The sequence below is a fragment of the Pecten maximus genome, chromosome 19 (genome assembly GCF_902652985.1).
Source record: "Pecten maximus chromosome 19, xPecMax1.1, whole genome shotgun sequence".
Classification (NCBI taxonomy): Eukaryota; Metazoa; Mollusca; class Bivalvia; order Pectinida; family Pectinidae; genus Pecten; species Pecten maximus.
In genome coordinates, this window is record NC_047033.1 from 4,976,893 (window position 1) to 5,265,250 (window position 288,358).

The 288,358-nt window shown below is 35.3% G+C and overlaps 5 protein-coding genes across 14 annotated transcripts; 3 read left to right on the forward strand and 2 right to left on the reverse strand.

Annotated features, from left to right (window-relative positions):
* Positions 1-13,796: 13,796 nt before the first annotated feature.
* On the forward strand, positions 13,797-85,792 carry LOC117318131 (retinoic acid receptor beta-like). 7 transcript variants are annotated; one of them, XM_033873138.1, is made up of 13 exons: positions 13,797-14,344; positions 18,714-18,795; positions 51,794-51,873; positions 64,215-64,273; positions 65,350-65,477; positions 78,113-78,250; positions 78,523-78,677; positions 79,042-79,183; positions 79,773-79,999; positions 81,213-81,401; positions 81,785-81,989; positions 84,335-84,493; positions 85,091-85,792. In XM_033873138.1, the coding sequence occupies exons 5-13, from the start codon at positions 65,384-65,386 to the stop codon at positions 85,189-85,191; spliced, it is 1,410 nt and encodes a 469-aa protein (XP_033729029.1). In that variant the 5' UTR covers positions 13,797-14,344; positions 18,714-18,795; positions 51,794-51,873; positions 64,215-64,273; positions 65,350-65,383; the 3' UTR covers positions 85,192-85,792. The 7 variants fall into 7 exon arrangements, with proteins under 7 accessions (XP_033729029.1, XP_033729024.1, XP_033729025.1 ...); XM_033873133.1 differs by having other exon boundaries at positions 13,798-14,344; positions 78,505-78,677; XM_033873134.1 differs by having other exon boundaries at positions 13,798-13,999; positions 78,505-78,677.
* Positions 85,793-96,621: 10,829 nt separating this feature from the next.
* On the reverse strand, positions 96,622-110,707 carry LOC117318133. 3 transcript variants are annotated; one of them, XM_033873140.1, is made up of 6 exons: positions 106,823-107,060; positions 106,584-106,726; positions 104,679-104,749; positions 102,662-102,904; positions 100,258-100,365; positions 96,622-97,989 (listed from the first exon to the last, which is right to left on the reverse strand). In XM_033873140.1, the coding sequence occupies exons 2-6, from the start codon at positions 106,659-106,661 to the stop codon at positions 97,824-97,826; spliced, it is 666 nt and encodes a 221-aa protein (XP_033729031.1). In that variant the 5' UTR covers positions 106,662-106,726; positions 106,823-107,060; the 3' UTR covers positions 96,622-97,823. The 3 variants fall into 3 exon arrangements, with proteins under 3 accessions (XP_033729031.1, XP_033729033.1, XP_033729032.1); XM_033873142.1 differs by lacking the exons at positions 106,584-106,726; positions 106,823-107,060 and adding an exon at positions 110,629-110,707; XM_033873141.1 differs by lacking the exon at positions 106,584-106,726 and having other exon boundaries at positions 106,988-107,068.
* An 8,007-nt stretch (positions 110,708-118,714) lies between these two features.
* LOC117317392 (zinc finger CCCH domain-containing protein 15-like) lies at positions 118,715-132,761 on the forward strand. Its single transcript, XM_033872203.1, has 12 exons — positions 118,715-118,789; positions 121,239-121,340; positions 122,129-122,231; positions 123,057-123,197; positions 123,640-123,731; positions 124,277-124,382; positions 125,767-125,843; positions 126,574-126,642; positions 127,228-127,305; positions 129,020-129,118; positions 131,080-131,236; positions 131,815-132,761. Exons 1-12 carry the CDS (start codon positions 118,715-118,717, stop codon positions 132,009-132,011), a joined length of 1,296 nt encoding a protein of 431 aa, XP_033728094.1. The 3' UTR covers positions 132,012-132,761.
* Positions 132,762-137,570: 4,809 nt separating this feature from the next.
* LOC117317394 lies at positions 137,571-146,329 on the forward strand. The gene is made up of 2 exons (XM_033872204.1): positions 137,571-137,664; positions 139,446-146,329. The coding sequence occupies exon 2, from the start codon at positions 139,498-139,500 to the stop codon at positions 142,477-142,479; it is 2,982 nt and encodes a 993-aa protein (XP_033728095.1). The 5' UTR covers positions 137,571-137,664; positions 139,446-139,497; the 3' UTR covers positions 142,480-146,329.
* Positions 146,330-154,318: 7,989 nt separating this feature from the next.
* LOC117317813 (allatotropins-like) lies at positions 154,319-208,214 on the reverse strand. 2 transcript variants are annotated; one of them, XM_033872755.1, is made up of 4 exons: positions 207,675-208,214; positions 170,145-170,355; positions 155,868-155,959; positions 154,319-155,264 (listed from the first exon to the last, which is right to left on the reverse strand). In XM_033872755.1, the coding sequence occupies exons 2-4, from the start codon at positions 170,342-170,344 to the stop codon at positions 155,215-155,217; spliced, it is 342 nt and encodes a 113-aa protein (XP_033728646.1). In that variant the 5' UTR covers positions 170,345-170,355; positions 207,675-208,214; the 3' UTR covers positions 154,319-155,214. The 2 variants fall into 2 exon arrangements, with proteins under 2 accessions (XP_033728646.1, XP_033728645.1); XM_033872754.1 differs by lacking the exon at positions 207,675-208,214 and adding an exon at positions 172,391-172,532.
* Between the last annotated feature and the right edge of the window lie 80,144 nt (positions 208,215-288,358).

The window sequence follows — 288,358 nt, forward strand, 5'->3', positions numbered from 1 at the left end:
ATTTTCACACTATTGGTTATATTATCAGGGATTTTCCTACAATAGAAACACTCACTAGGGTCCATTAAAAGGACCCATTCCCCTAATAAAATCTTGTAGAAATTCCCAATTTGCCATCGAAAATTCCCAATTACGAAGTCACTTTTGAATGATTAAGTATGTTTTATATACACATGTATTTATATTAAGGCAATTTTGAAAAATAAAAAACAGCAACAGATAACAAATACTGAAATTTGTATGAATTTCATTTTTTTTTTCCAATGTCACATTTTGTTGCTTAGAAATTCCCAATTCAATGGACCCTGGACCCAGTTGAAAAATTGTAAGAAAATCCCTGATTATAGGACACGAAATAAAGCCATTATACGTTAAAGACATTAAGAACCTACAATATTTCCTCCTAAAAATTTAGTTTTCATCGACACAGTTATGAAAAATGTATGAACCTTTCAAATTCTTTTACTTAAAATTTTTAAGCAAGGAATTCAATTTTGTTATGTTCAAAATCAGTTTGTAGTCATAATCGGTACGAAAATGAGTTGACAGAAAAAAGGTAAAAAAACAACATGTAAGGAATTTTTAAGATTCATTTATTCACATTGAGAGTCATTCCCCAGGAGACTGGACATATATATACATTGTATGCTTCTTGTGAGTATCAAAGTTCCTTTGAAATTAGTGAATTTAGAGAATAATCCCAAATTTGATTCAGATTGGACTCTGAATAAAAATTCATCAAATGATTAAATTCTTCACAATTAATTACACCCTGGTAATAGCTTGATCTCTCCACATATTCAAGAGGGAATCCAATACCATTGAATGTAAACAAATGCATTTACTTCCTCAGAGACATGAAAGGATGTTGGTTTTGTACAAATATCTATAGTGATATCCTTTACGAGTTATTAGCCAAACTTGGAGTTGATTAATATTGTCGGAAATATGATGGCTAGGTATTGATTGGGGAATCCTGGGTAATATAATGGAAGGAAGTCCTATTAGTTTACGGATCCCAAGTGACCGACAGCCTGATGTTGATAAACTGACCAATGCTAATGGCGGAGGGTAGGATAGGGTCAGTGTCTTGGTCAAGGTGAAGGTCATCAAACATACAGTAAGTTTATAATTTGTTATTGACAATTACGTTGTAGAAAGTGATAAATTGTATGAAAATGATTAAACTTGAAGATTTCAGGCATTACATTGTATAATGGTGAATCATGAAACTTTCTTCTTCTTCTTTTCTTTATCTTTACCTTAGCAACTTCTGCATGTTGTCTGTCTTAAGGAGGAGGGGGGTGGGGGGGGGGGGGGGGGCTACGATAGCTCAGTTGGTTAGAGACTTATAGAGTGCCAGCCACCTAACGAGATGAAGATCCCAGGTCCATGTATAATGGTTATAGATGCTCAACCCATGTCAGTTTAGGCTTCATGGGAAGCCTGAGAAACAGGCGCTGGTTATAGATGCTCAACCCATGTCAGTTTAGGCTTCATGGGAAGCTGAGAAATAGGCGCTGGTTATAGATGCTCAACCCATGTCAGTTTACCCTTCATGGGAAGCTGAGAAACAGGCGCTGGTTATAGATGCTCAACCCATGTCAGTTTAGGCTTCATGGGAAGCTGAGAAACAGGCGCTGGTTATAGATGCTCAACCCATGTCAGTTTACCCTTCATGGGAAGCTGAGAAACAGGCTAGTCTGTGCTGTTCTGTTCTGGTTGTGTCCTTGGGCAAGACACTTTACCCTAATTGCTCTAGATAGCTTGCAGCAGGTCTATGTTACAATGTACAACTATAGGAGACCCCACTTCAGAATGACCCTGGCTGTTCACAGGGTGATAAACCCAGCAAACAAATCTGTTGTCTATATATCTGTGTCATCTAAGGCTTGTGTATCTGAAGTAAATAAGTACCCTGGTCATTCTTTTATATCTACTTTTTCTGAAAAAAGTCATGAATATCGAAAGCTGATGAGGTGTGAATGGGCCACATTCAAGATGGCTGCTCTGGCTGCCATCTTCAAAAAACATCACTTCTATATATAGAAGACCATGTCAATAATGTTTGGTCCTTACGGTTCTTTCTGAATTTTTGGTCTCTTTGCAAGAATGACTGCATTTTCAAAATCCAAGGGTTTTGTTCTCAATAAGTTACATTTGGATCCTTTGTGATCTATATCCCTAGGATTTTAAAGGTGGCTGTCATTGTTACCATATTGAATTATTTTTTTATTTTTTTTGTGACTTCCACTAAGGATAATCCATGAAATAGAATGTGCTTTCTAAATTTCTTAAGAGCTGTCTCCTTTCAAAGTGGAAGCAATATTGAAAATCTTGTTATCACTTCACCCTGGCATTCTAATTGGATGCATGATTTAATTTGATGTTACAGAGACAGGACCTATAACAAGTAAGAGATATTGTATGGCCAAACACAATTTGCCTTTAGTTCATGCAAATATTAAAGGATGTCCACCCGGAGAGCGAGAGGTTGCTTGTTCGAGTCCTGAATCAAAGACTGGCTGACTGAAAGTAGTTTTCATCAATCCTAATCTATTAAATAATATCCTTTTATCCAGACCACCTGTCCAATCAATGATTTGTATTAGATTTCATCAGAAAATCTGATCCTCAAAATTTCCTCTAATTTTATCTCATTTTCAACAATGTTTTAACCAGGTCTGTCAATTGTGATCAAAACTGGACTAGAAAAATAAGTGAAGGTCATTATAAGATATGTCCCTTTGGCAAACTGACCTGTGTCCAGGCTTGGCTATCTCCTGTACAAACAATGTGGTTAGGACATTGACAGAGAGAGTGGCCTATATTTTGTCCAGGTCACCATATCTGAGGACATCAGAGTCTACCTATACACAGCTATACAGAGGCTATAATATCAGAGAAAGCCTGTATATATATATATATCAACCAAAATACTGTCAGATATTTATATATATTAAACGAGAATGTGAAAGTAAATTTTGATATATGCTGTGTGCAGGTGAAAAAAGCTGGTTAGGCCCAGAAAAATGGAAATATATAGAAAAACATTAACCTCTGTTAACTGTCCCTTTCTGATTAATTGAATATAAGGTAGTTGTCCTGGTTATTTTAAGCTCATCAAGGGAACTGAATATATCACCTTGTCATCATAAACGACAAGCTCATAAAATGGTTTTAATACAAAAATAGCTTTATCATATATTTCATATGCATGTGTAGATATTGCAAAGTTAACAATTGCATAATTTGTAGAAGTGAGGCTGTTTCAGAGGGTATTGTACCAGATAGACTTGATTGTTTCCTCGGAAACACTTCTGTTTCTATCGACTGGATTTACATCATTTTCAAATTACAATTCGGCTTCGGAATTTGGAGTAAGGTAGGCGTTTCACATTAGTGAATAATAAACCGAGCCCTTGTGACAATGTTGACAATGAAGTACATATTACGGGTGTATATGGTTATTTTCCGCTTTTCTATCCTAGGTGACCTACAGTGATAAGGCAAATGTAGCACAGAAAGTAAATATTGTAATATAACTTCAATGAGAGATTGTTTTGCCATAACCATTGACATAGAATATCCAGGTGAGTGATGCAGGCCATTTGGGCCTCTTGTTTAATATTTTGTAATACATGTACAATCTCTGCCAGATCGACCCTTTACCCCAAATTATCCCAGGAGTTATTCACCCTTTGCTACCTCCTAATATACAGTGTTTTCTCTCTTTTAAGTATTGGTGATTCAAAACTCTTATAATATTTTCAACAAAACAGACACTCATTGCTACTGGCAAATCTAAATGAATGAACAGCTCTTATTTGCCGAAGGAAAATGGAGTAAAATATACAAAATTCCACATAAAATAACAAAAAATTCCAAACTTCAATGGCTTCAATATTGCATAATCTCATTATATTCTTACCACCAATTCTAATTTGTTTAAATATAGTATAGTAGATTAAGTCCTATATGCACCTGCCCTGCAGGTAGGGCATAAGAATTGTACCTGCTGTCCCATTGCATGATCGTAAGAGGCAACTAAATTTGGGATCTTATCTTTTCTCTTCTTTCTTAACAACTTTCTTCTTCCTAATGTCTCCCTTGACAATGCCTCACTTTTGGCCTTTAGTTGAGCGTTCGCCCCTGTGAGGAAGGCTTTGGGTTCTGTCCTCTGGCCGAGACAATACCAGAGTCTTTAAAAATGGTAGTTTCTACTCCTGCTTAGCGCTGAGCATATTTGGAGTGGGACGACTGGTTCGGCCGTTGTCAGTATAATGTGACCGGGTGGGGTGTGCTGCTGGGTGTCCTCGGCATTATGCTTCAGTGAGGTAGCACTATAAATCGGCAAAAGTTCCGACCTATCACAAGGAGACTTAACACGAACATACCGCAGCCTCCCAAAACACACATACGCACTCACCCCACGCATGCAAGTCGCATGCACGGGAGGCCGTCCTTAAATGACTTTAGCTGTTAATAGGACGTTAAACAAAATAAACCGAACCTATATGCACTTTCTGTAACTCTGAAAGAGAAACAATAATTCACTTGATGTGGGAATGCCAGGAAGTGAAAAATCTATTACAAAATTTTGAATCACTTGTAGATGCATTTTTTATTCCTTTTGCAATAAATACACTTCTTTTTGGACTCACAAACAATGGTATCAATGCAACAGTGGATGATATAATAATTCTATCGTCAAACAATACATTTATAGAACAAGGTGTCTAATAATAATAAATCCTCAAATGTCCACGCATTGGCAAACAACATAAAAGATTACTACAATACGCAGAAATTCATATCAAACGATGGAAATGACTTTTTCAAAGCAAAATTCACAAATACTTAGTGTAAATGGAAAAACTTTATTTATCTTGATATTTAATAGACAAAACTAATTTCTGAAAATTTACAAACACTATTTAGTTTTGTAACTAAAGCTATGCCCTTATCAATGTTTAACTCCCCACATCTCAAACCTAAAGAAAACTCGAAAACTCTTATCTTTTGATTTCAAAATCACAACAGAAATACATAATTTACTGTATGTATTCTATAATTAACCGCAAATATTCTCCTTCTCCTCCTTAATTTGTTTCTATCAATTTTTTTCCTCCACCCCCCCTTTATTAGTCCCCTGCTGTTTGAAAAACGGGGGGACTATAGGTTTACCCTCCGTCCGTCCGTCCGTCCGTCTGTCACGCAATAGTTGTCCGGACAACTCCTCCTAAAGTACTACTCCAATCTTAATGAAACTTGGTAGACATGATCAGTATAACATGCAGTTGTGCATCCCACATTTGTTTTTTTCGAAAAACCATTTTTCAAAAAAAAAATGGGAAATGAATAGGTGCACTTCTAGCTCAGGCAGGGGACTTTGTATTGCTGTTGCAATACTATCCATCCTTGTTCCATTTGCATCAACAGCATCGAGTGATTAGTACCAGTATAACTTTGTTTCATGTTGTTGTGAAATGGAAAAAAAAAGATTGTAGGTGTATATAGTAATAGAAATGGGTAATGAAAAGTAGCTTGTTCTTGTTTTAAAGACTCAAACCTCTTGCTCTCAATGCGGACATCTTGCCACTTGTCCTAATAAGGTGACCAGTACTCTGCCGTTCTTCAGTCACTAACTTTCTCCTTTACACAGTGATGACCCCTGAGGACAACCAGATTCAGATTCAGATTCAGATTCTTTATTTGCTTAAGTTTTACAACTTATCACAATAACACAAGACATGATACATTATATACAAAGGCAAACATAACAGCACAAGTATCTACCTGGCACACAACTTTCACCATACGCCTCTCGCCCATTCAATCTATTTGAAATTAGATGTAATTAGTGTGTTTGATGGAAACTTAATTACACATAACTTCAATCAGATTATGCCCATACTCACCATTCATACAATCTCACATGTATCCCCTACCCCTCCCCAGCCACATACAAACCCAATATACACATATGAGATAGAGTGAGAGTACAAAAAATACATCTGGTCTTAAATCAAATTTGACTTTCTTCTTTCAAGGGCTAGACTGATATATTTCCCTAACTTACACAATTCTTTTACCCATTGGTTTGTTGGCTCCAAGAAAACGAACTCTCCATCTCCTATAGCTTAAACTAGGAGTGGTCAATGGCAACAATGTGAAATAGGAAGGGATGATAAAAAATATCTTGCTTGAACTAGCAATGTCTTGCTCTCATAGCAGCTGACGTCCTACTGCTAGGTAAATGGGATCTTTCTGCTATTCGGAGCTAGTAAAGGGATATGACCTAAAGTGGCTATGTACTCCACCTCTTACAATATTTAAGCATTGATGTCAATTTTTTTTAGTTTCATCGGGGTATGAAAAAAAATTTGTTTGCAAGTTTGCAAACAAATTTTTTTTCATAACCCTATGAAACTAAGAAATAACTGACATCATCGCTTATAATTAATTTTTGAAAATAATTTTCTAATGAAAACCTGTTTTATGTACAATTTTACTGGTTTTATATGGGATTCTTTTTCTCAAATCGATACGCAACGTCAATTGTTGTATTGTGACGTTACATTTTTCGCACCATTCTCGGATTTTTTTTCATAGTGGTATGAAAAAAAAAATCTCAACCAATCAGAAAGCCGCATTCTGTGTACAAACAATGGAAAATTAATTATTGGAGGATAAATATGAATCAGAACAAAATCCCTGTGATATCTATAATAAATGTTGCAATGGTTTCAAAGTTTCCTTATTGGTGGTTTGTTGTGATCTGTTAGGTCAGATGTTATATCTAATCAGGAAATATAGCCAGCCCCCGAACAGACAGTGACACTGCCAGACTAGACTAATCAACAAGGTTTCAAATCGGGTGTGGTATAAATAATTGGCGCTGAGGTGTCAGACATTCACACCATATACTGTATTATCATACATTCTCAACATTATATAATACAGAGATTTTATTTCAAGACATACTTATAGTATATATAGATAGACTGTGTGTAGTTACAGTGTATTTATATCACCAATAGCTTACACACTGCCTCATCGTCACAAAAATGGCATGTACAGATTATCGAATGCAACATTTTGGAAATATTGCCCCCATATGTGCGTACATCTTTGTTTAATTTGAGCAACTTATATAGCATATGGCCTTTAGTTGAGCGTTCGCCGCTGTGAGGAAGGCTTTGGGTTCTGTCCTCTGGCCGAGACAATACCAGAGTCTTTAAAAATGGTAGTTGCTACTACTGCTTAGCGCTCAGCATATTTGGAGTGGGACGACTGGTTCGCCCGTTGTCAGTATAATGTGACCGGGTGGGGTGTGCTGCTGGGTGTCTTCGGCAGTATGCTTCAGTGAGGTATAGCACTATAAATCGGCAAAAGTTCCGGCCTATCACAAGGAGACTTAACACGAACATACCCCAGCCTCCCAAAACATACGCACTCACCACACGCATGCATGTCGTATGCACGGGAGGCCGTCCTTAAATGACCTTAGCTGTTTATAGGACGTTAAACAAAATAAACCAAACCAATTTAAACCAAACCTCAATTCAAATTCCACAAATTTTCTTTTTAAATTTAAGTGGTACCAAAGGTATATTTTTAGAAACGAAACAATTTCAATATGGTGTATAGTAATTTAATCGTACTATGATGTATCCTGGAGATACTGCTTATACCTATTATCATACCAGAGTGATTAAGCTAATCGATTGTATTAAGATCTGTGTAAATTATACTGATGTACCGGTCTGTTCAGTAATTATTCTGAGTACGGTACTGAAGGTTCAGAGTTTTAGCTGGTTTACAATTATAATCGCTCACCAGTGATTTGTTGATGTCAATCAGACAAGTATACTTATGTATATAAATATTCATTATTGATTACTGTGAATTATTTCTTATGTTAGAAGTCGGGGCCTCCAAGGAATCAGACAGAAGTGATTTCAACACCTAATGATCTGATCATCTGATCGGGATATCTTTTTTAGCATCTCATTTCGATAATGGTATTTTTGAGTTAATGAATGATTCATGAACATTTAAGGACATTGGTAGTTTTTGATTCATGAAAAAATATTCATGAATATTCATCAAATATCTATGAACTCTTCATGAACTTTTATGAATAATTTACAAATTTATTAACATTCATGATTGTTCATGAATACTGTGATATGAATTATTCATTTTCTTGCATTGCTGATATTCATTATATAGAATTCATCGAAATGATTGAAATATATTTGAATAGTTGATAATAAATTTTAAATAATTTTTATGATTGAGATATCCTATAAAAAAAACATGAATACATGTATTGATATATATATATATTTAGATAAGAAGAACTTCAAGAGTAAATGAGATCCAGATCATTCAGACCCTTATGGTTTGGTTTATTTTGTTTAACGTCCTATTAACAGCCAGGGTCATTTAAGGACGTGCCAGGTTTTGGAGGTGGAGGAAAGCCGGAGTACCCGGAAAAAAACCACGGGCCTACGGTCAGTATCTGGCAACTGTCCCACGTAGGTTTCGAACTCGCAACCCAGAGGTGGAGGGCTAGTGTTAAAGTGTCGGGACACCTTAACCACTCGGCCACCGCGGCCCCTACTCCAGGAAAGAACTTGTCCTCAAGTTATCCAGGGGTAACAGTGATGCTTTCATAAGCAGCAATAAGCATCCTAACTACATCCTCCCTACATTGGCGCCAATGTAACGGAAGCCATGATTAATTAAATTTAAATCACAGCCCCCGCTGAGGATCGACCCCAGGACCTCTGGCTTACTAGTCTTACGATCAACCGATCGAGCTAAAGAGATGGTCTCAGTTGCTAAGCGGTGCAGCTAGTTTTTACCAAGGTTACCTATATATTAGAACATCACATCATAAGAGAATAATGGCTTTCCATTGGCTACACACAAGGGTACTATGAGACAATTGTGTCCACTCCTCAAACACTTATCAAATTGGGTGTGAGACTGAACATAACATATAATATTATTGTGATTTCACTGATACTGTTAATCCGTCTTGCTGGGCACAGGTGATGAGAATGGCTGATAAGAATGGCTGATAAGAATGGCTGACAAGAATGGCCAACAAGAATGGCTGACGATTGTGGCCGATGCTGAATGTTAGTGAGGCCCTCCAGTGGTGAAATATTCAGTTTGAACTAGTAATGTAAAATATTTAATGTACTAAAAAACATAGAACCTTTATTCTTTTGAGGGTACTGAATTAGCAATGTGAATGTGAAATATTTAATGTACTAAAAACATAGTGCCATAATTCTTTTGAGGGTACTGAATTAGCAATGTGAAACACATACTTAATGTACTAGAAAACATGATGTCTTAATTCTTTAAAGGGTACTGAATTTGCAATGTGAAATAAGTAATGTATTAAAAACATAATGCCTTAATTCTTTTGAGGGTCACTGAATTAGCAATGTAAAATATCTAATGTACTTAAAAAAATAGTGCCTTAATTCTTTTGAGATATACTTACATAGTTTTGTTTGGAGATGGAATGGTACCTCATGCTTGGGTACTACATGTATATATAAGAAAAAGGAATCCCCAACCCTTTCTGCCCTCTCTGGCTTCTTCAAACGGACTTATCCCTGAAGAAGCCTGAGAGGGCAAAATGCCCAGCGGCAAAGTCTCAGATGTTTTTTTGTTATTTCATATATATATATATTTAGATATGCCATCCCTCCACAACACTATCAGACTATAGTGTCTACAACAGAAAGCAATAGTCTAGCTGTCAATATATTAATCCATAATCAGTCGGTCAATATGATACTTGTGATACCCATTATTCCCCTCTTCTCTCCCCAGCCAAGAATAATTAATTGGTTTTCCAATATTACTGGAATATTGAGAAGATGAATATGAAAATACCTTGTACTGTAAGATACCGACCTGTGTAAGTCTCTATATTGACATATGTTTCTGATATAATTCACTGCTATATGTGTTTATGAGAAAGTCAAGGGCCATATCCCTTACATTAAATCTGTGTGAGATGACAGTCAATTAACACTTAGTGGTAATCTCCTTTCATTTCTGGTAAAAATGTGACAGTAAGTCTTAATAAGACATGTATACTATTGACAGTTGCTTTGGATAAATGTCGGGAACGGCACTTCTGTGATTTAGAAATCAATACAATATTGACTTATTTCCCTTTTCATCAGTGGTGTAAAGTATTTTCAAAACACAAGAGTGTGTTCTTATTTGTGTCTTTGGCGAGCAAGTTTACTTCTCGAGTTGTCTGACATGTTTATATCAGGGATGTGTCAATAAAAAAGAGTTGTCTCCCCTGTTTAATTTATATCTGTAGTGACCAGGATGACTTATCCAGTCATCATGTATGCATCAGGGATGTGTCAATAAACAAGAGTTGTCTCCCCTATTTAATTTATATCTTGAGTGCAGAGATGAACTTATTCATTAAGTTATAATGCATGCATCAGGGATGTGTCAATAAACAAGAGTTGTCTCCCCTATTTAATTTATCCAGTCATCATGTATGCATCAGGGATGTGTCAATAAACAAGAGTTGTCTCCCCTATTTAATTTATATCTTGAGTGCAGAGATGAACTTATTAATTAAGTTATAATGCATGCATCAGGGATGTGTCAATAAACAAGAGTTGTCTCCCCTATTTAATTTATATCTGTAGTGCAGTGATTGCCTATCAAGTTGTCATGCATAAATATCAATGAGCCATCGATAAAAACAAGAGTTGTTTCCACTATTTGATTATAATCTGTCGCCTGTCATCATGTTTATATGAGGGATGTAATTGTATTAACATCCATGCACAAGTCTTTGACAAGAGGGATCTCTTGTTTTAATCCATTATGGATGTGAAGATTTTTCCTGAGATCTCTTGTTTTGATCCATTATGGATGTGGAGATTTCTCCTGAGATCTGTTTTGATCCATTATGGATGTGAAGATTTCTCTTTAGATCTCTTGTTTTGATCCATTATTGGTGTGAAGATTTCTCTTGAGATCTCTTGTTTTGATCCATTATGGGTGTGAAGATTTCTCTTTAGATCTCTTGTTTTGATCCATTATGGATGTGAAGATTACTCCTGAGATCTTGTTTTGATCCATTGTGGATGTGAAGATTTCTCCTGAGATATCTTGTTTTGATCCATTATGGGTGTGAAGATTTCTCTTGAGATCTCTTGTTTTAATCCATTATGGGTGTGAAGATTTCTCTTTAGATCTCTTGTTTTGATCCATTATGGGTGCGACGATTTCTCCTGAGATCTTGTTTTGATCCATTATGGATGTGAAGATTTCTCCTTTGATCCATTATGGATGTGAAGATTTCTCCTTTGATCCATTATGGATGTGAAGATTTCTCCTTTGATCCATTATGGGTGTGACAATTTCTCCTGATATCTCTTGTTTTAATCCATTATGGGTGTGAAGATTTCTCCTTAGATCTTGTTTTGATCCATTATGGGTGTGAAGATTTCTCTTTAGATCTCTTGTTTTGATCCATTATGGATGTGAAGATTTCTCTTTAGATCTCGTTTTGATCCATTATGGGTGTGAAGATTTCTCTTGAGATCTCTTGTTTTGATCCATTATGGATGTGAAGATTTCTCTTGAGATCTCTTGTTTTGATCCATTATGGATGTGAAGATTTCTCTTTAGATCTCGTTTTGATCCATTATGGATGCGAAGATTTCTCTTTAGATCTCGTTTTGATCCATTATGGATGTGAAGATTTCTCTTGAGATCTCTTGTTTTGATCCATTATGGGTGTGAAGATTTCTCCTTTGATCCATTATGGATGTGAAGATTTCTCCTGAGATCTCTTGTTTTGATCCATTATGGGTTTGAAGATTTCTCTTCAGATCTCTTGTTTTGATCCATTATGGGTGTGAAGATTTCTCCTTTGATCTATTATGGGTGTGAAGATTTCTCTTTAGATCTCTTGTTTTGATCCATTATGGGTGTGAAGATTTCTCCTGAGATCTCTTGTGTTGATCCATTATGGATGTGAAGATTTCTCCTGAGATCTTGTTTTGATCCATTATGGGTGTGAAGATTTCTCCTGAGATCTCTTGTTTTGATCCATTATGGGTGTGAAGATTTCTCCTGAGATCTCTTGTTTTGATCCATTATGGATGTGAAGATTTCTCTTGAGATCTCTTGTTTTGATCCATTATGGGTGTGAAGATTTCTCTTGAGATCTCTTGTTTTGATCCATTATGGGTGTGAAGATTTCTCTTGAGATCTCTTGTTTTGATCCATTATGGGTGTGAAGATTTCTCCTGAGATCTGTTTTGATCCATTATGGATGTGAAGATTTCTCCTGAGATCTCTTCTTTTGATCCATTATGGGTGTGAAGATTTCTCTTGAGATCTCTTGTTTTGATCCATTATGGGTGTGAAGATTTATCCTTTGATCCATTATGGGTGTGAAGATTTATCCTTTGATCCATTATGGATGTGAAGATTTCTCCTGAGATCTCCTGTTTTGATCCATTATGGGTGTGAAGATTTCTCTTGAGATCTCTTGTTTTGATCCATTATGGGTGTGAAGATTTCTCTTTAGATCTCTTGTTTTGATCCATTATGGGTGTGAAGATTTCTCCTTTGATCCATTATGGGTGTGAAGATTTCTCCTGAGATCTCTTGTTTTAATCCACTATGGGTGTGAAGATTTCTCCCGAGATCTGTTTTGATCCATTATGGGTGTGAAGATTTCTCCTTTGATCCATTATGGGTGTGAAGATTTCTCTTAAGATCTCTTGTTTTGATCCATTATGGGTGTGAAGATTTATCCTTTGATCCATTATGGATGTGAAGATTTCTCCTGAGATCTCTTGTGTTGATCCATTACTGGTGCCAAACTCAATCCTGAGATTTCTTGTTTTGATCTATTATGGGTGCCAAGAGCTCTCATGAGATCTATCATTGTGATTCATAACATAAACCAAGATATTTCCCGGAATCTTCTGTTTTAATCCATTATAATTGTTTCCGAGATTTACTGAGTGTACAAACATCACTGTCAGTAGCTGCACTCAATAACCTTATCAAAGATACATACTATAAACAGAAATATATATTGCTGTTAATAAAGGTGAATTATCTTTATTGAGAAATTTACTACTGAATGGGAAAAATGGGAAAATTTAATTAATATTGTGTAAACCCTGTCCCCAGTTTTTGCTAAAGAACGAACACATAAAACTTTAAAATATTTGATAAATGTTCATTTCTAAATATATACCTACATAGTTAAACTGCTTGAACTTTCTGGCACAACTTTAGCATCTTTATCTCTCAACCCCCCTACCCACCCTTTTTTCTCTCTCTCTTCTGATATCTCTAAGCTGTTTTAATCCATTATGGTGCCAAGATCTCCTGAGAACTGTTGTTTTAATTCATTTATTGTGCCAAGATCTCTCGTGGGATCTGGGTTTTTTTTATCCATTATATATGTGCCAAGGTCCTGAACTTCTGTTGTGATAACAAGCTATCATTATAGTAACCTGTGTATACAAATTGCATAAAATGTGCCATGTTGTAATACTTCTAATCTTTCCCATCCACACTGTAGCTTGACCATGCAAATATGTAGGCCATTCACAGTAAACCCTGCCTGGCCAATTATGTAACATTTAGGGTCAACACAATGTCAGAGTAGGGAGGTTGAACTGTAGTGTCTGGCCATGCCTAGTGTACTGGCTACCATATTGATGACCTTGACACGTAGAGCTAGTTAGCTCTTCACTGCCCAGGAAGTGACCATTTGTGTGAAGAGTGTATTTTTATGGGAGGAAGTGGTAGGTGGGTTGAAGTTCCTGTGGAGTAACTGACCAGGCTATATCAGTATCTATAGGATCATAACTTCCTGTTTAAAAACAGTTTGTTGTCTACATGTCCTTGCTGTTGTTGTACTGAAAAGACTGTGGAGGGCATGACTCCCTCAGCCAAGGTGAGACTAGTTCATGTGTATAACTAGTGCATGTGTGTGGACAACAGAGATCCTTAGTCAGTAGTACACATGCTGTACTACACAGCCACAGCCGGCCATTGGAAGCTATTTTAAGAATCAACCATTACTGTGATTCCACTTTGTTGATTGTACATGAACCAGGGTATATTGACTGAATTGGTCAACACACTGGAGGTTGGTCAGCAGGATTGACCAGTGGTGTTTATACTCAAATTGGAATCCATATTGGAAGTATTGACTGTTTAATATATTAGAGTATTGTTCTTCTCAGGGAATCATTTTTGTGGAATATTAGTTTTGTTTTTGCTGGATTATGTGATACCGGTAAGTATTAATCTCTCAATTAAGCAAGAAATAAAATTCATGTCAAATTTATATTAATATGAATAACTTGATTGCCGTCCAAATAAACATTCAGATTGCCGTCCAAATAAACATGAATGAATGCCTTGAGGCCCATGAAGCTTTAGTTTATGATATATAATAGCAAATATAACATCTGATTTACAAAACAGTAAAACTGGTGAAGGAATTATCGTGAAATATAATTAAATAATGAATAGTAAACAGAATCTATTCTGGCATGGAATGTCAATTAATTATTGTTTCAATAACAATTATAGTGTTTATAGAAAATACAGTTGAAACTCTGTCATAATCTCAAAGTCAGCAGGCCGTCCATAAATAAAAAAAACTTTGAGATATCCAAGTAATAGAGGTAACGGCGAGTATATTTGATGTTGGATTTTTCACCATTGCAACTGAATGTTTACTTTTAGTTAAGCAGAGTCTTGGGGTTATCTGAGAGATTTGAGATAACATTAAAAATGTTTGATTAAATGGCTGGCAAAAAGTAAACATATTGATTCAGTAGAATAATTTGTAATTTTAAAAATACTGTTATGTTTAATTCTCGGAGAATTATTACTTTTTTAAGAATTTTTGAGGTGTTTTTTTTTTATTGATACATCAATACAAAATATTTTGTCTGTATTGGTTTGACCATAATACATTGTTGACTTGTGTCATATATTACTCAGGTCTTGCTAGTATTTCAAAATATGTGTACATGTAGGTTTAGTTAAATCAAGTGTATTGGTATATTTCTTCATTTTAATTACTGAATATGTGTTTTTTTTTGGGACACAATTTATCATGTGTTCAAATCACCCTTTAATTATTGTCCATGGTTTGTTGTCCTTCCATCCCTCTGTCCATCCAATATGTCTGTCTGTAATCCTTGTTATCACTCTTTCTTGTGTGAGTTTCCCTGGGTCCCTTGCTGTGTCATCGATGTTTATGCAATTTTGAGACTGATTAGAAAACAAGATGGCCAACTGGCTGTCATTTCCAATTTTGACAGTAATTGAATTGTGACGCTTAAATATATTAATTTTTTTCACTATTCTTTAGAACGTTTTTCATGGATCTTTCTTATTGGTTTGATGTTTCACATACTGCATATATAGGTTTCCCTTGGTCCCTGGTTGTGCCCATTCAATTTGGTGTCTGTTTGATTGGATAAGAAAATGGGCGACAAGCAGCCATCTTGGATTTTGAAGTTTGTTATTGCTATATTTCGTGTTCACAGAAAGTTCTTACACTTATCTAATATTTCAGATGTTGGTTCCCCTTGTTATCAAATGAGTAAAGTTAAAGTGGAAAGAAAGGAGAGCTAGAGAAAAGATCATGCAGTCTTACATAGAACCAATAAAGATCTTTCAATGCAAAATGGAAGCTTAAGCTATACTGTAGTTAAGAGGTAAACTGTATGTCCAATCTTAATGATACATGTACAACCTTATACCTCTTAATCTATAGGGTATATGAGTGTCCAGTTTGTTGAATGGATCCCCTTCTGCATGGGGACAGTCTCATTGTATGGTTTCTTCTTTTTATTGAGCAAAGATTTATTTGAACCTTAAAGAAAAAGATAATTTAATGGTTGGAGCCAAGGTCCTTCTGGGATCTCGTGTCGTCATAGACATATGGGGGAAAACTGACTGATTATTATGACAAGAACCTAAATAAAAACATATCTCACAAAATATATAGCCGATACATTATACTGATATTTATGATTCATTAGCCAAGCACAATATATTTTGATGTATCAACAAGGGATCAAAACTGGACCAACAGTCTACTGAATGAGCCAAAAAAATATTCCCTAAGTTCATCAAGTTGAAAGGAAATGAATTAAATTAATTTCAGCAGAATTATTTCTTTTACATCTACCAAGCAATTAGAGAGGGTCTGTTCATTGAAGTTTCTCAGAAAGCACCAGTGTCATTTCAACCAAAGCTGAAGAATATTAAGACTAATATATGCTATTGTATGAATACCCCTAACTACACTGTGTTTGACCTAATTAGTGCACCTGCTCCTGTAAGTGCAACTCCAGCTTTTTTTCAGGAAAACAGGATGTTTATGTTAATTAAACATGTAAAAAGCTGAATTTTTTCATTGATCTCCGAATATCATTATTTTAACTAAAGGCTCTGTGTCTGAATTTGCTACAATCTGAAGGTACATTTATTTATATCAATGAACAAAAAGTTTCCATTCAGAATTCACTTGGAAACTTTTCCCTTTACATGAGAGTACAGTGTACTTATTACTTTGAATATGGTATAGGTTACTTCTTCTTATGACCTTGACCTTGAATATGGTATAGGTTACTTCTTCTTATGACCTTGACCTTGAATATGGTATAGGTTACTTCTTCTTATGACCTTGACCTCAAGGTCAACCATTTCATTTTTAGCTCACCTGCCCGAAGGGTAAGTGAGCTTGTGCCGTGGTGTGGCATCTTGAGTGACGTTGACCTACTTTCAAGGTCACACGGGTCAAATAGGCTAAAATCTTTAAATGACTTCTCAATAACTAAGGGGCTCAGGGAGGTGATATACTTGTGTGAAGGGCTACCATGTCTATTTAAATGAAGGACCTTGACCTACATTCAAGATCACAGGGGTGAAATATGTTGAAAATTTTAAACAAATATTTTGTGATAGCCAAGAGACGCCCAAGACCTGATATTTGACCAATAGTATGATGGAATGTATGCCTTCAAAATTTACTTACATGAATAAACCTAGCTAATCTTCTCTGATAATAAAGTGGTAAGTGGTATAATCAGCATTATTTAGTATCTGCATATAAATGACCTAGATCAACTTCAAAGTTGCTCTAGTAGCAGGTGAGCAATTGAGGAACATACTCTGAGAGAGTAAAACATGTGAGATATATCCAATAATTATTGTGTTTCATTGTGATTGAGCTCTACTTTTATGCTGACTGTCATTTATTACCATACATACAATTATTCTTACCTATACGTCTACATTGATCTACCATAAGAATTACATTATTTTTCTGGTTGGGTTAAAAAATAATCACTCTATTGAGTTTCTGTGTATTTGTATATTGAATTAACTTCCATCATTTTTTACACCCTTCTATATCTAGATTTGTCATTTTCGATCTCCTCTTTATCTGGGGCAGCGGTGGCCGAGTGGTTAAGATGTCCCGACACTTTATCACTAGCCCTCCACCTTTGAGTTCGAAACCTAGATGGGGCGGTTGTCAGGTACTGACCGAAGGCTGGTGGTTTTTCTCCGGGTACTCTGGCTTTCCTCCACCTCCAAAACCTGGCACATCCTTAAATGACCCTGAATGTTAATAGGACATTATAAATAAAACAAACCAAATGAAAATATTTCTAAGACAATTTTAATCTACATTGATTTTGATTGTGATCCTTTCACAGAATGAGACAAGTGTGTGTTGCCCATGGTGATGTTGGGGTCATAGTATATGCTAATATCACAACCAGACTGGATAGTGATTGTTATCCAAAATGAGGCTGGAGTGTGATTACAATCTAGAATGAGGTGGGAGAGTGATTGAAATCCAGAAAGAGGCTGGGGTGTGATTTCAATCAAGAATGAGACTAGATTGTGTTTGAAATCCAGAATGAGGTTGGGTTGTAATCGGAATCCAGAAGGAGGCTAGAGTGTCATGCATTGTAATCAAGGATGAGGTGGGAATGTGATTGGAGTCCAGTAACAGGCTTGGATAGGATTGTAATTCTAAATGAGGCTTGAGTGTAATTGGAATTCTAAATGAGGCTTGAGTGTGATTGGAATTCAGAAGGAGGCTAGTGTGTCATTGTTATAAAGAATGAGGTGGGAATGTGATTAGAATCCAGAAACATTGATGGCTAGGGTATGATTGGAATTGAAAATGAGGCTGGAGTGTGATTGGAATTCAGAAAGAACTTCTAGATCAGTGTCATTATAATCAAGAATGAGATGGGAATGTGATTGGAATGCAGAAACAGGCTGATGTATGATAGGAATTGAAAATGAAGCTGGAGTGTGATTGGAATCCAGAATGAGGCTGGATTGTGATTGGAATTCCGAATGAGGCTGGATAGTGATTGGAATTCCGAATGAGGCTAGATTGTGATTGGAATTCCGAATGAGGCTGGATTGTGATTGGAATTCCGAATGAGGCTGGATTGTGATTGGAATCCAGCTGGATTCTAACGTGTAATTGGGATCCAGAATGAGGCTGGGGCGTGATTGTTATCAAGAATGAGGCTGAAGTATTCTGTTGTTCAAGTGATTTATCCCTTGTTTTATTCTGGTAAAATTAATTTAATGTTTGTCTGTTTCCTCGTTTCTAGGTTGAACAAATTAAAAGACCTGTTTACAAAGAATTGATTGAACAAGTTTATCTGCTGGTGTACCTGAGCTGACAGCCCCAAGGTGAGTCAAATATAATAACAGAATATTGGCAGGAGAGCACTTTTGTACTACAGCAAACTCAAGTATCATTATTGTATCTTGTCATGCATGCAGAGTATGTGCATCAAATTGCATTTTAACTCTTTCAGTACCATTGTCGAATATAGTCAATATTAAAATGTGCTCCCTCTTCCCCGTTGTCGACTAAAGTTGACAAAATTTCAAGCTCCCTCTTTGTACATTCATGAAGCTCCGTCTTTCCCACTGTCGACAATAGTCGAAGGCTAAGCTGATGCTATTTAAATGTTGATTTGTTGAAAACAGCACCCGACACATACAACTATCCAGTGCAATGACATATAAAAGGTTTTCAAGTCTTTTGAAGCAAACATTTTGGTTGATAAATTCTTGTTTGTTTCGTTCGTTTCTGTTAAAGTAATAGGTGATATTTGCTCAATAGGTTGTTTTGATATAAACAATATGTTGGCTTGCTACATTTTCATTATAGATATCTGAGTGTCTAGGACATTTCATAGTGTTCAGTGCGACATCTAGATCTAATTTAGTGAAACATTTCCCACTAATGTTGTAGGAAGATAACACTCAAACCTGTTTCTATATGAACTAAAAACTCACCAAATATGGACATGTAGTCTGCCATTTTAAACTTCTGGGGTAATAACTATTTCTGGTATGGAATCTGGAAAGAATACCATTAGTACGGAAAGACTTAAGCTTTCTCTTAAGTTGGGTAGAGATGAAATTTACCAAGAATGAGTTTGAGACAGTCTTGGCCAAAAAAGTAAAATTGTTTAAGAAAACAATCTTCTTAAGGTCCCAAAATGTAATAATATCAGGACTGTTGCTGAATGTCTGGATGTAATTGTACTTACTTATTTGTTCACCAGAGAAGACACAAAAGACCAACAAATACCAACAACAATGATTAGAGATAGGCAGTTAACATCCAATCTAGCTAAAAGTACAGTTTGTTGATCCATCTCATTGAGGTCCAAATAGACACATCATCATCAAATTTGTTTTATATCCGAATTTCAAATTTTCTAGGAATATCTTATCTTTATCACACTACAACAGCCAAATGTTTTGTGTGAAGACCTCTATGGATAACAGTGTTGGTTAATGAAATGGGTGTTGTGCCATACTGTATACATGTACATGCATATACACACAATTATATACAGAGTTATAGCCCTTTGTTTAATGTGTCATTATACATGTATAATATATATATAGAGAGAGAGTTATATAGCCCTTTGTTATGGCGTGTTATACTTGTAATATATATATATATAGAGTTATAGCCCTTTGTTTATGGCGTATTATACTTGTAATATATATAGAGAGAGTTATAGCCCTTTGTTTATGGCATGTTGTTTAGGTAAAATATATATAGAGAGTAATAGCCCATTGTGTATGGCATGTTGTTTAGGTAAAAAATATATAGAGAGTTATAGCCCTTTGTTTATGGCGTGTTATACTTGTAATATATATATAAACAGAGTTATAGCCCATTGTTTATGGCTTGATTGATTTTAATTCATTGAAAAGTTAATGGCCCAGGATTGATATTACCTTTCATTTGATTTTGTGAAGTACTCTGCCTTTTAAAATATATACTGTATACACGTTCATTGTCAAACATTGGCCACGCATTCATAAATTTCATAAATTGTCCATATATTAAGTATTCCAAAATAGAAAAAATGATTTACAAAATGTATGTTAGTTAGAAACATTAATTAGATAAAGAAAAGGTCATGAAACTCTCTCTCTATGAATATCTATATACAGTTGAGTTTTTTAAGACAGGCTTTGTGAATAATAAAGGTTAAAGTTGACATATAAGAAAGGTTAAAGTTGACATGGACCAGGCTTTGTGGTCAATTTGCGTTTTAACTATTGTTGGTTCGGTCACTGGCTGTTTGCTCAAGCTTAGAGATGATTGAGCTGGACAAGAAACACACCCAGAGCTTGGAACGGACAGTAACCCGATATGCTGTTGTGGAAGGTACCAACACACTGACCATTGTGTTTAATCTCAGCATAATAAGGTGGTGTTTATTTTATTTCTGTAGAATTTGTTTATTACAAAGCCAATTGATCCACTTTAAAAATATATTGAATGTTTTTGAAGATCAGGTGATTAAGTTTATCCTGCTTATTGTTAAACAAGACCATTGTGTGTCCATTTATAGAGGGTCTCTGCATGATGTCTGTCAGCTTGTAGATTCTAGAAAAGGACAGAAAGACAAAAGACCAAAATACAACATTCTTTTCCTTTGGTCTAGACGTCAAATCCAGGCTTTAAACTCAAAGTAGTTCCCTTTCCTTCAGTCCAGATATCAGACCTCATGATCAGTGACTTTCCTTTCTTTCCGTCCAGGCTTCAGGATTTCTCTTACTTCAATCCATTGATTCAAACCCCAGGGAGTTTTCTTTGCTTCAGCCCGGGCTTCACCGGAACTTAACACTCCTGGAGTCCTGGCTTAAAACTCCAGGGACTTTCTATAATTACTTAAGTTCAGGCTTAAAACCTTAAGAACTTTCCTGTCCTTCAGTCGAGGATTCAAATGCCAGGGATTTTCCTCTCCTAATTAAAATTCAGGCTTTAAATTCCAGAAGGTTTTCATTGCTTCAATCCTTTTAAGTCATGCTTCAAATTGCAGGGATGTTCCTTTTGTTCACTCCAGGCTTTAAAGCCCAGACACTTTCCTTTCCTCCAGTCCTTTAAATAATGTTAAGCTTCAAACTGCTATTTTTATGATGCAGGGACTTAACTTTATTTGCTTTAGTCCTTTTAAAGCCAGACTTCATATCCCAGAACATACTTTCAGTTTATTGTAGGTTTCGAAGTCCTGGTTCCTTCAATCAAAGTTTTAAATCCTATGGACCTTAGTATTGCTCCTGCCTAAATTTGCTCCATGCCCAGATTACTTCCTTTCCCTCGAATCTGAACTGCAAACCTCTGGGACTTTCTTTTCCGTCTGATCTTTTCTTCGTTGAGTCTTTATAAAACATTCAGCATTTGGTTCAATCATCGAACATCAGGGATGATCCTTTTCCTGTTACATTCTGGTTTCTTTTTCCTCTGATAGATAAAGATTCCATAGAAAATAACACCTGATATTATAATTCCCTTCCAAGAGGGAATGTTCATTATGTTTCTGTTAGCAGCCTCTTATGTCCAGAGCTAGGGGTAGGAAATATGAAGAACCAATGATTATATCTATAGTAACAGTAGAGATGGTATCTGTATTACAGTCATCATTAATGGACAGCCATTATAGGAGAGAGAGATCAGTATATGTATACACTGTGATGCCTCAGTATCCATATGATGTGTCAGATGTCCAGAGGTTATACACAACTACAAATGACAGATAACATTATAGTCTTGGCCATGGTCCAGGAGTCAGATGTTTAACTAGACTGGAGCTGTAGTCTTGGCCATGGTCCAGGAGTCTAGACTAAAGTCTGGATGTTTGACTAGACTGGAGCTGTAGTGTGGGTTATGGTTCATGAGTCTAGACTAAAGTCTGGATGTTAGACTAGACCGGGTTATGGTTCATGAGTCTAGACTAAATTAAGTCTGGATGTTAGACTAGACCGGGTTATGGTCCAGGAGTCTAGACTAAAGTCTGGATGTTTGACTTGACTGGGTTATGGTTCATGAGTCTAGACTAAAGTCTGGATGTTTGACTAGACTGGGTTATGGTTCATGAGTCTAGACTAAAGTCTGGATGTTAGACTAGACTGGGTTATGGTCCAGGAGTCTAGACTAAGTCTGGATGTTTGACTAGACTAAGTTATGGTTCATGAGTCTAGACTAAAGTCTGGATGTTTGACTAGACTGGGTTATGGTTCATGAGTCTAGACTAAAGTCTGGATGTTAGACTAGACTGGGTTATGGTCCAGGAGTCTAGACTAAAGTCTGGATGTTAGACTAGACTGGGTTATGGTTCATGAGTCTAGACTAAGGTCTGGATGTTAGACTAGACTGGGCCATGGTCCAGGAGTCTAGACTAAAGTCTGGATGTTTGACTAGACTGGGTTATGGTCCAGGAGTCTAGACTAAAGTCTGGATGTTTGACTAGACTGGGTTATGGTTCATGAGTCTAGACTAAAGTCTGGATGTTTGACTAGACTGGGCCATGGTCCAGGAGTCTAGACTAAGGTCTGGATGTTTGACTAGACTGGGTTATGGTTCATGAGTCTAGACTAAAGTCTGGATGTTTGACTAGACTGGGTTATGGTTCATGAGTCTAGACTAAAGTCTGGATGTTTGACTCAACTGGGTTATGGTTCATGAGTCTAGACTAAAGTCTGGATGTTTGACTCGACTGGGCCATGGTCCAGGAGTTTAGACTAAGGTCTGGATGTTTGACTAGACTGGGTTACAGTTCATGAGTCTAGACTAAAGTCTGGATGTTTGACTAGACTGGGTTATGGTCCAGGAGTCTAGACTAAAGTCTGGATGTTTGGCTAGAATGGAGCTGTAGACTGGGTTATGGTCCAGGAGTCTAGACTAAAGTCTGGATGTTTGACTAGACTGGGTTATGGTCAAGGAGTCTAGACTAAAGTCTGGATGTTTGGCTAGAATGGAGCTGTAGACTGGGTTATGGTCCAGGAGTCTAGACTAAAGTCTGGATGTTTGACTAGACTGGGTTATGGTCCAGGAGTCTAGACTAAAGTCTGGATGTTAGACTAGACTGAGTTATGGTTCATGAGTCTAGACTAAAGTCTGGATGTTAGACTAGACTGGGTTATGGTCCAGGAGTCTAGACTAAAGTCTGGATGTTTGACTAGACTGGGTTATGGTCCAGGAGTCTAGACTAAAGTCTGGATGTTTGACTAGACTGGGTTATGGTTCATGAGTCTGGACTAAAGTCTGGATGTTTGGCTAGACTGGGTTATGGTTCATGAGTCTAGACTAAAGTCTGGATGTTTGACTAGACTGGGTTATGGTTCATGAGTCTAGACTAAGGTCTGGATGTTAGACTAGACTGGGTTGTGGTCCAGAAGTCTAGACTAAAGTCTGGATGTTAGACTAGACTGGGTTATATGGTTCATGAGTCTGGACTAAGTCTGGATGTTTGACTCAACTGGGTTATGGTTCATGAGTCTAGACTAAAGTCTGGATGTTTGACTCGACTGGGTTATGGTCCAGGAGTCTGGACTAAAGTCTGGATGTTAGACTAGACTGGAGCTGTAGTCTGGGTTATGGTCCATGAGTCTGGACTAAAGTCTGGATGTTAGACTAGACTGGGTTGTGGTTCCTGAGTCTAGACTAAAGTCTGGATGTTAGACTAGACTGGGTTATGGTTCATGAGTCTAGACTAAAGTCTGGATGTTAGACTAGACTGGGTTATGGTCCATGAGTCTGGACTAAAGTCATGATGTTAGACTAGACTGGAGCTGTAGTCTGGGTTATGGTTCATGAGTCTAGACTAAAGTCTGGATGTGTGACTCGACTGGGTTATGGTTCATGAGTCTAGACTTAAGTCTGGATGTTAGACTAGACTGGAGCTGTAGTCTGGGTTATGGTTCATGAGTCTAGACTAAAGTCTGGATGTTAGACTAGACTGGGTTATGGTTCATTAGTCTAGACTAAAGTCTGGATGTTAGACTAGACCGGGTTATGGTCCATGAGTCTAGACTAAAGTCTGGATGTTAGACTAGACTGGGTTATGGTTCATGAGTCTAGACTAAAGTCTGGATGTTAGACTAGACTGGGTTATGGTTCATGAGTCTGGACTAAAGTCTGGATGTTAGACTAGACTGGGTTATGGTTCATGAGTCTAGACTAAAGTCTGGATGTTAGACTAGACTGGGTTATGGTTCATGAGGCTAGACTAAGTCTGGATCTGGATATTAGACTAGACTGGAGCTGTAGTCTGGGTTATGGTTCATGAGTCTAGACTAAAGTCTGGATGTTAGACTAGACTGGAGCTGTAGTCTGGGTTATGGTTCATGAGTCTAGACTAAAGTCTGGATGTTAGACTAGACTGGAGCTGTAGTCTGGGTTATGGTTCATGAGTCTAGACTAAAGTCTGGATGTTAGACTAGACTGGGTTATGGTCCATGAGTCTGGACTAAAGTCTGGATGTTAGACTAGACTGGAGCTGTATTCTGGGTTATGGTTCATGAGTCTAGACTAAAGTCTGGATGTTAGACTAGACTGGAGCTGTAGTCTGGGTTATGGTTCATGAGTCTAGACTAAAGTCTGGATGTTAGACTAGACTGGAGCTGTAGTCTGGGTTATGGTTCATGAGTCTAGACTAAAGTCTGGATGTTAGACTAGACTGGGTTATGGTTCATTAGTCTAGACTAAAGTCTAGATGTTAGACTCGACTGGGTTATGGTCCAGGAGTCTAGACTAAGTCTGGATGTTTGACTAGACTGGGTTATGGTTCATGAGTCTAGACTAAAGTCTGGATGTTAGACTAGACTGGGTTATGGTCCATAAGTCTAGACTAAAGTCTGGATGTTTGACTAGACTGGAACTATAGTCTGGTCTGAAGACCTGAGTTGGACCAATCGTAGAGAGAACAATTTTCAGTTTCTAAAACCATACCATTCTAATAGTATCTTAGTTTTAGCATTTTATATTTGAGTTTTCTTTAGCATAACCAAATGCTTCATTGGTTTGCTTATAGTTCTCTACCGGTGAAACTTAGGGGACTATAGATTTCCTCTCCGTCAGTCTATGGTGCATACCCGTATGTATGGAGCTTGTAGTGTGCATACCCGTATGTATGGAGCTTGTAGTGTGCATACCCATATGTATATCAAGCTAAACTTGTCAGGGCTGTAGCAGCTTCAATCCGTGAGGAATTTTGATCAAAACTAAAACTATGATAAAAAAAGAAAATATCTCGAAACAGGTTTGAGTTTCAGGGTCAACATCTAGGTCACTGTAACTTTAAACCGGTGGTGGGTGAGGGACATTATATTGCTTTAGCAATACCACTGTTTGTTGTTTATGTCTTGTGCGGGGATGTCACAAACCTAGACATATGTTAATGATATCATTTTCTGTTTCTACTTTGGCAAAGGCATCCGAACATTGGTATTTTAATCTCCAAATTGTTTAATTATAAATATTACTGCAAGTGCTTTTATCACCAAATCTGTTTCATATCTATGTATAAGTGAAGATCACCTTACGATCAGCACAGGGTTTCTATCATTATAATACCTTACTAAATGGCTAATTGGATTTTTTTAAACTTAATTGACAAACCAAATTTATATGTTAAAGTTAACTGTTTAGATGGGGGTTGAGTTTAACTCTAAGTGCATGTGCTTCCATAACCTAATCTGAAATACATGTATATACACTTCCTAATCTGAAATACATGTATATACACTTATGTCTATGCGTGACCATCCTTTCACACATTTCAGAATATGAATTTCCTCTAAAGTTGACTGTTAAATAAGCTTTGAGAAATGGATACATGTGGGTCATGGGTAGTTCATGTTCTTTTCATGCTTTAATACAAACAGTTTACATTTTAAAATTAAAACTGCTTTGGACATATCTTATTTTTTTTTGAGTTAGTAAGAACAATTATCATAGCAATTTATTATATATATATATGTATACAGTGCACTCTGTCTAAACCGGACACCTTTGGGACCAGAAAATAAGGCCGGTTTGTAGAGAGTTCCGGATTGTAGAGATTCTACTTGATATCGTCGTTGAATGCAAAAAAAAAAAATAATAATAAAAAAGATATATTACAAAGAAGATCATCATCATTGTGCATTATTCATGCATATTCAACACTGGCAATATGACACTATGTGTACGTTACATCGGTTGAAAAAAATCACTGCTTGTTGCTTGTTTTAAGAGGCCTTTCACCGAGTCCGAACAATCAACCGATCTGACACTTTCTACAAGTGCAAATTCCCAATCTGAGGAATAAGCCTCAAAATCTAATTGGTCCTTAATGTCAGCGGCTGTCGTGAGATCCATGTTTGTTGATAATAGAAACGGAGTAATACAAAAGGTATGTCATCACCATCATCTTCGACTTCCTCATCCGGGTACCTTCGTGTAGTGAGGTCCGCGAAGGGGAAGCCAGGCAGCGCGTGAAACATTTCTTAATTACGATACATTGACAAACACGTAACATTATGGGTATTAATTGACAAAATGAATTCTCCATTGTACCTAATAACTGTTTAGGTGATTATCCTGCCATAGCCACCTGTGGACAATGGCGTTTATTGGTCAATTAATAATATACCTGTGCGGCAATTACAACTGTATAAACACTCGTCGGGAACCCCTGAAGCTACCGCGCGCTACCAGGGAAACATCAATGGGACCGACGCCGGTTTATACAGAGTAGATTTACTAGTATACAGAAGGAATGGGGCCGGGATATATGGCCGGATTACAGAATAGACAGAGTCCTGATTATGCAGAGTTTATTTACTTTAAATAAAGATGGGAATTTTCAGGGACCAAATTATTTGGCCGGTTTTGGCAAATATCCGGATTGGACAGAGTCCGGTTTGGACAGAGTGCACTGTATATATATATCCATTAATGTATTTAATAAGTCTCAAATGCTCAATATGTTGGCACAGAATTTGATTGGCTAACTCAGATAAAAAAGTCTATGAAAATAATGTCATTTGATAGTTTGTATAAATATTCAACTGACTGGAAAAAATCATGTAACTGTTCACAGAGAAAATATGTTTTATTTTTGACAAATCTCGATGTAATATTGGTTTGCCATGTTATATGTGATAAACACCGGTTCATCGTTTGGGATCTCTGGACTGATCGATACACACAATGGGTTACCCCAAGATTGATGAGACGTTTATGATCGAGACTATAACATATATAAAGAAGGATGGGAACTGAGTGAGAATTTTTGCTGTCCAGGCATAATGTTTGGCCTACAAGTCAAAAGGATTGTGTGACATGATGCACTATCATAACAGCAATTATGTCAGTGGAGTTCTCTGTATTTGTCAGGTCAGCTTAAAACAACTGTCTGGGAGGCCATGTAAAATTATGATGCCGAAAAAATTTAATGAAATTACAGTACATTAGCACAAAGTATTGTATCACAAAGATAGCTGTCGTTTAAATTCACACCACTCTTCCACTTGCTCAAGTTTGCTCGTCAGTCATACAGGTAAAAACGTGATTCATCAATGTCATCTTAACTCTCGCACATGCGACATTATCAACTAATTCCAAATTTAAAGTACATTGTTCCACTAAAACGCAACCACTGTGGTAAATAAAAGGGTGATATATGGTTGTTTTGCGATAAATAATATTGTAGCCTATCAAGTATGTTAGAACAACAGGTAGTTTTAGTAAATTGAATACCTGGTAATGATAAAATACCTTTTATCATATAGTTCTTTTTCTTTAAATTATTTTTGAAGACTTATTTACACTACCGTATTTGACCTAATAAGGGCGCAGGGCGCGGGTAAATGACAGTGGGGGCGCCCTTATTAAGATTAGTTATTCTGAAGTTTTATGAAACAGACTATACCTTATAGCAGAATACCCAAGGTTGTGGAAACGGTAAAATATTCAGTCATAAAAATATTCCAGATGAAGATATCTATTCATTATCATATATTAAGCTTAAACATCACTTGAATACTCCTGTAAACTTGTAAACCATGCCAGCTGATCTTTAGACCAGAGAACGTGTGTTCCACCATTTATGTTCAAATGGAACTCTTTTGTGTTCTATTTATAGAAACAGGTGATTTCCCAGATCATATCAGACATCGTTTTCTTTGACCTAATAATTGATTTACAATGTCTTTTACTAGCTTTCTGTTCTGAACAAAAGTTATTTATCAACAAGAATGAAGTCTTTACTTTATCTTCAAATAAAGATGGTAAGTTATTATTTGTATGTGTGTTTAGTTTTGGGTGCTGAGAACTTTGCACTGACATGTCATATGTAGCCTGTAGGAATACACAAAATGTGGCGAAAACATGTGTTCCAGTTACTTAATTTGCTGAAGAAAATTGAACACATAAGTAGTAAAATATTTCACATGAATTATTACTTTTTAACACCATTTTGACACTCAGTCATAGATTTATTTCCTTGAAAAAAGGTAGGGGCGCCCTTATTAGGGTAGGCGCCCTTATTAGGTCAAATACGGTATGTATTTTTTATTGATATTTAATTAATGAAGACCAATACAAGAGATTTCATTATGAATTTTTAATTTTTGAAGACCTGTACAGTAATTATATACTAGTTATTTTGTTAGGTATTTTGTTGGCTCACCGGGTCCGAAGGACAAAGATGAGCTTAAGCTTATGTCATACCGTGGCGTCTGGTGTCCATCCATCCGTCCGTCAGTCAAAAATTGACTTCTTCATAACCGCTGATTGGAATTGAACAAAATTTGACTGGTAGCATCATTATGGGGTGGGGACTAGAAATTGTACAAATGGTGGGGCTGACCCCCTTAGGGGCTCATGAGGGGCAGAGCCAAAACGGGTCAATTTTGCTTAATTGATATAATATACATTTATCATATTGTAAACGACTTCTTCTCTGGAACTGAGCAATGGATATCGCTCATATTTGACTGGTAGCATCATTATGGGATGGGGACTAGAAATTGTACAAATGATGGGGCTGACCCCCCGGGGGCCAGAGGATGGGGTAAAAAGGGATCAATTTGGCTAAATTGATATAAACAACTTCTCTGAAACTAAGCAATGGATATCACTCGTGGTTGTCTGGTAGCATCGTTTTGGGGAAAGGATACAAAATTGTACAAATGGTGGGGGCTGACCCTCTGGGGCCTTTAGGGGCGGGGCCAAAACGGGTCATTTTCGCTAAATTGATGTAAACAACTTCTTCTCTGAAACTAAATAATATAAGCAATGGATATTGCTCATATCCAACTGGTAACATCCTTATGGGGTAAGGATTCAAAATTTTAGAAATGGTGGGGCTGACCCCCTGGGGGCCCGAGGGGCAAGGCCAAAAGCCAATTTGGCTAAATTGCTATAAACAATTAATTGTCTGAAAGTAAGTGATGGATATCTATCATATATGACTGGTAGCATCCCTAGGAGGTGGGAATTAAAAAAAAAACTATAAATGGTCCAGCTGACCTCCAGGGGGCTTAGGGGCATGTCTAAAGGGGTCAATTTGGCTAAAGATATTTAAATGTCTTCTCTAACACAAAGTTATGTATTTGATTGGTTGCATCATTAACTTGACTCTACCTATGGCTAGGCTTTGTCTCACTGACTATTGTTAATACATTCAATTGATAACGTAAAACCGGCTTCTCTTTATCACGTAACTTTTCAATTTAATTACATATGTTCATATTTTTTGTTTTTTTTACCATTATTGCGCATTTTGCCGTTGGTCAATGTAGTAGCAATCAACTTTCCATCAATTAATTAACAATGTACAAAAGCTTGATAATTGAAATGTATAATTTATTTGATTTTCCATCACTGTAATGAACTGTAAATTATTGTATATTATTAGTGTTATGAATGTAATACTTAAAGCTAAAAGGCTTTAAGGTTAATAAACATTGAAACACTCAATTGATAGGTTATAGTTACAATATAAATGACTGCATTGGTTAGGGCTTGTATGCTCAATGGCAGTGCATTAAACAATTACTGTATTATATTGTATTAGATTGCAAGGTGATTATATAAGTTAATGTGGATTTAATTAATACGTTTTGATTATTCTGTCTGATCTGTTGAATATGAATGTTATTCAAATTTCCACAGCATTTAGTTATACATAACTTATACCACTGGTTTCTCTTTTTCAAAATTATTGGAAAAAAATTCACTCTGCATTCATTTTAAATGTGATAGGCTAGTTTTTTTGTTAGAAATTTCAAATGAAGTAACATGTCTTTGAAGTCCTCTTTTGCTATGAGTTTCAGAATCATTACACTTAGAAGTCGTCTGACCTGAAGGGTCAGGATGACCAATCATAGCCATCCTTTTATCACCATTACTGTTGTGTGTCATCCTCCATCTGCCATCTGCCTTCCCTAAACTTCTTTTCAAACTCAATGGTATCTGAAATGATTCCTATCATGAGTTTGTCCTGACCAAGTGTCATTTTTTTCAGGCCTTTTATAATTCCAATATGGCTGCCTTGTCTGCCATTTCGGAAAACACATTTTCAATTATATGTCAATGTCTCCAAGCTCCTCATCATATTTTGTCATCCATCTTGCACTACATGTCCTTTGTCTCTACAATCATATTATTGACTTCTCCTAAAAATCTTGTTGTTGGGAGTTAGGTGAAATTTTTGGAGGTAATTAACAGCCTTTAGCAAGATTACCAGAATCTGTGCTTGATAAGGTCCACATCAACAAGGGCAGATTTAGGGGATAGTACGTTGTTTTGAGGGGCTATACTGGCGATTAGAACATGAAATTTGGTTTGAACTCGAGACCGATAGGTCGAGAGTTTAAACCAAATTTCATGTTCACGAGTCGAACTTGACGCCATATTGTTTTGATTAGAAACGAGGCGACTGGCTTAACACGATAGATCATGAATCTATCGCAGATTAGAACATGGTCCGTAACCAATCAAAACACGCCTTGCAAACGAATCGTGTTAGAATGAGGGATAGAATCATAGGATTATCAGAATCTATTAGGTCCACATCAACAAGGGCAGATCGAGGGATATAGAATCATAAGATTACCAGAATCTATGCTTGGTAAGGTCAGAATAGAGGATACCATCATAAGTGTTCATCAAGTGCAAAATCTTAATAACACATAATTGAACTAAAGGTGAATTTTAATATGCATTCCATTAAAGAATTATCATATGATTACAGTGCATTCCACTTAATCGGGTAACGCTTAATCGGGTATTTCGTTTAATTGGGTAAAATTTCAAAAACCAAAACCATTTTCTCTTAAATCATGTTAAAAAAATTTGTTTAATTGGGTTGGAAAAGTCGTATTTTTCGGTTATTCGAATAGAACAATCGGGACAAAAAAATAGAAATGCTCCGATTTTCACGAAAGTCATCGCGTATTTCTTTAAGTTTTAGACATTTATCAACAAATAGTGTAATTTTGATGGTTCAAATGTCAAAAAACAGTTAAATATTACCTTAAAGGGTAATGTTATGTCGGGGTTTTGTCATGTTCAGAACTGTGTTGTTGTTGATTCTGCCTCGTGTGGTTCTTCCCCAACAGGAAGTCGACTAAGAATTGTGGGTAAAATTAAATGTTATTTTTAGAGTCAGCAGCAGGCAAAACGTAATGGGGTTTTAAAAGCATAATTAAGCGACTAGACAATTAAACTTTTACGTCTGGGATGTAAAATCTTCGAAGCAAAAACCAAAACAATAAGTTTTTACCTGGGTCTGATATTGCTACAGATCGATTGATATCACCGCTTACTGTATGTGGCGAATCCAAAGTGAGGGGTTCGCCACGGGGAAATGTGACGACACCGATACACAGGTGAGTTAAAAATCAGTAGCGAGCAGTAAAAGGACAGACGCCCGACGTTAGCTCATAATTCCTATTCAGGTTAGGATTAGAACTGGTTAATAAAAAATATTACATTGGATTTCGTGTTGTTTTATCAGTGACTGCCAGTGTCAAGTTCGTATAAATTTATACCACAGGAAACGACCTAAATAAACTCGGTTTCTCCGATCTCTGTGCTTTGGTAATTGGAAATAATATGGAATATTTTAAACTTCAAAGCGAACATAAGAATGTCTCTATGATAAACATAAATGATTTTAGATGTAATTGTCGGCGAGTCCTTAGATCGTATGTCAAATTAGGAACACATGGATGAAACAGGGATGTATGACCCCCCGATTTGAGGTGCTACGATTGTACTGTGCCGCGAATAAGAAAATCATTAAGGTTTTGTTATTTTAATACACACATTTTTATACAATTAGTAATAGTAATCTGACAACTTGACATCAGTAAAAGCACAAACAAAAACACCGTTTATTAACAATAATAACGCAAATATTTTCATCCAAAATCGACCCAAGTCTGACTACCATTACGGACCAAATCCAAGATGGCGACAAGCATTTCGGCTTATCGGGTAAGTCGGTTAATCGGGTAAAAAGTCCCCGCAAATAGGCAACCCGATGAAGCGGAATGCACTGTATATAAATAGCAATTGTAAAGATGGAGCTGATCAACCCACTACTTGGTTCAATTCAGTGGGTTATAGTGCAAAAGACCTTTCAATCATATTTCTGTCATTTTTGCATGTTTCTATGATCTGGACATAAGGAATAAGGCATTAACATACCGCCCTGTACATGTCTTACAGGTAATGTAAGAGTCCGGTCAACACATGTCCTAAAGACAGTGATCTATATATAGTCAAGATACTAGTCAGTATAATGTCTGTAGGTCAGGGCTATAAATGATTGACTGAGGAAAGATGATTTAGGGCAAGATATGGAAAGCCATTTTACTGAGGTGGAAGTTTTGAAGCAGACTCCGAGACCAGTTTCCTGGGGCGGGACACTAAGTCACTTAATTTGCTGAGAAGGAGTGGTTGGGACTAGAAGGAGTGGTTGGGACGGAGGAAGGTTAGGGACAGGATATGAAGCCAGTTTACAGAGTAGGAAGGTTAGGGGCAGGATATGAAGCCAGATTATATTGAAGGAAGGTTAGGGGCAGGCTATGAACCAGATTATACTGTAGGAAGGTTAGGGGCAGGATATGAACCAGATTATATTGTAGGAAGGTTAGGGGCAGGATATGAAGCCAGATTATATTGTAGGAAGTTTAGGGACAGGATATGATGCCAGTTTACATTGTAGAAATGTTAGGGGCAGGATATGAAGCCAGTTTACATTGTAGGAAGGTTAGGGACAGGCTATGAAGCCAGTTTACAGAGTAGGAAGGTTAGGGACAGGATGTAATGCCAGTTTACATTGGAGGAAGGTAAGGGGCAAGATATGAAGCCAGTTTACATTGTAGAAAGGTTAGGGGCAGGATATAATGCCAGTTTACATTGTAGGAAGATAAGGGACAGGATATGAAGCCAGTTTACGGAGTAGGAAGGTTAGGGACAGGATATAATGTCAGTTTACATTGTAGGAAGTTTAGGGGCAGGATATGATGCCAGTTTACATTGTAGAAAGGTTAGGGGCAGGATATGAACCCAGATTATATTGTAGGAAGGTTTGGGACAGGATATGATGCCAGTTTCCATTGCAGGAAGGTTAGGGGCAGGATATGAAGCAAGCTTACATTGTAGGAAGGTTAGGGGCAGGATATGAAGCAAGCTTACATTGTAGGAAGGTTAGGGACAGGATATAATGCCAGTTTATATTGTAGGAATTAAGGTTAGGGACAGGATATGAAGCCAGTGTTTACAGGGAAGGAAGGTAAGGGGCAGGATATGATGTCAGTTTACAGAGCAGGAAGGTTAGGTATGATTTCTTGCTGCATGAACCTAAATCTTTTGCATATCTAATTTTGGTTAAATTTCTAAAAAAAAAAAAAAGTTGTCAGGCTGTATATCCATTAACTTTTAACGTAGTTTGTCAAGAATTAATACAGACAACTGGGTACTGATATTTGGCTATATTTTGGAGGTACCTTGGACAGGGTACATGAATGTTTCCTCATATGAATTACCTTGACCAATTTTCGAGGTCACAAGAATCAAACATGTTACAAACTTATTCTCAAGTTCCAGATCAAGATCAGAGGATACCTAGCTAGGACAGCATGCTTTTAAGTGTTTCCTCATTCAAATAACCATGGCTTATTTTCAAGGTCACAGAGATTAAATGGTTAAACATTCTTATTACAATCTTCTTATGTTCTTAAGAAGACTCAGGGTACTTAATATTACCAGAAGGTACACCTGCTATGGAGTGCTATGAAGTTTCCTCATATTAGTTACCTTGACCTACTTTCAAGCCACTGTGAGGAGTCAAATAGTACAAATTCCTTAGAGAATCTTCTTATTAAGTTCTAAAAGATCTATAGACCAAGAGGTCTGATATTTTGCCAGGTGGTACCTTATAGTTAGGTTAGCTAATAGTGCTAAAAAGGTTTTGAATACATGTGACCTTGACCTTTTTCAGGGTCACAGTGGTGAAATGTTTTTAAAACTTTACGAATCTTCTTCCTAGAGTTTCCTAAAATAAAGTCAATATGAAAACTTGAAATAGCCGTTATGTCATTATTTGACCTTATTAGTTTAAATTACTGTGACCTAATTTGCAGGTTACAGTGGTCCATCTATTTACAACACACCACACTCATGAGTGACCACCCCTTTATTGCATTTTTTTTTTCTTGTTCACTGACCTGGCTTACCCGACCAGCAACTGCTTAATCAGCAACTGCTTAACCGTATCCATAATTGCTCAGGTTAAAAACATTCCAATTTCTGGACGATTATTGCAAGAAAAGGCCATCGTGTTCTCTTTGGAATTTGGTTTCAATGGGTTTTTTCTCATTTAATCAAAAAAAAATTAAGTGTACTTTTTACATATTCACATGTTTATTTTTTGTAATTTCAGTACAAAACTTTTCAAAAATAGATGAAAAGTACATGTATATTTTATGACATTAAATACTAATGACATGAATTTTATTTAATGAATGATGCATATAAATATCAAAGTCTTGTTATTCAATATTCAAGTATGGCAAAAATACATATATTGGCCTTCTTGATACAAGTCCTGTCGGGAAAGACCACTCCTATTTTAAAACCACTTGATTTCAGTCCCATGGGTGGTCCTATAAAAGGGGGACCACTGTTTCAAATTTCACTCAACAGCTCAACCTTCTGTAATGAACATAAAAGGGGCATTCCTTTGTTTGAATAAAGGTCTAGGTCGTCAAAATTAAACTTACTGGTAAATAATTTTTTTTTTTTTTTTTTTTTACATCTTTACATTAATAAGGCAGTTTTACTCTCAAGATAAACCAAAGTTTTTTGAGTATTAAGTCCTGAAAATTATTAATTCGACCCGAAGTATCACTAATAACCACAAAGGCATTATACTCATTTGTATAATTACGCCTTTTTCCTGTAAGTTCGGTGATAATTTCATTACTTGTAGGCACAAACACTCATGTAATCATCGTTCGGACATAGATTTCATCAATAGAAATTGTGCATGTTTCTGACATCTGAACGAAGGAAAGCCTCTTTAATATTTGATGGGCATTTATATTTTCGTGCTTTGTTATTTAACATCCGCTGTATACATTTTGTACTTGTAAATATTAGGGTTAATAATTTTCATGTGGGATATATGAGTCAGTTTTGTCTGTCTTTAAATACATGTTAAGATCAGCACGAGAAATTTGAGGCCAGTAATATAAAAGGTTTCAATAAAAAAAAATAATAAATAAAATATTTGTGTAAAATTAATTACTGTTATAGCTTACAAAAAAAAAATGATGACATTAATATTATGACAAAACAATGATGATGTATAACATGATAGAAATTTAATTGAGCTTTTATTGATGTTGAGATCATTTTTGTTATCGAATTAAGAGTTGAATACAGGTGGGCTTATAAGGTGACTGTCTTTTCTGGTTGGTAATTGATAGTAGAATTGACCACTAAACAAGAATTTATAATCAAAATAGCCAACATGTGACATTAACACTGGACATAGCCAAGTAAAGTATTGGTTTGTGCAATGTGTGAAAAAACTTAATTATGAATTCCGTTTGATCTTGATGTCATTGATCAGAACTGAATTCATCTTAGTGTTTGCTGGGACCACCTCAAATACCTAACAGACCGGGTGTGTAAAGTTAGATCCCCTGAATCATCAGTAATAGCCTGGTGTAATTCTATAGTGATTCTATAGACGTTTGTGTCCAGGCGGGTCATTTAGGGGACACAGGCACCGAAAATCTGGTCCTGGGATGACCGGCTATACCCGTGGGTCAGTATGACCTATTGACTGAATGGTCAGTCCCATAATCTATGACTAAGTGACGAGATTATTGTGTTTTGGTCATTGAGAGGTGTGGGTTGGATGGACCAGGTGAAACTTGATTGCATCAAATCAGACTATTCCTTGGATTCGTTCTTTTTTCGATACAAAGGAGACATCTTGCAAAGGGAGTTAATCTGGGAAGTATCTTCTGCCAGGAACGATTTCAGGTATAAAATCTATCCATTCATTTGTCATATTACACCTGATAAACGATAGTCTTCGACACATTTGTCATGTTTTTATGTTGCAATGAAAATCTCGTTAATGTGTTTTTATCGGTTGTTATTAGCATTTATGGTATATTGGATTCATCCTGATTCTATGTTTATAACTGTTATTTTCTAGACCATAAAAATACAATACTACATTGGCATAATAATATATTCTGTTTTATTTCTGTGAATATAATTGAAAACCTGACGGGCTTATATTTGTGAGATATGATATGATTGTCACATTCAGAAGTACAAATTATCAGGTTTACATCTGTCTAACAATGTAAAAAGTGATTCCTGCTATCACTGTTGGTGTCACAGCTGTTCATTCCGTACTAAAAGTCTAAGGTCAAATATTCCCACAGAAATAATGTTGAATTTCAACTGAAATGTGTGATTGAATTGATTTTCCATTGGTTCACAATATATATGGCATTATATGGAGTTATAACACATGTGTATGTTTCTAAGCATTTGCAGTTATGTCTAATTGACTTGTGCTACAATCGAACTTGAACTGAGGTTCATAATGTGTGTTCACTAAAATATCTAGACCTGAGCTTCTAAAAGTGAGTTCGCTATAATATCTAGACCTGAGGTTAAATGTGTGTTCACTGTAATAATCTTGACCTGAGGTTCAAAATGCGTGTTCGCTATAATATCTAGACCTGAGGTTCAAAATGTGTGTTCACTGAAATATCTAGGCATGTCATGTTCAAAATGCTGTGTTCACTTTAATAATTTTGTAGACCTGAGGTTCAAAAGTGTATTCACTAGTAATTTGGGTTCAATGTGGTTTAAAAGATTGAGGTTTATGACTAATTTTGAAGAAATCAAATCACTTTTTGTTGGCCCAGATACAGTACACTACATCTATGCTGGAGGGTCAAGAACGCCTGTCGTTATACTGTGACAGTGATATGTGCACTGTTTTCTGATTGGCCAACACCTCTCCGAGAGATCTAAAATGACAAAATACAATGTTAACCTGAAACTGGGGAATTCTTGCACGAGAGGTTTAATGTTGCAAATTGTTAATCTGGACTAAAAATAGTAACAGGGAATTTCCACAAGTCGTCAGTATTTTTGATCAGTGACATGAGAGTTGTCGATTATCAGGCTGTAACCATTGCAAACGAAATGGCAGCAGAAACTACTAGCGGGCTCGATAAGAAATGTTTTGAATGTATTTTGGATGCTGATCCATATAATTAGAGTAAGCAAAACACCGAAATCTGCATGAATATAAAGGGGAAGATATTTGAGGAAAATTTGGCAAAATAATGCATTGACATTAACCCATTGGAGTATAAAACGACCAAAGTTGAGTCAGTATTTAGTGGCCCTCTGCATGTATTGCGATTCTATGCAGATTTCACTCAACTCGTGGTTTGGGTTTCGCCATGACATAATTTAAACATATTGATTAGTAAACTTGATCATTATTGGTTGTCTGGAGGTACCTTGTCCAAGGTACCTCCAAAATATGGCCAAATATCAGTACCCAGTTGTCTGTATTAATTCTGGACAAACTACGTTGTTGATGTGGACCTAATAGATTCTGGTAATCTTATGATTCTATCCCTCGATCTGCCCTTGTTGATGTGGACCCAATAGATTCTGGTAATCTTATGATTCTATCCCTCGATCTACCTCCCTGTCTGTGATTACCTCCCCATCAGTGTTTTCTGTAGTATACCTCACTGTCAGTGATTTCTCTAGTCTACCTCCCCGACATTGATTTCTGTAGTATACCTCCCCACCTGTGATTTCTGTAGTATACCTCCCTGTCTGTGATTTCTGTAGTAGACCTCCCTGTCTGTGATTTCTGTAGTATATCTCCCTGTCTGTGATTTCTGTAGTATACCTCCCCATCAGTGATATCTGTAGTATATCTCCCTGTCTGTGATTTCTGTAGTATACCTCCCTGTCTGTGATTTCTGTAGTATATCTCCCTGTCTGTGATTTCTGTAGTATACCTCCCTGTCTGTGATTTCTGTAGTAGACCTCCCTGTCTGTGATTTCTGAAGTATACCTCACTGTCTGTGATATCTGTAGTATACCTCCCTGTGTATGATTTCTGTAGTATATCTCCCTGTCTGTGATATCTGTAGTATACCTCCCTGTCTGTGATTTCTGTAGTATATCTCCCCATCAGTGATTTCTGTAGTATACCTCACTGTCTGTGATTTCTGTAGTATACCTCCCTGTGTATGATTTCTGTAGTATATCTCCCTGTCTGTGATATCTGTAGTATACCTCCCTGTCTGTGATTTCTGTAGTATACCTCCCTGTCTGTGATTTCTGTAGTATACCTCCCCATCTGTGATTTCTGTAGTATACCTCCCTGTCTGTGATTTCTGTGGTATACCTCCCCATCTGTGATTTCTGTAGTATACCTCCCCATCTGTGATTTCTGTAGTATACCTCACTGTCTGTGATATCTGTAGTATACCTCCCCATCAGTGATTTCTGTAGTATACCTCCCTGTCTGTGATTTCTGTAGTATACCTCCCTGTCTGTGATTTCTGTAGTATACCTCCCCATCTGTGATTTCTGTAGTATACCTCCCTGTCTGTGATTTCTGTAGTATATCTCACTGTCTGTGATTTCTATAGTATACCTCCCCATCTGTGATTTCTGTAGTATACCTCCCTGTGTGTGATTTCTGTAGTATATCTCCCTGTCTGTGATTTCTGTAGTATACCACCCTGTCTGTGATTTCTGTAGTATACCTCCCCATCTGTGATTTCTGTAGTATACCTCCCTGTCTGTGATTTCTGTAGTATACCTCCCTGTGTGTGATTTCTGTAGTATACCTCCCTGTCTGTGATTTCTGTGGTATACCTCCCTGTCTGTGATATCTGTAGTATACCTCACTGTCTGTGATTTCTGTAGTATACTTCCCTGTGTGTGATTTCTGTAGTATACCTCCCTGTCTGTGATTTCTGTAGTATACCTCACTGTCTGTGATTTCTGTAGTATACCTCCCTGTCTGTGATATCTGTAGTATACCTCCCTGTCTGTGATATCTGTAGTATGAGTGTAGGACAAAAGCCCCCCCGGACATTAGCCCCCCCGGACATTAGCCCCTAGGACAAAAGCCCCTCCGGACGAAAGCCCCCCCGGACATTAGCCCCCCCGGACAAAAGCCCCTTCATTATAAATTTAGCTGGTATACTTTATATAAATCTGTACTTTTGAAAAACAAAAACTGTATATATACTGCTGTTTTTATCTCTGAAATTTGTAATATACTGCAAATATTGATAATCAAAGAAATGCCTACAAAAGCAATAAACATTTGATCCCTATTTGCAGTGTCTCAAATTATAACATAATAAGTACCTAACCAAACATGTTGCTCTGTGTTGTAATTTTAATTTTAGGAATGATTAAAATCAAAGAAACAATATAAAAACAATTTATACCTGTGCAAACATAGAAATTTCACTGTTGATACACATGAAGCCATTAATGATATATTTCCTTCGAGGAGAATACAACATCAATGAAAAACCTACCAAACACCTGTGTAACAGCTTATTGTTTATGTAACAGTAAAATCAATGAAAAACCTACCAAACACCAATCAAATCAATCAATCAATCATATTTTATTAAAGTGTCACATGTCAATACAATCATAATAAAACAGCATTTGAGACTTAGCATAAAATTGATGTCGACATCCAGCCAATTTTGGCTTATGAGACACTATTAGAACATTATCTATATACACTATTAAATAAATATATAATATCATACAATATATCAATACGAAACAGAAATCATAATAGACAAACTAAAAGTACAAAGATCTAGTTCTTAAAAGAGTCATTATCGGTTTTAAAATATAACTGCATACGCACATATATGGACGGAATGTATAAATAATTAAAAATGATAGCAACTATATTATGACTTGTACTTGTTTGAAAATACACTTGTACCAAAGCCAGTGATGGGAGAAGCTGTGTAACAGCTTATTGTTATGTAACAGTTCAAGTAGTTGTTTACATTGCAGAAGCCACTGGTGACTGAAGTCACTTACATATATATGTATCACTTAATATAACCACTGCTAAAACATATATTGTAATTTTTTTTAAAAATGAATAAATAAAAACATAAAAAATAAAAAAAAAATATATATATTTTTTTATGAAGGGGCTTTTGTCCACTTTTTGATTAGTGTGAAGGGGCTAATGTCCGGGGGGGCTTTTGTCCTAGGGGCTAATGTCCGGGGGGGCTAATGTCCGGGGGGGCTAATGTCCGGGGGGGCTTTTGTCCGTACCTCCTGTAGTATATCTCACTGTCTGTGATTTCTGTAGTATACCTCCCTGTCTGTGATTTCTGTAGTATACCTCCCTGTCTGTGATTTCTGTAGTATACCTCCCTGTCTGTGATTTCTGTAGTATACCTCCCTGTCTGTGATTTCTGTAGTATACCTCCCTGTCTGTGATTTCTGTAGTATACCTCCCTGTCTGTGATTTCTGTAGTATACCTCCCTGTCTGTGATTTGTGTAGTATATCTCCCTGTCTGTGATTTCTGTAGTATATCTCCCTGTCTGTGATTTCTGTGGTATACTTCCCTGTCTGTGGTTTCTGTAGTATACCTCCCCCACCTGTGATTTCTGTGGTATACTTCCCTGTCTGTGATATCTGTAGTATACCTCACTGTCTGTGATTTCTGTGGTATACTTCCCTGTCTGTGGTTTCTGTAGTATATCTCCCTGTCTGTGATTTCTGTAGTATACCTCCCTGTCTGTGATTTCTGTAGTAGACCTCCCTGTCTGTGATTTCTGTAGTATACCTCCCTGTCTGTGATTTGTGTAGTATATCTCCCTGTCTGTGATTTCTGTAGTATATCTCCCTGTCTGTGATTTCTATAGTATACCTCCCCCATCAGTGATTTCTCTAGTATATCTCCCTGTCTGTGATTTCTGTAGTATGCCTCACTGTGTGTGATTTCTCTAGTATAACTACCCCACCTGTGGTTTTGGTAGTTATAATGCCTCCCCCACCTGTGGCCTCCTTCTGACCATAGTCTGGACTGTATTAACACAGCTCTGGCAGAAACTGTTATATAAGCTGGGGGTCATTTAGTGGTCAGGTCAGGACACTGCTCCCGGTGCCCCAAGCTGTCAGGCTGGCCACTCACCAGGGTCAGCCCACTCATCTTGGCTGGTCAAGCTCATTAAAGATCTGGACACTTTGTAACCTATTTCCTGCTCTTGGTAGAATAATCATTATATCCATGGTAACCAATTTTCTTGTATCCACAATCCACTTTCTGGAAGAGTGGGCATGATTGATCTAATCAGGGAGTTATTGATATAACATGTAAAAAATACTGTTTGTCTTAACTTTTCCCTTTGTAGAATGTCAATTATATGTTTTAAGGAGAAGAACATTTAAAGATGTTTTTTGGTCCCATGATGATAATCTAAAATTGTAGGTTTAAAATATATTAAATATATGTTATTACTTTTGTGTAAGATGGAATTAAATGTAAAGTGATTTCTTGTTTATGTCTTTGGGACTTTCACAAGTACATATCATAATCCATTTTTTTCAAGAATTCTAAATGTGGAATACATTACTGTGTTCATTACATCATGAGTTTTGAGGAGAGAGGTATATATATCAAAATATTTTTGAAGTTTTGAGGAAATTTCAATATTAATTGCTATAAACAACAGAATACAGCAATATCCATTTAGACATGGAAATATAGAAAATAATTATTTAATATACTTGAAGTTGATGGGACAGCTAGAACTTTTGTTGTAGTTGTTGGTACATAATTTATGTTGCATACTATATCATAAATGTTATTAATGGACATATTTCAGTTCTGCTGACTTGGCTCACACAAGAGTAAAGATTGATGAATGTATGTGGTCAGTTAATCCATCAGAGGTTCTAGTCAGTGTGATAAGATGGTATTGACCTAGAATTTGGTGGAGCATTACCATGACTCCCTGTTTGATCCCATCAAAAACAAACATTCTGCAGACCATGATAGACAAACCATGACAGCTGCTATATGTATAGCCTCTGTGTTTTAACGCTTGTGTATATCATAGTTTGTGTACCAGGTAACTTAAATTGTGTACATTTTTGAGTGCAAATGCACATATAAAAGAATGTATGAACTGATGGTTTAGTATTCGGTAACGCATGTCTCATCAAACTTTTCCCTCATGATCAATTCAAAGCTTTAGCAAGTGTGACTGTAACTTTTAAAAAAGTACTCGTCTGAAATAAATTCCATATCCCAAAATCAAGAGTCGTGTGACCTGTTTCTACTACAATAATATCGGCTTGAATCAAAGGGAAACGTGGCCAAGTCATTTTTCGTGTATGCAAATGAGGTATACAGGCGACGGCTGGGACCTGGTGAAGTGACGTCATTCGATTATTGATGACATCAATAACATTTGCAGCTCCGGTCAAAGTTCAAATTCTTATCCAATCAAAAGTGGAATATAACATATCCCGGTATATATCCAACATTCGGCACATTATTTACACAGCGTATTTTGGTAGAAACATGGATATCAAGCTCTTCCATGACTCAGACCAGTTAAAGAGAGCAGTGGACACTTATTTTAAAGATTATTAGTTATGTATTCTTAACAGCCAACCAACACTACAAAGATCATTATAGGGCCTAAAAATGTTGAAAAAAATGTGTAAGAATTTTAAAGAAGTAAAAAAAAAACAATGAAATACATTAAATGTGAATTGCTGATCATTTGGTATTCTGTTAATATTCTTTTGTATATTTTTAATTGATGTTCAAATTAAACCCCAGTCCCAATATATCATGATTATAAGTATTCTACCTCAGCATCAATTTGGTCAATCAGGGATCCAATGAGAAGATAGTTTGGGTACGAGAAGAGAGTTTGGGTACGAGAAGAGAGTTTTGGTACGAGAAGAGAGTTTGGGTATGAGAAGAGAGTTTCGGTACGAGAAGAGAGTTTTGGTACGAGAAGAGAGTTTTGCATGGTACAAGAAATCAGTTCACTTTGCTGACCAGGATAATAAAGATTACATTTAATATAGGTGTTAATTTAATATAGTTGCAACAAAATTGTCTTTCATCTCGGAAATGATTTATTGTAAATTTCATGAATGATGAGGGTCATTCAAAGCAATTGTAAGAACATATTGACCACTGGTCATTGAGGCTGCCATTTTGTATGACTGTATTTGTTCAAACATCCAGACAACACCTTTTATTTATCCAAATGGCCAGAATCAATATATTTGGTTGTTTCGATCAAAGTCTCAAGTGACCTTTTCTTATACAGTGTACTTGCCTTTTGTCCATCATCTTTCATCGTCTGTCGGTAATCAATTTACATTTTTTGACTTCTCAGATACCTCTCAACCAATTTCATTGAAATTTTGCAAAACTCTTTCATGGCCATTGAGTGTCAACCAAAATTGTATGGTCCCCATCCCTGAGGGGTGGTGCCGAAAAGGATCGAATGGACTGAAATTTCAAAAAGTTTCTTCATTTTCCTCTAACTTCCCAAGGCAGATTTATACTGCGCAAAATGTAAAATTTTCAAAGTCAGGATTTTGATAATGGTAAGCAGCTAATTTACGTTTAAGTGTTAAACAGTGTCATGTTATTACATCTTTTTCATGAATCCATCATTAAATCCACAAAAGTAGCACTCAAAGACACAATCATGATTATTTACATTTCTAGGCTTCGATCATTCTGGTAACAACTCGGATTGAAAATGCGGCCCGGTAAATACAAAAATGGAATATAAGACGAAACAAATGAATTTAAAAGCTATTTGCACTTTATATTTGTTCCATTTGGTACACACATTCCGTATTTTCACAACAAATGCTGCCATGTTCGAAATAGGTTCTCTTTCGTACATGGCGACATTTGTTGTGAAAAATACAGAATGTGTGTATACTTTGAATATTATATTCTTAAAGGCAGAGATTTCATTTAAAAAATAATTTGCTACAGTAATGGTTGAATGGTATTAGTAATTGAAGGGTATCAGAATGCTTTGGTATGGAAATGTGTTCACTCTTTCTAGGCTGAACAAAAACTAGGTTATAAATGCTGTGAAGTAAAATCAGTCACTGTCAGAATTGAATAAAACCTGCATAATTAGGAAGAAGTATTTGGTTATGGATGTTTAGATTTGTATAGTACCAAAAGATCCACTGGGCTAGGCTGTTGGGAATAAATAGTAATTGGTTTTCAGAAGTCCTGAGGTGGATGACCGATGTAAAGTGTAGAATGTCCTAGATGTACGGACAACACACAATATATGTACAATGTCAATATCCTTCTCTTGTACAGGTCGTAGCTTGATCAAAGCTGAAGTCTATTTTAATGCATTACTATTTACCAGAAAATCAATGGTCAATCGATAAATGTACAAATAGTACCAAATGTTTACATATATTCATGTTAATAAAAAAGGAAAACTTTTATTGTCATTTACCCTAGCTGGTATTTGGTAGTTGGTGTATTGTCATCTACCCTGGCTGGTATTTGGTAGTTGGTGTATTGTCATTTACCCTAGCTGGTATTTGGTAGTTAGTGTTTTGTCATCTACCATCGCTGGTATTTGGTAGTTGGTGTATTGTCATCTACCCTGGCTGGTATTTGGTAGTTGGTGTTTTGTCATCTACCCTAGCTGGTATTTGGTAGTTGGTGTTTTGTCATCCACCCTAGCTGGTATTTGGTAGTTGGTGAATTGTAATCTACCCTAGATGGTATTTGGTAGTTGGTGTATTGTCATCTACCCAAGCTGGTATTTGGTAGTTGGTGTTTTGTCATCTACCCTAGATGGTATTTGGTAGTTGGTGAATTGTAATCTACCCTAGCTGGTATTTGGTAGTTGGTGTTTTGTCATCCACCCTAGCTGGTATTTGGTAGTTGGTGTTTTGTCATCTACCCAAGCTGGTATTTGGTGAATTGTCATTTACCCTAGCTGGTATTTGGTAGTTGGTGTATTGTCATCTACCCTGGTTGGTATTTGGTGAATTGTCATCTACCCTGGATGGTAGTTGGTGTTTTGTCATCTACCCAAGCTGGTATTTGGTGAATTATCATCTACCAAAGCTGGTATTTGGTGTTTTGTCATCTACCCAAGCTGGTATTTGGTAGTTGGTGTTTTGTCATCTACCATTGCTGGTATTTGGTAGTTGGTGAATTGTCATCTACCTAAGCTGGTATTTGGTAGTTAGTGTTTTGTCATCTACCATCGCTGGTATTTGGTAGTTGGTGTATTGTCATCTACCCTGGCTGGTATTTGGTAGTTGGTGTTTTGTCATCTACCCAAGCTGGTATTTGGTAGTTGGTGTTTTGTCATCTACACTGGCTGGTATTTGGTAGTTGGTGTTTTGTCATCTACCCTAGCTGGTATTTGGTAGTTGGTGTTTTGTCATCCACCCTAGCTGGTATTTGGTAGTTGGTGAATTGTAATCTACCCTAGATGGTAGTTGGTGTATTGTCATCTACCCAAGCTGGTATTTGGTAGTTGGTGTTTTGTTATCTACCCTAGATGGTATTTGGTAGTTGGTGAATTGTAATCTACCCTAGCTGGTATTTGGTAGTTGGTGTTTTGTCATCCACCCTAGCTGGTATTTGGTAGTTGGTGTTTTGTCATCTACCCAAGCTGGTATTTGGTGAATTGTCATTTACCCTAGCTGGTATTTGGTAGTTGGTGTATTGTCATCTACCCTGGTTGGTATTTGGTGAATTGTCATCTACCCTGGATGGTAGTTGGTGTTTTGTCATCTACCCAAGCTGGTATTTGGTGAATTATCATCTACCAAAGCTGGTATTTGGTGTTTTGTCATCTACCCAAGCTGGTATTTGGTAGTTGGTGTTTTGTCATCTACCATTGCTGGTATTTGGTAGTTGGTGAATTGTCATCTACCCAAGCTGGTATTTGGTGAATTATCATCTACCCTGGCTGGTATTTGGTAGTTGGTGAATTGTAATCTACCCTAGATGGTATTTGGTAGTTGGTGTATTGTCATCTACCCAAGCTGGTATTTGGTAGTTGGTGTTTTGTCATCTACCCTAGATGGTATTTGGTAGTTGGTGTATTGTAATCTACCCTAGCTGGTATTTGGTAGTTGGTGTTTTGTCATCCACCCTAGCTGGTATTTGGTAGTTGGTGTTTTATCATCTACCCAAGCTGGTATTTGGTGAATTGTCATTTACCCTAGCTGGTATTTGGTAGTTGGTGTATTGTCATCTACCCTGGTTGGTATTTGGTGAATTGTCATCTACCCTGGATGGTAGTTGGTGTTTTGTCATCTACCCAAGCTGGTATTTGGTGAATTATCATCTACCAAAGCTGGTATTTGGTGTTTTGTCATCTACCCAAGCTGGTAGTTGGTGTTTTGTCATCTACCATTGCTGGTATTTGGTAGTTGGTGAATTGTCATCTACCCAAGCTGGTATTTGGTGAATTATCATCTACCCTGGCTGGTATTTGGTAGTTGGTGAATTGTAATCTACCCTAGATGGTATTTGGTAGTTGGTGTATTGTCATCTACCCAAGCTGGTATTTGGTAGTTGGTGTTTTGTCATCTACCCTAGATGGTATTTGGTAGTTGGTGTATTGTAATCTACCCTAGCTGGTATTTGGTAGTTGGTGTTTTGTCATCCACCCTAGCTGGTATTTGGTAGTTGGTGTTTTATCATCTACCCAAGCTGGTATTTGGTGAATTGTCATTTACCCTAGCTGGTATTTGGTAGTTGGTGTATTGTCATCTACCCTGGTTGGTATTTGGTGAATTGTCATCTACCCTGGATGGTAGTTGGTGTTTTGTCATCTACCCAAGCTGGTATTTGGTGAATTATCATCTACCCTAGCTGGTATTTGGTATTTTGTCATCTACCCAAGCTGGTATTTGGTAGTTGGTGTTTTGTCATCTACCATTGCTGGTATTTGGTAGTTGGTGAATTGTCATCTACCCAAGCTGGTATTTGGTGAATTATCATCTACCCTGGCTGGTATTTGGTAGTTGGTGAATTGTCATCTACCCAAGCTGGTATTTGGTGAATTATCATCTACCCTGGCTGGTATTTGGTAGTTGGTGTATTGTCATCTACCCAAGCCGGTATTTGGTAGTTGGTGTATTGTCATCTACCCAAGCTGGTATTTGGTAGTTGGTGTATTGTCATCTACCCAAGCCGGTATTTGGTAGTTGGTGTATTGTCATCTACCCAAGCTGGTATCTGGTAGTTGTTTCATTTTCCTTATACCTATAGGTGGCCTGGAGGGTTTGATTCCCCGATCTGCATGAAGTATGGGATCACCTACCTGACCATGTGGGTTTTACTGGGTACAATGGTTTCCTTCCACACTAATGACCCCTCGTGTGCTTCTATCCAGGCCAACAAATTTAATCAATGTAAGTTCATGTAGCTTGTTTTGTAATTATTGTAATATAACCTTCTTCTTCACAGGGTCACAGGAGTTAAATATGTTAAAAACGTAAAGAATCTTCTTCTCAAATTTCAGAAGACCTAGATGTCTAATATTTTGCCACCTGAGGCAACTAGAATAGAGTGGAATACAGTTTCCTCATATAAATGACCTTGACCTATTTTCAAGGTTACAGAGTCAAATAGTAAAACATTTATATTTCTATTAAATTCAGAAAGATCCAGGGTATTCATCTTTGGCCAGTTAGGTACATGTACCTGCCATGTACCAATGACCTTGACCTGTTTTCAAAGTCCTACAGGTCAGATATGTCAAAAACTTCAATGATCCAAAAGACCCATAGCTGTAATATTTTGCCAGAAGGTAACAAGGATTATGAGTGTTTTAAAGATTCAGCATACAAATTAATGGCTTTGGCCTATTTTCAAGGTCACTGTTGTGAAATATAAGATACAGATTGGTTCACAGTGGTTATGTTTGGTTCAACAACAACAGCAACAGAGGTATTACTTTTTGTTATTTCAAACTGACCCTGCACAATGCATCTAGATTAAAATTATGATTCACCAATGCATCAGTGAACCCTTAGATAAACTCTGTTAGATATATTATATTGTCTATCATTTCCTGAAATATCACTTACATACATTATGGTCAGTATATATTGTCTATCATTTCCTGAAATATAACTTACATATATTATGGTCAGTATATATTGTCTATCATTTCCTGAAATATAACTTACATATATTATGGTCAGTATATATTGTCTATCATTTCCTGAAATATCACTTACATATATTATGGTCAGTATATATTGTCTATCATTTCCTGAAATATCACTTACATATATTATGGTCAGTATATATTGTCTATCATTTCCTGAAATATAACTTACATATATTATGGTCAGTATATATTGTCTATCATTTCCTGAAATATAACTTACATACATTATGGTCAGTATATATTATCTATCATTTCCTGAAATATAACTTACATATATTATGGTCAGTATATATTGTCTATCATTTCCTGAAATATCACTTACATACATTATGGTCAGTATATATTGTCTATCATTTCCTGAAATATAACTTACATACATTATGGTCAGTATATATTGTCTATCATTTCCTGAAATATAACTTACATACATTATGGTCAGTATATATTGTCTATCATTTCCTGAAATATAACTTACATACATTATGGTCAGTATATATTGTCTATCATTTCCTGAAATATAACTTACATATATTCAGTGGTTGATATATTTGTCTACCATTTCCTCAAACATCACTGACATATATTATGATCAATATATATATGTATATGAAAACTGGAAATTGTAATTTTACCATTATTCCTTACTGTCCATGTGAGCGATTCAGACCCTCTGGGCCTTTTGTTTATGTTCTGTAAATATCTGCCCCTTTATAATGTTACAATTTTACTGCACACAAATTTTAAATTCCACCAGGTGGAAATTTACCAAAATTACTTTTAACAGCAGAATCTTTGTTTGATGAGCGATTTCTGAACTCATTTTGAGTGTCTGATTGGTAATGAAATCCATGCAATATCAGAACTAGGTAGAGATAGCTATGATAAGAGTTTAGCTGGCCTATTCTTTACAAAATTCTGACCTTCATGGCTTCATAATCATTTAAAAATGACAACCCTATCTGATTTTTAAACCAGTTGTGAAAACTCAGTAAGAAAGAAGTTTAGGTAAATCGTACTGCAACTCCATTGGAAGGAAATTGAATTTACAACAATCAATATGATGATCGTATTGTGATATATATGTGGTAAACACTAGATTGTACAGGTTAGAAGAATTCGAAAATTGCTGTTAAAAGACAATTTCCTCTAATGTAGCTTATTTACTTTTTATGTTAAGCATGAACAGCTGAAATTAATTTGTTATACGAATTGCTAGAGCTGAGAGAGAGAGAGAAAAAAGGGAAAATATGATTTTGAGAAAAAAAAGAAAGATTTTGAGACAAAAAATTTTTTAAGAAAGTAGTATGTATGTATATGTATATTGATTATTTGTTTTACATTTTTGACCTGAAATCAATTAGACTCAGGTATATTGAACCTGGGATAATTGTTACTTCTGTATACTAGCTGGTATATATTTAATAGGTGTATACAGAAGTACATGTTTAATATACTTGAGGGAGGTTCTCGCTAAGTAGACCATAAGGCCACTGACCGAAGAGCCAGCCAGCTCTCTCCCATAGGTCTCTGCTGATTTTATCAGTTGATTTGCCTTGTGAGTCACATGAGAGGGTCATGTAGCCATTTGCATTGGGCCTGTATACAGCCCAGCATCAGGTTGTTAGTACTGACCATTCACACCTGGATAAGTCTCTGGGCTATAGCCACACACCTGTATTAGTCAAGAATTAACACCGGTCGGTCGCTGTTCAGAAGAATTACTTACAACAGGTGTATAGTTTGAAGTATTGTGTGCAGATATATTCAAAGTTTTATTGGCTAAAATTTTGTGCAGGTGAAACTACGGTGTGTATACATATTGATGGATTAAAGAAAGTTTACAGATACATGTATCTACAATTGACCTCATTGGAGGATTTACCTGGAATTTCAACCCTTCATAGTGCCGGAGTCGATAGGATTAATACCAGTTTTCAAGGATATATTACGGTACTGATGATCAAAATTTTATATTTTACTGTCTTCATCCTCCAATTTACCTTAAAATATATTTGACCTCTGACATTCAAATTGTTCCTATTGGTTTATTTCCCTGTTGCTCTGGATGAGATGTTTTGTTTTGGACTATTGTTAAAACTTTTTTATTAGTTGTCAGAGTTCAGAATTTACCCTTATTACCTCTGTATTAGATTGTTTAGTTCAATATAACATTTGGATTTGTTTGAATCCATTTGTTAAAGTTACTGTATTGGCAGTGAGTATGAAAGTGAAAATGTTTTAGTAGGAGGGTATTTTCTTCTTGCTAATTCTGAAGCCACTACGTATGTTCATAAAGAACTGTTTGTTAATTACAGTGTTGTGTGAGAATCATTTGATTGTTGTAAGGTCAACTACGTACCCGGTATTATAATTTTGTGTTTGATTGTTGTAAGGTTGATTGTTATAATATAGATATGGGTGAGATTGCTGGTAAGGTCAACTTTTGTAATTTGATTTTGTGTGAGTTTGTTGTAAGTTTGACTATAATGATTTTGTGTAAGATTGTTATAACATTGACTCATATAATTTAAATTTGTGTAAGTTTTGTTGTAAGGTCAATATATGTCTTGTTGTAGATACAGGCCATTACACCCGGGACCTTAAAGCTGAACTGTACTAAAGGTCATCTGTACTGACAGGCTGCTCCAAGTCTCAGGTAATTATTGACATTAGCAGATTATATTTACCACACACAATTTATGTCTGACCTCAACCTGCCATCCCTGACCTTGCTATGTTGGACTGGCCCAGGTCATTGATCTAATAATGCTCAGTGAGGGTTGGGTACTGGAACTCAGGTTTTGTGAGGGGTCAACAGACTATGGAGTCTGTGTGTAGTCTAGCTATCCCCTCTTAATATATGTGTAGTGTATTGACCAACATATTTGCCTGCTGAAAGGCTGTACTTCGATAGATTGAACTCCCAAATATTTCAAATTCAAAAATTGTTTCTGCCATTTCAACCATAGGTGTTCAGCATACTTATCAGTCAAAAGGTCATGTTATCTACATATTATTTCATAATCGACCTTGATTAATCATGAGCATGCTGAGCACCTTTGAATCGATCAACAGCTTAACATAATTGTTTTAATCTTAGAAGGATTATAATTCTTTTCCACTGCCTCTCTGTGCTAATCAACATAAATATTAGATAGTTATAGTGTTCATTGGGACTAATAAATTGATCCTCCCTAGATTCTTTAATCAACAGAAATTAGGCCTTATAATATAAATAAATTGAAGATGGAGGGGGTTTATTTGCTTTGTTTAATTATCACCCTGTGAACAGCGGGTCCTTTTGAGACAGGTTCTCATTGTAGTAGTTGGTGACTACCTCACTTAACTACATACGAGAGACCCCTTGCACACCATCCAGAGCATGCAACAAGGGTAAATAATAAGAATCTTGCCCAAGGATATAACAGACCAACCCGTTTCTCAGCTTCCCGAGAAATACAAACCGACATAGGAAGGGGGCATCGAAATGCGCACCTCAGACCTTCATCTTAGGTTATTTGGCCAGCGATCTAACAATTGAGCTAATATCACGGCCCCTTTGAGGTGGAGGGGAGATGAGTTAGTAGTGTATAGGCTTGATTGACTAGTGGCAGGGGGGGCAATTCTTTACAAAAACTTAAAGAGTTATAATCGCTGTCTAAATTGTGAATACTTGACAAGGTAAGAATATACAAACATTCAGCAAACTTAATTGTGACAAACATGCTTGAATCAAATTTGTTTGAGTAAAATGTTTTTTATTTGGTCCCAGTATTTCTCATCTTTAGCTAATAGTAAATTAAACACAATTGATTTGAACATAGTTGAATTAAATAGATTTTCTGGTGTTGTGTTGAATATATTTTGTGGTTACATTCCTTCAAAATTAAACCAAAATTTCTTTTTTTTGTGTGTGTGGAACATCAATATACATGACATTGTAAAAGGTCCTGGCTTTGGAACATCAATATACATGACATTGTAAAAGGTCCTGGCTTTGGAACATCAATATACATGACATTGTAAAAGGTCCTGGCTTTGGAACATCAATATACATGACATTGTAAAAGGTCCTGGCTTTGGAACATCAATATACATGACATTGTAAAAGGTCCTGGCTTTGGAACATCAATATATATACATGACATTGTAAAAGGTCCTGGCTTCGCTCCAGTGGACTGATTGTGACTGATCAACTGTCTTATAATCAATGGATCCTAATGTTTGTTTGTGGCTATCGACGGATTATTTATGTTATTTATATATAAAAGATGGGAAATTTGAAAAGTTGTCATATGTTGTGATTAGGGATATAGAGGGGGGTGACAAATAACACTAACATCAGAAGGTGGATATAGTTCGTCTGTGTGATTGGGGATATAGAGGGGGCGACAAATAACACTAACGTCAGAAGGTGGATATAGTTCGTCTGTGTGATTGGGGATATAGAGGGGGGTGACAAATAACACTAACGTCAGAAGGTGGATATAGTTCGTCTGTGTGATTGGGGATATAGAGGGGGGCGACAAATAACACTAACGTCAGAAGGTGGATATAGTTCGTCTGTGTGATTGGGGATATAGAGGGGGGTGACAAATAACATTATTATACCTCAGACTTGTATCACAGCTTCTGATTAGTGAAAACCATGTCACGTGATTAAAAACATTCGTTATGTCACCCTCTCGTGAGCCCTCCAAAATCGTTATGTCACCCTCTCGTGAGCCCCAACTCGGAACTCTCTTCCGTAACGTCTTCAAAAGTAGTCGAATCAGAGAAGTTCCGAGTATTCTGCTTGACAACAACAATGGCTGCCGGCGGACGCTATCGTCTGCCAACAGAGGAGGAATTGGCGAAATTATTGCAAGAAAAGGATTCTAAAAACACCAAAAGGGTCATTAATGTGGCCGTGGATTCCTTTAGACATTTCCTATCTGCAACAGGTAGGCCTAGACCAAAGGATTGTGAAAACTTCGACGTCCATACATTGAAAGTTCAACTGGGAGAATTTTATGCCGGGTCCAGAAAGACGATGGGGTACCTCTTAAAAACTTTTCTTAAAAACTGTTGATAGTAATAAATAAACTTATTGATACCAAAATTAATTCACTTATGTTTTTTTCGGTATAATAAAACAATTACTGCCCTTGTTCCGAGTTGACATGAATATTTGCCCACTCTTGAGGTGTCATGTCACCCTCGGGCTACGCCCTCGGGTGACATGACACCTCTCGGGTGGTCAAATATTCATGTCAACCCGGAACAAGGGCAATAATTGTATACTAACGTCAGAAGGTGGATATAGTTCGTCTGTGTGATTGGGGATATAGAGGGGGGTGACAAATAACACTAACGTCAGAAGGTGGATATAGTTCGTCTGTGTGATTGGGGATATAGAGGGGGGCGACAAATAACACTAACGTCAGAAGGTGGATATAGTTCGTCTGTGTGATTGGGGATATAGAGGGGGGTGACAAATAACATTATTATACCTCAGACTTGTATCACAGCTTCTGATTAGTGAAAACCATGTCACGTGATTAAAAACATTCGTTATGTCACCCTCTCGTGAGCCCTCCAAAATCGTTATGTCACCCTCTCGTGAGCCCCAACTCGGAACTCTCTTCCGTAACGTCTTCAAAAGTAGTCGAATCAGAGAAGTTCCGAGTATTCTGCTTGACAACAACAATGGCTGCCGGCGGACGCTATCGTCTGCCAACAGAGGAGGAATTGGCGAAATTATTGCAAGAAAAGGATTCTAAAAACACCAAAAGGGTCATTAATGTGGCCGTGGATTCCTTTAGACATTTCCTATCTGCAACAGGTAGGCCTAGACCAAAGGATTGTGAAAACTTCGACGTCCATACATTGAAAGTTCAACTGGGAGAATTTTATGCCGGGTCCAGAAAGACGATGGGGTACCTCTTAAAAACTTTTCTTAAAAACTGTTGATAGTAATAAATAAACTTATTGATACCAAAATTAATTCACTTATGTTTTTTTCGGTATAATAAAACAATTACTGCCCTTGTTCCGAGTTGACATGAATATTTGCCCACTCTTGAGGTGTCATGTCACCCTCGGGCTACGCCCTCGGGTGACATGACACCTCTCGGGTGGTCAAATATTCATGTCAACCCGGAACAAGGGCAATAATTGTATACTAACGTCAGAAGGTGGATATAGTTCGTCTGTGTGATTGGGGATATAGAGGGGGGCGACAAATAACACTAACGTCAGAAGGTGGATATAGTTCGTCTGTGTGATTGGGGATATAGAGGGGGGCGACAAATAACACTAACGTCAGAAGGTGGATATAGTTCGTCTGTGTGATTGTGGATATAGAGGGGGGGCGACAAATAACACTAACGTCAGAAGGTGGATATAGTTCGTCTGTGTGATTGGGGATATAGAGGGGGGCGACAAATAACACTAACGTCAGAAGGTGGATATATTTCGTCTGTGTGATTGGGGATATAGAGGGGGGCGACAAATAACACTAACGTCAGAAGGTGGATATAGTTCGTCTGTGTGATTGGGGATATAGAGGGGGGCGACAAATAACACTAACGTCAGAAGGTGGATATAGTTCGTCTGTTGGCTTTTGTCTGGCTGGCATCATATTTTTCTTCAAACAAGTCTTTCTCAATAACCAATGTAAGAGGCTCAATGAAAGACCTTGACCTTCTTTGAGGTCACAGGGATCAAATATGATAAAATCTTTATAACAACTTATTCTCAGTAACCAACAGGCTTAATACCTGATATTGGCCTGTAGTTTGCTGGGATGAAATCTAGGCTACCAAATTCGTTCAACTGCATGACCTTGACCTACTTTCCAGGTTACAGGGCTCAAATGTGCTAAACTCTGTTTAATATTTCTTTTGTCTTGGTAAGTGACAGATCTGAAAACCATTATATGGGCCTGGAATGTGCCGTGTTGAAGGGCTACAGGTAATATAAATGACTAGACTTTCTATACTCAGACTCACTCCCATATTGAAATGAGGAGGTATCATGCTTTTATTAGCAGCCACATAAATGACATATAGGTCAACTTTAAAATTGCAATTGTAGTAGTGTGTCATACAGGTCCATTGGGCCTCTTGTTGTTCAAATTTTTTTGACCCAGTATTGATGCATACAGTGAGACCATTTCTCTTGCATTATTACTATAGAAAATATATACAGTAGTTTCTGCAATGTAATCATTATCCTTGCTGAATCATTTGAGAAGCTGTATAATATATCACTCTGTGTACAGTTTACCTGTATAAAAGGTACAATAAGGTTACAGCTCTCTGTCTCGATATCATCTGCTTTATCCTACGTTCTACAGACATGTAGGTCAGAGGTACAAATTAATCCGTTCACTAGGATTACATTAGGCATCCTATATATACAGGCCTATGGGTTACGGACCAGATTAATTTCCAAATTGAAAATTTCTTTCAAACGACAGAGCTAATTAGTGTAAATGTCAAATGAAATGGCATTGTTTATGTCGGTTATGAATACCAACCAGATTTGGTAGGGTTACATACAATATGACAATACGAGATATAACATTTATTTTTGTGTATGATGGTGAAAAATATTGCAAAAAAATAACCACAGAAGCAATTATGATGACAATCCATCTACTACTTTATAATAATCATGATTTCTTAGTAGTAGAAGGTGTGTCATCATATAGTTACAATGTATTGCTAGAACTTACTGGTCACATGTGGAAATTTAATTACCATGTGTGTAATTGTGCCAGTGAACCTGTGGTATGGTGCAGGAGTGGTCATCTGACCATCACATTTTAACCTTCTTCAAGGAGATCATCTTCATCTGTGAAGTGATCTTTGGCCAGTAGGTACCTAGAGGTACCTAGGACAAAGCGGTATACGGTTTCCTCCTATAAATGACCTCAACATATTTTTTAAGTCACAGAATCAAATAGTAAAAAAATCCTGTGTATTCCTGTGCAAATCTTCTCGCAAAGACCCGGGGTACTCATCTATGGCCAGTATTGAGAGGTACCTGCTATGGAGTGCTAATATATAGCTTCCTCATACCAATGACCTTAATCTGTTTTCTATGTCACAAGAGTCAGGGATGTTTGAAATACTGCAATGATCTAATATTTTGCAAGCAGCTATAGGTACATTGGACAGAGTCCTGTAGAGATTCAGCATACAAATGACCTTCATATCACCTCTGTTAGAAATATTGTACACCATTTCTTGAAGCATCACTAACTATTCACAGTCAACAACAAAAAAAGAATTGGAAAAAGTAATTTTGCCATTATTCTTACCTGGCCATGTGAGCAATTCAGACCCTTTGGACCTCTTGTAAAATACTGAATATATATAAAAAAAATTATGAAATAACTTGCATGTCTGAACCATTTGTGGATTACAGTCAGTGAATATGCTAATAATTGATATTTGAATATCCTTCAATAATTAAGAAATCCTAAGCCCTTTTCTTGAATAAAAAATTTGTGTGTTGACACCCTGGGCTAAATTATAATACATTACAGGATACATACATAGCTAATGATTTAATTTATGTATTTGTTCACTATTAAACAGCAGTGTCCATCTGAAACTAAAAGTGGTAAAAAATATGCCCTCTAATTTTAATACTAAATTTTTACACAAAGAGAAGGGGCCTATTTGAGGATAAATACAGTATAATTATGGCTTCTTAATTCAGAGGGGATCATCACAAGAAGAAGGTATTGTTTGTGACTAATCTGTTTTGGTAACAGTCCTGATGATGATGTCTCATCACACAAATGGTTGTAATATATATAGAATTGAGTCTGCCTAGGTCAGAACCGGTGTGATTATATGATGACCACCAGATGCAGCACCAGGTCTGGGTTTTGTGTCAGAAATGTTGTCCTGGGAGGGTGACCATGGTGTTTCTGGGCCACGGTAGTCCAATCTAGCTGTTACTAGGTGATGGGGAATGTTGTCAAGGGGATGCTGGTATGACCAGAAATATTGGATGTTGCTGTCATCATGCTACCAATCCACTCAGGAACAGATGTAATTTAATTGATTGTTTGTAATTGTTCCATAAGAAGAAAAGCTTAGCCTTAATATTTTTATAGAGATCATTAATATTTTTTAGAATTTTTTAAGGGCGACCTATTGCTATCTACACCATGCGTCAATCACTAGACATGTGAACTTATACTGATTAGTGATTTTGAACACAAATAGATATTTATGATATTACTTGAAAATTGGATATTTAAAAAAACAACTCTATATATCAAAGAAAGCAAATACTGTTTGGAAAAATGTAGCCTGAGGTAATTTACACCGGAGGAACATCCCCTAAATGCAACAAAACTGTCGCGATCAATTTTTTTTTTACGCACTTTCTCCCTCATTTTGGATGTGGAATGAGGGAGATCTCCCTCATTGGAGGTTTCAGGGGTTGACATGTATGAACAGTAGGTAAACAATATGACATATAGTCTGGCAAAAATGACCTGTCGTGTTGAACTTTGATTAGCATATTGATTACAGTCGAGTCTATAGTAATTTAGGGGAAATAGGTGCTTTGTATACATACATATATATCTGTTAGTTGTTTATAATGTAGCAAACCTTATCATCAGCTGCATCATTTGTATTTATACTGGTCTAGATTTAGCGACAAAACTGTTAACATGTGAACAGTTGATCACATAGGGTAAAGATGACCATGACAACGTTAACCTCGTGCTGGGTGGATCACATTTAATCAATCACATAGTTACTTGAATATGTGTAAACCATGCATCAAAAATAAATGATACAATCCCTGTGCTGTCAATAAACAATTGGAACAAAAATGAATGATCCAAAACAGCATGCTGCTGGACACAGTAGTATTCCTAATCAATATATTTTGTTAACATTTACACACCTGTGCACAAATTGAACTACAAACTTTGAATATTCCGCGAAAAGGTCAACACGACAGGTCATTCTGGTTTGACTATACATAACTGTGCAATAGTCAAGCATATTTGACCCTTGGTACTGGTAATCGACCGATGTTAGACTATTGCGCGAGGCCAAAGGCCTGTAAATGTACTATATTTAACTCAGCAGTTATTTTCTTTGGAAAAAATGTAATACAAAAAAAATGTAGTAACTTAAAAAGATTTCCGGATTCATGCATGCAGAACTGTTTGAATTGTACCGGGTAATTGATGGATAAATTCGGCAGACATGGATTTTTTTTTTTTTTTTGTTAGATGATAATTTGAATATCTTAATGTCAAAGATGGAATCTATTTCAGAATAGTAAACATTGAAATGATCAAACTGTACAATTGAAGACAGTAGAATATATTAATAACTATTATATGGAGGTCCGGTCACAAGGTGAGATATGTCTAGGTATAAATACAGGTAAATACAGGTTATTCCAGGTCTACAGCGTGTGCTGCATGATCGCTCACCTGTACAAACCTCTAACCTGTAGCCACATGTATATATTCAGCTCATTTAGTTGACCGCATGAATATATATCTCCGTATCACCGATTTAGGGCGACACACATGTCAGGAGATTATGCATGCAATTTATGAGACGTACACATGAATCTGTGTTTCTTGTTGTGTTAGTTGGTCAATGCAAAAGGTGTTATGTCTGCTTTGTGGATACAAAGGACTTGTCCTACACAATTGGATTTTTCGTTGGAATTCAGTCGATGGATACGCACATAAAGGAGGACTTTCTGGTCCAGTGACCACAGGCTATATTTGCCACGTCGGACAAAAAAACTCGATGACCACGTAATTTGACCCACAGAGAATGGAATGTGTTTACACACCTCCGCGACCATTGGCCATGGATATAGTGTAATCTTTCTAAGGTGACTGTTCCAAATGGACTTAATCGTTCCGTAAATATTTATGAAAATATTGTGCGGCAGATGACCAATGATAGAAATACGTTTATAGATTACTGCGGCTGTACATGGCTACTAGTTCGTCTGATGGTTAGTTGTGCTCCATACCACACAGTCAGCCTTCCCACTTATTGTGACCATTGATCGAGGATGTGCTACCGGTATTAACTGCCTCAGATTATTATACATGTAGAGTGATCCTGTATACAGATCATCACATCTGTATTGTCAATTCTCTACATAAGGTGTTTACAGTACATCGACAGCGTGAACAGGTAACAGACTTTCTGTGTCATTTCAGGTGTTTGTACGTGTTTGAGAGCTTTGTATGTGTGGCTAAAATTGTGTGTATATATTTGTACGACTAATAATCGGTCCACTGGACTAGTCGTTAGTGTTGGACGGCAGACCAGAGTTCAGTTGTACTTTTATTCCCATGGACATGATAAAACCAGAATTGGAACCATGCTTCTGTCTGTTCCATACAGGACAAAGGTTAGCGCTGGTGATTTTTCTGACCTGGATTTTCAAGCAGTTATTGTATCTACAGGGATTTATAGCTTATAGCAATGCTATTCATGACTGAATGATATATATGATATATATATAAACATACCTATATTGGAAGAACGAAATGTATGATAAATAATTATAAATATGTATAGCCAATTTAACTTGTATGTAAATAGCTTTAATTAGAATTTTAACAAAAAAAGATAATCATTTAATAAAAAATGGAGAAAAAAAAATGATATTCCAGTGAAAGAATAAAAAATAATGAAATATTTAAATAAATGTTTTATAAAAGTGTGGCTATTTAGTTCATCAATTCAAATATGCCCAAGATCAAAGTATTTCTAAAAGGAGCTCATGTATACAGATACACTGTACATTAAAAGATAATTTCTTACTTTAAGCATAGAAATATACCGATATTAGAAGAATATGTTAATAAATTGACTAAGTTAAATTAGGATGAAATTTCAGCTGGTCATGTACTACCTAGGACGACCCAATTCCTACACCACCAACTTATTAAAAGCCGTTTGGAGCTGTACCAGTTCAATTTTGTTGACTCTGATAATTGAAGAAACATTTCTGTAGTTTAACTCTTTCAGTACCGTTGTCGACTATAGTCGACATTAATCCCTCTTCCCCGTTGTCGACTATAGTCGACATGATTTCAAGCTCCCTCTTCCCCGCTGTCGACTTTAGTCGAAAGACTAAGTTGACGTTTTTAAAGTGTTGATTTGTTGACAGCATCAAACGATAAATACAATTACCAAATGCAATGATATATAAAATGTGTTCAAAGCTTTTGAAACAAACACTTTGGTTGATAAATTATTTTTTATTTCGTTTGTTTTACGTGAGAGTAATAGTTGATATTTTCTCAATATGGTCTTAATGTAAACAATATGGCGGCTTGCTACGTTTGCATTTTAGATATCAGAGTCTAGGCCGTTTCAGAGTGATAAATCTGATCTAGTTATCTTATTTTGTTAAATATTTCTTAATCATGTACAAAGATAAAACTAACTTTTCTGTTTCTATATGAAAATAACAACACACCAAAAATGCACTTGTAGTCTGCCATTTTGTTTAAACTTCCGGGGGCGAGCCTAATAACTACTTCCGGTACGGAATCCGGAAAGAACACAAAGTGCGGAAAGAGTTAAGATCTGTTGAAGGCTAGAAATAGAGATTTTTGGGTATCCTCTTAAGATAATGTTCCTGCCAAACAGATAAGTAACCTGGAACTGGGAAGGGAAACCAGAAACAGATAGATAAGATGAAATCTGGAACTGGATAGGAAACCAGAAATATTTGGGTAAATTGAAATCTGGAACTGGATAGGAAACCAGAAATATTTGGGTAAATGTAATCTGGAACTGGATATGAAACCAGAAATATTTGGATAAAATGTGATCTGGAACTGGATATGAAACCAGAAATATTTGGGTAAAATGAAATCTGGACCTGGATAGGAAACCAGAAACAGATAGATAAGATGAAATCTGGAACTGGATAGGAAACCAGAAACAGATAGATAAGATGAAATCTGGAACTGGATAGGAAACCAGAAATATTTGGGTAAAATGTAATCTGGATCGAACTGGATAGGAAACCAGAAATATTTGGGTAAATTGAAATCTGGAACTGGATAGGAAACCAGAAACAGATAGATAAGATGAAATCTGGAACTGGATAGGAAACCAGAAATATTTGGGTAAAATTTAATCTGGAACTGGATAGGAAACCAGAAATATTTGGGTAAATTGAAATCTGGAACTGGATAGGAAACCAGAAACAGATAGATAAGATGAAATCTGGAACTGGATATGAAACCAGAAACAGATAGATAAGATGAAATCTGGAACTGGATAGGAAACCAGAAATATTTGGGTAAATTGAAATCTGGAACTGGATAGGAACTAGAAACATATGTAGAATGAGATCTGGAACTGGATATGAAATCAGAAATATTTGGGTAAAATGAAATCTGGACCTTGATAGGAAAGCAGAAATATTTGGGTAAAATGAAATTTTGACCTGGAAACTTAACTAACCAGAGCTAAGATTAAGGGAAATTCCCCGCATCTCGACCTGATATTTTTTTATTATATGTTTCATCTGTTGTACACTGTATGTAGTAATGCTATTTTAGCATGAACTTCATTTTTGCTCTGTTCAGTAATTATTGATGCTTCTAGATGTTTTGGGGCTATTTGAAAGCTAGGATTGTTTTTGTCTGAAGTTTGATGGGTTTAAGTATAGTTTTGTTTCAGGCTATTATAAAATTCATAGTGAAAGTAATTCGTGCTTTTAACTGTCTTGCTTATGTCGTTTGCATGAATAGCTCTGATATAAATTAGCCATTATAAGAACTGGTGAGTGTAGGATCTGCCAATTATTTAGTAGGCTAAGTTTTCTTGAGAGGATTGGAAATTAGTACAGCATGGAAATACGAGTTTCTCTTCTCATTAAATATAGATAGATTTGTAATGAAAAGGCTTGACAATCAGCCTCTCCAGTCAGAGGTTAAGAAGCAAAATTAAATATGTATTAGCATCGGGCGCAGATCATTAATTGGCATCTAATTCATATACTCGGATCATTCCGGATGTGTGGTTGAACTTTCTTGCTGAACATGAAAATATATACTGTTCACCTTGATACCTTGATGAAAGCATGTAAGTGTCTCTCTGAACCCGTACTCATATGAACCTGGCTGTTGCGAGAATATTAACCTGTGAACAGTTTTTTTTTAAAAGAAGCATTGATGTTAACACATTTGTAGAATAAATAGAAATGAAGAGAATCACTCCTGAAGACGCTGGTTTCCAAACAGAATATTAAGATGTTTTTCTACAGCTTGTTACCATCAATATGCTTTGACCTTTAAGCTGGCTGTCATCAGGTAGTTGGTAGAATAGGAAGTTTTTATAGGAAATACTGTATTTTACGTAAAAAGTGCATTGCGCACATACACAAAAGGGGTGTGCTTATAATAAAAGGTGATGCACAGAGATTTGTATCTTGTTGATGTTGCTGAATAGCAGTGTAGAGGCCATTTCTGTTTTGCAGTTATGTAAAGATCAAATTTTATCTTCTGCGGATATGATGTCATGAATATGATACCTTAAAACATATCAGACAGACTTCCCTGAGTGTTGTGATATTCATTTTATGGACTAGAACATCTTTTACTCTTCATTGACCCTGATGGCTATACCAATTTCTAATCAGACTGAACTTAATCTAGGATCTCATAGCTATATTTTGATAGCAAGTCCAGTTTCCTTGCATCCCTAGTTAATTTCGATCACTGTTCCATAATTTCAAGGTCACAGAGTCAACTTTGTTAACATGAACACTCAAATAAGTTATTTTAGTAACCTAGAATCTTGATATTGATGAAGTCCAACAAATTAATTTGTTAAAAGAAATGACCTTGACCTATTTTTAGGTCATGTGTCAACATTGTCAAACACTCTAACAACCCTCTGAATTTAGGTGTAGTTTTCATTGTTTGGATGTAGAACTCGTAAAAACTCCATGTATATGATTTGTGTGTTTCAGGTTTATTGTGGAAAGGAAATAAAGATCTGCAAACCAGTGACTGGACAAATAGTTAAAAGGTAAGGCCCTACAGCATATAGTTTAAGTGATATTCCGCGCAAGTTTGTTTTTCTTATACAAACATTTTACAATGGTATCTATATATACTTATTGTTCTTATGGAAATTATTTGTCTCAATTTATCATGTAAACCAACATATGATATTTTATTTGATGTTTTATTTGCAGAAATTCTTTATAAATTTATGCGTGATTGATTGTCAAACGTTTCAATGGTGCTAATTAATTAAAGTTTGCAATTTGTAATAGCCAAACAGTATTAGATATTTGTGTATATTATAAAATTGACAGGAAATAAGAATAACGAAGCCATGAAATGGTATTAGCTGAACAGTATTAGATATCTATGTATATTATAAAATTGACAGGAAAAGTTATCAAAATGTATAAGCTGAACAGTATTAAAGTTTGTGTATATTATAAGATTGACAGGATAAATAAGCATAACAAAGCAATGAAATGGTGATACCAGCAGAAATAAGAAAAACAACATACAGACTTATGTATTAATGCAATACTTTGTATAAAATATATGACCAGTGATCTTTCAGTAAATCCAGATTCCCCTGATTGGCTATATTTCGGCATTCTAATTTTATTCTGACCTTACATATTCTCATCACTTTTGCTTATCCAAACTAACCACAGGAAAAGCATTTTGATGCTGACAATAAGGTTTTAATTGTCATCAGAAAGAGTTCTTAAAAGATTCTGAACAGCCAGAAATTTTGTAACTTCTCCAGAATATCCTTTTTGAATTCTGAAGATTAAAATGGCCAAATTGATTTATAAGAACTGATTTTCAGAGACTATTACATTAGGGTGATGGTCAATTTTATGAAAATTTTACACCTGTACCAGGCACTAATACCAACATTTGCCATGAATTTATACTATGTATATTATGATATAGCTTTATTTCTGTATTATTAAATATTTGCTGTTGTTGAAAAATCTGTAACAAATTAGTGTAACACCAAGTTTGAAAAATTTAAATGCCAATTGATATCTTATTGTATGTTCTAAATTCTAATCAGGATTTAGTTAAGTAGGTTAACTTTTGTTTAATTTAAAGCTAAACCACGGAGACAGATGTTTGAGGACTGTATATGAAGGCTTTAATCATGAACCCCAATATGGGGACTAACCCATCACTCGCCAGTGACCCAACAGGGCACCTGCAGCAACTAAACCATGGACATGGTAAGTAAAGGGAAAGGGCATGTCCCCTGGGGAAAAATTTTGAAATCTTGATGTGATCTCCTGCATTATGATGAATATATATAAGGCAATGAAGTAAATCCAACACTGTGGACTATGAAAATTTTTAATTTTTTTGAGGCAATCTGCCCCTTTATCAAGACACAAAGAAATGGTATCTGAGTCTGCTAGCCTGCTGGACAATGACTTCTTGGCAGTGCCACCAAATTTCTGAGCGGGGAGTGCCAGGTTGTGTGGTTGTATATGTAATCTGTACAAAAGTGGTAAGGGAGATTACTCTCTCTGGACTTGGTATTTATATAAAGTGATATGGCTGACTTTTGATAAATTGGGAAAAAAAAGATGATTACTGTTTATACATTATTATAGATAAAGGGGGCATAACTACATGTTTATTTTGTCACTCAAGGGACATAACTGTGTGTAATATTTTCATTCCAATACTTTGGGATTGCTTTCTATAACAAGAGCCCTCTGACACATTTTCCATCAGGCCAAGTTAATGCTTATACATATAGTCTAGAAGTTCTTATAGGATTTTCTGATAAGTGAAGCTCAAATTGCCCCTGTGTAGTCATGCATGGATGCTGCATGAACTGAAATAGCAGATATCAAAAAATAATTTTTCTGTTTGAATGAGGAAATCTTGATGAAAATTGAGTGTGCAAAATTTGTGGGTAAATATATACATCCTGGTAACAATGAGCAGGGCCTTAGTTTGAGAGGTTTTTTTTTAATCTTTTTTATTCATTCTCAGATTCAATTGGCAAAGGCAGATACATTTGTTTTAACCATCCCCTCCTCCTCCCCCCCCCCCCCCCCCCCCCAAAAAAAAAGAAAAAAAAGGTCAGGAGTTCAAATAATGTATCTCCTTACTGTGTCTTATTACTAACTAGACCTTATAAGTATAGTATGTATGCTGCAGTAATTACAATTGAAGGGAGGTAACTCTTCTAATACAGAAAATTAACACTATATAAGTAATAAAGTCATGGTTATGATCATGAAAATGTCCAATAGCCATCCCTTGATCAAGAAACAGAAGATAAATTTTAGTTGAAATTTCTAACTGAGCAATATCAATTGTTATTGCAGTACCTTATTAAAGGGACGGTAATTTGGCAATTAAAAAGCTCAGGTTTTTAATAATCTCATGGGTTTTTTTTCTTGGAAAACACTTCAACCCTATTTCTGGATCTTTGATGTGTGACATTATAAGTTTATACCATTAAAAAAACATGTAATTAGTGCACCAGTGTATATTTACAGGTACTTTAGGGCTGCAAAGATCTAGCAGTATAGATGCTGAAGGCTTTATTCAGATCGATGACTTGAAATTCTATGTAATTCATTGTTCCTCTTGTGATACATTGTAAAGAATCTCCAGTCGATAATTAAAATGATTAGTTGGTGACAGAGTGATATCCTGTGTTTATGTCAACACAGTATATTTTGATAGGTGAAGTGTTAACTGACGTCTGATATTTTGATAGGCGAAGTGTTAACTGACGTCTCATTATTGAAGTTATTGACGAACTATTCATTTTAGTTTTTTAAGAGATGGCCAAGAAGGCTTGGATCCAAATGTCACAAGTATGTGATCTTAGAAGACGTAGGCCACAGTTTAATGAAAAATTATATTTTTAGCTAATATGATGTAATAATGTTTTTGAATTCCGATACACTGTCCATTCAGGGTCCCTTGATCGTGAGAGGTAATATACAAGAAAGCTGTCTGTTTAGAGCACGGCTCTGAATCTGTACATTTTGTGGGAGTGAATATGCATATCTTAATTGTGAGAGGGAACCAGGCTGATTGTCAAGTGACATCACAAGCGCATAAGCCACCATATTAGATATATTACTTTATTTGCATCATATCTTTAACATAAATCAAACATCCTCAAGGAACTTAGTATTGTCAGCATGGTTCCTTGTAGACATTCGGTTGTAATAATTCACAATCAATAACCAGAAAGATCCTCCATAGTATAATGATAAACTCTTAGAACCTAAAAAATCGTGAAAGTATATCTGACAAGAAAATATACTGACACCGACCTAATTACCATGATTGACTGCTTCTATGTACAATTTTCGGTCTTTGATATGTGACGTCTATGCTGTTTCTTTTAGATTTATGATGTATAGAGTGTGTAGCATACTATATATGCAACAGTGCCAACAGTGTATACACTACTTGTCCCAGGTAAACATAAAAAGACAGTCATATGTTATAGAAATATATCTACATTTTGTATTTAACACACACACAAAATAATAGAAAAAAGTAATGTCTGCTTCCGCAATTTGATTGTTGTTCAGACCGAAACAAGTACGGGTTTACATATATTACAAGGGTTTTAATATGTATAAGAGCTGCATGTGACAGTGGCACATGCTACATTGATATAGGAATTAAAATATCCTTCTGAATAAAATGTTATCTTTAGTCTTCAAAACCATGTAGAATACAGTAAGCAAACACTTATGTACAAGACAATTCTAAAGTTTAAAATTCAGAAAAAAGAAAAGTGGGACTGTTGATTGGTATTTTCTACTCTTATTGTACAAACATATTAATCTGAATGTTTATAATGTTAATATTGTTTTTTTCATAGAAAGATTGTAAGACAATTTGAACAAAAACTAAATCCATGTATGTATCATTATTTGTCTGCTGATACTTTGCTCAAACATAGGTCTGAGGTTAGATTGGATCAAGAGGATAGCATTTTATGATTCAGTGTTTCATAATCCAAGGAGTCTCGGTTGAGTTTTCAGAAACCTGAAGTAAAACAGAAAGTAATGTAATGTAACATGTCACATGACAGCCACTGCATCATGGAGATGGCCGGGGAATAAAAAGTATCCGGGGGGTGGGGGAGTTGCGAAATGTTTTTTCTATGCATATGAAGGTTTCCTTTGTTGATCCCAAGTCATGTTTGAAAGTTTGAGCAAAAAAAATAAATTTTCATTTTTTTTGGCCCTGGGGTGGGGTCAGATACATTGTAAAGGACACCTCCTGTGTCCTCTTATCATATCTTCACAATTTCCGATTGATAAAGTCAAAATTAAAGATTTTTGGTAGGGGGGTACTTTTTATGCAAGGGGGGTACGTTTTGGTAGGGGTATAAAAAGTATCCAGATACTTATCATGCAGGAAATGCATATTATGCATGACACCGGGTCGGGTTGGATTCTAGTCATGCAAGGCTGATAGGAGTGTGTTTTTTAACTCACATAATTGCTAATTAGTATGTGCAGATCGACAAATGAGAGTTATTGAAATTTTTTAATTAATATGTAATTTGTTAATATTAATTTACTAACAAGACAATTTACTGAGTTTTATAATACAGACATGGAACCATAAAAAGTGTGTATCTCTTGAAACTTTCATGTTGTTGGATGAACGTTGGATGAATTAACCTTCCCATGACAAAGAAAAAGGATTAGAGAGTTTTAATCCAAAGTGTTACAATTCGTATACCTTAAGGTTTACACTAGAAGCTCTGTAGCTCCAAATATTGACATTGCATCGGTATATTATCTGGCAGTCTGTAATAAATTTGCCTCTTACTATACTGTCATGCGTGAATTATGCAATTACATGTATATATGTATAATAGTAGTAGGAAGGAGTAATGAAAAATACCCTGCCTGCATGCACATCTTAATTACCACTTTAGGATATTCCCTTTAGCCTAGTGGTAGGAATGCTTTCCTTGAGAGCGAAAGTTCACTATAGTTTGAAGCTCAGCATGGGAAGGGTATTTTTCATTTCCTTAAGCTTGAAATATTACATAATAAATCTGTAATAACTTTGATCTCACTTTACTGTAATTTGTATAAATCCGACGAAATACAGGTGTTATATAATTCACTAAAGCCTATACTTGAAAGATATATATATGGAAAGTGAACTGTTATAAACTTGTTAGTCTTGTAACAGCTAGATAACAAATCAAGTTACTCTAGATGTTAACCAATACACAGTGATGTCCTTTAGCATGATACATGGGGATCGTCTCAAAGGAGTTTTACCATGTGAAAATTTAATCAATTAATTCAACTACAGTATTCATGAAAAACTCTATGATCAGATAGTTGTGTACCATGGCTGCATTCAATCAACAATTATTTTGTCCTTTACGATATATATGATATATGTATATATATGGGTCAAAGAAGTAACGATAAACAGTAATAATCCAGATAACATATATGTCTGTAACCTAGATGGGAAAAGTGAAAAAGGTTTGAGGTTTCACTGATATTTTGTGGAAACTTTGTGTGGAATTTGGTTTATTTTGGTTTGGTTTATTTCATTAGCGTCTTGATAACATCCAGGGTCATTAAGATATAAGAATGAAGACGATGATACCATACGATGATACCATACGGGAGAAAACCACCAGCCATACGTAGTCAGTACCCACGTGGGTTTCAAACTCGAAACCCAGAGGTGGAGGGCTAGCAATAAAATATTGTGACACTTAAAATTTAACCACTTGGCCAAGGTGGCCCCTTGTGTGGAAAAGTCACGACAATATATATATTTTTGAAATTCCAATCTTGTGATTAGCAACATTCAAGAAGATGATGATCAAAAAGTAAAATATGTATAGAAATCAGTAACTGATAATGTAAGAGAAACTACTACTGTTCAGAACAGTATATTACAGGTCTGAAAAGAGTTTTTGAGATAGCCCTAACAAAATAGTACTGATACAGCCTTATGTGGTGATGTTATATAATCAAATCAGATTGACTGCCTGGAGGGTCAGCTTGGCTGGTCACTTGGTGGTCATTTGGCCAGTCTTATGTCATAGGTCATTCACAGTGTCCAGCCAGAACTACAGGTAATGGCCAAACAGGTGACTGGCTAGTTTATCTACAGAGACTTACACATAGACTTATGTATATTTTAGAATGTGGGGCTCTCAAAGGGTGATACACATGTAGACTTCACTGGAGAAAAACACCTGGACTTTACTCCTTCTGTATAGCTAAAACACTATGTATTGGACAACTCTGTATAGTGATTACTCCCTCTGTATAGCTAAAACACTATGTATTGGACAACTCTGTATAGTGATTACTCCCTCTGTAACACTAAAACACTATGTATTGGACAACTCTGTATAGTGATTACTCCCTCTGTAACGCTAAAACACTATGTATTGGACAACTCTGTATAGTGATTACTCCCTCTGTATAGCTAAAACACTATGTATTGGACAACTCTGTATAGTGATTACTCCCTCTGTAACGCTAAAACACTATGTATTGGACAACTCTGTGTAGTGATTACTCCCTCTGTATAGCTAAAACACTATGTATTGGACAACTCTGTATAGTGATTACTCCCTCTGTATAGCTAAAACACTATGTATTGGACAACTCTGTATAGTGATTACTCCCTCTGTATAGCTAAAACACTATGTATTGGACAACTCTGTATAGTGATTACTCCCTCTGTATAGCTAAAACACTATGTATTGGACAACTCTGTATAGTGATTACTCCCTCTGTATATAAAACACTGTATTGGACAACTCTGTGTAGTGATTACTCCCTCTGTATAGCTAAAACACTATGTATTGGACAACTCTGTATAGTGATTACTCCCTCTGTATAGCTAAAACACTATGTATTGGACAACTCTGTATAGTGATTACTCCCTCTGTATAGCTAAAACACTATGTATTGGACAACTCTGTATAGTGATTACTCCCTCTGTAACGCTAAAACACTATGTATTGGACAACTCTGTGTAGTGATTACTCCCTCTGTATAGCTAAAACACTATATATTGGACAACTCTGTCTAGTGATTACTCCCTCTGTAACGCTAAAACACTATGTATTGGACAACTCTGTATAGTGATCAAGTTGATATTTAACTTTCAACTTCAGGTCACCCCTATATAGTTTAGAAATAACCCTGTACTTATATCTTTACAATATGACCATTTTTTTCTGGTCATCTCTATAAATATTGTTACAAATTGTACTGGTCACCTCTATATATAATATGACCGAATTCACCTCTAATATATATTACCCCTAAATGTCAACCACCTTTATAAGATGACCGAACTGTACTGGTCACCTCTAATATTAACCCTAAATGTCAACCACCTTTATAATATGACAAATCCTCTAAATATCGACCACCTTTATAATAAGACAAATCCTCTAAATATGGACCACCTTTATGATATGGCAAATCCTCTAAATATCGACAACCTTTATAATATGACAATTTTTCTATATGGAAATTATATTGCTAAATATGTCACATAATGACCAACTGTTCATGGTTATGAAATATTTTTTATTCAGGTTGATAAGAAATATCATAAATATTTATAAGTACAACATATGAATAGATGCTTGTGTATTGCGGTCACTATCCTGGATAATTCAAGGATATATGCTATATATATATAGGTCATCTCTTTATAATGATGACCAATTATAAGAAAGAATATCATGACATATCCCTTAGGGAGCCCCAAATAGACTGACCATCAGCCCAGACAGGGCCTAGTCATGGCTGAATTACTGTTAGTATACAGCTGGGCTGTGGGCAGTGACTGATCGAACATTGACATTCCAATAACAGATGACATTGTGGACAATATTTTGCTATCTTGTACTTGCTGTATGTGTGAAACATGTGTATCACACATATTGACACCTGTGTAATATCATAAATAGGAGATCCCGTGAATATCAATTGATAACCCTCTGAATGTCAAGGTCAGATATATTTCTTCCTGGGTGTCCAGTAGTATAGCTGCTGTAATAACTTGTTTTGGAATCTATCGGTCATCAGCCATGTGATGCTCAGAAAATTCCACTGTTGATACTTATATAATAATTCAGGGGAAGCTGCTAGGTTGCACCCAGTACAGTGACAGTTGTGTACCTCTCATAACATACAAGATATAGTGCAGCATTTGGATTTAAATCGGAGACCTGTTAATCAACATAAAATAGTTGAAACAAGCTTAGTATATCGGAAGATAACAGAACACTTGATGAATGGAACAGGACAATTAAGATAACAGTACAGACATTATCATATATCTGTGGATCATTCTCCCGGGCCTCACTACTATATACTTCTGTCAATTTTCGGAATCTAATGAAGACTTTATAAATATAGCAAATTTGTGAATGAAAAAATACTTCTGGAACTTGTGCAATGAGTCAAAAGTCATAATTTTTTTTTTTTTTTTCGTGAATTAGATAAAAAAAAAAAAAAAAATGGGATTTATTTAAATCAGAAGTTACAGGATGAATTACCAAGATTTTCCTCTAATGTATGATTTCCAAGGTAAGTTCATTATATGTATATCTATACAATGTATATGTCATTAAGTAGTAATAACGACAGTACAGACAAGTAAATTGTCGAATTTTTGAGGCAATCTGCCCCTTTATCAAAGTATCGGCCAAGGGGGATCGTTTTTACAACATTACATTATTTTTTGTTGTTTATACCTACTATATTTGTGTAACTGTTCCATACTTAATTAAGTATCGGCCGAGGGGGATCGTTTTTACAACACTACAATATTTTTTGTTGTTTATACCTACTATATTTGTGTAACTGTTCCATGTTCTATGTCTATATGTGATCGTATGTAATTTATCTGTGTCTTGATAAAGGGGCAGATTGCCTCGAAAATTCGACAATTTACTTGTCTGTACTGTCGTTATTACTACTTGACATATATCTATTTCTAGTAATACGCATCCAACGTTTGTTTGTTAGGATCCAGTACCTATATTGGTTTATACCGTCGTTATTACTTACTAGACCCTATATACTGGTGGCCATTTCATATGGATACCTATGCCACAAGCCTGAAAGTTTGGGTGACATTTAAAATTATACAATTATTGCATTTTGTGGAGGTGTACACAAGACTTTACGGACCTGGTCAAGAGTTTGTTCATCGAGGCCACAGGCAATAACTGTTTTGTAAGATGGCCAACTACCAGTAAAATGAATGAAAAAATCCCAAGGCTCGATCCAGTCCATATCATGTTGACTAAAGTTTTCAAAGTCGGCATGCAGACTGACCTTTGAAACTTAAATATGGCCTGAATAGTCTTGTTGCACCTAAAGTATTTTCCGGGTGTTCAGCAAGTCTTTTTTGTTCAAAATATCTTGTAATTCCTCTTCGTTTATTGTAGCGAAACGAAACGTTGTTTGGGTATCTTGTCTGCTATATTGTAAACAAAGTGATGCCGAACAATCGTTTGTTTCCAGCATTCTGAATGGCTGTTGTCCAAAGTAACATGTTGCGTGATTGGATCCAGGCATTAAGATTGCTGACCTGTTCGTGCTATAAATCTTGAATTTCCCTGGACATGTACCATCCCCTTGTTATATTGCCCAATCTCCTTACCAATCAGAGACTAATATTTATTTGGTAGCCCTATAATTCACCTAAATATCAAATTTAGATGAAAAAGGGCAGTATCTATAAATTTCAACCAATAAGAGGATGATTGTCATAGCAACAAAGCCTATCAATGAGTGTCATAATACGGACAATATATTTATACCGACAATATATCGATATAGACATTGATTATCGTGATTATACAGACAATATATCGATATATAGACATTGATTATCATGATTATACAGACAATATATCGATACAGACATTGATTATCGTGATTATACAGACATTATATTGATACATACATTGATTATTGTGATTATACAGACAATATATCGATACAGACATTGATTATCATGATTATACAGACAATATATCGATATAGACATTGATTATCGTGATTATACAGACAATATATCGATACAGACATTGATTATCGTGACAGACATTGATTATCGTGACTATACAGACAATATATCGATACAGATATTGATTATCGTGATTATACAGACATATTGATATAGACATTGAGTATCGTGATTATACAGACAATATATCGATATAGACATTGATTATCGTGATTATACAGACAATATATCGATATAGACATTTAGACATTGAGTATCGTTATTATACAGACAATATATCGATACAGACTTTGATAATCGTCATTATACAGACAATATATCGATATAGACATTGATTATCGTGATTATACAGACAATATATCGATATAGACAATTTAGACATTGAGTATCGTTATTATACAGACAATATATCGATACAGACTTTGATAATCGTCATTATACAGACATTATATCGATATAGACATTGATTATCGTGATTATACAGACAATATATCGATACAGACATTGAGTATCGTGATTATACAGACAATATATCGATACAGACATTGAGTATCGTGATTATGTAATATTGAGTATCGTGATTATACAGACAATATATCCATACAGACATTGATTATCGTGATTATACAGACAATATATCGATATAGACTTTGATTATTGTGATTATGTATACAGACATTATATTGATACAGACATTGAGTGTTGTGATACAGACATAACTTGGTGACTTAACATACAATATATCAGTTTATATCTTCTCGGTATAATCTAATCATGTATGGCATTTGAGGAGTTGAGGAGATACTGTGAAATAATCATGTTGATTAGATTGCTGTAAAACTTCTTTTTTTTTTTGTCAAAAAAATAATAAATGTGTGAAATATTTGGAATTGCTATACATGTATAAAAATCATTTTTTTCTGTGACTGATTAAATAAAAAATGATACAACTGTATTCTCTTTCTCTAAACAATACAGTTTCTCCATTTTCTCTAAGAAAATTTTGGGGTATATAACGTACTGTTACTATATGAACCTGAAGATCTGATACAGTGACAGCTCTATAACATGCTCTCTTGTCTATTATCAGTTATATATATATACATAAGCATGATTGCAGCTAAAGAAAACTGTTAAAGTGATTATAAATGACCATGCTATTTGTTGATACATGTGTGAATTCAGTTGGATTCCAATAGGCAACTGTGTACTTTTTGAACTGTGTACTTTTTGACCTGTGTACTTTTTGAACTGTGTACTTTTTGAACTGAGTACTTTTTGAACTGTGTACTTTTTGAACTGAGTACTTTCAGAGATAACACAATTAAGCTAGGTCATCTGATATCCTGAGGAAAAATATGATATATGTTTCATCGTAAATTTATTGTTGACTTAAATTATCACGTAAAATATTATTGATGCAAGCAATAAATGGCTATCTGAGAGTAAGCCTTATTGCCATGATTTTTAAAGCCACCTGAGAGGGAGTCTCAAGTGATCTTTTTGTGATCACTTTTTTGTCCAACATTTTAAACTTCTCCTCAATAACCAAAAGGTCCTGCAGATCTATATGCTATTGGGCAAGTGGTATGGCAAGACAATTAAGACGGACTACAACATTTGTTCAAATCAATGACATTGACCTACTTTCAAGTTCCAAGGGGTCGAATTTGTTGTAATTATAATTATTTACTTCTCAATAACCAAAAGGCCCAGGGCCATGATATTGGGCTAGTAGCATGTTGGGATGAAGGGTTCAACATTTGAATTCCCATTACCTACTTTCAAGGTCATGGGGTCAAATCTGATGAAATCTGAAACAACTTCTTCTCAATTAACTTGGCCAGTAGCATGCTAGAGTGAATTAAGGGCTACCAAATGAAAGACCTTGATCTATAAGCAAGGTCACAGTGGTCAATGTGCCAAAATCTTCACGCATATTCTTCTCAATAGCCAAGAGGCCTCATGTTCGGCATGTTACATGCTTGGAAGAAGAGCTACCTGATTTGTGCCAATGAATGATCTTGCCAATATCCAGGGTCAAACTTTAACGGGTAAAATAAGTTCTGAAAACTCAAAAGGCTTATATATGGTGATGACATTTGGCTAGTGGTATGCTGGGATAGATTGCTACTTTCTGTCTGATGTTTGTGACAAACAATTACAGAAACAAGACTACAGAATTATTTATTGCGACACAATAATCCAGTCTCATCCGAACTAAAGTGAAACCAACATTTGTTACCATAATTCTAAAATATCATTATAACAGAGTTTTGCAGGGTAACATATAATACAATGGCTCTGCCATATTTACATAAAAACATTATCATATACCAAGGCAATTCAATTATTATAGATATAATTATATGTGTGTGAAGTCATGTTCAAGCTTTTATTATTCAAATACATTGTATTTAAAGTGGTATGATTTTCATAGCTCCTGCACAAAATTGTTGAATATATTTTATGTTATCTGAATGGGGCACTATAGGCATATGTTAAAGTTCAGAGAATCCCTGTGGAGGAGTTGAAACAACACTCCAGTAGGTTACAAGCTTGTCCTACTTTATTTTAAAACATATTAGATAACACAGGTGCAGCATGATTGTTGATACAGAGTCAAGGTGACTTTGATATCCAAGATGGTGGATAATTTTTTTTACGAAGTATGTATACACAAACAATTCATCTCCAAGTATACTGATTTACATTGCCGTCCTTGTGTTCATATCATCATATAGACAATTTTTCACTCTGCAAGCCATCATCAGGTCATTCATCACTATAATATTAATATCAAAACACCTCTTGTTAGACATGGTGACTTAAGTTTTATAACTGCTCTAAGTATTTCTGGCTTGGGTATTTAATTTGGTGCCAATAGGTAGTTCGTCCAAGAAAATACAATTTAGTCTCCACACCTGAGTTTCTAGAAGATTATAAATACCTTACTAAAACAGCTTTTCATTTTTTATGAAAATTTGTAAGCATTTTTTACAGTATACAGTCATTAACATCCCAATATAATTCAATAAGTCCTCATTCAGTAGATACTTATTTTTAACATAAAATGTATTTGTTTCTGAGGGGGCTGCAATAGCTCAGTTGGTTAGTGTTCTGACCATGTAACCTCAGGATGAAGATCTGAGGTGCTTGGTTCGACTCTTCCTACCTGAGGAGGTTTGTGTTTCTCGAGAGGCTGAGAACAGGACAGGTTGTATCCTTAGGCAAGGCACTTAATTACCCTACTTGCTCTGGATGGCATGTGATTGGCATCCCATAGGTTGGTCAGTGAGGTAGTCACCAACTACTACTAGAAGACCCTGCCTAAAAATGACCCTGGCTGTTCACACGGCAATAAACCCAGCAAACAAGCAATTATTGGTCTTGTTTAGTTGATATTAATAGTGGAGTATAAGAGTTGGACAGTAAACATTATAATGTTAAAAAGACAATTCCAAATTATAGGCAAAAATTATAAATAGCAAGTATTGTTTTTAAGTATTAGTGTCCACACAATAATGGAATCTGACTTGACAACCATATACTGTACAATGATACAGTCACATCTACATGTAATTACTGTAACACTAGTGTTTAAGGGGTTTATTATTTTTTAAGTCCTCTTTCCACACAAAGGGAGACAATCCATGGTCACAGCTATATCTGCTGTGATCCCAGAAATAATTACACTATTAATTTTATGCTATTTTACAACACAAACCCCATCACTTCCTGGCTTGGAAGTTATGATAGTTTCTAATATGTGCAAGATGGGTTTGATATTTAGTTAATTTTTCACCTTGTGTTCCAGGTGCTATGAGTGATAGCCCCTATGGCCTTGACCATGGAATGGACCACGGAGGATACTTAACGCCCAATGCCTATGACCAGTACCTCTATGGCCAGAAACAGGGTTATCTCCCTCAACATCACCCACAGGCACACAAATGTGAGTTAAATACAATATATTCCATGGATGTATATGTAGGCAAAGTAAAAAACAAGTTCTGCAGTATTCATCAGGATGGTAGTGAAACAATGGATAAAAAGTCTATAATGAATTTGTTTGCTTATCAAAAAATCTTAAATCCAACAGAAGAAGGATTTGTACTAAGAGATATAGTATTGGTCTATAAATATTTTGTTATATAAACTAGAATATATTTGGTTGGTGAACATGTATATCTTCTATATGTTTTATAGCCATATTTGATGGTGCAGGGATGTATGGCGAGATGCAGAGTCCTAGCAATATGTCAGCAACCAGTCTTTCCCCATCTCCACCCCCGCCTCCCCGAATATACAAACCATGTGTCGTGTGTAGTGACAAATCATCAGGGTATCACTATGGTGTCAGCTCCTGTGAAGGATGCAAGGTATGGGCACATTTTCGAGGAGAGTTATCTCCCATTTTGTGTTGAAATTATGATTTTATTTTATCATTCTTCCCAAACATGATATGTGTACAGGAGTATTTAGATTTTTTCGAAAAATCATTCACCGTATCATGATCAAGTCCAGTTTCTTAATACTGTAAATGGTTCAAATTTATGAAGTTTTACTAAAAGTTTAATGCAAAATTTGGTGTTATTCACACAAATTGGTAAATAGTAAACTAGAATTTTCACAAATATTCTTATTTTAGATGTGTTTCAATGACATAACGATAAGACACTAATACCTCACATTTTCAAATGACGAACTTGAAAATAATATCTCGCACTGATCCTTAATTCTCAGGGATTTTTCCGTCGAAGTGTACAAAAAAATATGCAATATACTTGCCACAAGGACAAAAACTGCCCTATCAACAAAGTAACGCGGAATCGCTGTCAGTACTGCCGACTACAAAAGTGCTTCGCCTCAGGAATGTCTAAAGAAGGTAAAAATGAGCTAAAAATTGCAAATTGGATGCTATAGGTGTCTATATTTTGATTCGTACAATATGAAATCCTGTAAAGTATATTTTGAATCTACATAGCCTTTATAACACATTCAGGGAAGGCTAACAAAGTTGCCAGAACTAATCCTTTTTGTCATTTTAAGGCAATAAAGATATGTTTAAACCAACACATGCAAAGTAAATTTGTCATTGTATGAATCCAATATAAAAAAATAAAAAAAAAAAAAAATTGAAAAAAAATTATCACCAGTTCAGGATCAATTCTTTTGTGAGGTCAGTATATGGTGTTATACAGACCTAGTGAATCAAATATTGACCAAGGTCAACATTATTCATCCTACCAGGTTGGTATAGCATAATTTCTATAGTGGATATGAAGCTGGTTTGCAAAATATTGGAATCGATATTATATCTATTCATGTACTTAAACATTTTAAGGGATTGTGATATATTTTGACTGTGAAATTTGTGAGGAAATTTTTTTCATGATTCAATTAAAATAATTTTCCATCTAGAAAACTCCTTCATTGAAACATCTTTACATAATCGTACACTTTCTTTTCAACAGCTGTGAGAAATGATCGAAACAAGAAAAAGAAAATGAAAGCCGAAAATGACAGTATGGATGTAGCATGCTCAACAGAAGAAGTTACGGACGATGATATGGGTATTTTACAAGAGATTCTTGATGCTCACAATTCCACATTTCCAAACATAGAAGAGGAGGTCTTGTCTCCTGTGAGTACGAACCCAGCGTTAGGCAGTTCGGAGGAGACCGAAATTAAAGGGGAAAAGGTAGGCCATGACATCTCGTCGTGACTGACTTGTGCGTGAAGTCTGCCCATTTGTTGTGAATCTTGTGCCTTTAGATGATGTTAGAAGGGGGTACCCAATCAGCTTTCCTGTCTTTTTGAAGTAAAATGTTTTTGTTTTTGTTGCTTTTTAAAAAAATCATCTAAACTCCACCCTTTGATCCTTCTAGCTTCATCATGTGCAGCAAAATTGGTGCCACAAAGTCAATTTTGCCTACAAAATCTATAAACACTGTACAATAATACTGCAAATATATGCCAGAGGCCAATCGTTTCTGTAAAGGCTGCCAACTTAACTGGTGTCAAATTGTTAAAAAAAAAAAAAAAAAAAATGGAATCAAATGATATTTCAGTACTTCTGATGATGGCAATTAAATTTTTGTATGTCTTAATTAAAGAATACAGTCAAACTGTCTATTAAGGCTGTCGATGGAAGCAGAATTTTTATTACATCGGGCATCAAAACAGGTGGCATTGATAGGCAGGCTTGATTAAGTTTCTGCAAGCATGCATATTTTAGGGGTTATCTTATTTTGGCGTTTATGCTATCGAAGCCTTAGAATGATTGCATACATATAACAGTATCCATATATCATTTCTACAGCAAGTATACTGTAGTTGTGGCAATTCATCATTTCATTAATATGTGGTCACCCAATCTAATATTTGAGTATGTGGAAAATATACTTAAATGATCTTTAAATCAGTATTAATATTTTTTTATCCGGTCACCCTGCATTCTTGACTTTGAAAAGCTATATTACCAGATATCTGCTCACCATTTCATCCTTGATTTTGATGGGCTATGTATAGTAAATAAACAAATTAAGACCAGATATCTGTTGAACCTTCATTCTTGATTTTGAAGGATTAACTGTGACCAGATTTCAACCTTGATTTTGAAGGATTAGCTGTGACCAGATTTCAACCTTGATTTTGAAGGGTCATAGCCAGATATCTGACCACTGCATGGCATTACAAGAAGTCCTTAATCATCTCGTTGTTAAGAGTCAAAACGATGGGCTTTCGTAGGCTTTTCCTAGCTGCTGCTCGATTCCTGCTGTGTCTAAACCATAAAATATTCTGAAATAAAACTACATTATAGGATTATCCATCACTTTGAAAACTGTTGTTATTTATTATGGCTGTGTTTTTCATATGGACTTGCTATAAAAATTTTTTTTTTTTTTTTTCAGGATCAAGATGAAAACTGTGACAAGAATAAAGATAAAACTGTGAAATTAATGTTGTGGGAACGTGTGACAGAACTTTCATCCAAAGGGATTATTAAAATAGTGGAATTTGCAAAAAAGATTACTGGATTTACTTCCCTTTCCTCATCAGATCAAATTACATTATTAAAGGCAGCCTGTTTAGAAATTATGGTAAGTTGTGATTAGGATAAAGCACACTTATTCTTCATAACGGTTTGTATAATTAAATTTGGTTAATTAAATGACAATGGTATACATTGTAAGGCAGTAATGCTTATTATCAAGGGAAATAACTCTATAATCCTATAGGTTATATTTTTCTATAGATAACATTATTGGATTTTATAGAACTTTATTAAGCATGTAAACTATGATTTCCATAACACAATGGATGGTTAATTCACCTTTGGTATCAAACATCTTGACACACAATTGACAATAAAATTAATAATGAAGTTTAATTTTTTTTTTTTGAATTGACCCTACAGCTTAAGCTTTAATCATAAAAATTAAAATTATTTTTTCAATTAATGAATTATGTTTGATTTCTGCAGATATTACGATTGTGTTCACGGTACAACCTTGATCAGGATGTGATGATGTTCAGTGGAGGACTTACTCTGGATCGTGATCAGTTACAAAATGGAGGTTTCGGATCACTTACAGAAACAATATTTAAATTTGCTTCCTCTCTCAAAATGTTGGAAATTGATGATATGGAATTCGCTGTGTTATCTGCTGTGTGTTTAATAAGTGGAGGTAGGTTATATTTAGACAACATGGTGTTACTAGAGAAAGATCATAATTTGACAACATGATATTACTCGGGGTTGGTAACCAACCCCGAGTAATATCATGTTGTCAAATGGTTAGAATTTAGCTAAAGATATGATTTTCTTAACTCTTATATTTTTTAAACACTTTGCTGCTCTTTTTTTATTTCAGTAATTTTATCTTGTTTGGGCATTTTATTATAAGACTCTTTCATATGTGTATATGTAGGATAGGGACATTCCACCCGAGGGGTCACAAAATGTGGTGAAACCCGAGGCTTGCCGAGGGTTTTACCACATTTTGTGATCCCGAGGGTGGAATATCCCTATCCTACATACACACATAATGAAAGAGTCTTTTTCTCTCATATCATTACCGAATTTCTGGCGAAAGTGTCCCTCAGCCATCCATTTTCTTCAATTTTTTAATTTCTTTATTTGACGTTTTTACTAAATATACTTGTGATATTCTGAAAGATCATACCCTATTTTTGGCAAACAGTGTTTGCACACAAATTTCATTCATTTTGTGGTTAAGTGATGAACGAATGAACAATTCGCCGATAAAAATTACCGTAACTTGACCGACTTTTACGTGGCCGTGATCAAATTGTCAACATCCGAGAAAAAGAAGTTCTATCAACAATACTGAAAGCCAACGCTGAAATGAGTTTCCCAACTTCACATATAATTTGATTTGCACCTCGACATATTTAATCATTTCACAGAACACACTGTACTTTTAAATGTCAAGTCAAATTTTTTTTTTTATAAAATACTACGTCACTGCATGACGTCACGACTGTCATTGGAATTCCATTCATAGTTCAATGAGAGTGATGTCGATCTCGATCGCCATGACGCGGCGATGTTTCGTGGCTGGTAATTTTACATTCACTGTGATTTTGGCAACTTCGTGTGTGAACCAGCGAACAGTGACTCTATACGAGTATTCGATCTTTTCTGTGACATAGGATTATATATGTGTTTAACCGGTTGTCTTGATGGAATGACGAAGGTAGGTCAGTCGATAGGCTAACGATGATCATATTGAAAGGCTAGGATGGCAGTTAGTTTTCATGGTTACTCTACACAAATATAGACTCTGAGTTACAATTGAAATAAATATTTTTTATATGAACATCGAGGGGTGTCATTTTTACCGAATGTTCGTTCATTTAAGAGCCAATTCCCAACTTCCAAATACACAGGTTACTGAGTAGGCCTAACAGTTACTGACAGAGTAAACAAATTCCAGGGCCCCCTGCTGACGCAAACGGAACCATTTCATAGGTTGTGACGTTTGACATTTTCTTTTTTATATTTTTTTATGTATGGCTTTTATTTTACTTCCTGTCATTGCCAGGTGATTGTGTGTGTTTACATGTTTTTAATGACAAATGACAAATCTGTCGGGTAGGCAAGTCTGTTTGTACTGTAACTGTTACAACAGGCTAGGCCTGTAACGTTAGGCGTAGTCTAACTGTTTGTTACAGTAACGGAGTTATATGTTCGCTCAGATGAAATGTCTAATCGTTTAACCGTGTAGCCCTATTGATTTACTGCTGATATGATATATATTTATCTAAGAATGTATGTATTTTTATAGTTAAGTCCAACGTTTCAAAACCGACACCGACGATAAGGACTGTCGGATGTGAACACAAGCAGACGACGTTGTGAGAGTTGTCCCCCTTGAACGCAGATTAATCCGCGCGCGTGAAATGCTATGTAAGATACATTTATCTTACATAGCTATCTTACATGGGCAAACTCTATCCAACATGGCGAGATATGAGAGAAATTTGGATCATTTGTCACAACTCTGCTGTAGACTTCATTCAAATAACCTACTAGTATTAAACCTCACACTGGTCAGTGAGCTACGCTAGCTCGGTCTGTTACAGTGCGGGCCATGTAACCTCAGGTGAAGATCTGAGATGTGTGGTTTGATGCTCCCTACCCGTGTCGGTTTATGTTTCTTGGGAAGCTGAAAAAACAGGCTGATTTGTGCTGTGGTGGTTGTGTCCCTGGGCAAGACACTTTACCTTTATAGCTGTGGATAGCATGTGGAGGGCCTCCTGTATGATGTTCAGTAAGGTAGTCACTAACTACTACAAACAGCCCCCTGGCTGTTCACAGGGCGATAAACCCAGCAAGCAAAATTATACTGTTATTGAGAGAATACCTCAAACAAGTGTGTGTTAACATATGAGGGAATTTGTATCATTTGTGATGCCTTGAGACAATGGGAACATGAGTATCCAGCACTTGATCATTGTAAAAGGGTTATTGGTAACAAGATCATTATAAATATTGATGTTTTAACAGATCGATCCGGTTTAGAAAATCCACGAAAAATAGAAGAAATGCAGGAACCCATTTTAGAGGCCTTGAAACATTACATTAGAACAAGGCGGAAAGATCAACCAATTACGTGGGCGAAGATGTTGATGAAGGTGACAGACTTGCGGAGTATAAGTGTGAAAGGCAAGTTGGTTTTGTTTTTCTAACAGGGACAGATACAGACTATACATTGGTATGTAGTTGTGATATGATAATATGCAGGTCAAGTTTCATTCAGTTTTTGTCCTTTTGTGCTTTATCCAGATCTAAAGATATGGCAATTTAATTTAAGAATATTTATTAAATTTGTCACAAAAACAGTTGGGCCAAAATTGGAGAGCCTTGACTAACTCCAGTGGGAATGCTAAAAAAAAGTATTGCAGTAAAAAAAGTATACCGGTATATATATATAATCTTGATTGAGGGCCGGGTGCTGTAAATGATAATGTCTTAACTTAAGTGATTTCACCAGACTTGTTCTGAAAATTACAACTCTTAACAAAGCAAATAACAATGAAAATTTACTGCTGACAAATCTAGTGTATTATTTCAAAGATGTATGTAACTGAGTTTTCTGGCCCAAACATTTCAGAAAAAATATATGCATGTTTCAAATTAACAATTACACTGCCTGACAATTTTTCAGGGCCTGCTGACTGTTTTATCACACACAAAAAAACAAAAAACAAAACAAAAACATTACACACAAATAATCAACTATGTTTTTTCAAATGATTACAGGAGCAGAAAGAGTGCTTCATCTGAGATTGGAAATGCCGGACGAATTACCTCCCTTGATCATCGAGATGTTGGATAGATCAGAGAATGTGTGTTTGCCTTGATGAACTAGGGCTATCATAGCTAAATTATGTATACGGTGATATTATCTTAATCCACAATGCTTACACAACCTTATCATGGATGAGAGAGTAAAAAGAAAACCTGGATTTTTTTTCTCTCCAAAATATTGGAAATAGAATATGAAAAACATCTGGCATACAAATAGCTGAAAAGGAAGAATGAATTGTTGTCAATGTTGAGTGTGGGGAACCTTGCTGATTGTGTTTCTCTACATTCATACTCAAAATGGACCCGGTTTTAAGGATGTGTTTTAACACTTCCTTTCTAAAAGATTTCTACACAGATAAATCTTTGAAAATATGTCTGAACAGTTGTATTTAATTCAGACAGTTTATTTGTTATATTACATTTGAAAATATACACAAAATATGCATAATGCTCAAGGTAAATCTGGATTGTTTACAATTAAATTAGAATATTAATAGCAACTGCATGGTTGGATATAGAAAAAAGGATTATATCCCCTGATGCTGGATTATTGGATTAGTTCATCACAAAGGAATGGTGTGGAGGATTTGAGGCTAATTTTCAGACTGAATCATTACTAGTGACAATGTAAATAAAAAAAAAAAATCAAAGGGGGATAACTCTAATTTAGATGAAAACTTGGAACATGAAGTGATCCATGATGACATATTGTTTGTGATGTTGTAAGACAGTGTCACTTACATTGCTTGTAAAGCATTTGAATGAAAATTCATGTGAAGCCTTTTTTTGAAGGGGGGGGGGGGGGGGGGGGGGGGGGGGGGGGATTTAAGGTGTTTTTTTAAGGATGTTCCTGGTGGCAAGATGGTCACTTTAAATAGACATTACTCAAAACATAAGTAGCAAAATATTAGAGTTAAGAAGAAAAGTTTGACTTTGCACAGATTTTGTAATATTAGAGAAGTGTAACTTTGAGCAGGTTATCATACAATGATACAAAGTTTGACTTTATAGATACTGTAAGACAGTGGTATACCCAGCCAGTTAATGGTATGGAAAGCGTGATTTCAGAAAGTGTGACTTTGAATAGCAAGATTTGAATATAATGACATGTTATTAGAACGTATTGGTAGGACAATTTCAATTTTGTACATGAACACAAAGTAGTATAGTTAAAATTTTAAAGGAAAGATATAATAGAAATATATAGCACATGGACAGATATTACTTTGGATTGACTTTAATTTATGTAAGAAGTTCACAACTCTATACAGTACAGGAAAACAGTTTGATAAGTCAGAATAGTTTATTTATTCATTACTATTATTTTTTTTTTTACAGCAAGTATTTCCAGGTCTGTGTAGAAGCTGTTTTACTAAAACAGTCAAAGACTATCATGCTATAGGCATACATCCATTTTATTGACAATTTCTTGAAATGTAACTACATGTAATTTAAACTGAGAGATTAACATCAATACCAGTGTAATGAAATACCAAGAATTCCCTGCCCAAACCTTAGGGAAGCACTGTTCATACTAAAATGTTTTTCCTCAAGTTGAAGAAAATGTCATAAAAGCAGTTTATAAGAAACACCAGCTGAAATTCAAGAAATTTTATTTCATTGGAAGATTTTGTATTAAATGATTTAGTGCTGGATGTATGGAAAGTTTCGATTTATGTATATCTGATTGTTATTCGAACTTGTTTTGGTTGCTGTACAGTATATATAGCTTCCAAAATAACGGGTTTTTTTTCTATCAGAACGTTAAAAACCAGGAAATTTGTGAAAAATTAAACAATTCAAACTACAGTTGTTCAAAATAACAAAAATATATGAAGTCTGGATTTCTACAGGTATTACTAATGAAAAAGTATTGATAATTTGGCAAAATTTTTCGGAATCATCTAGGTCCCCATGTTCTCTCTCAAAGGGACTTTCTGGCTATGTCATTCATTTTCTCGAGGCATATAATTTGGGCCAGCATTGGAATACTTGAAATTAATTTTTTTTTTTTTTTTTTTTTTTACAAATTAGAATGAGGCCACTTTATGTGACCGAAGAATGTAAGCTTCAAACTTTTGTTGATAAACACTCGATGTTGTCTCCTGTCATAAGCAGATGTCAATTAGAATAATATAAATTAGTATTGGGTCGCATAATTTCATGTGTTTTTAAAAAGATTTTCAGAAATTGTCTGTGCTAACTATTAAATAAGTTATAATAAACAGAATTTTTTTCCGACATAATCATATAGAAGGATAGGCAATTAGTAATAATTAACAATTAATCAAACGTTTCCACTTGTACTTTATTCTAATGACATATACATGTAGATGGTACTCAATGGGAAAAGTCATATACCCGGTAATTACATGTACCATAAGGTTCCCGATATCTTGTCCATTCTGGCGTTTGTGCAATAAGACTAATTCACTATAGGGTTAACATATATAGGATATATTATTTGATATTTGTAAAAACACTTACTACCTCAGATAAAAACAAAAGTGATTCTTATATATCTTATTGATGAACTTCAATTGTATATATTTATTAAGTCATTTGTATAATATTGTGATTAATTTTTTATGCAGTGTCTTGAATTTTCAGATCCATTTTGACAAATATACCTTTGTTACTGTGAGTAAATCTAGACAATGAGTGGTTGTTGGGTATGGTAAATGTTTTACATGTGTTAGTAAATATTCAGAAATTACGAAGGACTCCATGATTTAGTTAGTTTTAAATATCTGGAATAAATTGATCGTCCATTGCTATGCCTATAGATATACCAGGATTGAACTCCTTCCCTGTATAACACGCACACTTCTAAATTCTAACGGCACCAGTTTAGTCCTCACACAAAGTCAGATTCTTTTAACATTATACAACATGAAAAATACCAAATTGATAGATGATTGTCTCCATCTTTTTTGACATAGGTTGATTTGGCTTTTCTAACTTACCCAGTTTTACATACTTAAAGCCCTGAGCATCATTGATGTGTCCTGGGACTAGAGGTGCAAATTAGCTGTATAATGTAGTATTAAACTACTGTAAACGTGGTTATTGGAAGGGGGGGGGGGGTTCACTTCAACATTTCCATAGGTAAACTATCATCTTCACGAGTTCATGGAGTGTAACGTAATCAGAAGCCTTGGCTAGTGAAGATGGTAAACTACATGCATGGGAGTTATTTTCTTGTAATTAATGTAAATTTGCCTCGCATCAATTTCAGATCTATTACAGATCTACCATAGGCATTAACGGCATTCAACGGATTGTGGACCTTAAAAACAATACAGCGACAAATTAAATGGCAGTTTTCACGTAGGTACCAAAAAAAAATGTAAAACATGCATCATTTCAATCTTCTTATCAGCTGAATCTTAAATAAAATTAACTTATTTACATTTTATGTGTGGTTATAGGTATCATTATGAGTAAAAGTCAGATTGGCCTGCTTTTTATCGTTTCATCATATTGATTTTTTGTAATATTTCTTTTAATATTGGTATATTTGTCAACATGGATCACAAGACTGTTACACCTGTTTAAAGAGTAAATTTTAAAAGATGTTTAATTATACCAACATTCAGGGATTGTGAGATTGTTAGGGCAGTGTGAGAGTAATTTGTGAGACCATATATCTGGTATTCAGTTTGTATCTGACATCTTATGTCAACCGTTTTCTATAAATACAAGGATACTATTTCGCAATGATATGTACATTTAATTGGTTATATGGAAGCATTATGACAATGCAGCCATTACATAATCATATGTCTTTGTTTATAAAAAAATTATAAAAAAAAGAAACGTTTTTTAAAACATAAAATATTATTATGAAAGATGATGTTTCATGAAGGTCAATGGTTATTGCAGTCCAAACAGTAAGGTTTTCCAATCTGTTTTTGACTGTCTTTTTACTAAGTGTAATTATACTGTGAACCAACACATTTTCACAAACGTTTTTTTTTCATGATGTTTGTGTATGAAAATTGATATCATCAAAAAATGTATTGGTTTTCAGTATGGAAGTATAACAGAACAACTGCTCATAAACTCAGTGTGATGTCAATGTAAATAAAACCTAATTACCTAATAAGTCCTATGTCCATTCTCAGGTGTTTTGATGTGTCAGGGCCCATGTATTAATCCTTGATAATATCAAATGAAATGACAAGTTTGTCAGAATGTTATGTTGTGGGAAATTGTGATAACGAATTTAACTGCTTATAGTTTAAACCGTCATTAATCTTCAATAAATCATATTTTCTTCTGAGTTTGCCATAGTACATGTACCCTCATGCTTCCATGTTGGTAAATTGTTTCCCTGGAAACACTATTCAGACAATGTCAAAATGACTCATTTTGCTGTTTCTTTGAAATTTAGTTTCCTATACATTTCATATATTGTTTGTTTTGGAGACGAAACTTATTATCTCATACATATTCATGCTATTATCTCGTACATATTCATGCAAGGAACGGAAGATGTATTTTACTACTTATGCATATTCATACCGACAATGAGATGTACATTGTATGTCATTCATATTTCTGCTGCAGTCATGTGATTTTTTGCCATCAAGACTTAGATCTGATACTCTTTGTTCCCATGTTGCCCAGTGTATACTATGTTTCCGGTGAAGGTTGTACGGTATGCGAGAAACATGGATGAACTTTACTTGCAAATGACATTGTTTGGTCGCTGCGAGATGCAAGTTAAATTATAACAATATGTCCAAATGTTAACTAATATTATCACAGCATGGAACTAGACCCAGGATGAAAATGTTTAGATTAAAAACTTTATTTCATTACTTGTTTGATTATGATTAATTAATTGAAAAAATGACGTAAACATTTACATATTTCTATTCATGAATATTTATTTTATATTTTCGGATCTAACGATCAGCTGTATTGATAACAAACCTGAAATATATCATACCTTATATTTCCCGTTGTTAGAGATGAAAACACTATAAATTTCATGTTAGTCTCAGGATACACCAATAAACAAAACAATCTAACCAACAGAAATCATATTGACAATAAAAAATGTAACAATACCAGGATGTGGGTGAAATAAGATTAAAAAAGAAACATTTGATAAAAACCTTTCTTCCTTGAACTCTTTGACTTTCTGGTTCGACTCTGTTACATCATTAATCAGAGTAGATTCATGGCTTTCATACATTCTCCGATTGATCTCGACTTTGTAACATTAACAATTGAATTAGATTCATGCCTCTCTTGTACTTGCCAGTTAATTTTAAATTATTTCAGTCGTAGTACTGTCAGAATTTAAGGTGAAAATGACCTACCTACAATGGTCTTTATGATGTTATGTTAATTTGGAAACTAAATCGTTAAGAAACACATCAATTATTTCATTATAGAATGTTTGAACCTCCATGAATATGTCTTATTTTGTTAAACCTTGCTACAGATGTTCCGGTGATAGAATATGTAGTTCATACTACAAACCATGTTGAGAATATTAAACCTATCATCCATCAATATAAAATCAATGTTTAAAGCAGTTTAAACCTTTAGAGGGAGTTGGGTTGTAGGGACAATGATCACATTAAGACAATACCAGCGGGAAGAATATGAACTTTTGACCTTGCCTGGGTTTTTGATCGATATTCCGTAACTTTAAGAAACTCCTTAACTTTTGATATTGGAATTGAGAAAATTAGATTTTGTAATGCGTTCCTTTTTTTCCTATTGGAAGTTAAGGAATTTACTTAAAGAATATTTATGAAAACTGTGACCTACTGATATGGAAGGTAGTTCATATTGACAATCTGCATCAACCATTTCCTTTGTATCTTACCAAAATTGTTCCAGAAGGAACATTTCATACAAATAAACAAATACAAATAAACATGTCTGTAATCAAAATTTCCGGCTTCTTAGCATTTGATGAGGAAACGAACATTTCACTTCTGAAGTCACCATCTTGTCTCTTCCAATGTCTACTTCAAATTTGATCATTTTCTTTTCCGTTAAATTAACAATCATTTTTGTCTTGGGGAAATGCTTATTCCATATCGGCCCCAAACGAGTCCTCAGCATTTTTATACAAAATCCCATCGTATTAACCAGGGAATAAGGATAGCACTATTTCCTTCGAATTTAATGTTATTGTGATAACTTAATGATATCACTGCTATTTACTCAGTGAGGAATGTATAAATAGCTTGATTAACTGCACATCTGGCAAACATCATTGTTAACCATTTCCCATTGGTCTTCGTGCGCTCTCCTTCCATGTGAAAACACGACTTCGGACACATTCTGAATCCACAGTCTTGCAATACATGAACGATTGCATAGACCTGTACCAAGTCATAGTGGGAGACAGATAAAAACAGCTAGTGTGCTTACTACATATTTACCTTTACTATACGCTTACCTCGTAACATGTCCACAACTACATCAATTGTCAGGGGTTCCAGACTGAGCATACAAAATTTAGTGCAGTACAGCTGTTTTGGGGAAAACAATATTTTGTCATTACATACAATAGCTTGTAAGTGTCAAGATTACCTCTTACTTTGAATCATTTTTACGTAACGAGACATTGTACGTCATTGCAATTGTCTACAATCCGTCTATAATTGGATTTTTTTTAATCCAACGTTTATGCATGTGGAAAATACTTTCTGAGAGACAACGTGAACCAGACATTTCTGTATATATATATACTTAGTATCGCTATTACATAGTTGATTCATTTGAAATAAACACAGTTAAGACTAAAATTGTGTTGGTCTTGTTCTTAGAATTGGGGAAACAGCTTACAAAGGAAAGATAATTTGACCGACTTCTTCATTTACGACATCAAATCACATTACCTAGTCAATATATATACGTTACAAAAAGTTTTTAGTTGTTGATATTCGCTGGAGATCAAATGTCGTTATATTCCCTGTCATTAAATATAGTGAGAAAATAAATTCCTGGTGAATATTTACATATGAACACAAACTATAGAAGTGTTAACTGGAGAATGTTTACAAGGCGTGGTTGCGTGAAATTTAATTTTTAGTTTAAACATATTTTTATTGCTTCAAACTGTAAGCATGAGGATTGGACACAAGTTATACAACTTATTAAAGCCCTCTCCTCCAAAAAATTATTACATGTGACACAAAACAATGGACATTTACATTAATTTTACGATTGACAAATTAGAAAAGGAAGACTAAAGAGAAAAAGTGCAGGGAATACAGATAATTATACAATAAATAATTTATGTCTAACAAAAATATTTGATTTACACACAATAACATAACATAATATCTGCCTGAAACAAACTGACTACATATGCACGCTCCTCCATCTTATCATTGTCCTTTTATGTTCATTCCTTAATCGTTCTCCTTTAGATAATCAAGCTCCTGCTAGGTAACGTTTCATTGTGCCAGGCAGAATAATATTTACAGAACAAATCAAAAAATTGGTGGACAGTTTATACAAAAACATCAATTCGTAACGTTCAAGAAAGGGTGGTGTTAGAATTGTGTAGGGAATTAATAGAAAGACAGGAATATAGGAGATGGAATACTAAGAGCATTTGTATGATATAATGTGTTTAAAATAGTCTCATAGTCTCACCTATTCTGCAGGGATATATTTAAAATCTGTTACTAGCATGCACACAAACTATGTCCGACAACCGCGAAATATTAGACGTGAAATTATACAGAGTATATAGTGTATATGAGAGTAATACAAGAATGAAATCGACATTTTGGTGTCCAGCAATAATTGTTTAATTATGGTACCGATGACCAGTTTCATGACTCGCATCTGAGTCGTTTACATCATTCGTGCTAAAGAGGAAACTGAATGTGATATTTGATGAAACGGTATAGTATGTAATATCTCAAATGCATGAGTAAATAACTCGTTGAACTTGATCAATGTGCTCTTGAAGATGTCGCTAATGGATGGAGAAAAATGATATCGATCGTTCTGACGCAAAAAGATGGACAGCATTCTGTTTTTATGTGTCTTGTTTTATGTCTGTCTTTTTATGTACAATTTACTTTGAAATTATTCAAATTTCCATTATGTGTACGTTTTGATTTTTAAACGAACATTAATGTTCGGTTATTGTGATCAAGAACTGGACTGAGAAATATAACCATATATGGTAGCCACATTCACCAATACGCCATCTACTGTCTGTTTCAATGAAATATGGCTGCCCCCATTGCCTTACGCTTCAAATAATTTACTTGCAAAAAACATCTTCGTTTTATATAGTAGTTTTACCGAAAAGGTTGAAATGTATTCAGTAGGTGTTTTCAAGATGCATACGATTTGAGAAATGCATAACGCTAGCGAAATGAGAAGACTAAATGAACCTGAACTTTGCGAATAACTCCGGTCGAGGTCAATATATTTATGTAAACAACTATTGCGCAGGCGCATTCGTCTCCGGATGTTTAGAAAGTTTTGCTCTTCTGTGTTCTTTCCAAAACGGCTGACATTATAGCATAGGTCTGCAAATTTGTCCGCGATTTACTTAAATTTGTAATATATATATTCTAGAATGTTACATCATTATCAACTAGGTGTGTATTTCTATAATTTAGAGAAAGAAATATATCAATGACGGCATACGAGACGATACATTGTATCATACTAAACTGTAGTTACTGTACGTGTTTGCGAGAAAGAACTGTACATATGTATAGGCTTACAATTAGGTGGCATTTGTGGTCAGGGTGACTGTCTAGCGTTAAAATTGTCATCGATTTCCATATACCATTTTCCTTTGACGAAAATGACCCAATAAATCAAATGCAAATGATAATATCTTGCTATGTGCACGGGATTGCTTGTTGTAGGCGATACTTGGAACGTATTTACTGTTGTAAGGGAGGTAACTGCAAGATTTACGGAAATCAAAAATAAACCAATTTGATTGGTCGATTCTTCCTTCACTTTGGCATGGGGTTTACAATCGGAGTGACAGATAACTACGGCAATATTCAGATGATATCAACAATAACATTTTTGGATACGTGTGGTTGGCAGTTGTTGTCATGTTTAAAATGAACAATTATATAGCTTGTTTTTATTTCGGCAAAGACGAGAATATTTACTGAAACGGACCACACGTGAAGCAGACTTGGAAATACCGAAACGAAGAAAAATCGGGCTTAATTATAATATAAATTGGCATTATTTTCAGAGGATTGACCAAAATATATGTTCTGCAATGCCTGATTGTATCATATATAAAATATTAGAGGTGTATTTGACCGAATTTTAAATTAATTATTCATTTGCGAATCGCGGCCCGATTGTCGTTGGAGTTGAATTACCGAAATGGCCGATAGTCGACCCAAAATCGATATTTTTACGAGAATTTTTGTTTTCTTGTACCTGAAAGTATTTTGAAATAATTTGCAAAATACCGAATTCACGACCAAATTTTCGATTGCGACGAACTTCTGTGACGGTGTTAAGTTCATGTTAAGTTATATCTGATTAAAATCAGCTGTTACATGGCTACGTTTACTATGCACTACGTCTACTAGGTATTTTTTTTTTAAAGACGGAGATCCGGATTATCTAAAAACAAATGCAAAAATACCTGTGATATTCACTTAATTTGATATTCATTCGTTAATTGTTATCTGTAGTTTGATAACTTCTGATATATTGTGATTGATACTCTATATAATATTGCTGTGGAACTTGTGTTATTTTTCAAACAAATTCATTTTAATAATTTGTTAATTTAGAATTTTCATCAAGTCATAATCAAGACTTGAAATTCTCACTACACCATACTTCAAACACAGAGTAATCGATGAATTGATAAACTGAAAATTTAAGTCAAGCAAATGAGTTAATATTTACCTTAAATATTTTTTCAATATACAACAAATGTTCAGATGACTATTTGTGCCATGCTGTTACAAGATTTCAGTTACAATTCTAAAATTGAATTAGTATGTAAATATATGTTATCCTGTCAATATCCACAAAGCGAGTGTAGTCTACTGTACTCAAAGTCATGCCAGTAGATAGCGGTACATATACTTACTGCTTACATCTAGTGCTTACTTGTGTGAACTATTAATCAATAACAAAATGGTTCATATATTTCTATATATGACTTCACAAATTATGTGGTGTCTGAAGATCTGAATGAAGTGAATAAACGATGTATTAAATTATTTTTATGAAATATTCAAGTCACAGATCATTCTCTTTTTTAAAATATTGCTTTCAGGTCCATTTTGGTAATTCAAATATGACGGCAATCAGGCCTCGAATGGCGAATGATTACAAACATTTTAAATACGTCTCGGTCAAATAAACCCCTAATATTTTACATATGATTAATTTTGACATTGGAGAACATACAATTGTGTCCATTCTCTAATATAAGCACTGGTAGAAAGTACAGAATAGAGCTTGATAAATATATAATCAAAATTACTAATTACCCCGGTAAATATAACATTTTACGTAAACCTCCCATGACTGATGGTGAACTTAAACTTGCAAATCTCCTGTGTCATTCCAATTTTGATATGTGTAAATATATACACAAACGGTATATATATAGATATAGATATGGAATGATTCACAAATTTGCATACAGTTATGGAATCTTATAACACCCCGAAAACTGTTCTCTCCACATAAAGGATGTGATTTGTGCAATTACATTGCTGAACTGTGTGTGGTTCACTATGATTGGATGGTCAACATTGGAAAGGGACAATAAATAGGGAATGTGTCATCCCATCGAATGGACTGTAACCTTTATCAGTTTGAAGTTGAAAATGAAGCTTGAAGTTTTCTTTTCCTGTTTGCTGAATTAGTTGATGAAGATAGTCTTTATATGGTTGTTATTCTTTATCACATTGTGTACAATGCTGTAATTATACCAGAAGTATATCTTCTCATATAAAGATTTATTAACATCAAATGATTCCTGAACAAAAGGAGTCAAGTTTTTTGTTTTGAAGTACCATACATGCTTGAGTACAGTTTCAATAGGATACATTCCTAATCCGGGCCTTGATTAGCAGCTCTGGTTTTGGTTTTCAGTAGTTCTTTATGTGTGTTTCATCATATTTAGTTGAAATATGCTAAACTAACGATGGAACTAGCCTAAATTTAGTGCATATTAGAAGTTGGCATCAATAAGGTCACACAGTCCTGGCTGTATTATAACTGATGATGGCTTCCCGAAAGAAAGAAGACATATTTTATTTTCATCCATCCAAGATAGATCAATAAACTTCCAATTTCAATCAGGACCTTACAGAAATATGCATGTGTTCAATCATATCAAAACAGCTGCAAACATTTCAAATAATTTGCAATTATTTCCTAAACCAATATCAGTAAATTTATCGACTTTAAACTTAGAAGATTACTGATTTTGCATTAAACAATAATGTTCGTTTACAGTACTTCCAGTACTTTGATTTTAGCTTTAGCAGCTGCTTTTCTTGGTATAATGTTATGCCCTACATGTGTCATTTTCAATGTTCATGTTGATTAAGATGATATTTAGAATCTCTTTTCTTCAAACACTTTAACTAAGCGAATATCTGAGGGGATAATCCAAATGTGGCGTTGCCATTGTCTTTGAGGTGCAATGTACTTATCGGCCTCATACCTTTTTAGGTCACGAAGTTTCAGTTGACCTATTGCGATCGCCTTTTGTCCGGCGGCGTCCGTCTTAAACAATTTACATGTTCGGCTTCCTTTCAGAAACCACTGAACCATTTTTTTTTCAAAATGCAGAAACCTTCCATGGTCAACCAAAAATGTGAATTATATGGTCCCAAACCCCCGGGGGGACTGACGGGCAGGGCCAAAAAGGTTCAAATTGACTGAAATTTCAAAAATGTTCTTCTCAAGACCCAAATAAGGTAGAATAAAATACCCTTCACCAAAAGTGTGAATGCCATGACCCTTGGATCTCACGTTTGTCCCATGGCAGGGGGTAAACTTTACTATAGTTCATATAGTGAAATCACATCTTTGACAATCGTTTGTTTGATTTCTTTTAGAATTCGTTCTAGCTTGATTAACATTATCAGCATTGGATGGCAATTTGATGGCATGCACATGTTGGCCCTGACTGACCCCTTGAGCTGATGGGCAGGTAATGTTGAAGTATACCCAAAGACTCACAATATTAAAATTCCCGTTGATGTAGGCTTCTCACAAACATGATTATGAGTAATTTGTATGGCCATTATCTTGAGTTTATGCACATTACCTTGTGCGATATAATGGTCAGTGTTTTAAGTGGGTATACAATGCAATTTCTTTTCGCTTTCCCCCGATCTCGCTTAAATAACGTGGACCTCCTGTTAATGCTTTCTTTCTTTGTCATCGATTTTGAGCTGGTAGTCGCGGTCTCGTTTTTTATCTTGGATATCACTTATATTTTCTTCATATTCTATAATACTTCCGTTGAATTCGGAGTTTGTAAACATTATGATTTTATGCAAAACCTTGTTCTTTAAGTAAAACTAGAAGCTAATAAATATCTATTTGAAGTCGTGTACATGTATTATACTGATCAAAGTTCATTCTTTTTTTTCTCTTTTTTCTTTTTTTTTTTTTTGCTTTTTGGGATTTTTGTTGTTTTTGTTGTGTTTTTTTTCTTTCTTTTTTACCCAGTATTTACACATTTACAACATTTCTGAAAGTAAAACAAGTCAATTTCTGTATCGTCTATGTCATCAGAGGTGTCGGCAGTTTCCCCGGCTTTATAAACCACCGCAGTGTTGATTTCCTGTGATATCATACATGTACAACCAGTGCAGCCAACCGCAAACCTGTAATTGCAAAATATCGGCTTACTTCCAAATACATCCGGCAAATACCGTATACTAATTCATTATTTCACTTATCTTTTTTAATTCAGTCATTGATTTCGACAACATATTACGTTTCCAGTAGCTTAAATTCGTACGCGGTTTTTGTTTTTTAGGTGCTGTGAAACAGCAACCTTAAGCGGTCGTCGCCAAATTTCGTTAGAACAAACTCTCGAGGGATTCAAAAACGTCGCTTATTTCAATGGTAAATCCTGATGAGTTCAGGATAGGACCGGAAATAATTTTCCCCAAAAAAACGCTAACAACACACTAGACAATTTTGTCTCCTTTCGCGAAAGATTCACGCTTCATATGTTTGAAGACATTTGTTGAATTCGAATTAGTTATAGAAAAACAGTTTAAATCGTACACAATGACCTGTTTTATCACCGAGTATTCCGAACTATTTTCTGTGCAAATTATTACGCTTGCTTCCTGGTTGGTGCGAGGGGAGGTAACTTGTATACACTCTAGTTGATGCGACATTGGAAAGTCACCACTAGCTCTAGGGGTGATAAAATGGCCCTCGGCCGTCGAAAACTGTTTTATTGTGGGATTTTCCAATTAAAATCGATAGGTGATATCTGCGATTGTTTTGACATTCGATACTTAAAATGAAAGAAGAATACTTTCGATTAGTTCGTCATTTCCGAGAAAAAGGCCACACAAAAATGGCCGTGCTGGTTGAGTTGGTTGGAGTGATTTTGATGCGAAACCTAACGTTAGCTTTTTTCCACAACAGAAATTCCGATAGCAATAAAGACGTTTCATGTTTTAAATCAGTTGATAGTGAAATGTTTGCACAAATTATATAACATGAACGTGCGATTCAACAAGCCACCGGAACAGATACGGTAGACCAATTCATCGATCGGGAACAAATTTCCGAGACGCGTTTCTTTTAACGAAATCTGTCGGATATCTAATCAGTATACATATCAGTTATTACACGGAAAGGAAAAAACAGTGAATTGAGTACAATTTGAAAACTTAGGAACCAAAAGAAACTGAAGGCTGAGTAATTCACAGGAATCTATTAGGGAATCGCGTTGTGGTTTATCAAATGTGATGGACATCACAGATAAATCGATCTAAAATTCAAGTGAGGTTTAAAAACGTAATTCATCACTGTTCATCACAACCAAAGCCTTTTTAAAGTAAATACAATTCTTTAAAATGACATCGGATAATCATCAGTAAAACATTCAGGAATGCACTTAAAAACAATAAAAATGTCTTCTTATTACATGCCATTTTATATTTATGTAATATTTCCTATTCTCTTGTATTTCGATCCCTCATGCACAGCACCCATGAGTGGCCTCGACACTTTGATTTTTTAGATATCCGTTATTACACACATTAGTGTGTAGCATACAGAGTGTATTGACGGTTAACACGTTTAATTAATCAAACATGTATATATGCAACATTAATTTCAGAATCAAAAACACTATCTTTATTTCCTCATTAAATAAACGAAACACCTTAGAATTTAACGTTAAACAATGATAATTCTATTGTGAAATTTAGTTTGGTCCTTCTCTTCACATGTTCCTAATGTGAATATGTCAACACAACATATTTCACGAACTATCTAGAATTTTCGTCCAGTGGATACTTCCACATATGAATGTGGTTAATCTCATTCTCGCGTTCTTTTTTTCTGAAATCATGATGTTTTTTCTTATACAGCTTCCGGTTTGTTTTATTATATATATTTATTTTAAAAATTCTTTTCTTTTATAGAAGTTCAAAAGTCTTGTCATTGTATAGTATTTATGAACATTGCCAATATCACGAAATTTGAAAGTACATTTCAGTGACCTGGACGATATATGTTGTTACTTTCCCATTTTTTAATTCCTTATTTTTATAATTTTATACATGTATTCTTATTTGGATGGATTTTACGACTCTTATATAAAATATCCAAATTTGTAAACGAAACACAATACAAAGTAACAGACAAATAGTTCATCGACGTTCCTTAACTTAATGATTATTATATTTACATGTATATTGAATATGCTTGAAACGAAAAATAAAAGAAAGTTAAAACTAAGGACATTCCTTCACATAAGCTTCCTATGGAAAAGCGTTATTGAGCTTAAGCGAACATGTTTAGTTGGGGGACTTTCCTACAATGCCATAACGCTTCCCCATTGGAAATATTAAAAGATTTTCTTTAAAGTTAAGGACATTGACGAAACTAAGGCTAGGACTTACTGGCAACTTCCGGTCTGGAAAAATTGTTGTGCTCCCTCTAGTATAACAAATTCACGTGATACACCCAACAAATTGTTCCTGAAGCTTGGACTGATGAAGGAGATACTTCTGTGAACAGAAACAAAGATCAAAGCTAGCGAGGCACCTGCTGTGTATTCGAGAAAGGACGACTTGGAATGGCTTAACTTATATTTTGTATGATACTCTTGAAACAAAGCCAGTCACCATGTAGAAGAGGATTTGTTTATAAATAACATCACAGTGTATGAACGGAGCTGTACGCTGATCGGTTAGTTCAGTTTATCGAAGCAAGCACAGATATTAGTTCGCTTTACAGTTTCCAGTGCGATACATCGGAATATATGGCGTTCGGCGATTATCAATATCCCTGATCGGAAATGTCTGGTGGTACGTACACTGTTATTCGTATGCGTGATATCTACTAAAAAGGATTACTTAACCTGCAATATTTACGTTAATATGACTACTTAAACATTGGTGAACGAAGGTTTCAGTGGTATATTGGAGCGTACTAAATGTTATTTACAAAAACTGAATATCTGTAAATATACATTTTTCGCAATATGTGTCAAGAATCTATTAAAATTACCTGTAACAAATGATACGGCATGTTCAATTAATAAAAGTTGGTAAAATAGACGTTTTTATGACCATCGCATTCTGTAAAAACTGTACCCTAAGTTGTATCAAAACTGCACCATTAGTTGTATCAAAACTGTACCATAAGTTGTATTAAAACTGTACCATTAGTTCAAGTAAAGCTGGAAGAAACTGTACCGTCAGTTGTGTATTTTTGTCTTCTGTATATTGGAGATATAAAGATGGCATCGCTCAAGTTCTATCATTGTTGCTACTGCGAAAAAAACACGTGTGCCTTTAAAGACATAGTGGAACATTGTGTTGATGATCACTCTATTTTGGAACTGAAATGCAAAATAACAAAAGGACAGATCGACCAACATTAAAAACTTCCACATTACTCTCATTGAATACATTAAACAAAACAAAACTATCTCCGCAGTTCCAAATTCGAAAAGGATACAAATTTCTAGAAATCCAAACGACAGTACCTCCACACCATTTCAGACGACCAAGAAATTCAAATGGCACTCTACTCCTAGAAAATCAGAACCGCAAGATGATTACAATGACGAGGAAGATGTAGATATATGTAATATTTCCAGCAGTTTTTAAAACATGTCTGTTAAGCAAACCCATTTAAGTGAAACACAAAACCAAGAATGTCAAACAACCCCATCAATAACAACTTGAATACGGGGAACTGCTGATCGGAATCATGGAGATGCTACCCAATGTTATCGAACATTAAAAGAATATGGTAATGAAGATGCTTACCTAAATTTCAACAAGTTACTTTGCGATAAATCTCTTCCAAAAAGAAATACTGCATATTTGTTTTTTAGACGTGGTAGAGTGGGTCTCCATATCCGACAGACACCAAATGAGGTACTCAAAAGAAGTAAAACAATTATACCTAAAGGTTTATTTGATTCACAACATTCCGTTATCAACTTCGCGGTACCAGAGCGAGACCAACTCAATGACAAATCGACAGTTTTAAAATGTCCAACCACAAATTATTAAGGAGATAATATATCTTGTTGATCCTACAAATTTTGTGTCGACGGTAAAAAATATATTTTCCTAAAAAAATATGCAGATAAACATTGTGCATAGCTCTATGCACAAAACCGATCTTACGGTACAGAAAAACAATCTTGTTTGTAAACTAACGGTACAGTTTGAACATTTACGAGGTTGTAAGAAAATATTATAACTTTCGGTTTATATGCAATATACTTGACTGGACCTAGATACTGTAGTGTTTCTTTGTGAATCACTTGTCAATTAGACATGGGATAGGACACCTCCAATGACAGGAATGTAACATGACAGTGAAATACAAGTTAACAATACCTGTCAATTCCTTCAGCGTTTAAGGTTGATCTACGATTTATTACGCTCAGACGGAGTGTTATGGAGTCATATGCATACAGGTGGTGTAAAACACCAAATACAATGCTAAACTAGTTTGTGTGACCAGTTTGCTTGGGTACAACATTTAGCTGAATAACACAAAATATCACTGACCTTTGAATCTCTGGCTGCACTAGATCTAGATCGCTTCGATAAACTGAACTAACAAACACCGTACAGTTCCGTTCATACGTACACTGTGAATATGTATTAAACAAATTCAGATGCAGGGTTAGAGATTTAGTATCGAAATAGCATTGTAAATTAGGTCTTAGTATCGTATCTCCGTTGAGCTTCCATTGCATACCCAATAACAATAACTGGGCAATTCTTCACTCCCACAAACAAATCTTAAGCTGTTACACAATAATTGTAAAATACTTACGACTGACAGCAGCCATGGAACGACGTATCCGGCGCCTGTCTACGTCTCCTCACCAAACCTCCCAGTGGTGTGCTCCCGGTGATGCGGAAACACTTTACTTGACAATTCAAAGGGCTCGTGATGTTACTCTCGACTGGGACAAAGGTGTTGGATTTTTGCTCGAATTCCAATTGTTCTGCCTCTGTTCGGAAATACCCCGGATAATATTGATTTAATGTAGTACTCGTTAAGCCTGTATCCCGACTGTTGAACAAAATAAAAAAATCATAAATGTTGACCATGAGGAATATGCCAGGTACGTTGAAAGCTACACCAGATTAAATGCAGAACATTTCTTTATTTATTTTTTAACCCAAAATATTAGAAATAAAATCGATCAAAACATCGAATCAAAGGGGAACCATCTTGCAATAGGATCTAATAATCTGTATGACGTAGTAGCCTTATAACCATGGTTGTCTGCCAAGAAATACGAAATAACAACCACAAACTTTTATCTGAAGTTAAAAGGTCGTATGCTACAAGGATCTGTATAGATTGTTAGACTTACATCTAATGTAAGATACCGTTTTGGTCTCTGGGGGATCTGTCGTATCCTAGAAGTGTTTCTAACTAGGGAAGGACAACATAGAATTGGAATTTAGCAAATGATTTTTATAACTTAGCGGCTCGTTGCTAGTCTACATTGTATATCTCTGTTTGCTTAGAATTTAGGTTTGTGGCAACTGTCATGGTCATTTGTAGACAGCAACTGAAGACACGGAAGAAAGGAAGAGATGAAGATTAAAAAAACATTTTATTTAAGAATGTTGTTAGTGATATTATCTGTGTATATCGTATTGAAAGTATTGTATCAGGACTATATGCTAATGAAGTGTGTGAGTTTGTTACATAATTGGGAATTGTAATGGCCACAATCAATACCTCTTTATAAAGCAAGTTCGGCTACACCCCATAATAACGTATTTATAGTTGGATTTTATCTTTTTTTTTTTTTACTCGTTGTGTTGGAGTTTAATTTACTTTCATTTCAAAATGATTCGTGAAAATCAGAAACATAGCCAACGTTACATAAATACGCTCATATATATATATACATGTATGTTAACTGTTTCAATCCATCAATACAGTATTACGTAGTCATATAAACATTGTCTGACAGGTACATTGACCGCTACTTATCGCGTCATTGGCTTTTGTAAATCGCACAGGCAGTCTTTGGATTCTTCCAGTGCAATACTTGGATAATGTTGAGAGAATATACATGTATATGTATTCATATTTTCTCAAACCACTTGTCATCATCATTACTGGATTTACTTCTGCATTGATGTGTATTATAATCGTAATTGAAAAAGAACCACGAGAATAAGACCAGTTGTTTCACAAGGATAAGCGTCTTTTGATTCGTCAAAAACAACCGTAATGCAAGGGGCCGCGGTGGCCGAGTGGTTAAGGTATCCCGATACTTTATCACAAGCCCTCCACCTCTGGGTTACGAGTTCAAAACCTACGTGGAGCAGTTGCTAGGCCGGCCGATAGTTTTTCTCCGGGTACTCCGGCTTGCTCTCACCTTCAAAACCTGGCACGTCCTTAATTGACCTTGGCTGTTAATAGGACGTTAAACAAAATAAACCAAACCAAACCGTAATGCAAATCAAGGTCGAATTCCACATCCTCAAATGAAAATCAAAGTGCTGACCACGGTTATCTAGACCATAACACTAGCACAGGATGTGCACATGTACTTTATTTAATCTACTACATGTAATTAGTATTCTACTAATTAGTATTTCGATGAACAGTTGAATAGAACCTTAGGGGGTAACCAAAACTCGGCGCAACTAAGAAACATGTTCACCATTACATTTAGAATAATCAAACCATTACTGTTGTTTTGTGATAATTTATTTTACAATATACAGGTAAACTGGACATGTCATGCTATAAGTAATAGAGTGGATTAATGTATATTTATCATCACTCGTTATCAACTGAAAAAAGCACAACAACTTACCTGGATTCCTTCCATATCAAAATCGCAGTGAGAATAATTGTAGATACTGCCAAACAGACAACCACTATAAGCTGGAAAATAAAAATGTAAATCATGTTATGATCTTTCCAAGATCTGCTCAGTAAAACTATTTTATTTATAGCCTATCCTACAACTATCACTAGTATACATAAAGCATCCGATAATGTCATAACGATATTCACAGTCTATCTCACTTAATTCGATACCACAATGCTCATATCTCGGCGATTCCAGAAAGACTCGGAATCGTTTGTTTCGGATGTCTTGACGGAATTTGCCGAGATATTCCGATTGATCATAGCGTTTTAGGTTCTGTGCAAAAGACTCAACCAAATTTCTACATTAATCCTCACATGGAAACATAAAATAATGTAAATGTATTATTCCATGGATAACATATTATGTATTTTCTCTGTTTCTATGACTACATGCCTAATACTTCACTTTCAAATAAATTTATACTCGTAACTCTGTAAGAACCAATATGTCTGACGTCGCATGGGTTCAGCAAGGGAATGATATTAATGAAGACGTCATAAAGATTGCAGGACATGGCAATCGTTATTTGTGAGTGATTGGAGACTGTGAATCAAGATTTTGATTCGACGTACGTGGTGATATTTGAATACATTTCAGTAAACGACACTTACGTTATCACGTTTTATCAAAGACTCCAACCAAATTGGATGGCATAGACTTCAAATTATTTTCTCTTTTCACATACTGACATGATGTATAGAGAAAAACGTATTTACAATATGACATATACAGTTAAAGTAGTGTTCATCATTGATATACGGCACTGTTTCACAACAAAACATTTTCATTCTTATCAAGGAGGACGGATCATGTTATTAATTAATCTGAAAGAGCATAATACTTTGTATGTAAATTCACACATGATTTTTTGCGTTTTTTTCTCCAAGTGGTCGAGGACTGTGCTGTTTTGTTTATATGGTTACTAATGCCAGATTTTTGGCGAATTTTGGCCATTTTGAATATATCTTTTCCGATGAAGTTCGTTTAAAAAACAAAAGCCGATTGATACGACTCTGTTCCCATAAAATTGATACAAGATGATTAAATATGTTTATTTAAGATAATTCCAGTTGTTGATTAGGATGTGTATTTGCAAATATCTAGCGAAACTATCATTTGATCAGAATAAGATAAAATTAATTGAGTATAAACCCACCAAGTAATACTAACACAGCTGATCTGCTGACACCCTGTCACTTTCGTCGCCCTGATTACATTACATCCGTAGGCAGCGGTCATTAGACACCTTCCAATTTTACGATGTTTTGGTTTTAAAAATTATTTTATTCGCGGCATTGAGCTTAATCTTAGTTTAGGATTATGTTTATCTACCAAATGGTTGAAAACCGTTTTTATCAACAAAATTAGAGTTGGACGGGTGTGCGACATTACGTTCACGATCGTCTTTAAACCCAGCAATAAACACAAATTAACAACAGCTCCCATGCGCAGTGATACGCATGCGCACACCAGGTTACACACTTGTATGTTACGAACCATTTGTACATCTAACAATGTGAGGTATTCTTTCTCGATTTGAAATGAATTTTGTGGAAATGTATTATGATACCTACCGCAAATGTGCGAAAATACGTACCAGCTACATATATAGGTATAATTATACTGTTCGGTGAGGAAGCCAGCAGCAGAGACATATATACAGATCTATGGTGGGTAGATTAATATTCTATAAAGATAACTTGTTGAAGGGCAGATTTATATTCTATAAAGATCACCTGTTGATGGGTAGATTTATATTCTATAAAGATCACATATGTCTCTGCCAGCAGTCACTAAAATCAGAATCTGACTCAAAATGAAATGAACAAACTTTTAATTTTATACCTTTCGAGAAATCGCCGTGGTTTTGTTGATTTGCGTATTAATGTGTAAGTATATGGCAGGCTGTCGGACCGATGACATGTCGGGTTGACCTCTAGGTGAACTTATGATATCAGACGATCGCCTTTATTTCCTGGATCGCCCACCTGTTAGCATCTTCGCTAACCAAGGGTTACTCTACGCTAAGCTCCATTTCAAAAATGGAGCTTAGCGTAGAGTAACCCTTGGTTAGCGAAGATGACCTGTTAGATGTGTATCACATTATGAGACTCTCGAGGCATCACGACCGTTTCAGTGGTAGTTTGGGCGATTGTGTATTCCCAGGTCAACACGACAGGTCATTGGGATTAGATTATAACTGTAAAAATGTTTATGTAACTATGCAATTAACAATATAAACAATATACCAATAACTTGTTGATCCCTTGTGAGCATACGCTGGTACATTTACCGCTTCCGGTTTTCGTCTCTTCAAAATGCATTCTCTGAAGTATAAGATAAATTTATGATTATAAAAGCAAGCGATTCTGTACGAAATATTATTTAAATGAATCATGTCCTTAGATCAAAAATGAATAATTTTAATTAGGTTCTTCCTATCTTAATTGATAATTGAAATCACAGCCGTTATTTGGATCATAAATATGCCGATAATTTGCAATACATTTACGCGATATATTAAAACTCTGAATAATTACATAAACGTATGTAGTTTCAACATCATGTCAAGTCTATAAATAGTTATGTAATTCATGTTTAGCCTTCAAATCCAACCTTTATCTAGCTAACCGCTGATTACCTTATCCGGAAGTGTTATCTATATCTATCATATCACATTACCTATAGTAGTTACCAGTTAAACCTGTGATATTCGCTTTTAACAAAAGAACCTTTCTAATTAATGGTTTATTGTTGTTTTGTGACGAATTTGGCCATAAAGAAGTAAATGAATTTATAATTTATTTTGTGCGCCTGTAATGGTCTTTGAACAACCACTAGATCGGAACTTCAGTGTGAACGGTGTTAGACCCAAACTAAAACCCTCGCTTACATACAGGCGATTCGTATATATCTCTTCTAGGCTCTAATAAACCTTACGATATATATACCTCCAAACCGTAACAGGATGTTATGTGTACCATAACCAAACAGGTTATTCCCCTCCACCCACCCCCGCAAAGTGGTTCGTTACGCCCTCTTCACCAACCCACCCCATCCCCCGATTTGTACGGTATATTGCTCTGCTCTCTCTCAACAACCCACCCCATCCCCCGATTTGTACGGTATATTGCTCTGCTCTCTCAACAACCCACCCCGTCCCCCGATTTTTACGGTATATTGAATTGATCTCCACACCAACCCACCCCATCCCCCGATTTGTACGGTATATTGCATTGATCTCTACACCAACCCACCCCATCCCCCGATTTGTACGGTATATTGCATTGATCTCTACACCAACCCACCCCATCCCCCGATTTGTACGGTATATTGTATTGATCTCTACACCAACCCACCCCATCCCCCGATTTGTACGGTATATTGTATTGCTCTCTACACCAACCCACCACATAACCCGATTTGTACGGTATATTGTATTGTTTTCCACACCAACCCACCGCATCCCCCGATTTGTACGGTATACGGCATTACATTTAGAAACAGGATGTTCAGTAGCTTGAAATGTTATAACACAGTGTATTATGTCAGAAAAAGGTCGATTTCCATATAGAGTGTTTTCAAATCGGTTGAATTCCGTTTTCTCGTTATTCCTTTTTCAAACATGACATGTACATCAGATCGTTATTGAAGTGACTAAGCGAAAGAAACTTTATAATGACTGTATATCGGCAAAATTACATGGAGTGACAGAACGTAATATTACATATACATGTACATGTATTGACCAGTCTTTACACTGAACTGATGGGCGACAGAGCGGAGTTATCAGGATTATATAATGTTGACAAATATTGACTAAACTTTGCACCACAAAGGACAAATCGCTTAATTCGAACACTCGGATAGTTTCCTCGTGGTCCCGTCGAGTACGAGTTAACGAAGTTCCACTGTAGTTTCAAAAACGGATGCGAATTTCGACTTAGCGGTATTCAATGAGAATTTATATATATTTTTATTTATCTATATTTACATTTGCTCCGCATTTCCCCCATTGACACAATGCTTAGAGGCAGTTAATTGCCACCATACGCCTATAACACACAGTGCCTCAGGCTATAACACCCAGTGGGTCATGTGACGTTAAAAAGGGCGGACTTTTTTGTGTTGGTTTAGTTTTTTTCAATGTTGACGAAAATGGTAAAACAATGTAAAAATAAGTATTGAACAGTGGTTTTAATGTTGTTATAGTCGATATGGCCGCAAGATGTATGGTGGGCAAATGTAGCATGGAACCCTGGGTTCCATGCTACATTTGCCCACCATACATCTTGCTGCCATATTGACTGTAACAATATCAAAACCATTGTTCATTGCTTAAATATACCTTATGTCCTGACACAGGGACATGGACATTTATTACAGGCCATGTGTTTGGGCCTACCTTATTGTTTATCAAAGTGACAGTCCTTGTGATGATTGAAGCACAATTTCAGACGCTTCGAGAGGCCAGATTATAATTCGGTAAACTTTTACTTATTAACAAGTCTGAGAATAATTTAGATACCAAACAAACAAACAAATCATAGAGTTAGATGGTTATATTAATTTGTGTGTGCTATACACACTATGATAGGCCGTAATACACGTAGACTGGAAAAAATTCTCAGGCCCCTGTGGGTCATTTACCAGGCCCCTGTGGGTCATATCAGTAAAACATTGAATAAAGATTAAGCAGAAAATGATTCCGAGACACGAGGGATAAGTTGGATTTATAAACAGTTACAATTTCTACTTCGAGTTGACTTAAACAATAGCTGTTGTTTATGCACAATTAGACATAGTATAACATAGGTAATATTCATGATATTAGTATACAGCCTCTCAAATCGATAAGAGGTCAGGCCTATCACTATACTACCACAGGTACTTGGGGTAAGACATTGTACATTGTGTATGTACTATATAGCATCTTATGACTGTATAAAATGTTATTGTAAGCAGTAATAAGATGTTGTATGGTACATATATATACAATGTATAATATTTAACCCCAAGGCCCTGCGATTAGTACAAGAGAATGACGAGAGGGGCAGTTGACAGTATTAGTAACATCTTGTACAATCAGCGATCTCAGAGAATCTCTTTTAGCATACACTACGAACCATTCGCACGAGGGAAGTGAACATTATTGGAATATATCTGTATAAGGTATTATTCCAGTAGAAAGAACACAACTTCTGCACAGCATACACGAAAAAGATATTTCTGGAAAAAGCATAAAATAATAAACAAGTTATGAGTCATAACATGGCGATAAAGTATTCTGAGTCCTGAAGTGATATCGTTAATCTAATTTGGCTGGATTACCCTTGTCAGCAAAAACAAGAGCACCACAAACGGATGTATAATACACTCATCTGAGTCTATCCAATAATGATAATAATAATGATAAAAAAAAAAAAAAAAAAAACTTTTTCCAAAATTTCATCCATATTGTCCTTTTTTAAACCCCACATAAACAACATGACAAAATTGGGACAACAACAGACTGAACTGTAGACCACTGAAGAAACTTACAACCAATCTTTAACGGGGAAAGAACAAATCATGATGTTCCATCAGTCTGATCAGAAAAGTGATTAGCCAGGTACATAATAAAGTGATGTGAATGATAAAGAATGTTTTATCATCCTAGTGATGTTTATGAATAGCTAAACCTCTCGGTGATTATATATACTATACCTGAATACACTACTGTTGTGACAAGATGTTCAGTGAGCCAAAGGATAATACCAGGCTGCCCATTGGTGGTAAATATAATATCAATTGAGCAAGTTTTGTTATGGGAAGCAAATATATATTTCAATAAACCCATCCATATATATACACCATCCTTCTAATATACTTATACGCCGTGACTTCTTACCTCTCGGATAGCTCCTGTGTCAGCCATCTTCTCCAACCTTCCTTAAGTGTTTGTGTCATGGATGGCCAGCTTTTCTACATATAGATTTGGGGATTTTCCACATCGTAGCAGTTACACCCACTTAGAGGTATAAAGAGTAGTATACCCTAAATCTATTATTTCTCATATGTGTATTACGATAGTAATATTAGATTTGATGTAGAAAATAAGGTAATGTAACTGCATGTTAGAGTTTTAAAAGACAGATGTATTTTTGCAGGTACATGTGCACAATTAGTTGCTCAATGGCGCGCATCCACAATTTGGATCAAGTTATCCTAATAATGAAAACAAAATATTCCCCCGTGGCGGAAGACGTATGCTAATTGTCTTACTTTTTCTTGATAATGATACTTTGGGGCATGCTCTGCTTGTGTTCAGTTGTAATTATAACAATATTCTTGTTAGTTTTTGTTGTCATACACCAATAGACTTCGTCACCATGCCTCAGGAATGTATCTGGATTCGTAACAACACACAATTGGAAAGATATTGTGTGTATGGCCATCAACTGTAGACAGACCGACCGGATTTCGGTCACAGCCCCTTCTGGTTCCGTTTTACAACGTCCTATCGTATATTTAGATCCGGTAACTGACGATGACTCATTCTCCTTCTAATCATCTTAAATTGGTTTGTTATTGACAAACCCATCCTGAGCTATCAGAATTACTTTCCTTCGTTTCACTCAAAGATATGACATCAGAAAACAACCATGATACTATGAATTAGGTATTCATGTATATTTTGAATTCTTATTAATATCGAGGATATCGATAATTAATTCATAGCGTTGTGGCTGTTAACTGATGTCATGTGTAAGCTAAAATCCCGAACCGTATTGAACGTGCCCATGTGGTTTCATTATGTCAGTACAGTGATAATCGTGGCAGCTACATAGGGTGTGTAAAGTATATATTCATCATTCCTTCAAAATTTCCTAACATTCCGAGAACGAAGTATATATTGTATACTGGCCGTGATAACGTTGTGGAATGTCGGAGTGTTGTGATGACGTGGTATATGTCGTGGTGTTGTGATGACGTTGTGGTCCTATGTTGTAATCTTGTGATGACGTGGTATATGTCGTGGGGTTGTGATGACGTTGTGGTATCTGTCGTTATGTCGTAATGACGTTGTGTTAGATGTTTGAAGCGTTGTAACGACCCTGTGGTTAATGTTCGAGTGTTATGATGACGCTGTGGTATATGTCTTAGTTTTGTGTTGTTGTTGTATATGTCGTAGCTTTTTGATGACATGTTGTAATGTTGTGGTTTCGTTGTAGTATATGTTGTGGTGTTGTGATGACGTTGTGGTATATGTTGTAGTGTCGTGATGACGTTGTGACATATGTTGTAGTGTTGTGATGACGTTGTGGTATATGTTGTAGTGTTGTAATGACGTTGGGGTATATGTTGTAGTGTCGTGATGACGTTGTGGTATATGTTGTAGTGTCGTGATGACGTTGTGACATATGTTGTAGTGTTGTGATGACGTTGTGGTATATGTTGTAGTGCCGTGATGACGTGGTTTATGTTTTAGTGTAGTGATGACGTTGTGGTATATGTTGTAGGGTTGTGATGACGTTGTAGTATATGTTGTAGTGTTGTGATGACGTTGTGGTATATGTTGTAGTGTTGTGATGACGTTGTGGTATATGTTGTAGTGTTGTGATGACGTTGTGGTATATTTAAGCATTGAACTGCTTTCAGTTGGAAGTTATGGGCTGATGAATGCCAACTGGACAAAGGCAAATTTAATGAAGCGCACTAGCGCTTCAAGTTGAATTTGCCTTTGTCCAGTTGGCATTCATCAGCCCATAACTTCCAACTGAAAGCAGTTCAATGCTTATATTTACATTTGACAACGATTTTTAAAGACTATATCCAGGAATTTTGCTCCGACGATGAATGAACAAATTATTATCGTCAAAGACGGAACGGCCTTTTCAACAGCCATCTTTCGTTATCGCCGACGTGACAAGTATGACGTCACTATATTAATGACGTCATAATAAAGATTTGGAAGTTATGGACTCATAACTTCCAAGTGAGCTTGGTAAAGTTATATAGTGGGGCTGCAGTGTAAATTTAAATGTGTTGTAGTGTTGTGACGACGTTGTGGTATATGTTGTGATGACGTTGTGACATATGTTGTAGTGTTGTGATGACGTTGTGGTATATGTTGTAGTGTTGTGATGACGTTGTGGTATATGTTGTAGTGTTGTGATGACGTTGTAGCATATGTTGTAGTGTTCGCACGTGGGTTAATGTTGCATATATAATAAAAAAGAACTAAAATCGGTATGTTTTTAAATAAATGCATTATTTTATAATTTCCCCGTCAGTTCTGTTTGTTTCCTTAACCGGATTTTAATGCTAGGTGTCCAACGTCCTTATCGGGATGTTTTCGTCGGTCCTCGTGTTGTCGCGTGGTCACGTGACCACTTGGTCGGTAAATATGGCCAGAGCACCCAACTAGCGTATTTTGCCGTACAAACAAACGTGATACACTTGTTAATCGTACTAAGAAACCGAGGGAAAGTGCTGTACATTCTTCTATTTATTCACGTACAGTTATATAACGGCGTTATAAACTGGTATTAATTGACGAATTGCCGATTACTTGACTACTTTTTTAATAATTTTGACGATGTTTGTCATTTTCGTAAGAATGTACAGCACTTTTCGTTGTTCTCGTACAATTACCTTCACGCTCTTGTTTGTTTCATAAGTATTAATTTTGGGTAGTCAGGTGCTCTAGGACAATTTATAGAGCAAGTGTTAATGTTCATGCTTCAATATTGGAACTCTTCAATGTTTTAAGTATCGAAATCGGCATATAAAAACAAACAAACGTTGATAGACGAATGCAATGGATCGTAATCAATTCAATTAATTATTTACAGATGATTTCCAAAGACATAAGGTATACATGTAGTTAGAAGTTTCGGTTGTACAAACATGTTTGTAGATTCAACACTGTGGTAAAACCACCGTCCTCGTCGTTGCCATGACAGCCGATCTCAGCCGCGATCACGAATGCACTGACAAAGTGAAAGTTGAAGTCTTTTGCGCAACATGCCGTTTTTTCTTAAAATTACATTCACACCTCATATTGATTGAGGTTGTTTTACCATACCTGATCAATTGAAATAAACGAAAAGTAACAAAAACACTAAACAAGAAATATCTATAAAAAGAAAGATAAACGGCATAGTTTTAATGCTGGTGGTTATAATGTAAAACTGTTTGTGAAATAAATTAACGAACTAATTAAATTAATAAATGCGTTTCAGCCCGGATAACAAAATTATGTCAGTTTGAATCATTTTTGGTGATAGTAAGACTGCATTTGAATGAGGAATATAATTTCATTAATGTGTCATTTGAATAGATACATCCACTTATTCAGTTTGCATTCAATCTTAATTTTGTTTCGTCTTTAACTGCACATCTGCATTTTGCATTTACCGCTACATTGACCAATCACATACTTCATCTTGACCAGTAACGCCACCTTCCGTGTCATATCCGGGGCCAAAAGAAAATTATACGGCTATGCCGAAAAACACAGAATGAAGCTTTCGTGTCGGGCAGTGCAGACACAACACGGGATCTGTAAACAATGTGACGTCATCGGAATGTACAAGTTGCAACAATGTACAACAATGTATATTTTACATGAAAACACTAATGAGCAACGAAATGGGACGCAACATTAACCCACATGCGTTGTGATCACGTCGTAGTATACGTTGTAGTGTTGTGATGACGTTGTGGTATATGTTGTAGTGTTGTGATGACGTTGTGGTATATGTTGTAGTGTTGTGATGACGTTGTGGTATATGTTGTAGTGTTGTTATGACATTGTGATATATGTTGTAGTGTTGTGATGACGTTGTGGTATATGTTGTAGTGTTGTGATGACGTTGTAGTATATGTTGTAGTGTTGTGATGACGTTGTAGTATATGTTGTAGTGTTGTTATGACGTTGTGGTATATGTTGTAGTGTTGTGATGCCGTTGTAGTATATGTTGTAGTGTTGTGATGACGTTGTGGTATATGTTGTAGTGTTGTGCTGACGTTGTAGTATATGTTGTAGTGTTGTGATGACGTTGAGGTACATGTTGTAGTGTTGCGCTGACGTTGTAGTATATGTTGTAGTGTTGTGATGACGTTGTGATATATGTTGTAGTGTTGTTATGACGTTGTGGTATATGTTGTAGTGTTGTGATGACGTTGTGGTATATGTTGTAGTGTTGTGATGACATTGTGGCATATGTTGTAGTGTTGTGATGACGTTGTAGCATATGTTGTAGTGTTGTGATGACGTTGTAGTAAATGTTGTAGTGTTGTGATGACGTTGTAGTATATGTTGTAGTGTTGTGATGCCGTTGTGGTATATGTTGTAGTGTTGTGATGACGTTGTAGTAAATGCTGTAGTGTTGTGATGACGTTGTGGTATATGTTGTAGTGTTATGATGACGTTGTGGTATATGTTGTAGTGTTATGATGACGTTGTGGTATATGTTGTAGTGTTGTTATGACGTTGTGGTATATGTTGTAGTGTTGTGATGACGTTGTAGTATATGTTGTAGTGTTGTGGTGACGTTGTGGTATATGTTGTAGTGTTGTGCTGAAGTTGTAGTATATGTTGTAGTGTTGTGATGACGTTGAGGTACATGTTGTAGTGTTGCGCTGACGTTGTAGTATATGTTGTAGTGTTGTGATGTCGTTGTGGTATATGTTTTAGTGTTGTTATGACGTTGTGGTATATGTTGTAGTGTTGTGATGACGTTGTGGCATATGTTGTAGTGTTGTGATGACGTTGTAGCATATGTTGTAGTGTTGTGATGACGTTGTAGTATATGTTGTAGTGTTGTGATGACGTTGTAGTATATGGTGTAGTGTTGTGATGCCGTTGTGGTATATGTTGTAGTGTTGTAATGACGTTGTAGTAAATGTTGTAGTGTTGTGATGACGTTGTGGCATATGTTTTAATGTTGTGATGACGTTGTAGTATATTTTGTAGTGTTGTGATGACGTTGTAGTATATGTTGTAGTTTTGTGATGACGTTGTAGTATATGTTGTAGTGTTATGATGACGTTGTAGTATATTTTGTAGTGTTGTGATGACGTTGTAGGATATGTTGTAGTGTTGTGATGCCGTTGTGGTATATGTTGTAGTGTTGTGACAACGTTGTGGTATATGTTCTAGTGTTGTGATGACGTTGTGGTATATATTGTAGTGTTGTGATGACGTTGTGGTATATGTTGTAGTGTTGTGATGACGTTGTGGTATATGTTGTAGTGTTATGATGACGTTGTGGTATATGTTATAGTGTTGTGATGACGTTGTGGTATATGTTGTAGTGTCGTGACAACGTTGTGGTATATGTTGTAGTGTTGTGATGACGTTGTGGTATATGTTGTAGTGTTGTGATGACGTTCTGGTATATGTTGTTGTGTTGTGATGACGTTGTGGTATATGTTGTAGTGTTGTGATGACGTTGTGGTATATGTTGTAGTGTTGTGATGACGTTGTGGTATATGTTGTAGTGTCGTCATGACGTTGTGGTATATGTTGTAGTGTTGTGATGACGTTGTGGTATATGTTGTAGCGTTGTGATGACGTTGTGGTATATGTTGTAGTGTTGTGACAACGTTGTGGTATATGTTATAGTGTTGTGATGACGTTGTGGTATATGTTGTAGTGTTGTGATGACGTTGTAGTATATGTTTTAGTGTTGTGATGACGTTGTAGGATATGTTGTAGTGGTGTGATGACGTTGTAGTATGTGTTGTAGTGTTGTGATGACGTTGTGGTATATGTTGTAGTGTTGTGATGACGTTGTGGTATATGTTTTAGTGTCGTGACAACGTTGTGGTAAATGTTTTAGTGTTGTGATGACGTTGTGGTATATGTTGTAGTGTTATGATGACGTTGTGGTATATGTTATAGTGTTGTGATGACGTTGTGGTATATGTTGTAGTGTTGTGATGACGTTGTGGTATATGTTGTAGTGTTATGATGACGTTGTGGTATATGTTGTAGTGTTGTGATGAAGTTGTGGTATATGTTGTAGTGCCGTGATGACGTTGTGGTATATGTTGTAGTGTCGTCATGACGTTGTGGTATATGTTGTAGTGTTGTGATGACGTTGTGGTATATGTTGTAGCGTTGTGATGACGTTGTGGTATATGTTGTAGTGTTGTGACAACGTTGTAGTATATGTTATAGTGTTGTGATGACGTTGTGGTATATGTTGTAGTGTTGTGATGACGTTGTAGTATACGTTTTAGTGTTGTGATGACGTTGTAGGATATGTTGTAGTGTTGTGATGACGTTGTGGTATATGTTGTAGTGTTGTAATGACGTTGTGATATATGTTTTAGTGTCGTGACAACGTTGTTGTAAATGTTTTAGTGTTGTGATGACGTTGTGGTATATGTTGTAGTGTTGTGATGACGTTGTAGTATATGTTGTAGTGTTTTGATGACGTTGTCGTAGGTTTAAGTGTTGTGATTTGTCTTTTTTGAAACATTGTACGTTGTTGGCGTTTATCATGCGATATGAAATCAGACGAGTTCGACGTTTGTTAATATGAATGTCCCGTGGTTCCGTTGATCATCATTATGGCCGTAGTTCTCATTCTGAGAAGGTGACTTAGCTGAGATGACTTGCCTGTCGACTAAGCTGCATGGTATAAGAGCGATGAGTTTAATATCCCAACTGTTAACTTTCCTTTTCTAGAGAGCAGCATTCCTGCTCCCCCTACCTACGGAAGTTACATGTCCCAGTTTGATATAGAAGCAGAAGACGCTTACTCCTCTGAAACATCTGGTCCAATTATCTTTGCCCTTATTTCCTTATAATGTCAGTAGTTTCTGTGTTTATATATACGTTGTAGTTAAGTTAATCTATGGTATATGTTGCGACTGGGTGTTATTTGATGTACTGTGCCATCGTGTGTTGTTAGTAGGAACTTAAAATATATTTTGCCGATGTGGGTTGATGGTGTGGTAAATTATTTCCCTGTGTTTGATGTGATGTGATGTATTTTAAAGGAATAATTTATTTGTAATATATCTACATTAACAGAAACGTAAGAATGACATAGGTATACTTTAATTCGTTTAATTATATCATCAATTCCACAAATTCCATGATTATCTTAATAAACCAAGCCATACACTACACGCACAGATTTAAATTGTAGATCAGTGAATGAGATATTTGGTATACATATCCTGGTAATAAATCCCTATACACCATTCATGAACAATCTATTAACCAAATGTAACTTGAATATCTGGTATGGTTTGAAAACGCCGCTGATAACTATCATTTTTTTCGGTAATATTAAGCAGATAGTCATATGGGCGTGATACGTATAAAAGATAAGTAATATGTCAGATAATGTACCTACATGTAGGCAGGGACATACATAGATGTATACATGTGCGTCCCTGATGTACTCGGTCACTAGGTGTGCCGGTTAATTCACATTTAAATGAGAAACTATATAGAGTGTTGATAGGCATAATAGATCTAGCATGCATTTAATACGGCCAAGTACAAGAAAATGGAATAATACTAAATCAGATTACAATGCCGACCATTGAACTTTCCTATCATCTTTATGAACCCACATCCCTTAAAACGTTGTACTGCATTTTTTTCAGTAGAAATTGTGTTTAGAATGTACATAAAATATTATTACGTCTATGACAATATCAAACATCATTCAGGAAACAGGGGTGATACTAATAGATTATGTATATTCTAAATACAAAACTAAGAATGCCAGTCAATAGATTAATATAATCTATTAGCGAAGATTGCAACTTTTGTTTTGCATGCCTTTCTTTTTCATGTTAATTAACTTTTAGACCATTTAAATCTTCCCGCGCATTAATTCGAAAATATTGTTAGAAAATAAGTATTAGCTCTGCATTTTCTATCTGTACTACTTCCGGTTGTCTTGTCCACATTTTCTTCTTGTGCAATCGGATTTGGTTTTATTGTGATTTAGGCAAATAATATGCCTCCAAAAGGCAAGAAGCAAGATGGACCAAGCAAAAAAACAGTGGAAAAGAAAAAGGAGAAAGTTATCGAAGTAAATAATTTGTCGAATACCATAAATTGTTTTGTGCGCCGAAATCCAACGTGCTCCTACCACATATTGTAGTATTGGCTGTATGGGTGTATTTAATACTTTCTGATTCAGCGATGTTTTAAGTTTTGTGAATAACGTGATTTTTATGTGTTTAATATCTTGTCATATTTGCTATTTAATCCATTTTGAGTGTCAGATGATTAACTTTGTATAATATGTCTGACCGTTTTGTGGGTAAGTTCAACAGATCTCGTACATTTTCGCGGCTTAATGTGGTCGCAGTGTCGTAACTGTCGTTTAATGAAACGTTCCTTTCAATGTTTTTTTTTTTTTTTGAATATATGTCAAGTCGACATGTCCATGCAAAAACGCGAATCAAAACTAATGATGGGGAGAACTAGCTTGTTAGGCCAAACAAATTTAAAGTCCGTTTAGACAAAATGAATTTACCTAAATTTGGATCATCTTCTTATAAAATTGGGCAAATTGGACAAAGTCGAAATATAATTAATGCCAGGATGCTAAGGCTTCTGATTAAATAAATATGCAATACATGTTCAGAACTTTTAAACTAAGTATCGTATTTGGTAATTAACTTGTTGTACATTAAAACTATGTATATTTAACTTTCCTGTTGCCACTTAATGCACATAAAGTTACCAGGTACTTGTGGACATGATTATGATGTTTTTAATCAAAATGTTACATTATAGACGAGTAAATTATTGTATTACAATCGCATGTTTAATTTGTAAAAAAAAAATTATCGTATAAGGCCAAGGTCAATATTTTTTTTACAAATTAAGCATGCGATTGTAATACAATAATTTACTCGTCTATAATGTAACATTTTGATTAAAAATGTCATAATCATTTCCACAAGTACATGTGATAGTTACAAACAAGTTGGGGTCTCCAAGGATTTTTTTAGAATTTTGTCTTAAAGTTGTATTTTATAGTTACAAACAAGTTGGGGTCTCCAAGGATTTTTTTAGAATTTTGTCTTAAAGTTGTATTTTATAGTTGATTACAGTAAAACTTAAGATAGTTTTGGAATTCATGATAATATGTGTATTGTATTTTGTATTTTGGAATTGTTGCCAATAATTTTTGTTGGTTTAGGTTTACTTGTACTCAAAATAGCTTCGAAGCTTGGAGTTTCCTCTGGTCCCAACACCAGATACAGAGAATTTGATAAACAGATATCTGTTGTAGGACCATATTATACTCCAGCAAAACTTTGAAATTTAGAATTTTCTGTTCTGGCATCATTTCATCATTTAGTATCCCTGAATTTATGATACAGAAAACAAAATTTCATTATGTATAACATTTTACATCCATATAATACAATAAGATCTCCTGATAATAATTGATTACCAGGTATTCCAGGACTTTTCCACACTGGATTGGGAAGGGGCCTTTTTGTCTCATTTTGGGAAACAATTCGTGAATCGGGAAAGATTTTTTTAGGAGTAAACTGCAAATTTTGGGAATTTGGGTTAAATATGAAATAATTTCAATTGGGAATGGGACCCATCAACGGCCCCAAAAAGCCCTAAAATAGCCCTGTGATTACAGATCAACAAAAAAAAAAAACTTAGATTTTTGACAATATCCTCGATTCACATAAATTGATCCTAAATTTAATCAAGAATTTCAGACTTTTGATGGAATCTTTTGTGACTTTGACAGAATACAATATATATATAATATATACTCTAGCTGTCATTTATTTTGAAAAGTGGTTGAATCATGTTTTGAATACATGTATATAATGCCAAATAAATTAAACTTATTGTTTTGTAATCTTTCTAAACAACAGAAACAGTATGGATATCAAATCATATCAGTGTTGGCATACATTTCATGTTCTCTCATGATCACCATCATTTGAAGAATGGGTCCCTTTTTAAGGATCTATTTTGGCAACTATTTTTATTTCCGGTTAGAAATGCTGGAAGATTGATACTTGGGACTAGATGTCTTTCATATAGTTTCAGATTTAGTTACCAAAACATTTTTAGTTACAGCATGCCTCAATTTGACAGTTCATTAATTAAAATTAGGGTGAAAAATACAATGGATCTGAAATGTGATAAATTAATGTTTAATCTTTCTATACATATTGAATATAAAAATGAGTCGACTGCATGTCTTTGGGATCCTTCTGCTGGATTTTTCCAAAAACAGTAGCATACAGACATCCTATTGCTTAAATGGTTACATTGTCATATATAAAATATATAATATATATAATAGGGTCTAGGTAATAATGATGGTTCTATGTCTATATGTGATCGTTTGTAATTTACTTTTGTCTTGATAAAGGGGCAGATTGCCACGAAAACTCGACAATGTACTTGTCTTTACCGTCGTTATTACTACTTGACAATATATATTGTATATATATATATGAATATATTCATTTAACTTCATTCTTTTCTAGGATAAAACGTTTGGTCTGAAGAACAAGAAGGGTGCAAAGCAGCAGAAATTCATCAGTACTGTAACAAACCAGGTCAAACAAGGAAATGTCAAAACTTCTAAGGTATACATTGATGCTGACAACTGATAATTGTAGGGGTGACACCCCTAGATAATTGCTTTATTAGAAGAAAATGAAATGACAGTGTAGTTAAAGGGGGTTACAAAACTGCCATCAGTGTTAACTTTATCAATATCGTAAAAATATGAAATCCAAGAGAATTGGGAATATGTGGGTATATGGAGTCGTTGACCAATGCCATAAAAAACAATAAAAATCAAAGGCCGTTATTTTTTTTGAATGTCCATACTCTAATGATGGAAAAATGAAATGCAAGTTTATTTTCGATAGTTATTATGTTATATGATTCTTTAATGATGTGTTCATAGTGTGGGTTTCTCAATTATTTCATCATTACTGAATACATTTTGATGATTTTTGTTGTCCTATCACAAACAGTGTTTGCTTGAATACCATTAAAAACATGAGTACCCTACGCTGTTTGCTGATCCAAATCAGTAGCATGTGTGTCCACCCCTGGCATCAGTCACTGCTCACGCTCCTTAACATTGACCCCATTAAGGTGTTTATTGCCCTTTGAGGGATATTATTCCACTCCTGAATATGGGCCTATGTGAGTTAATTGAGTGACGTTATATTGGTACATGTATATACGTTATACTCTTTAGTTCGTCCTACAAATGCTCGATTGAGGACATATCTAGAGTGTATGGTGACCAATCAAGAAGACATCTGATTTAAATAAAACACTTTCTTTTTTTTTTAAATTTCACTTATTATTTCAAGTTCTTGGTTTTGTAAACACAATCTTTATCCTTTCATTTATTTAGGCTGCAGATCCATTTCTTGACAGCAAAAAGAAAAAGGAAGAAAAGGCAAAAGAGAAAGATCTTCTGAACACGCTGTTCAGGCCTGTGCAATCAATATCTAAAGGTAACTCATCAATATGATGTTAATAGTCTGTATAGGATCCATAAAAACATTGCATCATTGAAATTGTACATCCACAAACATACTGTATTTATATGCAAAAGTGTAATAAGTTTATTCAAAGTGTATTTAAATGGAAAGAAATGTACGCTCACAAATTATATAAGCCTTCATTTTTTGCAGAATCTAGAATAGTAAGCTAAAAGTTGTTCTTAAATAAGGGCTCCCCAATTTTAATACATAATTTTTACACTCGGGGAGGGGCTTATTTGAGGATAAATATAGTACTAAACTTTTACACTCGAGGAGGGGGATTATTTGAGGATAAATACAGTACTAAACTTTTACACTAGGGGAGGGGGGCTTATTTGAGGATAAATATAGTACTAAACTTTTACACTCGGGGAGGGGGGCTTATTTGAGGATAAATACAGTACTAAACTTTTACACTAGGGGAGGGGGCTTATTTGAGGATAAATACAGTACTAAACTTTTACACTAGGGGAGGGGGGCTTATTTGAGGATAAATACAGTACTAAACTTTTACACTAGGGGAGGGGGCTTATTTGAGGATAAATACATTACTGAACTTTCATGCTAGTAGAGGGGGATTATTTAAGGATAAATACATTACTGAACTTTCACTCTTGAGAAGGCAGTTTATTTGAGGATAAAAACAGTTCCTACATTTTGCACTTGGGGATCGGAGGGGGCTTTTTTGAGGATAAATACAGTAATATTGTGATGAAATAAGATACATTTTTTAAAAATTGTATATTCTAGTTAACAATTTTGATGACAGGATATATATTTCCTTTTTCATTCTAGGTGCTGATCCCAAGTCAGTTCTCTGTGCATTTTTCAAACAAGGACAATGTTCTAAGGGAGCTAAATGTAAATTCTCTCATGACTTAACATTGGATAGGAAGGGAGAGAAAAGGAACCTCTACGAGGATTCTCGTGACGAAGGTACCTGCATTTTTGGGTTAAACCAGAGGTCACCACAGGATCCAGTGAATTTTGCTGGATATTTCTACAACATTCATCATATTTTCGTACAGCGCCATGATTCAATTCTTGTTTGAAAAAGACAATATAGTCATCTAACGAGATGTTGATGTTTCTAATTCATGCTTGCAAAAAATTTTAAACCTGAAAGTAAACTTGAGAATGCCACGTCATAATATTTTCTGACCTACAGGTATTAACTATTTAGGCTGTAGGTCGAATTCTACAGCTTTTCCAAAAATTGAAACTGACCATAGCGGACATTGACTTAAAGATTACATAAATTTTATATTAGAAGTGATATACATTTTTCAATTTTTCAATGCTGTGTGGCTTTGAAATTTTCCCGGTTTTCTCTTTGAAATGAATAATGTGTACATATAAGTTTTGCTTTTTCTATCAGATACCATGGATACTTGGGATGAAACTAAGTTGGAGGAAGTTGTTGCAAAAAAACATGGAGAAAATGAAAAAACTAAACCAAAAACTGGTATAGTGAGTATATGGTATTTGTTCCGTTTTTCAATATGGTTTAGGTTGTACCTATCGATCATATCTGTCCTTCATTTCACGTAATGAAATGTAACATTTTATTTGCCTGTTGGTCGTCATCAATCATTAAACAGTTTACATCTTTGATTTGTTCTCCGACGGAAACCCATAGACCAATTTTGAAAAAATTTACCATGGACAAAGATGAACAAGAGCTGTGAATTATAGTTTGTGCCCAGCTACCCGGGGCCTGAGGGGAGGAAAAAAAGGGGTCAATTATATAGGAAAATCTAATTTTTGAGCATGATTTGTTTCATTGCCATTGGCAATAATACAATCTTGGTTAAAATTATCAGTATGGGATGGCAGTTAGCTCTGACCGACAAAACCCCCCCCCCCCAAAAAAAAAAATTTGACCTAGATATTTCAGAGCTCATGGGCCTCTTGTTCATTCAAATTTTTGTAGGTGTTGGATCCCTTTTCCAGTTTCTATTTATAATTATATTTGGAATTGATGTCTGTTTATATACATATACATTTTTTTCCAGATCTGTAAACATTTCCTGGAAGCTGTTGAAAATTATAAATATGGCTGGTTTTGGGAATGTCCAGCTGGTGGGAAAAATTGTCACTACAGACATTGTTTACCCCCAGGTACGTTTGAAGTTAAATGTTATATTTCTTTACCATCCACATGAACATATTGAGTATTTATATCTGAATTTAATGTCTTGTTTTACTGGAATCAGGGCTCTTAATTATAATGATTTTGTGAAATCTTTAGCTCTGTAGTTACGAGTGACCATGTTACTCACAACAAAATGTTGGAGGATTACACAGAAACTTACAATAGATGCCTTGTAACAATCGGTAGAGTGACGTTGGACAATAAAAAAAGCGTACCAGCGGTATTTCATGTTTTTGAGTGGAGACAGTGCTGTTTTCGCACATTTCACAGGTTGATCTCATGGTTGCTATGGATGGGAAAAATTGATTTCACACAGGGAAGGGAAAGACAGCATGCTATGATGCCACTCACAATAACATAATGTCATTTTGTGTAACCACATCGTAAATCAATTTCTACGCAAATTTGAATGATGGTGCGATGAAAAACATTCATCATGTTACAATTATTTTTCTCTTTAATTACAGTATGTGAGAAAAATAATCAAACATGGGCCTGTACCGTGAACAGGGATATCTTAACCGTTGTGCTGACCAGACGAACTTTTAGGTTGAGATATCCCTGTCCATAGAACAGGCCCATGTAAGATTTTATTATTCTCAGAATCAGCATCCCATCCTAAGACATTTTGGTTTTGAAAGGTTGCTAAGCATATACATCTCACACCCTTGCTATTCTGTATAATCCTGAGAGATCTATAGTGATCATAAAATGACATCATGTGTGAAATATATTTAGAATTTTTTTGCCGAATTTTGCTTTGGATTTAACCCCTCAACATCAAAGCTTTTGATGGGGTCTCTTTAAAAATTTCTTAACTTCACATATATCTAAGTGTTTTATACAAATATGTATGAAAAAAATGCATTAATTTGGCATTGAGATTTTATCTTAGAAAGTTTCTAAAACATAAAAAAAGAGTCTCTGAAACTTTACACATTTTTCAATGGCCACTACCAGTGAGCTTTGCAGTTATTCAAGTTCAAGTTTCAGGGTCCATGTCACGGTCACTGTTCCTATTTTTAGCACGGGGCATCAATATGCTTGTTCTTATTGAAATTATTTCATATGAAAATCTTGACTCCTTACCATTTCGCCAATTTTCCAAAATGAAACAAAATGGCCCCATCCCAAATAATAAAAACCCTGACAGCATATATAACAAAAATTTGATACTAAGATTAGATATAAACACTAACCATACTTCGTAATAAATAATAAATAAGTTTAGGTCTCTAATATTGCCTTATTGATAATTAGTAAGAATGACAAAAACATATCATATGACAGCGACAGGTTTCTTTAACACCTGCTTTTTAAATAAATTTCTTGTTTATACTTGGCATGCAGGTTTTGTGTTAAAGAGAGACAAGAAAAAGCTCGAGGATGAAGAAAAAATTTCAATAGAGGAACTGATTGAAAAAGAGGTTTGTAGGTCATTTATATGTTGAAATAATACATATATCTTAATCCTGTATGAAACAAGCATTTCAATTGGCTGATGTTATTATGTTACCACTTAAGACATTTTGTTATAGTGCATTTGATTAACACTACTGCAAGCCAACTTCATTAAATTTGTATTAAATTTTGCTTTAACGTACATTAAAAACATGTGAACATATTAAAATGGTCATTATTTTATAAAACATAAAAAGTAATGGAAAATTGATGCACATTTAATTATGCTGGTATGGAGTAGTGTAACTTCTGTACATATAAACTCAAGGGAAGCTACTCTCACACATATTTAATATGTTGTATTCATGCTTGTTTCAATTATATTTATTAACTTCATTTTTTTTCACATTATGGATGCATAATACACACAAAAATGAAGTTACAATAACTTTTCATTAACTGCTTGTACTTGTATTTTTCACATTATGGACCGATACTATCAAATAAAAGTAACATATTATCAGTGGTACATTTTTTCTTTCTGTCAATTCAATGGAAATCTTTTTTTTTTTTTTCCCCGAGCCCGAGATAATTTGCTGAAATTTGTCATTAAGCTTTGTAAAATAAAGTCAGTTTCAGTTCTTTATTCATTTTATGGTCCTGTTAACATACGTGGTATGCTGGTTAATGACTCGTTTTGATTGAGTCAAAAATCGTTCTTTTTATTAAAGCAATGTTCATGTGTTTTTTTTTTAGAGATCGGCGCTCGGACACAACACAACCCGAGTAACCTTGGAGACCTTCCTGGCATGGAAAGAAAGAAAGGTTTGTTGTAGTAATGTTTTGAAAAAATACTGCTCTTTAGTGTCCTTCATTGAGCTTGTTGACCTAGACATTTATTAAAGTAATCCATTCATGTTCACAGCCAGATTACAGGTATATTTTGTGAGCTATCTCTGTCTTTTTGTCCCAAATCGAAGGAAATTTTGATTGATTTTAACTTATGCATCAAGGCACAGTAAAAATAATTGTCATTCCATGATTCCAGCAAAGCACAATTTTATATGTATGTGTTTGAAAACATTGCATAAAACATTGCTTGTCATGTCTTTCAAGAATTTTTCATTTAACTTATTTAGAAACTTCAACTTACAATTTAAAGAACATATATTACAACTACATTAACAATATTTCAATGGCTACTTGTTACATATTTGTATATGATGTGAACATTTGTATATAATGTATACATTTATATATGATGTATACATTTGTATGTAGTGTACATTTGAATATAATGTGTACATTTGTATGTGATGTGTACATTTGTATGTAGTATACATGTGTACATTTGTATGTAGTGTGTACATTTGTATATGATGTGTACATTTGTGTATCTCTGAAATTCAGCGGAAGGAAAGGATTGCTGCTGACAAGAAATCTATGGATAAGAAGAAATCAGATTTCAAATCTGGAAAAACATCTGGAGTAAGTAATGTCTTTGACATTATAAACATACTAATTTAAAAAAAAAAAGAATTACTTAACTTTTATATACCTCAATGTGTTTTCAAACGTTTTACCAAATACAGCCAGATCATTTTTGCCCAACACCCCAAGGATTTTACCCATATAACCGAAATGAGAATATTTTGGCATAAAACAGCTGGCAGAATTATCATTAACAAAATTTTGAATATTTTGACTGGTAAATTCATTCAAGATTATTTTCAATTTTCATCTTTTTACCTTCTTTTTTTTTTAGCTCACCTTGGTCCTTCGGACCAAGGTGAGCTTATGCCATACCGTGGCATCCGTCCGTCCGTCCGTCCGGCCGTCCGTCAACAATTGACTTATTTGACTTCTTCATAACTGCTGATCAGAATTTGAACAAATTTGGTCAGAAGCATCCCTATGGGAAGGGGACTCAAAATTGTACAAATGATTGGGCTGAACCCCTGGGGGCCTCTGGGGCGGGGCCAAAAGGGGTCAATTTGGCTATATTGATATAAACGACTTCTTCTCGGAAACCTAGCAATGGATATCGCTCATATTAGCCTGGTAGCATCACTATGGGTGGGGATTCAAAATTGTACAAATGATGGGGCTGACCCCCCAGGGGCCTTAGGGGCAGGGTTTTCCCTGGGACCCTCAAATTTAATAAATTTAGGAGTCCTGGGACTCCAATCACAATTAATATGTAGTAAAACTCTATCAATTTTGGGAGTCCTTTAGCAATTTTAGGAGTCAAAATGCAGGTTTTTGCGAGTCAGGGAAAACCTTGCTTAGGGGTGGGGTCAAATGTGTCAATTGGGCTAGATTGATATAAACGACTTCTTCTCGGAAACCTAGCAATGGATATTGCTCATATTAGCCTGGTAACATCACTATGGGGTGGGGATTCAAAATTGTACAAATAGTTGGGCTGACCCCCCTGGGGGCTCAGGGGTGGGGCCAAAAGGGGTCAATTTTGCTAAATTCAATTAAACAACTTCTCTGAAACTTAGCAATGGATGTAGCTCATATTTGACTGGTAGCATCCTTTTAGGGTAGGGATTCAAAATTGTATAATGGACGGAGCTGACCCCCCGGTGGGCAGAGGGCAGGGTCAAAAGGGGTCAATTGGTTTAAACAACTTTTCTGAAACTAAGCAATGGATATCACTCACATTTGTGTGGTAGCATCCATATGGGGTTGCTCCAAAAGTCCATTTCATTTCATGGATTAATGCACCTTTTGACATAAAAACCTCACATTTTTAGAATTACAATAAAACCAATGTACATGTACCCATATAAAAGGCTTATGATATTGACATAGCAATACCAGCGACAAATATTCTTAAACATCATTCTTGTTTCATATGAAACCAGGTGAGCGATACAGGCCCTCTGGGCCTCTTGTTCTTTCACCCACGCTCTTTCCTTCTCATCCTATTAACAAATCTGTTTTTGCTACAGATGTACTAGTAATCAGAGAGCAGAAAACTTATAATTTACTTAAGTAGAACAAAATTAATTAGATTACTTTTTTAAGAGAATTTTTTTTTCAATAAATATTGACATACAAGTAATTGGCGAGTGAGAAGTATGTTTTTAAAGCATTAAATGTAAAAGCCATCTGAAAAATTTAATTCTCTCCTCTTTTAAGTTGAAGCAGTAGCTGTGTTGCATTTTAAAATTTTGTCTGGTTACATTTTCAGATTAGTGGGAGAGAAATGTTTGAATTCAACCCTGATTTTGTTGCTATGGATGATGACGAGGCTCAGGAGGGGACATTTGAAAGAGAAGTAGACCCCGATGTAAGTATAAGGCATCTTAATCTTAATTAGAACCTATCGTTTAAAAGATCTTACATAGCAACCCTTTAAAGTACTGTTTTCCCAAAAGACCCTCCAAGTTCACTGGGGTCTTTTAAGTTAAGTTTGTTTGCTGATACAGGATATGTAAAGATCTTCTTCATCTGACTCCAGATCATTACAATGAAATTATGTTGAAATAAAAACATGAAAAAAACTGAATAATTAACATGTTTTGTTGGATTGCAATGATCTAAAACCTACAAAAGAGAGTTTTTTTACAGCAAAATAGCAAGTCTAAAAATGCTTTTCAAAACTGTTCAGTATATACAAAATTTTGAACTATCTGAAAGCTGTTGATCAATATCTGTATCACAAGATTTTAGTAACCATAGCCGCATTTTGATTTTACTCACCAGTTTTTGGCCCTAAAGATCTTTATAGTGTTGAGGGTCATTCAAATATTTAGCTGACTGTAACTATCTGAATAATAAAGAGGTTATACGAGTCCTGATTTTTGGTCAGCAGCTTAGCTTTCTTGTTTAAAGGGCTAAATAATCTATCTTTGAAATTGAATGAGTCATATTTTTCAACCAAAATCTCACCTTCACTTCTGCAGAATAACTATCTGTTTTAAGAAAGAATGTATTTTTGTTTTTTGTATCCACTTTAATGTTCAAGGAAGTTAGATTAGTAATAGATGAGCTACACAAGCCCATTAGACCTCTTGTGACTATAACTGACAAACAAACATGGAAGGTTTCCGAAGACATCGGAGATCATCAAAGGGCTATTCCAGGAAATCATGTATGGGACGGGGGAAGGCACTTGGAAATAATGGGACCAACCTATAGAAGCGGTTTAAAATTTTTATGACCCTCCCACATATCAAATTTTTGTGAATGATAACCTGGTAAAGAAGCAATTTTAATGTAAAGAACGGCACAAACCCATCAAATACACCCAAAAACAGAATTAATTTATTTCAAACCCTACATACCCATTGATGTGATTTTAATTTTAACCCATCCCACCACATGTAACTTATTCCCCCTGTCCCGTATATGTTTTCCTGGAACAGCCTAATAGGTCATTACCTTGTTACAGTCAAACCTGTCTATAACGACCACCCAAGGGGAGGCAGAAAAACGGTCACTATAGACAGGTTGCCTTTATAGACAGGTCAAAATTATCGCACCAACCAATTTACTTGAAACTGCCATAAATAACTTGTCATTGAACAGGGCATTCAGAAGACCAGTCAGAAGTCAAATAAATGCATCAACTTTATAAATCTGAAGGGTTTAATCTTTAATGATTTTTTGGACCCAAAAACAAAATATAACTCAAAATGGTCTTATGGATAATTTTTTTAAAATATTTTGTTCTGAAATAATGCTATATGTATCTATCAAATTATCTCCCTTTCTTTCTTAAATATAGAAAAAGAATACTCAATAATTAATTAATTAATTATATTTGTGTTACTACTAATTATTTTGTGATATAGTCTTAAAACCAAAAGATTCTTTTTCTGACCCAAATTGAAATCCGGATATTTATGGCAGTTTACGACTTTTTATTATTATTGACTAATTAAAGATGGCGGCAGTATAAACGCTAGTACCGACAGCTACGATTAAGAAAGGCATTATTGGCTTTCATGTGAGTAAATCTTGTTGACAGATATGATGTCGATGTGTCTGAATTTTCCGGGGATTTTATGAGGGTCAAGAGCAGAAGATGGCTGACAGAAATCGGTCGCTATAGAAAACAAATTAGCGACCGCCGTTCCAAAATCACCAGTCGTTAGTCACATTAGACAGGTAGTCGCTATACAGAGGGTCGTTATATAGTAAAATCTCACGGGGAATCTTCAAACCGGTCGTTATAGACAGGCAGTCGTTATATACAGGGGGTCGTTAGAGCAGGTTTGACTGTATATACATGTTATTGCTGTTCAGGGTGAACAAGAGGGAGTGGTGGACCTTAACCTTGAATCTTTGGCGGGTCTGGCACAGAAGGTCGATGGCACAGGTACTGTGTCTAAAACATCTCAGAGACTTGGCAACACAAGTGGAGGTGGCGATTCCACAGCAGCTACGGCCAGCAAAGGAGACGGTAAGTTGCCTGCTATGAGGGTAATTGTAGTTGAGTCCATGCCATTCTTTACAGAGGCCAATCAAAATTTTCAATTTTCTTCAACACAAAATCAGTTAAACTTTAATTTGGATATCTGCATGTTGAATATAGCATTACATGTAGAGAGTAAATGGTTTTAAATTTGGTTTTAAAGTCATGCATAGAAAAGTTCCTCTTTTATTGAAATACATTTATATTTTTATAGTTTTCCTCTTCTCTGATGGTGGCTGCTAATAAGAACTCTCCATATGTATTGATATCCTGTTGTAGTTTTACTTTGTTGAATATACAAAACTTTGTATGGTTTTAATACACGATATATATGAAACTTTGTATGGTTTTAATACACGGTGATATACAATATACAAAACTTTGTATGGTTTTAATACACGCTGATATACGAAACTTTGTATGGTTTAAATACACGATATACGAAACTTTGTATGGTTTTAATACACGGTGATATACAATATACAAAACTTTGTATGGTTTTAATACACCATATATACGAAACTTTGTATGGTTTTAATACATGATGTTTTATGATTCACCTGTAGAAAATGAGGAAGGCAAGCTAGACCTAGCAGGAGCATTACCACCAAAACCCCCGATACCAGATACGGACGTGGCGATAGCTGCAGCAATGGCAGCAACAGTAAACGGGGATACAATAGAAATTGACGAGGATCTCTTCGATGGAGAGGATCTTGACCTGGTGGACGAAGACCTAGAAACACTGGATTTGTCCGATTAATCTGTTTTCAATAAGTTACCTCCTACTGGATAATAATTCTGCCTTGAAAAATAACAGTTACCTAAATACTGGTAGAGAATTATTCATACCTTGGAACAGTGATATATGTATGAATTTACTGCAAGACGATTGCGTATCGGTGATTGGAATTATTGGAATGTTTTGGGTAGAGGAGCCTGACAGAATAATCTTGTCTACCCTGCAGTTCAATCTCCCTGTGAAAACATTGATCACTGCAACAATAGACAATCTGGCGGTATATTTAGATAAATTAAGAGTATCGAAGAACATTCAATGATTTGTGTCTTTTATGAACTATTCTGAAAAGTGAGAAAATGCAACGCAGTCAAAAATGGCTTTATTTATGCACATGCCCATGCTTGGCAAGTTTTCCTCTGTGCATGTAAATAGAACAATCTTTAGAAATGTCGATAGATGTGTAATTCCAGAATATATGGTTATGGGACAAAGCGTTCATTTCAATTCAAACGTTTACTGACATTTCTGCTGAAGACAAGATACTGTGGTTTTGCTCATATGCGAATTTCATGAGACTTTTAACTGTATATGAAAATTAAGAAATACGTTTTTGGTATTTCTGGTATTGTTTCCAATATGTTTCAATTTGTATGCAATCTTACTGTCAGCAAATTGTAAAACACATCAACGACAGTCAAAGGTTTATCGAGTGGTATTAATTCTGTCCTTTACATAATCCCTGCAAATAAAGAGAGGAAGGTTGTAGATGAATTGTTGTTACATTACTGTTCACCAAGTATTAGTAGTCTGTTAGTCTTACTGTAGGGATTTTAACTCAACTTTAAGATTTTCTGGACCATTACTGTCGTTTTTCAGTTCTGTCTCCTTCAACACCCATCTGCATCAGCTCTTGTTTTGAGGATGTTAAACTAACGGAAAACAAACAAGAAAGCATGCGCAACGTATGAAATGTTTTATTTGGAGTTTGTTTTTAGATGAGAGATCCAAAAAATGAAGTATAATCATGTCCCATGACATGACGAACAGTTGAATCTGTATTCTCAATATAGACAGTCACCTGAGATAAAGCCATCCGTTGATTGTTCAAATAAATGACCTTGACCTTCATTCAAGGTCACGGGGGTCAAATATGCTAAAATCTTTAAATGACATTCTCAATAACCAAGAGACCCAGAGATCTGATATTAGACCTATAGCATGCTGGGGTGAAGGGCTATCAAGATTGTTCAAATGAATGCCAATGACCTTGACCTTCATTAATGGGATCAAATTCTCATTAACCGAAAGGCTTAGAAACCTGATATTTGGCATATGTTGGGGCTATAGGGCTATAACGATTGTTCAAATGAATAACCTTGATCTTGACCTTCATGTACGACCACCAGGCTCAAATATGCTTTAATCTTTTAAACATCTTCTGGAGGACCAACACACATAGAAACGATATATTTTGCCTGTAGCATGGATATGCCGGAGTGAACGCCTTGACCTCGTATTCAAAATCACAGAAATCTACCAAAATATGTCAAAATTCAGGTGCCCGTTAAGGCCCATGGGCCTCTTGTTTTACCATTATGAAATATGTGCCTTGGCTGGATGTATGTAATGTAAACAGGCACAACTGTGCTGAATAAGTACAGGTCGGTGATGGGTGCTATGAAGATGCCATTTAATTTGTTGTATCCGTTCCTGACATTGGTTATGACCTTTTCAAACACAATTGTTTGATAACTTCAAATATCTTTAAAACTGGTATCCCAGAGCATGGCATGAAACCGACTTGGTTTCCTAAAGAAAATATGCTTTTATTGAAGTATTCAATTTGATCAAATTTTGATAGGTACCTGGAATAATAAAATGAATATTTAGAAATTACTGGCATATTTCTTACTTGCGTACATACATGAGTGTGTGCTATACTCAAATATTTATGATAATTCTTTTTCCTCTACAATTAACATGATGTGCATGGACATGTTGGTCTGTATAAAGCAAGCAATAATATGTATGTAATAATTGTACAGGTGACACACCTGTAATTATCACCTGTAGATAGGAATTAATAACTCACATCATAAACATTTTCATCCTTCTAGGACTTTTCATTGAAGATAGTACTAAACGGTTATATCCAGAATTCATAATGTAATATGTAATGCATACATTTACAGATAAGGAAGAGGACTTTGAAATATGGCCGGATTACAGAATAGAGAGAGTATTGATTAGATAGAGTTACATGTAAATTATTATGGATAAAGAAGGACTTTTTTGGACTAAATTATTTACAGGTTAAGACAAAGAACCAGATTGGACAGAGTCCATTGTCTCATCAGGTATATTGTTATAAAGTTGTGATACATGTAGTATAAAATTAAATATCGAATATTATGCAATACTGTGTATAAAGAATTTGATTTCTGCCATGTTTGGACAGGGATTTTAGTGAGGATTCAATAGCAGAGATTCGTTTCATAAAGAAAATTGGAATTGCCCCCCTTGACTTCCTGTTTGAATGTTAGGGTTTTGTTGTAGGTGGATGTTAGACCAGTATTCATTATTGTTTCCAGTGTGAACTTGTGCTAATTGGAAACATGACCGTAAATATTCGAGTATATTGCACACTTTTTTTTCAAAATTTGACAAATGAAAAACTCCACTGCGCATTATACGCAGTACAAACATTTGCCGGTCAGATGCATGGTGTCATGAATGTGATACGAGATTTGTAATCATTTCCCTCGACAGTAGGATTATGATTTCATACTTATCTATATAAAGCATGAAGTAAGTAAATATTAAACAAATAATCAAAGAAATAAATAGTTATTTAGATGTTTACTTCCATGAATTTGTATATTTATCAACAATTACGTGGATTTATGTTAGTCCATCGTGAGCCACACATGTTCCGCACACATGCAATCTCACTTGAGCAAGTTGTCGTATTCGGATCCAAAACAACGTTAAATGACTCCAATTAACACCAAACAAAACTTCAACTCAATAACCAAAAGGCACAGAGATTTCATATTGGGCATGTGCCATGCTTGAGTGAAGGGCTACCAACTTTGTTCAAATAAATTACCTTAACCTGCTTTCAAGGTCACAGGGGTCAAGTTGTCTAAAATCTTTAAAAGACTTCTCAATAACCAGAAGGCCCAGGTACTGGAAGTTGGTATTTGGACTGTAGCATGCTTGGGTGAAGGGCTACCAAGTTTGTTGAAATACATTACCTTGACCTACATGAAAGGTCACACGGGTAATATAGGCTTAAAACCCAAGAGACATAGAAAGAATATTGATAGCCAAGAGATTCCTAGACCTGATATTAGGCCAATAGTATTCTGGAATAAAGGACAAGAACATTTATTGGCTTGAATAATCCTAGCCTATGTGAATTATATGTGAATTAATTTGTGAGTTGATTGGAATAGTTTGTCCGAGGAAGTAGTGTCATCCGTCACACTAAACCAATTTAAATCAACCCTATACAAATTATGGAAAAATAAGAACATTAAATTCTGCCCAGACTGCTATCAAAATCAACCGGAACCGGTAACACATATTGTGATGGGTCAGAGAGACGAAACGCATATAGAAGACCTCGACAATTGGAAACGGGTAACAGTAATGTGTAGAAATGGCCCAGCTCAACATAAAAGCTGCTGTAGAACCAGGTGAACGATACAGGCCCATCGGGCCGTCAGTTCTTTATTAGACCCCTACTAGGGGTACTATAGGTTTCCTCTCCCTCCGCCTTGTACGTATGACGGGATATTTGTTTTTCTTGAAAAAAACGACCTTTTACCGTATTGGGTATACCAGAGTTACGGTGGTAACTGTCTGTCAATTCGTTCCAACAGATACTGCTCGGTGAGTTTTTAGTTTAATTGCGGAGATTGTTCAAATGCTCGTACTACATTACAGGAATGCTAGAAGTAAAGTTTTCCAATTGATCAAACGAATTATGTTTGCTCCACATTGTCGCTATATATAACCTTACAAATTGAAATAGACATCTATATCGTAGTTCTCGCATAAATGGCGTCGTTTTGTTTGACGCAACTATATTATGTGTATTTTTGATGTCACGGATATTCGTCCTTACGGCGGGATATGTTGATGGGAATGTTAGAATTGGTTGGAATTTAACTGATTATTTGGTGTTTATTTCCACAATCTATGTGTTTTGCCCTGAATCCTCGCGTCTACTTATGACATCACAAGAACATTTCCTATCCAACTGACAGTGCAAATGTGATTAAAGTTTGACTATAAACCTTAAATATAAAACGGAAAATAAGGGCATAAACCTTAAATCTAAAACGGAAAATAAGAACATAGTGTACAAAGGCAATATTCCTTCAAGTGAAAAGTTTCATGTGAATTTCGTTTTTTTGCCCTTTTCACGTGAAGGAATATTGCCTGTGTATGAACCTGCCTTGCCTTCTTTAGGAAGTTATCTGCCTATGATTCACACAGGACTGTGGACAAGTAAATTATATTGTGCTGCGATCCAGTGAAAGTTATAGAACAATAACTAAAAATATTTCAAAGCAAATAAATATTAATTCGTTGAAAAACGAAATCAGATAAGTGGGAAACGTGTCAGAACATTCATATGCTGTCTCGAAGTCATATCGACAATCTACAACCAGGAATATACTCAACATTATAATCAAAAACATCTTAAATCCAGTACATACACTAACTATGGCAGTTACCACTTTATCATTGGTGTCACATTATTTGTCCACGTGAATTACTAGCTGTTTATAAAACAGTTGCGAAATTAAAAAAAAACAGCTGACAGTTGACGCATGTGTGACAGGATCAAAAGAAATGTGTCTAAGGGTAAAATCATCACCCAAAGCTCGTGTGAAACTTTCTCAGAATGCTCTGAAGTCATCAATTATAATGCAGCAGTTCCAAAAATGATCACGGACTGAAGTTTTCAATCATGCATACTTATATGAGTATGTTTTGAAAGAATGAAGAAAAGAATTTGTACAACCTAGACCCCCCCCCCCCCCCCCCCCCCCCACACACTCCGAAAAAAGAAAGAAAGAAAGAAAAAAACGTGCATGAATACAATGTCATGAAGGCATCGCACGCGCCATTTTAAAACCCTGATGTAAAGAAAATGACAACATTTCGGGCTTTGAAATATTTCTTCTATGGTTATTTAAATCGTAAATTGACAGCCAATAGACAAACACTATTTACATTATAATGTATTCTGAGGTTACAAAGAGGCAGGGAATAAGAGAGTGTATGCATTAAAACTATTAATTATATTGTGAAAAATGATCTTTTTTAGGAACTGCCTCCTTACTGAAAGTATCCGCGATATCTTAAAATGTCGCCGCAGTATTGAACATTTGTTTTATTTAACCGAACGTGTATAATTACTTCACATACAATTTTATCATTATTTTATGATACAATATGGTATATGTTCAGGACAAACTTATCGTTCCTTGCTAATTTTAGAATATACCTTTTCCGGGTTAGTGATACTAGCTCCGGATCCTGTTTTATGATTATATACGTAAACGTTCTTCCGGTTTTATTTTCTGCATCGCGAATGCAACATACAGCTCTAACTTAGCTATAGCTGATATTTTTTCCTTCTTAGGACGCAATTCAGGTAATGTATACGCATATCGACATTCCTATTAATAAGGATGTGTGTATATTGGTGTGTTGTTTATGAAAATCCCTGTAGCTTCACACAAACCCGAACCCTCCCCCCGACACATTGCGCTGGTTGTTGACGACACATATTTAGACCACAGGGACATGTTTAGTCTGAAATTGTTTGTATTTCTGACTATTCATTAAGACTAGACATGCCCCTGTGTTTAGAATAGCTCAACCACATGGACTCGCAGTGAAAAATAAGACGTAAGAGCAGTCCGATAACATAAGACTTCGAAGGTTCATTATCCGTCAGGTCGGGGAGAAGTCCTGATTTCACTATTATAGTGGTATTCCACTAATATGAAACAGGCAATGCCTGAAAAGAGCGAAGCTAGCTAGTATGCCAATGTACAACATCAAAATATAGTGATAAACGTTTCGCCGTTTAATTACGAGAATGTGACCTTATATGACATGACCTTTGACAGTCGTTAACTATCGGTAATTTTCGACATACCGATTCTGCAACCAGGAACTGTCACTGGGTCCAAAGGTTATAGGTCAAGGTAAAATTTTGTATTTTGTCATTGAGAAACATTTTGTTTTGATATCATGAAGTTGATAAATATTGAAAAAAAATCCACTGACCCAATGTCAAGGTCATCAGGTCTAAAGTTAGCCCGAGTTTCCTCTGGCCCTGTCACCATGTCTGGGGTAGGGCCAGAGCGCACTACTATATGAAAATGTGGAATTCTCCGACACCATTTGGTGTCGCTAAGAATCTGGTGCAAATACAATAAAATCGGGAGTGACATAACACCTACCTTACATATATGGATAAATGAGATATTTATTTACTTCAGAACACCCATTTAGTCCCACATAGGTGTTTTATTCCATCCGTATAGACCTTCGCTTTACGCTAGTGAAAATTTCATACTTGACTCGACGCCATATTGCTAACTATGTAGGTCGTGGGCGGCCTAATTACCTTGATCAGTGCGCGATGGAGCGAAAAGAAAAAAAAATACAACGTTTATTTTTATATATTCTACCGCTTATAGTTTATAAATAATAAATTTTTGAATTGAATATAACAGGTTTTGGGAAATAATAAGCTTAGTTTTCTTAATTTTAACTATGTAAGAAGAAAAACACAATAATTGATATGTGGTCTTTTCGGTCCATTGCGTTCCGATTCGGGTGGTTAGTCGTACTATCACTTACAAAATGGCGGGTCAACAGTATGAAATTTTGACTAGCGTAAAGCGAGGGTCTATACGGACGGAATAAAACACCTATGTGGGACTAAATGAGTGTTCTGGGGTAAATAAATATCTCATTTATCCATATATGTAAGGTAGGTGTTATGTCACTCCCGATTTTATTGTATTTGCACCAGATTCTTAGCGACACCAAATGGTGTCGGAGAATTCCACATTTTCATATAGTAGTGCGCTCTGGCCCTACACCAGACATAGTGACAGGGCCAGAGAAAACTCGGGCTAGTCTAAAGTCAAGGTCATTTCTTTGACATTTCTTTTTATAGTGCATGTAAAATGTATATATTGCTTCCTTGCAATTGGCTTTGAAGTTCAAATGTCTACCTCAGTGATATGTACAGATTGATTCTTAATGATTATAGGGGTACATACATTTGTATATAGTCACACGAATATGTCCTTGTTGACCTTTCGTGTTACCTCCCCCCCTTCCCCCGCAGTGGTTTGGTATATTTTCTATGATTGTATGTAGAAATTGTATGTATAATTAAGTTTTATGTTTCAGATGTCCTGTAAGGCAGTAAAGACAATGAGAACGTCATCCTTTCTTCTGGATCATGGCAGAATTAAATAGGAATGTTTGGCAAATGAAAGTCTCTGGAGTAGACAATAAAATTATGGGGGATGAAGAGCAGTTGCTTATGGGCAGGATTGAAGGGAGTGGAAAGGAGCTTCATACAGTTGGAGGGATGGATAAGGAAGTGTTGGAAGAAAAGGGGAGACAAAAAGAGTTTCTTTGTCAGTATTGCAACAAAGTATTCTATAAGCAGAAAAACCTTAAAGTCCACATGTGTATTCACACGGGAGAAAAGAAACTACAGTGCAACATTTGTGGAAAATGTTTTATACAAAGCTGTCATCTAAAGAGGCATTTACGAAGTCATTCAGGTGAAAAACCTTACTCATGTGATATATGTGGAAACCAGTTTTCACAAAATGGACATCTAAGGGTTCATCTCAAGTCTCACTTTGGTAACAAGAACTACAAATGTGAATATTGCCCAATGGCCTTTGTCCAGAATAGCCACCTTAAAAGACACATGCGATCTCACATGACCATTCGTCCATACAAATGTGATATGTGTGACAAAACGTACAAGTTCAGCGATCATCTGTATATCCATCTACGGCGACACACCGGGGAAACTCCGTATCATTGTACATTTTGTGACAAGGCCTTCCACACAAGTGCTAATCTAAATGCCCACATCAAGATCCACAATAAGTATGTTGACCGCAAGTACAAGTGTCAAATCTGTGTGAAGAAGTTTCATACAAACTATGCTTTAGTGAAACACATGGCTGTACACACATCAGATACACCGTTTACCTGTCGTTTGTGCTCCAAGAGCTTCAAGTATAAAGGTAATTTAAAACACCATTTTGATGTGCATAGTAACGATGCTGATATGAAGTTGCTAAAGTGTGTCATTTGTGTAAAGCGGTGTACATCATTCCAAAGTCTGAAGGATCATATGTTGTCTCACTATGAAGAAACATGCAAGACGCATAAATGTGAGATATGTTACAAAACCTTCAGGATTAAAAGTAGCCTTCAGATGCACCATTCCTTGCATACAGGAATGAAACTAGCCTACAGATGTTTGGAGGTACCCTGTCAATTTGAATCCAAAACAGTTGAAGAGATGAAGGTACATAGCTCTAACTGGCATGTTGTTGACGTGGAAAGTGGGTTACAGGAGGACTCGATAAATGTTAAACAAGGCTACAGCGAAACACATGAAAATGTTTCCAGTAAGGAGGGGAAATTCAAGTGTCCTATGGGATGTGAACATAGTTTTGACAATATTACTGATCTTGTTAATCACTTGAAATGTCACATAAAACTTGAAAAGAATAAGAAAACAATGGAACGTCTTCCTGACCATTCTACTGTTGAGTCATGTTTGAAGAAGACTGCATTGGGAGGTTGTGGGAACACCATAGACGTCAATTCGAAGACATTTCAAGTGCATAGCGGTGACCATGGCAAATTGACCACACGACTAGATCCAGTTAGTATGCTTATTGAAACAGCTGAACAGGTATTACCTAGCTACTACAATCAAACAGGAACTGAAAGTCATTATCAGGAGGATGATAACAGAAAAAGTGATAAAAAAATCATTTTGATAAGAGATAATCCTGAAGAAAAAAATAGAATATTGCAGAGAGATCCTTCTAAATGTCTGCAAGAAGCCAATGCAAATTCAAAAGGAATGCTTTTGAGTGATGGACAATTTTCTAACTCTTCATTTTCTGCAGTAGTACCAGAAAAGACTACTTCAGGCAGGCCAAAATCTCGGGACATTATAAAGTCACACAATATCCGTAGTTTATTTCAAACGATTCCTTGCTTACCAGAAGAAAGAAACAGTGCAGACAACATATTGCAGGAAACTAAACCAACCTGTGCAACCATTGTACAGCCGTTCGGGAGCGTGTTGGGGCCTGCTGTTGTTGAACATCACAGCTGTACTACCTCTAGTTCAACTCAAATTGGTGAAAACAACTACCTATCACATGGAATAGGAGACAGCCATTCAGATAGGATAGGAAGCTCAAGAGAAAATGATGAATCTTGGGATGGTGGTGCTGTGATGAGCAACCCTTCATTCATCATTGAAAGAAATGGCAACCAGTCTTTTGTGGTCGGGGGACACGTAATCAGAATGCTAGACAATTCTGATGGAAGTTCAGGAAGACTACAGTTACAGGGTGAAAACATTGAGGAAATTGTGATCGATGAGAGGACTATGCATGAATTGGTGATAGGAACATCCGAGATACCGCTATCTAATGGCATTGAGGCTAGATTTCAAAATCCTGATCATGACATCAGCTACCAACAACTGAGTGTTGACGAGGTGGAGGAAGTGATTATCCCGATGAAACCAGAAGAAGACATTAATGAGCAGACTTTATATAGAGACAGAATCGGGACAAATACTTCGAACACAAACTTGAACAATGAACCTGCCGATTCCAGTTCCAGTTTTGATTCCCCTGCAGGACCCACTAGTCAAGGTGAGGATAGTTTGGTTGAGGCTAGTGGTCGAGGCCAGCAGAACTTCATGTCAAGCACAATTGTACAGGAAACAAATGAAAGTAAATTTCAATATGTGCCTTACACTACCGAGAAGAGTGTCTTTATTGATAGTATTGGAGACCATAGGTATGTATTGACTCACGGCGAACATTCTGTTGAGACTTGTGACAAAAAGATAATTGAAAGACAAGAACAAAAGGCAGAAGGGGTCAATGGAACTCAGAATATTACAGGACATTCTAGATATCAAACAAGCTCACCGAGAGATACACAGTTGGAAGGGATTGAGATACAAAACATTGACCTGGTACAGTGTCCATTCTGTAATGAACAATTCCATGATAATAATATATTGAAAAATCACTTGCAAAGTCACATGAATGCATCTGAGAAAATTGTAGTGAATGTTGTGATGTATATGTGCCATTTGTGTGATACAGAATTCAACAGTAAAGAAAGTTTGAAGGCACACTTACAGACACACAGTTGAATGTCCAGGAGTAGAAATGGCTAATGGTTAATTTATCGGATACTTTTATTATGCTCTGTCATTTCCAGAAATATATTTAGTCGGATTATTTCTTTTTTCATTTTGTTGCATTATATTGTTCGATATTTAAAGCAAAAACATGAAATTCAAGGAATTTATAATTATTGCACAATACATAAAAAGAATTGTAGATAGAAATCTAATGTAGAAAATGCTCGTTGATATATACAATGTATATACGTAGCCAAGTACAGACAGATGTACCAGTTATATATCTTTTCAGATAGAAACACACTTTAAGTTTATAGTTAATATGGCATATCTGAAAATAAAGAGGAAGATTATTTAACACTTTTGCAGGATTTTGATTTTGATATTTTTGGGTACTATATATATAGTGTAAGTGATGATATGAAAAAAAAAATTGTGGACCTTTTGTGTTTCATGACTAAGATGATTATTCGAGTATGATTTATATATTACATGTACATGTAATGTCAGATAATCTCTAATTTGCTATCTAATTTTAACAAATCTGTTTAATTCATTTCCACACAACCAGTATAATAATCATATCAACCCAGGTGTTAATAAAAAGATAATTGTTGTAACATTATAACATATGACATTCTGTATCATTATCAAAACAGCTATATTGTGCAGTGTCATGCCTCATGTTTATAAATCTTGAGTGCTGCGGTGTTTAGGTCTGTTATGCATATTTCAATGGACTTATTGTGGAATACTGACTGTTCGTCCACTTTTAGGAATGTTTCTTCAAATGCCTACACTATATATGTATATAGTGCTTCATTCTTTCCATGGATATATGTTATCATGAGTTTCTATATATAGCTACCAAAATAAGCTGCAACTCACTTTGTAATAGAAGTTTTTTTGCACATTTTTGATATGTTTGTGACAATTAACTTATTTCAATATCAATTTTTATGTGAAAGGTCATATGGAAGATTCTCTGAATGTATAATCATGATCTCAAATGTATATATAGTGCTCCAAAAGTAATTTTACTGATTCATGCTATCCACGTAATAGTAAGGTCATTGAAATAGTGTCATGGTTCAGAATATACAGTACTGTACATGTACTTAACGTTCTTTTGAAACAAAATATTCAAAATTATCAAATTCATTGAATTATGATTTATTGCTACAGCTGTGGGGTACAGTCCAATTTGTTTTGGCTCTAGTACCTAACTTACAATTTGTTTTGATTGGATGGTGCTAGTTAATATTATGTGTGTCTTTTGTACAATTCTTTTTGAAATGAATTCTGAATTGTTACAAAAATATCTTTTGTTAATTTTTGACAAAAAGGAATTTCCAAAATAATGTAGTCACTGGACAGCTCTAAAGGGCCTGCTAGGCCTATGGTCAATTTTTAAGTCACCCGAGACAAAGTCTCGGTTGACCTATATATTGTGATTGCCTTTTGTCCGGCGGCGTCTAGCGTATGTCCTGCGTCCTCTATCGTAAACAATTTACATTTTCAACTTCTTCTCAATTACCAACAGGCCCAGAGACCTGATATTAGGTGTGTAGTATGTTGGGATGAAGGGCTACCCAGTTTGTTCAAATAGATAACCTTGACCTTCATCCAAGGTCACAGGGGTCAAATATCCTTAAAACTTTTAACGTCTTCTTGATAACTTAAAGGCCCAGAGACCCAATATTAGGTCTGTAGCATGCTGGAATGAAGGGCTACCAAGTTTGTTCAAATGGACGACTTTGACCTTCATCCAAGGTCACAGGGGTCAAATATGCTAAAATATATCAAAACTCAGGTGGCCGTTAAGGCCCATGGACCTCTTGTTAGTGTAAACTGTCCTTTTGTTCGTGACCCTGTTTTCAAGAAGAGGGTTGGCACATTATGGTTATCATGGAGGAGAAACAATAAATACTTTACTTAATTGAGTGAGTTATAACTATATCATGGATGTATGTTTCGGATCTTTCTTAGTGAACTAAAAATGCTCTTATTTTGAAAGTATTATTAAAAACCATATTGCTAATCTTATTGATGGAGATGTTTTGTACATGAGAGTTAAGGATAGAAATATATACATGTATATATATATATGCACCTTCAAATTTTAGTTTGATTCTCTGATGATTTTTGTTTGACTTAGAAGTTACTTTTGTGATGTCTTGCTGATTATTTTTTGATATCTGAACATGGATTAAACTGATTACATACGCTATATATCTCCTTTTGTTTGATGTTTCCACAGGTGATGTTTAAGATTTGTTTGTTTGTTTGCTGGGTTTATGGTCCCTTGAACATTCAGTGTCATATTGAACTGAGGTCTCATTGTAGTAGTTGGTGACCACCTCAACAACACGTCATATGCTATCCAGAGCAGTTACGGTATCTTGTCTTACCCAATGACACAACCACAGCAGAACGGACAGCGCTATTCCTTAGCTGTCAAAGAAAAAAAATTCAGCACTGTTGGGGTGTGTCGAACCATTTAAACAAAGGTGACCGACACTCTTAATTGACAAAGCGATCACGTCCCCATATTACTTTATATAAGAATGATGAGGCCACCAAATAGAAATATTATAGTGTCATCCCACTAAAATTTCATGAATTGAACAGAGTCGCATGACATCCAACCCATCCCCATATTACTGATAAAGGGGTAAATTTTTATATTCCACCACGCAACAAGCATACATTCTTAGGATAAGTTGTGATGTCTCACCATATACTGAAATTGAGTTTCAGTGTGATTGCACTGTAAAGACATGGCCCCATCATTTGATCGTGGACGTGGCACTCATTTTGAGAATGTGACTTATTCCAGATTAGGCCTACAGTACTTAGATTTGTATGATGTTATGTTTGCGTTGATTAAGCAGAAGAAAGTTACTCTTCTGGAACACCTGGTATTATTCTCTTTGTACTTTTTCAATGATTTTCATGCACATCTTTATTTTTGTTGTATGTTGTTCCGATGAATGGAACCCGGGCTGGCTAGCTAGGTTGGTGATTTTAACTATCGGTCTAGCTATAGGTGAAAAGCGAAAGATTACTATTTCAAAAGAGATATTTAATGGATCTCAAAATAACTCCTTTTAATACCTCTGTATCCCTAGATGTGCATCATCAAATTTTAAACTGATCGGATTAATATTTCCCAGAAAGTCTTCTGCTAACTTGCTCAAAATACATATTACTCTGGTCCCTAGTTGTGCATGATTCTGACAGTTGAAATAAAATATAAGTCATGAAGGTGGAGAAGAGAATAGTTCGAGTTGCCTCCCCTCGGCCACGATTGCTGCTTTAAATTATAGCATGGCGCAGCGTCAGTCGTCCATCTCAATTATCCCTTAAATCGCTATACTAGTCATGAACAATTCACCAATTTTTGATAAACGGCGGGACTGGTTCTCCCAGAGGCCTTTAGCAATTTTTTAAAAAATCCTTCTGCGGGAATCGGAGTGTTTCTACTGAAACGTCTGTTCAGTTGAATACCCTTTACTTATCTCCAAGGCCACACTGGTGAGATGTCTGAAATTCTTAATTTGAAAACAACAATCATCAGATATCAGTATGTATTTAAGACCTCAGGTGACCGTACGGCCCCTGGACCCCTTGTTTCATCTTTTGATCACAGGGAATGATAATCAGGGGCTTATGTTTATTTGTTCCCCTTTCCTTTGTCCTAAGCAGTTTTTGTATTTAGTTTCTTTTTGAAGAAAGTGGTAAAAAATTGTTATTTAGAAATGAGAAAATTGATTTTGCAAAAGAAGGCTATTTTTTTTTATAATATACAGGTTCGGGGCAAAAGTCTTGCCGCACAACCTAATTCTGCTACAATTAATGTTTGTTTGTTTGTATTTTCAACTTTGTTCAATCATACGAAATCCGGTTGGGACCATTTTCATATAGGAAAATAATATTTTTTTCGCGTTATTACGCAAAACTAACGGGTAATATCGCGAAACTTTCGCGTTATATCGAGAAAGTAATGCGTTATTACGCGAAACTTTGGCGTTTATCACGAATATATATATATACATATAAGAAGTATCGGCTACTTTTGAAGAGTATCGACACGAGGCGCGACAGTTTAGTGAGATTGTATTTTGAGCTTGGCCAATCCCAAGCTGAAGTTTTGAGGTTTTTTTTGGCAATAGTAGATAGAGTTGTTCTAAGCTATTTAACACTTAAACGATATTTGAAACGAGCGTGTTTAACAATAAAGAAATAAGTTCTAGGATATATACGATGTTGCATTAATCATTCTCAATGAATTACAAAATTCTGGACAGAAAAAAATCTTCGTTCTCGCCCTCCATCTTTACACTCAGTATCTGATACTCTGAAACCATTTCACCGTCTTATATAACTTGATTCGCATAATAACGCAAACGTTTCGTAATATTATACAATTATCGACCTGTTTTCAGGTGAATATGATGATTTATAAACATTTTCATATTACAGAATGATTCTCATTACCTGTCATAGGATTGAATAAATAATAGTGATCGACTGGAGTTCAAAATGACGTTAAGTTAAAGTCAGCAATGAATTTAAACTTCAGTATTTATTATTGCTTAGAATTCAATAAAATAAAAATTCTACAACATTTAAGAATTCAGTCTATTAAACTCTGTCCGGGAGCACATACCTACATGTACATGTAAGCATACAATTTTGACGACAAGGATAGTGGGAAATTCCCTTGTTACTATATTTGGGTGCGTAATCGAGTTGTTGGATTGCTATGTCACCCTGGATTTGACGTCACGGATTGCGGGAAAGTCCCTTGTTATTGTATTTGGGTACGAACACGAGATATTGGGTGGTTATATCGCTCTGTAGCGCGGATTCGGGGTTGATAACAATATTTGAGCAAAGTGAGAATGTTTAAAATTGGCTACTCAGGAAAGGGGGAAAAATCGAAGTCATATAATAGTACGCGTTAATTTCGCGTAATAATGCGGTTTCGCGATATAACGCGTTCGTTTCGCTTAATAACGCGAAGGTTTCGCGATATAACGCGTTCATTTATTTTCTACAACGAAAATGGTCCAAACCGGCTTTCGTACAATCACTTGCCACGCCTTCATTCGTGGTTATATTTTATTTAAATTTTGTGTGTTGAAAAAAGAAATATCTCGAATTTCTTCATATAACATTTCTGTGCATAATACCTCCCATGTACATACAGATAGAACTTAAAAGTAATATCAAAACCAAATTTTCCGTGGCACCGTCATCATTCATTAACTTTTAACCAAATTATCATCAAAATGACGTTACAAAAATTCTTATTGTTAAAAATTTATATTTCTGAAATAAATGACTACGGAATATAATGAAAATATTATCAAATGAAATATAAGGAAAACTCTTGAGCGTAGAAAATCTTGCTAAAATCAGCCCATTAACAAATACATGAAAATTCTTTGAAAAAACAATTAAATTGTAAGATTATATAGCAAATTTAGAATGTTCCGAAATACTTTTGACCTGCCAGTGTAGTTAAATGTTATTTTTTTTGCGCCATAGATTTAAAATTATCATTTTACCATTTTTAGCGTTTAATGAATTAGATTAAAATCGGATACGATTAGTATAGCAACGTATGATTCTAACGTTCTTAGCGATCAGAGAGGAAATATCGTTTATTGTTGTTTGGTTGTTTTCGTTTTTCTAAATATAGTGTCCCCTGCATGTGAAGGCCATCGGTGATTTTACCAGCTGTTCGTTGTGTCAGCTTTATCCGAGTCCGCCAAACAATCGATTTCAATTCTTCTATGCATATTAAAGAGCAGATAATTTGAATGTGTTGCAGTTTTGTGACACGTTTAAACGCACATTAAGGCGTTTCTGAAACATTGATTATTCTTGACTTGATTTATAACTATCATTTAAGTGACCTGGCCACTTTGCATTTGACGTAAATATAAAAAAAAGATATGAGTGCTTGAATTGAATGCTTCCATCAATCTGAGTTTGAATTTCACAATGACTTTTTTTATTGAAATTAACATGCTATTGTCGGTCTCCTATTTGAATATAAGCGGTGCATGGTCAATCCTGATACCGGTATAACTCGAGTAAACATATGTGCTGTACATCCATACGCTACAGCCGTTCGATGAAATAGAAGTACAGGAAGTAAACATTTAAACACACCAGTCTCTGTCGTAAAACTTTTACTCATCGTTATTCAGAAACACGATATGTCGACTTTCTGTATGGATAGCAATTTACCTGAATGACTCCTATTTCAACTGCTTTTAAAAGACATTAAATCCTGTCAAGCATAATGATAGAGAATGCTATGCAATTGTGCTGATTTTTTAGAGAACATTATACAATTGCCTTTTTTTTAGAGAATATCATGCAATTTTCATTTTTAGAGAATATTATGCGCTTTTTAATTGTCACAGAAAACTCCTTGGATATCACACACACATACAGGATATTTGATTTAGGTTGTTCATTTTCATGTAAAAACAATCCTTAAAATTATAATGATAAAGTAAGAATTATTTACTGTATTCTTTTATAAGAAAACAAAACGTATGGAATGGGAACCGAAATTCTTATTCAGCACCATATTAACGAATCTAAATATAAACAAAAATTATTTGAATCAAAACCTTTTTTTTTTTTTTTTTAAGGTACATTTGTATTCGACCCTACATTTATGACTTTTGTAAATCCTAATAATATTTTACATCACAAAGCTTTCTTAAACCTAAACTAACGAAAATCTAGTCAAAGAAAAAAAAATGCTTCAATAGTTTTGTATAAGCACATTGTACATTATTACAATATGATTTAGAACAGGTGTCTACTATAAAGATCGTGTAGGAAGATATAACAATGCTTGTATTCTCGGTGTCGCCTCTTATGACCCTGGCTGTTAATAGGATGTTAAACAAAACAAACAGTGTCGCTTCCAGTTTCTGTGTAGTCGCAGCTGGCTTTCCACATGTTTTCATCAACCTTGTTTCTTCTTCACATGGTTTCCTATCGAATGCGAGAAAAAAGTGTTTCTTGTTTAGTCTGTGTTATATACTGTACTTATTTATAGGCCAGAAGGTTGGTCGGGTGGCACATTGGTAACACATTTCCCTTAGACCTAGGCGGCCAGAGTTCAATTCCTGGATCGGTCGTGAAAAGATTTGGGTTTTCCTGCTTTTACTCTGGTTGCCGTCCACCGCAAGACCCCTAACGCGCTTCCATCCGGGCCTGCCATCGTGAGTATTATTAGATTGTATAATTTGTTTCGCAATTGTTGTAAGGCTGTGTTATGTTCTGTCCTTGTATCATGGAGTAATGGCATATTAAATTATATTTTTATAAGGTTGTGGTATGTTATACATTTAGCTTGGGGTATAAAATGTTTTGTAAAAGTTTTGATTGGTCTTTTTTTGCAAGTTTTATTTTTCCTTGTACAGTAACGCTGTTGTATGATTTGTTTTGGCTTAGAAAGGATGTATTGCATTCTGTCTTTATTTGTAAAACAGAGCTAAATTTGGCCTTTTCTGCTGGCTGTGGTATGTTTTATATTAAGTAATGCAACTTGTAGTGCCTTTAATTGAAAAAGGAAAAAAGCAAAAACTTCTCATCAAACATGATTGATTCGAAACTTTCTTGCCCCAAAACATTTATGCACTTTTCCTGATTGATTGTCTGAACAGCATTTGATTAACTTTCTCAGATTACACTTGAGCGATCTTAAACAGAATACCAGGATCCTACCGCGAAGAGAATATATAACTTTTGATACAACGACTGAAGGGGTAATGGCTGTTCTGTGAAATTCTGACTTGCGGATGATTCCGGGTGCGTTTGTCAATGATCGGGAAGACATGGGCTATATGTTTTCCAAGCGCTCAGATCCACAACTGCTAATGTAAGTAACGTCTTATAATAAGATTTGTGAACTTTTATATAAAAATAGTTCTTGCATATAATTAACTTCCGGTCCTTACTCCCACGGTGAAGTAATATCCACTCATGCGTGTCGTCTTCGTCTCTGGCTTCTCTGTGTTATGCGGGAATGATATAACCAAGTAAATGATGTCATCGAGAGTTGCTGATTGTTACGGAAATAACTGGGTTTTTACGCCAAGTCTATATAACGAGAAAAATCATACATGGCGAAGAAACCCAATACATTCCGTAACAACGAAACCAACTAACTTCCTGTTTCCTGAACTGTTCCCCGGAGCAATGCGTTATGGTTATGCATCCCGTGCACAGAATGTCTGTTGAAGATGTATTATAAATTCATGTACTGGTCATATCAAAATCAATATTTCAAAGATGCAATCAAGTATTTGATAAGAAGTGATTACTTGGGTTTGGTATTTATAATTCTTTTAGTACCAATATGCTTTTCTGAACATTGTTTTTTGTATAAAAAGAAATTGAAACTGTCTGAATTGATATTTTACAATTTAAAACATTGATAACACATTGTTTCTTTAAAGAGGCTTACCCGCAGACGGACCGGTAAACGGCACATCTCCGATCACTAAATAAACTTCAGTACACGTTTCTATGTGACAAAATTATAGGCTTTCCGACTTTATTTCTTGAAAACAATTACAGAATATGTATTAAAAGACGTTTTAAAACTCAACCTGAGAGGGAAATGTATGGAATATAACGGCAAATCTTCTTTGTAAATCGCCGCTGCCTTTGAAGTTATCACTGTGCACGTTTCTTTGATGTGTCAATCAAATTAGACTCCACTTTATAGCGGGGACTTATTGCGGGTTGCGATTAAATAAATAATATTTAAAAATGAGGTTTTAATATCACTTTTCAGCGTTTTATAAGGAAAATAAAATGAAAAACTCAACAATTCCAACAATCTGTCATGTGTAAAACAAATCTTTTTCTATTAGCCAATTTTTCTGATCTCTCTGCGGGCAAGCCTCTTTAAAAATGATTTGTTGTTAAAATTGTTTAAATAACATATCCCTTACGACTAATACAGAGTTCATATGCGTAGTAGACGCTATATATTTCTTATCAGATGTGCTATTCCACACCCATAGGTCGGCATTACATATGAAATAACGAAGATTACGTATCCAAACGATGCAACATCATTGCAACAGGACATGTTTGTTTAAGTCTGTTTTGTGTCTGTATATTTAGTTAAAACCACCAATTTTGTTTGTTTACATTACTAAAAGCACATCCTTCCCTTGTTCTATAACAAACAAAGCCGCCTCGCTATATGAAAATGTGCAAGTTTGTATGCATATCCTCACGTGAAACACTTTACATATCTAGGGAAAACAACCCATACTATTGACATGATAACGAAAATGCAATATCATATTGAGGAAATACTCGAAATCTATACAGATCAACTGTTATGATGTTTTATAGATGAAGGGATGTTAATGATTGTTTTAGATGTTGATACCAATATTTTATCAACGATTGATTACTGTTTTTACAAATGTATATACATTGCGAGCCAGATATTCATATTATCAAATAGACCATTTGTCACAATAATCACGTCAGGGTATCGGGCCGACCGTCACTGCGTCATTGGTACGTTTTTTTTTTTTAAAGAACGTGAATGTGGCGCAGCGGTACGATTAGGTGCTTAAGGTCGTGAGTTCGAGGCCTGGTCAGGGCACGAGTCATAAAATTGTCTTCCTTCGTCATTTGGGTTACTATGTTAGCAAATTGTTATTTTTCTTTATGTATTACTTCGCCTGTATGGATCATACTTAACAATTTTATTATGTATGTATATATATAATATTCATATATATTTATGAGCCAATTTGAATGAACTCTTACGTCACCACCCGTCTCATTTAATAATATGTTATAATAGTGCAAGATGTGAAGCGATTTGATTCATATAAAAAAATATCGAGGAAATCTTTTTACAAATGTTTGTCTGCCAAATACCTTCTCTTTTCATGGACGTCGAACGTTTCATTATCTATATGAACTGTGACATGGCGTTTTTGTTTGTTATTGATTTAGGCGATCCAACGAAAACGTTTCTGGTGCCAAAATCAGTTTCATTGTATGATATATTAATGGTCTATGTTTGCTTGTTCTATTTTCTAATTTACTAAGTGACATTGTTCCCCCTACATTCTATTTGTCATGGTGAATACTGTCAGATGGATACAAGTATATATATAGACATGAGCGATTAACGATAAAGCTTTGTCTAAGAGTACACGACATCTTTTGTCTTTAAGTACATTTTGCAAATTACACGACATCTATATGGTCCATGGATGAAAAACGAAATCATATCGTTAATTATTTTGTTTTCATACGATGGCTCATTTAAGGACACTTTCTGGAATATACGATCTCTTTAAATAATCTCTACGTTTATAAGATTCCAATCAGTATTGGAATGAGCCTGAATCGCGAATTCAGATATCTAAAAAATACTTTCTGATAGTGGTAGTAATATTTAGTGAATAATGCTTCAAAATCAAAATAAAGACCGGCTTCTAAGTAAACCGTCTGTTAAGAAAATGCATTTTGATATATCGCATTTAACTATGAAAAGTATACACTGTAATTCAAAATTGCCATCGAAGCCACGACGTAGATAGTGTATTTAAAATGACAAAAATCCTATTGATATTTTGATGCTACCACTACACATCGTTCATAACCACTCACATACAGGTCTATTTTGAATAAGTACCTTATTTTCCTGTAAACCAATACATTAGTTTTTGCAATTAGTTTGATACATATGACGACAAAAACTTATGTATGAACGCGAAAAAGATTTGCTATCAATATAAGCTGAAACCCAGTAAATAAGCAGCAGCATGGCTTATTTCAAGATATTAATCGCTGGAAAGTGTGTGCGGTGTAGATGTGAAAACAAAGATATTGACAAAAATATAAGCCTATATTTTGGAACAGGCTTATGTTCGGGACAGGCTTATTTTCAGGACAGTCTTATTTTCGGGGCAGGCTTAATTTCGGGCTTATTTTCGAGACAGGTCTATTTTCGGGACAGGCTTAATTTCGAGACAGGCCTGTTTTCGGGATAGCCCTATTTTCGGGACAGGCTTATTTATAAGTGTGGCTTATTTCCAATATTGACCGTGATTGATTTCCTTTTTTCATTACGCTGTTATGAAGCCTGTCCATAACGGATTTCCCCTTGATTATTTATTTATTTGTTGTCACTATTAGCACTACCTTCAACTGTACTGTGTATTCACATAATTTGAATATTTATATTTCAATGACGGGCGATTCAACAAGATACAATGCTAATATGTTATCGCATTGTAAACTTTTTGTCGTTCCCAGCATAAATGTATTTAAGCTACATTTATAGGGTGTCTTCTTGTGGTATAACCAAATGTTCTATCCCTGAAATCCGCATAATTGAGTTTTATATCTCACGCTAGTAAATGTCTGCAGCGGCAATGGATGATTCTGCAGAATTGTTAGGCTTCAAAAATAAGACAAAAATGATAGGGCTTCTGTAACGATATAACATCCAAATGGTATTTATGAAAAACAAGAATGATTTATCCTTGAATGCACGTAACAACCAAATATAAGGCCGGCCACTAGAGCTAAAACAAACCGCATATTGGAGAAAGGTTGACGGTCTTTTGCAATCAAAAACATGGATTCTGTAGCCCAACAGATGTCGGCACAATAGACGCTGTTCGATTAGGGCTTCTTCTATAAATGAATAGGTAATCAAATTTGCGAACAAAAATATCAGACTTTGCCCCTAAAACACCAATTAGGCGTTGACATATCATTATTTAATGTAATTATTTAAAAACAAGACTAGAACGCAGCATGCAAGTAAAAAATAAGTTGCCGCTGGGAAACATTCCCTTTTCATTTAATGGTAGTAACGTAGCCATGAAGCAATGTTAAGTGTAGTGTAAATCAGATATAACTTAATAATACATAATTTGTAGACTGTGTTTTATATAGTTTTTGTCAGTCATGGCGAAGAACTTGACTATATAACTGTCACATGCTGAACACATATAGTGATTAGGTAAAGACAGCTCAAGATTATTGTCAGAAATGGTCAGGAACATTCAGGAACACACCAACTAAGCATTTTCCGGATATGTTCTGGAGATGAAGGCAATCGATCCGAGTATTCCATTTGAAGGAGAAAATATTAGTCCTAGTTGCATTTGTTCATGTTCACAGTCTGACCACTTATATATATATAATCAAAATTAAGTTTACTTCAGTTCTTTTACTTGCGTGTTATCAAAGTCATCAATCAGTATTTTCAACCATTTTTAACAGTAAATTTGATGAAAAAAGGGGGAGAAAAAAAGAAGAAAAAAACAAAACAGTTTTGCAAAAAAGGAAACCACTGTTCCGTCGAAATTGGAGATAAATTCAAATCCACTCATGCCCATATTGAATTCTTCTGTTTTCATGTCTTTAGTTGTCTCAAGAGAAGCAATTTACCTTTGTACACGTTTATCATTGTCGATTGATAACCGACCTTATGTAAACTTTTTTTTTCTGATTTCCTTCTTTCACATCAATCTGATTACATTATGCTGCCAGGTAGGGCTACAATATATAAATAACTTTGTTTTTCCCACCGAAATCCGTAACTTCTGTTTTTGCAATGAATATATATAATATACATCGCAATCCTGACCACTTAGAGGGATACTTTTTGTCACGTCCTGTGACATGATCCCTCTATTTGTGGGAGTGCTATACTTCTGGTTTACCGAGCAGCTCTTCTGTTGTCACCACTCCGTCACCTGTTAGAATGAAATTGTACACTTCGTCATTTTTCAGTAAGTTGAAATATGCTGGTAAATATGGTTTGACGTTTTTAAAAACTTATTTAGACCATTGTGTTTGAACGTTTCTACACAATCCTCGACCTAACTAGCTATATCAAAGCTTGCTTTGTTTTGGCGCACTAAAAAGTTAAGCGCTTAACTTAATTGAAACAATGGTTTTGCGCATCCATAATACTTGGCGTAAAAAAAAAAAAAAAAAAACAGAAGCGAAATAAGCGCAATACGTATTATTTAACGTAAGTCTTTCAATGCAATACAAATATGCTCGCTTACAGCATTAATATTTCTTAAAGATATTACGTATATATTCATGACTACAATGTGATCTTTGTATTACATTATCATTATTTATCTCTCACCATTATATAAAACATATCAATGAGATTTGAAAAACATCATGTAAATGTTCCTTGTAAAATCTCAGAATGAAATAAATAAATAACACACGGGCTTCAAAAGAAAGGATTTGACCAACTTTGCATGTTTTATAACAATAAATTGCAATAATGCAATGCTTGTAACCTACTCCCGTTTGAAATAACTTTTGCAGGAACATACCATTTTTGTCTACGAACTTCCGAATCAAGGCCTCTGCAATTTCAGGGTGGTCTGCTAAATGCTCAGTTAATTCTTCCACGCGCATTAAAACCCTGAAATGAAATTTGACAATTTTTCATTATGTTTGCGCGTCATACTCTTAAAATCAAAACTTTTGTAGAGTAATGTAGAATTGTAAGAACATTAAGATATCAACGAAAACATGATATTTTGTATTGCATTTCCATTACCTAAAAGCCAGGTTGACAAGAAGTCCCCATTGTGTTATTAGCATTACGCCATTTTCTCATTACTTGTCAAATAAACTCGTGAAACAAAAATCTAGATCACGATTGCTGTGAACATCTAGCACCGTCAACCCTACTTAACACACCCTGTATTCTATCTATGGAACACCTTTGTGGTTTCAGGACCTGCACGGGTGACGATCGAGTAGCACTGAATGCATTAGGGAATGTTTAACATGCATCCTTCTATCTTAATATGTGCAAAAATTACGAGACAATATTCAGAATCACTTAAACTAGAGAAGTGAAAGGCTTATGAAGCTTGAGTAGTGTCATTTTAAAATGACCCGAAAGTCGTTTTCATGCTCATATTCTTATTTTTTTGTCTCAGGTTTTGTGTTGCATTGTGCGATTCCCTGTCACATTTCAGTCTAAACTAATGTTCCCGTCTAATCCAATCGTTAACGTAACGACATGTAGTCTCTAACATGTTACATGTTGTATGACATGTTCCTCTTTCGTTTCGTGAACATCACCCTTAACGACCTATAAAACCAATACTTTAAGGGGGTGACAGAGGAATTTGAGGGGTGGTGTTCTTGGTTGTCTAACTCGAGGCTCTGCCGAATGTTAGATATTCAAAGATATCACCCGACGAATGGGGGTCAAGATAATTAATGATTATTTTGCTATCATTATATTACAATGTATTCGATTTACACAACGCTCACTTGTTCAAACATTGACTAATATTACAATGTGAGTGTTACCTTTCAGATCAGGTAAACAATGGGAGTGTTACCTTTCAGATCAGGTAAACATTGGGAGTGTTATCTTTCAGATCAGGTAAAAAAAGTGAGTGTTACCTTTCAGATCAGGTAAAAAAAGTGAGTGTTACCTTTCAGATCAGGTAAACAATGGGAGTGTTACCTTTCAGATCAGGTAAAAAAGTGAGTGTTACCTTTCAGATCAGGTAAAAAACATGAGTGTTACCTTTCAGATCAGGTAAACATTGGGAGTGTTACCTTTCACATGAGGTAAAAAAAGTGAGTGTTACCTTTCAGATCAGGTAAAAAACATGAGTGTTAGCTTTCACATCAGGTAAACATTGTGAGTGTTACCTTTCAGATCAGGTAAAAAACATGAGTGTTACCTTTCACATCAAGTAAAAAAAAAATAAAGTGTTACCTTTCAGATCAGGTAAAAAAAGTGAGTGTTACCTTTCACATCAGGTAAAAAGCTACCCGAATACCACCAGTATGTGAGTTAAGATACAAAGTCACGAAAACATTATTTGAATATAACTAGCATAAACTGCCTCATACAACTGTTTCATCATTAAAATATGGGAAACTTTTATTCATTTTACAACAATCGCAAAACAATTAAATCATCTTATTAATCACACTTGCTGACCCTGATGGAAGTATTGTATTGTATTCTATTGAATTGTTTTACGACCCATCGACAATTTGAGTCATTTAGTGCCAACACCGGATTGACGTGCGGGTGGTGTTACTGCGGGAAGAAACCGGATTTTCCGGTAGAACACGGGCATGTGGATCATACCTAGGCGAGTGTGTTACCACTGAGCCACCCGACCACACTTTCGTCCTTCTAGGACTTGTCACAGATGCAAGTATCCCAAAGTGTGGAAAACCATTAGGTATCTAGTCTACAGTATGCGTGTTAGGTACATGTATGTATGACGAATTTGAATGCGTAGGCAGATCGCTCTGATCCTCCTATTCGCTGTTTCCTTAGAAACCCCACTGCAATTGACATCTTATGGTCTGCGATAAGGTAATTGAATTGGTAAGATACGCAGTAAATGGGCAGTGAAAGCTAGAGTTAGTCGTGTACCAAACCGTAAACAGGAGTTGGAGTGAAAAGTACGGAAAATAATTTATTTAGTGTGGAATAATTAATTTAGTTTGTCTTTCAAACAGATGCTTATCACAGTAAATTGATTAATAGAGTTTAAATTAAGACATTGTCCATGAGTTTGATTGACGGTCGTTTTGGTGTAATTGGCATTGATTCAACATGCTGTTCTAATATTAGCAAAAACATGTTCAACCAAGAACATTTTGGAAGCACAATAACGTGATAGTACTACCCATACACCATATAAATGATGTCTGGTATGGGATAGTGAGCATTGCAACATTGTCATGGTAAATGTATTACTTAAATCAGTGTTCTGTTAACACCCAGATGTTTGTAACGGTATTTGTATTGCTTAAACAAACATCAACATGCCTTCCATATTAACTAGTATCTTGCAATAGACTATGATATAATAAATCAGCCTAATCTAATCGTTTGAGGAATTTTATCTTGTTGGAAATACATGTTAAACATTAAACTGCATTGCAAGTACTTTTCATTATTCATGGTATGCTCCAATTTCAGTAGTTTGAATCTGATAGAAATGATTATGAATTCATTCAAACTAATTTCACGTGCATGGATTGAAATATATGTATTGTTATGCTTGGTTATTTATTTCTTTATGAATTAATAATTCACACTTTGCTAAAAGTACTTTACAGGTTGAAGGAAATTCTGAATCAGCAGTTTATTGGTCAAAGTTGAGTGACTACACTACATATGGCTATAATGATCTGCTCTTTTCTACAGAAGAATCTTGTTTAAATATATTTCTATTAACAGTCATGACTTGTTATTAAATAGACTGCTTAAATTATCAGTGGTTTGTCATTGGTAGTTGATTTGCTACTCCAGGGACTGTTTAAGTAACATCGGTTTACTCTCACAGTTGATATTCTATAGTATGTTTCAAGTATCATCGGTTTACCCTTATAGTTGATATTCTATAGTCTGTTTCATGTATCATCAGTTTATATTCAGTTGGTATTCTAGAGTCTTTTTAAGTATCAACACCTTCCCTAACATTTGATACTCTAGAGTCTGTTTCAAATATCATCAGTTTACCCTCACATTTGATACTTTAAAGTCTGTTTTAAATATCATCAGTTTACCCTTACAGTTGATACTCTTTAATTCTGTTTCAAATATCATCGGTTTACCCTTGCAGATGATACTATATAGTCTGTTTCAAATATCACTGGTTTACCCTCACAGTTGCTACTCTAGAGTCCGTTTTAAGTATCATCGGTTTACCCTTACAGTTGATACTCTATAGTCTGTTTCAAGTATTATCAGTTTACATTTACAGTTGATACTCTATAGTCTGTTTTAAGTATCATCAGTTTACCCTTACAGTTGATACTCTATAGTCTGTTTTAAGTATCATCAGTTTACCTTACAGGTGATACTCTATAGTCTGTTTTAAGTATCATCAGTTTACCCTTACAGGTGATACTCTATAGTCTGTTTTAAGTATCATCAGTTTACCCTTACAGGTGATACTCTATAGTCTTTCTCAAGTATCATCAGTTTACCGTTACAGTTGATACTCTATAGTCTGTTTCAAGTATCATCAGTTTACCCTTACAGTTGATACTCTATAGTCTGTTTCAAGTATCATCAGTTTACCCTTACAGGTGATACTCTATAGTCTGTTTCAAGTATTATCAGTTTACATTTACAGTTGATACTCTATAGTCTGTTTTAAGTATCATCAGTTTGCCCCCAGAGTTTGTAACTACTCTAGAGCCTGCTTTTATTAAAATCAGTTTTAACGTCACAGTTGATTCGCTACTCTGCTGTCTGTACATGACATCGGTTTAACCCGAGTATCATTACAATACCTTTGAGTAATATACCTGATATGTAATGTCATCGATAATATGAGCCTACCTATGTAGCCTATTCAATTTTGACGTGACAGCAGAGCACGCTATCAGATACTAATACTGACCGACATTTCTTTTAATTATTCATTGTTAACGTGCAGTGTGTAATTCCCATATGTTTGACATTATGGACATTCATGATCTGTAAGGTTTCTTGTTTTGATTGCAAGGCGTTAAGTCAATCAATTCTAAAATTAACCAACGTACTAACAAAATTGTATTCGAATTCAAATTTGATCACAAGAGTGGAAAAAAGAATGTTAATCTAGATTTACATGGAGACCCTAGATACAAGGAGAAGAAGACCAGGTGTTCCGGTAGAGTTAGCGTCTTCTCCTTTATAACTTACTTTGGTTTGTTTGGTTTGGTTTGTTTTTGTTTAACGTCCTATTAACAGCCAGGGCCATTTAAGGACGTGCCAGGTTTTGGAGGTGGAGGAAAGCCGGAGTACCCGGAGAAAAGCCACCGGCCTACGGTCAGTACCTGGCAACTGCCCAACGTAGGTTTCGAACTCGTAAGCCTGGAGTGAAGGGCTATTGATAAAGTGTCGGGACACCTTAACCACTCGGCCACCGCGGAATTATAACTTACTCTACACACATTGAATACATGATAAAAAAAATCACTTTTGGACCACTCTATGTTAAAATATATCGTATATATCAACAATCAACTCTGTCTAAATACCATAACTTACTCTACACACAATCAATACATGACAAAAAATTCAATTTTGGTATATACATGTACCACTCTATGTAAAAATATATCTTATATATCAACAATTAACTCTGTCTAAATACCATAACTTACTCTACACACAATCAATACATGACAAAAAATTCAATTTTGGTATATACATGTACCACTCTATGTAAAAATATATCTTATATATCAACAATCAACTCTGTCTAAATACCATATTGTAAATCAAATATATAACATTGAAAGGCAAAGTAATCTATTTCACCAAAAAGTTCGAAATAAACCACACGGTACCGGGAAATATGGACTAGACAGATCAATGATATTTAACCAAGTTTCATTGTGAGTGTATCAAGCTTATACCTATGTTTTAATACAATATATCTTTTCATATTTCTATAAGTTTAGCTATATATCACACTTTAAAACAAATTTCTATGACCATAACATTAATAGCCTCATTCATGCTATGGAGGGAATACATGTGTACCTTTTTACTTATATATTTCCTCGTCATTGTTTTTATTTGTATATAATTACGCTACAATGTCAAATAAGCTCAATTTTTCTCTCACATTATACGTATTTATATATATGTGCATTTAACCAAGCAAGACCAAGGAGGTCGAAAATTAGGGAAAATGTGATGTTTTACAATGTAGCATTATGCAATTGAACATTTTATGGCGATGGTTGTTCATTCAGGGGCCGCGGTGGCCGAGTGGTTAAGGTGTCCCGACACTTTAACACTAGCCCTCCACCTCTGAGTTGCGAGTTCGAAACCTACGTGGGGCAGTTGCCAGGTACTGACCGTAGGCTGGTGGTTTTTCTCCGGGTACTCCGGCTTTCCTCCATCTCCAAAACCTGGCACGTCCTTAAATGACCCTGGCTGTTAATAGGACGTTAAACAAAAACAAACAAACAAAGTTCATTGCTTGTGGTATGACTTGATATATTACACTTCGTTGAAGCATTGGTTTCTTGACAGTCGGGTGCTTGAAATGCTTTTTGATCTACAGACTATTTTTTCAACACTTTTTTAAGTAATATATTTGCAATATTATGTATGATGTATTTACCTAGGGTAGATAAAGGTTCTCTAAACTCTGTAAATAATAGATATCTTTTACAATGGTATGTGTCTACTTCCCTCTGAGGTGATTTTTCCTTTCTGTCCCGTCACACCTTGTTTATAGAAATGTTAACGAACCTATTTCTGTTTTGCATTTCATAACTGACATCGAAGCCGTAATAATGACACAAATTTATTTCACATTCAATCCTTTGAAAAAGTAAAAAAACAAATATAATAATAATTTTCATAAGGTCGACGCACTTAAGAAAAATATCAGAGCTCGAAGTCAAGCTTGCTTCTTACAGTGGAAAGGCCCGTGGGATAATTGTTCTCTTTGCCTGGAGACATATTTAAAACCTCTATGTTACAAATTCTTGTTAAAATAAATACATTTTTTTTTATCTCGTTTGTAATGCAAAAACTAGAATTAAATTCATTTTACTGTAACAATGATAGCTCTACAAAAAGCTTTTCGTTACAAACATTCCTGCATTACGTATTCCATGCGGTATTGTTTACCTAAAAAACGGCTAGTTTATACAGTAGTCAATAGTTAAATATAGTTTAAAAAAAAAAAACTGAAAACAAATCCCATTTGCTTAGTGTTTATATTAATTCACTTCCAAAAACCTGAAATTCAAATTTCCAATCTTAAATTACATACCCCGGTCACTTTTTATAGCCATTTCTATAGAATATATTTCAATGCAGACTTACAACATTCCAATTTTTTTTTCCTGATATGAAATCCCAAACATTTGTTGCATTACTTTAAAGGTTGGCCACTATAATGATCAGTTGTCAAAAAGGGACCGTTAGCTGAGCATTTAAAGCATACTGTAAACGTGATTATTTTCGCGGGGGGTTAATTTCGCGATTTCATTATGTAAGCTATACGCGTGGGGGTATATTCGCGATCGATCCACTTTCGCTTGTAGTTCAAAGATTACGCAAATTGATATCAAAATAATACGCGCGGGGGAAATTTTCGCGAAAAAAATGAGTCCACGTAATTAGTGTAAATTTCCCCCTCGCGTAAATTTCAACGTTTACAGTATGAAATCGGTATTTGAGAACCACAGCTCTTAGCGGTTTCCTGACTATTTGATTTGATTCTATAAGCAGCAATATACTTCAGGTTTATCAGCTAGATAAGTTATTCTATAAACTGCAGTGTTGATACTGTCGTTGCTAAACATTTATGCTTACGATAATGATCATTTAGTTTGGAAAGTGTAGCTGCTGATTCCATTTGGTGTTCATTGGTATGTCTAGTGATTCTCGTTGTTACCATCCCGCTTCATATTTTGAGAATAAGACATACCAGATTTGTCTTAGATTATGTGACTGTTGTCACAAAATATGCTCCCCTTCCTCTGGACCACCAGGTCTTATTGTCTTTGTAAGGGACCTCTATGTAAATTTGTAAAAGTTGGCTTACTCTTCCGCAATACCTTGTCTCAATTCCTTGTACTTTTTTTCAAGAGTATTTTGTTCAGTTTTTACATTCGTTTAATCGACTTTGACTTATCATTTTGGTGTTCCATGTTTTTTTCTCCCTTGCATTAACGATTTCATTTACATGTTGATAGCACTCTCTCTCTCTCTCTCTCTCTCTCTCTCTCTCTCTCTCTCTCTCGATAACTTGATATATACTTTTCAACCATGTAATGTAATCATCACTATATACTACACAAGCGTCTGTCAGATCTCAGATCGATATATGTTTATAACAGGGAGAGAACCTGACAGGACGAAGACATAATATAAGAGTATCGCGGCATTTATAGGATTTCGCTGTAAATGCATTAGTCATACAATACCACATACATCGACACGTCGGCCATTCCGACAAGAAGGCATAAACTATGTTTTTATTTTGCCGACTTTCCTCCTAGATTTCAACACTTTTTCCTACCACTACCAACAATTCGTAGAAGGACGAAACGGCTGTATGATGTCCCTAGCACTACCAACAATTCGTAGAAGGACGAAACTGCTGTATGATGTCCCTAGCACCACTATCAATTCGTAGAAGGACGAAACGGCTGTATGATGTCCCTCGCACCACTATCAATTCGTAGAAAGACTGAACTGCTGTATGCTGTCCTACTGCGGTTTGACGTCCCTAGCGCCACCAACAATGCGTAGAGTGGCGTAAACAACCGTATTTAGTGTATTTCACTATTCGGTCGCATCTACTGTATCTACAACATCACTTCCACAGGCGTTTTTTTCTTATAACATGTTCAAGTACAAGAAAACCTGTTTCACGGAATATTTTAATTACTTTGAATCAGACTTATGATGTCATACGACTTCGTTCAGCGATCGTGATGAGAGCGATTTTCATCTCCAGTGCCACTTTCAATATCTTTCAAAGCCTTATTAAACATAAAATAGAAATGAAATGTAAATCATGTTATTAGGAATGCATGCATGAATGGATCAAAGAACACGATATGAATGTGTGTAATGTTATTCCGGTCTCTATTACCCATTTTTAACTAGTGATCATGCTTGTAATATATTGACCTCCAGTGTTTTGATATGAAATACCTTCATTTCTGATGGCTACAATTCCTGTTAATATCTTTCTTGTTGAATTTCAGAGCGTGATGCGTTAATGCGTGTATATGTTGTGTATATCGCTTTTTATTAATATTGAACCTTTTAAACAGGTGCTGTCCTTTAGAGGATGCTCTAGATGTTTCGATGAAAAAGCCGAACTGTCTGCAAAATTAGATATATTTAACCAGCTATCGTTTATTATTTCAAATGCATATTTTTCATCGTTAGAGAATATTTATTCTTATGATACAAATATATATATACATATAGAACCAGAACTACAGCCCCCAACCATCCCGACCAATATTGTGTCCTCACGCAGGAGTTCTTATGGACACAATTTACCTAAAAGTTTGAAAATTGTTAAAAAATAAACACAAAAAGTTATTTAGGAAAAGTACACAGCGCTATAAATTCTGAAATAGTCAAGGGGAAGCAACTTTTGACAAAGTGTTCCAGGACATACGATACTGTAAACGTTCATATTTTAGTGGTAATTTTATTTAGCCTTTTTGGCACAAGAAAAATTGCGCTAAATTATGAATGCGCCAATTGTAGTTTATCTACTTTGGTTTCTATGGCAACCATTGTTGGTTCGCTAATTCATCATTCCGCTTATCTGTTTTAATTTTACTTTGCGCTTAAATTTGAAAGCACAAAATTAAAAACGTTTACGGTATATTAGTTAGTGACTGTGTTGTTATTGGAACTACTGTATTTGCTAGTTTCATAGTCCTGGCGGAATAGTAAAAACGCTTTAAAGGAGTTTAAGTTGAACCTTCAGATTCAATTCACGGCTTTCATTTCAATATCAATTCTGTCTAACGAGTAACATATGTTCCTCTAACCATACATCGTTTTTACAGTAACACGCATGTGAACTTTATATTGCAAACAGTATTGGGAATCGACCTTGAACTTATGGTAAATAAAATCTTGTTGAAACAATCATTTCATGATTATGAATCTTTTTTTTTTTTATAAAAAAAAGCATTTAACTTCAATGTTTAACTGTACTCATATGATTGGGTGAGGTCTATTTATCTCAGCCATATTGAAAAATGAATTGCTTTCCCCCCATGTTTGGAGCAAACGCAGAGGAAACATTAAGGGGTATGTCTGTTATCAGGTAATTTAGTTTTGATTATTTTGAAATAAATTAACTTGATAAAAATATAAATAAATAAGTACCAATGAAAAATTTACATTGTAATTGTAACATATACCATGGAGTATATCGTATATATCAAAGTTATTTTGTGGTCTAGATGGAGGGAAGAAATGGGAGGAGGAAGTCTTATCGTTTTATCTGGACAAAACTGACGTGATCATGCATGTGACCCCTTTAACGTCCGATCAAGAAGTCAAAATCTGATCCTATAAAAGGAAGGCAGATACGTTGCTAACCATACTACCCGATCACATTATGCGTTAGCATAATAACAGCATAAAAAGATCTTTGATAGACCATTTCTTTTCTTGACACCGTTTGAATAAAACCTTGGCTTTTGGAGTACCTTATGGTCTTAACAAACAAACAAACTTATAAGCAATATTTTGGTCCCCATTTGAAATTTAGCCTTCAAGACTTTTTGATGGGTCATACCCGATAACGGCTATTAATGAGTGTATTCAAAATTGATGCAACACACCTGTATTATATAAAACCGCCATTTACATGTATGTTGATACCGTTTTACTACTGTATTATCAAGTCATCATTTGAGTGTGGTAATACCTCACTGTAACAGTCTGGAATTATGAGGTCGACCGGAAACGAAATGTCTCCTATGCATCTACTGTATAATTGTATAATATATTTGTGATGTATGAACTAATGTAATGATATTTCCATTTGTTAAACGAATTATATTGACTCTAACAGGTAAATTGTCTCCGCCAGCAAAATTTATGTTTGCTGTGTCACGATTTATGTCCACCATTGTTTACATTAGTGAAGGTTACCGTAACCTCCACGTGTTTATGTTATGATATTCAGTCATGTGAATGCATGCAATTAAGAGAATGATCAAATACGCTTTTATCAACTAATGGTATAAACAAATGATTTATTAACAAACAGATTTACTGCAATGGCTGTCGACAGCACAACTCCAGGGGATACGCACATGGATATTGACCTTTGAGATCGCCCCCATTGATCAATCGGATGACCAATTAAAACCGCCGTCTCATTAGTCCTTTGGGAGTCTATATTGACAATAACTGTAACCAAGCAACTGTGAGCAATAAACTAAGCTGAATCCGTGCGAGCCATTATTACCAAATCCGGGCGTGTGTTGCCCCAGGACTCCTAAAGGAGTGTCCTTTGTTCCTTACGGTTCTCATCGATTACCCAATGGACCAATCAGAATAACGCTCTTATCGACCTGCGCCAATATGTCAATATTGTGGGATGAACACCTCGATGCGTATTGTTAAGAGGCTTGAGTGATTTGAAGGGTCTTGGTTAAGCTGGATATCGTAAATATCCTAGAAATGGGCAGTGTTTAAAAACTGGTTTTCAAACCTGAGTCATGACACCAAGATGTGTCATAGAGCAAAAGATACACAGATAACACACATTACATACAAAGTAGTAAAGGTAAAATAGTAAACTGAATTACAGCATCAGTATACGCGGGCAGTGTCGGAATAGTGTCGATCTGATGAGATACCAGATTAGAGTCATACTATTAGTGCAACAACATGCTGGGATGAAGGGCTACCGAGATTATTGAAATTAATGACCTTGATCTACTTTAAAGGTCAATAAGCGTCGACAAATTAATCATCTAGAAAACATGGAAACTGAACAAAGAGTCTTATTTGTAGGATAAAGCGATTATTTCAAACCATGTGTCATCTGCCATGGCCTATTCTGTTCTTTGAATAAATACGGATACAGTGAGTAAGTGTTTGTCATGGTTTGTTGTTGAATATTAGAGGAATGATGCTTCAATACTTGAAATATCTTTTGTAGTACACCCTGGTAACGTTAATACTTCGCTTATTGGTAGCATAACCATGAATGGACTTAAATAAACCAGAAATAAAATTGTGTGTGTGTCGGTGTGTTATATTGCCCAATCAACAAGGTATGTAACGCATTGATAACACTGAACTGGTAGCGAGTTTATAAAATATAAGACTCACATTGATATAATCATATTGATATGATTACAATGATATAAATGAATTGATATAACTTTACTGATAAAATCACGTAAATATCGAGTATTCCGTATGCAAAGTATTTCTTTCTTTTGTACAGCTTGATTTATCTTAAGTTCATCCCAAAACGTTTCCAAACTGAACAGTTCAACTGAAATTAATTTCATTAGACACGCATTTCATGGAATGGTTTGTTTTGTTTTTGTTTAACGTCCTATTAACAGCCAGGGTTATTTAAGGACGTGCCAGGTTTTGGAGGTGGAGGAACGCCAGAGTACCCGGAGAAAAAACACCGGTCTACGGTCAGTACCTGGCAACTGCCCAACGTAGGTTTCGAACTCGTAGTCCAGAGGTGGATGGCTAGTCATTAAGTATCGGGACACCTTAACCACTCGGCCACCGTGGCTCTACTTCATGGAATGCCATCTTACAACAAACAGTCAAGCATTAACAAAGCGACTTCCATGAGTCGTATTGGTGATGCCTGTACAGGTCATGTTTTAGATCATGCCACATCAGAATCTTTCGCTCGTGGTTTTGATTTATCAGCTATTACCTGGATATAACCTTAATTAAAACGAGGATAATAAAACGAGTGGTGGAGGAGGAGGGTGCAAGTGTTTGGACATTGAGATGTAAGTTTTGTGTACATCAGATTTTTGGGCAGCATTTGAAAATTTACAACAAATGTTTTTCCGATAATAATTTTGGTATTTTTATTTCCTATATATTTTTATGGTTGTGTTAAGACTTTCTGTATCCAGGTAAAACGTCGTGTGTTTGGGTTAATTTGATATTGATGCATGTCCCTGCCAACAGCGACTGTCAACTCATTGTAAGCAGATTCCTCAGGAGGGACAATCTAGCGTTTCTCTGTCGCAGAGGATTACGTAGTGAGATTGCCTCTGTCTCGGACGGTATTATCGAGATTTCAGCACTATTTCCCAAACCTCTAAACTCTGTCATCATCGAATGAAATGGATAGAAGTTGGAATAACTCACGTTTAAATACGTGAGGAAAACGTGACCAATTCAAAAATATAGTGTGTCAATGTCTAAAAATGACATTAAAACTGTTCGTCCTTTTAGGACTCATTAGTGATGCTAGTTAGACAAAAGTGACAAAATCTTGAAGGAAAGTCGTAAAATCAAGATGGAAAGAAGATAAGAAATGTTTATATATACTAAAATATAAAAAAGGTTTCTACATTTATTTGATACATTCTTACAAGTAAAAAATCTAAAAATTTCATTATTTAAATTTTCTATTTTAATGATGTTATTTACAATTACAATGCACATAATCTAATTATCAAGAACATATTTAAATTATTTTATTTTTGCCTAGACATTCCTGTGTTTTTGAATTACATTAAAAAAAACCCTCTTTTCCTGTTATATAACTGTTGTTTTAGAAATTAAATGATAATTGATTCGTTATCTCGAACCCTGATAATTTGAAAACCGTGCTGAATTCGAAGTAAACTTTTTATTAAAACAGAAAAAATTCTATATATATCATACTTGGTTAACACGATTACACGGGATATTTCGAAGTGTTTTATGACCACACACCACGCTTTCCATATAACTTCGAGGGGGAAATTTACGCTAATTACACGGCGTATTGTTTTGATATCAATTTGCGTAATCTCGAACTATAAACGAATGTGGATCGATCGCGATAATTACCCCAACGCGTACAATTTAATATCGAAATCGCGAAATTAACCCCCCCCCCCCCCCCCCCCCCCCCCCCGCGAAAATAACCACGTTTACAGTATGATGTCTTATTCAAATTATCTGTCTACTGTTCTTTGTCTAGAATATCTATTTCATAACATTTTTTGCTAAAGCGTACAAGACAAATGTTGTGTAGGGAGCGGAAGCAAACACGGTGATATTTGATTATTAAAGCTTATTACAAAGGCGGTGCCAGAGATAGTACAGATATCACTGACTGACAAGGGCTGTATGTAAACGATTTGTCATAAACCACAGACATTTATGACATCTATGGAAGTGCCATGTTAATCTAACACTAGAATGGTTATACTATAACCATGGCACATCATCTGTCATCGTTAACAATGTTACGGAAAGTAATTTAATTAAGACGGCCATAGTTTACAGCGGGTTTATCACCACATCGCACCGGTAACACTTTACATTCGGGTCAATGAAATGCTTGTCATAGTGCACGTATTTAACGCCAAAGTGAGATCATGTTCGCGTCGTAAAACACATCAGAGACCATGATCGCACCCGTATTTTTGCGCCACGCTGTGTTAATGCAATAAAATTACGAGTTGTATTTCCGAAGAGAAGTACCAATGTCGAACATTATTACACTTTGAAACATTAATTATGTACACAGACAATAGTTAAACGTTGGATATCAATTATTAAACAAATGTTTCGTTTGCAAAACGTGTGATGCAAACTCTTTTTTTTCCAAATAAGAATATAGCTAACTCTATAACTGGACGATTTCACCATTTTCGTTAATCTTGTCCAAAAGGAAAACAGGATTTTACAATCTTCTTATCTATTCCCTTCGGTAAATTCTAATAAAGGCTGGGCGATTTTTAAACTGTGAACATATTTTTGTCAAAGTAAGAAGTGAGGCTGTTCGCCAGATATAGTTTTGAGAAAAGGTGTAATGCATCTTAACCTACCGGTGCCAATCCAAATTTATATCCTAATATTTCCTTACGTATGCAACTCGGCAAGCTATACTTACTGCGAATTATTTTCCTCCTCTGTCCCTCGATCAAAGTCTTCAAACAAGTTATCTCCCCTTTTGCCGAATCCATGTCCTATTCGCATGACTATTCCTTGTCTGAAACCACGTTTCGTTCTCGAGTGAGATCTTTGAGGGAATGCATCAATAATGGAGACAGTCACAAAACAAAGCACTAGTAAACAACAACAGGTCCTCATATTGGATATGTCTGTAAACAGAAACAAAACATGCTATTGTTAACCAGGAACAATAGAAAACTACAAAATATCTTTTACTGAGACAAAAGATAATTTGTTTTTAGTTTTAATGATTAAACTTTTCCATAACAAATGTAAAATAAATGTTCAAAGTAGAAAATATTTGATTAACTACCCTTCGGTTGTTGAGGAGGTCATATAAAATGTCTGGAATAATCAAATATAATAATACAATTTGAGACAAGTAGAAAATGACAAATTGGTGACCACACATTCTCATTTATGTATATTTAAGTTGTCGTCCTTACTACGATCCAAACGTTACCACTTTGTCTTTGACTTCCTCATTTGCATATTGCATATGTTCAAAAATGGTAAGATTGCAAATAGAAAGAGATCGTGCAACTACAAATGACTAACAAATATCAAAATACATTGATGGAGATCAGACTTAATTGAAGAGGAAAACCAAATTTTGTTACACCCATTTATCAATGCATCAGAAATGACAAAATCATTGACAACTCAGTCGGCAGAGACCCGGCCTAGTAAACGTCCAACACGAGGCTTGCTGAGGGTTAGAAATTCATGAATGAGGGTTGAGTTTTCTTTGTCACATTCCCTAGGTAGGGAATGATTATTTTTCTCCCACAACTTTAAAGTATAAATTCATATCCCATCGGTGATCAATGTCTGGTTGTAAACATCCTCATTTGAAGAAGTACCCATCACAGTCCCAAACAAATGCAAAACAATATCATTACACAAGAAAGCATAGGTCTAGAAATAACTCACACTATCCATTAAAACGGACACTAAAAAAGGTATCAGTGAAACTATTCTGATTTTAACAATAGTACAGCACGTCATTTCATAAAACAGTGTGTCTCTTACGCATGTATAACATTAAATAACAACGCGGGAACCATAGTGACGTCACTCAAAAAGTAGTTCCGGTTCAGAAGGTTAGCGCGTGCAATCTGTCATTCCCTAGGGGGTGACAGAGAAATCTCACACGTCTAAAATAGGAGATAAATCTGTGAACTGTGGGAGAAGAAACTATCACACCGCCACTCGAATCCGGGACCTACCAACTCCAGACGGACGTTCTAACTATTTGAGCCACTTGCACTCAGCACAATCCAGTTCCGCTACAGTAGCATAGAAGTCAAATAAAGATCGTCCACATACCTACGATAACCGGTTTGTACCATTGGAAACGAACTTAATCCAAGATGTCGTAAATGACATGCAAAATGCTTCTGTGTTATGAACAGCTGCTAAAAGGAATCCAAGCATTAGAGATGACCCTGGCTTTTTACGAAGTGGCCAGCTCATGTCGATAACTGGCATCTTTGCACAGTATAAGAGCAACCCTGTCAGCATCACCAATAATATGATTGCAATGTATCGCATCAATTGTAAAACGTTATTTTTATGACAACTGTTAATTAGTCTGAACATAGTCTGGTTTTAAGTCATATTCAAAGTTTTATAGGCAGGTATACTGAATTGTTTATGTAGTAAACAAATACAAAATCGTTCTGAGATCAATAAGACGATTTCCGTCTCGGGATGTGAACATGTGAATCTCAGTCGTAACGCCAGGTGCTGGGTTAATTAGACCTAGTTGCAACTATCTATGGCTATGGGCTGTATAAAAACACAATAGTGAATATCACCATCAAGTTTTAATTGTATAGATTAAATAGTTTTATATACAATAATTGCCCCTGAATACATATAATTGAATCATACAGGTGTTTTCGTCAGAATTTAGCGTTGGTGGAATTGTTAAGATATCGAAGGAGAGTGGCATTAAATCAAACATATTATATAATTTATAATTGTTTGATATTAAATTATATTAAAAGAAAGTAATATACGAGAGTTTATTCAGAATCAATGTCACTCTTTTGGTAGCGTTCACCAAAAGGGCTTCGGAATTATTCCGGACATTTAGCTAAAGTCTAAAATTATATAATGCCATCAGGAAATGGCTTATTATGCTATTAAATGCGATATAATATAAATATGAATACTTACACACAGAGAAGGAATACGTCATCAATAAATCACAGTGGAAATGCTCAGAAGTTAGTTAACTTAAATATGTCGAATTAACCAGATCACCTTCTCTGTTGACGCGTCGAATTACATACTGAAAGTGCTTCCTCCAAATATAAACGTCAGTCCTTCACTACTTTCATGTACATCAAGCCGCTAGATAATCTCATATTTGATTCGATTTGTCCTTAGGCCATGCTATTTAATACATGAATCAAACCAAGGACAATTAGACTATTAATTAACCTGAACACAATCACTACGAACCACGTCAACACACAACATTTTCTATTATTAGAAGTAAATAATTCATAAACCGCACGAAATCCCGAACTGCAGTTCTCTCCCGAGGGATTCCTAGGGATACACACGATAACTCGAGGATAGTGGTCGGCAAATCATAACATACAACGTGTGCTGCGTGCGAAATCAAACGAAAATTGCATTATTTATTTTTCGCATGAAACATAACACGTTCTGATTTTCCACGATGGGGTTGTAAAGACTATCTCACCTCGAAATTGAACACTACAAATCAAGGTAGTGTTAAATGCTGGAAAACGTGATTGATGATCTATTCGCATTTTATGGTCCCGAAATGTGTTTCCTATGTTCAACTCATATTTGTGTTTTCATTCAGAAACATTTTTGAGTTTTGTCTTATTTTCTAATATCGTGTTGGTGTAAAAACGAAATGCTTTACATACACCTTGCAGAAAAATTATAATTCCCGTGAAAAGAATGTAAAAAAACCTGATGATATTATGAACTCATTTTTACCCTAGTCCTACTGATAAATGAACAGACGAGATGCAATAAAAATGTGTAATAAACTTAGTTATATACAATACATTTAAGTAGTAATGTAAGGTATTTAACTTGATTCCTAGATATGAAATAATTAATTTATGAAAGCTTCCAATAGATTGGCAGTACCTTACTTCGTATATAGAGTTATAAATAGCGTAAAAAATTTCCTGTTGGCTCTTAAAAATCTATCCCGGTTGTATAAAGGAAGATAGCAAATGCCGATGTACAAACGGACAGCCTTAACAAAGCAAGAAAAACAGGACGGGATATGCAGTCAGCGATATCCATACAGAAAAAAAAGAAATGGTTTAGAATTTAAAATCCTCATATGACTCACATACACACAGGTGTACTTCACTTATGGAAAAGTAAAAATGGTTAGAATTTTGAAACCCTCCTATGACAGTATATATAACTTACAGAAAAAATGAAAGGTTTTAATGTTGAAACACTAATAAGAAACCAAGTGATAGATTAAGTGGTTGAAATGTTTTAACACTCAGACGGCATACAAAGACACCATTATGACAACTAGTCATTGTTAGAATAAACATGTGGTCAACTGTTGTTCAGAACACGACTGAAAGACAACAGTTAAAGACTCAAATCGACAATGATATCAGGAAAAGTGGGAGAGCGTTGATTAACCAATTTGGTTTTTCATCGGACGTAATCGGTACCATATCGATTTCTATTTAAACAAGTCATCGCCATCAACGCTGACTAGCGTGGGCAAATACGTAACTAAACCAATGAAGTCTTCCCATCGCCCCTGTCGCTTGATAGTAATCATTTTGGTCTAATTAAACTAAAATGTATTCTCTGATAAAAAATATGAATGCTCTATCAATTGTTACGTCTTGGAACTGTAGAAAACAGTTGAATACTACAATCCCAACATCATTGGAATGAAATTGCTTATTTAAATTCAAATTTAAACTGTAACCATCAATGTATCACGAAGAAACTTGCGTTCCAGAATCTGTTCATTTGAACGTTAAGTAGTCAATAACAGTCAGGTGAAATAGGTTTAAGTCCATTAAAACTACATTTTTAGAACGGGATGTAGTCCATCAATTTCAAACATATTTCGTATTTTGCTATTACACTGGAGTTACAAACAAAACTGTTACAGGAAACATGAACCAATACACCATGGCGTTGGTTCTGAGCCAAGTTGTTTATTAGGTGATTAGAGTAATCACATTTAAACAACTACTTTAAAACCCCGATAGAATCATTTCCATGGAAACTAACTTTTACGAAACTAGGAAACTCTCATTCTCTTTCTACCAGCCTATTTTTAGGAATACAAACACAAACGTTTTGAAATAAAGCGGAAATGAGATTTTCACCAATCAAGTGATTGATCTAATCACCTTTTGAACAACTAGGCTCAGATCGATCTTTAACGCAATAAAAAGTTTCAAAACGTGGAGCAAATAGATATTACTCTTAATAACTTAATTTAATATTTTGATATTGATGATATAAACAAACGTGATCTGAATGTTTAAAGATATTTTGGTAGAGATACAGATAAGAAAGGATATACCATATTCATATTGGATGTAGAATATCGTAATTAATTAGATTTAGTATGGGCTATCTATATTCGCCCATTGTCAGTATAATGACAGGATAAGTTGTCACGCTGTGGTTTGTATTTAGCTTGCTGACACTTTGAAAAGTGCAGTCACTGGACCCATTACTCGTGGACATCGTCCTTAATCGTTTTTTGTTGTGTGTTAATATGACTTTGAACGATATCAATCCAAGCTATAGCAATACATAATTTACCGATTCAAAAAAAAGGTTGGTGTTAGAAATACACCGACGGTCATCACTTACTACTAGCTACTGTACACCTTATCTAAACAATATACTGATGTCAACATGTACCAGTATATAACTGAATTGCCAATGGTGTTTCCTGTTTGCTCCAGGACCTGAACCCATGGTTAATAGACCAAAGAAGATGGCACCCTTAAGTACCGCAATAACGACACGATATGCCGTTGAGAGCGTATCCTCTTAGTCTGTCAAATCTGTCAATGGTCTAAATGGTCTCCCAACAGACCACTGATCTTCAGGATATCCAATTTGTTACGCTACGGCCCATTAACATCACCCGGACACTGTAGTTCTTTATTAAAAGCGGCGGTTATACGATTTGTCCGTAAACAGCCCTGTTCAGTAAAACAAGGTTTTTCTTTACCGTATTAACTTAATTTTAGTGTATTTCTGAATTTAAACAGAAAGGAGCAGTGATGAATTAGCACACACATTACTGGCTGTAGAACACAATATATAAAACTGCTATATATCATTTAGCGAGTTTCAACTCCAAACGTGCTAAAACAAATTTCCCGCTAAATAAGTAGTTTTCCATGTAGCATAACTTCATATTTAATGGGGATTACGTGCATTATTATATATAAAAAGTTTGAATAAAATGTCCTGACTTAACCATTTACATTTGTAGTACTGACTTAACCTTTAATATTTGGAGTCCTGACTTAACCTTTCATATTTGCAGAACTGACTTAACCTTTTATATTTGGAGTCCTGACTTAACGTTTTGAATTTGGGGTCCTGACTTAACCTTTTATATTTGGAGTCCTGACTTAACCTTTTATATTTGGGGTCCTGACTTAACCTTTTATATTTGGAGTCCTGACTTAACCTTTTATATTTGGAGTCCTGACTTAACCTTTTATATTTGGAGTCCTGACTTAACATTTTACATTTGGAGGCAGACTAAACATTTTACATTTGGAGGACTGACTAAACCGTTAAGTCCTGACTTAACCGTTCATATTTGATGTACTGACTTAACCGTTTATATTTGGTGTACTGACTTAACCTTTCATATTTGGTGTACTTATTTGACCTTTTATATGTTTAGAGACCTGATTTATTTTTTTTCATTTGTAAAAGTGCGCCCTGCTGAAACATATGCCAAACTAATTATCACATTATATCTACAGCTGAAAGGAATTGCGTGTCTGTGACCATATATCTCCACAATCGTATCATATTTCCTCACAAAATCAAAAATTACAAATTGAGAATTACAAAAATGCAAAAAAAAACCCTGATGAACGGTGAAAGCGTTCAGTTCTGGGACTCTGAATATTAGTGTTTAGAATGTATGGAAATTGATATCATACCTATGCATACTTGAATCACCATATCGTGGTATGTCCACAGGTACATTATGTATATCTTCGGCTAACCTTACTAAGTAATTACTTATTTAGTAAGTAATTGATTATGGAAGCATCCCCTGCACAGGTGATATTAAAGAAAGGTTGTAGTTTCCTGACAATTAATCAGTTGATTTGTAACTTTAGCCTCCATATGAACCCCGCCATCATCTGACACACGTGTGATATACACAAGTATAGGAGCTAAGTTATCAAATAACCAATAGATGGAAGGCGATGACTTAAAGAATAAACGCCAGATATACGTCAATGTCTTATATAATTACCTTAATATGTAATCTAATGAACTGAAGAATAAATGCTATGTGCTATCAAATAGCCAGAATATGTAAGTTTACGAATTCAAGAAGAAACGCCAGATATACGTCAATGTCTTATAAAATTACCTTAATATGTAAGCTAATGAACTAAAGAATAAATGTTATGTGCCATCAAATAGCCAGAATATGTAAACTTACCAATTCAAGAAGAATTCAAGAAGAAACAACAGATCAATTTCAGAAAAAACGCCAGATATACGTCAATGTCTTATAAAATTACCTTAATATGTAAGCTAATGAACTAAAGAATAAATGTTATGTGCCACCAAATAGCCAGAATATGTAAACTTACGAATTCAAGAAGAATTCAAGAAGAAACGACAGATCAATTTCAGAATAAACGCCAGATATACGCCAATGTGTTATAAAATTACCAGAATATATCAGCGAAAAATTTAAGGAAGAACGCCAGATTAATTAAAGAATATAAGCTAAGGAAATAAGGAACAAACAAAGAATAAAACTTAGATGTTCAACTGTACGCCAATGTGCGATACGATTATCAGAATATGTAAAATATGTAAAGAATTAAAGAATAGATGAATTAATTATAAAATAACGCCAGATATGCATTCATGTATTATGAAATGACCTGCATATTTAAGCTAATAAATTAACGAACAAACGCTATATATACGCTTAATGAATATAGTTATGTATAGTAGCAAGAAGATTTAGACTTTGGCATTTACATTTAAGGTCAATATTACTTTTATGTTTTTTTTCTAGGGCATTCATATTTACAATATTAACAAAGGTAAATAACTTGGAAGAAATAAGCCACAGTATAGCAATGGGGAACAGATTCAATATTGCGAATATCGTGACGGTCGTAACGGGTTCAAATCTGAATAGGAATATCTAAAAGTACATATAATATAACTTCTAAATATCCATTCATGTTATTCCTATATATATATATCAATTCTAATGATGCCTGTGTTTAATTACGCATGCATGGTATATAACCATACACAGTAAAATATCACCGTTAAGCAGATGTTCCTGATGTTTACCAATTTTTGAAAGTAAAGATAAAAGAATAATTGAGAATGCTGCTACAATACGTTTTAATTAGTTGAATATACCACCTACTTGATAGCTTTCACATATTTCAATCATCATTTCTATCCTTTTGTGCCTGATATTTAGAAAATTAATTTGATGAATAGATAGAAAATACAAAATCGACACACGTAATTGATCAGTTAGGATAAAGAAGGAATGTATAGTTTAAGCACACAAACACACACATATATATATAATACTTAAAATCGAAGAAGCGTTGCAAACGTGAAGCAAGTCAACCTGCTCGCTGGGATAGACACGCCGACACATTATTTATTTCGATGACCTTTAAGGCCACAGTTCGATTATTTTTTTTTAATTTTATATATCATTCCCTGGTCATAATTTTTGAACATGTGTTTGCAATTGAAGAGGAATCATGCTTGATTATCAATATATACCACTGAACACGGATTATATCCACAAACAATATTCAGGACTTTCTGTAAAAATGGAAACATTGATTAGTTCGAGTCATATGATTATTTGGATGGTGGGCTCCCCGTCCACAAAGTTAACTGTATGGTCATAACAATAAAACCGCGTATGTAATGTGAGATTGTCATATACGGTTGTATTCTATAGAAGTCTCGTAGTCTAAATAAATTGAATTTAGGAAATTGAATAAAACTAACTGTATTGAAAAGAAGCAAACAATGCTGGTTTAAATTCTGTTCTCGTGACATTACTCATAAGTGACGCATGCTATTAGGATAAATATTTATTATATTAACAAATAACAAGTAGATGTGTCAGTTCTTAGATACTGTAAATCACTCTCATTTCGCGTATGATTTATTTTCGCGTTAACCTGCGAGAAGAGTCGATCGCGAATTTAAATCCTTTCGCAATTATTTATTCTTAAATAACAATTTTTGATAGTGGCCAAGATATCAGTTACCGATATACATATAGGAGTCTTGAAGAGTCTCTAAAGGCGCAAGAGCACAAGGACACAACCACGACCACACAGACCGGCCCGTTTCTCAACTTACCGAGAAACACAAACCGACACAAGTAGAGTGTGTCGAACCACACAGCTCGGATTGTCACTTGAGATTACTTTGCCGGTGCTCTATCCGACTGAGCTGTCGCGCCTCTTTTTAACGTAAACCAGACTTAAGAAAATACATTGGAACCATTGCATCAGGTATATCACAACATATAATTAACCACATTTTTATACATACTGATGAGAAGAGAAGATACAGTTTTGGGAATAGAAAGGAAAATTAAGTTTAGTCAGTGTCTCCAAGGATCCCTCGGGACCTGAAAAATCTCTTTATCTTGCAGACTCAACATCTAAACAATCGAGCGTGAAAACCCCGTGAAAATGTATTTATATACTATTACCGTTTGTCCTTGGTTTCGCACGTGCAGGTTACCCCTCACAATCATATTAGACTGCGATGGATCGATAAATGGTCGGAACAATTTCAAAGCACCGCTAAAGCGACAGGTCAAAGAAGCAACGCTAGGATTAAGGGATTATGGGAAGGATACGAGATCATAATGTAATCTGTTGGATGACTTTTGTTAGGCAGTAGGTAATTGGTCCATCATTGAGCTATAACTATAACTATTATACCCATAATATGTTCTTGCTCGGTTGCCTAGCATTGTCATAATTCCTATGGAATTTGATATACTGTGACGTTTGGAACGAGAGAGGATTTTGGGATTCTGTATGATTTACATTTGATGCAATCTCGTATGATATATTTGCTAGGTCTAAATGAAGCGATCCAGTCGTGAACATATGTGATACAATCCAAAGAGCTCCACTTTATGTGGTATATTCGTAAGCGTATGAATCAGCATTGAGACAATATGGTATACACATTACTTTTGTGAGTGAAGAATTTTGTACACAAAATGACATTCGCGAAGAGGGAAAATTTATATAGCCCATTTTAGACATAAGGTATACTAAATACTTTGGAAATTTAGGAAGAACATTCAAAATGCATAACCGGCGATATTACATAACAGTTAATTTATTTACTGGAAAAAGTCATATATATGTACATATAGGGAGGTCGGGTGGCACAGTAGTAACACATTTGTTTTTCACCTAGGCGGCCGGGGTTCGATTCCCCTATCGAACGTGAAAAGGTTAGGGTTCACCTGCCCGGCCACGTGGGTTTTCTCCGGGTAGTCAAATTTCCTCCAACAGAAAGACCCTTCGCGCACTTCCATCCGGGCTAACAAGAGTGATTTATATACTTTAATATATCTTGTTTTACTATGGTTGTAAAATAGATAAAGTTTACATTTACATAAAATGGTGTTGGTAGACCAAAGTTAAGGACACAATGGTAGCAGTTCTAGTTAACTGCATAACTTTCTGACTTGAATAGTTATCGCAGTAACGCGGCTTTAACACTTTGTAACTTTGTATCAACATATTAGCGTCGTTAACAAAATTCATCGATCGAGTTTGACAAAGGTTTTTGTCTTAAGTCTAATCTAATAAAGAAAATGTGTTCTAAGAGCAAGACATTGTAGTATTTAATCAAACGATTAACGATTATCTCAGGAAATAATAACATAAATCGAAAATTCAAAACAACTGCATTGTATTACAGCGAATTTCGCCGAACGATAAAGTTATCTGTATTGAACAATAGAGTCAAAAAGATGATTTTTGATTCGTCAGTAACTCTTTTGATCAAAGGAATGATACTGCCTGCGAAATATTCGGTAATATATAAAGTTGTCCTTAAGACACCCAAATGAAGAACACCTTCATGTAGGACTCTGTATTATACTTTTGGTTTGTTTTTGTTTAACGTCCTATTAACAGCCAGGGTCAGTTAAGGACGTGCCAGGTTTTGGAGGAGGAGGAAAGCCGGAGAACCCGGAGAAAAACCACCGGCCTACGGTCAGTACCTGGCAACTGCCCCACGTAGGTTTCGAACTCGCAACCCAGTGGTGGAGGGCTAGTGTTAAAGTGTCGGTACACGTTAACCACTCAGCCACCGCGGCCTGTATTATACATATAGTAAATGGCACAAAATGAACGTTTTTCTGCCTTAAACAATTCTTTAGCTCTTTTAGGACTCGTCAGCGAATATAGTAGCCGAACGTTTGGATATTCAGATACTTTGGATGGGAAACATTATATAACGGTATTATTTAAACATTTTCCTTACCGGTACCAGTATGTATTTAAGCTACAAATCTCTACTGTCTGAAACTTTGACGACGGATCGTCCACCAGCAGAATCAGATATGGCATGAAGTCAAAAAATATACTCGGCTGAGGCAGTAAACAGTCACATATTTGAAGGTATTGAAACCGAAGGGAAAAAAAAGTAAAAATAAATAAAAATAAATAAATAAAAAATATCATTCTAATATGTTGTTTATTACTCTCGGGAATGAATTCAGGATCCATAAGTGGTAGTTAAAGTGAGAAGAATGGAACCCGTAAAAAAGGACGTTCAAATTGAATGAAAGCTGTCAATTATAGCCAGTAATTTTATACTCATATCACCTTGGCCTAAAGGAACTAGACATGGTGCTTCAATTCTGGGAAGTTTCTGTTGTCCCTGACGTGCACCAAATCATTGTGATATATCTATTGTTGTATTCCATGGTTCCCTGTTAACAATTCATTGGTGACAATATATTATTACTTCCCATGATAAACAATTCTAAAAAAATTCCTTTGTGTGGTTAAAAATGAAATATATTACCTAGTGCAGTGATACTGAAGATATGACCAGTATATAGCCATACACACAACATGATCCAGTGGGGAATCACAAAAGAACCACGGTGATGAAATAACATTTCGCTCATGGCATCAATAAATTATATTTAAAGCAGAATTGAAGTCATATATCATAGATAATAACTTGTTTACAACAATAAATAACGAAGAATTTGCAACCTATTGCAAGCGATGGTTTCTGTCGAAGTAATTCAAATACTTTAAATGATGCGAGGCTGATTCGCAATGGCGCTGAAATAACTGTATAATTATGTACTTATATAAGTCGAATGATTGATAGGTGTATTCACTTCAAAGGGTTACATATTCAGATTGGCATAATCAAGGCCAGTTTTAATGTAATGAGGAATACAATGTTGTATACTCAATATTGATCACCTGGGCATATATTTGTATATACAGAGAACAACTCATGTCCACATGGGAATAAACAAGGTTCTGATTGTGTTTTACCTGTCCATCATCAATCCATTTACCTTGATGCACTTCATTAACCTTATTGTGTTTGTTACATTTCTGCTCGAACAATTTGTCTACCTTGATGGATGACATTACGGCTCAAACCAATACATCATCTTTATGAAGATAACCAATAACTTTTCAATACACATGTACTAAGGAAGGTGTATGAGTTAATTTAGATAACACGACCATCAGACCAAAATCAAAGTTTGTATCTATCCGAATCTGATGGTGGGGATGGGGATGTAGGTGGAGAAGGAATGGTAAATATATAGATACCTTAGTTTCAATAGTATTGATGCTATGGATAACTTTTGAATAGCATTCTGTTACTGGGATTTCCACGTCCAATGAAGGAAGTATGATGGAACAGAATAATTTAAGAAAGACGATAATATCAACAGACATACCCATCATATGTTGTCGTTTCAATACCGCAATGTGGTTACCAAAAGGCAGATTTTCTTAATGATTTATTTCTAATATTTCATTAAAATGATACATCATAATTGTGTGGTAAGCAGAAACAGTTAACAATAGAATTCGTAATTCAAATGAAAAAAAGTTAAGAACCGTTTTAAAAAAAAAAAAGTACCAGCAGAATCTGACCAGGTGTTCCAGAAGAGTAAGAGTCTTTTGGTCCGACGACGACTCCAACATTACATAACTAGATCAAATCTGGGTTTAGCCAAATGAGAGTTAGGGTGGGGACGACAGAACCACAAGGCACATCAACAAATATCAAGCACGCCTGACTCCATATCGCATCGGGAAATAGAAAATAATATAATAGAATATAATAAACATGCCGTGCAATGATATGTCATATTGCTTAAATTGTGATGCAGATAACTTTCTATCAATTTGTATGTATTGAAACCTGTTATTTATTTAAAATCGCTGATTTTACTCTAGATAGGTGATATGCCTAAAATACCTGGACGGTTTCTAAATTTATATAAGTGTAGGGGAAATCTTGTCTGACACAGGCTCATCATATGAAAAGAACAACTGATTGATACATATATTAATACTTAATTTGGTATATATATCAACAAGATTTCCACACGACATTGTCGATAACTCCTGCCGTAAGAGGGCGCTAATTTCGTCCGAGACATCCGACACCTAGTGGAGTAATGTTTTATCTGGACACGTCACACCATGGCCTCTACAAAGGTTAACTCATCTGATGTTATTTTTGCGAGTGCTGATTTAGCTCTTTAAACCCTTATTTGATTCGAAGATTTCTGTTAATCAATTTTTGGTGGCGTTACTTGAAGTTTTAAACTTTTAAGTTTTATGGGGCCGCGGTGGCCGTGTGGTTAAGGTGTCCCGACACTTTATCACTAGTCCTCCACCTCTGGGTTGCGAGTTTGAAACCTACGTGGGGCAGTTGCCAGGTACTGACTGTAGGCCGGTGGTTTTTCTCCGGGTACTCCGGCTTTCCTCCACCTCCAAAACCTGGCACGTCCTTAAATGACCCTGGCTGTTAATAGGACGTTCGCAAAATAAACCTAAACCCAAACTTTTAGGTTTGGTGGAAAATATCAGTTAAACAATATATTTCCCCCTCCTTTGGTCCAAACAACATCTATGAAATTATATGTTATCCTTGAAAAATGGCAAAAGTTTGAAACCCTCCGAAATTACAACTTTCACAGTATCCATAAAGAAACCTTTATGGATACTGTGACAATTACTGTAATTAACATTCACATATATAAATGAACCAGATGAGAATTATTTCATTAATTAAATCGACGACTTCACACACATTCATTCCGGCAAGGTTCTTGAAATGATATACATGCATAGCAGAATGCATCAAAACGTTTGCACAAACAAAGTGCAGCAAAATGATTTTAACACTAGAGGGCGCACTCATTGTTGGGATGAGGCTGCCATATTGAGGAGGTAACAAGTGATGATAGTAAGATTTAGCTCTTCTGCAACGACAATTCTTGACATAAAAACCTTGAATCTCGAAATTGTCTGCGAAGAACGCACCTAACCTCTAACCTATAGTTCCCCTCCCCTCACCCAGTTCCATCAGCAGGTACTAATAATCCTTACCATTACAGTAAGTCAAAGAGGATGGGTTGTGTTAAAACTCTTCAAAAACAGAGTTTTCTCTTTTCTGAACCACTTTATGGTTAGTCTAGAATACATCAAGTTTTCCTATGTTTTCATTGTATATCGTAAAATAGTCGTCAAGTTAAAGGGACATTTCTTCGTTTGAATAAAGTGTAGGTCGCCAAAATGAGACTTAATGGAAAATGTGTATTTTTCCCAAGTAGCAAACGTTATAATCTTTACATTAAACGACAGTTTTACTCTCAAGGGAAACCAAAGTGCTTCATGTAATAAATCCTAGAAATTCTCAATGCGACCAGAAGTATCACTAATTACTGCAAAGGCAGACGGTATTTATGTACGAACGTCATTTTTCTGTACATTTCGGCGTTACGTTCATTACATGTTAGGCACAGAAACTCATATAATCCTCATTCGGGCATAGATTTTATCCATATAAATTTTACACGTTTCTGATGTCAGAACGAGATATTGTCCCATTAATCGTTAAATAACGGTAAAGTAAAAGTGTTTAAACAAAAATGTTAAATTGTCGGTAACCGAGAATTAAAACTACTTGAATTGAGCATAAGGATAATCTATTTTTCCGAAATGTTACTTCAGGATAGATACAGAATAAAAACAACCCTTCTGTAATTTGAGTCAATATAATATTGGGTACAGTCTTTATCACCATGTGCAGCCAGCATCTAGGAATGATTCTGGTGTTATTTGTCAATATTGACAAATGTTCATACCGTGTATTCCATGATTAAATAATTCATGTAGGTTGTATTAAAAACATTGTACTTGTAATATTCAGACTTCAATACATGTGTGCATGTTAAAGTGCACGTTCATAGCACGTGAAACCTGCCGATATCACCATATATATCTGATTACAGCATGCGGGTTTTTAAAGTAATGCATTTCATTAAGTTATAATTGACAAACGTTTAGACTGAATACAACAATTTGCATTGCACTCTGATATTTTTTGTAAGTACAGTTAATCATTTGCTATATGGCAAATTTCATATGTTTCTGTACATAATGACAAAAGATATTTGCGTGATAATCTGCAAATTCGAAATGAAGCTTAAACAATCACATCCTCTATTGTGGTAGTGCATGAAAGCCAATTTTGTTGACTTTTATCAACGGTGCTTTGCTGATCGGACTAACGTTGTAGAAAAGTACCAACTACTTGCAATATTTATTAAACACATGCCAAGGTTTGCATTATAAGCACGTACTGCTTACATATTGAGCATTCTTAGCACGCCCTTACCACACACATGACTTGTGAGCTCAACCAGATCTCTTATCAAAACAATACAATTTTGATAACAGACTGGAAACGATTATGTAGCTTAATAGCGCTCTCTTGTTGTGCGATTATAGCCTAGGGTCCTGACGCGATAGAAAATCACAGAAATCCAGATACAAACCCGGCATAGTGGTGATCGAGCTCAGTTTGTCGGAGCGTTATCCGTGTTTAAGACATTTCATCCATGGTTCCTTGCTTTTGTGCTCAACTCCCAACACAAGATCCACATTTTCCTCATAAAGGTTTCATTATGGTGCCTTGGCAATTGACGGAGGATAAATTTGATATAGGAATACATTCACATTTTACTGTTATAGCGCAGTAATAAACCAATCGGTGGATATTTTCTTATGATATCGCTTTAAGTCCTACCGCAGATAATGTCAACATGTTAGTGAAAATTAAGAAATAAATTGGCGATTAACGAAGGGAAAATTTGATATAGGAATACATTCACAATTTACTGTTATAGCGCAGTAATATTTTCTTATGATATCACTTTAAGTCCTACCGCAGATAATGTCAACATGTTAGTGAAAATTAAGATATACATTGGCGAATAACGAAGGGAAAATTTGATATAAAGATGATAATTGTGCCTTGGTATATACTTTACTGTTATCGCAATAATAAATCCTTTGATTGATATTACGTTATGACACCTCTCAGCATCATATATATTATCAACATTTAACGGAATCCGGAATCCAATTTAACGGGTGATAAAAAAAAACCCTATTAAACCAAATGTATCGTGAAAGTGGCTTCTGCTTCAAAAAAGACAATCACCAGAACAGTATTCTTAATGATCTAAAAGATGGTGACGTAATATCTTCAGTTAATTCATGGTGATACGACACACTACGACGATACAATTATAATTACATAATTACAATTAAGGAAGTCGCGGGGGGTCGGGAATGGGGGTGGGGTGGTGATGGTTTGGTTTGGGGTTGGGGGTGTAGTTGGATTTGCACAAGGATATAATTATGATATGATATAATATCTAGTATAGATAATCTGAGATCTAATTTGAAAAATCGTAATCAAACAAAAAGTTAATTTGCTGTTGACATAATAAAAAAAATGTCACGTGACTATGATATCTGGAACAAGTCTTATAACAGTGTCATCACAATGTTCTTTTAAATTCAAATATTGAAAATTATTGAAATCATAGATTGATTGATTCATGAAATTATAAATGAATTGAAGTTTGGCTCATTTGCACACATCCCTATATATTTTGATATATGTTTTACCTACTTTGAGTTGGTCGTCATCTTTGATAAATAATTTGGACCCATAACATCACTGAAAAAACAGCTACATGGTGCACGCTAATTCATATACAAACGACAACATACATTTGTTTCAACCTCTCTATGAGTCCGTATTGACACACAAACAAAAGTTTGGAAAAAGCAAGAAAGGTCCGAACATACGCATTGATGGATACGAAAGGCAAGAGATGTGACGGAAAAGGGACATTGGCAATTACCCTTACCCAAGATTGTATCAGATTCCTAACTTCTGTACGTTAACTAATTTTTTAATAACATGATTCTCATCCAAGCGGTTCTCATATAGTGCCTGGTAATATAGCGTGTTTAGAAGGAAAACGCTTCGGCATGTTTTTGTCAATATATATATTTATTAATTATCTTCAATGTTGTGCCTGTTGTATTCTTGTATTGCTACTCGAATTGCAGGCTTACTATCCTATAACAGTTCCCCAAAGGAGGATATATGAATACATTAATACAGTATGTCACCGCGGGGGGTAGATATACGGTAGGTACATGGTCAGAACTAATCTTAGCTTTCGGTCAATAATCGTCTCTAGGCTTGCTAATAATACACACCTTACATTCATTATCTCGGTGCATATTTTGGTTCCAATGTAGCCATGGTCTATTAAAAAACAGATTAAGAAAATATGGTATAACGTGAAAAACATTCAATACACTGATATAGGCCGATGTCAGTCTTTGTTGTGTTAACGCCTACATCATTCCATGCTGTAACATTGCCAGATTGATTGATGGCAAACTTAGATACGATGGTCTCTCCAAGTTCCCCAGTCTCAATTAACCGTTTCCGGAATAAGTGTCACGTCTCCTTTACATCCATCACTCGAATACAACCAATCGCACACTTCCGGTTTCAATAGCTTTCGATTTTTTTTGTTGAGATGTGAGATAAGAGTATGGTTGATTGGATTTCCGGTAATTCGATAAAAGTCAAAGAAAAACGCGTCAACTATGCACTTGATTACATTTTCGACATTCAATTATATAAACATTAATAATCAGCGATGGTTTGCTGTATAAACGAAATGTCTCAACATAACGCCGGCTGTCATGATGCAAGCAAAGCACGTGCAGACAAGATTGTAGGTTGTTTAAACTTGGATATTTAACCGTATCGATGTATTTAATCATCGTGTTATTGTTCCGTCTGTTTACAGATCAAAATGTACTTCATAGTGGTGTCATATTTCCCATTTACGTTGGATTTTTAAACCAAGATTGTTCATTTTTACATTGGTATTCACACACACACCGGTGATTTAAAATGACACTTAATGCGAAAGACCATCATAATTAACTTAATACACGACATTTCAGGTGAAAGTCTTCAGCCTTAAGGTGCAACATATCGATAGTGTATTGTGAAAAATTCCTATCGGATAACACGAACGATCTGCTATGCCATATTTCTCATTTCATAAAGATATAATTGTCCGATAATATTAATATTATGACGTCATACATAACTGACGTCATACGACTGTCTCGTTAGTGAATAATATACAGACCGAGTATAAATTTTACATTATCATAGAGCAGTTGGCGAGTTTTCTGATGAATATGACTGGTGTGGTACACAATATCGAACATTTACGCCCATTTCTTAAGGAATTCGTTGATTTGATTTGATACAGTTTATTTCGCCTATATGCCCATGCATATCTAATCTTGGGAATAATTCAGTAATTGAATTATGATATTGAACTAAGTATATTATTGATAGAATCAACCTTACTTTAAGGGTTTGATTTATAAGTCTTCAATCCGATGGCGTGATATCCTTGGTTGTCTTACCCGAAGCTCTGCCTAGGGTTCGAAAACAAGAATATCGATCCAAGGGTCGGAGATTTCTTTGTCAGTTCCTCAAGGAAGGGAATTATTATTTATTCTCCTATCATACTATTCTAGTTACCCTTGGTCCAAATATTGCGATGCAACAGAATATTGGCATGACCTTGACTGAATTGTCGATGTGACGTCATTGTATTGTTACAGTGACGTCAATGTATTTTTGCTAGCATGTGTTACCCGTCATACCTTAAATTTAAACACACCAAATAGGAAACAAAATTGCATACCATATCAATGTTGAGGAATGATGCAGAATGGCAGTGGTTCTAAGAGAGAGTGATATGTTCCTATTTGGCCTCTCGTCTACATTCCTTCTAGCTCGAACACTAATTACATAAAAAGAAAACTATGTCCCTGTTAATTAGGCAACCTTACATTTTGTATGTTTAACCAACTGGAACAATAGTTAATCATAGCGAAGCATCTCTGATTCTACGACCATAGCAATTGAGATGTGCTTAATGATCGAAACACGGGTACATCGGTCACAGGTAGGCTATATTTAAGACTGGGATGGGAGAGCTAATTGGTACGATTGACCGAAGTGAAACGGATTTATTCATCATGCAGCATACTATTATTTCGCCATTTATTCTTAATCACGTACTCGCGGAGGCGATCTGAGACGAAAGAAGCAAACATCGTAACATGACTCATTTTCAAGAATTAGTGAAAATAGCTAGATGAGAACACCGACATGTAAAAATCAAAATTGATTAAACGAGGTCAAAATACACACAAAAGATAATTTTGTATGGAAATCCCTGGTAAAAGTACTAAGATGAGAAGACCAGGTGTTTCTGAAGAGTAAGCGTCTTCTTTTCATCGATGACGACCGCCAATAGATGCCAATAGATACATCTCTTTCATAATGTGTATTTTTCATCTATACTCTTTTCCGAAAGCGCTATTCAGACGACTTCGTTGCTTATTACAGTGACAAGTATCATTTTTGGAATTGTAAACGAAGAGTGTTTAACCAAGCCCAATAGAGAACGGCTTGTATATTTAGTGTATCAAAGTTTTAAAGGGAGAAGCCTGAATACCAAAGAGACCTTAATGATACATTATGAAACCTAAATACTAGGGAAAAGAGCTCAGTACTAGAGATAGAAACCTGAATATCAAAGGTAGAAACCTAAATTCTAGGGGTAGAAACCTAAATACTAGGGATAGGACCCTAAATACTAGGGGTAGAAACCTTAATTCTAGAGGTAGAAACCTAAATACTAGGGGTAGAAACCTAAATACTAGGGGTAGAAACCTAAATACTAGGGGTAGAAACCTAAATACTAGGAGTAGAAACCTAAATACTAGGGGTAGAAACATAAATACTAGAGGTAGAAACCTAAATACTAGAGGTAGAAACCTAAATACTAGGGGTAGAAACCTAAATACTAGAGGTAGAAACCTAAATACTAGGGGTAGAAACCTAAATACTAGAGGTAGAAACCTAAATTCTAGAGGTAGAAACCTAAATTCTAGGGATAGGACCCTAAATACTAGGGGTAGAAACCTAAATTCTAGAGGTAGAAACCTAAATACTAGGGATAGGACCCTAAATACTAGGGGTAGAAACCTAAATTCTAGAGGTAGAAACCTAAATACTAGGGGTAGAAACCTAAATACTAGGGGTAGAAACCTAAATACTAGGGGTAGAAACCTAAATACTAGGGGTAGAAACCTAAATACTAGAGGTAGAAACCTAAATACTAGGGGTAGAAACCTAAATACTAGATGTAGAAACCTAAATACTAGGGGTAGAAACCTAAATACTAGGAGTAGAAACCTAAATACTAGGGGTAGAAACCTAAATTCTAGATGTAGAAACCTAAATACTAGGGGTAGAAACCTAAATTCTAGAGGTATAAACCTAAATACTAGGGGTAGAAACCTAAATTCTAGGGGTAGAAACCTAAATACTAGGGGGTAGAAACATAAATACTAGAGGTAGAAACCTAAATACTAGAGGTAGAAACCTAAATACTAGGGGTAAAAACCTAAATACTAGGGGTAGAAACCTAAATACTAGGGATAGGACCCTAAATACTAGGGGTAGAAACCTAAATACTAGGGGTAGAAACCTAAATACTAGAGGTAGAAACCTAAATACTAGGGGTAGAAACATAAATACTAGGGGTAGAGACCTAAATACTAGAGGTAGAGACCTAAATACTAGAGGAAGAAACCTAAATACTAGGGGTAGAAACCTAATTACTGGAGGTAGAAACATAAATACTAGGGGGTAGAAACCTTAATACTAGGGGTAGAAACCTAAATTCTAGATGTAGAAACCTAAATACTAGGGATAGAAACCTAAATACTAGAGGTAGAAACCTAATACTAGGGGTAGAAACCTAAATACTAGAGGTAGAAACCTAAATACTAGAGGTAGAAACCTAAATACTAGGGGTAGAAACCTAAATACTAGAGGTAGAAACCTAAATACTAGGGGGTAGAAACCTAAATACTAGGGGTAGAAACCTAAATACTAGGGGTAGAAACCTAAATACTAGAGGTAGAAACCTAAATACTAGGGGTAGAAACCTAAATACTAGGGGTAGAAACCTAAATACTAGGGGTAGAAACCTTAATACTAGGGGTAGAAACCTAAATACTAGGGGTAGAAACCTAAATACTAGGGGTAGAAACCTAAATACTAGGGGTAGAAACCTAAATACTAGAGGTAGAAACCTAAATACTAGGGGGTAGAAACCTAAATACTAGGGGTAGAAACCTAAATACTAGGGGGTAGAAACCTAAATACTAGGGGGTAGAAACCTAAATACTAGGGGTAGAAACCTAAATACTAGGGGGTAGAAACCTAAATACTAGGAGGTAAAAACCTAAATACTAGGGGTAGAAACCTAAATACTAGAGGTAGAAACCTAAATACTAGGGGTAGAAACCTAAATACTAGGGGGTAGAAACCTAAATACTAGGGATAGGACCCTAATACTAGGGGTAGAAACCTAAATACTAGAGAGGTAGGAAACCTAAATACTAGGGTGTAGAAACCTAAATACTAGGGGTAGAAACCTAATACTAGGGGTAGAAAACCTAAATACTAGGGGGTAGAAACCTAAATACTAGGGGTAGAAACCTAAATACTAGGAGGTAGAAACCTAAATACTAGGGGTAGAAACCTAAATACTAGAGGTAGAAACCTAAATACTAGGGGTAGAAACCTAAATACTGGAGGTAGAAACCTAAATACTAGGGGTAGAAACCTAAATACTAGGAGGTAGAAACCTAAATACTAGGGGGTAGAAACCTAAATACTAGAGGTAGAAACCTAAATACTAGGGTAGAAACCTAAATACTAGAGGTAGAAACCTAAATACTAGAGGTAGAAACCTAAATACTAGGGGTAGAAACCTAAATACTAGGGGTAGAACCCTAAATACTAGGGGTAGAAACCTAAATACTGGAGGTAGAAACCTAAATACTAGAGGTAGAAACCTAAATACTAGAGGTAGAAACATAAATACTAGGGGTAGAACCCTAAATACTGGAGGTAGAAACCTTAATTCTACAGGTAAAAACCTAAATACTAGAGGTAGAAACCTAAATACTAGAGGTAGAAACCTAAATACTGGAGGTAGAAACCTAAATACTAGGGGTAGAAACCTAAATACTAGAGGTAGAAACCTAAATACTAGAGGTAGCAACCTTAATGCTAGAGGTAAACACCTAAATACTGGAGGAGCGGTAAAACCTTAATCCTGGGGGGAAAAGCCTAAGTTTTAGAACTGGAAATTAACATTTTATGGATATAAGTAAAATTTGTGGTGTAGGAACCAAAATTCGTGGTGTAGGAACCAACATTCCTGGTGTAGGAACCAACTTCCTGGTGTAAGAACCAAAATTTCTGGTGTAGGAACCAAAATTCTAGTGATTGAGAGCAAACGTCCTAGGGGCCAAATCACATAGTGACAAAGATGACGTACGTACTCTCCACCAATACAGTCCGGAATGAAGCCATTACAGGAAAAATACATTACTATTTACATGGACTATTAGAAAGCTAGAGGTGCAATCAAAGAGCATGCGGCGTTTGGAAATACATGGGAGTTCTTCAAAAAGTACAAAACACCTTCTCGGCGATACAAGGTCTAAGCTCGTTCAGAATAGCCTGTGTGATTATCTCAAAATTCCAATATTCCGAAGCAAACGCGAACGCGAATTTCTACCTATCCTACTGAACCTAAAATGACCGCTCACTTATAAATGGTATTAGGCATAAGAAATAAATGCAAAAATCGGAGCCAAATTAATACCGATAGTTATACTAATAACGATACTAATTTTGCCATACAATTTGCAGCAGATATGGTTGTTATTTGAAATGTTTGCTGCTATTGTGGACCGCACACTGCTGTCTATACTCCAATTTGTCTAAATGTCAGTATTTTATTCCTAAACCCAGAAGGACGTAAATATGTAATAAAATGCTGTGTAGGACAACAAATTCAAGATAGATACTATAAAGATGGCAGGTGGGAGAAACAGAAGCAGTTCAAAATAACATTTACAGATATCGTTTTATCTTTGTAAACCTTATCAATTAATGTTTACGGTGTAGTTATTTTCTGGTATTTTTTATCCACGATACACACGTCGATTTGAAGATTTGTATAATGATGCTAGGTATATTGTCAGGAACTAAGTCAACACGACAACCTGACAACAACGTACAAGCGTTCCACTGACCTTTTCTATAACGGCTTAAAAATGTCTCTGTCTCTTTAAATCTATCAAATGAACGCTAATTGTATATAGCAATTAATATATAGCGACCTGCTCGTTAATCTACATAACACATGTATCACTTTCACAATCTATAAAACAAAAAACACTAAATATAAGAATTGAATATTATATACATATCTGTATGTATGGGATAATTTATTGATAACAGGTATATGTGCTTGAAAAAATTGCGAACATGCTATAAACACATACATTGCCATTTCAACGAATAATTAATTGAATGAAAAAACAAAACAAAAAATGCAAATAACAATAACATTGATTTAACCTTGAGCCGCGTGTTATATCCATTACATATATGTGTCATTAATCACAGAAAATATTGATATTTATACATTGTATATGGAGAAAAAAAATCGACTCCTGAATCGTTTATGAGTACCGGAAGTAAACCTTCCCTAAACCGGATATGAAGTGACGTGACATCTTAAATAGACCGTGCGGACTCCATTTCCCCAAAAGGGAAGGGGATATTTGGTCATTATCTGTTTTATCAGCTGTTTATATCAAAATTGGTATCTATTGATTGAAGCTTCATAAACCACTCAGCCTGTTTATCAATCTTTGGTAGATTGGCACTGTATGTACGGGATCACCGCTTTGATACCTGCTGAATATTAAATGACAGTGACATGTAATGCCACGTCAAAGCGGGTATTGAGCCGTGTTAAAATTATATTATTGTCAGGGGACTGGAGTTGTCGTTCTTTCCTGTAACTGGTGAAAACAATCACGTGACTTTTACGATGATTTTCGCTTGAAACGTGACTTCCTGTTTACTAGTGGTAATTTGAGAAAGTTTTAAATTTGAATAAGTGTAGAACTGTTGAATCAGTTAACCTAGCTGGGTTTTGTTCTTCTATTGACGTACTATAATTTAGTAAATACATATTCCTTTGTTTGTGTCATTCGATGTGTCGTTATGGTGACGGAGCTGTCAGACCATTGGATAAATCGTATATATGAACAGTTATCATATTAAATTTACACACATATTAACCGAGGACAAGTATAAACAAAAATGTAAGTTTGACTGAAGACTTCTTAAAAGTACAAGGCTAATAAATCCAGGTGCTCCTTCAGGGTAGGTGTCTTCTGTTTCGTCGACGACACCCGCCAAATAGATTTAGGTCAAATCCGTCTGAAATCACTATCTCAAATGATCCCTCAACGTAAAGCAACCGGCTTTTTTAAGCGAAAAGATGATAACGACTTTCGAACAAAATTCGAACTCAAATTCAAATGAACTAGGGCAACATATGAACAAAATATCAATTTCAGCATAGCGACAATTGCGAAATCGAAAGTAGAATCAGACCAGGTGCTCCGGAAGTATATGTCCTTTCAGTTATATCAATGACGCACACCATGCAACGCTAGGTCAAATTCGAGGTATGTAATCCCCCAAATGAGAACACCACGTCAACTCTACACTACATTGCTTCCTGAGATAGATGTGAGATGGATATTTTGAAAATATTTTTGGCAGGAGAACAATCCTTACTTCGTCCAACCCCGTCCCGTTTCCGTCCTATTCCGTTCTTCTTTGTCTTACTCCGTCCTACTCAGTCCTTATTTCGTCCCAACTCCGCCCTACTGCGTCCCCATTCCTTTCCTATTCCGTCCCTACTACTTCCCTAAACCGCCCTACTCCGTTCCTACTCCGTCCCTTCTCCGTTCCTATTCCGTTCCTACTCCGTCCCTTCTCCGTCCCTACTCCGTTCCTATTCCGTCCCTACTCCGTTCCTACTCCGTCCCTTCTCCGTTCCTACTCCGTTCCTATTCCGTCCCTACTCCGTTCCTACTCCGTCCCTTCTCCGTTCCTACTCCGTTCCTACTCCGTTCCTATTCCGTCCCTTCTCCGTTCCTACTTCGTCCCTTCTCCGTTCCTACTCCGTTCCTACTTCGTTCCTATACTGTTCCTATTCCGTTCCTCCTCCGTTCCTACTTCGTTCCGACTTCATCCCAACGCCCCGCTACTCCGTTCCTACTCCATTCCTACACCGTTCCGACTCCGTCCTACACCGTTCCTATTCCGCTCTACTCTGTTCCATCTCAGTTCCAATACGATACAATCAATATGAACACCTGTATGAATTACCTCTCGATGTTATTAGACCCGGCGATAGATCAGTTTCCATGCCATTCCCTCTGTGGTTTCTCACCGTCATGTCTGAATCATTAATTTTTCATAAATACGAAACCCTTAACCAGTTATTGTGGTTCATGCAATAAAATATACAGACTTTAGAAGTGCGATGATTCGAATCATAAAGCGGCCGTTAATTCTGTATGAGCTGTATGTCGATTTCCACTGAGCATTCGTAGCAGGTGAGATGTTTTGAATGTGATTTGTCCCTGGCCTTTTGTCCCTTGCCCCAAGGGCTTCACGCCTTGTTGGAGACACTATTGTCCCGAACCCCCGGGATTCCAAGCCATGTATAACACTGCATTTCATATTTGTATTATTGTACTAAAGTAACAATGCAAGGTAAATCGTATAATACAAATAAATCCATTTGTCTGGTGTTAGCTTAATCTATGGTCCCATGAAACAATGGTTTAGGGCACTATATATTGTGTTTCACTTTCAATACTGAATATTAACAATAGGACACGTATCGTTTCATACAAACCCTGAACTATAGGATTCATTTGGTGGTGCAAATGTAATTCCAAACCACCTACATTTATATATTCACGTTCAAATATACATGTTTTATCATAGAGATGTGGCATTTTAAATACATACTGTACTACATGGTCATTCAGACCGTTTTTCGGTTTCGTAATACCTAATTTCAATGTGAAAAATTATTCTTACGCATGACAGTTTTTCAAAAATATTCAAATCTAACTATAAAGACAACAATACTGGATGTGTGAAGACAAAGCAGGGAGCTGGCAGTGTAGAAATAGAAAACACCTGAAAAACAAAACTGACGAAGAAATAAATGCGATGATGTCTTTAATCCGGAATTAAAGCTTCGTGCTTTAGAATATTCTACTAAATATATTGTCTGGCGGCCCCGGGGGAGCTGGTCGCCCAGTCAGAGCCCTTAGCACCTCTTCGCTATTAAGTTTTCAGTCCTAGCCAACCTACGCAATATTTCACTTACGGTTGATGTATATTTCATATGTGGCTGCAGATCGCCCCGTGATTGATTGAACCGACAATGCCATAACCGGAAGCCGTTATAAAAAATGGAAGGTTATATATATATATATAAACATGTATATAAGTATAAAGGTAAATACAACTGATTCCCAGAATCCACTGCTAAGAATGCTATGATGATGAATGAATAATGCATGTTGTACATGTGTGTGTGTGTGTGTGTGTGTGTGTGTGTGTTTGCTTTGATGCCGTAAGGCAGTGAATTCCTTAATGACGTCAATGTCTTATTACAACTTCTTGAGAAGGTACAGTTCTCGTATTTCCATCACAAGGTAAACCTGCTTTTCAATCATGTTAATATCATCTTCAGTAAGATTTTTGGATCACATGTTAAAAATGTACTGACACTTTACAGTACTAAAATAAACACAAATCCGACGAAGAAATGTTGTCTTTCATCCGGAAATAATAGCTTCGTGGTTCAGATCATTCTACTAAATATACTGTTTGGCGGCCCCGAGAAAACTCGTCACCCAGTCAGAGCCCTTAGTACTTCTTCGCTAAACAGATATAAACAATGAGGTGCCTTGGATGAATGTCATATTTTTCTATGGAAGGATTTCGTTTGGCTTTGTCATGTTAAACATCTTATTAACAGTTAAAGTCATTTAGGAAGGCCTTTCCTGTGTACGAGCTGCAGGCGTGTTAGTGGTTTGTGAGATTGTGCTATGCTCGTGTTTGCAGCCTTGTCACAGCGTGGAACTGATGTCGACTCTATAGTGCTATCTCACTGAAGTATACTGTCGAACACAACCAGCAGGACCCCCAGCGGAGCATATCTCGTGTTCTTGATAGGACAACCTCAATACTCCAGAGCAAGTTTAGTACTTGTGGATGAGCTAAAGTCTTAATTACCACCTCAATACGCAGGAAAGGTTTAGTAGTTAAGGGTGAGCTAAGCTCTTAATTGCATTTTGTACAACCACAATACTCCAGGACAGAATTACTACTTGAGGATGAGCTTAACTCTTAATTACAACCTCAATACTCCGGGACAGGTTTAGGTCTTGAGGATGAGTTTAGCTCTCAATTACAACCACAATACTCCAGGCCATTTTTATTTTTTATTTTGTAATAATGAGCTAAACATTCAACCACAACCTCAATACTCTAGGACAGGTTTAGGTCTTGAGGATGAGCTAAACACTCAATCACAACCTCAATACACAAGCACGGGTTACGTATTGTACGGATAGCGCAAATATTAATACAAACTTAAGGTGGAAGAAGAACAAAGTACATAAACACCTACTTAATAACCGGGTGTGGACTTTGTATTTTCAATTACAATTACAATTTTCCCCAGAGAAATCTTAAGACTGCATTTAGAGACAGATGCCGTCTCGGAAAGATTACATTGATGCTGTACTTTAGGATATGGGAAAGTCTATACGATATATATATTTATGTAACTCTGACAGATGTTGATTGCAAGGCATCCAATTCCACACCATCGCCTGCATGGATTTTTAATCTAGCAATTCTGTTTTATATATCGATTATATGTTTCATGAGTACGTTAAGTAATTAATGAATGATAACTCTGATAAATACGTTCGTGATATTTCAACCGGAACATTTTATAGCGTGGAACAATATGCCCCCAATAGTGAAATATTGATCTTCATAACACAAAGGGTTTTTAATGACAAAAATATTTATTTCCGTTTGAGCAGCATGAGGTTTGTTTACACGAAATCGAATTCAAAATAGATTTGCATTGTACATATTTTTATGGAGACTTTCAAACAAATCCTGAACGCTGTTATCGAAAAACACTGACATCCTATCCAGGTCACAGCTGAAACGTTCAAATAACCACTGACTCGGAAAATAGATACACTTTAAAACGGTGAAGTATTTCGCTGACATGAAGGTTACCTGATAATTACCCTACTTTTGTACATACGCGAGTCTAATTAGTTTAATTAACATTGCTAATTAAAGGGAGCAAAGGGAGACAATCGAGTGCATTATCAATGTTTTATTAATTAATTTAAATTATAAACCTTTAACACAGTTATTATTCTACAAAAGGGAGAGTATTATGTTGCCAAACACGAGGTGAGAGTATTATGTTGCCAAACACGAGGTTAACCGAGTGTTTGGCGAGTTCAGAATCTTACCCCTTTTGATTGAGATCCCCTGTCTCATTCCCAAGGGGGTGAATAATTATTTTTCTCTTACCCTGTTTACCCACGTGTGTATCTGATATTGGCGTACCTTCAATGCAAGACAGTGTTGACGTGACGTCATTGAATTGTTACCATACACTAAAACATTGAGTCAATCTATATTACTATTTTCACAAAAGATAAGAGTTAGAACCAGAAATGCATGGCCGCAAGAACTATTTATGCAATAACATCTTTCTAGAGGTGGATAGTCCCTATTTCAGTTAGAATCATGGGTTTTATTTACCGCAATCCTATTGTTCTTTATCCCAACAGTGAGTTTCAGACAGAATGGTATCAATCCTTTTAGGTAATTCGAACATAAAAATTAATCTAATTAAAGCTACCATTTGTTTAGACCGATTTTTCAATCTTTTTCGAAACCCTCTAAAAATAACAGTATGTTCATAGTTAGGAGATTCAATTACTTTACACCAAACACCGACATGTATGAAAAAGAAATCCATTTCAATAATGTGAATATAAAAATAAATACAATTGAAAAGCTGTTTTTGGTAAGACCACCGTATGGCATCTATTCGTATTTAAAAAAAAACCCACCTAGCCGACCCTCAGAGGCCCGGCGAGCGGAAGTCCAATAGACACTTACTTTGGTGGCCTCTTATTATTACAGGTCAGCTTGCGTATTAATGCTTCCCTGTTCTAGATATTTATAGGATTAACCATTAGCAATAAACAAATAAAAGGTTATTTCCACGGTAAAAGGAAGGATTTATTCATTAAGGGATTTATAAGGGAGTATGGAAAAAGATTTATCCTGCCACTGCCACCGCATTGTCGGAATACACCCACCGTATATATTTTTGCTGTATACGGCAGTGACTCAAGGCGAACACATTTCTGTCATTTGTGACACCGTTTCACTTCAAAATGATTATTTTTGATGATTATTTTTTTATTGTTGTAGGATAAATAGAATACATGGTCAGTGTCTTAAAATATAAGCTGTATTTTTGGCTCGGGACAGAAAGACAAAAGTGGCTCGCCACTTTTGTCTTTTTTTACCCTCGCCAAAATACAGCTTATATTTTAAGACACTGACCATGTATTCTCTACATATTTCAACGAAAGTCTTATCCTTATTATGTAAATCCTGGATGATTTTCCCAATTACGTATGTCAACTGTAATGACGTCATAGCATTAAGCGTTTGCACTAGTCCTGATTCAATAACAACGCAACGCTAAAAACATACATGTAAGTTATATAGTTAAAACAAAAGAGCACGCGTGTTGTGAGCAATTGAATATATATACTTCATCACAATCACAAAATTTGCTATTTTCAACATTACACCTACAAAAAAAAAACACATTTTGAAATTGAATGTTCCGAAAATGTGTTCTTGTTTTAACATACAAATGTATATAACCGATGTTTGTTAATTTTTCTGTCGGATCAAGTTCGCGGGTGGTAAATTTCGGGCAACACATTGCTTTATGAGCATTATAAAATAAGCAATTCTATACATTTGTGTATACATAATTATCAGCTGTTTTGTTGTTGTTGTTGTTGTTGTTTTTTTGGTGTTTTTTTTTGGGGGGGGGGGGGGGGGGGGGGGGGGGTATATATTTATTTTGGGCTATATTTAATGACCGCAAATATTACCAGTTTTACAGTATAGAATTCCATATTACTGATACTGTGTAAAACAGGTCGATAAAGATCCCGCTTTACCATGTCTGTATTAAATATAGGCCGGCTCCTGTTGCGAAGGATACCAAATTCATTCGAAGTTTTAATCTACGGGATCAAAGTTATTTACCTTATGGCTGTGTTCTCATCTCGCAGCCATTAATTGATATTAAATCACACACCAATGCATTACTCTAAGGACGTTTTGTTCTGGAATAATTATTAAATGATTTATATAAATGAAAAGGTCAGGATGAACACGTCTGAGGTGTAATCGAACACACATAATGCATTTATGATGTGGATCTGTATCACGGCAAATATCAAAACTCAGTACGATATTTCAGTGATACAGATTTGCTAAGTGGTATTATGTCGCCAGTTCTCCTAAGATCGATGACAGAAAATCCAGCAGCAAATATAGAGAAATTACCGAAAACTTCAACTCTGACCTCTTGTATATCATGTAAGTAGAGTGCACGAGAGCGTGTGGATATATGGCTATATATTCACCAAATCGCAAATGTCAAACTGAACTCCATAGCAGGAAAATGTCTGATCTAAAAGTGTTGTGTCTTTAAATACTTATTCTAAAACCAAGATACAAAAACAAAAACAAAAATCCTGAAAACGTGAGAAGAGCATGGAAAATGCTTCCGTAAATGGTATTTGGCCTGCAAACAGCATTTAAGATAAAATTATTAACCATTACAGAAAACGCGTTTTATAGAAAATGCTTCCACTATTTAAGATATGTGTTCCTTATCAAACGAATTCAAGACATCTGTACAAATAAGTATTCGATGAGTATTTATTTTTGCGCTATATCTAATTACCGCGAATATAGCGAAATTAAATTACCCGCAAATATCTCCAGGTATGCAGTATGTACTACACTGGAAACAGAGATGAAAACAAACCCTAACATCGGATTTATATAAAACCTGTTCAACTTGAATATTTTGAATAAGATTGAGTTTCTAATTTCATAATCATTTTGATAGCTTAAACGGATACACACGGTACTCAATACAGTCAACGGCACTCTGATAATATGTAAAAACTTACACAGTCGATGTTTAATGTTTTACATGTAGATAACACTACCAGATTTAACACCTATCTGGAGTCCCGATAGAGTTATCAAGTCATATTAGGATTTTAATGGGAGCTACCAGTCGTTAGCTATCGTTTTGAGTGATTTATTGGAAGGTACATATGCAAGTTTCTGATAAATTTCAGTAGATTATGTTCAGTTTACTTGTTTATTTCACTAAGTGCGCGTGTCTAAATGTGTTTCTGGACTACATAAGTGTCATATGATCTTGTGGTTGGTGATTGAAGTTAGAAATAGTAGATGATCTCCCAAGGTGTACGGTGAAATATTCTTAGATCCTAAATTTGACTTTAAAACCTGATTTTGTCAATTATTTATCTGTCAGGAAGTGACCAATGGAGTAACACACCATTCTGAAACGCCTGGTCTGATTTCGTTTTTAACCTGTCCAACGGTCCTATGATAATTGCATGCTTTCATCACTATTTGTCCTTGTTATACTGTATATCACTTATATTTCGCGTGGGATTTATTTTCGCGTTAATACGCGAGGAGAGTCAGTCGCGAACTCAAATCCTTCTCGATTATTTGTACGAACATATCACCTTAAGAGTCTAGATGGCGGTCAGGCTATCGTTAACCGATATATGAGTCTAGATGGCGGTCAAGCTATCGTTAACCGATATAGGAGTCTAGATGGCGGTCAGGCTATCGTTAACCGATATAGGAGTCTAGATGGCGGTCAGGCTATCGTTAACCGATATAGGAGTCTAGATGGCGGTCAAGCTATCGTTAACCGATATAGGAGTCTAGATGGCGGTCAAGCTATCATTAACCGATATAGGAGTCTAGATGGTGGTCAGGCTTTCGTTAACCGATATAGGAGACTAGATGGCGGTCAGGCTATCGTTAACCGATATAGGAGTCTAGATGGCGGTCAGGCTATCGTTAACCGATATAGGAGTCTAGATGGCGGTCAGGCTATCGTTAACCGATATAGGAGTCTAGATGGCGGTCAAGCTATCGTTAACCGATATAGGAGTCTAGATGGCGGTCAAGCTATCATTAACCGATATAGGAGTCTAGATGGTGGTCAGGCTTTCGTTAACCGATATAGGAGACTAGATGGCGGTCAGGCTATCGTTAACCGATATAGGAGTCTAGATGGCGGTCAGGCTATCGTTAACCGATATAGGAGTCTAGATGGCGGTCAGGCTATCGTTAACCGATATAGGAGTCTAGATGGTGATCAGGCTTTCGTTAACCGATATAGGAGACTAGATGGCGGTCAGGCTATCGTTAACCGATATAGGAGTCTAGATGGCGGTCAGGCTATCGTTAACCGATATAGGAGTCTAGATGGCGGTCAGGCTATCGTTAACCGATATAGGAGTCTAGATGGTGATCAGGCTTTCGTTAACCGATATAGGAGACTAGATGGCGGTCAGGCTATCGTTAACCGATATAGGAGTCCAGATGGCGGTCAGGCTATCGTTAACCGATATAGGAGTCTTGCTGGCGGTCAAGCTATCGCTAACCGATATATGAGTCTAGATGGCGGTCAGGCTATCGTTAACCGATATAGGAGTCTAGGTGGCGGTCAGGCTATCGTTAACCGATATAGGAGTGTAGATGGCGGTCAGGCTATCGTTAACCGATATAGGAGTGTAGATGGCGGTCAGGCTATCGTTAACCAAAATAGGAGTCTAGATGGCGGTCAGGCTATCGTTAGCCGATATATGAGTCTAGATGGCGGTCAGGCTATCGTTAGCCGATATATGAGTCTAGATGGCGGTCAGACTATCGTTAACCGATATAGGAGTCTAGATGGCGGTCCGGCTATCGTTAACCGATATAGGAGTCTATATGGCGGCCAGGCTATCGTAACCGATATAGGAGTCTAGATGGCGGTCAGGCTATCGTTAACCGATATAGGAGTCTAGATGGCGGTCAGGCTATCGTTAACCGATATAGGAGTCTAGATGGCGGTCAGGCTATCGTTAACCGATATAGGAGTCTTGCTGGCGGTCAAGCTATCGCTAACCGATATATGAGTCTAGATGGCCGTCAGGCTATCGTTAACCGATATAGGAGTCAAGATGGCGGTCAGGCTATCGTTAACCGATATAGGAGTCTAGATGGTGGTCAGGCTATCGTTAACCGATATAGGAGTCTAGATGGCGGTCAGGCTATCGTTAACCGATATAGGAGTCTAGATGGCGGTCATGCTATCGTTAACCGATATAGGAGTCTTGCTGAGTCAATGACTCTCAAAGCACTTCCTTGGCAAATTCAAATTTCTAGATCAGCGTTCGCGAAATCATGTATTCGCGAATATGTCTGAAGAGGTAAGTTCGCGAAATAAAGTATTCGCGAAATCTTATTGATTGACAATAGTAAAAATTACAATTTCGTGTATTTGTTTTTGTTTTGGTTAACACGGATATGTCTGCTTTTAATCAATATCGGATATTTTCTATATTTTCTCCTTCTTTACACTATTGGCATGTAACATAGTGCACAAACCCTATATAAAATTGTATCATTTTCAGACGAAGCAACCCAATAGAAATAAACCCATATAAGACATTCCCCTCTAATAGTTATAGATAATGTAACACATTTCATAAATGTCTGTACATCACTGTGGGTTGGAGTACAGTCTGATGTGCTGTCGATTGAAATGGTCTTAGTAAATAACGACGAACAACATCACAGTGCTGCCACGGCTTTACGAGGATTGAATCCACGGGGGATTTCTTTTTATGACCATTTACACATGTAATCCGTTTCCAGTGGACCGTATTCACGCTTATTGTCTTCAAGAAATAGGAAATACGAGCGAGAATGGCTTCCGAAATACATGTCAATACTTCACCATTATGATACATGCATGGAATATATTTCCGCCGTGGTAAGGGAAATATATAGGAGAAAAACTCAACACATTCAAATAGCCTAGAATGGTAAGGTCCGGAACCTACAGTCAACACGTAATACCGTGACTGAAACAGTAGTACTACAATATTCGGTTAATTATGTTATGGTCATAGCCAGTAGTATTTCATAGGGCGAACCATAACTAACAAAAGCGAGAACATAACTATTGTGATTTAATCTATACCATTTTCTGATATAAATAGATATTTAAATATTTTCCAAGAGTTCTGAATCAAGTGTTTAACTAAATCATGTGTTTAACTAAATCAAGTGTTTAACTAAATCAAGTGTTTAACTAAATCAAGTGTTTAACTAAATCAAGTGTTTAATTAAATCAAGTGTTTAACTATGTATTCATTAAAAAAATCTGATAATCTATAGTTTAACTCCTGTGTTTGCGACCTTTGTTTTCCCAATCCTTCCTTTGGATTTCAATACGTTTGTCCCTAACGTCATTGACGAATTTTAGAAGGACAAAACAACTGTATGATGTCCCTAACATTACTGACGAATTTCAGAAGAACGCAACAACTTTATGATGTCACTCACATCACTGACGAGTCCTAGAGAGACGAACAGCTGTATGATATCCCTAACATCACTGACGAGTCTTAGAAGGACGAAAAACTGTATGATGCCCCTAACAACACTGACGAGTCCTAGAAGGACGACACAACTGTATGAAGTCCCTAGTGTCACTGATGAGTCCTAGAAGAACTAAACAACTGTATGATGTCCCTAATAACACTGATGAGTCCTAGAAGATATAAACAACTGTATGATGTCCCTAACAACACTGATTAGTCCTAGAAGAACTAAACAGCTGTATGCTGTCCCTAACAACACTGATTAGTCCTAGAAGGACGAAACAGCTGTATACTGTCCCTAACAACACTGATTAGTCCTAGAAGGACGAAACAGCTGTATACTGTCCCTAACAACACTGATTAGTCCTAGAAGAACTAAACAGCTGTATGCTGTCCCTAACATCACTGACGAGTCCTAGAAGATATAAACAACTGTATGATGTCCCTAGTATCACTGATGAGTCCTACAAGGACGAAACAACTGTATGATATCCCTAACATCATTGACAGATCCTAAGGCTGGTCGTGTCAACGTTTGTAATTATTACCGTATCTTTTCTCTTATACATTATTCTCGGCAAACCAAGTACTAATGCTAATTATCTATTGATCATGTCATTAAGACCTTCCTCAAAATGATTAATTCCTATTTTGTAAGGAATTTCTGAAAACGGGGAAAATGTAGCTGTTCAGATATGTCATCAGGCGTGACATTTTGTTAAATGTAATCCCATATTTGTACAAATATCTCAAAATAAAAGAATGGGAATCATTGATGCAATAATTAAAGAACTGAATCTCGTAGCGTCTGAGAGTGTACCTTCTTCTAAAAGATCATATTATTCGTTAAAAGCGTACATATCGTCAGGTCTTGTTTCAAGTTGGACTGTCATGCGCAGATAACATTACAAAACCATTTTCTAGTGTACACACTTTATGTACCAATACACTGTTAACACCACAGAACGTAATGGAACGCGAGGAGAATTCATATCCTTCGCGCATATTTGTAGGAAAATATCCCCTTGGTGGCCAAGCTAATGGAAACCGATATTTATTTTGTATAGGAGTCTTGCAGAGTGCACAACTCTCATAGCCCTTCATTCGCGAATTTATAGTCATTTCTAGACAAGAGTCGCGAAATTGTGAGTTCGCGAATATGTCTGAAAATGTAAGTTCGCGAAATAAAGTATTCGCGAAACCTAAGCGATTCACAGTATATCAGAGGGGAATATTGACTCTATGATACTTTTGTTTTGATCTTCTAGGAATCCTTGATGGTGCCATGGGCGCCAAAAGTTTGGAAATCAATGCATCAAATTGACGCAAATATATGTATATTTCACCCACACAGCCTTCAATCCTTGTATTTGTTTGAACAAGACAGCGTGTATATCACAGAACATACATCGCATTTTACACTAGTTAGAAATTGTTAATTTCCCTAATAAATCAATAAATGGAATATGTGTCACTTAAAAGAGGCTTTGTTCATTTAAAAAAGTCAAACAAAGGCAGGTGGTGTTTGCTCTGATACATCATGCCGTACTTACAATTAGTTATTGGAGAACGGATTGACTGATACGGCATCGTATATAGATACCACACGGATTTACTACCAGTATTACAGATATCATTTCACTGTTTAACATAAAGGCTAAGGTTTTCATTTATAACATATGAATTGTAAATCGTATCTGACATATTACCATTATGAATAAATAACATGATTTGTTTTCTATTTATTATAAACAATATTTTACGTAAAATTTTATGAGGGTAGAATACATTTAACACGCGTTATATGTTGTAGTTTTAATGGAAATATTCATATCTTAATACAATATGTACTCATGGAATTCCATAAATGAATATTCATGCCATAATTAAATTCGTATATTAGGACATTTTTGTTTTTCCATTTTACTTGTGGTGATTTTATACAAGACCAATTTGACAAACATAACCGAAGATATCTCCTACAACTGCATACGAATTTTGATCAGATAGATCGTCTTAATCCTAGATTGACTAAAACCTCGGGTCTAAAATCTAGCACAAATTTAAACTAAATTCGTGAAAAATCCACAGACCTATCGCAAAGTTCCTGGTGAAACGTATATAACATGTCCGCTGGCCAAGAAGGATTCCAGTCTGAATAAAATCAAACTTGAGTCCGCTAGACAACAAGAATTTAGTCTACAACAAAATCAAACTTGAGCCCGCTAGATAACAAGAATTTAGTCTACAACAAAATCAAACTTGATTCCGCCAGATAACAAGAATTCAGACTAAAACAAAATCAAACTTGATTCCGCTAGATAACAAGAATCCGGTCTAAAACAAAATCAAACTTGAGTCCGCTTGATAATAAGAATCCAGTCTAAAACAAAATCAAATTTAAGTCCGCTTGATAACAAGAATTAAGTCTAAAACAAAACCAAACTTGAGTCCGCCAGAAAACTAACCCCAAAAAAGACAAAATCAAACCTTTGTCAAAATCCACAAAAACCAGATTAAAACAAAATCATATCTGACTGCTAAGTATTACGAGTCCAAGATAAAACATAATTGGAAAATTCTACTATCTAATAGGATTCCAACTTTCCAACTATCATTACGTCATAGGCAAATGCGATATCCTGACAATAAAGATGATTCTGTAAATGAAACATATATCACAACGTTAAGTAACTTACCGTTGTATGGTTGTATTTGCAGGAAATAAAACGTAGTGTTCCAATGGACACGTCCTGTGGCCTGTCACTGCCGATAAGATAAGTTTCCGACTGATCAGGAACTCGCGTAGTCCCGTATGTACTCACTAGGCCACTGCTTCTCACACAAGTACTCTTGCTATTCAGCTTCCCAAATATATATTGGGTTCCGGTTATGCCTGTCTCCTTGTTTTGCGTTGGTGTTTAGTTTCGCCTTTTTTTTTTTTTGTAATAAAAAATCGACAAGTTATTTTATACTATTAAATAGACCTTTGTTTTCTATTACAATACCATAATCTTTCACGTTGATCAATAGAGTCACAAGTTTCGACCCATGCTGAAGTCAGATACTTTCATATAACTAATTTATACTGATTGAATAGCATGGAATTCCTATATCATTGTTTTATTCTCCCACGGAAAAGTGACGTCACGGTTTGTGCGATGTTTGCTATCCTATACAAAGAGTGCGCAGCTTCGACCATACATGTGGCTAATACGTCGACTGGAGGTTGATAGGGTTGTGTGCATATTTCAGAACGCCAGAGTTATTATTGATAAATTGAACGAAACGCAATAGGTTGACGAAGCCGACTCCTACCTGCCAGTATACTAATGGTGAGAGCACAAATTGGTCTAACGTAAATAGTGCTGATAAGTGAAGCCAGAAACGTTACAAAATCAATACATTGATTGTTCTAGTCGATCACAATTTTTAGTTCAAACAGTTTTCGATACAAATTGGTGCAAATTAGATACTTTCCCTATTTGACAGCTGATTCTACTCTATTCGTATCTACACCGTTCCCCAATGCTGATTTGCCGTATTAAGTTGAAGACAAGCAAACTACAGCTAATATCGCAGGTTTTACCATTGACCGGGAACATGGGCTCAAACAATATGTAACTCGATATCACTTCTGTTACTCCATAAATAGTGTCTTTATATCACTTAAATCGGAAAACTAAAATGAGGCCGCTAACTTGTAACTGAGAGAGATCACTTTTAAACGCTGAAAATCCAATGTTCCATATAAAATGTCTGTCGTATTGAATTAATGTCACTGATCCTAGCGGTTTTAAAGGTACGGCATGGTATGGCAGAGAGGCGTACTATGGCAAGTCAAATACACTAGCGAACGCTACCTTTACGCTTACGTGATGTTTTAACTTTCTGCTACATTGATAGCTGACTTCTATATCAAAGCAAACACTGCAATCTTAAAATGCATTATCATATAAACACATCTTAAATATCTATATACCTTATTTCAAAGTTATTTGTATTTTGGATAGATGCCTGGGTCAGAATATGAAAAAGGTAAATGATATTTGAAAAATTCACTATGTGCTTACCAGGCAGGACAAAAATGATAAAAATAAGTGTTAAATGCAACATTTCGAAGTCCATTTTGATTGTCTTAGCTGCAGTGTTTTTTGACTCATAGTTAGACAAAAAATGGGTTATTTCCCAGTATGTGTTTTGTGTACAGATGGAATTTGTTTGTTTGATTTTGTTTAACGTCCTATTAGCAGCCAGGGTCATTTAAGGACGTGCCAGGTTTTGGAGGTGGAGGAAAGCCGGAGTACCCGGAGAAAAACCACCGGCCTATGGTCAGTACCTGGCAACTGTCCCACGTAGGTTTCGAACTCGCAAGCCAGGAGCGAAGGGCTTGTGATAAAGTGTCGGGACACCTTAACCACCGCGGCCCCTCAATATAAAATGAAGAATGTAACCCCATTTACAAATTTCACCACGTGAGTTTCAGGATAGTAGTAATTTTAACCTTTTAAATAGAATGGGTAAAAGATTAAATATATGTGTAATCATTAATACCGAGCCGCACTATGCTGTTGGGTTGTCCTTCAGAGTTTTTTCCCCACAGAATGGTCTTCACTAGATTTCGCATTGCTTTGATATCATTTGTTTTACATTAGATTACACATTCTTTTGTCTTTTTCAACTATTTATTAAAAACAGACCCATTCTCACAGCTTGTTAATGTTCCAGGGCGTTTTGATCATTTTAGCGAGTGTATTACCATTACCAAGTTGACATGCAATTAAAACAATGTATGATTTTAAAAGCTGTCAGAGTACTGACACATTATAATATTGGAAAAAAAAAAAAAAAAAAATAGGCAAGATCGAAGAATTTTCACGAATAATTACTGAAAGCAAAAACGAAATGCTGCTTTATCAGGACGACGCTAAATTACTGTTTCATTACGGCATGACCTCCAGCATCAATATTTATACGTGAAGTCTGGGTAGGGCAATCACACAGCTATTTACCTCCTTTTGTTAAACTAACCCACTGCTGCAGATACGATATTTATTATGTATTATGCAATGTATCTACTGCGATTGGCCGTCCTCGGTTCTGTCCTATACAATGCAGGTAATTGGCATCTGACACAGTCCCGGCTCAAGTAAAATAATTAATTGACAAGTGGATGAAGGCGACCATATCCTGTCTGAAGTGGTGCTGAATTATCAACCCCAGCGCGCTAGAATATCATAATTCTGGAGTTATTGATTACACTTGTGGATTTCATATGAAATTAATAAATTTGTTTAATGATTCAATATTAAAATAACAGGAATTCTAGATTTTATAGTATTTTTTCATAACTCGAAAAATATGTTCACAGATGCATTTTTAATGCTTTAAACGGTAAAATTTGTTCATTACAAATAATCGTACAACAAATGTCTTTATTCTAAATATGATATACTTCACAAAATGTTTTAAAGTGTATAATGTAGTAACGTCTAAGACGGACAATGGACACGTGGTCAAGCGGCATGATGTGTGTATAGACGAGTTTAATGAATCTCCTGTGATAAAGCAACACTATCGTTCTTTTTATCACACAATAAACATTTATGAAGTTTTGATTGAAGACAATCAAATTGATTTCTATATCATAAAGGCGAGTTTTTTTCCTTTTATTTATTGTTTTTGTTTTAGTTTTAGTTTTTATGTTATATTTGCAGTACAGAGACAGTCGTGCAAGGTTATATAACTATTTTGACATCATATTTTATTGATGACGTCACATAGGGGCCGCGGTGGCCGAGTGGTTAAGGTGTCCCGACACTTTAACACTAGCCCTCCACCTCTGGGTTGCGAGTTCGAAACCTACGTGGGGCAGTTGCCAGGTACTGACCGTAGGCCGGTGGTTTTTCTCCGGGTACTCCTGCTTTCCTCCACCTCCAAAACCTGGCACGTCCTTAAATGACCCTGGCTGTTAATAGGACGTTAAACAAAAACAAACAAACAAATCGATGACGTCACAATATCGTTAATGCACTGTAAGAAATTGTATTGTGACGTTAATATATTGATAACGACCTAGTATCATGACTTTAACATGACACAACAAAGTTGTTGCCTCCATGTGACTTTGTCATTCACATTAAGCCTTCAAAATCTTTAAAGTCTCCTTACGTTGTTAAAACGTAAGATTTCTGAGTTATGCCTTAGCGATTTGATTTCCTTTCAGGTAAGATTTTTTTTAAATCGTCTCGAAGTTTAATTGTTGATGTGTAACAATTTTTTCTGTTTAAATATATTAAACTGAATGTTACTCACAAGGCTTTCTTCATGAAAAAAAAGATGTTAAGGAACATGCGGACAAAATATTAAAATTGTGTCACTATTTTGATTTTTTATCACTGTCAGATTAAAAGTTTCCATCTAAAATTGCAAGTCGTCCTGAAGTTAAGCATTATCATTCCTCTACAGTGGTTATTTCCAGCATGACTCAAAGCAAGATTACCAAATCTTAGAAAGGTTTAGTCAGTATAATGGCATGTCTCCAAATCTTTCCCTTTGACAGATTTTACAATGCGTGCGACCTTGATTCCGTAACATTATAGATTGCATCGAGTATTATACGTCATTGGCCTCGAAACACAATGTCTTGGAAAACACATTATCTGTATACCTGTCAAAACACACATTGTCTGTGTAAATGTCGAAACACACATTGTCGATGTGAATGGGGAAACACACATTGTCTGTATCAATGGGGAAACACACATTGTCTGTGTAAATGTTGTAACACACATTGTCTGTGTAAATGTTGTAACACACATTGTCTGTGTAAATGTTTTAACACACATTGTCTGTATAAATGGGGAAACACACATTGTCTGTATAAATGTTGGTAACACACATTGTCTGTGTAAATGTTGTAACACACATTGTCTGTGTAAATGTTGGTAACACACATTGTCTGTGTAAATGTTGTAACACATATTGTCTGTGTAAATGTTGTAACACACATTGTCTGTGTAAATGTTGTAACACACATTGTCTGTATAAATGTTGTAACACACATTGTCTGTATAAATGTTGGTAACACACATTGTCTGTATAAATGTTGTAACACACGTTGTCTGTATAAATGTTGTAACACACATTGTCTGTATAAATGTTGTAACACACATTGTCTGTATAAATGTTGTAACACACATTGTCTGTATAAATGTTGGTAACACACATTGTCTGTATAAATGTTTGTAACACACATTGTCTGTATAAATGTTGTAACACACATTGTCTGTATAAATGTTGTAACACACATTGTCTGTATAAACGTTGGTAACACACATTGTCTGTATAAATGTTGTAACACACGTTGTCTGTATAAATGTTGGTAACACACATTGTCTGTGTAAATGTTGTAACACACAATGTCTGTATAAATGTTGGTAACACACATTGTCTGTATAAATGTTGGTAACACACATTGTCTGTATAAACGTTGGTAACACACATTGTCTGTGTAAATGTTGTAACACACAATGTCTGTATAAATGTTGGTAACACACATTGTCTGTATAAATGTTGTAACACACATTGTCTGTATAAACGTTGGTAACACACATTGTCTGTATAAATGTTGGTAACACACATTGTCTGTGTAAATGTTGTAACACACAATGTCTGTATAAATGTTGTAACACACATTGTCTGTATAAATGTTGTAACACACAATGTCTGTATAAATGTTGGTAACACACATTGTCTGTATAAATGTTGTAACACACATTGTCTGTATAAATGTTGGTAACACACATTGTCTGTGTAAATGTTGGTAACACACATTGTCTGTATAAATGTTGTAACACACATTGTCTGAATAAATGTTGTAACACACATTGTGTGTATAAATGTTGTAACACACATTGTCTGTATAAATGTTGTAACACACATTGTCTGTATAAATGTTGGTAACACACATTGTCTGTATAAATGTTGTAACACACGTTGTCTGTATAAATGTTGTAACACACATTGTCTGTATAAATGTTGTAACACACATTGTCTGTATAAATGTTGTAACACACATTGTCTGTATAAATGTTGTTACACACATTGTCTGTATAAATGTTGTAACACACGTTGTCTGTATAAATGTTGGTAACACACATTGTCTGTATAAATGTTGTAACACACATTGTCTGTATAAATGTTGGACACACATTGTCTGTGTAAATGTTGTAACACACTTATGTCTGTATAATGTTGGTAACACACATTGTCTGTATCAATGTTGTAACACACATTGTCTGTATAAATGTTGGTAACACACGTTGTCTGTATAAATGTTGGTAACACACGTTGTCTGTATAAATGTTGTAACACACGTTGTCTGTATAAATGTTGTAACACACGTTGTCTGTATAAATGTTGTAACACACATATTGTCTGTATAAATGTTGTAACACACATTGTCTGTATAAATGTTGGTAACACACCTTGTCTGTATAAATGTTGTAACACACGTTGTCTGTATAAATGTTGGTAACACACGTTGTCTGTATAAATGTTGTTAACACACATTGTCTGTATAAATGTTGGTAACACACATTGTCTGTATAAATATTGGTAACACATTGTCTGTATGAATGTTGGTGACACACGTTGTCTGTGTAAATGTTGTAACACACATTGTCTGTATAAATGTTGTAACACACATTGTCTGTATCAATGGGGAACACACATTGTCTGTGTAAATGTTGTAACACACATTGTCTGTGTAAATGGGAAAACACACATTGTCGGTATAAATGTTGTAACACACATTGTCTGTATAAATGTTGTAACACACGTTGTCTGTATAAATGTTGTAACACACATTGTCTGTATAAATGTTGTAACACACATTGTCTGTATAAATGTTGTAACACACATTGTCTGTGTAAATGGGAAAACACACATTGTCTGTATAAATGTGGTAACACACATTGTCTGTATAAATGTTGGTAACACACATTGTCTGTATAAATGTGGAAACACACATTGTCTGTATAATGTTGGTAACACACATTGTCTGTATAAATGTTGGTAACACACGTTGTCTGTATAAATGTGGAAACACACATTGTCTGTATAAATGGGGAAACACACGTTGTCTGTGTAGATGGGGAAACACACATTGTCTGTATAAATGTTGTTACACACATTGTCTGTGTAAATGGGGAAACACACGTTGTCTGTGTAGATGGGGAAACACATATTGTCTGTATAAATGCAGAAATATACATTGCATGTCTAATTGTAAAAATACACATTTTCTGTGTAAATGTTGAAACACACACTGTTTGTGTTTATGAGATATATGAATCATATCAACGACTTGGAGCCATTCATTCAAATCGAAATGAACAATACATGTCAACAGTCTTAATTTGACAATTTCTACATGATTTAGTAATCAACCGAGCCGCCAAATTCCTTAAAAAATCATTTCCTTTCCCCTTATGTATAACGTATTGTATAAAAGTTACATCTCATCTCTTAGTCGAACATTGATATATATTTACACTTCTTCTGTGTACTTTATGTTTGGCCTTACCAACTAAATTGACGTTTACACTTCGGCAGTATTTAGTCTGGCGCGTAGGAATACATTGTTGACAATACCGGTGTAACGTTGATAACTGACCCCCGTTGGAAACTGACCCCGAGTCAATTTTCATTGAGGGTCCATTTTCAACCTTACACCGGCCTGACACCAATTCGGTACACACACGTTTTGTTATAAATATTACATTTTGTGCATTTATATATTTGTTTTCATTTGTTTTGGAATAAATAAATTATGCTGTTCTGGAATCATATCCTATTTAATTCATGTTGGTCAACTCAGTAAAAGATCCTAATTTCAATGGCTTCACTCTATTGTTAAAAGCAATCAGGACGATCCTTTCAGAATAAGAACAGTTTATAGGGTAAACTATTAACAATATTTTACATTTAACAATATGGCTGCAGACTACTTTACAACCATAGATCGAGTTAAAAGTCCCAGAGGTCTTTAAGGTTTTATATGAGTATAACGGCAATGTTTTAATGATTTCAGGAAAAGCTCGGGGGTGCGTGGTACAAATTTTGTGCGACAATAAGCTAAAGGGAATATTGAATTTAACAATGACTAGGGGGTGTTCACAGAGGCTGATATGCTCGATTACTGACTTTTCCACCACCTTGACCTGTTTTAATTGATAGGAGACATCTGTGAGACAAAAATTATGAATAATATACTGCTGAAATAGTTTAGATCCGTTGATATTAAATTTCTGAAACACGTTTTCTAGATCACACGCCGCCACTGATATTGATATGCAGCCTCTATATAGCGTATGTTACCTGCAATCTGATTAGCTGAAATTCCGATAGGAAAATGGGAGGGAGTCAATCAAATAGCCTCTATTAAAACGAGGAGTTTTTACTGAATTGATCCACGGATAATAATTGTAGCATAGTGTAGAATAATCAACCATGTGTATCCGACAATGAGGTTTTAGAAATTTTATCCCATTGTCCACGAGGTTGACAATTTAATTCAAAAGGTAAAAATATCAAATGTTTCAGAACAGTATGATGTCACTGAGGACAGAATGTCAATCACGGATTTAAAACCACAAATGTATCTCTGCTTATTGTCATTACGTCACTCATTTTGAAATATAATATTTTTTTTAACCCATACATTGAATTAATAATATCCATAACAATGTCATTTCCATACAAACGAATATTATATCTTGCACAATATTCACATAATACCCATCGAACTGCTTTAAATGACGTCCATTTTTGTAGGCGACAAAATCAATTCTACGTCTAAAATTCTTATTTACTAATGCACAGTTTAGTAGAAATTGTACGGATTTCTCTTCGGGTAGCATGCTTGAGGGTTACAGTGTTCTCAAGATTGATGACGTCATAGATGATGTCATAATTTCCCTTTTTGTAGACAAAACTTTGAACAATTACCTATCATATAGTGTATAATTCTTTTCAGTGTGATGAGTAGTACAAAAATAATGTACATGAGAAAAGTCAATTTTGAATGTATCAGATATTTTGAAACCCCCTGCATGATCATGTTTCAAACATATGTACTTACTGATGCCAAAGTGATACAGTCATACTTCAGCTACAAAATCTGTAATCTTCAAATTTAACTGTATTCTGTAAATTATAAACATGATAAATAAAGTACTTGAAACAAGTTAACAGTTGATAATCTTCACATCTGTGCTAATCTGAAAAAAAGTCTTCTTCATAAATCAAATGAACTCACGTAATACCAAAAGTAAAGTTAAATTCTATACAAAAATCCCTGAACGAAGTGTAATGAATTCCTCTCCATTGTGTTGATAACGAATTTGATAAAATTTCCTAACGACCATATCATTTGTTGTAATTTTAAACTGATTTTGAATAATTGTATGTTTTTAATGATATCTCAAAACAAACAATGTCTTGATGATTTATATCGTTCTGTTAACATCAAAAACATTACAGCTTCCGAAAACAGCACAGGTATTGAATCCGAGCTGATGTCTCACTAGAGGAAGTGTTTCGATTGAATACGACATGGGATTCAGTGGAACAATAGTATTATATGACGCCAGTGAATTGAATCAATATAAAACAAGACACGATAGCATTAATTTTGAATGAAGGAACTATCGTGACACCAACATAAAATGCAAATTACAAGCATATCGGATTAACCAATTACCGAAATAGGAATCGATGTCAGCATTGAGTAGAAAAAGGACAATATACATTAAAGCCGGAAATATATGAACAGTACATGTTCTGATGCATCCTCATATTGTTTTAGATTATCAATATTAAAGTACTGGATGGAATCTGGCTTTCTCTGAAATTTGATATAATCTTAAGTAATATAATTTTATTCAGCACGTGACTCTTGACTTCAATTGTCTTGGAAACTTCCGGTATTGAATGGGTATTCCGACAAGATGACGCTCACGTGACAAAGACTTAAATGGAACTTCATGATCAATGCATTGCACAAGAACATGCACAATTGGGGAAATGTAATTCTCCCAGAACACGCAATTAAAAATAATCCAATCATTCTAAAGCTCACCTGATATTATAGTAGCCCGTGGAGGTGTTTAGTCGCTGAGCTTGATTTTGTGTCTCTGAATCAGCCATCTCATTCGTCTTAAGTATACTTGTATGTATACAAATAAAATGAATTGGAGGCTCTAATGATGTGACCATGTAAACAGGATATCGACATGTACTTTTGAAAAAAAATGAACCTATGTCATCGTTATTGCCAAGACTAAGACTTCAGCCTTCAGTGAATATTTCTGCCAATTGAGGTCAAGACAACAAGAATATCTAAATGTGTTCGATCGGGACATTTGTTAAAGAAAACCTATTAACAGCCTGTAAATCATGCTATAGAATGGGGAGACTGATGGAGATTTCTCTTGCTGTTTAAATGTTCAGCATTTTCATTTTGTTTTACCTGATATGAATTTTTTTTGTAAGCAATTGCTTTCTTACTGTAATGTTTTAATGACATAATCTCACTTGTCTGTACACGACCAATGTAATTTTATATTTTTAACTTTAGCATGTGCATTTCTAACATTCTTTTAATATTAATTTGTTCTGCTATGGTTATTTGAAGTGCTATTCGACAGAAATATGATTTCGTAAAGGAAACAATTATCATTTCCATTTCAATTATTCTCGTATTTTCTAGGTTTTTAAGGTTAAGACGAAACTTTGTCACTGTTGCAGCGTCTTGGTAATAATATTACATTCTTCCACTCCTCTGTGATCTTATTTCGAGAGGTGATTTTTAAGTTTACAAAACAAGGTTGGGATCACCGTGTTACACCACAGTGCAAGTCTTATGCTGATCAGTAAAACTCTTTCATGAGAGTTGAGCCACTTTGTCCACGCAAAAGTACCCGTGCTTGATTATTACATCTTTGACTTCAAAAATTCCAACAAGTTGTAGGTTGTTGTGAAACCTGACATGCCGTCAGCATTGTCCCATGGAATATGTGTCGAAATTGATGACGTTATCAATCTGTGACGTGGTTACGCTACATAAAATGATGACAAAACCTATCATGAGTAGCATCATGTAACATGTAACATGTAACATATCCCTATCCATGGAACACACCCTTGCTTGATTATTATCCTCACAAATGATGAAAATGATAAAGTTATTATGAAATCTGACGCGCAATTATAAATATTTACATTTTCACTTCGCTCCGCCTCAATGAACATAGTAAACTCAGATCACTTCATTTCCCGTTGAAGATTTTGGGTCGCGTGCTTCTGTTCTGAGAGACGAATCACTTTCTTGCCGGCGTGTGAATACATTCACTGAGTTTACAATCGCGATCGAGTTCTGTACCGCCTCAGACTTGAATGCACTTTCACTTTGTGAATTGTGTAACATTGTTATAAACGTATATGAACACAAGTGGAATAGCCGCTTTATGTGCTAATAAAAATGCCAGTATAATGCAGACAGTTTAGAAAACAGGATCTGACAGAACACTGAGACTCTCGATAGCACCGAGCTCATGACCTACGTAGCGCAGTAGGTCTAACGTTAGCTGTATCTCGAATGCCATGCTTAATACCATTTCAGTGGTCACAGAAAATAAACCTCAATTTAAACACTATTTAACAACACAAAACAGACAAGTAGCAGAAGTATGCTATATCGAGAACAGGGACACATTATTGTCGTAATTTGACTCAATCTAAACATATGGGGGACACAAGTTTCCGGCCGTCGAATACCGCCAATTTTCAAATCAATATTTCTTTACTTACTATTATCAGAATTTACATCCCAAAACGCCAGTGCGACAATAAAATCCAATATGTCAAGAACACCATGTATATCACCAGCTAACCTGCGACTAAAATCCACATTGTTACACTTTTTCTCGAGCTCTGAATATCCCGGCTATTAGACTGCATCACATCATTTTTTTTTTAACCGAGTCCCTGTGTCTCGAGTGACCAAATCACACACATACTATACTGTCAACACTGCACTTTAAATTCGTATTTATATGGGTATTGCTAAGTTTTTATTATACAATATCATAAATATTTGTTATAAATGAATATTTTACCTTGAAAATATCGTGTCTATGTGTATCAACATCGTAATAATCAAAACGTGTATGGCACTATATTTTGTGTTGCCTTGGCGACGAGAATAGTTGACTGTCTGCTGTTCCACTACTGTGCACACATGTACGATAAGTATAACAATGTTACAAAGTGACGCACTTACGTCACACTGTTGCGACCGAATTTTGCAATCTGGTGGCGAAGTTTTAAATTTGGTTAACGTAAATATAAGGATTGATTGTCAATTTTGTTGCTTGCATGGACTGATGAAGGGAAGTGAACCTCGTGCAAATGGTACATGAACTGCTTCGCAGTTCACTTAATTTGCATGAGGTTCACTTCCCTTCATCAGTCCATGCAAGCAACAAAATTGACAATCAATCCTTAAATGAAATGTGCGTCGAAATTGATGACATTATCAATTTGTAACATGAGTAGCTACATAAAATGATGACGCTACCTTATCGTGAGTAGCGTCATAGCGCGTGTGAGCTCTTTTTCCCTGACTCGTTTGAGATATGTTTCCATCCTTAGCAACAACGGAGTTACCCTGTGGACTACGTGAGTTTCTATCAATCTTTATCCTGTCTTAGTTTCAATAATTTCTTATATCCTGTTCAAAGGGAAAAGAAAGTCAGTGTTTAAATTTCGTTATCATAGTTGGTTTCGCGTTAATGGACTTAAATCTCTGGAAATAATGATAATAAAGTAAAGAGGTTTATATGATTGTCTTGTAGTGGCGAAAAGGGTTAAACAGATACAGCATATGTCAAAATGAAACTGGGGGATTATCAATACTGAATTCTAACAGGTTGTATGCACTCTTTGGTTTAGTGATAAAAGTATCCTTTTGTTGATGAGTTTATATATGTACATATCTGTAAATGTTTGTGATTTTTGTCTAACCTGATGAAGTTCCGAGTTCCAGGCACTATGGCGCCGAGCGAAGACGGATACATTAATCCGTAGACGTTAGTTTTGGAAGACAAGAACTGATACCGATCGGATTTGAAGTATTACTTAATAAGCGATGAGCATGTCTTATCTATCGTCAGACAGTTTAGAAAGAATTGGTAAACTGATATATCGACGATTCCGTACTAATGTATTTGTGATTATGCCATATCTCAGCAATTCACTTGATATTACTCCCACAGCGATTAGGCCCGTTCACAATGAAACATTGTATATATCTTAAATCAAGCAAATATAAAACACTGTTTTATTTTTTAATCAACACCTGGTTTCGAGGGAATCAAGTTGACGAAAAACACGGATAGGCTTTGTGGTTGCCATCATCATCTCATTTGAAAATGTTCCATTTCCTTATGGGATATGAAGTCCAATACCCGAACTGCATGGACCTAGATGGTTTATATGACGGGCGTCGTAGACGTTGATGTTTGCCCTCAGAAAAAAACCTTTATTCCCCCTGTTCTTTTCTAAGGGTTTCCTCGCCAATTTTTGCTCGTAGCTTGCCCTCGACCTTGAATAAGAATTACAACAATGCTTAATCCATTGCATTCAAAACTTTTGGCTCGCGTTTTGTTTGTCATATGACACAGGCAATAGACTATTCTATACTTACTTAACATATGGTATTGGTAGACAATGTTCATTTCATAACTGGAAAAAAATCATTCACGCAGTCTTAAAAAAAAGATGTTTCAATTACTAGTGGAAATGTCTAAATTATTTCATAAAAGAATTAAAATGGAGATTGTCACATTCTTTTCACATACTTGCACCTTCTTACACCCCATCCTTACCCTTCCCTTATCCACACTCCCACACTAAATAATTATTTTATTGTTAATGTCATCTTGTATATTTTGTATGTGTTATATAATATTGTATGGAAAGGGCTTGATATAAGTTGGAAAACTTGTGCCCAATCCTATTGTATATATTTGATACAATAAAATATGTTTAAACTAAAAAACTGGCTTGTGAGTCAACCCCCCCCCCCCCCCCCACGTGTATTTTCAAAGCAAAAAGTGATGATCTGGTGTCGCATTATCAATATCCGGTCCTACTACGATTATATATATAACCTGATATAACTTGTATCACAGTTATTGTAAAATAATTATAGTTTACAGCCATTACAACAAACGCTATTCTACATGAAATTCCGACTTAAATAACATTATCGTAGATAAAAGTCAAATCACTCATTCATATTTCTATCCGTAAAAGAAAATTAGCTAAATATGCCAAGTTATCTTTCTTCCGACCAGTGATGCTCATATAGGCCTTCATAGCAAACAAATAATCTAATATACAAGTCTTCTGATTTGTTCTGCCCGCACCACAATCAGCCAGGTATATTTCATTACTTGCTCAAACAGTCTTGCCATATCGCCTGTGAAATGATGCGAGTACAAGCCATCTGTTATGTTTAATTCAATTTATTTTCAATAACTTGCGTATAGAACCCTAGGAATTGATTAATATGTAGACCTTCAACTCACAGTACATGAACTTAGATCGTAGATAGGATTTCAAACAGAGTTATTCTATTGTTTACAGAGCGATTTTCTAAGGCTAAATGGTTTTTACATATATACACGACGATAACCAAGACAATTGGATGCACAACGCCTAAACATTTTATGAAATTTATTTTTTTATCATCATGATCAGTGTTATGACACATTTTTGTTGGAATGAGTTACACATTTCCCGGATTCTGTTATCTAAAGCACGCTAATTTGAAATAAAACTGAAAATAAATAGATAGATAAATAGATAGATAGATAAATAAACAAAATAAATTGATAAATATACTGCATGACTGTATCTTATCACTATGTGACAATATGTATTGACAAACTCAAAAATTGTTATCTATGGAAAAAAATTAACGTCGAAAGTTCGAAACTGTCAATAGTTAAACATATTCCTGGCCGCACAAGCCTATATTTTTATTGCGTCGTCATTATTAATGTTGCCTATAGGGACATACTCGCTACTGTATCGTGATGTCTGGGGTACTGGGTGAGGGATGATTCTGTTTGTATTTAGATTTAGATCATCAGTTATTGTAGTGCATTACGTCAACAGCGGAATCGTCCTGAATTAGGAATACATACAAATCGATATGAATTATTGGTACTATTCCTCAATTTAGCCAATGGTTAAGTCTCTTATTTTGTCACTACCGATTAAAGTCAATACCACCCTCGCTGTTCGTCTCTGATACGTCAGTAATCTGTGAGGGACTAGTCAATACGTATTCGGCATTAGGCTGTGTGTAAACTATTTATTTATAGCTCACATACGTCAATGGTGATTAGAATTTCTTTAATGTACGTATGAATTCCATCTGCCTACACATACAATAATCTATATAGTTTTATTTCTCGCCTCTATAAATCCTTTGATAACGTTTCATACCGTATCGAATTTCTACAATGACCGCTGCTCTATAAATGGTGAAACCAGGAAATCGAATAAAATTGGTGTGTATATCTTTAGTACAGATGACACATGACAATCAAAACCAATCAAAATTGTGCTATCATATGATATTAATATATTACTATTTCCGTCTTATGTTTGACATATGGTTGAAATATCATAATGTTTTGTTATTGATCAAATTGACATCTAAGGAAAAATAATATAAGAATGTGTTTGTTTGCAGGTTGACTGATGCCATTGATTAAACCTTGATATTTAACCATCATGTTTATTAAATGACATTGATTGAAATTCTTAATTTAACTTGATAAAAACATCTTCGTCTTATATATAAACCATTAGATTAAAATCTTAATTCCTACTCAAAATCTACCAAACGTGAAAAAACCCCCCAAAAAAACCAAAAAACATCGGACAGAATTTATATATACTATGCGACATCTGGCGAGTACAGCGAGAATTAGACAATGCATTTCGGAAGGCTACGCGCGTAAACAATAAAGACGTTATTCGAATGCCTTAATTTATATGTAATATATAGCTGTGACACTCCAGACATTGCGTTTATGTTATAAATAATCCATAAAGTGTTAATTACATAATATCGAAGATTGTATCATAATGATTTTAACATATTGGATTCACAGTTGTCGTGAAACTATATAGATTCCATCCAAACATGTGAGCATTTGCGTGTAGCCTTGACAATGTACGTCGGTTTACAAAATTAGTTTAAATATATAAAGATTCTTCAAATTAAATCTCATTTCCAATTAAATGTATATTTGCTTTGTACCGCTCAAAATAAATGTAATATCTATATGTTAACTGTCTAGATGTACGTTTAAATACAAGCCCACATCCACAGATATTTCATTTCTCATACGGGCAGGAAGTAACAAAAGCTACAAAAATATCAGAACCAATCGTAGACGTAGAAAAAAAAACCTAAGACGAAATTAGAAATGGAAAAACTAATAATCTCGACAAAAATAATGATGACTTTCCTTACTGCACGTGCTAAATTAGGCGTTGTCGTGGTGACAAAAGGAAATGTCCCTATATATCCTTGTGTCTTAAAGTAGGAGTCCGTCTCAATCATATGCTTATTTAAGCTCCCATTTTAACTTGCGTGGGCGTAGAGCTCAATAGATCGATGTAGTGTAATTATGCCCCTTTGAGGTAAAATTTTGATACATGTACTGGTTAAATATTTGAATTCATTATATGTACATAATATAAATAACATGATTAAACATATAAGTAACAATTTCATTGATTAAGCTATATCTACAGTATATTCCAGATTATAATTCGTTAGAGGATACGTATAGAAACATACTTTATACAATTTTTACCAATGAAATAAAAGATATTTTTTCTATAAAGTGATATTTTTCACTAGTTTTTTTTCTGATTTTTCTGATTCGACCAATCAAAACACTGCTAACAAACGACAATGATGAAATCAAAAGCTGACCCGTTTATGTTGTTTTGATAATGAAATCATAAGAATATCTGACATAATCTTCAGTAATACCGAATATATTTCACTCGTGTGGATACTATTATGATATTTTTCTCTCGTGCTTCGCACTCGTAAAAATCATCAAAATGTTAGCCCTACTCATGAAATATATTTGGCATTACTGAAGACACTGTTAGATATCTTCTATTAGTTTTAGTAATCCTCAGGCTAAGAAGACTTGGTGGAAACAATATATGATGAGATGAATGGTCCGGTCAACACGTTCAACACTTCATCATATACAGGACTGGACGGGGAGGATTGACTTAAAGTGAAAAAAATACAAGTGATGGTCCATGTATTATGCAGGACTATTTGTGTATTTCTGTTATAGACCTACATGAAATAATATTACTTTCACATTGAATAGTAGACACTGGGTCTATCGAAGACCTAACAATGTTAACCGACTGTTGTATGATTTTGTTCTCGCTTTCAGAAAATCATTTATCATATTATAGATATCCGACCATCAGATAGCGTTTTTGTTATAGATTATTAAAGTTGATGAAGGTTTTTGATTATATTCAGAAATAAACGATCGACACTTGTGTCAATCTTACTTTACAAGTATGCGTTATATCATCTCTACGGTACAATGGAGTGCCTAATCGAGTAGAAACACATATTTTATTATAACATTACATCTCATGTTCAAGGACAAGATCAAAATATGAATAGTATACAGAGACTTAAAAGACAAAATATGAAAACTTGGCCAGCTTCCAAAAGGCTTTTACCTTTAGTGTCTACATGTATGTGTCATGTGATATCAGCTAGGTTTATGAAATACATATGTATTTGGCCACGATACGCAAAACCATCATGTTTAAAACCAGGGTATAATTCAGATCCTTACGATTCCACAATTTCAAAATGATTAGCGAACCCCGAATAAGAAATATGTGGTGATTTAATCCAAATTCTAAGCAAAAGACACACATATATATACTGTATAAATGGACATGTTCAGCGGTTAACAACGAATAATGACCAAAGGAAATCACGACATGAAATCCGTTTCCATTTACATGTACTTATTGCAGTAGTTATGGTGTTTGCTTTTTGTCGAAAGTAAGAAATACAGTTTAAGTTTGCCCATTATGACATTTGTTGAATACGCTTTAAAATCACGGAAAACATATATGTAACCATATCAATCATCTGGGTATGTGACTTTGAGAGATTCAAAACAATTATAACCTAAACATTTCTATTTAAAAGACAATATATGCATTGCTTAAGTCTATTAGTCATGTCAGATTTGTTATTGTACATATATTATACAGAAAACGGTCTCATGCCTAAATATATCTTTTATATAATTTTTTTCAATTTTCCAAACACATCTATTATATCATCCTGCACACTACTGTCATCATCATCTAACAATTATCAACACTACTCATCATCATCATCATCATCATCATCATCATCATCATCATCATCATCGTCGTCATCGTCATCACATCATCATCATCATCATCATCATCATCATCATCATCATCATCATCATCATCGTCGTCGTCGTCATCGTCGTCATCATCATCATCGTAATCGTCATCGTCATCATTCAATTCATACCAAAATATATTAAATTAAGAAAGACAAGGACAAAGTCTTTTGTTAAAGCGCTGTGTATATGTTTGTGAACGGGCGAAAACCTTGGATATTAGCTTAATCTAAAGTGAAATCCTGTACAATAAAACGTGTTTCGAATAATTTGCCTTTAAATGTGCAATTATTGTTGAAAGATAATTAATACTTTCTAATTATCTTAAAAAAAGAATATACCAAGTAGATGTTGTACAAACATCTCGTTACGCTAACAGGCATATAATCGTTTTGGCAAGACCACGATCAACGGAAGCTATCGGTTTCAATTTTGGCAAAGCTTCCAAGGGACAGGAAATATATTTTAGTTTATATTGTTTAACGTTCTATCAACAACTATGATCATTTAAGGACGGCCTATCCTGTAAGAGGCGACATACATAGGTCTGGTATTGAATTTCGGCAGGCTGTGTGTACCAGTGCTTGTCTTCTTGTCATAGCGCGGAACTGTTGCCGACTTTATAGTGCTACCACGCTAAAACATACAGCTGAAGACATCAAGCAGGTCATCCAATCTGATCTAAAAAGACTGACAACTTCCCATTCCCGAAATACCGAGTGTAATGTCCTGGGCAGGGGATAGAGCCCTAAGTCGTCCTCAAACAGACGGATACTCAAATACAATCTTCAATTGTTCAGTGTCGAGGAAGGCACCATGGAAAAGAAAGTTGTTCAGGTAGAAGAAGAAATAATAATAATGAAATAAAATAGTGGCGGAGAAGGGATGGGAGGGGGCGTGTGCAGTTCGTATGCCCCCTACCTGCAGGATAACCTAATCAGTAAATAAAAAAGCAGGATGTTTTCTTTGTCCATGCAAGCCATCGTATTAACAAGAAAAAAATATATACAGATTACCATAGGGACATCATGATGCCTTATTGTCAAAATAGTGTTAATCCCTCAAATCAACCCGCTGTGCCAGACATACTTACATCATAATTACAGTCTGGTAGCCTATTATGAATGCATATCAACTTTAAGTGATTCACGGTGTCCTGTCTCTGGACCTGAATTAAACATCCTTCATTAGGACTATGTAACAATGTTTTACGAAGGACCCCCCGCGCCGAAGTCAGCTTCTCCCAGACAAATTACAGCAGAGCAGCCCTTTAGAAGTTGTGTCAGTTTCTTATAAATAAAATCTATATTGTCAGTGTCAATAACATGCCTGTAAACGGCGATATCAAACAGACATAATACGTTTTTTTGTTTATATTGATTCATCTGTTAAAGGACCACAGTCAGTATACTTGCTATATGTATAAATGAGTTGTTAGTGGTACCAATTTATCGACCTTTTGTTTGAAATGTCATTTGCACTGATATGATTTTTTATATTGAGATACAAATGAAACACAATCCACATTACTTGTTCAAAAATGGTTACAATGATGACAAAATAGCAAAAACCAATAAAGGAATAACAATAGATTACGCATTTCAGTTTATACTATGCAATTAAAGTGATGTTGATATATTTTCAAAAAATACTTCCGATTATTATGATACTCAAATCCTATTAGCGAATTAGATAATACATTTCAATTTTTTTTGTGATAGATATATAGCTCTTTTGAAAAGCGTAAAAAAAACCCAAAACAATCAAACACACAAACGAACGGAAATATCGAAAAACAAACGATGTGCCGAAACAAAGCTAAATTTAGACAAAGGGGCTACAAACCCGGAAAATGATATATCCTAGATATCTTTTTGATTTCTCGTTATAACATACTTTTTTTTCATTACCAGAACAATCTTTAATGTTTGCTTTGTAATATATTTTGCTATTTATATATATGTTTGTATCTCCACAGTAGAAACATTGTACAGTACATATAATTAAATTTCGAAAAAAGTAGAAAAAAAACCTACAAAAAACAAAAAATCAACAACACACAATCGGAAAATAACGGCACTTTGGTCGTTATGGAAACCTATTTCAACAAAAAACCCAAACAGAAACTCGGTATCACCCGCCATATAAATTTAAGTCAACTCGAAGTAATGTCATATTCTCTAAATATAAACAAGGACAATGACTATGGACTTATCGAAGACATTATTTCCATTGTAAACATCAAACTTCATATCGTAAAAGGAAGGAAATTGAATATTTCCCCATTATATCAAGATACCAACCATAAGACTCTTTCTAACTATGACAAATTAATATAAATCGTATGAAATATAACGCCTGATTAGTGATAATCCTGGCTAGGTAATGTATTTATAATTTATTTAGCTGTTGAAATATGAGTTTGAAAGCGATTTCGGATTAATATAAATACTTAATGCTGTCGTTCACTCAGCCGTGACATAGACAAAAATGGGCCATCCCGAAAACACACACATAAAACTCCGAATTTCTACCTGTAAATTGAGACCCCCGTGGATCTATGACGGAATCGAATTCAACTAAACAACATTAAGTCCATCGCCTAGAACTACCATGGTGATTAAAATCCTACACCGGAAATAGGTTCATAGGATTGTAGCGATTTGTCGCTGGGTGTCGTATGCTTGGACAACTCTAAATAATCTCTGATCAATTTGCCTGGGATGATATGATTATAAATTAAAGCTACCCATACAGCATTTTAAATACTTGTAACACATACCTGTTTTATGATCCATTAGCATTAAAGGGTAAACCAGGGCATTGCTATTGACATCTCGTTAAAATTGTATTCTCCAAAAAATGTTAATCCATTCGCGCTTGGAGAACATCCGGCTTTTAACCGATGTTTTGTTCAGGTCTTTGTTCTCTCATATGACAGTTTTGGGATAAAAAAAAAATCGGATGACCATTTATTTCAACGATTAAATAACCTCGATTTTATTATTCCGCTCGCTTTGTAGTAGAGTGAATAGTGGCTTTGATAAACATCTGTATTGTTTATTTTGAGAAACCATATCAATGTGCATATATATTAAAAAAACAACGATGTGTGCCATTATCAGAATTTGAAATCACTCTTAAATGTATTAATAACCAATCATATTAAGTAATCCGAACAATGGCCAGAACATCCCTATCGATGACGGTTTGGAATTATCACAAGTTTGCAGAGAAGAGTCATGATGTGACACTGGGATATTCCTCGTTAATGGCGATTAATATGGACTTAATATAAACATGAAAATGTATTATTACTTATTCTTTTTTTGACTATCATGATAAGGCTTCATCGTTAGTGAAATAATTTTTAATTATTCAATAAACTGACGTTTCGGCACAATTGGGTCGAACATTTTAAGAATATCAAATCAATAACCAAATACACGACAGGAACAGAACCAATTGTATGATGGTGTTTGTTTAAACACTGTAGGAAATAAAATAAAAATATTAAACTATTGTTTATTTGTTATTATACAAAACAACATTTTTAGCAATATTCACTTATCATTTTTCATTATTGATTAGTGAATTAAATAGAAAAAGGTAACATTGTGATATATAACTAGCGATGTTGATATTTCATGTTTCACTGCGAACTATCCAGTTGGAGAAAAATAGAAAAGATTATGTCAATGCTTTGCCTTAAAAGTTTAATATATTTGACCCAAGGTAACCCATACAACCCAAAAGGTGTTAGGTTCAGCCGAAATATAAAACTTTCAATATACCGTATTGATTACTGTCTTCAAATATAGGAAGTATACATATATTGATATACATTTCTATCAACGAAGTAATGGGGTTGGTGTTTGTGAAGAAGGGAGTGGTTTAGGATGGGATGGTGGTTGTGGGGGTTGGCTGGGATGGGATGGGGTTGTGGGGTGGGCTGGAGTAGAGTATGTGGTGGGGCGGAGATGTGATGAACTAAGTTGTGTTAGGTGTATGAAAAATAACTATTTACACCAAGCATTCTTAGCTGTTACATTTTATAAATAAACGTCAATATTTACATTTGTCTGGCATTGTCACTATATAGTCTGTTTGAGAGCTCTGACATTGATGAACGTTTAAATGCCATCCATCACGCGCTACACTTATCAGCGTATCAACACAAACCGGAGCTACAATATCCAGGATAATTAAGTATAACGACTAATTATTTTGTGACATTATTTGTTATAGAAAATATACCACGTGCGCATTGCGTTGATGATAAAATGATTAACATAATAGATTTTTTTTTTTTTTTTTTTTAATTTTCCATGTACTGTTTTTCCAAAAAGCACGCGACCATGTTCCGGCTGTTCCAACGACTGACAAAAAATCTGCTGACTGTTGGTAAGGCGGGAATTATGAATTTTAAATATGAATTATAGCGTATGAAAATAAAAAAAGTAAAAGGAATGTTAATATAAGCGTCGAACTGTTTTTGTATGATATATATGATCTATTTGAATGCCAGAGCAAACAAATCATAATGTGCTAACCTCCAATATATTGATACTTTAAAAATATTTCCTTATGTACTGTATGAGATGTGTTCGTTTGTTTAGTTTTGTATTGTTTCACTCCTATCAACAATTATGGTCGGCCTCCTCTGTGTACAAACTACATGCATGTGTTGGGTGCATGTATTTGCCTCCTTCTGATAACACGGAACTTCTGCCAGCTTTATAGTGCTATCTCATCCAAATACAAGTATACTACCAAATGTCGCCAGCAGGATACACCATCCGGTCACATAATACTGACAACCGGTGAATCAGTCCTCCCATTTCCAAAATGCTGAGCGTAAAGTAGGAGTATTAGCATGAAATGCCTCTTTGTATGAATCCGTACCAACGTATTGATGATGACATTTGATTATATATGCTAATAGCCGATAAAGTCAAAATAGTTTATAACTTCCGAACACAGAGATGATAACTATGCGATACTGAGTAAGTGAACATCCTGTTTACAGTGATATGTTGATTGATGTTTTCCTATGCTGAAATCTAATTTCCTGGTAGTTACATGTATCTATGGCCATCTTATAGTTGCCAGTGTATCGGCAATGCTAATTAAGTCGCCTCATGCGTTTCGGGAAAAAAATCTTGTAATTTATTTAACAGGTGGCGTTTTCAAACAAAGAAAATGCATATTTTGTTTGTTCTTTTAAAAATCATATATCCCGTTATATATTTATGATACGTCAGACTTCAGTTAGTGAAATTAGATATAAGCGGGATTGGGGGAAACGTTAAAACGGAAGAGGGGAAACCGTATATAAGATATCATTTCCGGAACAAGGTTGGACATGCCATGGTGTGTCGTCCAGGAAAGCTAATAAAGTTTGATGTGACCGGATTTTGTCAGGACGCAATTAATATTGTCCTTCCGCTGTTTCTCCAGTAGCCAGTCACGGACTAGGCGTGGAACTCATGGGCTTTTGGTCTGATTTTGAATTAATCTACTTAGGACTAAGTTGCAGGAATGAAGTGATTATGTTCTCAGCATTTTATTATAAGGACATCTATTTTGGTCTTCAACAAGTGCCAAGCAATTGAAACGAGGCTGTACTATAATTAATACACTCCAACGATGAATGTGGTCTAAAATTTATGACACTTGTTGTTTAACACGTCCTGAAAAAAGACAAAAACGGATGAAAAGTAAGAAATCTGAGTTGTTTATTTGTTGTTTGCCGAAATAAATAGAAATGGATTTCGTTATCAAATGCCTCCATTCTAGCATCAATAAGCCAAGAAAATAATGTTCATGTCTGTTTTGCTAAATGACGATCGCATCGTTTATTTCTTTTGCCCTCTTTCTTTCGGCTGTTTTAAAACATAATAAACATGTTGCTTTTGCATAACAAAATCAAGCTTGAGTATCTTGTTTCAAAATCAAATTTGATATAATCAAATCGAACAAAGAGTGCATTTGCTGATTTTATAACATTTCAATTCAAATTTTACTTTTCAATTAAACATTATTTAATTTTTGATCAACATAAAATAACTAATGCTCTTGTATTGATCAATTTCGTTGTTCAAAATAGAAAAGTGCAGGATATCCTACATAGAAGGAAACTATGGAACTACGTTGTAGAGGTGCACGTGAGCGCGTACCTTTTTAACTACTGATTGGGAAATTGGACCTTGTCACCTAGGTAAAAGGCCGATGTGATATGTGATACCCAATACGCCACATGCCATTTTCTTATCAACGTCATCACGACTCTTGGATTCCTTGTGGAGAACCAGAAAATTCGGTCAGAGAAAAAAAACAGTATTCCCCAAAGTATTTTACTGAAAATAAATTCAGGCACGTACACATGGTATTCGAGTACGATTGAAATGGTTTAGTACAATGCACCTACTATTTACTCATTTGCCCGCCGCCATAACGTCGCTGTTTAAACAGGAAATGGCACTGACACGGCTAGGATTAGATACTAAATGGATTTAAAAAAAAATCTGGACAAATACAAAAAGCAGATGTAAATGGAATATAAAACTTCATATTTAAACAAAACGTCTCGTGACAGTAACACAGAAGCACACCTGTCATATTTACCTTCAGACACTGTCATATCAATGTAATTCAGGGTATTATCAGTGGAGTCGTGAGTTCACAAACAGTTTCCTATTTGACAATATTTGTGTTATATTTGATGATGTGTCCAGGGTGTTGATAATGTTGATTGATCGATTCCATTAGAAGCATGAGATTAAGTTCAAACGGAAAGGTTTCATAGGAATTCTAAAACCATGACAATATATGTGTGATGACACGTTTCATCTAGGTTTTCCATATCATGGATACGAAATTGGCATAATCTTATTGTCAAAACACAAACCCAATTAAACTCTGGAACAAGGTCACCATTTTAGAGAAAAAAAGTGCTTTCCGTTTTGCTTTCGATTTTAAACGAAAACGCTAAATAATTCTAGGACACAGACAAACAATGTCAGGTTTTCAAACAACGAGCCGTGGTAGCAAAGTCTTTTCGACGAAAAATAAAGACGATTGAATATAGTAACGGTCAACATAAACAAAGATGGTTTTGTTATCAATTTATTTTTTTGGCATTATATGGTTCCACGTTTTCTGCTTTTGGTCTGTGACTTAAGACACTAAGTGCTACTGATAATAAGAAACTGATATATGAGTTAATATGATATCATGGTAACGCTTTATTTAAATGTCAACAGAAGGTATACATTATCGAACATTTACACACCGGTGTAATACGCTTAATGACCTTTCAGCTTCAATATTGAATTGCTTTATGTTCTGGATAGTTACCTCCTTATTCCCAAACCTACAGTGTGAACATGCATTCTTTTCCCCCACTAGATATTGTACCCCATGCTAAATACAAACTGATAACAATGAAAACAAAACGAAAAATGTTTTGAGAAATGCAGGTTGATGAAAAACAGTTTAAATTCATTCTGCATCTGGAGTTGATGCGCAAATTGATCTATACGATTTCCGCGAGATGTTAATTTCGACATACACTGTATTTGATGTTCGTTTGAATTGCTCTCGTTTTCCATTCTCACTTAATGAGTTTGACGACCAAGGGTCATAAAAATTGTTACGTTTGGCGAAATTATGCATTTCGTAAAAGTGCCCTAGCTAATAAAACTCGCGTGTATCTGTCCATACATGTTTACACACTCTAAGATACTATCCAATCTGTTGTGTGGTAGTGATATGAACAACACCCCCTCACTCATATATATGTCGATCATAGACCGATCTTTGTATGAATTGAATTCGTTATTCTACTTTCATTGAAACAGGTAAACATTTTATCGATACAATTTTTCGTAAATTCCGTACCAATACCTGTCGCTCATATTCTTAAGTATCCTTAGACTGTGAATAACAAAGGTAATTTTACTATTGTTCAATATACGATAAATGCATGCAATTATATCATATTCGATATATAGCTGACAGAAAGTAATTGATTTGCAAGCCAACACAACGTGAACATAAGGAACTTATATCATGATTAATATTTCACCCAAGGATTTGCACCTAGTAACCGATTCTTGACATATCCCGGACATTTCCAGCACACTCTTGATTCTACCAAAGTGGGTAAACTATCGTTAATGGTCATCAAAATAACGTCGTATGGAGCCAATGGTCGTGATTCCGAGATAACATAAGTCGTTGAACTCCAATGAGCACTTTTACTGTTGCTAAGAACAAATCATACATATTTAAAACCTTCCCTACCACTATATCGATAAGCGGAGAATGTCGATATGTAGATTATCATTTTTAATCGAAAGGGATAAAACCAGGGCAAATTAAACAGAGAATACCGACATGATAACAAAACCCTAAGGTCGAAATTCACACTGATGAAAGAGAAACGTTGACTTCTCAGTTACCTTCCAGATCAAATAAAATAATCAATGATCTTTTTGAAATATCACATATACTATCAAAGCAGGAATTCTTCCGTTAATCTGCGTTTCTCCTCTCTTGATGATGCAGATTGTAAAGCCTGGACGGTTTGCCAAGAACATTGTCTCACATTGTTCGTCCTCTCTTGACGCTGGTATTTACACTCCAAACAAGGAGGATGTACTACTATTGTCCTAAGGAAGACAAACATATCAGTAGAAACAGTGTGGAACTCATTTTTACATGTCAGCTTCCAGTATATCGAAAACATTTGATTCCATCATAAAAAACATTATAATTATCTATTTTGCCGTTGTTTTTGGACGTGAATATCTTACAAGAGGAAAAAAATGCTGGATCACATTAGTATTCTTCGAAGCATTTTCTTTACAAGCGGGCGACAGTCATACTATACTGTACATATATCTTCATGCTTAACAGTTCTGATCACAAGCTCCAGATAATCTCTTACTGTGACCAGAAGAATCAGAACTATTTGTAGTTCATGAGCATAAGCCTGCCTAATGGTTACATCCTGGATACAGTATGACCTATTTCTGGAAGCAATACTGATGGGAAGATTACAAAAGTCATCATAGATAGTCACTCATGGCTGAAGAAAAATGACAATGTCGTTGTTGAACGAGGGTTTAGCGGTGTTTAAAAAGAAAATTGGAATCACATGGCTGGACAACAAAGCTGCCATCTTATCTAAAACCCAGTCAGAGCCAATAAGACAACATGCAAGCTAACCTTGATAGATCCATAACTAAATCCAGATGGTAACAGGAGTCATATTCGGACGATTCAGACAATTTTCGAGACACACGTTAGAATAGTAACAGCCTGTCTCAATAAATTCCGAGGACCAATATATCCTAGAACACCACAGCGTTAAGGTATTTCGGGCTGTGTTTGGGACGAGATGATCAGATGCTCCGGGTTATGTTGGGGTTAGGCAGCTGGCTGAAAAAATGAAAGATGAGAATCTATCGGCACTCAATGAACACTGTACGATGTCAGACCCACTCGAGGCACAAGAGGAGTATAAAGAACAATATTTGGATCCAGCATGACAGCTCTGACATCATTACTCCCATAAAGGACTAGTATTGGCATTGCCTTACTGGAAAGAAAACCAGAGATATTTTTGCCCATGTAGCCAGTAGCCTATACTATTTAGGATACTACATACATTTGGAAACCAGTACGCCCCTGCATCCAAACGTCAAATGTTTAAGACAAACCTCAAGTAATGTAGATTTCGTTACCGGCCGTATTAGGCACGATGTAGATCAACACTGACACGGCCAATTTGATTCTAGGACGAGGAAGCCATATTGTATTACAGACACAGAGGTTTAATGAATAAGCCAACATAAATCTACCATGTACCGTTCTTTTCAGAAAATTGATTCATCAAATGTAAGAGTATTTAGTATTTGTGGCTATCAGAAAACACATATTTGATGAAAGTGGGTTGGTAGTGAAGGTGTCCATGTGTACTAATAAAACCAAATATAAATATTTTAATTCAGTTCACTTTACAATGCAAACATATTTTCCCCTATGGGTATTTTTTCTTTTAAAAATCATTGTCAATGATTTTAATGACTTTCCAGAAAACGCCGAATTGCTGTATTTTGGTAATTTATTTTATACTGTATTTTAGATGTAGCACATAATTACAAATAGAATACGAAAGAAAATTGCATTCTTGACCTTCAGAAGATTTCGCTTAAAGTAAAAATAGCTGATTCTTACTAAAAAAATCCATCACATTTTTTTATCTCCTTTTCCTTATGTTTTAAATACTCGTAACCTCTTGCTTTGCACATGTGACATCTACCATGTTATTATCAGCATGTTCATGTTTAGTTTTCTAAAGAAAAGTGAAGAAATGATATTGTAGTATTTTCCCAAAAAACACATATTTTTGGCACAAAAAGGACGGTATATTCTTGGGTATGTATATGCTTGGACATAAATGGCTAAACGTAGGAATACAATAGCACATACAGGCTATCAAATTTGCTTTTTTAGCCATTCTGAAACTCAGCCTTTTGAAAAGGTTATAGTTCATATTTTGTTTGTTATCAAACCTTGTTAAGTGAAAAACAAACCAACTATCCATATATGTTCTGAATCGATTTATGATAGTGCTGGAATTATATTAGTTTTATCACTCGACTAACCATTAACGACTTTACGATACAAAATATCAAACCAATCTTATAAGTGCCAATTATGTCAAATATGCATTATATTTTGTGCTTTAAAACACATGAGAACAAAATGGCACTTCAAATTAATAATAATGATAATAAATAGAAACCAACAAAATAGCGAACAAATAAATAGCTAAAAAACAAACAAACAAATAAATAAAAACAGTGGTTTAGATAAGAAAACAGCACCCATCTGACATGTTTAACATTCATCATTGATCAGACATCACCCTTCTAACAGAAGTGTGTTATCATTGTCCGTGATGTGTACAGTAACAAAATTAAACCCAAACTAATGTTTATTTCACAACAGGGATATGTATTAATATATCTCATAGCATAATTAACAACTGCATTTCCCCTATTTTATCTAATCAAAATCTGAAGACAATATAATTACTAGTGGTTAAATCATTCCCAAAGAAGGTATACCATTGATTTCCGTTACGTTGTCATATCTTTATGATTATTTACTTCGGTGATATATTTAATATTCTAAGATAAAATTCAAATTCCTAAAAGATATGTCTTCAATATTAAGATATATAACCATATACAACCAAATGATAAGAAACACGGTTCATTCTAGAAATGACATGGTTTTTTTTTGTAAAGAAAGGCAACCTAAACGCTATAATGTAAACTTGTATCCCTAATTCAATAAATGATTTCACAGTGATACTGTGCTTTGCGCAATCTGCCAAATCAGAAATAAGGTACAATGACATTTGGAGTATGGATTGACAAAAGTCAAAATAATGGTTGCTATGATTTAAAATATACAGATTTAACCGCGGATTATCTGGAACGTGATTAAATTCTAGTTCACTATCAGGGAAAACTCTCGCTGTATGTGTTTAGCTCCCACGGTTGTACACGTATCCCTTTGTCAAGTGTTAGTAAACGTATTTTTAGATATACAAGATATATTTGTGAGTTGTTTTTACTTGATGTCCAGGCACAGGTATATGTACCTTTTATCACTTACAATGCTGGCACCTGATAGCACATCAAACACAAAAACGTGGATTTTATCAGTATCGTATATCGTGGGCAATGATGACGTAATCGTATCAATGTGTCCCCTTTGATTCAGTAATGGGCATTATTCATACACTCAATATCAAAGAACTTGATTACAAAATGAATAAAAAAAAAATACCCGTAGACTTTATTACGCCTTATTTAACGGATATTGTTCTATCTAAAATTTACCATACATTGCATTGATTTGAAGTTAATTACTTGTTGACAATCGTGCTACTGAATCAATAATTATGTCCATATTTGTCATTGCGTTTTCTCCTAAAATACCATATATGCAATGAAACTAATCATAAAGAACACGGATGTTACATAAGGTAGACGTCCTGGGGCAAATCACAGACTGGTCTGAGCTTTATGAATATGCATTGTTACCAGGCACTTACCAAACGTTATATTGAATATGCCAATAAACGTATTGACAAGGAAATACTTGACAGAATAAAAGTTTGATAAACAAAAACACAATTATTTTCGAACTGCATCAATTTCTAATTAAGCTACGATACGAGCAGTCACTTTTTTCTTTGTTCTTTCTGGGTTTCATTTGTTTTTTCCTTCTAGAAAATAAGCAATAAGTATTACAATCTATATTACATGCACAATATGCAAGTATTATCAAATTAATGGTACATATTGGCTCGGAGTGTAGTCAAAACACACTATTTTTCTCCTTCAACAGCTTTCTCATAAATTACTTAAAACTTACTTGCTTACTATCAAACGAGTATTGGTGGGATAGACCTTCTCAGCAGCGCAAAGAACCGGAATTTAATTAAACGAGCTGGTATTTTCTGGCATCCTATTGGTCTCAGCAAAGCAGTGTCCAATTTTTTTTCGATTTTAAAAATTCAATTCATGGCTATTATGGTGTCTTTAGGGACGCAAATACGTAGCTGTTTGATCTAATTCAAGATTACTCTTGTTATTTAACTGAGTAAATATATAGTGGTTTAATTCAAATTGAGACATTGCTAGTCTCTCAACTGAACCAAACATGCCGTTGTTTGATTTCGTTCGAAACAACCTTGTTCTCTCAACTGAATCGAATATACAATAGTTTATTTATTTTAATTCAGAGCTGCCCGATTTATTAGCTCAAGTCAACATTGTGCAGCAGTGCGATGTTGTTATTGTGGTCGACGAGTACAACATTAATGGCAAGAGGAACGACACTATTTATCACATGTCAACACTGCGGACAGAAAAAAATGAACAGAGGGCATGTTTATTGGGTTCAGATCCACAATGAGTTTTATAGCCTTATCATTAATCTGGCGTTTTACATAATTGCAACATTACCTTCAATGTGTTTTGTGGTCATATTGTAGCAGGGGACAGTTTTCACCTGTTGCGGAATGATCGCGATATTGCTGTTTAGCAAGAAACCATTGCCCCTTCATCTGAAAATATTCTTCTGGTAAAATTTAAATTTGAAGGAAAAAGGACACCCAACTACCAAAACATTGGATTGGAATCTTGAACCTTGACATATACCCTAGAAACTATTCTTTGAATGTCCTTCGTATGGTGCAAAAATCATGTGTAGTTTAGGGAATAATTAGGGATCAGATACCATTGAATGAATATGTTAAACAAGTTACAAAATAAGGTGTCTGCATGTTCTAATTTGCCAAAGGCAAAGCGAGTTCGACCGCACGCCTGTATCTTAGGTGACGACTTACCATGGTGATCATGCGTTGGCTCACGTAGCAACGTACCAGAACAACGTCATTACTGACGAGTAATCAGATTTCAAACTGATATCACTAGTGATGATGTAAGCTTGTATCAGATGATTAATGACCTGATATATCATTTATGCTGGTCAATTTGTACCTTTGTATGTGATAACGTTTCCCTGCATGAATCAATTTAGAATGTATATTGTTTTCCCAAAGGCGTATACCATTAATTTATCAATGGCAATGTTTTCTTTAAACATTTAAACGATTTTAAAATGTTATCTAACTAAACATTGGAAATACTACAGGGATATAATTGCAATGTAACATGGATGTTGTTGGGTGTGATCGAAGAGAATAGAGAAAACCCACTTTAACCCTTTATCATGCATAATTAATAAACTGAACTAGCTAAATCGAACGCCTGGAAGTGATTCCAACAATTTCAACTACAAAATCATCTTTATACTCGTATGGTAGTATAAGTGTCCGGATCTGCCTAAGGTTTTGGTTTAAAATCGCTGGAATAGAAGCGATGGTGTAAATGGGTTATAGGAAAAGTGAGAATACTCCTGAACAGGTCACATTATAGAGAGCTAAAAGGCCTAGAAAAAAGTGTGAAACTATCTTAATGTATCACATTTCAGGCACAATATAAAATGATATTTGTGTTTGTGGCAGACGACACTGGAGACAGATTGCGTTAATGTGCGTAACAGACACTTTTGGATACCAGCTACTTAGCGGGCTTGTTTTAATGAGGGTTGAATCACTTACTATTAGCGACATGGATTCCATGTGGTTAAATAATGTGTGGGCGACCTATTAATACAGGTTGAACCCCAGTATTTGTCCCTAACCTACCTTTAAACATGTTTACGAACCATACACATGTAAATTTAACCCTTATATATTTTGTAAATATTAAACAATATCCTCATTTTAAGGGTCATCTAAGGCGAACGGTTAGAAACTATATCACCATGATATCGTTTATCAGGCCAAATTTCACAAAAATAGCTTTATCAATTCTTAGATTACAACGTGTCTTGCTCAAGTCAGCCATGTTGCTATGCTTGAAAGTAACTATACGATTCAATATGATATTTAACCCGCAGTATCTCTATAGAGCGTACACATCGACGTTCTTTGGAACCGCCATGTGCATTCCATGGTCAAACAGAATCAATGTGTACGCTCATTTTAAGGCAATCAATGTTGAAACATATGTGAATAACTGGATCATCGTATTCTGTTGTATATTTGTTTTTTTCTTTACCCAATTATTAGGTAATTGAAACTGAAGACGCTCATCGCTTTGGTACATCTGGTCTCATCCTCAGTTGTTCTGTGCCAGAGACAACGTCCTAATTTATCTCGAGTTCATGCTTCGCGATTGTTCATTTGATGTTGAGTTAAAACTTTGGCGCTCGAACTAAAATGGTCGCTGTATTTTATCGATAAGGAACTTTTATTTGTAGCAAGGTGCGAGTTTAGACAAGCAATAATAGCAAAAGCAATGGCTGTAACACTGTAAACATTGCACTGGCCATTTTGCTATCTGATATTCATATGACATGTGACATGAACATGCACTTGACCCATTGTTGCGGTAGGATCAGGAGAGGTGTCATGTATTGGCATTGCTACATGCCATTTCAGTTCATGACACTTTACGGTGACCCTGAGTTTACCCAATTTAAGAAGACACCGATTCTTAATGTTCTTGTTGTTTAGATAGACAATATCCAAACATATCCTACAAATGCTCTGTGAAATATGGCATTACCTACGAATCCAGACCAAAAGGATTAAAGCATTTTATTAAGCCAATCATTTCTCGTAGTGATCAGGTCTGTTGTTAATGTTAAATAAAATGTTATCAGTATAATAGAAAGGCCAATAAAAGGCTCCCCATCTTAATGCTGACATGCTTTTAAACATTGATGCATCATCGGTTTAGCATCCGGAGGATTCCAGGAAGTTTCACTGGCTTGTTGAAGGAAACTTTGATTGGAAATAAACCTAGCTGTGCTCTCTGTAGTCGTCACAAGCCGTTTCACAACTTCCGCTAACACTGATAGGGCGCCGCTCTGCGATAAGATGTATCATTGCCTCTTCAATATCCCGTGGCGTGATGTAATCTGTGTGATGATGATATCGGCCCTACGGCTAGATCTCTGACAATAAACAATATCAGCAACTTTCCAATCGAATGGCAGAATCCATCAGTCGATATAGCGACTGTGTAAAACATTTTATTTAATCAATTTGGAAGTACTTACATCCTCTTGTATATTTAGCAAACTCATTCGTTGGTTTCTCCTTCAAATACTGCATAACCGTTTACTTCTCAGTTCATATTTTTATATTCTTATGAATAAAGGCATCCTATATGATATACACAGGTATCAATTTTAAAATTCTCCAATATCAAAGAAGTATCAATATGTTTGAACCAGTCGTATAATGCTACTCCCAATTACATTTAGGTATTTATAGAGACCTAATTTGATTTTTTCGAAACTCCGTTTCTGGATTTCCACAACTTTTTGACCCTAGCACCACTAACACGTTCTAGAATGAGAAACAAACTTGTTTATTTATAACTTGGCATTGATTAAATCTATGTTTGAAGTTACATGCGAAAAAAGGGGAAATTCCCCCAACTTTTTATACATACAAATATGAATGATGTGATATATTGCCTTCTTATGGACTTGAATTTTTGTCCTATAGTCACCTTTCATTAATGTTTAATGAAAGCGGATATAAAGATATTTAGTCATCATAGTCATGTGATTGGTAATGGAAGCAGTTCCTGACCATTTTTTTTTTGTGAACTAAATCTTATAAGGAGTTCTGATATATTATTGCTTGTATTTACGAAAATGATATCATTTCAAGTTTATCTATTAAGACATATTTGAAAATATGCCAGTGAACATCATGTTTTAAATGCAAAACGTGTATTTGTCTTAGGAAAGCATTTTTATTTAAAGTATAACATAATTATGAGAGTGTGTATGACACATCGCCTCGATAAAACTGTACAATGTATCCTTGGCCAAATATGTATGGTCATGTTTATATACATATTCTTGTTCATTGGATACATTATATTGTAGAAGAAACTTATTCTTTCATTCTTCATATTATCTATTTTTTTTCCAAAAAAAAAAAAAAATAAAAAAATACCCCCCCCCCCCCCCCCAAAAAAAAATAAAAAAACAACAACAAAAAACAAAAACCAGACAAAAGCCATAAAAACGTATTCATTCATACTATGTATTATCGTACTGTTACAAAAATTCATAATCGAATTGTGCTATCTTGTTATCATGCATAGAACGAAGACAATGACTTCAATAACGGCATAATAACGTTACAACAATCAAGTATCACATCACTCACGAATTAATTTGGAACTCTTTCCGTTTCATTCATCATTACATCAGTGGATGGCAACAGTCGATTCCCAGCCTAATGCAAACTATGACTACGAGTCGATAAAACTTATTGATTTGACTTGTAGTATGGAAAAATATATATTCTCGATGCATGAAAAACATTTAAGACAATCGAGCGTTTTAACGAGTGAGATGGGAAGCGTGTAAATGATACGGATTCAACAGCCATGATACCCTATGACCATAATTTGTTCTTATGATTTTGATACTTTTGGGGTTTTGTAGCACATGTGTAAATATGCATTAATACATGTTAATTCGGTAATATTTAGGCTAGTGAAGTCTTTGGATGATAATGTAATTTTGAATATGATAGCTAAACTCGAGGGGTTCTTAAGTGACGTAGGCTTATATCCTACAGAGTGCACCATCTTGTCGAAATAACATACCGGATTTAAATGCTTGTCAAATACTACGTATATACTGAAGTATCAAAGACAACCAGCATTAGAACTATCCTAGTCTTCTGTGCGCTTTGGGACACGTATATTGACAAGGAGCTGTTCTGTTGTCTTCACGATAGGGACCAACACGCTCACTGATGACAACAATCGGAAGCGTAACAGCTTAACGGTTTACTGTGATGAGAATATAATTGTCTGGGAGAAAATACTTATTATAGACGTATATGTGGCTTCAAGACCAGCTATGACACTTCAGTGAATTTGATACGGTTTTCAGATATGAAAGCTTACGCTCTGAAATTGTTGCTGCGGTGGTTGTGTGATACCTATAAGCCACATCTAATTTGGAATAAGATTATCAGAAGGCAATGCATTGTCTATGCAAAATAGACACAGCTCCCTCAGGTAGCAAGGTATAATTCATTTACTAACAACCTTGAACGAAATGAACACAAATGAGAAGTTAAGATGTAAGAATAGTCAGACACCAAATCACACAATCTAATGACTGATGGAGTATCGATTAGATCATTTAGCCTTGAAAAGAAGGAACACTAATAGGCGGCGACAATGAACGATTTGGGTATAACAACTCAGACATCATCGGTCAGTACTGGACATACATCAACAACCATTGAGCATTTCAATGCTACAATTTGAACATTTCTTTGAGAACAGACGAAGCATGACCATTCTAGAATCCTTCGTTAAATGGTTTATCTAAAAAGACAAGTTGAACAGTTAATGAATCTGTCGATGGGACACGTTGCTAGATATAATAATATAATAAAGGCGCAATAGGATACCTAGATAAAAACGCAAACGCACACGTCTAAAATACATTCCCGCCCCGATAGAAATCTTACATATTATTGAACAGGCTGTGTTGTGCCCTTGGCAATTCGGTTGTCGTCATATCGTCTGAAGTGTTTTTTGCCGATGTTGTCACTTTTTACAGTCCTAGAATGCGGCCTGTTGTACCCCACTGCATTGAACGCAGCTTGCGACGAAAATCAACCCCCTCTTCGTCCTGCAGAATATGGGGCTTTAAATGACTGTAAAAGAACGGCATCAATAAACTGTCCTCAAGTGACTCTGTGTTGTAGATATACATTAAACAATCACGTTCTACCAAACGCTTAGGTCGATCGACTAATGGAGGCATTTTGAGGAATAACAGATCACAGAATACGGATACATAGACTACAATGTAGAGAATATGAGATTCAATCGCTGAACGCGTACACCCACACAAGAATATAGTACGCATTTACAACATGAATAAGATATATACAAATACTATGGATTGAAGTATATTGATGGAACGCCTACCGGATTGCCAATTAGAAATATATAATTAGGGGTGACTATTGGAAAACATTTGATATACAAACAATGTTTTTCAATAGTTGAACCAACATTTTACTCCAGAAATAACAACTAGGGCCTTTTTCATTTGATCTTTGTGGAATTAGGTTATTGTAGGTACCACAGAATTCCTTTGTGTTATTCAAAAGACAACATTCGGTATCAATATACTTTGGAAGATCTATAAATCTTCAATTGTAAACACTTGGTATCCTATAATGATTTCTTCATGTCGCTCCTCCTTCCCGGACATAACCCTGAACACTTTTTTATCCCGTCCCCAACATAGCAAAGCACCTTATTATCCTGTCACCGACAACTACCGTCTGGATACACTATCCTCCCCTCCCCAACATATTATCGAATGTCCCCGATAGATCCCGGATCACATTATCACCCCAACCCGACATAACCCGAATCATCTTATCACCCTTTCTCTGACATTACCCGGAACACCTTACCATCCCTTCTCAGCAATAACCCTAATCACTTCATGATCCCGTCCCCCCCCCCCCCCCCCCCCCCGACATAACCTGGAATACTTATCCTCCCGTCCCCGACATAGTCCGAAACACATTATCACGGAACAACAAAGCCGACATAACTCTTAACACATCTCCTCTCCGATATCAGCCCGAAACACCTAATAACCACTCCCCCTCTTAACCCGGGACATCATATCATCCTCTCCTCATGACATAACCCGGAACACATCTCTTCTCCGACATAACTTTGGACATCTTATCATCCATCCCGAAATACCCTGGAACACCATATCATCCACTCCCCGACATAACTCATCTTATCATCCCATTCCCATAATAACATGGAACATCTTATAATATTGTCCCCGACACAACCCGGATCACCTTACCACCCTGTTCCCGACATAACGCCGATTACCTTAAATTATTTTTCTCGACATCATTACGAACACCTTATCATCCTGTCCCCGACATCACTCTATGTATTTTATCATCCATTTCCCGATATATGGTCGAATATTTTCTCCTCCAAAATCTCCGTACGTCTTCTGGCCTGCTTTTCCTATGCCCCTTCATTTTATCTGTCCCTTTTTCGTAATTCTGTTTTTTTCTCTTGGCTCTCTTTCAACGGTATTCTTACCTCTTCTCGCGCCATTTAACATGACTCTTCCCCTGCTGAACTCAACCCGTGACTGATATCATACTGACATCTTTTCGTCAGGCTTTCTCAGGATCATAATTCTGTGTCTAGATTTCCCAATAGTTCAATATACAATATATTCACCATGGTATGAAGCTAAACATGGCATTTTTATATTCCAATACTAAGTCGAAACCTGTGAAGGCATTGCTGATTACCCCATAACTGATAAGACAATAATATTGTCCAAGGCACTTGGAGGGGATGTTGAGGTGATCCGGGTTTTCTATGGTTGAAATGGCGCGATCGATGTTGAGCGTAATGTGTCTGTGTGCATTGATATAAAAGAATGCCTTGAAATGTTTGATATGTAAAGCATAATAGTATCATATCTTTTTGAATTTATTGTTAAATCAATGTTTGTATTAAGATATCAAAGCGAAATGGCCTTTATAACATTGATTTTCTACTCATTATGACATTAATGATACATATAATATCCCAAAGGTAGACATTCGGCATTTTATGTGAAAGCCTACATGTCATCGTAAATAAGAGTTTTGACAGCGCTTCTAAATCACAGTGAGTTTGTAAAGCCAATGCATTTTTGCTTGAAGTCACGTGACATTCTTTCCAACTTCGTTATTCACATCAAACAAATCTTCCCGATTCGGAAAACCGCCTTACTTGCCACACTCAAATAAATCAAGTTAATACAGTAGTATGCTCTGTCAATAGTATAATGGAAGTGTATTTGCCACTCGCCCAGGAATGCTCAGTTGTTTTTAATTTTGATTTCGCCGTTCGTCCTCTGTCAAATTCCTAGCTGTCACCGTTTGATTTAAACCCCTGTATTAGCGAAGCTTAATTCAGCACAATATTTACAGAGTTCTTGGCTTTTTGTTCCTACCAATAAACGGTATCTCTTTGATGCCAATTGTTCAAGGACTATTGACCGAGGTGAAGAGGTGTATCAGTCCGCGGTTAAATAGAGTAAAGAGGTTTCAGAGAGATTAAGTGAAGTGTTATTTGGCGCATTTCGTTTGTGATGTAGTACACGATGATAAACAAGTTTAACGTATTCAATTAAAGCCGGAATGACAAAGCCTTCAAATAATCAAACATGTCCTTTTGCCAGCTAGTCACCATATTGAGCTGATTTCCAGTGAGGAAATATTTACAATCTTTCAAAATATGAAAAATAAGCCAAAATCACCTAATTATTACGTCATAATGGCAAATAGTGTCTCATAGCGCAAACTTACGTCATGGTTTCATTAGCAAAGGCGAATTTTCTAACATACGAACTGCTTTATATAAGCAGCTTCAGTTAAAAAAAATATCTGGGTTTCATTCTTTAGCGATAGCTTGTAAGTAAAGAGAGCAGAATATCTGTGTTGCATCAACCCATTCGAACTTGATATACTTGTACATTAGTCATATTCTATATTTCATATTAAAATCGCGTGAAAATACAATTAACCTATCGTATTGAATTAATGATATTCAAGAAACGAGATTAAACCTTTTGTTATGTAAATACGATCATCATTTTTCTTTGACACAACTCTACTCCTTTCAAATTCCAAAGACATCAGATGGAAATATAAATTTCTTTCATCATACGTTGATGTCGACATTTAGATCAATTTAACAGGATGATGAATTGGAAACATAGAACGGAAGTCAATAAAGTAAATAACCTCTGTGACAAATGATTGATGATGGATCTATACAATACATAAAACCATTGTACATTCACTTGTGTCCACAGGAAAAGACGAACCTTGACTTTTTATTGAGAGTGTATACGATTTCTTAATCCACTTCGAGTTGAAACGAATATTGATGAAAGAAAAAAAAAGTCTTTAAGAATGATTTCAGTGTACAAAGAGGATCCTGGGTTCTGTGTATCGTATAAGATAGTTCCATGTTGTCATGACAACCACTCTCTATTGTTTTATTGAACCTGATCTATTGTTTTACTGTACCTGATCTATTGTTTTACTGTACCTGTTATATTGTTTTACTATACCTAATCCATTGTTTACTATACCTGATCTATTGTTTTACTGAACCTGATCTATTGTTTTATTGCACCTGATCTATTGTTTTATTGTACCTGAACTATTGTTTTATTGCACCTGATCTATTGTTTTATTATACCTGATCTATTGTTCTACTGTACCTAATCAATTGCTTTACTATACCTGATCTATTGTTTTACTGTACCTGATCTATTGTTTTACTGTACCTGTTATATTGTTTTACTGTACCTAATCAATTGCTTTACTGTAACTGATCCATTGTTTTACTATACCTGATCTATTGTTTTACCGTACCTGATCTATTTTTTTACTGTACCTGATCCATTGTTTTACTATACCTGATCTATTATTTTATTGTACCTGGTCTATTGTTTCACTGTACCTGATATATTGTTTTATTGTACCTGAACTATTGTTTTATTGTACCTGATCTATTGTTTTATTGAACCTGATCTATTGTTTTACTGTACCTGATCTATTGTTTTACTGTACCTGATATATTGTTTTACTATACCTGATCCATTGTTTTACTATACCTGATCTATTGTTTTACTGAACCTGATCTATTGTTTTATTGCACCTGATCTATTGTTTTATTGTACCTGAACTATTGTTTTATTGCACCTGATCTATTGTTTTATTATACCTGATCTATTGTTCTACTGTACCTAATCAATTGCTTTACTATACCTGATCTATTGTTTTACCGTACCTGATCTATTTTTTTACTGTACCTGATCTATTGTTTTACTGTATCTGATCTATTGCTTTACTGTACCTGATCTATTGTTTCACTGTACCTGATCTATTGTTTTACTATACCTGATCTATTGTTTTACTATACCTGATCTATTGTTTAACTGTACCTGATCTATTGTTTAACTGTACCTGATTTATTGTTTTGTTGTATTTGATCTATTGTTTTACTATACCTGATCTATTTTTTTACTGTACCTGATCTATTGTTTTACTGTATCTGATCTATTGCTTTACTGTACCTGATCTATTGTTTCACTGTACCTGATCTATTGTTTTACTATACCTGATCTATTGTTTTACTATACCTGATCTATTGTTTAACTGTACCTGATCTATTGTTTTATTGTACCTGATCTATTGTTTTCTTTGTACCTGATCTATTGTTTTATTATACCTGATCAATTGATTTACTGTATCTGATCTATTGTTTTACTGTACCTGATCTATTGTTTTATTGTACCTGATCTATTGTTGTTTTTGTACCTAATTTATTGTTTTACTTTACGTAATCTACTGTTTTACTGTACATGATCTATTGTTTTACTGTAACTGATCTATTGTTTTATTATACCTGATCAATTGCTTTACTGTATCTGATCTATTGTTTTACTGTACCTGATCTATTGTTCTACTGTACCTAATCAATTGCTTTACTGTAACTGATCCATTGTTTTACTATACCTGATCTATTGTTTTACCGTACCTGATCTATTTTTTTACTGTACCTGATCCATTGTTTTACTATACCTGATCTATTATTTTATTGTACCTGGTCTATTGTTTCACTGTACCTGATATATTGTTTTATTGTACCTGAACTATTGTTTTATTGTACCTGATCTATTGTTTTATTGTACCTGATCTATTGTTTTACTGTACCTGATACATTGTTTTACTGTACCTGATCTATTGTTTTATTGTACCTGATATATTGTTGTTTTTGTACCTAATTTATTGTTTTACTGTACGTGATCTACTGTTTTACTTTACCTGATCTATTGTTTTACTGTAACTGATCCATTGTTTTATTGTACCTGATCTATTGTTTTACTGTACCTGATATATTGTTTTACTTGCATTATCAATTGTTTTACTTTTACTGATCTATTGTTTTGTTTTACCTGTTCTGTTGTTTACTGTATCTATTATATTGTTTCACTGTACCTTTCCTATTGTTTTATTTATTTAAAAGAAAAAGTATTAAGGCATTTTAAATTGGTAACTTTGAGTTAAACCGTATGCTGGGATCTCACACATGCATCAGTATATTCTTATTTCTATAAGTATTCCAGTCTGTAATATTTGTCTCGGTATGTAAGCTTTAAGTCACATAACAGGTAAGTAATGCAGAACATTATCATCGCGATGATATTCATGGGAAATTCACTTGGTTGATCAAACTCGGTGAATTCATTTAGCCATGCTAAAGTATGATATTTATTTGTTGGTCTTTTGTTCAATCCATGCTTTGAACAGAGTTAGCTTTCATCTCAGTTGTTCAATATGAATATACCTTTTAATGCTCCGTAAACAAAAATAGCCATTTGTCACAGAAAAAAAATCATTTTACAAGCAAAATCGAGGATTTTCTCAGACAAGACAAAAATACAGTGTACATATTTTGCCCTATTGCAACACAGAGGATATTGAATCTTTCCTGCCTTTCCTCGCTGTTCTGTCTTTATGTGTTTTATTTTCCTCCATGACACCCGTCGTCATATGACGCTGACTGTTGCAAGCGCGTAAAATTCCTGAAAACAAAGATCATTTTAAAAGCTAGATTTTCGCTGAAATTAAATTGTGTATTTATTGCAATTCTGCGATGAATATGACTTTTTAAATTACACGCATTTGCACATATTTGGTATCTGTATCTATGGCCATTGGGTTGCATTATCAGAAGTAAAATAGACTGGATACAATTTCTAGGTCATACCCAATACATAACCACAAGTAATGGTGTTTTCTGGTAATTGCAATATTATTGGACCACTGTTGAAAGCGGAGGCGAACTTCAAAATGACTGTTACGTCTCTACGGCCTCTTGACATTGCGGTATGCCACATCCCATACTACCCCTTCGGTCTTAATCGTCCTACATATACAATTAAATGGATATAAAACACATCAATGTTATATCCAGAGAAAAATATTTTCAATAGAACGTCATACTTACGTTTGAGTACAGCTTATTATAGTTACCCCCAGGTCCTTGTGAACAGTAATACATACTTAATTGGTTATTTTATATGAATTTCCATGGCAAGGTTATATTTTATCCTTCCATAATGTTCTACTGTTTATATCATAATCTATTATACAAAGATTGAAATATCTCATTGCTGACAAAATGTTTCTTTGCAAAAAATGTCCAAATTTCAATATCTTGATGAAATAAAAAACAATTCTCAGAAATAATATTATTATTCATAGCTTAAGTTTCTCAATTATACTAGAATTCTACAATGTGACCAAAAAGCATTTCCAGAACAACAAAGCAAATAATAGCGCGAAAATCACTCGTGTCAGGTTTCATGACAATTGGTTCATTGTTCCCCAACCGTATCGCATCCCCTTAACTGATTTTAAAACGACGCCTATTTTGATTTTGACAGCTTATTGGGCACATCTTTGGAGATTTGTTTTCGTTTTTAGCCATTCTAATATGAAGATTTATCTCGAGACAGCATCTTCCCGGTTGCTTATACTAACATAGGCATGGACACTTGTTGTCTTTGACCACCCAATTATCTCCGAGAGTCGATCAGACAATGCCATGCCATACTTGGTATGCCTCAACTACGTCAGAAACCATGACCTTGCTAGCATGAGAAAATATTCAACCAAAATGTGTAGCGTGACTGCTTTTAGCGACATTGGAAATAACGAAGAGCGTAAAGAGATGGCAGCATTACGAATGCCAAATTCAGCTACCTCTAACGAAAATGTATTGAGGAGATCAAGAGGAACAGTTCACAGTGCGTACGCGCATCCGCTGGGACTCCAATCTATAAAGAGGCCTTTCATTTTGATTGAGAATGAATTGGTTCAATATTTTCAATACCTGTATATAACACACATCCCCCACCCCCATTAAAGGTCGCTAAATAAAAATATCGTGATATGATAGGTTTATGGTCATGTATATAATTGTATTTATCAAATGTAAATGTTTAGGGAATGATAAAACATGACAACCGTAAATGTCCAGAATGTAGACAGCAGTAAATAGTAAGTGCCTGTCATTGTCTGTTTCATATGGATACATTAATCGTAACTATTCTGTAGGGAATTCGTCCAGTCTATGACATAGTAATTCCTTTGTCCACTCATCACAGACAAATTTATCATAGAATCGAACCGACATTAAACAGAGCTATTACATTATTCAAGGTCACAAGATTATTCGTAAACTATTGTACGTTTTGAAAATTGTTAGAATATTTCATAGAATTACTGATATTTTTGCAGAATTCAAGTGAATGAAATCGGTCATTACAAATAACCTTCCAATCTGACTGTTAGCCTTTAGAGGTGTTTTTGTATGACCGTTCAACCGTCTTAGCTGATCTTAAATGACCGTTCAGTCTTCCAATCTGATTTTAGACGACCATTCAGCCTAGTAAGCTGAATTGAAACAACCGTTTATCCTGTCAAGCTAGTTTTAGATGAATGTTCTGCCTTCAGCGTGTTCTCGTTCTACAACAGATATACAGAAAAGGTTCATTTAGAAAACAATAATAATCTTGCTTCGTTGATAAGTATGGGAACACTACCTGCACATCATACAAATTCCAAAAGTCAAAGTCTTATATTTAAATAAGAGTGAAAATAGAAATAACATCAGCTTGAAAAGACCTGTCGGCATAATACAAATATTTCAATACTTTTGTTGTCAGTATTTTTCAGTAGACTATCCGTATAGCCAAGGGAACAAACGTGACTCTTCTTCTTTTGGCAAATAATTTATACTCCTTTTGACTATGTAACTAACCCTTTGTCTACTCGATCATATTTATGGTCATATTGTCTTTTAATAACAATTTAACTTGAGGATTTATATATGGTTTCGTAGAATGAAATCCAATCATCAAGGTAACATTTAATTCTCCCCCATAGCCCGATCTTTACTACAAGATAATTTGATTTAATCCCTATGTCTTGAAAGTTTCTGTTTTTGTGTCTACCTGCCATCTTATGAAGCCCGTGAACGAGTATCGTAATATTCGAATGAAAAAGAAAGAAAATAACAATCTTTATAGAATTACCCACAATGAAGAGCAACTTTTTTCTGTAAAAAAAATATTGCTATCAACTTTGTTGTTTGATTGCCACGACTTGCAGAGTAGATTACAGTTATCTGACATGAATGTATGTTCGGCATACACGTGCATTTTATCTTAAATTAGACTAGCCATGTTTTCTATTTAACATAAAGGAAATATATCACTTGGTATAAGATACAACTTGATAATTATTAGCTTTCTCGTTATCTAGCATGGAAGCAATTCTTCATTATTTAAATTACGGTTTCAAGCAATGAGCTTGCTTCAAAAGAAGTGATCATTCGTTGTTGAATTATCGATATCGCATTAATACCGACAATGTATGGCATTACGGAACAAATCTTCAGTAAATGTTTAATCCAAAAAAGAGCAAAAGCGATGAAACAATAATAAATTTATTGTAAAATGCTTACACCAGAGTTCCGAAATAGAAAACACAATTACTCGAAGCATTCAAACGACGGGATTTCATCGTTACGATCCTAATTTACCTTAACAAAGGGAAATTAACACCAAGTAATCAAAAGTATAAATAATTAGCATCGTGATGAACACATGTACACGGCAGCTCGAATCATGTCTCATATTCACTGTATGGGACTGTAACAGCGTGAATTACTATATGCACACATAACTTTAAACACTACATGGGACATAAACAGCGATTTATTACATTTTTACCAGTGAAATATCGAAAATTATTCATTCTATCAAAGTGATATTTTTCACTTCTGAAAAATATAACTTTTCCTGATTTGACCAATCCGAACGCTGCTTACAGACGACAATGGAGAGAATTATGATTTGCATATAGCTCTCCTTTATATTATATTACGTCATAATGGAAGATAGAATACATAACGTCACGATTTGGCGTACTTTAGTGGGCCGTTGATAGAGGACCGCAATGAATTATGGGAGAAATTGAGCTGCCTTGGTATACTTTAATAAACAGAATATCTTATAGTGTCTTCAGTAATACCAAATATATTTCACGAGTGGAGCTAATAGTTTTAAATTGTTTTGAAAAATATATGAAAATATCACCATCACTCGTGAAATAGATTTGGTATTACTGAAAACACTATTAGATATCCTCTATATGTATTTAACATTGACACCCGAAGTGTATTCCTACTGCTACTGTACAAATATTCCTGACGTTGTTATCAGACCAAATATTCCCGAGGGCACGATTTACATTGAAGCAGTTGTATAGATACAACCTATTGGTTTTTAACGTGGTACTTAAAATATAAATCGCCTGTGCAAGAACCATCTGCGATTGTAGAGAAGTTCTTAATTCTTTCGTTTTCATGACTGGTGAAATGGTTTATACAAGGAAGCTGTTATATCCCCGAATAAACTATCAGGGACGACAAATCAGCTAAGAAGTATACTTAAAATACACAGATTGATATAACCCTTTAATGGATTATATATCAATGTGAACCCTGTTTTGATGCATGGTGTCATCTCCATCGACAGCAGACTATCCTGTAAAGTACATCACTACTATATCGAGTGGGGGCAGTCAATCTCTGTGTTAGGGAGATATACAGTTAGACCGTTTCTGTAGGTTTAATTCAATATAAGTATAAATTGGATCGTTCGCCGCCTTTAAAAGCAATGCACATCCTAACAAGGTCTCGCATAATCAAGAGACGTTAGTGACTTAATTTTAAAGGTTTCATGATTTGGAATAACACCCATTGAAAAAACATGTATTGCATTTTTCTATATATCCTGTTTTTTATTCGCCATTGATGCTGCTTTCCAATTTCCGTTTGACCTTTGATATAATAAGAACTTGTAAAATGGTTAATACAAATGTAATACTGAACACCAGAACAAAATTCCGCTTAAACTGGTAAAATGCACCAAAGTGTACAGTCACCAAAATAACTCATTAAATTGTAACAACGGAAGAATGAAGTTTTTAAGGTTTTTTAATCGAAAACAACATTCAACAAGGTTTTTGCATCCTCATATGTAGGTGGCTATGTCACTCCAACCAAACAATATACAATGTAGTTACTATGTACAAGCTATGGCTGCATGTTGATGAATAGAAATAAATTAAGTCAACATGGCAATTACTGTATACCTAGAGGACATTTTAGATAAATATCTAAACACAATTGCAGTATATCAGAAGCCAGATAATGTTGGTACGGGGGAGCATTTAATGCTGTTGGAACATAGTTAAATGTAAGCCCAACAGTTAAGCTTAATCTTGAAGATAACACTCTATATAATACAATTTAAGCATTAGCGTAAAATTTATTTTAAAGATTAAGTATCAGATAATAAAATTCTAAAACATTCGAAATTGACTTTACCAGTCCTCCATAAATCGTTTTACAGTTGAAGATGCAAAATACTGAAAACCGTTGATAAAACATGATAAATTGTTGCTCAATGACGATAATTCATGAAGAGTGGATTTACAATTCAATCATAAAGCAATTGTATCATCAACACACAGTTTAGCAAACGGTACTACTCCCCTAAACCAAACCGCCTGGAATAACATTAAACATGCGAAAGAACCAAATCTTATATATCAAGATTTTCGGATTCATCCTCTCTGTCAATGAAGAATTCTTTATGTCATAGTATCGCATCAAAAAGATATATGCCATCCCAGGGGAGTAATATCACAGACAGGGAAAACAGCTATTAAAGTGTTCCCTGAGCCTCTACTGCATTTACGAGGAGGGAGGAAATATTGTGTATAAATATATCATAATTACAAGCATGATGACCAATCTGGTTTTATATATATATATACTTTCGTTTTTGACATATGGAGTAGAGAGTATGCTCACTAAATCATCTCTTGTCCTGCTGTCAATCCAGATGGGATGTTTGTGTGGTCTCTATATTGTCGTTTAACACCTCCGGCTTTATAATTATCATCTTGTATCATATTGTATCAGGGAATTCTTACATCATCCTTTACTATACATTGTATTCTTGATTTTCATCATGATGTTTGCAGCCCGACCTCCCTCCAGTTTGATTTGGTTTAATATCCCCGACTGCCTATTATCCTATTATAACTTTCTCCAAATTTCTATTTTCATCTTTTGGCATATGCACGATTTCCATTATCATTTATCAGCTTGTCCCCAATTTCCATTATCTTGTTTAACATGTCCCCGATTTCCATTACCTTGTTTAACATGTCCCCGATTTCCATTATCTTGTTAAGCACGTCCCCAATTTCCATTACCTCTTTTTAACATGTCCCTGATTGCGATTATGACTTTTAAACATGTATGTGATTTCCATTATCACGTTTAAGCATGTTCGCGATTTCCATTATCACGTTTTAACATGTCCCCGATTTCAATTATCACGTTTTAGCTTGTACCCGATTTCTATTATCACGTTTAAGCATGCCCGCGATTTCCATTATCACGTTTAAGCATGTTCCCGATTTCAATGATCACGTTTTAGCATGCCCGCGATTTCCATGATCACGTTTTAGCATTTCCCCGATTTCAATGATCACTTTTTAGCATGTCCCCGATTTCCATTATCACTTTTTAACATGTCCCCAATTTCAATGATCAATTTTTAGCATATCCGAGATTTCCATGACCACGTTTTAGCATTTTTAGTCCATATTATCTGTTGGATTTGTGTCTGAAAGATTTGTATCGTAAATTAGGATATGGCTCTGCCATTGCAATATTGGTTAATATGGTTACGCTAATTATTCTTTAGTTAATAATATTCGCGGAGGTTTAAATTTCGCTATATTCGCGTATTTACTGCAGAATAAGGCGTGCTTGCGCGAATTTAATACATGCAAACTATGTCGATTTGGAAAGCCGCGAAATATACCTTCGTAAAATTTAACAACTATCAGTAAAAAAGGTTATAGTGTTGACCAAAGGCATACTATTGACCTTTAGACTACGTCACGTGATGTTTACCACATACGAAAAATCTTATATAAACGAATAAGCTTGACAGAAAATCTCTGTTGTCCAATGTATCTTACCAATACCTTATGTCAAATAACATTAATCTGTTTGCCCAGATACGTATAATATATAGGTCTGAGAAACATCAACTCGTGCCTGGTAGACTATACTTGACAATAGAGAGAACATTGATTCGGCTGAGTAAAAAACGGTGTGTATCAAACGAAGATATTTATACAAAAGTGCATATACTGAGACAATCACAATCTGTAATTTATTGAACCGTAGATATCAAATGCGATATCTGTTATTTCTTGAATGTATTTTTTTTCTGCGTCACTTCACAATACTATCTATTAGTGTGAGGTTGGACCTGCATGACTTAGCTATCACCTTCTGTCTGATTACACTGCAACATATCAATTCAGTATTTGACATTAGGCAAGTTAAATTGACATTTCTTTTACTTAACAAAATCATCACTACAGCCCTACCTGTACTTCCGGAAATATCATCTACTGGCTTTTTTTCTGCTGGGGAGTGTGCATTTTTCAGCAGCACGCTGATTAAAGATAGCCAATATGGAACACATGCATACGTTGTGTTTGACTCGTATATCTTTAATTTACTCTACCAATGACACTGCAGATTTAACACCCCGTCATGCCTACAGATTTGAATCCGCTAAAACAATACTGACAATGTACATTCTTATCAAAACAAAATCAGCAAGTGAGGCGTGACTTTAAAGCAATATCGTATGTCTATCACATAATGTTTTACATGGCCTATAATTTAGGCAAACATCATTTAGGGATGTGATACGGTAAAGCGGACTTCGATTAATCAGATGCAATCACCTGCAATGTTACACAGTCTGAGCTATTTGCCATTTGCATTAATCTTTTAGCTTCACATTTGACAAATATACGATAGAAAATTTAAAAAGTAAAGGCTTTCAATTCTTGATTAAAATATATTTAGCTATTGTCTATAGGGATTTATTTTCTTTTATAGAAACAATACCCATACCCTGATATACCTTTATCTAAATGAATTAATGATAATGTATTACTTTTACATCATTATCTGACATCTACCTCAAATCAACACAGTCATTATAAGCAACATTTACATATTCATGTGTGAAGAACGATCTTGTGACACTGTATTTGACATCTAATGAAATTGTGATTTGGAAATGTATATCATTGCAAAGACTGGTATACAGCATCGGATACGATCTCAATCAGAACACAGGCACAATGAAACGCTATATCTATCAGACAACGCACAATCGCAAAATAAAACTAACTTTGCAACAATCAAGGACGGAAAATACCATATTGTCTACATCACATCAGGACAAAATATACCTCATTGTCTACAAAAGATCAGGACAAAATGTACTACATTGTCTACAACACAGCAGGACGAAATATTCCTCATTGTCTACAACACATCAGGACAAAATATACCTCATTGTCTACAAAAGATCAGGACAAAATGTACTACATTGTCTACAACACAGCAGGACGAAATATTCCTCATTGTCGACAAAAAATCAGGACAAAATGTACTACATTGTCTACATCACATCAGGACAAAATATTCCTCATTGTATACATCACATCAGGACAAAATAGACCTCATTGTCGACAAAAGATCAGGACAGAATGTACTACATTTTCTACAAAACATCAGGACAAAATATTCCTCATTGTATACATCACATCAGGACGAAATATTCCTCATTGTATACATCACATCAGGACGAAATATACCTCATTGTCTACAAAAGATCAGGCCAAAATGTACTACATTGTCTACAACACATCAGGACGAAATATTCCTCATTGTATACAACACATCAGGACGAAATATTCCTCATTGTATACATCACATCAGGACGAAATATTCCTCGTTGCCAATGATATCTAATACATTTTCTGTGTGTGTTTATTTTGATTTTACACTTTTAAACGACTTATAAAGTATAAGTATTGAGTTTTCGGACCATGTAGAACTTAGACCTATCATATGCTCTCCAAAAGCTTCGAAGCAGGGAACATAATACGATATTATATTTAGTATATATTTGCTGAATGTTTTATATGTGTATGGTGATGAAATCCTTTCATCTAATAATCACGAAATAAGCCCGATAACATAGTTGTGATATTGTTAAACTATAATATTTCAATACATTCGTTTTTGACAGATGATCATCTTTGCTATTAGTCAAAGGCGTTATTTATCTGTGTATATCCATTTGTACAGTAAATTTTATTGCTTACATTCGCACATATGCGCTACACTGTTTAACAATTTTATTTACCAATATAGCGATATATACAGTGTATTCAGGTGAGGGCGTGCCTCTATGGGACTTAACACGTGTTAGCAAGGCTTAGGGAATTTTGTACAACATGATTGAGAAAATAAAAATAGAGAAATAACAGCCAAACCATAATTCATACCTAAAAACGTTGAAACTAGAGTAAACTATAAGGAAGAATATAGATTTGAATGAAGACTTCTCAAAAAGAACAGGCGTCTTCTGCTTCAACGATGACACAATACGAATCTGGTTTGTTTGTTTGTTTTTGTTTAACGTCCTAAAGGGGACCAGCCCCTGTGTATAGAAAGTTGAGCAAAGGATAAAATGTCTGGCAGCCACTGATTGGCCAGTATGTTATGAAGTGATAAAATAGATATGTAGCCTGATAGGTAACTATCAATAAGAAATGTTGATATAAAGTATATAAAGTCCGATTGATTTTTTTCCCCAAAAGTTCACGCAATAATAATAAACAGGTAAACATTAAAGATTTTTGAGAAATTTTACTGCGAAATTCACCTATTTTCAAAATGGCTACCCTGGAGAAAATTTGAGCTGAAGGACCCAACTTTTTTTTTGATTAGGTGTTATATCACACCCTAAACTTTTGTTATAAACCATAATAAATTGTCATATTGAATTCAAGAATTTGAATGCAATACTCCAAAACGTTAACACTAAAGTCTATGGGAAAACAATTGGTTGGTTGGTCTCTATTAACAGCCAGGGTCATTTAAGGACGTGCCAGGTTTTGGAGGTGGAGGAAAGCCGGAGTACCCGGAGAAAAACCACCGACCTACGGTCAGTACCTGGCAACTGCTCTACGTAGGTTTCGAACTCGCAAACCAGTGGTGTAGGGCTAGTGTTAAAGTGTCGGTACACCTTAACCACTCGGCCACCGCGGCCCCATTCAAATCCGGGTAAAGCCACAATCACAAATGAGAGTTTGTGTTGTGACAACTGAACAATGAGTTGGAGCAGCAAGCATCAAGCACATAAAAGCTACAGTAACGTTATATCATATTATCAACCAATCATATTCCAGTACAACGCTCAAAGAGTAATTTGAATGACATGAATACATAGCATAAATAATATATACCTCAAATACAAATTCCATACATCTACGTGTTATTTATCATGATGTTAGCTTTTGTATTGGTATAGCTCGTACTGAAACGCATCCACACATTCATTACTCGTTTCGGGGATTAATTTCTGTGTTTCATAGCAACAGGTGTGACAACTATCACATTTCCATTCAATTAAAAGAAGTTATGTTGTTAAACCCATACCTGAATGATATTAAATCACATCGATAAATGAAAGCTGAACTGTTGGATGAAAGGCGACACACCAATATTGATGACAAAGGTAAATTATTCAGTGATGACTTTATTAACACTAGAAATATATATTACATGCGTTTTAGTTCTGTCTGAGCATGCATTCTATGAGGTGTTTGCTGATATAAAGAGTCAGTTCAACTTTGATGGACTGGACGGTCTTTGTAGTTCATCGACCAAGGAGCATGCAAATATTGTTCAATATTCGCGTAGAAAACATAATAAGACCAAGTACTTCATCAACTCTTACAACTAAATCTGTATCCCTAGCGGTACAGCAGTATGTTTGATAATATGTAGATGTTTTGCTTAAACAATTCTGCTAAAATTAGCACACACAGAACAGCTTGACATTACTGTGTACGTCAACAAATCGAAACACGTTCGCTTAAAATCATTAAAACAGCTGTTGTATTGAAACAACAGAGAAACCTTCATGTAAATCAAACTGTAATTCTATACCTTAAAGGATAAAACTAGGCCAAACGACTAAGAGTTGTATGACAGGGTGTCGTCGATAAAGTAGCCTATATATCAGTTCATATATTCATCAACTGATAAGGTGTTAATTTCAAATTTCCAATGGTTAATTTTCCATTTCTATATTGAAGCATCCCTGCTTCCCCTATCTATGGTGTTACGATGTCCTATACGATTCGATAATGCTCTTGTTATAACTATTTTTGATGTCGACTTCTGATTAAAAACCCAATAACAACCTATGGTTTCGAGTAGTGCAGCATGATAAAAACAATGGAAAAGTCGTAAAGTAGACATCATGTTCAAATTGTAAATATTATTTTGTCATTCATTATAGTCGGACGTATTCGATACTTGATCATGTGCCTAGTAGTTCCGTAGTCAACACTGTTTCTTTCTCATTTAGAAGATTCGACTTTTACACGAACTTCCTTGATATGTGTCGTTAATAAAGCAGAAGACACTAACACAAGCTTGCAACAACTGGTCTAACTACCGTTGTCCATTTCCTAGTCTCGCCATGCAAAAACCTTATACATATTTCTTCATATTTCGCTCTTTTTTGATGGACTTACCATCGAACTAAAGTGATGGTTTCGCTTGCATGCTGGTATTCTCTTTCGTATTTGTCAGTGACACATAAATCAAACCTCAAACTAGGATTAAAATATGATCAATAAATCATAAGGTATAAAATATAACATGATGATTTGAAATGGAGTCTTTTGACTCCATACTAAGACATGCTTTCATTGAAAGTTGTCATCAAGCTTGCCATTGCTTTGTGTAGATTATCCTCTTGTGGGATTCTGTATACATCATGCTGTCTAGGTTTTCCACACAATTCAAATTAAACAGTCAGTACTTGTCGAAGGTACGCCCTACGGAGTTATCATTCAACAGGTTCGCTATTTCATCAGCCTCAATTATTGCTAGCAATCCTGTCGTGCTTTATCGGCCGACAAAAACAAATATGTCTAGATTTGTAAATAGTCGTGTTTAACAAGGGTAGAAGAAACAAGTGTTATCCGTGTACGGCTATAATTGATACTCACTCTAAAGATATGGTATAAAGCGCCTGAAAGGAAACCGATTTGTTTCTAACCCCGTTTTAGTTTGACTGATTTATCGGAAATTTGTCAACTTTCCCGAGAACAATGATTCAGCGTTGGTCTAATAACGAAAGGGAAAAATAAATATGTTTGATTCTGTTTTAGGCATTTTGATTTATTGAAAACTCGACTGTTCTGCTATGAATAATACACTTATTTTGGTCATTTGGCGAAAAGAAAAAAATCGGTGTAGAAAACAGTTTTGAAGGGTTTCAACAAATCTGATTGATTGGAAAGTTACAAAACGTTCTTAATAAAAAAATGTCACATCTATCTCCTTGTAGTGAAAATAGCATGGGACATAGTAGTGAAAGCTTGCGGCTATTTTGAAGTAGAATTAATATTGATGGACTATGAATAGGCTAATTTAAGGCACTTGGAAACATTTTAAGCAAAACATCAACTCATATGATTCAATAGCTTAAGGCAAGGCAAGGAAAAAAACAAAAACAGATGGGATATTGAACGCAGATAAAGACCAACATGCGCTTCATCTAAATGAAGTTTTGGAGTACGTAAGACGTGTCCATATTATATATGTCTATAAAATTATTTTATGGTTTTGCGTCGATGATCTAACACAATATGGCCAAACAAATTTGGGAAATGGAACCATGTTTAACACAGATGACAATAACAAAATATTTGCGTTCAATGTACATATGTATACGATTTACAAGAGTCATAAGATATTAGCATTTTTCAACACAAATGGAAAATCTTGTTTGGTCTCATTTGAATAATGTCGTTCGACAGTGAAGGTGTCCGTGTACAGTACATATTGGATTAAATATAAATGTGATTGATTGATTTATGAAGGAAAAATATTGCATTATATCTCTGGGATTATATCTCTGATAGAATGAAATGACACAAATCATACAATTAAAGTGTAAAAATGGAAGATTTCAACACCACAAATAAAATATTTTTATCAAAGATGTACCACAGCTTTATTTCTAGGATTATAAACGAACCTACCAAGATATGATACGATTGCAGCTGCAACTAAAAAGTCCTACTGTAATAGTTACGAATTCAAACAAAATTATACACTTAATGCTGGAAATGTGTCCAAATGTTTGGATATGATACATCTATTTCTATATTTAATAAAAGAGTTTTTCATAACTAAATTATTCTATCAAAGGAAAAAACGTATAGCGCATTAGAAGTCTGACTTTGGGAACAAATATACCGACTTTACTTTTAAAATTTTGATATGCAAATTCATTTAATAAATAGAGGATATCTAACAGCGTCTTCAGTAATGCCAAATATATTTCACGAGTGGGGCTAATATTTTGATATTTTTCACTCGTGCTGCGCACTCGTGAAAAATATCAAAATATTAGCCACACTGTTAGATATTCTATTTATTACATTTTTTATCAACGAAAAACCTACCCCGTATGCTAACTAGGCCTACAGCGAAAGTTTACCCCTGTCCAGGTGCTGACATATATGTCGGGCTTTCTGATTGGTCAATTATTTTAATTAATCAATTATATGACATCATATTGAATATGAACAACACAACACAAAAGTTGACAGCTTTAATGTGATGAATATAATACAGGAATAATGCTTTTGGAATTATTACACCTGAACTTTTATGCTCGAAGAATGGGTGAACCCATGGTCCCAAACCCTGGTTTCCCTCCATATTGTCTTAGAAAAAATGGATCTTTAAATGAAAAGTGCTGGTTTGGTATATCATTCATTTGTATACTTGTTGTTATATGACATTCGATATAAAGGGTCATATGACGAAATTCCTGCAGAAAATAAATATGACATATATGAAAATATTGAACTAGGATATATACATGTAGGAATACATAATATCACCTGTAGTCAGCATTATCTCTTACAGGAATCATGTTATTTGTGTCACAGATCAAATAAGAGACAAAGGCAATATAACGATTTTTTGTTATTAGTTGCTCGACACTGGAGTCTTCATGACGTGAATTTTGTATCCAGTTCAGTAACGTGTCTCTGGACTTTAATTATTCTTTACTGACGTACGCCTAGCAGTATTTCCCTTTGCTAAAACGTTTTCCTTTTCAACAAATAAATGGAGATTTGTCGCCGTTTGTCTGAATTGGATTTCATCAGATTGTAATTTCGGTCGATTTAAAAAGAACTAAAAGCGTATGTTTACGTGAAACTTCATCTCATTCCCAAACCGTTAATTAACCCAAATATTGAGCATCGTTATCTTCCTTGGAAATACAATCAGAAATGAAGCAGCAGATTTTTTTTAAAGAAATCTTGATATACACAACAAAATATTTCAACTGACTTTCGTTGACAAATTTCAAATGTTTTTATTACTATATCTAAATATGCTATAATCCGTACATTCTTTTCCCAATTGTGTTTGTAAGTTATTTCTATTTCACTCATATGACAGAATATAGATGTACGATTTATCATGCTAAGATTTAAAATCATTAACGATGTACCACCATGGCCATATCTTCAGTTTCATTTCTTTTCAATGCAAAATGCAAATTCATCATTTTAAGTCATTGTCTTGTAATTCTTCGTAGACAAAACGCAATAAAATGTGTATCTTATCATAAAACCTCATAAAAATTTAAAGTGAAACAATCAATTATTTAATTTTTACTTAATCTGTATCTTAACCTCAAATATTGCGCATATATATTAGGTTGATAAAAAACAGCTATCTGATTGGCCAGCATACTCTAATCGACAATTTTGGATATGTCTATGCTGCAATGTAATAAAACATAAACACGTGAATACACAAGTACAAGTAAAATTTAACAAATGACAAAGGAGTTAATGCTATACCCTGTTTTGATTGAGTATTCGCTATTTGTTTCATACGTCATCGTTGATACAGCTGATCCTAGTAAATCGCTCACAGGGCATATGATGACTACTTGTGGTCTGACCAATTCCATCTTAATATCATCGAGGCAGCAGCTATTCAATAGCACTCGAGTAAAATCCTGCTTGGATGTTCTATCCTTCATTTTGACGCCCTTTGATACTAAGCATGGTAACCTGTTTCTTTATGTCAATCATTAAGTGTATAATCACATATGTCAACAATACCACGGGGTGAAACTAAGGTGTTTGCTGTCAAAACCTGGCCTGTATTAACATGCATTGTACGGAAAAACAACAGCAATAACCATATCGCCAGTACTAATGAGCTCCGGGTTCATATAACGACAAAGAAAAAAGTCGTCTTCAAAGGTCACACAAATAACATAAAAGAAGATATTGAATTATATAATAAAAAGGCAATTTGGTACAGAATACACACAATTGAAATAACCTTTATATGGATTTAGTTATTCATGTCAAATTATGCAAATCAAGTACATCGTACAATAGCAACTTCGAAAAAGATAAAAATCAATAAAAATATCTTAAATAAAAGGTTGATATATAATTATGAAATAATAACAAATTAACTGTAATTTATGAAATATATATCTTTGATGGTTTTAACGATCTTTCGACAGCCATATGAGAATGGGTGTCAAGGGGACGCCACCAGTCAGGAATCATGTGAGGACAAACGTCAAGGAGACACCAACAGCCAGGAATCGTATGAGGATGGGTGTCAAGGATACATCACCAGCCAGGAATCTTATGAGGACGAGTGTAAAGGAAACACCAACAGTCAGGAATCATGTGAGGACAAAAGCCAAGGAGACAACAACAGCCAGGAATTGTATGAGGATGGGTGTCAAGGAGACATCACCAGCCAGGAATCTTATGAGGACGAGTGTAAAGGAAACACCAACAGTCAGGAATCATGTGAGGACAAAAGCCAAGGAGACAACAACAGCCAGGAATTGTATGAGGATGGGTGTCAAGGAGACACCAACAGTCTGAAATCATGTGAGGACAAAAGTCAAGGCAACTGCCCCGCGTAGGTTTCGAACTCGCAACCCATAGGTGGAGGGGTAGTGATAAAGTGTCGGGACACCTTAACCACTCGGTCATCGAGGCCCCAAGGAGACAGCAACAGCCAGGGATCATAAGAGGATGCGTGTCAAGGAGACACCTATAGAGGAATACAAAATACAAAATGACAGAGCAGTTAGGAGGGAAAAGACAAATTAGAGATTACATGTGTTGCAACGGGGGCAAAATATCTTTGTATTCATCGTAATTACCCTAGTAAAATGTAACCACTTCATGAGATCATATATATATAAAAAACAAATATGGGGAATGAACATATCATTCCCCAGAAAGAAATATCATGAAGTGCACTTGTCCAGGAAGGCAAGTGTACTTAGATTTTTATACTGTCTGTTTTCCGAGCTATATTTCGATGTAAAAGCCAACATTAATTAAGCGTCACGCACGTTACTTATTATTCATTGTCCTCCCTTTCAATAATTTCAGGTTTGTAATTTGTATGGAAGTTTCAAAATTGACTAACATTCATAGGATGGTTGAAGTTAATAAGGCAGCATGGCTATATTGAACTTATCAAATAACGTTAGTATTATGTGATAGATAGGGCTGAATCTGTTTAATATACCCCCCCCCCCCAAAAAAAAGGCAAAAAAAGGCAAAAAAAAAAAAAAAAAAGCTTTTGCTTGAATAAAAGATAAAAGTCAATAGCAATACATGTCCTCACTTACTTGAGGTGTAAGATTACTCATATGTTTGCTCACGTGACCTTGATCAAAGCCATCTCAGGATGGGCATGATATATCATTTGGTGTACTTTTCTCTGCTCTGTTATTTCCCATGGGCTCCATTACCATTGACACTTTGAACATCGGGCCATCTCAATGACAGTTCCCCGGACGCATTGAATTGGCAATTTCATGTCACCTATCAATCAACATTCTTAGTTTTAATAAAAATCATAATATTTCATTATGGATCATTTGAACACACTTTACAATCCATACCGATGACAATAACATGTCTCTACTCCCGTATTTAAAAAAAGGGTGTCAGTTGTCATTCAGGGACATTTTTTAATAAAACAATGCTCCTTGTACACGAACGACAGTGCTAAAAGCGTCTGAAAACAGTGTTACTTACACTTCGGTCTGAGTTAGAGGTGATTATTTTTTTGGTTACTATGGAATTTTGACACAAGTAAAATGTCATTTGGGTATACAGGATGGACAGAAAATTCAAGTAGAACAATCATGTTCAAACAGCTATCGGTTTTTTTCATGTATATGCTTCTGATTTTTCCAGCAGTTAACGGGTTATCCTGGTGAGGGAAAGAGAAATAACTTCCAGTGCATGAATTGTCTTATTGACTTATTTACATAATCCATCTATTGTTTAAGCAACTCCTAAGATGATGTTCAATTCTTATGTTGAAACAATTGTTATTTTCTTATAATCCCCCGTATTCCCAAGGTATCAGCCTGTCGCATTGATTCTTTGTCGGCAACAGGTACAGAGCGGATATTTAATGTGACCTTATTTAGTATACAAAGAAAATAATATTTTCCCCTGAAGCATTTAAAAATTACATTTTTTATCGGTAGTGTCTCTGCTCAACGTTAAATGGGCATTCCTTCATTTGAATAAACTGGAAAATACGATTTTTTCCAAGTAGGAAATGTTTTTTTATAGTAGTATTTCAGTTTTACTCTCAAGATAAATCAAAGTTCTTTCAGTATCAAATAATGAAAATTCTTAATTCGACCCGAAGTATCACTAATTACCTCAAAGACATACGGTATTTGTATATGATACGCATTTTCTTGTACATTTTAGCGTTAATTTCTGATGTCTGAATGAAGGTATGGCCCTTTAAGGAGGATAACGTTATTGTGTTTGAGGGTCATGTCATCTAAGAAGAAAGTATCAAAACCCTCACCATCTGTAAGCATACCTCAATTTCATGGCAAGTCGTATTATATAAACCTGTTATCCTTACACAAAGGAATAGAAATATACCAAGTTAACTAGTAAACGTTATCACCAATGGAACTTCTACGACAGACACTACGGTATCTTAGAATTTGAGTGTGTTAGTGATGATGTTCAGATCATCTACATTGTATGAGGGAGTGTACTAAAGCACGTCTAAACATACCGGATGGTGAACTGCTCCATACAATTATTCGTCCTTAGAGGACTATGTGGTGCTTGGGACAACCTATTGTTTCACTGCGCTTTGAATGCGGTTCCTGGTGACAGTAACCTTGTTGATATTCTATCAAATGGACAAACCTGTATCGTTTTAACATATTGAGCCGTTAATGTCTGGACATTAATCAAATGAAGTATTCAGAACCTGTGCCATTTTTCAAAAGAATTTAGAAGTGGCATGCAAGGTAACGGGAAATCTCGTGGACTGAATGTCCACCAACAGCGCTTACCAATACGAAGTACTACACGGGACACATACATAAATAGCAGATTAAAGCTAGTACAAAATCGTTGACACAATATATCAATATACATACTTCTAGTAATGGAAATGAAACTTTAAAAAACAAAAAGGAAGCCCCTGGGTCACTAACTGTTTTACCACAGGAAGCTATCACGTATCAATTATCATCATTCCATTGATTTACTTTTTATGGAATGTGGAAGTACACAATATTCCATTCTGCCAATGCGGTAGGTGGATTAATTTATTTTTTTAACAAGAGGCAATATCAACAGACGTGTAAATATTGGTCACTTGGGTCATATTTTCTTAAATCAGCCTGAAAGCTAGGTCGGGCATACATGTACGCTTGTGTACTTGAAGTGTTTTGTGTGTACATTGTTATTTGCGGATTATGAACCTTATAGCGATAAACAATATCGTATTTACTCCACATCCAATAAACCGCCACAGTGCCATTTACATTGAGGAAGCATTCAAACATGGGATTGGACATGTTTCTGATTTATGTCCAGAACAATAAGTTGTAACAAGTAGGATTCGTTCAGCGCTTTACACTACAGTTAAGTCGTTCACGTTATTGCGTCAAGTCACGCGAGATCTCACAACATCAAACGGCATGGATTTTTATTGGATACTTATTCTACTTGACGCTTATGCAGAAAATGATGTTTCAACAAAGTGGAAACAATCCTATTTGCATCTGTATTTCACAGGATGAATCTCTATCAACCCAACAGCTTGCGTTAAGATTCAGAAATGCTATAAAGATCAAAAGATTCGAACACTTTTTTTCTTAAATGAAAAGCTTAAAATTCCTAAGAACAGAGCGATATTGGGTTTTGATTTTATGAGTAACAAAGGCAGAATCATGGCAGATCTTAGTTGAGATATCATTGTTAATTGAGAGATAAAATCAGTTTTTGAAAAAAAACTGAGAGACTATCAAATTAAGTTGATATGATCTCTCGAGTACGACCTCGACTATTATTTAACATTAGCTTTGGTGGTTTTGACAATAAATTCACCACGGAACATAACTCGGTGCAATACTTCCAAGGCCACTTTGCAAATATCACTGTTTTCCTATTTGTGTAAAGGTGGGCTTAAAGCAACTATTGCTTGGCTGTTAAACAAACCAATTTTAATTGGCCGTAAAAAGACACGTATGTTACAACAACGGTTTTAATTGGAATAATTAACTCCTTCACAAACTATTCCTATGAAACCTTCAGCATACATCCTTGTCTCCCCGGTCGCTTTATATCGAGAGTACAATGGGTATCGTACATTTGTACACTGTAATCTGATTTCTGACGTTTCTTTCACAGATTCGATCTCCATCAACATCTCCAAAAAAGACAGCCGACATTCACGGCTTGTCAGTTCGCATTTTGTATGCACCATCACTTGACGAGAACTTCAAAACGAAACCGTTCACTATCCTGCACCACATGGCTTTTAACTACCATCTACATTCCTAATATAGGAATATTTTGCGAAAGAAAGAGCAAATACGTGCATTACAATGTATAATAACGGTAAACAACACAATATTCTACTCGAGCCTTTCACATAGGTCGCCTCCGCAAATTACCATATTGCATCTAGTCATACGTTCGAAAGTTATGAGTCATATGTATATTACGTGTTTCATTAAAATTTTGATACATTCTCTTACACAATTTTTTACATTCAATCATGTCCACAGTTCAATGTATATTTCGCTCAATTAAACTTTAAAATGTAACTAATAACCTTCAGGTAATTACCTAATTATACTGTAAACGTTTTTATTTTAGCGTGCTCAGATTTTACCGTGTAACCTAACTTAAACGAATTAGCGCCATGCTAACTTAACGCAATCAAACTTTAGCGAAATTCTTTTAGCGCGAATATCTCTAAATAAGATTGTACGTATATTTTTACATTAAAGTGCTGACAACAGATGATTTGCTGTACAAAGAATATGTTTCGTGCAAGTTTGAAATTTAATTGCAATTTAGGGAATGCGACAATACTAATTCATCAGCGGTTTCATATATCAACATAAATCGCTAGTAACACGTCTGGAAGTGAATAGTGATTACAGTTAAGTTTACAAAACGATAACCAGAGTGAGGGCATTATATAGCGGAGATATAGTTTTGTCGTTGTGAAAGTTACGGAATTGTGGCAAGAACAGGAACAAAACCTTAAAGTTCATGCACTGGCACAATTCTACGAACCAAGACTAGCACGTTGGATGGGACTTAAAACAGCGGCGTCCCATGTAAGAGCTGTCCACTTTGCACGAAAATGTTCCCTCTGTGGTTATTGATTCAAACCAGAGCGAAAACGTCGGCAGAAATGTTAAGGATAGGAATTCTAAGGAACTACATGTACTTATTAGGAAATTGTAGCCATAAAAAATATGTTAATTAAACTAAATTCAGTAGATACATGTGGTAACAATGCTGATTCCCCAACTAACGGTGTTTGAAAATTCAAAATAATTCAAACAAGGTGTAAGAGATGCAGATTGATGCAGATAATGAGAAGATTTTAACGTCGCCATCATGAACTCATTTGGAAATGTGCCATTTCCTTCAACGATATGGAGTGGGGCGCTTACCCTGCCGGAACGCATGGTACCGTTTTCATGTAAATCTTCGATATTTGCCGTTGTTTTATCGACTTTGAGTTAGTAAAACTGTTTTGTTAGTAGGTAATAGCTGTTGTTTTTCGAATACAAGCAATAAACCAAACAAATACAACATGCAGAGAAAAATGCTGTTGAAATCTCTATTTAACATACACAAGAACTGTACAAAAGGCACACACGATAATAGCGAAATTCAATACAAATTGATAGAAACAAAAAATTGAAAGATGAATTAGACTGAATCAGACAGATGCTTTGTCCTTTAAGGACAGGTCAATGAAGTCTAAAGTGTTGATAACTAGAAGGACGACATAATCTTAAAATAGAGCAAAATCTGGATTGAGGGACCACAAGTACAAGATACTGCTATGGGGTTTTAAAACCGATTTGTTAATACGATATTAACAAAAATATCTGTCTTTTTTATCAAGGCATTTCAAAACTCCTTCCTGACCATGTGCATCATTACAGTTGCAATCAATTTGTGGGGCCTTTCCGAGGAGTTGCTTCCTATTCTTTTGTTAAAGAAAGGACACCGCGTAACTTTAGTTTTGAATTCACTTTTTTTTTATTATTCCTTTCTAAATTAAAATATCGCATTTCAATTAAGTGCAAAATCAGTCATATGTAGTCATTATCATATTAAAATTATTTTTCAAAGTCTTGATATTTCTTTTTTTATATAACTATTTTTTGGGGCTGTATCGGGTGTATGAATAGTTAAGGTATCGTAATAGAACAACATATATTTTATCAGGCTTACTTCTGTTTTGGTTAAATAATTAAACCTGCTATAATCAAATTGCCATTTACTGTTCTGCTACTGGTCAAAAACAGCGGATTTGAAATCAATTATTTGCAAAATAAATTTGGTGCCATGGGGCATGTGAAGATTTTCAATGTGATTTCATTAAATTAATTTATTTCATTCAATTGCACGACGCAATTACATATTCGCATTATGTTCATTATTCGCCCAATGTTGTATTCACTATTCAACCACAATTTACAGTTTATTCATCACTGGGCCATATACAGCATAGCTATTTACTATAAATTTCCATCATTCTGCATTTGGTGATAATCTTGAACCGATTCCAGTACACAATATAACCTCGAATAAACGCCAATAACTGTCCTAATTCTGCATATGAAGATAAGCGTGAACCAGTTCATAAACACAAAATAACCCCAAAATATTCCATAATAAGAAAGAGGAAGAACTTTTTTAAAAAAGTCGAAATGAGACATGAGAGTTCAATCAGACTAATTTGCCTGGACAACGCACGGACTAGCACATTATATTTCTAGACGCCATTGATAATCAAATCTCAGGATATGAAAGTGAACACGAGAGAGGCCTTTCTTGGCGAAAAAAAGAAGAAAAAAAGCTTAATACATATCGTGAATTTTTATCAAATAAAGTAAAAGAATACGAAATATGTGCGTTGAAACCTTATCCGGTTCAATAGAAAATGTGCAGAGGAGGGCAACTAAACTCATCCCAGGACTTAAAACGCTATCGTATTCGGAACGTTTGGAAAGATTAAATCTTCCAACACTTTCACATCGGAGAACTAGAGGAGATGTCATCAATGTTTTTAAAATAATGAACAATATATATGATAGTCGAGTAACGAAAAACTTTTTCCAAATGGACAATAACAACAGAACTAGAGGTCACTCCCAGAAAATTTTCAAAAAACGATGTCGACGGGATGCAAGGAAACACTTCTTTAGCTATCGAATTGTTGATCTCTGGAACAGTCTTCCCCAACATGTCATAAATGCAGAAACTGTTTATCAGTTTGAAATCCTGTTGGACAATTATTGGAAAAATAACCGGTTTATATATAATGAACAAAAATCTCCAAATGCTACATGTACATTGCACCGGACTGATATTATTTAATTATTATTTCTTTGTAATTTACTGGATATGGATATAGAGGCTTTCAGCCTGCGTCCATAATGTTTCCTAATAAATCCTAATAAATAGATAAGTAAGTGAAAAAATGAAAAAGACTTAATATAAACTAAGGGAAATAAACCTGTTATTAAAGAGGACTTTTGAAAATGCGATCATCATCATCATCTATTTATCTATATTTTGTTTTCATTTATTTATTTATCTTGATTTATTTTCATTTTATTTCAATTATTATTTTTCAGTATAAAAAAATGAAGAAAGAAATAAAGCAAGAACAATATCAATCAAGGATATGGTTTAGATTTACTTGTTTGGAGTATTATACGAACTGACATTGTAAACCGCCATTAGCGGTCGATCTACGTATACCACGTGATACGGTTTCACATAAGACTACGCACTCCTACTAAATCGGTCAGATATGTCTACTGATGCATAAGCCTATACAACTCCGAATTATCCATAATATTGTAAAGGTTACCCATTCTACTACTACACTGCTATATCTAACGAACAAGACATTAGCGAGCATATAATTACCATTTATATACGGCGTTGTATCTATTCTAGTACTTATTTGTTTCTGATATTGGAAATATATCGATAGGTTTTATACAGTAACGTTAGGACATTGTTATGTGAGAATTAATACAAGTCACCATCACGGTCCCTTGTCCCAAAGCGCCTATAACTCAGACGTCGTTTCGCCTTGCCTTACGATCATGAGAAATTACTTTTGGAACTCTTTTGTCCTGCTCGTGTATTCTAATTACCTCCCCTGGGAGGTGGCGCTGTCAACAGACAGACGCGCGTCACAAATCAACCTACGTTCGTAGACATATTTTCAACATGAAATGTACCATGAAAATGGGTAGGATATTTAAAGCCTGTTTACTAATATCTTGTTACAGCACACAAATGAATTTTGAGCGTAATTTTATTTGCAACTTTTTAAATTCGAAAACAGATTTCGAAGTTGTTATGGGAACGAATGGGTATTAACGTCCTGTTAATACTGAGGGTCATATTTTTCTGGACTTAAGTTGTAGTAATTAGTAAAGTGATCTATATTCTTAGAATAAAAAGTGTCAGTTCTTATTTTGATTGGACAGTTTGTTTAGTTACATAAACGAGGCTGCTTAGTTATGACCACATTTCGTAAACTCACTACCACACAATTAATCGGTTGAATAGTGCATAAGGAACATATCGAAGAACTTTTTATTTTCACTGAACAAAGAAAATCATGCATGGGAAATTTGTTCATGTCATTCAACAACACATACCTATGTTATTTAACAGATGTTTAAATGTATAATAAAAACACTAAAACTCCATAGTTACTCAAAGTCTAACACAGTAATACTACAGGCAGGCAGGCAGGCAGGCAGGCAGCCAGACACACAGACAAGCAGGCTGAGAAACATGTACCTACTAACCCCCATCGTACGATTTCTCTGAGGAAACTTTTCGTATATTTTCTCTTATCCTTCATTTTGCTTCTTCTTTTTGCCCCACTCGGAGCTGCCTTAATTTTTTACATTGATTTGAACATTTGCCTATGTATCAAGAAAGACTTTGGGGTCTGCCTCCTGATTGCAACATACCAAGCCTATTGTATTTGTTCTTGATGTTCTCTGCTTGGTGATCAGTTAAATAGTAGGGCATGTTGACGATGTCACCATAATGTTACTGGAGAAAAGTCACAATGTCGTGTTCAATGTATGACATTTCAGGTTGATGGCACTTAAAGTAAATCTCAGTCCCTATTATCCCCAAATACCACTACAAAATCAATGCAATGCTTTAATTGGACCCAACACAACCAAATAAATCCTGACTTTTCCGAGGGCCGTTCCCATAATATAGCATGTGTATACATGTACCTGTAGTTAAAAGTCCTGTTACGGGCTTAACACGAGCTTGTCTCACACCCTCTCTGGAGTGTTCAGGCAGACTGAAACTGATACCTTTCATTTCTTTCTGTGTGTTTATGCTACCCTAAGAGATTAATGTATCGTTGTTCTAAGATGTTTTCTACAATCAAATAACCACATGATGTCCCGTGAATAAGCAGCGTGGCATGTCTTCATTACGGTATACAAGGAAATTAGGATGATTCCTGAGTATCGTAAATAAACATGGTGCGTTAATACCCATTCGGATATCATAGGAATTCGTATGAAGCATGTCGACTTTGCTATGTGAGTGAGTTGATTCAGGAAATCAAAGTTTCTGGTAGCAGACTTTGAATTTCGCTCCAACAGATTGTAGTGACCTAGTCGTTAAGCAAACTTCCTATGTGGTGATGGTTTCGGTGAGGACATTAAGTATCGTCAAAGCTTCGATTGACGAAACGAATATTCTTTTCAACAATATATTGACATTTTATATCTTATTTATGTTTGTTTTTTCGGAGTTCTTTCCAGTGGCATACATGTAGCCATCATGATGGTACTGCGTTGTCTTAAAATGGTTATTACATATCATAGTCATTCTTGTTTAGAGTTTGTTCTTGCTAGGCAAACCAGTGCTCAATCATCATCAGCACGAAATGCAAAATGTATTAAACTAACCATACAACACTTGATAGATATAAAAACAAAACTGTTATTCTAAGTTAAAAACGATAAAAATACAACATCAAGCAATATGCGAGCCAAACGTAAATCAGACCAGGTATTCCAATAGTGTGAGCGTCTTCTCCGTCATCGACGATACCTACAGAGTCAATTAACATCCTTAAAATGGATACCAGGTCCAATGAATAACTTTTTGGTCAGATGTTTTCTCGTCCTATAAGTAATACAAAGACAGCATGAACCAAGATTAAAGCAAGCAAAGTGTACACACTTAAGCAATGTATCACTATTTGGTTTTACCGAATGATTGCCTAATGAAAGTGCTGTAAATAATAGGATAACATAGAATTTAGTAATATATATAGTTTATATCAAATTGGACTGTATGATACGACCATTTAGTCTTTGAAGGGATTATAGAAGGGAAAAAAAGGTGATATATTATGGCCAAGAGGCTCTTTATAAATATTTTCTACGTTTGAATCGCACTCGAATGAAATTTTGCCTCTGAATATTTTATTTTATGTAGCAATGGTATGCACTCATTTTAATTTTTAAATGTGAGAAACTGTCAATCTCTGATTACCAAAATCAAAATTGTTATGATCTTGATATATTTCACATCAAATGTAGCATACTATCTACATACAGCGATGTTCTTGTTTAAATAACAAGTTTTATCTTTAGCAAAATGAATAGAATTGTCTTGTCTTATTGCATGGCTGTTGCGGTTTATTTTATTATTTAAAAGGTAGGATGCGTCCTCGTACAGATTGGTAGCAACACAGTAGGAGATACAAGTATTAGTCTAGACAAAGATAATTACGTTAATGGCATTGATAACATATTGGTCTCATACAATATGCAAGGCAATTTAATATACAAAAAAACATGGACTCTGGGCTGATATTTATTAAAGAATTAATCAGTCTGGTAAACAAACATTGTATTAAACTTATCCAAGATTTCAGTAAAGCACGGGAGGGTTTTGATTAATGGCCTAAAATATATGGTCGTTTTATAATCACGCGGCTGTGCCATGCAACTCTCCGATACGTTGTTGGACACAGTGTCAAATGATTTATTATGAAATTTTCATGGATACATGATGAGTATACTTTAGAATAGGAACTCCCACCTTTTTGAAAATCCTATTATTTTCAGAAAGGATATTCCGCAAAAGGTTATCGACGTTTAAACAAAGCAATTGAAAATGTCCAATATTAAATGTAATACAAGTATATATATTGCGTTTCGATTGTTTTCTTTTCTTAGTTTTCTTTACATATTTTCCTTATTTCATTCGCAGCTACTCTTAAGTATCTAAAGTTAAAGTGAGCAGGTTTTATAACTTTTATGAAGTAAGCACTCGGAACATCTCGGCCATTTCCTTACCTAATATCTAACCGAAGGGAATCGGCAGAGGTGTTCCGAGTGCTTACTTTATACATCATATGAAAACTGTTAACTTATTTGCCGTCTCTTTTTTTTTAGGTAATATTGACTTTTCACATATTTTTTTTTTCGTGTGTCAGTCCTCGTCAGCATAGTTCCTATATTTTTACTTCAATTGTTCATTTCAGGTTGCTCTACGTTTTTGTCTTTGTTTAACTCTATTCTTATTATATTAGATTCCTACTATTATGTTTTCCTGTGGTAGACGGTGAATCCTGAATTGGTTCATTTCATTTAATGTGCTCTTCAAGTTAAATGTCACTCTTCATCCATTTGTTCTGACTAAGTTTACATCTTCCTGGAAATCTAGAGAATCATACTCCATTGTTGTGACTTAAATGATTACGGAAGCTTGCATGTTGAAAGTTGACTTTTGACTTCATCTTGTCCTTGTCGACTTGCTTACGACGTTTTGAAGGTGACAACCTGACTATTCGTATCCCGTGACCTGTGTTTTTCCGTCAAAAATGTCTAAATGTGACATTCATTGCTCAATTGGAATCATTTTAACCAAATTTTATTTTCCGAAAGGTGCCTTAGGTTCAAATTGTGGGCATCGTTTATAAAGACTTTTCCTTCATTCTATCGATTTCAAGTTATGATTATGGTTTTTAACACATTGGCACATGTATTCTGTCGCCACCTCATCACAGGAAGGTGTAGGTTAAACAAAAATGAAAAGTAGACTGAAACCGTTAGGGCGCCATGAATATATATCTGTCAACAAGATTGCATTTATATTGACAATAAATACAATCTAACAAGCGTTTAATTGTTAAATAAATACGAAAGTAAACTCTGTGTTGATAATAAAGTATATGTGTGATTTGGTCACTCGAGACACAGGGACTCGGTTTAAAAAAATGAGCAGCTAAATATCACAACATTAAAAAAGCAGTGTTTATATACTCTCTAACACCTTGTAAAATCCGCTTTCGTAAGGTTTTATAATGTTAATGAATGTTGGGTTTTTGTCTTGCGACTAAGAATATATAAACGTCATTTGTTTCTTGAAATATTGGATTTCCTTGTCGCACTTGCGTTTTATAAACTCTGATAAAAGTAAGTAGAGAAACATTGATTTGAAAATTGGCGGTATTCGACGGTCAGAAACTTGTCCTCCATATGTTTAGATTATGAGTCAAATTACGATAGTCATGTGTCTCTCTGCTCGATATAGCATATTGCTGATATCGGTCTCTTTTGTATTTGTTTGACAGCGTTAAAGTTAAGGCTTCATATTCTGTGGTCACTAATTAAATGATATCTAGTATTGCATTCGAGATACAGCTAGGCATACTGCGCTACGTAGGTCATGGACTCGGTGTTATCGGGAGTGTCAGTGTTATGTCAGATTCTGTTTTCCAAACTGTCTGCAATATACTTGCATTTTTATTAGCACGTAAAGCGGCTCTTCCACTTGTGGTTATATACTTGTATAACAATGTTACACAATTCACAAAATAAAAGTACATTCAAGTCTGAGGTGGTACAAATTCAGATCGCCAATGAAAACAGTGATTGTTCGTCTCTCAGAACAGAAGCACACGACCCAAAATCTTCATCGGGAAATGGGAAAAAATGAGTTTGCTAGCTTTATTGAAGCGGAGCGAAGTGAAAAGTTTATATTTATCATTGAATCTCGGTTGGAATATAAGAAACCATAATACTTTAAAGGACCATTGTGCTGTAAGGTAAAAAAATCTAAGCCGATTGAAAAAAAACAACAACATAATCTCAGGATATTTGTTGAATCATGTCATTGGATTCAGATGTGTAAGTCGAGATTGACATTAAACCGATTTTGATTTAATCGTGGTCTAGCCAATTAAAACTTTAAGCAGCTTTAAGCAAGATTGGATTATAAGATAATACGGTAACTTGTTTGTTCTTTAATCCCTAAAATAGATTTGCAAATGACGTATGAAAATAAATCATTATCATTTATTTGATACAAGTTGTCTTTTCAAATAATATTTTATCTCCGATAAGTATGGACAAGTGCCCAAGGGAAAGGTATAATTTATTAGTGAAAATATTCATTCTGACGTAGTCAGAACAACCTCCATCTTCAGACAGTAGAAATGATGTTAGATAACTGTTTTTGACATAAGACTCGATCTGGCTCACACATCTGTCGTCTCTGTCTTCTGTTGTTAACATCATAGACGTTACCTAATTTCCGGAGCCGTAATCACGTTAACAATTCCGGACAACAAAAGTCAACTGCGATGCCTTGACATATAATTCATCGTAAAAATGAAGTAAAATGTTCGGTAATTTGTCATAATGAATCACAAAGTTGCCATGCCTGAGAATGTTTATGATGAACATTACCTCGGGAAAATAATTACGGATCAAAAATGCCTGTTTGATCATATTTTACTCGTATAGGGAAATCGGGCGTCACCTCGACGTTTTGTCGGGTTCATGACACACTTGACAATTTGAGAGTATACATCTGTATTTGCCTTTGTCCTTCAAAGATGACATTTATTATATTATTTATTTATTTTTCAATTCAGTGTGTGTGATATTGTTTCATTGTGTGTATCAATCACATCAACTGTGTATGTTCTTTTTTCTACATCGGTGCTGTGTTCATGGGAATTTACAAAAGAAACCAGGCCTTTAAAGCAGTAACTTACAAATGATATAAATGTATTTTCCCTCATACAGGTTTACTCGTGTTATCGTTGGCAAGATAGCGTGAATAAATATTTAATAAAGCCTCGTGACTTGATTATGACGACACAATAACGAACAATAAAATGACGTCATGGCGTCAACAAAGTGGCCGATTTACAGTAAATATTGAACGCCATTTTCTGAAACACATCAGGTTTTCATAAAACGGACAAAAATATCGGAGAACGTTTCGACTGTTATGCGCAACTTAAGTTCTCGTTTTTACACCATATAGTTTCGTTCTTGTGGGGCTCTACATATCTAATCTGCCGGAGTTACTTCGCTTCATTTCACTTATATCTGGATAGCCGATGGGGCCGGGAACTTTATTCATTTTTTTTCATAGTCTAAATCATAAGATCGCATTTGAAAATAGTCCTTTCCTATGTGATATGAAGACAGACGTGCATGATGCTTGATGATATGTCTGGTTGTTTCATTGTCGCTCTCATTGCCACTTAACCCGGATTTTACTTAGACTTGTACGACGGGTGTCGTTGGGGAAGCAGAAGACGCTTTCACTTCCAGAGCACCTGTTTTTGTATTTCTGTTCATATTTTGGCTCGGTGTATCGATATCCGAATTATGGCTTCGTTATTATACCTTATTTTATTTTTGTTCTCCTATAAACAATATTTCAATATGCAGCGTGTATAGCACAAGGCAAGAGAACGCGGCCTTGCCATAGCGACATCAATATAAGGCAATTTCACGAAATGTTTGTTTTATTACAAATGTAAAAAAAAATTGTGTACTTTTGAGGTTCCTAACACGATTTTACCACTTTAATTCCTTTTTTTGTCGTTTGTATTCAATTGTATGTATTTAAACTTTGTACAGTGGATTGGGCTATTAATAATACATTGAGTGAATCTAAAAATACGCCCACGAGACATGGAACATGTAATTACCATATTAGTGTAGCCTGATGGTTTGTAGTCTCGTTCAATCAAAATCTCGCGAGACATATCATAGACACATATTTGCCGCTGTGACTGTTTCCCCGGGAGCTTGGCAATCACTGGGAAAGACAGAGGTTAGGCGTACTTAGGTGAAGAGATCAGAAACGTCACACCGACTAGGTCAACACCTCGTCTGTTTCGTTACGTACTTTGTCGGCGTTTAGGACAAACGGGATGATTTTGACAGGGCGGTTTATAAGAAAGACGACTGCTTAAGACATACTCGCAGAACATTTTATCAAAATTACATTTCTGGTAATGTCACTCTTGTAAATTGAGTGAAGATACATAATGTGAAGAAGAATTTTTCGAATAACTATGTGTCAATCCTCAATTACACAGCGATACCAGCATAAAACAATATACTGTACACAGTTGAAATGGCCACCGGAGTCACTTTGTCGTAAAATTGAAATCCAATTGAATTACGACTAAAGTAAAACCATACTGTGACCTCCAGATTATGAATAAATTGATTATTTCCCGTCTGATTTCATTTATAAGAGGTCAACTACTCGATTCTAAACAAAGCATGATAACCGAGCCTCAGGTAAGGTAAAAGTAATAAAATCACAAAATTGTAATGCACGTGTATTTATAACAATATACCTGGCAGCTTTCATAACAGTAATATAAATTATGTGATTATTTTTTATTCATTTTTGAGATAAAAGATAATTTCTTAAACGATGTCAAGCAAATTTAAGATTTGGTTATTATCGATGCAGTGTTGACAGTGGTTTTAGGCGACATATTTCAACATCTACAGCTACTGGGGACATATCTTGACTTGAATGCGCAGGTTTCCCGCAAAAGGTGAACTATTTTCTTATATAGATTCAATGACGACATGTAAGAAAACACTGACATAGTGTTTTCAAAATAAAAACTTCAGGCGAAAATTAGCTGCATTATTTTTTTAGTTAAAACTTCACAAACTTTGAATAATAATATTTTAACAACTTCAATAATGAATAAAAGCATGATAATATCTTAAAATGTATCCCCTTAAGACACTTAAGAATATGATCTTTCCAACACATTTATATAACTATTCTGTATATATGTATGTCAGGAACCCAGGAAGATTTGTAATTACTGATATATCTCGTCATTATAAAGCGACTATTCGGGGAAATAAACTTAGTGTAGATGCATTATCTGGTCTTCCAAAAGTTCTATCACAGCAATGCGGTGGTCAAGTTCTGCTTGCATTGTCCGGTTTTGACCACTTTAATTCGGGAAAAGCCCTGTCCTAATATAACATATATCTATTTTTATAAGTCACGTGGTTTTTCGAAAACGAGGCAGTGAGAAAGCATCAACAAAAACACGTGAATTTTTTAGAGATGTCCGATTCATCAAGCAGTCAAAGCAGTAACACGGTACGTAAATACTTAATTAACATGTCATATATGATGCATGTGTAGGATTTATACCTAAGGATTGTTTTCATATGACTTAATACATGCAATAACAACAATAAAAACTGAAATCGGTGTGAATCGGCGTCCGGTGCCGAGATGGGGCCCAATGTGGGGTAATCTAACTTATGTCATCGTCACCGTTTACCACATTTCAAAGAATGGAACAAAACAGAACTTGTATTTGAAGCCATACACCAATATTATTTGCAAATGTTTATGAGTCAACTGTATATCTAAATATATAGGCCTATGTCTACATGTGATATGATAGTTGTCAGGAAAGTCCTACTGAACTTTACACATACACCATTTTGTATTTAATAAAGAAAACAGTAAGCTTGATAGGTCTGACATTAATCATCAGTCATAAATCAATTTATAACTTTTCATAATTAAAAAAAAATAATGGCATAAATATAGCCTATAGCTGTGATATGCGAACGATAAAGAACCCGTATAAATTACCCCTTACGGGGCCCCATAAAACGGAGGTGGACGAATGCGTCTATCTCTTCATTCTACACATCATTTATATTTATTTTGCTTGAAACTAATAACCATTACACTCAAGCAACATACTTTATGCATTGTTTACCAACAAAATTATTGACATTTACGAGTTACATTCTAATAACGATTTAAAATGTGCGGCATTAGAACTGACCCTACGTACGCAGGCTACGGGCTTACCACTTATCCAGAAGAATCCGTGCTGCATGCTCGTTTGTAGAGCAACTATTTTCTTCTTTGAATGTCTTCCACCTAGTGTGTTGTTTCCCAAGTCATATAATCTGGTTGTCTTGTGACCATTTCTGTTTACGTCGCTTTGTTGCCGAACTCGTTACAATTCTAGGCCGACATCTCTTGGCTTCGGAAGCCATGTTTCTACCGCTTATGTTTACATTCTACTAACCTAGATTCTTGCGCAAGCGCCCAAATTTGCGGGGAATTTGCATTTTATCTCGTCGTTCGACAGTGAGAGGATTCCCCAGAAAATTATCATTTTTTAATTCTATTGCTTACATATCGCCAAAACTTCAATCAGAATTGTTCATAAGAGAGTATTTTCTTTATTGATTTGCCGTTTTTTAAACTTTGACCTATTTATTCCCCGAATAGTCGCTTTAACATTGTTTACATCAATTGATGGCCATTCCTTATATATAATAGTGATTGCATGATATGATAAACGTTTGTTGAATCAATTAGTGGTTTCATTTAAACATTTAATATTTCCGTCAATTATCATTGCATTTAGCCCAATCTTTCCGACGTAAATCTCCGCCATGGTTTCTTTTCCAAAGACGCGCATGCGCAGCATTCCGCCTACGAGCGGCATACTTCATTATTTTGTTTTGAGTGTCTATAAAACATTGAGGAAGAACTTTTTATTCCTGGAACTTAATTTATATATATTTATTTCTAAAAGTCTGATTTAGAATCTATCTTTTTTTTTCAAATAGTGATTTCAAATTAAAGTCACTTTCAGAGGATAATTTTGATTTTTAAGTCAATTCTCTTTGACTGTAGACCTCCCAACTGGATTTCCATATTTTTGGCTCCTAGCGTGGCTGGCAAAGCCTAGAAGGACAGAAGAGCTGTATTTTGCAATTTCTGACAAATGCTATATCTATATCCAATACTCAATTCGGAATGAAAGGTGTCATGCACTTGTTTGTCTTGCGTCCAATACACCAGAAACCTATCTGAACAAGCAATGACGCAATTCAGCTTTCACTTCTCGGCGACAAATAGGAAATAGAAAAATGGAAGAATATATAAAAACCAATTGGATGTCGTTGTATGATGTCAGGGTATCGTATTGGAAATTTAATATAAAGCTGGAGAGTTAATAGAAATCTGTATTAAAGTTCTATTTCAATGATTTATCACCGTGAATTCTATACCGTCTGACATTTTAACGAATGATTCAAAGCAGAAAACAAACCCATGTACGGATTCAGTAAAATAATTTATTTTGTGACCTTAGTCATGCTGAATTTAAGAATCAACTATGATTTAAATATACATACTGATAAGATCTAGCATTTCTTTTGATCTGTCTCGAGATTTGTTTTTTTTTGTCGCTCCTATCATGTCAAACTTTTCGAATCCTAGCATCACCGACGAGTCTTCGGAGGAGGAACCTGCTGTATGATGCAGTATACGTATTTACTCCTTTGTACCCAACTTTTAATTTGTTTTGAATGGTGCTAATAGCTTATGTCTTTTGTACAGCACTTTGAGATTGCAGGTGGTAAACGCTACTTTTGGTTATTTCAGTCTCTGAGGTTAGTCCTAACAAGCTTGTTACATTTTGATTCATTTGAACAGTGAAACTGTTCAGAATACATACACCAGCACATAATGCTTTTTGTTGTTCCTACTGCATCTAACACTGAATGTGTACATTACATTCAAATAATCAACACGTTTTTGGATTTTGAGGTTTCCTTTGGAATACAATGCTTGTGGCTTTTGCCGTCCCCAGAAGATTCATTCGAATTGCGACACGGTTTGGAATATAGACATTTACTTAGTTACTTAACATGGATTTAAAATGGAAGATCAAAATTTATGAAACATGCGATATACCTTCTACAGCCTCGTCTTCATTCTTTTGTAAGTGCATTTTAGAATTTTCCCAAAATAGCACAACCTATTTCCCGTCATCTATACAGGTAAAATTACCGCACGGAATGAATGACACAATCCATACAAATTGATTTAGCACTTCAGTAAGTGCGAATACTTATGCTTTTTCATAAAACTTGACGTCGCTTCCTCAACACCCGGAATGTATAAAGGATTTAACACCATGTTTTAATTATGAATTATTTTTATCAAATATTTAGGTCGTCCTATATTAGCGTTCAAATAATTTCATATCTACCTGATAATAACTCCCGATAATGTCAGGAACGTGCATTATAATCGATAGAATCAGGGAAGATTTCGGTGTAAATATGACTTATTATTACAAATGCCACTCCCGGTACACTTAACACATACATTGGACTTATTGATTTCCTCCCACTCCAAATCTAAAAATAGCATACACGTTTTATTTTCATTTGATTTATTTATTGTTGCTCCATAAAAAGACATTGGGGAAAGTCATTATCTTGATAGGAGCAAATCTTAGTCGTCCCTTTTACATCACAATGCAATGAGTTTTATTAATAGAATCTTAGAACTTTATTTTCACTTTGTATTCTAAGGCACTTTTATCATTTGAGCTTTTGTACAAAAAATCTTGGTTTCCTCAATGTCCCCTAATTTGGAAAAACCGCCTTTGATCCGAAAGGTTCTCCAATATTTACTAATTAACCTCTTATTAGGGCTTATTGATATGCTGTGAACATTTTATTGAAGAATTTGAATTTTGCCGGACATATTGTATAATTTTTTCAACATAAACCCCTTCAGTATCTATACGCTTTTGCCAGCGGTGTTCTTTTAAAGAACTCCTTTTCTTGACTGTTCCGCAAGTCATCCACTACATGTATGACGTCATCATCAGACTGAAAGTGGGTGCATGAAAAAGCTGTTTTCAGTTTTAGAAATAGACGAAAGTCTCATTGAGTGAGATCAGTTGAATAAGGCGGATGATCAATCAATTTAAAGCCACAATCGTGAAAGGCAGCCATGACAATGACAGACTTGTGAACAGGAGCATAGTCCTGATGAAATAACACACCTTTAGTGAGCTTTCCGCGGCGCTTAAATGTGGTATTTTGACGTAGCTGCCTCAGAAGTGAAGCATAGTTTGTTTGATTGTTTGTCCCTTTTGGAGATAATCTATCAGCAGAATACCATCTGCATACCAGAAAACCGAAGCCATAACCTTCCAAGCTGATGAAACAGTCTTTGTCTTTATTTTTTGGCGGGGGAGAGCATGGGTGCATCGATTATTTCAATTGTTGTTTGGCCTCTGGGGTAAAATGACGGAACCATGTTTCATCTATAGTGACAGATCTCTGGAGAAAGTTGACTGGGTCTTCCTCAAAAAGGTTAAGATTAGCACGCGATAATGTGCGCCTGGTGTGCTTCTGATCAACTGTCAGAAGTCTTGGTACATAGGGCCGAAAGCTTTCTTATTGCAAGATCTTCCGTCAGAATGGAATGTACCCTTTCCTGTGAAATGCCAACTCTACTGCCTATATAATTTTCTGTGACTCCTCTGTCAGTCACAACAATATCATGAACTTGATTGGCCATTTCTGAGGTTGAAAATTGGCCTTCCAGGACGGTGGTCATCCTCAAGGCTCTGTCGGCCGCGCTTACATTTCACTGTAGCATATGAAGGGGCATCTTTCCCTAGTGTTGCTGCCATAGCATTGTGAATATCCTTAAGTTTCAAACCTTTTTTAATGCAAATATTGGATCACTGCTCTTTCACCAATTATGTCCATTTTGCAAAAGCCGCTTGTCTTGTTTACTTAAGAGTGCTACCTCGTCGATCTAAACTAATCAAATGAGACCAGTCCTTGGGTACACGGCCATATACGAGGCTCACAACTTCCCAATCATTCCTCGTAGGTGCATATGTTGCAAATCACTTATGTTTCGCGTGGGATTTATTTTCGCGTTAATACGCGAGGAGAGTCAAACGCGAATTCAAATATTCTTAGTGATTATTTGTACGAAAACAACACCCGTGGATGGCAGCGAAGCTACAAGTTATCCATATTCATTACGGGAGTCTTGCAGAGTCCATGACTCAAATAGTTTATCATTTACGAATCTAAAGTCATTTTTAGATTAATTTTCACGACATAATTTGTATTCGCGAATATGTCTGGAGAGGTATATTCGCTTAATAAAGTATTCGAGAAATTTACAGTACTTTAACAATGCCTGCACGATTCAAAAGGATGAAACATCAGTAAACGCCGACCCACTCTTCATTTTGCTAGAAGACATGTTGTACTCTACAAGAGTGTCGAGATATACCACATATATTACTCCCAAACAACAAGTAAAATAATCGTGTTAGATATCACGTCAATACGCTAGGTTTTCCCAAGTCTTTTTTTTTTTTTTTTACAATTAAACAATGTTAACCTCTTCATACTGACGTTAAAATCGAGTTATCAGATGTTTTGTAAATCCAGCAAAAGCACTTTCCTTTTTATTGTTTTCTCGCAATTGGCAAAATTGACAATATATCTTGATTTGGAGATATGGCAGATGAACAAAATGTAATTACTATTTTTATAATGTATTCCCTCAGGAAATATATACATTTTTTCCAATCTATTCAAAGTCATCGTTTATCGTCATATTTTTGCCTAGCTTCAAATCAGTATTTGCAAACATGTAATTATATCCTTCTGTAGGCTAAGAATTTCGTCCTCGTCAACCACGGCATAATGTATCGCGATGTATAATGATTCAGTATGGTGACAGTAACCAAATCGAGAAAAAAAAACAAACATTTTGAATCAACACGTGTATTTACATGCATTAATCAAAATTACTAGCTTAGAATGCACAACTATTTTCTTTTGTCTAAAGGCTAACAATTTACGGGTTAAACGACACAAGAATGAATGGCTCAATGTTATGAATGCTGTTACGTTGCTAACGTTGTTAAACAAGGGCGCGTGCGAGGCATACGAGAGCTGATTGCTATGTTGTGAGCCTCATATTGAAGGATTTGTATTTTCCCCGACATATTGTTTTATTTTTCAACATAATTCCCTTCAGTATCTATACACTTTTGCCAGCGGTGTTCAAGAGCCCAAATGCCACAATCATAGAACTCCTTTTCTTGGCTGTTCAGAAAGTCATCCACTGCATTTTAGGGTTAGATGTCTGAAATACCTGTTTTCAGTTTTTGAAATAGATGAAAGTCTGATGGAGTGGGATCAGGTGAATAAGGTGGATGATCAATCAATTTAAAGCTACAATCGTGAATGGAAGCCATGACAATGAAAGACTCTTTCACCCTAAGCCTAACCCTAAACGACACGATTGTCTTGTTTACTTTAGAGTGCTACCTCGTCGATATAAACTAACCAAATGAGACCAGTCCTTAGGCACACGGCCCTACATAGTCAGAGAATAGTGGGACTTAAAAAGAACATCCTTGAGTACCCCCTTCAATACGAGGCTCATAGTTATCAACCAGCCCTCGTAGATTGTGTTTTCAACTGAAAGTAAACAATCTAGATTATAGACCTCTACTAAGTTCCAAATATTCGTCTTAGATATTGGCGTACTTACAAAAATGATCATTTGAAGTGAAAATATTTGGTACTGATATTTGGAAAACTGAAATATGTAATTAGTGATGTCAGAGCGTCCAAAGAATAGTTTACGTAAGCTTTGTGTAACAATTTTGCTTTTTCCGACACCCTTCTTTTGATATAACCATAAATGAATCTACTTCATCTTCTGAATTTTAAACAAGCCAACATGATGATTGTTTGGTGATCTGATTTAGGGACTATTATCTTATATGTGTGTTGCTTTATTTGGTTTGTACCAGTTGTACTGAATAAGTACGGTACCATATAATGGAACGCATTTGAATCTCAAGATGGCGGCCCCCTCTACAAAGTATACGCTTCAAACATGAAAAGCGAATATTTCTTTTTATTTTACAATG

Coding starts and splice junctions, on each gene's coding strand:
- LOC117318133 (XM_033873140.1), bottom strand. CDS start 106,661: ATGTCATCGGTCCGACAGCCTGCCATATACTTACACATTAATACGCAA. Junction 104,750..106,583: donor CCACGGCGATTTCTCGAAAG/GTATAAAATTAA, acceptor TTTATTTTCCAG/CTTATAGTGGTTGTCTGTTT. Junction 97,990..100,257: donor TTCCAGACCGGAAGTTGCCA/GTAAGTCCTAGC, acceptor TTGCAATTACAG/GTTTGCGGTTGGCTGCACTG.
- LOC117317392 (XM_033872203.1), top strand. CDS start 118,715: ATGCCTCCAAAAGGCAAGAAGCAAGATGGACCAAGCAAAAAAACAGTG. Junction 127,306..129,019: donor AATCTGGAAAAACATCTGGA/GTAAGTAATGTC, acceptor TTACATTTTCAG/ATTAGTGGGAGAGAAATGTT. Junction 131,237..131,814: donor TACGGCCAGCAAAGGAGACG/GTAAGTTGCCTG, acceptor ATTCACCTGTAG/AAAATGAGGAAGGCAAGCTA.
- LOC117317394 (XM_033872204.1), top strand. CDS start 139,498: ATGGCAGAATTAAATAGGAATGTTTGGCAAATGAAAGTCTCTGGAGTA.
- LOC117317813 (XM_033872754.1), bottom strand. CDS start 172,412: ATGACGTATTCCTTCTCTGTGT. Junction 170,356..172,390: donor GACGTATTCCTTCTCTGTGT/GTAAGTATTCAT, acceptor TTCTGTTTACAG/ACATATCCAATATGAGGACC. Junction 155,960..170,144: donor GAGGAGGAAAATAATTCGCA/GTAAGTATAGCT, acceptor ATTTCATTTCAG/GGTTTTAATGCGCGTGGAAG.
- LOC117318131 (XM_033873133.1), top strand. CDS start 65,384: ATGAAGGCTTTAATCATGAACCCCAATATGGGGACTAACCCATCACTC. Junction 81,990..84,334: donor TGTGTGTTTAATAAGTGGAG/GTAGGTTATATT, acceptor ATGTTTTAACAG/ATCGATCCGGTTTAGAAAAT. Junction 84,494..85,090: donor GCGGAGTATAAGTGTGAAAG/GCAAGTTGGTTT, acceptor AAATGATTACAG/GAGCAGAAAGAGTGCTTCAT.